General features: G+C 43.5%; 5 protein-coding genes and 2 long non-coding RNA genes across 66 annotated transcripts in view; 5 read left to right on the top strand and 2 right to left on the bottom strand.

Moving 5' to 3' along the window:
- Positions 1 to 2,019, top strand: part of LOC111929680 (NADH-cytochrome b5 reductase 3-like) — a 16,103-nt gene extending 14,084 nt beyond the window's left edge. The window contains exon 9 of one of the 3 annotated variants that reach the window (XM_086885102.1): positions 221 to 2,019. The gene's annotated coding sequence lies outside the window, so the exon portion shown is untranslated. The remainder of the gene's footprint in view (positions 1 to 220) is intronic. The other 2 variants (XM_086885101.1, XM_086885104.1) reach the window with 2 other exon arrangements.
- A 21,051-nt stretch (positions 2,020 to 23,070) lies between these two features.
- Positions 23,071 to 127,431, top strand: PPFIBP1 (PPFIB scaffold protein 1). 50 transcript variants are annotated; one of them, XM_086885043.1, is made up of 31 exons: positions 23,076 to 23,173; positions 52,866 to 52,941; positions 78,815 to 78,907; positions 80,776 to 80,981; positions 91,648 to 91,734; positions 92,923 to 93,036; positions 93,568 to 93,699; positions 98,757 to 98,849; positions 99,335 to 99,427; positions 101,211 to 101,325; positions 102,555 to 102,587; positions 103,902 to 103,963; positions 104,688 to 104,772; positions 105,888 to 106,042; positions 106,955 to 107,085; positions 108,973 to 109,026; positions 109,646 to 109,706; positions 110,768 to 110,797; positions 112,579 to 112,753; positions 114,257 to 114,289; positions 116,492 to 116,633; positions 116,913 to 117,041; positions 117,615 to 117,765; positions 119,042 to 119,153; positions 119,296 to 119,384; positions 121,211 to 121,333; positions 122,091 to 122,216; positions 123,041 to 123,229; positions 123,759 to 123,938; positions 124,576 to 124,641; positions 125,103 to 127,431. In XM_086885043.1, exons 3-31 carry the CDS (start codon positions 78,844 to 78,846, stop codon positions 125,187 to 125,189), a joined length of 3,117 nt encoding a protein of 1,038 aa, XP_086741169.1. In that variant the 5' UTR covers positions 23,076 to 23,173; positions 52,866 to 52,941; positions 78,815 to 78,843; the 3' UTR covers positions 125,190 to 127,431. The 50 variants fall into 50 exon arrangements, with proteins under 50 accessions (XP_086741188.1, XP_086741186.1, XP_086741185.1 ...); XM_086885047.1 differs by having other exon boundaries at positions 78,754 to 78,907; positions 106,967 to 107,085; positions 112,582 to 112,753; XM_086885045.1 differs by having other exon boundaries at positions 78,754 to 78,907; positions 106,967 to 107,085.
- An 815-nt stretch (positions 127,432 to 128,246) lies between these two features.
- Positions 128,247 to 130,050, top strand: REP15 (RAB15 effector protein). The gene has a single exon (XM_023927464.2). The coding sequence runs from the start codon at positions 128,247 to 128,249 to the stop codon at positions 128,985 to 128,987; it is 741 nt and encodes a 246-aa protein (XP_023783232.2). The 3' UTR covers positions 128,988 to 130,050.
- A 7,285-nt stretch (positions 130,051 to 137,335) lies between these two features.
- LOC111929785 (uncharacterized) lies at positions 137,336 to 149,105 on the top strand. Its single transcript, XR_015285693.1, has 4 exons — positions 137,336 to 137,409; positions 142,556 to 142,675; positions 144,091 to 144,223; positions 146,008 to 149,105. It is a non-coding gene; the product is annotated as an uncharacterized LOC111929785 (long non-coding RNA).
- Positions 143,770 to 175,812, bottom strand: BMAL2 (basic helix-loop-helix ARNT like 2). Of its 6 annotated transcripts, none has more exons than XR_015285691.1 (18): positions 175,595 to 175,769; positions 167,403 to 167,550; positions 166,131 to 166,172; positions 163,349 to 163,387; positions 160,804 to 160,961; positions 159,063 to 159,142; positions 157,981 to 158,073; positions 155,980 to 156,097; positions 155,032 to 155,175; positions 153,160 to 153,400; positions 152,140 to 152,246; positions 151,437 to 151,587; positions 150,132 to 150,187; positions 149,163 to 149,271; positions 148,631 to 148,718; positions 147,306 to 147,414; positions 145,886 to 146,311; positions 143,770 to 144,820 (listed from the first exon to the last, which is right to left on the bottom strand). XR_015285691.1 is itself a non-coding variant. In XM_086885035.1 (18 exons), exons 3-18 carry the CDS (start codon positions 167,495 to 167,497, stop codon positions 146,175 to 146,177), a joined length of 1,767 nt encoding a protein of 588 aa, XP_086741161.1. In that variant the 5' UTR covers positions 167,498 to 167,550; positions 168,358 to 168,428; positions 168,521 to 168,768; the 3' UTR covers positions 143,770 to 146,174. The 6 variants fall into 6 exon arrangements, 4 of the variants coding, with proteins under 4 accessions (XP_086741161.1, XP_086741159.1, XP_086741160.1 ...); XR_015285692.1 differs by having other exon boundaries at positions 155,032 to 155,163; XM_086885035.1 differs by lacking the exon at positions 175,595 to 175,769 and adding exons at positions 168,358 to 168,428; positions 168,521 to 168,768 and having other exon boundaries at positions 143,770 to 146,311.
- On the top strand, positions 175,751 to 184,822 carry LOC111929795 (uncharacterized). Its single transcript, XR_015285694.1, has 4 exons — positions 175,751 to 176,082; positions 177,834 to 178,158; positions 180,916 to 181,059; positions 181,746 to 184,822. It is a non-coding gene; the product is annotated as an uncharacterized LOC111929795 (long non-coding RNA).
- STK38L (serine/threonine kinase 38 like) lies at positions 183,732 to 229,409 on the bottom strand. Of its 4 annotated transcripts, none has more exons than XM_086885037.1 (14): positions 229,260 to 229,409; positions 202,012 to 202,156; positions 200,222 to 200,273; positions 198,833 to 198,955; positions 198,188 to 198,271; positions 196,505 to 196,628; positions 195,807 to 195,961; positions 194,789 to 194,891; positions 194,117 to 194,178; positions 192,490 to 192,607; positions 192,196 to 192,319; positions 189,890 to 189,985; positions 188,935 to 189,026; positions 183,732 to 187,822 (listed from the first exon to the last, which is right to left on the bottom strand). In XM_086885037.1, exons 2-14 carry the CDS (start codon positions 202,143 to 202,145, stop codon positions 187,695 to 187,697), a joined length of 1,395 nt encoding a protein of 464 aa, XP_086741163.1. In that variant the 5' UTR covers positions 202,146 to 202,156; positions 229,260 to 229,409; the 3' UTR covers positions 183,732 to 187,694. The 4 variants fall into 4 exon arrangements, with proteins under 4 accessions (XP_086741163.1, XP_086741165.1, XP_086741166.1 ...); XM_086885039.1 differs by lacking the exon at positions 229,260 to 229,409 and adding an exon at positions 206,824 to 207,183; XM_086885040.1 differs by lacking the exon at positions 229,260 to 229,409 and adding an exon at positions 204,728 to 204,894.
- Positions 229,410 to 229,732: the final 323 nt, after the last annotated feature.

The raw sequence follows: 229,732 nt of genomic DNA, 5'->3' as shown, positions 1-229,732 counted from the left end.
TTTACTGGGATTCAGGTTTAACCATCACATCTCCAGCTCTGGATGCAGAACAAACTTTTGCTGCTGCTAACCCAAACTTTTGGGCACATATTGAAACATTTTTTTTCTCACTTTTGGTCAGATTTCATATATGACAGTGAAAGTCTGCAGGACAGTCTTGAGGAGGTCCAAGGAGGAACTTTTATCCCAACAATAAGCTCAGTTCACATTTTTCCCAAAGAAAGAATGGCATTCAGAAATTCCAGAACACTAATTGCAGTGGATGACACATCAACAGACTGTGTGGGAGGGCAAGTCCCCTCCCTCAGCATACCAGAGGTGTATTCTTAGTCACAAGAAGGAAGAGACATATGGGTTTTCCTACTCTGCTAAACCTGTGTGTGGAGAGGTGGTAATGCCTCGTGCTCTGTGTTGTGTGCTCATGTCCAGGGAGGACAGTGCAGCTGCTCAGGGCAGCACACACTCATTTATGCTTTTTCTTAGTGCTGTAATCAAGTGGCAGTAATATCCTACTTCCTAACACTGTGCATACCCAGGATTTTATTCAGTATGAACTATGAAAACAATGAAAAGTGTTGGGTTATTCACCTTGTTTATGCCAAATTGTAATCCTTACAGAGCTCTGAGGGCCAGGAGTGTTTGCCTTGTACCCATAACCTTTGCAACATCATTTTAAAGATGCATGTTGAGTTGAAGGATGCCAATTAACCATTTATGACTGAAGGTGTTGCAGCTGCCTCGTTAATCGAAATAGAGAGGTAGGCAGTGATTAAAAAATGGGCTTCCTTTGTATTTTGGAATAACCTCTCTTAAGTGCAAACACTTTTCCATCTGGTCGCAGTTCTCATCCCTGGGCAATGAAAGAAACTTCAGAAGGTGGCTTTGGGTACTGTTTCACAAGTACCTTGAATTTTTTTGCTTGATAATGTATGGGATACTTAAAAAAAACTTCTTAAGTTTGTATTTAGTCCTAAGTACTGTGTGATGGAATGGGAGTACAAAAGCAGTTCTTCTGCATGCCCTGTGCAGTGAAAAAAAAATGCTGGGTGATAACTGGATGAGATTTTCTTGTTAACTGTTTCCCACAGATGAATTTGGACTGAAGGAGGCCCAGGTTTCATTGCCAGGGGGGTTTTGGCAGACAGCCCTGCTCTGGGGTGCAGTGGCACCCGATCACCTCAGTGTCTTGATCAGGCAAATTTCCCCAGAGTTTGCTTGGTAAGGATGCATGGGAACAGCCTTAAATCACAGAACTGACAGCAAATTCAAGTGTCTCACTGAGTCTAAAACTGTTTCCTAGAAGCTGTTTACTACAGCTTTAATTTTTATTTTTTTCTTAATATACTTTTTTTACAGCAGCCTTTTACCTAGTCTTTAGGACACAGCAGGCATCTTCTGCCTGCAACCTTCTGCTTCTGACCAGCAGAGATGCTGCTGAGGTTAGAGGTGTCCTGCAAGGAGTTTAGGAAACTAAAATCTTTGTTCTGGTGATGACATCAGAGTGACTGAAAGGACATTTAGTCATGTATGAAGTACTTGGGTGCTGAGATAGCTACAGGTGTCAATGTACAATAGCAATTTTTAAAGATTGGGTAGGAACTTGAGGTTATAGCTCACTGTGTTTTCTTTTGTGCCCGTACAACAAATGGGTACTGTGTATTTAAAAGGTTCATTTTTCAGCGAGAATTAAAAGTTAAAGATGCTGCAGTTAATTTAAGGAACCTCAACTAGATAATATTGTTATTAATTTTATTAATTTGACATTTGCCTCAAGTCTTGAATTTTTGATGTGTGCTTCTGAAACTTGTTCTTTAATACTGTGCTCCAAAGTTGAAATACTACTCAATTTTTCAAGTTTTAGTCTCTTTTTTGGAAGGCAAAAAGCAGAAATATGAGAGAAGTGGTCTTGCTGCTGGTCTGTATCACTGTGGGATATGCATAGATTTTTTTTTTTCATTATTGTGTTTGCCAAGGTCATTCCCATCCTTTTTTATCCTGAATAAAGTTTTGGAAAGCTGAGTTTCATGACAACTGGTTTATATTTTGATTATTCTTAACTGGGAGTTTCCCTTGAAACCAAAATCAGTGGGTAAACATAACATGTCTTTGAAGGGCTATAAGATCCAAGATATCCGATCCCCAATGCCTTCAGGATTTGTTCATTGAAGCTTTTCAGGGTTAATTTAGCAAACCTAAGGTTTTGGCGATTTCATGATCAAAACAATAAATCTGTGAAACTTATCTGCAGCTGGCTAAAAGTGGTCCCTGTTGATGACTAATTAAAACAGCTCATTAAAAAGGAGGAAGATAATAAAGTAATTCATGTCTTTCTGACACTAAAAATGCAGTACCAGGGTTCTGTTATCCCAAGGGTTTGGGGGATACTTGGCAATTATGGTGGCCCAGGTTGGACTAAGCTTTTAACACTCCCTGGATTCATGGGATCATGCCTTACAGCGTGCACTGCACAGGTGTTTTCAGGGAAATCCTTTGGATTTGGATTTGGGAGATTACCAAATCCATGTGAGTTCAAAGCAAAAACCTCTGGGAGTTGAAGGCAACAGGATGTTTCTTGGGCATTTTGAAGTATTTGGTGTGTCATAAATGCGAGGTTTGAATTAATGCAGATTTTCCAGGATTGTGTGTCCAGAATTGCTGGTTTAAGAATGGCAAGGTCTGCATTTGGATTTCTGGGCACTGAGTGCTCCTTATGCCAGCTTTAGGTCTGGATTGGTGGGAATTGTTGGAAGAAAGAGAAGGGAATTGAAATGCACAGATCTGTTCCTGGAGAAATGATCAGGATGGGAGAAACAAGGGTGTAGAACTGCTTGGAGCTCCTGGAGCTTGGATGGAAAGGATCCAAAATTGGAAGCAAAAGCTGTAGGACAAAGTCTGAAAGGGGGCGGAAGAAAAAGGGAAAGAATCCCTGCTCCAGGAATCCAGCAGGGGCCAGGAGAGGATCATTTTACATCCACCAGCTCTTAGTGAAATCCTGATAATGGTCAAAGGAAATTATTTGTTTGCTGTTAGGTTTGGAAGGAAAGGTGTGATTCCAGAGGGGAATATTCACCTGTTAAAATTCTGTTCGATAAAGGAAAAGAGGGAGGAAGCAGCTGGGGAATGGACAGGTGGATTTTTGGTAGATAGAGGGATAGACATGGGAAAGGGCTCTTAGGTAAAATACCTATCATGGGTACCATCAGGAAAAGCCCCAGCATCTCTTCTTTCCAAGCTCTGACATTCCAGAGGGGTAACCAGTGGTTAGCATATCCATTTCTATATTCATTGGATGCCCAGTGCCTTGTTGGGAAGAGGTAATATTAGGAAATGAACAAATCCAGGAATGTAATTCCTGATAGTAAAGCCCTGGGGGCCCAGGTTTTGATATTCTTCTAGCAACCAAACCCAACAGAGGGAATCCTGGAGGAGGTGGAAAACACTGTCACTCTGTTGGTGGAATTCCTGGGAAATTAAAAGCAGCAGAAATGGCAAGAACAGAACTGGAACCAGACTCCAGCCAGGTAAGGCAGACAACAAATCCTTTGTAATTAGAACTGGACAGGGGTAAGAAGAATTAATTGCTAAATTTGTACCCCATGGGGTACTCCATGAGAAGATCTAGACTGAGGACTGTTCCCAGATGGGAGCAATGAGCCTTGGAGTTGACTGAAGGGAAGAAAGTGGGATCTTTTCAGCATGAGGATCAGCTGTCAAACATGGAGATGTTATCAGAAAATTATTCAGGACTGTTTGGTTCCCAAGCCAAGTCAATCTCCTGCCTTGTAAAGCTCAGAAATCTGGGAAGACCCCTACTACAGCTGGCTAAAAGTGTTCTCTGCTGATGACTAATTAAAACAACTCATTAAAAAGGAGGTAGTATTGATTCAATACTCACAAACACATCTTGCTGAGATCAGAGTTCTCTGCCCACCAAGGACCCAGCAACCAGCAGGGACATTTCTCCAGTCTCCAGCAGAGACCTCCTCCCTCCACATCCAGGGACCTGCAGCCACTCAGGGAATACCAGCTGGGAACACGAGAGGGACAAGGAATATTTTTAAGTCATTCCAACCTCAGTGGTGTCCAGACCTGGGAGAAAGCACTTCCCAAACAACTCTTGGAATTTTCTTCCCTGCCCCTTCCATCTTTGGAAGATTTCTGTGGGAGCCTGACTTATCTGTGCAGTTCAGAAGCTGCACATCCCTAAAGCATTCCTGTGGGAACATGAAGCTTTACTCATGCATTTTATTTCTTTATCTGATGTATTCCCCCCAGTTATCCACAATGTAGAAAGAAAAATCTCCCCTACTTTTCCACCACTAATTCCCTCATTTTTACTTCAAAGTATTTATTTAATGGAGCTTTTCTCAAGATTTACTCCCACAGCTTTCCCTACACACCCACTACTCATCACCTCATCTTTCCCTGGAAGTGTTCATTCTCTACCCCAGAAATTATGTCACGTTTTGCCTCCAAAATTTTCCCTACTTATACCCTACAGAGTTCCTCATTTTTTCCCCAAAAATATTTATTCTGTCCCCTACAGCTATATGCACAGCTCCATTCCCCTGGGTCTCGCCTTTGCTCACCAGAGAGCTTCCCCCCCTCTTCCCTTGTGCTTTATATAAATTTGATTTGCCAGGTCTTTAAGAATTTTAAGATTTTGGGTTTTTTTATCTGCAAATGCGGTTCCAGTATCAGATACTATTTTCATTATCATTGAAGGGATGATAAATCCCTTATCAAACAAAAAGGCAGTTGAGCTTAGTGTTGTTTCAGCAAGCTCCAGTCAGCTTCTAAAGATTTGCTCTGAACAGCTCTGGGCTGCCCTCACTTCATTCTCCATGGAATTTGTGTTCCAGCCCCTCTGGTGTTCAGGATGCCCTTTCTGCTGGGGGCAGCAATGGACACAGGCTGACTCCTAAGAAAATTGTTGCAGGAAGAGCTGCTTCTCCTCTTTTGGTCTCCTGCTAGTTTCATTTGCAGATTTCTGTTTGATTTGTGGATTGCTGCTTCTGGAGCTGCCAGAGCAAGCAGAGTTGATTCTTATTTTTTCTCTCTCTGTTACTCGTGACCACTTAGATCTTTGTGACAGTACTCCTTTATGAACCCCCAGCTTTAGAACTTTTTAAATCACAACAGTTTTCGGGGCTGCCTTGCTTGTGGTTTATTACAGTATTTTACTGCCTGCTCCTAGGGTGTCTTTAAAAAAAACAAAACAATGTATTTAGTCTCCTGTGGTTATTTTTATATATTTTGTATCCAAGTTCTCCAAGAAATGTTTGTATCCATTCTGTAAGAATGTAAGTTTCCAACAGAAAGACACGTGTTGTGTATCTCAGAAATCAAAGGTCATTATTGCAGGATTCTTACAGTTGCTTTGGTAAAGAGCCATGGGAAACACTCCCATGTTGTGGGAGCTTGCAGATAAAAGATCAAATAGAATGAAATTCCAGATGCAGCTGCAAGAAACATACATTTTTCGCCAAAAAAAAAGTGGAGGTGGGGGGTGGGTAGCAGAATGCCAGGACAACTACTTATATAAATCATTAAAATACAATTCTATCCCATGCTGCAAGCAAGATGCTTGAAGGAGTGTCTGCCATGCTGCTCCCTCAGCTCCTTTGGGATAAAGCAAAAGGGGATGGACTGTTTTTACTCTTCTCTCTCTCTCCATCTTTGCTGCATTTAACCCAAATACTTATTCATTCTGGTAAACTTGCTCATCATGGGCACTCTTCTGGTGTTCCAGATTTGGTGATAAGGGTTGGTAACTTTTAAAATGATGAAGAGGATTCCTGATAGCAGCTGGAGGGGAAGATATTTCCAAGGGGATGATTATCCCACTTAGTCTATTACACAATTGCTGTGGCTGTCCCATCCCTGGAAGTGTCTACGGCCAGGCTGGGTGGGGCTCTGAGCACCCTGGGCTGCTGGAAGGTGTCCCTTCCCATAGCAGGGGCTTGGAACTGGATGGGCTTTAAGGTCCTGTCCAACTCAAGCCATTCTGTGATTCTCATAGGGAGTAACTCCTTAAAAATTCATAGTTCAGACATTTCAGTCTCCCAGCAGGATGCTTTTCATAGGACAGAAGTAACCTGTTCCAGTAGTCCTAAACCAGTTCATTAGATGTGGGAAACAGAAAAATAGAAACTTCCACAGATGCTGAAGTGTTCAATCTGCAGCCTTGGAAGGAGCTTGGGTTAATGTAATGATGAAGGTACATAGACACGTGGTAGAAAAATTATAAACTTATGTCTCTGTAGTTATTAGTAAGAATATGCCTAGAGTAGGTAAGAAATTATATTAGGTAAAATAGTGTGAAGTTTGAGCTGTAATAATCTGACTTACAGAGTAGGTTAGAGATCCAGAAACTGCAGTAGAGGTGTGTGTATGAGTATGTGACCTGTCAGCTTAGTGGCTAAGAGACAGATGCAGTGCAGCAAAATTAGGCAAAGGTGATAGGTTAATAAGGGAAAACAAGTCTCATGTCAACTGCCTATTGGACCAAAAGGTTACATATTGCTGTGTGGAGAAAAAACCTGTGACTACCTTGAGCTATGGCTGACTTGTTGCTCCTCTAAATCTGACACCTTCAAACTGGTGTCAGACATCTGGCTACTTGAGCAATAAATCATCTCAGAGCAAGGTGGTCCCGTTCCTCATTTTTCATCTCAACGATTAGCTGTCTCTGGATGTGGCACTTATGCTCATGGTGGACTTGGCAGAGTTAGGTTTACAGTTAGATTCAATGATCTCGAAGGTCTATTCTAACCTAAATGATTCTATAATTCTAAGAATAGGTTACAGGTGTGACTGTGGGATGGCCAGATTGTCTTTTTCCTTTCAGGTGATCAGGCCTTCATAAGTAATTTCATTCGGTCACTGATGGGCAAAGAATTTTCTGGCACTGTTATCTGTAATTCTCTGTAATTCTCAGTTTAATCTTGTGTACGGCAATGAATGATTACACACTTCCTTGTCATTAAAAAACCTGGTAAGCATCTTCCAACCCTTCAAATTCAAATGGAGAATTTGAATTTGAATTCAAATTTTGGAAAAGCTTCTTTTTTGTTTTATTTCTGGAAGTTGAGCTTCACTGAGAATGCAGACCAGAATTTACAAGATTTTTAATATGTCCCAAGTGAACTTTCACATTGTAATTAATTTATAGTAACAAAAACTGAGTGCAAAGTTGACCCCACTGCAGTCAGGGAGAATCTTTGCCTTCAGCATGGCCAAGATCACTATTAAGAATAATTGCAAGGTAGCTGTTAAAACTGAAGTTCAAGGTAGAAAAATGGGCTGAGTATAAATCCTCTCTGCAGACAGGCTGCATTGTTTCCCTTGTTCTTCCTCTGCAGTTATCATTGCACAGATATATGGGCATTTAGACATATAAATCAATATATATTTAACTCACACAAGCTGCAGATGACATCACTGTAACAGAACTTGCTTTGTCACTTGCAGGCACAATAATGAACCTCTTAATAATCCAAACTTACTGAATGTTGAACTTCTTAGGAGTTGAGAGGTTAAAGTCATGTACTGCTGCTAATACTGAAGAATCAAAAAAAAAATTGCAGCAATGCTCATATACTGCACTCAAGGTCAGTGCCACAGGTAATGGCTCAGAGAACAAATCAAATTCAAAACCAGCATTTGGACAAGAAGTTTGTGTCAAAATAATGAAATTAGTTTACATTTCACATGGTTTATTTCATAGAACTGGAAATGGTATAACCAATAGTTTTTATAAACAAGCACTTAAAAATTACCTGCTGTGAATGGAAGGATGTTTATTTTTTAAATGAATGGTGTATTTGCTTGTGGAAAGATCTCTGCTTTCCTGATGCCACTAATGATTTGATAATAATAATAATAATAATTATCACTAATAATTATCACTAATGCTGTGATAATGCTATGCAGCAGTGTCTTGAGAAAGCCCAGGGCTGGTTCAAACCAGGCAGTACAGCACCATCAGCACACCAGAGAATCCCAGAAATAATCCAGTTACAGGAGCAAAGCCCAGCAGATCAACCTATCTGGCTTCTTTTCCACCACCTACCTCCAGATCCAGCTTGGGATTCTCCACACAGCACTCTCAGAATGTGTAAACATTGCCTAGAAGTTTAATCTGTCAGATATTTTAACATAAGTAGCTTTTATTCTGGACTAGCTCTGTTTAAAATTATCCCCATGTTTAAATAAATATTTACACTTGGAGTGTACATGGTAGAATTAAACTCTATAACTAAATTGCTGCATTAGTTGATGGTTAAGTGAAAACTCGTGGCAGCACTGTAATTGTGCACTGAAAGTAAAAAAAGAGATAAAATAAGAAAAACAAGTGGAGCCACAGGCAAAAAAAATAGTCACTTTTAGCAAATGTTTACAGCATCTTAACTGTATTGAGATATTTGTAAAATTATAGAAAATTTAAACAGAAGTGATCTATTAAAACTTAAATAAAAGTGATCTGTGGGAAACAGAAAAATGGAAACTTCCACAGATGCTGAAGGGTTCAATCTGCAGCCTTGGAAGGAGCTTGGGTTAATGTAATGATGAAGGTACACAGACACTGGGTAGAAAAATTATAAACTTATGTCTCTGTAGTTATTAGTAAGAATATGCCTAGAGTAGGTAAGAAATTATATTAGGTAGTGTGAAGTTTGAGCTGTAATAATCTGACTTACAGAGTAGGTTAGAGATCCAGAAACTGCAGTAGAGGTGTGTGTATGAGTATGTGACCTGTCAGCTTAGTGGCTAAGAGACAGATGCAGTGCAGCAAAATTAGGCAAAGGTGATAGGTTAATAAGGAAAAACAAGTCTCATGTCAACTGCTTATTGGACCAAAAGGTTACATATTGCTGTGTGGAGAAAAAACCTGTGACTACCTTGAGCTATGGCTGACTTGTTGCTCCTCTAAATCTGACACCTTCAAACTGACATCTTATCTGGCTACTTGAGCAATAAATCATCTCAAAGCAAGGTGGTCCCATCCCTTGTTCTTCATCTTGACCAATTTCAATCCTACTTTGATTTTTTATGCAATAATTTTAGCTGAAATAATTCTCCAAGAAACACACAGGATTGTTAACATTAGGAAAATATTTGTAACATTTTCTTAAGAATGCATAAACACTAACAAATTGCTGAGTTCTTTCTGCATCAGAGACAGCACTTGGGAGTTCAAGGGCTTTTTGCTGAAATTCCAGGACAAATATTAATGGTGAGCTGAGCAGAGCTTCTCCTGTGGAAATAGGAAACTTGACTGCAGAGCAAAGCCAGGATAAACATGTGGATTCAGCCATCGTTTAGCTTAAGCAAAGCCACACAAAAATAGCTGCAAACTTTACAGAGCAGATGTGATTCCCCTTCTGTCAGCTTGGGATACCACTTCCAGATTTTTAACTTTGCCCGTTGGTTCTCATTGTCACAGCCACTCCTCTGATTGACATGCATTTTTAGCAATGCATTTACCTTCCCAAAGCCCACAAACCCAAATGGAAATGTCTTCTGGTCTTGCCTGTTGAAAGTGTTGCTGTGTGTAGGAATAAGGGAAAGATTCCTGGGGCCCAGAGGAGACTGAGGAAGGCAGCATGCTCCTGTTCTCCACAGAATGGAAACTGATCACTGGCTGCTGAAGTTGGTGTTTTTTTCCAAAGAGGTGACATCTCTATGTACGTGTGAATTGGGAGGAAAATTCAGACTAACGGTCAGTTGGGATTTGAGTCGCCCAGCTGGGATTGCTCCACACATTCCTCAAGCCTTTCTGTGGGAAAGCATTAGTTTAGTACTCTCCCTTGGCTTGTGTTTCCAGTGTTTAATGGAGGGAGGTGCTGCCTCTGGCCACAATTCCATAAGAATTGAGGGCCTGACCCTCTCACGCTTGAGAAATACCCGCTCTCCAATCACTTGCACGTACCTGTGTTATTCCATATGCAGCAAGTCGTGGTGTAAGGATGAGTCCAAACCAAAATGGACACAAACTCAACAAGACTGACACTTTTGTGTCTGAGTGTTATCCTACCCCCAGCCTCACTGCTTGGTGTAGCTGTGCTAACTCTGTCTCACCTCGTCTGCCTTCTGAAATAAGGAGGATTCCAATGGGTTTCTACTTAGTCTTTTTAATGAGAAACCTGGACCTAATCTGCAGAATCTCATTATCTGGCTTTTCATTTGGGGTGATTTGTCAGTGGCAGAATTACATCACTTAAATGAGTTTAATGCTGAGAACAGGAATTAGGCCATCAAATCTGAAACCCTGCTAAGATAGCATGAGTGTTACTGCTGTTTGGAGCTCACTGAATCCCAGTGATGTGGGGTTTACCTAGAGCTTGGGAAAGGGAGGTCTTTTCTTCTTAATCTGTTACTAATGCTGAAATAACCTGATTTGGATCCTCACTTATGGAGCAGGTGGTAGTCAAAGGGTGATGTGCAGAGGAGTAATTTGTACTTCTAGGTTCTGAAGCTCTCCAGGTAAAGGGTGAGCCCTGCCACTGGTGTTTCTGAGAGCAGGCATGAAAGAAAAATGCTGAGATGAGACAAAACAAGCTAGGGAAACTCTTTGGACTGGAATTCCTCAGATCTTTGCTTGAAAACCCGTCAGGAGCCTACCGCTAATGTCTAAAATCTATTTGTTGTTTTCATTGGCATAATAAGGCTGAAACCACCAACCATGCTATTTCTCATAAAATCCTGTGATTTTGGGTATGGGCCATGAGTGAACTGTTCTGACTACAGTAGTTTTGCTTCACGGCAGTGGCTGGGGAGATGGATGAACTTTAACATCAGTGCCTACAACATCATTTGCCTCACAATGGCTACTGAGAGCTGTTCCTCAGCCTCACAAGGAGCTGGAGCAGGCTCCTTGGGCACACTTTGCATTCAAGGATGGGTGTTGGCGCAGATGCTGTTGTAAATCCATGAAAGAAAAGGAAAAGAGGAGGGAACTCTTTCCACTGCTATTTTTATTCTGCCTTACATCACATATACAAGGATACTGAGTTGTGCATTTTAAACAATGAGCCTGATGTTGGGATCTTTGTGTTTAGTCCCTTAACTTTGCATCCTGGGCGACCTCATATGTTGTCTCTGTTTCCCACCTGTGAAAACACAGCCCAAAGCACTCCACACTTCAAAGGCCTTTCCTTGAGAAGAATCAATTCACTGTTACAGTAAGAACAATCATAAAGTGTTCAAAGCTCAGGGAAGGCTTCTCCTACCTGGGAAGGCTGCACAGATGGAGAGTTAATAATTGCCAAGTATAATTACTGTCAAGCTGAGGCTGCATTTCTGAGCAATGTACAGGGCAGACAGTTAATGCCATAAGGCAATCAGTGCCACAGCTTGTACTGTAGCTCAGGTATAGGATGGAAAGTTCTTGCCAATTTGTTAATGAATTGGTGTACCATTTGGATCCAACAATAACAAGGTGTATCAGAGAACAGTGGAGTGGCCAGACTTCAATGCCTGGAGAAGTCAATTGTTTCCTGCTGATGGTTCTTCTTGCCTGACTAGGAATCTGCTGCAGCTTCACAGTGCTGATTTTGTTGGTAGTTCTTCCTGAAAAGCAAAATGAGAACAATGAACCAAACTTGAGTCTGAAAATCTGAACTTGCAAGCAGAGACACCCTTTTTCAGTTTGATTAATTAAAATTTAATCAATAGCTGGGAAACAGCTGCTGACTAGAAAACCAGCATATGGAGCTGATCTGTGATCATCTGAAGAAAATAAGAACTTGTGCACACATTGGCCCTGCACTGCTGTTACATCAATCCCTGTTTATATTTAAATCTCATCAGACTGACAGTGAGTCTGAGTTCTTTCTGTAACTTGACTTTTGAAGGTTTTTGGAGAAAATGCCATGTGGAGAGGAGCTTTGTGCTATCTATAGGATTTCCTGTCTCACAATAGCCCACCCAGCTGTCTTCTTTATAGCTGAATATTCATCCCCAAATAATGATGCATGGAAGATGTAATTCTGCAGTGCAGCAGGGTGACAATGGCAGCTGTAGATTTGCTATCTACAAATGCTATCTACCCCATGTCAGTACAGAATACAGAGGCTTTAGTGTCCCACTACAAAGAATTGTGTGGCTGAAGCACCCTTCTTGCAGGTGTACCTGGGTCATTGCTGAGCTTGATCATGTAATTGTTCCCTTGGGTGATTTTGGTTCATTCCCTGTGATGTGCAAAGTGTAAATTGGAGTTATTTCCTCACGCTGAGAGAGGCTGAAATCTCTAGGAGGAGGCTGAATACAGAAGTACCTGATTCTGCACACTTCTTCTCAGGGGGATGGAGCTAACCTCTGTTTTGCTCCTGGCCTTGATGATCACAGAACGGATGGAGCTGGAAGGGACCTCTGCAGATCACCCAGTCCAAGCTCCCCACTCAAGCAGGTTCACTTGTAGCAGGTTGCAAAGGATCACATCCAAGTGAGTTTTGAATCTCCCTAGAGAAAGAGATTCCACACTCTCTCTGGGCAGCCTTTCCCAGTGCTCTGTCACCTGCACAATAAAGAATTTCCCTCATTTTTCAAATGGAACCTTCTGTGTTCCAGTTTGTGACCATTGCCCCTTGTCTTATCACTGGGCACTGAAAAGAGCCTGTTCCCCTCCTCTTGACACACACCCTTAAAATATCAGGACATATTGGTAATATCCCATCTCAGTTGTCTCTTCTCCATTCTTCCTCATCAGCTGTTACTGTCCAGACAGCTACCATGAGATATAGCTCAGATTAAGGGATTCTTTAAAAAAATCCCAGCTTTTATTAAATGAGATTCCTGAAACCAGGATTTACAGTGCCTTGTTTACAGCCAGTCACTGAGCTGAGCAGTGCTGCCCTTGAAAGAGTCCTCCAGAGCATTCCCACCAGGAAGAGCTCAGATTAGGCCAAATGGTGGTCCTCATTACCAGACAGTAAGTGGAAACAGAAGATTCACCTTGTTGTGTGTAGCAGAAGCTGGGAATGTGCAAGGAACCCAAATGTCTCAGGAGGAGATCCTCCCTGGGTGCTGCACCTACTCCCCAGATCTCAGAGCCGGAGAAATCACAGCAGTGGCAATTTCTTCCTCATCATCTGGCCTGGTATTGTCACCACGGGGAACCTCTGCTTTAACTGACAGGCGGGGATGGCCACAGAGACAGGTGAATCCTCACTGAGGGCACTGGTGCACACTGGTGCAGGGAAATGTTATTCCAGACTTTGTCTTAGCTCCGGTTCAGAAACATCCCCTACAGACCTGCCTGCTCTGTCGGGTAATGCTTCTCTTTAAATATCATTCTGTGCTAGTTTGACATTTCCCTCTCCTGCCAGCTACAGAGCTGGTCTAGAAAGCTGGAGGGGCTTTTCTTTTGTGAAGTGGGAGCATTCAAGCAGGGAGGCAGATCTGCTGCAGGGCACCAACAAATAAATTATACCAGGCCTCACCAAACATAGTGCAGATGGAAATTTCAGCTGTCAGAGAGATGTTCTTGTTCCTCCTGCACCAGCATGGTGCACCAAGACAGAGGCACTCTGGTGTCCTGCAGCTGTAGGTTCTTGTCTTCAGAAGCTGCTTATGTAGTTTTCAAACTTAAGACAAATACCTACAACAAGGGATGGAGGGGAAAGACAAGCATAATATGACTGGAAGTTGCCATTTTCTCTCTTGGCATCTCTTCTTGCTGCAATTTTTTTCTGGGTTTTGTTCAAAGTTATGTTATCTTTGTGTGCTCAATTCCCCTCCTTATCCTGCGCTACTGGAGGAGCTGCTGCCTCTGGCAAGACCTTGTGTGACGGACATCAGGACAGGTAAACTGGCTTTTCCCACAGCACTGGAGTCCCTAGAAAGGGTGTGTGTCCATCTGAGGGTGCATGTGAGCACAACCCCTCCCAGTCTGGAAGTGTGCTGTGCTTGTCCCCCCTGCTGGCTTCCTCCTAGGCTCCTTCCGCTCATTCTCATCCTCCCCACAGCAATAGCCTGTGGAGTCTCATTCAGCCACTTCACAATAACACTGTATTGATGCTGGAAGTCCAGACCATTATTTACAGAGATTACTTCCCCCTGTGACGCTCCAAAAGCTGCTGGCAGGTCTGCACAGCACTTGTGCCAGCAACTTTCCCAAGGAAAGCAAATTCCAGGTTGAATCAATCTCTCTGGGGCAGAGAAGGGGATGTGAGCTCTGAGCAGAGCGAGAACTCACTTTTGACACTCTTTTTGGGAATGCCATGGCTGCCTTTGGGTTAGATGAGACTCATGTTTTGAAACTGCCTGAAACACGTGTTGGTTGAAGTCACTGGGGGCTCGTGTCAGTCTCTCAGCTCTCCTTAGATGTGTGTCTGTTGTTAATGCAGGACCAATCAGCTGCATCATTTTCATGGGAAGCAGGAGGGCAGCTTGCCTTGATGTCTTCCTACATGCAAAATATGATATGTTGAATTGAAAAATGCCCCCACTTAATGCAGCAGAATGATAATGGTATCTCACTGTGGGGGCCCACACTGATTGCTGCAGCCCATGGGGATTCTGTGAGTGACAATGGACACAGGAAAGGCCTGTGATTTTTAAGTCCTTTTTCCATCATACTTTCTCGTAAGAAATGCAACATAGTTTGTCCTGTGTTACTGGAACATTCCTATGATCTCCTGTGTTTTCAGGAGAGGGGGAGCTCAGCTTGTCCCCTGCAGGGACGTGCCCATGTATCACATGTTTATTTATCAATTAGATCTGACTGACCTGGCAGACCATTACAGGCATGCTGTCCACGGAAGAGCCAATGCAAAGCTCATCACTGTATATTTTTGCATGAAACATAGCTGATTTAGACAGATCATTTACAGGTGGTGAATCAAAGTTCTTGCTGATGGTCAGTATCCCTCAAAATGTAATCCTGAGGAGAGGTGGCACTTCCATTCTCTGCTTTTATCCACAGTTCAGCCAGGAACACAAGGTTTTGGTGGGTAGCCCCCAGTTAGTTTCTGAGCTTAAACTTATTGTATTTCTGTTTCAGATTATTCAGCTTTTTCAGCTTCAATATCCTTTCTGCACATGTAGAAAAATCCCTTTTATCAAAAGCTGGTTCACTTCAGCCAATTCTTGTTCCAGATGTTCAGATGGTAGTTCCATCAGCTGGACTGATTTTATGTTCTTTAAAACTTTAGTAACAAATGTTCATGATTTTCATCTCAAATTTTATTTTTATATTAAACTTATGTTTTAATACTCAGTGTAAGAATTTCACACTTTATTTTAAATAGGATTATATCTTAAGTATGCTATGGGATTATTAATAAATCCAGCTGAAGTGTTTACTTATGTATATATAAAAGTATAGACATATAGCTTAAAAGAAGACAAGATTTTTAAAAATCAGCCAGTCTAAAGCCCTGATTCCCAAATATTCAGGGGGACTTTTGTGTTTGAAAAACACTTGCCAGAAGATAATGATTACTTCTGTTTTATCTTGAATGTGAAAACATCACTCCTTGGATGCCTGAGAGAGACTGAAACATCTTTTAATGTCCCCTGCATGTGTTTTGTGTATAAATTAAAGGCCTCATATCTGAATTTCCTGCCTTTTTTTTTTTTTTTTTTTTTTTAATTTTCAGATGGTTTGTGAACAAATATAGCAGTGCTGTATGTAAGTCCGTGAGATGTAACCTGAGTAAGGGGAAGTGGCAATTAAATTATTTGGAAATGGTGAAATAGTTCTTTTCAGAAACCAGGGTTAGAAAAAATACAGCAATGACTTTGATCACTTACATTTGAAACTTCTTCAAAGAACCTTTGTAAGTGAAAATTATTTTTTAAGGAACCAAAGCTACTTTTCTAGAAGATGGACACAGCTGTTCTCTGAAACTGAAGCAGACCTTCTGCTCTCAGAGGCCTTGGTGAAACCTGCTTGGTGCACTCTTACCACTGTCTGTTTTTAAAAAAAATTCTCAGGAGTTTCTGGCACGAAGACAAAACACGACAGGACCGCAGATGCAGGATCCCTCTTGTCTGTGCATTAGCAAATTGGGCATTAATGAGCTGATAGGGCTTGTAAAACGTTCGGCAGGAGGCGTTTAGCCAAGCAGACGTGACAGCCGCAGGTATTGCCACGAAGCCGAGCTGCTAGAGGAGATGTGGCTCTCATCCTCAGCAAGGTCAGGATGTCATTAATCTCATCTGAGATGCATGTTTGCTTATCTGCCCTTATGTTGTGCTCACCTGCTTTCTGTGCCTTCCTTTTTCTGCTGCACGTGTTTGATCTTTCATCACTCACACTGCGATGCATGTTGCATCCAAGCTGTTCTTCTCGTCCCTGTGCAGGAACTGCAGTGGCATCAGGGCACATTAAACGGATGCAGAAGGCACAGCTGAACAAGTCAGAGGGACCCTGTGGCCTGGCAGAACTCCTGTGCTCTTTGTCCCAGCCTTCATCTCCTCACTAGGTCTCCACCACCTTCTCCAGGTTAATCCACGGATGAACACATGTGCATTCCCATGAAACAGCTTGATGTTTCTGTTGTGATTTTCATATTATTTTGTTTAGATGCTGTTCTTGGAATATTTGCTATTTGAAAATCCTAAATATCCATCTCTTGAACTCAATTGCATTGCTTTGTTTCTCTCAAAATGTTAAAATCTATGCTTTGTCAGAGGTGGAAGTTAAAATGTTTGACCAGCTTTAACAGGGATATGGTTGAATAAATGCAGTCTGAAAAAGCAGAAAAAATTATTCCCTGTGAAGTGGTGAGGCCTTGGAATAGGTTGCCTGGAGAAGTTGTGGATGTTCCGTCCCTGGAAGTGTCCCAGGCCAGGCTGGATCGGCTCTGAGCAAGCTGGGATAGTGGAAGGTGGCCCTGCCCATGGCAGGAGGTTGGAACTGGATGGGCTTTAAGACCCCTTCCAACCCAAACCATTCTGTGATTCTGTGCCATCCAGACTTCAATTGTGTAATGACTTCAGTGAGATATTCAGGTACTTTTGCAATGGGAAGAGGCAACTATTCCTCTAATTCACTAGCAGACAACTGAAATTCATTCCATCCTGCACACCTTCAGGCAGGAATGTTGAAGGATGATTTTAGTTTTTACCCCATTGTCTGTCTCATGGATGGTCCTCAAATAGTTTGTTTTAGGTATATAATGTATTATAATGTGTAAATTTAATTATATAGGCTTAGTGAAGTTCTATTTATTAACTATTCCTATCGCACATACTCAGACATGACTTACTCCCCCAGCTTAAACAAAACCCCTTTGTTTCTTCTTCTACTTATCCTTAACACAAAAAGACAGGGCTCACAAATGGAGAATAAAGATCATTTTGATATATTTTCTATCCTAAAAAATAGGTATCTTCCGTGAATGAGAGGCTTATTCTCCACATCTGTGGAGAGGGAGAGAGAGAGAGCGAGATCGAAACCAATAGTACCTAAATTGATGATCACCATTACTTTGTGCTCCCTTGGAGCTGTATTTTCCATGCTTCTCCCTTCTTTCAGGACAAAATAGCCCTGTTTTCTGGCTGTCTGTCACTTTGCTTGGAGCATGGCAAGCACGGTGCTGACTGATACAGTGAGACAGCTCAGTGAATACTCCAGTCAGCCCCTAAGACTTTCCTTATCACTTGTCTCTCTAGAGCAGAAGATTACAGTAATCTCAAGTGATTAACTTGCTTGGGTCCTGCCACCTGATTGACTCAGCCAGGGAGCCTGGTTTGGCTTCCCACCTCAGTGAGTCACCAGCAAAAGGCATTTCCAGAGAGGTCAGTCCAGGAACAGACGATGTGAACGCATCTCTTGGAGATGGGAAACAAGCGCAGTTCCTGCTCCCGTCTGGGCAGGATGCTATCGCCTTCCTCCACGGCCTCTCAGCCCGAGTATTTCAGGAATGTCTGAACCGCGTTGTTTTCCGCTCCCGAAGGCCACTTAAAGCCTGAGCCCAGGGCCCGGCTGGCCGAGCCGGCTCTGACACTGCCCCATTGTGCGAGCGGCGCAGCGTGGCCGGGATGTGCGGCAGGGTGCCGGGCAGCGATGTCCGCGCTCAGCACGGCTGCTCCTGCAGGGCATGCACGGGGGGAACGAGCCCTTCGGCTGCTCTGCAGCATCGCCATGGTGCTCGCACTGTTGGAGATTCTCCTCTGAAAGGTGCTTCATGGCTGTCCCAGTGCTGGAGGGATTTGGGGAGTGCCTGCCAGCCTGGTTCTGTCAGGACCATGGAAAGACCGTCTTGAGCAGCACTTCAGGTGGTACTTCATTACCAGCTAGAAGTTAATGCCAAGAACAAACCAGATGTGCTTGGGTATCTGAGAAACTTCAAGAAAATTTAAGGAAAATATTCACTCAATTCCCCAGGCAATGTGAATGTGGAAAGACGTTTTGAAAGGAATGAGAGCAATATGCGCTCAGAATTAATGGCAAGTGAAAAGTGAGAGTTATCCTGGTGGCTGGAGAGCAAAGCTTAGGTGTAGGATGTCATCAGCAGCCAGGCATGGATGAAGGGTGGCAGTGAGGTCAGCCGTGATTAACAGTGTGAGTTGTGCAAGGGATGAGTTTGGCTGTGGCTAGAAGGAAAGTCTCCTCCAGATTAGGCAGATGCTACAAAGTGAGTTTCTGGTAGGGTTGTTACGTCCTGCTGCATCCAGCACGCCTGCTTTGCTCTGATAACACTTTGCTGTGCTTCACAGACTTGGGTATGTGCCTTGCTGTGCCAGACACGTGTGTGCATTTCAGTGGAGAGGTGCTTATCTGGGACATTCCAGTGTGGGGGCTACCAGGAAAAGCTATTGCTGGCACTTCTATGCCAGTTCCTGACTCCTCTGGTGAACATTTTGTCCTGTGTTTGAAGTTAAACACTTTGAGTACCCAAAGGGCTTGTCTTCAGCTTCTTTGAGCTCTGACTGTACCAGAAATCCTCTCCTGAGTGTAAGCAACAATTATCTGCTGATACTGAAATTGAGAGAATGCTGTAATAAGTACATGTACGTGAACCTAATGAAGATTTCAGCCCAGTTAAGGTGCACTTATACCTAAATTAGTGAGTGGGAGACCTCCAGAGAGAGAAAAAAAAAAAAAAAGTTTGGTATACCTACAGAAATTTAAGGATGTAAAACTTTTCTCAAAGTGTAACCTTTTCTTTCCTGCTTTTGATGACAGCAGTGATTCAGAGTAACAGGAAGACAATGGTCTGGAACACCCAATATTTTCCAGTAGATGTGCTATGGCCATGGTATGGATTCCTCCAGCTGAGCCTGATGTGATTCCTGCTCATGTCAGGAGGTTTTCTCTTGCTCACATTTTACATAAAATATGCAGCATCTGATCTGTAACACTGTTCTTTGTGATTTCCAGATCCAGCTGACACATCTCTGAGGTTCATGCTGCTTTCACGCTCAGTGTTCATGCTGGAGAGGTTTCTGTAGCTAATTACTTTTGCACCCTGGTGGGTATGTGAAATTGTATGGAAAGCTTCCTTGTCCACTCAAAAAGGAACTAGAGTTTGCTTTTTCTTGTTTTCAGGGGCTAATTACACAAGGTTCCAGATCAAATGCACAAGACCGATCATCTGACACCGGGCACTTGAAACAATCCCAAGCACTGGGGCAGAATGGTCACTTCTTAAACAGCCTTCTGCATTTTGGGATGTTGAAACCAGAAACTTCGGGACAGAGGAACTTTAGATCTGAAATTTTGCAGCAGAGCCAAGACAGGACAGCATCTCTTCCATCAGTTCAGCAGCAGGTTCAGTGTGCAGGGCTTTCCTTCGAGTGTTCAAACACTTTGGGAAGAGCCAGGGATGGGACAGCTGAGGTCAGAAGTTTGACTGTTTAGGGGGTACAGTTTGGGAGCATTTTGTCCTTCAGCTCCTCTGGATTATGAATCCTTTGGGCACCGAATCTCTGCTGTCCTTTTTAGGAAGAGATTGGAGGGGAATTTAAACACAAGGAGAAAAGTTCAGGTATGGATTTGACAGCTAGAAATTGTGCAGTGCCTTGTCCTAGGGCTTAACATGATGTTGTACCAAAGCTCAAGGCCAAAATAGTTTGCTCTGCTGAGTATTTAACAATCAGATTACTTCAGGTATCTGAAAGCCAGGACAGCTTTGACAGCCCAGCTACCATAGTTGGTCAGAAGATCAAACATTTCCATGATTATAATAAAACTGTGCTGCTGCTGCTGAGAGGGTGAATTCCAAATCCCTCATGTGAAAGAAGCTCCCAGGACAAATGCACCATTTTCTCTGCTTATACCTCCATCTGCACAAGGTGCTTTTGCTGGTACAGCTGTCTTCAGAGGATATTATCACAGCCCTGACTGACACGACTGTGCTGGGAGAGTCAATGGTGGAGCCCTGACCTGAAAACACCCTGGCTCAGCTGCAGGGTTAATAGAAAATTTACAGCTGGGAATAAAAGGAGAAACTCACTGAGTCTACCTTCTGAGCTGTCCTGAAGTGAAAGCCATGCACAGCCTGGGTGGGAAACCATTGTTATTTGGGAAGGAGATCCCTCAGCTCTTTCAGCTATTGTATTCTGGGGAACAGGTTTGGTCTAAAGGAAACCTTTGTGGCCCAGTGAAGTGCTGAATTTATTTACAAAAAATTGTTTCAAATTGGCTGTGATGTGCATGACTTCTAACTGTGTTTTGTTGCCTTCCCCGTGAGCTGGCATTAATAGACTCATAGAATTATAGCATAGATTGGGTTGGGAGGGACCTCAAGGATCATCCAGTTCCCACCCTCTGCCATGGGCAGGGATATCTTCCACTCTCCCAGGTTGCTCCAAGCCTCATCCAGCCTGGCCTTGGATGCTTCCAGGTATGGGGCAGCCACAGCTGCTCTGGGCACCCTGTTCCAGGGCCTCAGTACCCTGATACAGGAGAATTTTTTCTTAAAATCACCTGCTTTGTGCCAGGGATCTTGGAGTTCATCTGCTCACCCATTGATCCAGCTGAAAATTAACTGCACTAGGACACTACTGCTGTACCATACTGTGAGTGTGGAGATGGGAAGTACTGCCCAAAGAAAATCCTGTAAGAAAGTGCACACTGCTCCTTCAAAATGCCTCTGACAGCTCTTGAAATACTAGACTTAATGCCATTTATTGATTTGTAACCACGGAGATGGTGTGTGTTCCCAGTGCAAAGTGAGAGAAAAGCTCTTTTCCTTCACCAAGAGTGAACAATGCTGGAAAAATGCTCTTATTCCTTGTAACCTCCCCAAGCCTTCACAGAAGGGACCAGCAAATTGTTTGCCTTCTCAGGGGCTGCTGCATTTTTACAAAGGTGGAGAAAATCATCCATTCCTTGCAAACCAGCCTGGAGCAAAAAAAAAGCTAAACTATTTCAGGAGATGAGAGATAAGTACACCAGAAAGCCTTATCAGAGATTTGTCTTAACTTGCAAAGGTATTTTCTTTGATGAAAGAATCCAAACAGTTGTTTAAATGTTCTGTTTGCTAAGATTTTTTTTCAGAGAGATCTCTCTCATGCCATCCTGACAAATGAAGCCCTTCTGCATTAGGTTTTTAATAAAAATATTCACTTTCTGAATTAAAAATTCAAAGCGCAAAAAAAAATGCAATCAACAGAAAATTCAATCAGGAAAACAAAGGCTGAAGAATAGTGGATCCATATTTGTTCTTGGTGCTTGTTATTGGGCAAGTCCAAGTCCAGCCATCTCAGGAAGGATGGAGTGCTGGAGTGGGATCCCCATGATTCAATCTGGCGTGACCTGGGGTGTGATCAGCACTCACCCATCAGCTGACAGCAAACTGTCAACATTTGCTGGAGAATTGATGAAGATTTGAGGAAAATGGGCAAACAGACCAACTGCAGAGCATCAGAACCATAGGTAGGCACCAAAGTTTTGAAACAGAGGTACTAGAAATGGAAGATACCAAAGAAACCTAGGCATTTTAAACTGCCTTTATTTTCTCATAGTCTAAAACTCAATCCTGCCGTTTAACCTGAGACACACTGGAGTTGTGTGGCCAATGTGACAGGCTGGTAACTTGCCAGAAAAAAAAGTATTTTGGATCGACTTGTCCTCTTTGTAAACTATGCTTAAAAAGCAAATGATACCTTCCCATTTTTGCTGGGAATTCAAAATGTTTGCTTTCAACATGTCACCAATACTTTTTCCATTTTGAATGGAAACTTCCGATTTTTTGCATGTTATGGTCAGAAACAGAGTACAAGCAAATTGTCTTTTCCATGAACAAAACATGGAAAGTTTTCTCTAACCCAGCTCTTGGAGAAGGTCTGGGAGGAAGAGCTTTGAGTCAACTCCAAACAAAACTAAGAGTTAGTTGGCTGAACCCCTTGGTCTGTTGTTTGTGTAGCTCCGCTCTTGAAAGAGCAGCATCTCAGGCCTTTCTGCCATGGAACTGGCAAAGCCAAGGCTGTTTTTTGGCATGGCTGCGAGGCTGTTGATGGAGTGCACCGAGTCCCTCACACTGTTTAAATGAGAGAGCAAAGCTCGTGCAAATGTAGCAAGGATCCCTGCACTAAAACCTGCACCGTGCTTATCCTCAGCACTGAGGCAAGCCGCTGGCATGGGTGCACTGCAGATTTAACCAGGGTGTTTCTCGGTGCTGCGGTGCTCGGCTGTGGCGGTGTTGCCTCCTGCAGCACCGGGCTCGCTGCTCGGCAGCCGCGGCCGGACCCCTTCCCTTGCCGAGGAGCGATTCGGGGGGATCTCGGGCCGCTTCAGAGCACCGCAGACCGGGGACACTCGTCGGGGTCCCGAGGTGGGCAGGGGAGGCCGGGTGCCGGCCAGAGCACCCCGGGCTGTTCCCAGGGAGGTGGCGGAGTCACGGTTTCTGGGGGTGTTTTAGTCCTGCACGTGTCACTTGGTACCAGGGTGAGGTTCGTGCCGCGGTGCTCAGCAATGGGCCGCACTCGATGATCTCGGAGGTCCCCTCCGGCCTCAGCGCTGCTGCGATAGCCCCTGAGGGGCTCTGGGAACGCGGCCGTCCGCACCACCCCCCGCCGGCTCCCTCATGGCCGGCCCCGGGAGCGGCGCGGGCGGTGCCTCGGCCGGGCGGGGCAGAGCGGCGGCTCGGGGCCGGTCCCGGGGCCGCGGGCGGAGCGGGGCGGAGCGGGGCGGGCACCGAGCGGAGTGGCGCGGGCTGCCGGAGCCGGCGGAGGCGCGGCCGCCCCGGGAGGGCTCTGCGCGGTTCGGCCGCAGGTAAGGGAAGTTCCCGGGAGCCGCTCCGAGAGCGCTCGGAGCCGACTGCGGCAACTTCGTGTCCCGGCGGGATGAGCCCCGCCGTGCCCTGCCCCGGCGGCTCCTCCTCTGCCGCCGCCATGGCCCGGGGCCCCCGGCAGCGGGGCCAGAGCCGCCCCGGTGCCGGGAGCGCCGCGTGTGCCCGGAGCGGGGGGCAACGGGGGCTGCCCCGGCACGTCCTGCCAGCCTCTGGCCCCCGTGCCGTGTCCCTGTCCCCTGGCCGTGTGTCCCTGTCCCCCGTGCCGTGTGTCCCTGTCCCCCGTGCCGTGTGTCCCTGTCCCCCGGCCGTGTGTCCCTGTCCCCCGTGCCGTGTGTCCCTGTCCCCCGTGCCGTGTGTCCCTGTCCCCCGTGGTGTGTCCCTGTCCCCCGGCCGTGTCCCTGTCCCCTGGCCGTGTGTCCCTGTCCCCCGTGCCGTGTCCCAGTGCTTTCGGCACTCCCGACCTTCTGTGCCTTGTTTCTGTGCTGGACCTGACGTAACTTTTCGGGAAGTTTTGGGGAGAGGCTCTAGTAGGGCGCTTCAGGCCCTGGTGCTGTGAAGCTGCAGTGACGAGTTTTATCTGGAGCTGACAAATGCGGTTTGATTTAAGGCCTGGGGTTCCTACATCCTGTAATTACTTCTCGAGGTCTGTTTCTGCTCGAGCCGTGACTTCTACCAGCTGAAATAGCTGCGCTTGCTCCCACCGTGGCTGGGCTGCAGCTGGAGCTGTAAGAAGGTGCTTTGCACCTCTGTGGCTGTGTCTGGGGAGGAAGGGAAGCTTTGGTGTTCAGCGCTTGGCTGTGGTGTAACGCGTGTGCGCTCCCTCGTGTGAGTGAGGAGCACAGGGAAGAGTTCCAGGCTGGGCTTGGCTGGGCCTGAGCCTTCAGAGGCTCTGCTGGCTCTCCTTATTCTGGCCCGAGCACAGCCGCTACCAGCAGCACCGTGTGTAGGCTCTGCGTGGATTGCACTGGCAGCGGATTGAGCAATACAAGTGTCGCTGCATTCCAAAAAGTAAACAGCACAAATGGGACACGGGGTGGGAATATTCTCCATGCCTACAGTGTGGAGCTTTGGGGAGGAAGATGTCTCAGAGTGTCAGCTTGGGATTTATTGCCTCTATTAAAGGGAGCAGCTGTATCTTGAGGCTTTACGTTTGCAAAGGACATAAGTAGAGGTTTCAGTAAAACTGGTGCTCTCAGTGAGGCAGCGTGACAGGTTGGTTTGGGAGCCTTTCTGGAAAGTAGGGAAGCAGAAATTGGGTTCGACTCTCTGTTTCAGGTGCAGCAAAGACTTTGGCCTCTTAGCTTCTTCACATCAATAAGAAATGAAGAGCCAGGGCACTTCCTAGGTTAGTTTAGTATCCGTCCCAGTGGAGTTTTGGATTTAGCACAGCTCCTTGAAAAGCTGTACCAGAGATCAGCTCCTGGCAGTGACAGTGCCTGTCAGTGTGTGCCCTGGTGCTCACACATGCGGGTTGATGTTCCCATGCCAGGAGTGTGAAGTCGGTGCTTGCTCCTCTCCTCCCCAAAGGCAGCAGGAGCCCCGTTTGCCTGGCTGTGAGGGGGGCCCTGAGGAGCAGGTTCCCTCTTTGGCAGCCCATCTCCTGCTCTGAGCCCTGGGATTTCATCCATTTGCTGCATCTGGGTGCAAGAGTTGTGCTGAGGAATGCTGAAGTTGGTTTGGCCTGTGCAGGTGTGTCTGCAGCAGATCCAGGCTCTGGAAGAAACTTGGTGAGTAGCGTTTCTGCTTGTCCCTGACATGCAGGGTGGAGCACCTGGAAACCAGGGATGTTCCATGGGGCAGGGAAGCGTGGTGAATTCCATCTTTTTTCCTATTTAGATGCGAGTCCTGTTCCCTTTCTGGGTTGTGCTGCCAGTGCAGTGTGACACGCAGCACAGGAAGGAGAGCGGTGCCGCTGAAAATGTCTGCGGAGGTGCATGGGGAGGCTTTGCCCGTGACCCGTGGCAACAGGAGGATAATTGTTAACATTCCTGGAATGACAGCCATTCCCAGGAGTCTGAGGTTCCCAGGTGGTGCTGCCGGCCTGTCTGGTCCCATTGGTCCCTGGTGATGAGCAGGACAAAGTCTGGTCACTGCTCCCAAGCCAGGTCAGGGTGCCCTGAGCGCAGGCAGAGCTGTGTGCGATGAGGTGCTGGGTGCGCTGTCCTTGAGGAGGTTTAGTCTCTTGGATCCATCCAAGCGGGGGTTCTCTGATGTTTCTGTCCCCACTTAAAGGAGCACTTTCAGTGAAGTGGAAATCCTTCCCCTGAAGAGCTTTGAAACCAAGGAAAGTTTAGTCACTTTCTTGTCAGTGGAGCGATTGCATCAAGGCAGGCCTTTGGCTTGCTGAGCACAAGGGAGTTGCTGTAAACTCCTTTGAGGAACTGACTGATTCTCTTTGTTGTGCTTTGTATGTGTTTTCCTGGGAAGATGGAGGGAGCATGGACAGGGGACCAGATCCCAAATCTGGGACAAATGTTCCAAAAACATATCCCTGACTCTTGAGGTGGTTCAGAAGGGGTGCAAAACCCCCAAAATGCCTCTGACTGGGGATTCTGCTGTTTTGCAGTAGTTTCCAACAGAGAAGTAGGAGCCCAAATACAAGGCAGGATTTAGGGGGGCAATAAAACATCCCGTGGTCTTAGGGATGGTCAGCAAAGCCCCTGTCCCACTGCTGAATTTTCATGCCCTTCCTCAAGGAAGTGCTGGTAACTTTTGCCTCAGCTGCTAAGTGGTGATGTGCAAGTTAGGTTGGTGTATCTGAGACAGCTTCTTCTCGTACTTACCTTGGTGATTGTCAGGGCTTCAAAGCAAAACTGAAGTTATGTGGCTGCTTTAAAGTGTGCAATTATGATCTGACCTATTTCTGCCTGGCCAAACCACATCTCTAAAGTTACAAAAGAAAGGAACATGTTTATTGGAAGCTTCAGGCAGGTTTTGTTGTGTTCTCTTGCATGGAATGTGTGCGTACAGCTGTGCATTAAGGATACATAAAAACACTTAATACCTTCATAAATAAAACTACTTAATACCTTCCTGTACTTACACTGAATAGTGAGCCCCTTCCCCCATAAGTAATTGTGAGATCCCATTAGTCATCCCATTGGTGACTTAGCTTTCCAATGCAGCCCAGAAGAGGTGAACTATATTGCCTTACCTCATGCTTACTGCTGGTCTTTATGCCCACATGTTTATTTAGCATTTGATATAAATTCCCACCCTAGCTGAGTGAAGACAAGGTGGTCATTTTATGACAGATTCAGAAATCACAGGTAGCTCTTTGGGGATGTCTGGCTTGCAAGCATTAACCTTTGCATCATACAGAAAAGGCTCTGTGCTATTCACCAGAGATTACATCTCTTACTGTGTATTTGGAAATGTCAGCATCTAATGCAGACTGAAAACTTGGTCGTCTTGGAGGTCAGTGTTTTGCTTGCCATGGGTTTGTTACCTGCATTTGTGTTTCCAATTTGAGGCAACTTCAGCAGAGATCACATTAAGTCCTGACATCTCTCAATGGGTTTCTGGTGGGATCTTTGCTTTGGATCTCTCTAGGGAGGGTGCTCAGCTGGGAACATACTTTGGGATGTAGGGAATAATGCATTTTTCTATCCTCTGCTTTTATCCCCCCTCCTCTCTTTCACAAATTGACCTGTTGTTCACTCAGCTCATACTGAAGACAGTGACTGTTTGTTACTTTTCTAGTAGTGCTTGCTGCCAAATTAGTACTTTATTTGTGCATAAAGAATGGAATTTCATATTACTAATTCAGTCATCACACTGGATTCACAGCTGCTTTCCCATGGTGTGTATTGCTCTTGATATGGACACCTAGAATTTCCTGGTGTCCTGTAGCTTCCAGTGCATTTTGCTCCTCTGTGACTTCTGCAGTACACGAGGAAATTGTGCTGGGTTAAAGCTTTTTCCTTTTTCCAATGGCTGTCCTTCAGTTTCTGTTAAAAGGCCAAGAAAAACCAATTGTCTAAAAAGCTGATTTCTTTCCTCAGTGGAACTATATTTAGATGCAGGTATTCCAGCCAATTGTAGGCAAAGCCTTTCTGTTCCCTGCTCCTGCCTTGGTCATCTTTATCATTAATCATGGAGTCACGGCATCTGTTAGGTTGGAAAAGATCTCCAAGGTAAATGAGCCCAACCTTTGGCCAATCCCCACCTTGTCACCCAGCCCGGAGCACTGAATGGCATGTCTAGTCCTTGCTTGGACACCTCCAGGGATGGGGACTCCAAACCTCCCTAGGCAATCTGTTCCAATGCCTGACCACCCTTTCCATGAAGAAATTCCTGCTGATGTCAAACCTGACCCTCCCATAGCTTGAGACTGCTCCCCTTGTCCTGTGCCTTGTTCCCTGGGACCAGAGCCCAACTTCCCCCAGCTTCACCCTCCTGTCAGGGAGTTTTGGAGAGCAATAAGGCTCCCCTGAGCCTCCTTTTCCTCCAGGTTAAACACCCCCAGCTCCCTCAGCTGCTTCTCATCAGACTTGTGCTCCAGCCCCTTGCCCAGCTCCAGCCCCTCAATGTCCATGTTGCAGTGACAGGCCCACAGCTGGACACAGCACTGGACACACCTCACATTGGTGAGGCCTCGCCAGTGCCCACAACAGGGGGACAGTCACTGCCCTGGTCCTGCTGGCCACACCATTGCTGACCCAGCCCAGATGCCATTGGCCTTCTTGCCCACCTGGGCAGGTGTTGGATCATGTTCAGCTGTTGCTGACCAGCACCCCCTGGTCTTTTTCTGCTGGGCACTTTCCAGCCACTCTTCCCCAGCCTGGAGTGATGCAAGTGAAGAACTTGGGAGAGATTGGGCTGTGTAGTCCAGCCTTACCAAACAAGTGTATCTGCTGGTTGTGAGTCCTGAGAGCTCTTGCTGTGGAGTGCTCAGTTCCTTTGTGCTGACAGAGCTGGTACTTCTGGAGAGAGCTCCTCACTAGAGGTGCTGGCTGGGAGGAATTGTTTGGTAAGATGGGGATCTTCCTGTTCCCTTCTGTGCCTCTGCATCATTAAGCAGTGCAAGTTGTGTCAAGGAACAGCACCAGAGGCCACTTCAGCAGTCTCTGGCTTGTGGTGTTTGAGGAGATAAAAACAACAAACCCAGTGGCTTTAAGCAGCCCTTGGCAAATATTTTCATGGCAATCCCTGTTCCAGCAGGCACAATGTTGTAACTCTTGCATGAATAAAATCCCCTTGCCAAATGGTACCTGTGCACAAAAGGCACTGAGGTCAGGTGTGCTGATGGAAAAGTTAGTTTGTGCTTGCATCTTTCTTTACAGGCTTTTCCCCTAAATATTAGTGGAAAACTGAAGGCTGAGACTTGAGCCGGCTGCTGCAGCATCTGAACTCCTAAGTGGAGAACTCTGTGCTGCCAGACAGCTGTCGAATTGTGTCACAGATGGGAAAAACTTGATAACCACTAGTGTGAATCAGCATCTTTTAAATCCAGCAGTTCTCATGGCTCCAAATGTGACAGATTTGGGAGAAGAACTTTGCTTTCTTGCTTTGTTATGGACACATCAAAATAAAAGGAAATTACAATGGTCTAGTCTTCCCTGCCTCGTCTCAGACTGATCAGTGCTGAAGCAAAAGCATAGGAAAATCAGGGTGTATTTTATATGTCAGTGTAGAATTAACCCCAGATAGTTCATGGGCACTGCAGTGCTTGTGAAGGGAGATACAGCACACACAATTTATGGTTGGTAACAAAAAAAATACTGTAAAAATAACTGTAACATCACAATGTAAAAGCAAGCAAACTGCCAAACAGCCAAGCCTCCAACGTCCTCATTCTCAGATGTTTCCCTTGTGCTCTGTTCTGAGGACAGAAACAAGAACACACATGTATTTACCCAATCAGTACCAGGATCTGTTTTGGGGATGAGGGAAGGCAGTTCCTTTCCTTGGTGCTGTGGCAGCTGTGCACACAGCTGTCCATCTGTTCTGTCAGCAGGCGTGGCCATGGGGGTCTGGTTCTCTCCCAGCTTTGTGGTTCATGGGCTGAGTCTGTCCAGAGTAATCCAGAAAAGCTGTTTTACTGAATCTTGACTTCATATTTTCTCTCTAAAGCGTGTGTACTCACTGACTACAGCCAGGTAAGAAGTTTTTACAGAAATACAGCCCTTATGAATCATGGAAAAGGTGTTGAAGGGAGTTAGCTATTTAGACTAGCCCAGGTCATGCAGAGTGTAAGGGATGGGGAGAAGAACCTGTATCCTGTTTGGAGGCTGGTCTCCATGTTTTTGGATTCATGAAGTTGGTGTGCGAAGATGTCTATAAGATGAAGTTAGGGTTCTGCAGAGTGTAGTGCTGCTAATTCATGTCAGTTTTGAAGAGCAGGTGAGAAGAGCATTTTTTTTTTTTTGTAAAAACACCCTGAGCTGTTGGTGTATTTCTGAAAATAGTTATGATCTCATGTGGTTGTAGCCCTTGTGATCTTGGGTTTTGTACAGCTTTGCTGTGTCCTTACACAGCTGCCATGGCTTGGTAAAAATCCCTCTGGCCATATGGAGACTGTCAGAGTCTGTTCTCTGTTAGGCTTGGCTCAGGTGGGCTGCTCCTATGGAAGAAGTGCTGTGGTGACAGGGAAAGGGAGCAAATGCCTTTGGATCTTCTTAGTGTGAGGGTGAGTGGGTACTCATAGATATCAGCTGTGTGGTTGTGTATTGCATGATTTTGGAACATTTTCTTGTGTCTTTGAAGCACCTATCTCCTCTGTTCTCCTGGCTTAGGGTTTAGACCTGTTCTAAAAGTAGGATGGATTCATCTTTGTCCATCCCCAGTGTCAGGGAATCTGTCTGGCTGTCTCTGAGAGCTGCTGTGTGCAGGATGCTGGGGGAAGGCAAGGGCTGAGGTGTGGGTGAGGCTATGGTTGTGTAGGAACAGGGAACATTCCTGGTGCTGGAACCTGCATTCCAAACTGGAAAACATGTGGGAGGTGGTGGTTTGATGGCCATTGTTCGAGAGCCTGATGGAGAGATGGGGACTTCAGACGCCTCTCCTTTAAAATGCTGTTTATTGCCTAGACTGGGTTACAGCAGCTGGGGGTTGTGGGTGAGCCTATAGCTGCTGGCTGTAGACAAGCCATGAGTCCTGAAGCCCTTTCTGTTCATGTTACAAAGTGTTGTATCTTTTTCTTTTGCTGTGCACCTTAGTACATAACAACCAATCAGCATCATACACAACACCTTTACATTTATGTATAACCTATCAAAACTGCTAAAATTACCATACTATGTTGGTGACTAACCAATCATCTGAATTAGTAGTTACATGTTAAACTTTGAAACTTGTTTTGCAGTGGAAAATTCTTTTTGCTTTGGTAAAAAACATCTTTCTGTCTGCCTATGCTTTTTTACTTGGTAGAAAACATGCCTTGTTTGAAGACCACTTAACGTGTTGGACCTTAGCCATAAAACCTTCTTCTAACTGACTAAACCTTTGTTCTAAACCTTCCAACTCAACTAAACCTTTGTTCCCTCAGCTGTTTCAGCAACAACTGTCCCTAAAAACATCCTTTATATATCAAAGCTTGCTTTCATTTCTAGAGAACCTTCTGCTAAGCATTCATATCTGTAAAACTTTTCTGTTAAATTTTCATCCTTCCCGACAGGCCATGATGCTCAAACTTTTTCTCTCCCTGATGTACTGGAAGCATCTCTGGTAGACTTTTGTTCAATGGTGGGGGAGGGATGGTAAACAGAGCTCCCTTTAGAAGAACCAGAGAGAAATTTTATCCTCCCCAGGAAAAGCAAGGTGCTCCATCCCACAGCTGAAAAATCCTTTATATGGTACCTTGGGGACCTCTGAGCTGTGAGGGGGGAACTCCACATTGTAGCTGGAGGCTGAAGTAGCCGTCCCTGCTGACTTTCCTCACGATCCAAGTTCAAATGTCTGTTCTCCTGGACCTGGATATGCATCATAGGCAGTGTTGTTGCGTTAGTAGCCTACAGAGAGGGAGGGGAGGACGTGTTGGAGCAGCTAGGGCACACTGAGTGTTCCCCATTGCTGCCCACAGCTATTGGCACAGTGGAGCAAGGGTCTTGCTGAAGAAGAGGTGGGTGTGTTCAGCAGCTGATCTCCAGGAAAGGCTTGTGGCAGCTGGTGACTCCTTGTGGGTTCAGGTGCTGGCTTTGTTGTAGTATCCTCTGTCCTGCTTCCAAACCAGGATTAAGCCAAGGAAAATATTTCTTTACTCTTAATTTAAATCCCTGGGAAGGTGGTTTTGCATCAGAGCAGACTTGAAAAGGCTTGTCAGTAGGATCTTAGAGCCATCAGCATTTTCTTTTCCCCTCCACTTAACCAAGGTTAGTTTAATTTGTGACAGCACTTGTATTTTGTTATGTTTGTAAAGGAAACATTACAGGGGAAAGTTCAGAAATACATATTTATATTTCTTGCTTGAGTTTAAATTGGATCTAAGAATTTGGATTTTGTATTTTTATAAAGAAAGACTGGATTTTTTTTTTCTATATTGCATAATTTTTGTTTGGTTTATTGTTTGTTTTCTTCACCTCCAGAAGGAACATGCAGTTGCTTACCTTGGTGTCCACCTTCTCTTGGATGTGAAACATGTTAACTAACAGGTCCTAACCAAAAGCATCTTCTCAGAGGTTTCCACACTCCTGCTGGAGCTGGTGTTGGACCTCCTGTGTTGGGCAGGGCCACTGCAATCTCTGATGGTGCTGGACAGAACTGTATTTTCTGGAATATCTTTAGGATGCTAGCAGCAGGAATTTGGATGCTATAGGGGAGTTGCATCCCGTTGCAGGGAGGCACACACCTCCCTCCCCCCTCCTCGGGAGGACTGGTACTTGTGTTGGTGTGGGTTCCTAGGGAGGTGTGTGCCCTGCTCTGGGTGAGTGGGAGGACTGTGGCTGGGTTTGGGGTGCAGATGTGCCCCTCTCCCTCCCCAGTGCCCAGGGAGGGGGGCATGCAGCCATCCAACAGCAGTGGCTGGGGCTGGGACTGTGCCCTATGGCATGGGGACACTGCAATCTTATGGCTTACAGCTGGTGGGTAGTGCAGATTTGTGGTACTGCTGTAATGCTGGGATGCTGCTGGCAGTGTTGGGGTGGTGGAAACATCTGGGAGTAGCTGGCTGCGAGATGGGGTGAGTCATGGGGCTTCCCATGGATGATTAATTCTTCCCCCCCCCCCTTTCAAACCTTCACAAGAGTTAAAAAGGCAGCATTGAAGATGTGGCTGCATATCTGCATGGGCATTATGTGGACAGAGCAGTCATGGGTTTGTTCTGCAGCAGCAGCATCTTGCTCTCTTTCCGTTTGCAGTAGAGCTTGAGAGTGTCCTTTTGTTGAGCAGTCATGGGGCTGTAAACATAGCCTGGAGATGAGAAAATTGAGATTTATTTTCAGGGTGGTGCTGGTAAACTTCCTGCAGCTTGTGGTAGAGATAATTCTGCAGGTTCTACCTCCATTGTTGTGGCTGGGTCTGAAGTGAATTTAAGAAAAATGTTTTGGTTGAACAGGCTTTCCTTTCTGTTTTATCCAAAGGGAATATCTGTTCAGAGCCTGGTCTGTTGTTCTCATTACTGAGGGAGTTTCTGAACGAGACCTAATTCCATGATTATTTGCACGTCCTTATCTGTGTGACACAGAGTTTTCCAGGTCGGTATCTCATGTTTCAGATTCTTTTGTCATGGTGTGCAGTCTTAAATCTGCATATGCAGGGATGATTTATCTTAAAGGGTCAATAAGGTAAAAGGCATTTCTCTCAGTGTCACTTTGGGCAGAATCAGCTGCTGAGGACCAGCAGTGCTGAGCTCACACCAAGCTCTTGGGCTGTTGTTGTAAGGAGAGTGAAATGCAGAGCTGTCCATCATAAAACTGTAATGCCTGGAGGGAGTGGAGAGGAGGCACTGATCACCTGCAGGTCAGGGATGAGACCTCCATGTAACCTGCAGAGAGGGAGAGGGAAACATCTTGTAGCCCAGCATGACTGTGAGGATGGAGGCCCACCATGCCTCCAGAGAGATTTGTGTTGGAGCAAAACCACAGCCTGGCCATGGGGAGGGCCTCCTTTTGTGCAGGGTGATGGCAGTGGTGGCTAGAAATGCTTTTCCTTTTGGAGCTCGTTGGAAGACAATCCCTGTTACGTGTGTGTGTGTGTGTGTGTGTGTGTGTGTGTGTGTGTGTGTTTACCTCCTTTTTTTGCAGAAGTGTCAAAGCCAGGACCAGGTTCAAGGCTATCTTTTGCAAGGAGCCTCCATGCTGATGTCTCCAACTGAGATCTGTTCCCATTTTCTTCAGCTTGTTGCTCTCAGGCCTCTTGGTGCTTGAAACATCCCCTCCCTTCCCCACTCTTCCAAGGAATTTTGCAAAAAAATCAATAGCTGTCTAGTTATGACAGCAAAATGAAAAAGGCTGTAACGTCTCCATAGCTACCTAAAAAGTACTCATAAAATGCTGGTGGAAGAGAGTGCCCTGGAATTATCCCATGCATTCCTTGCACGCAGACTGAGAATCGTTTGCATTAGTTAAGTAATCACTGCACGCCTGTCCAGTGAGCAATGTTTGGTTACGGCAATAAATTTTTGTTCCTTAAACCCTCTGAAGCTGAAAAAATTGATTTTTTTTTTTTACATAGAAAATGAACTGATCTGAACTCTCTGTAGATCAACTGATTGTAAATGGACCAGCTTAATCCAGCTTGTTTTTTTCTTGTGTTTCATGTAGCATCTGAAAAGAGACAGCTTGTGGCAAATTAGCTAGGGTGAGACTACAAAAAGATTGAATTATTCCTGTTTGAACAGTTCCCAGCATGCAGGCACTTGCTGCTTGGCTTGTACATCATCCAGCTTGCCAGGGCTGCTGTATTGAGGTGAAAGTAAATAACCTCCTACTGGAAATCTTGTTTTTGCTGTAAATAATGATTTATTCATTCACCAGTGAAAATACCACAGAGATATGATGAACAAAAACTGTAGTTGCTGTGTGTTTGGCTTTCTTACAACAGATGTCTCTCTGTGTTGCGTTTCTGTGCAGGGAAGATGTTTGACACTCTGTCCTGTGCTGTCCTAGGAAGTAATTTTGCTCCTGGTGGAACCTGGTGCTAGTGTGGAAATGCAGTTGTCAGAGCAGAGGTGTTGTGCTTGGTGTGTGTGTATGCCTCACTCTGGGGCATGGCAGCAGAAAAACAGGCGGCAGAGTTTAGGCAGGGCTGAGCTGACTTGTGGAGCACCTGGAAATGCAGAAGGAGTCGAAACAAGGGGATGCTTGCCTTGATATACAGGATTATCTCTGTGCCTCTTTCAGAGGGGAAGGACTCTGCAGTTCTGAGAGCCACAATATAAGAAGGATGTGAGGCTCTTGGAGGATGCCCAAAGGAGGGACATGGAGAGGGTGAAGGGCCTGCAGGTGAAGCCACATGAGGAGCAGCTGAGGGCACTTGGTCTGTTCATCTGGGGAAGAGCAGACTGAGGTCAGAGCTCACTGCAGTTCTGCAGCTTCCTCATGAGGGGAAGAGGAGGGACAGGCCCTGATCTCTGCTCTGTGTGACCAGGGACATGACCTGAGGGAACACCAGGAGCTGTGTCAGGGGAGGGTTAGGGTGGGTATCACGAAAAGGTTCTTCCCCCAGAAGGTGCTGGGGCACTGAACAGGCTCCCCAGGGAATGGTCACAGCCCCAAGGCTGCCAGAGCTCCAGGAGTGTTTGGACAACAACCTCAGGTGCAGGGGATGATTCCTGGGGCCATCTTGTGCAGGCCAGGAATTAGACTTTGATGATCCTTGTAGGTCCCTTCCTACTCATCTCATTCTATGACTAAAAAGGGTAGGGAAGCTACAGCATATGTGGTAGTATGGGATCAGGTACCCAGTTGTTCAGGACGATGTATCCAGCTGGACTGCTGATGCTGAATTGGGATTTGGCTGTGATATTGCAGTTAATTTTTCTTTGTAAAAATGTTAGATATAATTTTTGTATGGCTGTGGTAATTAGGTCTGGCTTTGCTGTTGCACATGATGAGGAACAGCATTTCTATTCTTCAGATCCAGCTGTGTTCATGTACCTCCTGCAGAATGTGCATTTAGGAGCAAAACAGGGGGTCTGTATCTGTGTTAAAAGGAAGGAATGGGGTCCTACCACCTTCCCTCTGCACCTTACTTTGTTGTCTCTTTGCCCTAAGATGTGGAGCCATTTGTGGGTGAGTTGATAACTTGCTGTAAGTGGAGTGAGAAATAGGAGTGCTTTCCATTAAATACCTGCTAGAGCCAATGAAAATCCCATTTCTGCTTCTAGTCAGAGTTCACTTCACATTGTTTGACTTGCCATGTGTTCTTGGAAGAGAGAGGTGGTTGGGGATGGAGGCCCAGTGATGGTATAAATGGAGATGCCTTTGCTGATGTCCCTTTTGTCTGGTCAAGGTGTTAGGGGGATGGCTGGGAAGGGAGTAGGGCACCCTGGTACCGAAGGGGTAGTGGGGTTTCTGCTGCTGAAGTTCTTGGGCATGGAAATGAGTGGCAAGGAAGCAGGTCCCCCAGGGAATATAGGGGGACTGGACTGGGCTTGTTGGGTGGTGAGAGCCCCGCCTGAGCTGCTGCCGAGGAGGGGACATTGCTGAGTTTTGGAGTTGGCAGTGCCACCTGCCATAGGGTCCGTCCTTTCAGTGCATGTCCCTGCCCTCCCACAGGCACACAGGGCAATTCAGAGTGCTGTAATTCATGGTGTCCTTCCTTCAATCCTTCCTATCTTGCCTGTGCTGCAAAGTTTTGAGGCAGACGTTTTCCTTTGGTATCTAGGTCCCCGTGTGCTTGGATTTTGTTGATGTTTATACAGAAGCTTGAGGGCAGCCAGAGGTACTGTGGGGTCAAATAGAAGCCATACGTGAAATTAATCCAAATTAAACTGTTAATCATTCCCTGATAAAGAGGAGGTTACAGCACAGACTCAACATGTTGCATAGCTTTGAGACTGTGAAAAATGAAATGCAAATCCTCCTCTAAAAGTTGGCTGTCCCTGTTTGAGGCCTGATGAGGTTTTGAGACAAGCCAGTACACCAAGCTCACTGTGTAGGCGTTCGTGGGAAATGAGGCAGATTTCTGGGAGGGGACGTGTGGTTACAGGGAAGCAGAGGAGTGCTGGAGATGAAGTAAAGTAACTAAAAATCTATGGGGCTGCTCATGGTGAATCTGTGGACCTGCAAACTCCTCCCTGTGGAGGAGGGTTGTGTGTCATGCTAATGTGGGCCAAACTGGAGCTGCTTTGCCTACATGATGGGATTTCGTATCCCGCTCTGTATGCCAGCTTTCTCCTGGTGCTCCACAGCCATGGAGTATGTGGCAGGGATGTGGAAGGCAGGGGAGAGCAGTCTGGTCAAGGCAGCTTTCAAGTGAATGGGTGACAGCCCTATTCTTGTTAAAGAGCCTCTGGTGGAGGAAATGCTGGAGGTTGATTAATGTCCAGACTCTCAATGGGAATCTTGGCATTCCCTAGGGCAGTGTGAAAACGTGTTGCTGGGACTGGCTCTGGCCCTTGCCCCCTTTTCCAAGCACTGGAGTGAAGATGTTTTGGGCCTCCCAGCAGTGGTGGTATTAAGGAGCCATCATAGGCTGGAATGATTTTCTCTGGATGGAGTCAGAGACCGCTCCCAGAGGCGTGGGGCTTTGCTGGTTTATGTCTTTGGAGCGGACAGATTGCTCCTAATGAGGTTTTTAGGCCTCTCAAAGAAGAAAAGGTGTACAAAGATATGCCTGCTCAGGAAGGTGTGCTGGGAGCAGTGGAGGCAAGAGATGGACCAGTGCAGTTTTGCAGATGAGTTTGTTCTGGCCTTGAACTGTGATCCTCTGGAGGGTCTGCAGTGCCACTTGCTTTTTTGGGGCTGGGAATGGGCAGAGCTGGATGCTGCCACGGAATTTGAAACTGCAGGCCAGCCCAGGAATGCAGCAGTGCTTCTTCAAGGGAAAGAGCTTCCTCTCCTGCCCACACGGAGCTTGTGTTGGTCTGGTGCCTGTAAATAGACTTGCAGCCTTTCTGCAGGGCTCTGATGGCCAAGGAGAGACAGCTTCTGAATGGAACACTGATTCTTAGCTGTGATCCTGTGTGCAAATAGAGCTTGGAGCAAAGGATCAATTCTATATTTCAGTCTTTAAGTCATACATATTGATCTCTTTCAACACTGCTTAGGAATAAAGGATTAAGGAAATACTGCTGGTGGCAAGGAAGGAACTTTCTAACTCCATGCTTGTGGGTCCCTCCTTTCCATGGGTTATATACTTGGCACTTGGACCATATTAAATACTTGTGTTTGGAATTCCAAAGAAGTGGCTTCCCCTCTAGACTTCTTACTGCGAACCTGAATGCAGATGCTGCCAGCCAGGCTGTGGAGATTCATGTCCAGCTGTATATGTACAGAGGAGGAAGAGGGATGTTATTTTGACATCTGCAAAGGCAATTTTCTAAAAACAGGCTAAAGCCCATGAACCCAGGAGTGAAAGTAGTTGTCCCATAAGTCTCACTTGATGCGTCTTTGTTTTTTTTCCTGCTCTGGGGAATATTTGTTTGGAGTACACTCTGTGTCTCAGTGTTTGCAGAAAAGCCAGTTGCTCGTGCTGGAGCTGCTGCTGTGTGGACAGGGCCAGACTGAGCTCTTAACTCCACCACTCATAGCCTTTGAGGCTGGGATAAGTTGCCTTCCTTGTTTTCACTGCTTTCCTGCTATCAGGGCTTGTATCTGGCTTCTTGAAGCCTTTGTGCTGTATGAGGACAGACAGAAGACCTGTCTGAGCAGGAACAACACTTTTTTGGGAGGCACTGCCAGTCAGGTGGCATGTGAAGGAGTCAGTGTGTCACAGCAAGGCCTTTCCTAGAGCTTGGGCTGCTGGCCCTGGTCATGTGTTATGGGTTTGGTAGGGGCGATTCCTCACACACAGCCTTTGCCCCTGAACTACTTTGTAGTTTTGAGTCCTTTCCGTACTTTAATGCTGTCTTTACCTGCATCTTTTCCTCTCTTGTGTGCATCCTGTGAGCTGACCTGTGCTGAGGAGTCCCTGCTAAGACCTCATGCAGGTTTTGGGAGTGGAACCACCAGGCTCCCTCCTACGCAAGGCTGGGGCCTCCGGCAGTGCAGAGCTGGCTTCGTTTTCAGGAAAACAGGATAATGCAGGTCGGTATTAACTTGTCTTCACAGAGCTGGTCCTGGCTGCAGCTCAGCTGGGTCATAGCTGGTAGAGAGAGAGAGATTTACAGATTTTAATGCTGTGAAGAGAGAGCCTGTGCTTGGCTGTGTTTTCATAACTGTTTTCTGTCATTGACTGCACGCCTGGAATAGTAGGAGGTAGTGTTACATTTCTGGACAAGGCTTTGAACAAGATCTGCTGTCAGAATAGCTTGATAAACTGCTTACTGTGATGCAGAATGCTGGTCTGTCATTTTGCAAATTGAATTGCTGGGAAGCTCTTATGATTATTAAAAGACACTTTGTGTTAATTTAATTTCCTGTAAAAGACACAAGCTGGGTGATTTAAAGAAACAAAGCAAATGCTTAATCAAGGTAAATGCAAAAACTTCCTATCTGTGTATATGCAATGCTTAAATATTGCATACTTCTAATGATAGCCTGTGCAGGGACAAAGTAAAAAATTATACATAAAACCCCTGTACTTTAAAATTTTTCAGTTTTGAAGAAAGCTGGAAAATGAGTAATGAAAGCCAGACAAAGCAGGAATGAAGAAAGTACTGGTTTAATATCTTCTCTGAACAACGAGAAGCAGGATATTTTCCCCTCATTGTATTTTAGATGAGTTTAAAATTGTGTTCCAGGCACCTTGTGAACAATCAAAATTCAGGGATGGTTTTGTGAGCAGAAGGGCTATTATTTGGGCTTTCTGGCTGGGTTCCAGCTCAAGGGATCTCAGTTGGAGTAAAATACCTCCTTGCTATAGGCACGCATAACTATTGCCTTCCTCTCCTATTCCTCAGGGACTGGCAGCCTCTCCTCCCATTTTTTTCATGCTGATGTCCTTCAGAATTGAGTTAAGCTCAAGTGATCTCGCCCACATATATTGAACTTGACTCCTGCTAGCAGTGAAGGGCTTGTGTGCCCAAAATACTGAGCTATTGTCTGGCCACTCTTCCCGTGGTGAGCGGCTGAAGAGACATATTCTCAGCTGTGTGTCCCAGTGGAGCTGGACTCTCTCAAATGAGTCAAACATGAGGGATCTTGGGCATCCTTTGCAGGAAGAATGCTGCTCTGGATAGCAGTAGCTGTGCTTTTAAGGATGCCAAGGGGTCTGAAAGCTTCATATGCAGCACAAAACTTCTAAAACATGTAAAACATTTAAAATATGTATACAAATGTTGTGTTGCTTTCTGAGTTTGTCCACAGAGCATGATGGAGTTATGGGAATAGTTGGAGGGCTTTAGGGTCCCTGAGTGTTGGTTGCCTGCAGTGGTGCTTAGGCACTACTTAATGTGCTTACTCAAACATTTGCCTGTGTCTCCTGCCAGTTGAAGTTAAGCATTGTGCTCGAATTCAAGATGTAGATGGGAGAGCAAGTCAGGGACAGTGCTGGAGTTAATTCTTCAATGTAGACAAACTCTCTGGTAATCAGTTTATCTAATCCTGCAGCAGTTTCATTAAGGTGCTGTTTTATTAACTTTATGTTGTTAAAGAGCTTTGCTGTCTCTTGTTACTGCAGACTCTGCTCTAAAGGGGTCCTAGTATGGCCTGGGTTAGAAGGGACCTTAAACATCCCCCAGTTCCAGCCCTCCTGCCAAGTGGATACCTTCTACTATCCCAGGTTGCTCCAAGCCCCATCCAACCTAGCCTTGGAGACTTCAAGGAATGGGTAGTCACAGCTTCCATGGGCAGCCTGTGCCAGAGCCTCACCATCCTCACAGGGAAGAATTTCTTCCTAATTTCCAATGTAACCCCATACTCTTTCAGTTTAAAGCCATTCCCCCTTGCCCTGTCAGTACGTGCCCTTGTTAGAAGTCCCTCTCCAGCCTTCTTGTAGCCCCAGAAGGTGCTTTAAAGTCTCCCTGGAGCCTTCTTTTCTGCCGGCTGAGCAACCCCAGCTCTGAGTGTTGAGAGAATCCTGCTACCGCGTATGACTTGAGCGGGTCCCCTTTGCAGGACAGCTCTGAAGCGTGGCTCCCTGCAGCCCAGGATGTCTCAGTTGCTGTGAGGGGTTCCTGTGCTGAGGTCTCTGTGTGTGCAGTGTGGCTGTACCGAGATGACCCCAGGCTGTGACCCTTCTAGTGCTCCCAAACTGGACGCTGCAGGTCACAGGAAGTACAGCTGCATCGCTTGGAGTCTCCTCAGATCTTTAAAAGGATTTCCTGGGAACAAAGGCTCTTCATACTCTTTTTTATTATTTGTTTCGTTTGGTTTTTGTTGGTTTTTTCCTTCTTCTGCCTGCTAGTAATCTTGTTCACTGTTCTCTCCCTTTTTAAGGAGGTTGGGGAAATAATAGTTTCTTTGTTGTTTTAATTCTGACCTAAGTTTGCCATGATATCTGTAGGGCAGATAGATCTTTTTGCTTCTTCCTGGCTTAAGAATACCTTTAATTTAAGGGAAACTATAAATTTGAAATAACAAAAATTACAGTTTGACAATTATTAGTTAAGAAAATAGTGATGTAATGAAATGGTTACTGAGAAGGAGCAGTGGGAACAATCGCATGTTCTTTCCTTTATTTGTCGTTTTCCTGGCCCCGCTTTCCAGAAAGCCCCATGCTTTGCCAAAATTGGTTCTTAGCCAGTGCAACTGTAGTTGCACTATATATAGTACTATCTAGCCCCATGAGGGGCTTTAAATTTGCTTTGATATCTTCCCTCATGCAAATGATCAGTTACATCAAATTTAGATTGAGCAAAGGCAGAGGGGACAACTGGTGAGGAGTTGCAGCAGAGTCCCCTGCTGCCCCATCTGTCCCAGAGCAGTCTCACCTCACTGGAGCTGCCTGCCAGACGTGCCTGCCTGCAGCACAGCCTTTCTTCCCCCTGGCCAGGCAGTCTGGAGCACTCAGAAGGCGAGGGGGCCATCGGGATAACTTCTCCTTGCAGCCCAGATTAAGGGCAGCATCCTCAGGGAGAGCTCTCAGGTGGCCATACAGCCACCTTCCTTCCTTTTCCCACCCCACTCTGTCCCTTCATATGATCTTAGGGATAATTGCATCTGTTTGGGAGAGCAGGGAGCTCCAGCTGCTGAATCAGTGGGTACATGCATGTCTGGATCATTCTCCCTCGGGGTTTGGGACTAGACTGCATCTTCACAACTCTGACTATAAAGGATCTGTGACTGGCATGAAAAGACTTGGAAAACATTAAAAATTGTTTTAGCCCTGACCTGGCACCTTCATACTCTACTTCCATGACATGCAAGTGTGAGCATCAGAACTTGGCTTTCTGGGACTAATCCAGCCTTGGCTTGAGGAAGTGGATATTTAGGTGGTGCTCCATTAAGTCAGTGCTATAACTTTGTAAAAAATGCCCTTTGAATCAAATCTGGTTCCTTTATGCTAAGACAGAGGGGATGAGTGGTGTTGGCCTGGGTTAGCAGACTCCCCTGCTTATCTTGTTCGATGTTCTCTTCCCTCCTTGACTTCACAGTGCTGTCAGGTCATACCTCACTTGGGTCCTGTGGTTTGCATAGCTGCCATGTGGGAAATCAGCTGCAATCCTCAATCTGCTGCAAATCTGATGGAAAACTCTGTTGTTCAGCTTTAACAAGGAATTGAGGAGACTTGTAGTGGCTCACTGACCTTTTGAAAACACACTGAGGATGGATTGTGCAAAGTTCAATATGCAAAACCATATCCCACACTCTGGCGTGTTTGTTTGATCTGTACTAACAAAGCTTATTTTAAACTCTGTATCAGCATCCTTGCATTGAGGCTGCAGTATTGCCTCTGGATTTATTACAGGCAACTTCACAGTGTTGGATTTGCATAGGCTTAACAAGGTTACAATGTTCAAGTTTAATTAAAAGTAGCAGAGCCTTTGGATAGGAAGTCAAAACCTCTATTGTTAATACAGTGTAATTAAGTTTCTCAGTGCATAGTAATTACACAAAATTCATTGTAGTATGGAAAAACTGTTTAGAAACAGAAGCATAGAGGCATGTAGAAGGAAGCTTTTGCAAATACAACTGCCTGAATTGTTCTGCTCTTAAAAAACCATTTTCTTCTGTCTTAAGTAGTCCTATTTTTGCTGTTTGGAGTTTGTAACTACAGTCTATTCCTTTGCTTGGTGTGGGTGGTTTTAAACAGCTAAAGCTCTGAGGTTTGTGTGTCATGAGGTGCTGCAATCCAGTCATTCATTTTCTCTTCCTTGGTGAGTGTTTACGGAAATTTTGAGAGTTCAGCAAGGACTTGGACTCATCCAGAAGCAAAATCATCTGTCATGAACACTCTTGGATTACAGGGAAGGCTGGATACAAATCTGTATTCCCTTTTTTTCAACTTACTTGTAGGGAGTGGTAGTTAGTGGAAGACAGTGATTATTTCAACAGTGACCTTTTCAGCATCCAGCATATTTATTGTCCAAAAACTGTTGGAAAAGCTATAATGAGATGGGTCTTTAAAGTCTGAATTGCACACACAGAACTGGAGTCTGAGCACGGAATAGCAGCTCTGGGTTTAGGCTGTATTTTGTTGCTTCCCCTGAGGGAAGCCTGGAAGAACGAGGTGAAATGTGCTGGAGCTCCTGAATGGGTTGGCAGCAGAGCCCTGAACCTGAAGCCAGAGCATGCTGTTGTGTGATCACCAGACATGAATTTTGGAGCTACAGCTCTGGGCAGACACACAAATGCATCACTCTCCTGCTGTGTGTGATGCAGGTGTCTGTGCTGCTCTTCTGTCCTGTGCTCATTCTGAGCATTAGGTAAACTCCACTTACCCTGCTCTGTGTGGAGAGTTAAATTCTTCAGTGCTGCAGTGGTGGTTTGTTGTTTTTTTTTTAAAAAGGAAGTTCATGGATTTATTTGGCAAGCAACTCAAAGTGCACTCAGAGATGTAAAGCTTCCTAAATTACTCATCTTTTCCACACAAAACTGGGTAAAATGTAGGGCTTCTCTTAGATATTTTCTAATGATCAAATGTATCTGGCTTCAGACTGAACATCTGAAAGAAACTTCTGGGAAGGACAGCCTTGGAATAATCTGCAAATGAAATCACTTTACAGCCCTCTTTTGTAGTACCAAGGGAGGAGAAGAGTGATTACTTCTTAGCAAATTAGGCTACATAAAAGAACTCTATATAAAGATTATAAGTGCCCTTATGAGTAATAATCAGTGATGCAAGCAGAAAGGGGAAATGCATTACCACCAGCTGCATTGCTGCCATGTCTGTGAGGATTACTGGGGTTTAATGAGGACCTGCGGGAAGCTCTTTCAGTAATTCCATCTTGCAGGAGGTGCTCTCTCAGCCTGCCGGTCCCCAGCTGCATGAAGAGCAGGAGGAAATCCCAAATTAAAAAACAATGTGCTGTTGCATGTTGGGAGCCCTGTGCTTGAGATGCCTTCTATGCAGAAGAGAGGTAGCAGGCATCTCTGTATGGCAAGTTGTGCAGTGCTGCACACACAGCTCATACAGATCTTCCCAATTTATCCTTCTCTTCCCTGTACTTCATTTCTTGTGTTCTCCTGGCTCATCTAGACCACCCTCTGTAGAGCACTGCATGGATGTAGTCCTCTCTTAAGCTCATCTTGACCTGCAGAGCCTCAGATTTAGCAGAGAATGCCAGTTCAGTGTCTCCTAGACCTTGTCTTTGTTGGGTTAGAGAGATGCTAGCTACCTAAGGATAGTAAACAAGGAATGTGTGGGAAGTGAAGGTTGTCTTGCAGCTCAGCAGCTAAAGGGTTTTATAGAAATCAAAGTTTTTGTGAGTGATGACTTGCCCTATAGATAAAGCAGGAGCTGTGTTTTACTATTTAGTCCCCTCATAGGTTTATAGGATTCTTAGAGGAAATTTCAGGATAAAAGGAGCTGAGACAGAAGGTCATAGAACCATAGATCATAGAATAAGTCTCTCATTTTGTGTGTGGAGGGATCTCTAATGAGACTCAATGACTGTGTACAGTAATGAGGATGAGTTTGGATTGCAGGAGGTGAGAGATGTGGTGACTTTCCCTGAAAAGATCTCTTGGAAAGATCTTCTCCTGTCTTCATTGCTTCCACCATCTCCTCCACGGGACAGCAGCACGTGCTCCTGGGTATGGCTCAAAGGGACAAGATCCTGCAGCCTTCCAGTGAGAGGCTTAGGGGTCACCCTTCTGCACAGGGGACAGATCTCCCTGTGCTTCACAACCTCTCCTGAAGATGGTTCCTCCCCAGTTTACCTGGTAGAAAATAATCCATTTAAGTGATATTGAAGTCTTTTTTGCTGTCTCTCAAATTTTATACAGCAGTTAAAAATCTGTTTGGCTGAATTGTTGGACTCTAGGAACATCTGTTTGTAGGATGTTTAATAGAACATTTGTGGGATGTATCCTGCTTCTAATATTAGCTCTTCCCATGGGAAAGATGGTTATTAGGTGATTTCTAAATGAAAGTATAACACGACAAAAACTTAATGGTGCACTTGTTTACCCTCAGCATCTTCTAAGTAGTTCTTTGACCACATCTGACCTTTCATTTTGGAGTCTAAGCAAAGTTTGCCTCTTTCCTTAATAAAACAAACAGCTGCTCTTCCACAAAATGAACCAACCAGTTAAATATGAAAAAATTATTTATCCATATTTCATGTGAAATATGAAAGTGGCTCTCACTGAGCTGGGGTCTGCTTGGCTGCTGTGGTGGCCAGGGCTTGTTCTTCTGTGAGAGTGAAAACTGGGTGAATGAAGTAGGAAAGTTCATTGGACTAAGTTGAGTGGAAAGCTCATAGGTGAATATGCTGCTTTCTGGGGGTCAGATATACAATCATAGACTGGTTTGGGTTTTAAGAGACCTCAAAGATCATCTAGTTCCAATCCCCTGCCATGGGCAAGAACACCTCTCACTATCCCAGGTTGCTCAGGGCTCAGTCCAGCCTGGCTTTGATATCCTCATCTGACTCTATTTCAGGATGTGGTACAATGAATTTTGTTGGTTGAAATTCATTGTGATTTAAGGCTTATTGTTTTTGTGGAATAACTTTACATTTATGCCCAGTCTCTGTCTTGTTCCCAGGCCCGGTGTTTGGAAGCTCTTTTCCATAAACCTCACCACATTGCTTCTGACACACTGCAGTGCTTGGCTCAGAGTCCTGGGCTGTGGATGCCAGTACCTTCTGTTAATAAGTGGAGCCTGACTCTCCCAGCTGGAGAGAGATCCCCTCATCACATCCATGCTCCTGGCAGGACCAGTATTTTCCCCATGCTGTCATCAGGACATGTGTTTCTCTTGACCTGGGGTGTTTGCAGGAGCTGTTGTGGCTGTCCTCCAGACTGGAGGCTGGCTAAAGTGCCCTCTGACAAGTGGTGGATGTGATTTTGCATATTATGGCCTTGGAGAGCTTGGGGGGGAAGCTGCTGCTGGTGACTTTTTAACTTGCTGTGTAATTGGTCTGCTCTTGGAGTGGTGGTCTAGGAGTGGAAAATGATTTTGTATCTTGTTTAGCTCCTGAGTCTTGTACTCTGCCTGCATCTCTTCTGTGTCATGAACTGCCTCCTTGATATTTTCTCTGAGAGAGAAGCTGCTTTTTCTGTTCTTGCAAGACATCGACCTCTTAAAAAAGGCAGACTGAAAGCTAATGAAGTTTTTCCTCTGAGAATAATGTTCTCTGTTTGTGAAATGGTTTTTAATACTTGTGTCAGCATCCTTGTTCATTCCTTAACTAAAGTGCTGTAATAGGTTAGTTATAAAGCAGATTCCTGAATGAAATTAGGAAGTGGGACTAACTATATTTGCCACTGGTGGCCATGGGACTTGCCCTGAGGTTGCTGATGGAGCAGCTGCTGGACCAGCCAAAGGAGGGAGTTGCTGAGTTTCTGCAGTAGAGTCTGATCCTGGTTCAGCCTGAGAGGCTGATTTGAATGTGTCTCCTCTACCTGCATAAAATTTTTTCCCAAAGGTGTAGGAATGTGACACCTGTTTAGATCTCTTTGACTTCTGCCAAATGTGGTCAAAACTGACAAGCAAATTGAAAATTTATTAGAGTGAGGACTGACAAAAGCCACTACCACATAAGCTTAATTTCCTTAAGAATCCAGGCCAGAAATATGTGCTGAGGGTTTTATTCTGCAATCACATGCTTTAAAACTGTGTGGAACAACAAGATTGTGATTCTGATGGTATTTTCAGGATTTTTTGCAGTGCATATAAGCACAACAGCTGAATCCTGATGTGTGCATGTGTATTAGCATGTAACCAACTTAAAAGGGATGAAACAACCCAAGTGTCTGCATGGAGAGAAAGCAAAATACATGTATAAAACTTACTTGTGAAGCTGGCAAAACAACTAGTTAAATTGATCCTAATTTCTAGGGTTTTCAACTCTAATCATTTGGCTGCCTCCTCTTGACAGCAGCAAAGGGATATTATTTTGTTCCTTTTCTTGGTAAGTGCTTTTGGGTTTTGCTTCTTGCAAAGCTTCCTCCTCACTTCCCAGATTTGGAAACACAGAGTTGGTCTGTGTGTGCTTCAATAACAGGATTCTCTAAGTTTGTGGCGATTGGAGCTATTTAAGTTCCTTTGAGGAATGTCAAAGTATTGCTGCGAATTCGAAGGATGTAAAGGATGCCCAGAACAATTAAGAGTAATTTGCAGGGCAGGCATGTTCCTGGAAAGTGTAAAGGGGAACTCTAGTGGTTTAGATTTGCCAATTTGAGTTTCCCAGTCAAACTACCACATTAACCTTGTGTAAAAGCCTGATGCCTTTTGGTCAAGGAATATCTTGTGCTTGTTTTGAGCAGAGTTGGGAAGGAAGACAGAAAGTAGTATGGCAACACCAGTGAGGTTTAGGAGATGAACACCACTGATAGAGCAGTGCCTTTTGCATTTGATGGGGTGTGCCAGGGTTGAAGGGATGAGGGACATGGAGGCTTCTCCTGGCTCTTTTGCATTTGTAGTAGAGGAAAACCAAACTGGTGCCTGAGAGAGAAAACACTTTGATAATCTTCCTGTGTTCATTTAGTGATAGCAGTGCTTCACTGTGATATCTTGCCCTAAAGAAAAAGCAGTTTCCTCTAACAAAACTCTACCAGCCTCTGCTTGCTTTGGGTTGTTGTCTGATAAACAGGATCCATGGCTTTAATCACCTCAGTGTCAGCAAACATAACACAGCTCTGAGGGGAGAACACTGACAGCACCAGCGCTTGGTGCTCTTAGATCTGTCATTCTCTCATATCTGATCCCACAGACTTATCATCACCCTGCTTCAGTAACGTGAGTTTTGGGCATGAGATCTTCAGTTAAATTAATGTGGTAGTCTTCCATATTTTTCAGAGAGTTTTGCATCTTCCATCAACTAACATCTGCATTTTCACAGACGATGAACTGCACAATCTGTTGCTTTGGCTATGGCTTGTAGAATTAAAGCACTAGCTGACAGAAACTGCATACAGTGGCACTCCAATTCAGAGATGGACACAGTGATTAATATGAAATTAGTCATAGATTAGTCATATTTTTTCTTTGTGTAAATCATGTCTAGTTTCACTTAATATCTGATAAGTTAGTGATTTGAAAGCTTTTATTTAAACCTTCTGTAGTTTGTTCTTGTTGCTGGTCTTAAAAGTACTTCATTGAATGGTCTAATCTTGTGTTACTCATCTCTGACTCATGAGATTATTCAGAATATTTTATTATGCTTCCAGAAAGTGTTTTTTTGCTGTGGTGATTTGCTATGTTGTCTGCATCCTCCAGTGCTGCTGTGTTGATTCAGTGGCTTCTGTGCATGTTCATTGTTCAAATCTACTGTTTTGTGGTAGGAAATGTGTGAGCTATCAGCTGGTTGGGTCCCTGGAGTTAATGAGGTGGTTAGTTTTGTCCAGGCCCCTTTAGTTATGCCAGACTCCCTGGGTTTGGATCGAAACTTGTTTCTTAAGCTCCAGGCTGGCACTTGCTGGGCTGGTAAGTGCCCACATTTTGGGTTTCAGCTGTGGGTGCAATAAGACCCAAAACCAGACTGCCTTGTCACGGTTGATGCTGTGTGATTTTTGTCTATGTCAAAATGTCTGTGGCCTTCCAGAAACCAAAAATAAAGATAAGGGCTCAAGTATCTGTGTTTTCTGTTCTTGCCTAATTTATCTGAGTGCAGCTAGCCAGTCCCAGCATAAATAAGAGATCTGCTACGTGGTCTGAAGAGGCTGAAGAATGCTTCCATGGACAGGGTGATTTAAAGGTGAAGGAGGCTGTGTTGGTGAGTGATACTTGGGTGTATAAGATTGAGGAGAGCATTCAAACTGCAGTCCTGATTGCTTCCATTAAGATTCAAACCAGCCTTTGCCCTAAGGCCTTTTACAAAAAATCATGCCATTAGTGTAAGACATGCTCAGTGGCTTTTTCCATGGAAAACCATTAGCTCTCCAGATCATTCAAACTGTTAGTGTTTCTTCCTTGCTTGGCTTCTTGGCTTTAAATCCTCCTCCCACCTTTCCAAGGCAAGATAGCTGGACAGAATCAGCTTGCATCAGTGACTTCCTTGGAACTGCATTTGTTAATAATTTTTCCTTAGTAATTTTGAATCCTGTTGCCTGTGGAAATTTCTTTTAAAAACGTAGGAAGAATGTCATAGTAGCTTTTTAATTGAAATATAAACAGACAGACATGAGGCACATGTGTGGGAAGGAGCATTTATTTGAATTGTGCTGTGATTACCTGGGTCCCATGTTTCAGAGTAATTTTTTAGCTTTTAGTAGAGAGGAGGGGCCCTTTCAGATCTTGTATCTCAAAGTCCTGTTTTTCTCTATCAGAAATGATTAGGCAAAACAGATCTTTATTTTTATCTAGTAAAGAACAGACATGAATCTAACTATTTGTTTGCACTGCTCTTGCATTCTTCTGGAAATGTTCCTGAAACAAAGCTCCTAGGAGTCACAAAGCAAAGAAATAGTGCTGCACCTTTCTTTTTCAGCTGTGTCCCTAAACACAGTGCAACATGTGATTTTTTTCAGGTCTTTGAGCACAGGGCTGTGTCCTGTTTAAATTCACACAGCGTGTAATTAATTGCATGCAGTTGTGTGTCTTGAATTTAAAAAAGAAATGGGTGGCTATTGCAGAAAACATTTGATTGGCAAGGTCAAATATTGCTGCTGAACATGCAAGATTGTGGGAGTAGGATTTGCATTTTCTTCCTGGTTAAGAAATTAGAGTCTGCAAAAGAAAAAGACCATATCGTGCATCTTTCTTTCCAGGGGATACTGGAGAGGTTCCCGCAGGGTGTTTATACTTTGTGATCTCTCTATGAAAGCAAAAACCCAATTAACTCTCACCTGGTTTGCCTAGTCCTGTTCTTCTCAAATGATCATTCCTAACAACTGGCTCTTGGTTATGAGTGTGGTTTTCTGGGAGGTTGTTTTCTTCATACTGAAAGTGAACTTGGATTGAACTTGATGGAGGGTTTTGCTCTTGCTGTCAAGGCTGGAGATCCCCCGGTCTCCTGTGTGCCCACAGCTCAGGGCTGTGTGTGACATGGGAACAGCTATGCCCTCAGCTCCTGTTCTTGGATGATAATTTACCCTTCCAGTTAAGCCAGAAAAGCCCCACCCTTTCCCAGAAGTCACAGCTTTCACTCATGGTCCTGAACGCCAAACTTTCCCTGGGGGCTGTCAGTCTGCCTGGCATCCTAGTGCAGGGTGAAGCCCCCTGGATCTCTGTGTCCTGTGTCCTGTTCAGGCTGGAGAAATGCTGGGATAAACCTCACAGCCAGTCCTATAGGAAATACTTCTGTAAACAGTCTTCAGAGGTGAGGGTGTGCAAGGGGGTTTCTTTGGCTTAGGGTTAGGGGGTGTCTAGTAGGGATAGTGTTGAGGTTTAACCCCAACCAGCAGCTAAACCCCAAAAAGTCACTTCTTCACTCCTTTCCTGGTGGGATCAGGGGGTGAATTGGAAGGGTAGAAGTGACAAACCTTATGGGTTGGGATAAAGATGGTGTAATAAGGAGGGCAAAAGCTGTGCACACAAGCAAAGGAAGGAACTCGTTCTCCACCTTCTATGGGCAAGGGTTCAGCCATCCCTGGGAGACCGGGGCACCATCACAGGTAACAGTGACTTAAAAAGATAAATGCCAGCATCCCAAACATCCTCCCCAAGCTTTATATACTAATGTAATGCCACATATGGTCTGGAATGTCCCTTTGGTCAGTTGGGGTCAGCAGTCCCAGCTGTGTCCCGTCCCAACTCCCTGTGCACTCCCAGCCCCTCATTGGGGTGGAGTGAGAGGCAGAAAAGGCCTTGGCTCTGTGCAAGCCCTGCTCAGCAAGAACTAAACCATCTCCACTGTTTGCAGCACAAATCCAAAATTTAGCCCATACAACCCACTGTGAAGAAAATTAACTCTATCCCAGCCAAAACCAGGACCAGAATTTCATTAGTCAAAATTAAATTGAGTTTGAGGAAGGAAGGATGCGGGGGAGTGGGAAATGAAGCCCACTTCCCTAGCAGCCTTGGGAACAAACAGAATCCTTGTGTTGCCAGGGTCTGAGGCAGTTTGTTCCCTTTTGAGGAATGCAGGAACACGTTCCTTCCTCATCAGACAGCCAGTGGCCATGCAGCTTGCCCGAGGTGTGGGTTATGTGTGTGTAACTCTGACTCTGTCGAGAAGGAAATGACTAAACTTGCTGTCAAGCCACAGTAACAAAGAACATCTTTGATTTACCAAAATAGTGGTGGTGGAGAGGCTTGGGAATATCTGTGGTGCTGCCACCCATGATGGGAGTAGCAAGTCAGTCTGGAGAATGGCCCTTGTGGGGAGTGTGAGTTTCCTGCAGTGATGGAGGGGGACAGACCCAGCTGGGAGCTTGGTTCTGAACAGCTGCAGAAGATGCTGAGGGAGTTGGGGCACCACTGGTGGCTGCAGCAGGAGGGCCAGGCCAGCTGTGAGGAGCAGAGGTGGCCAGTCCCATGCAGCAAAGGTGCAGTGGCAGAATCCCACAGCTGCCATGCTCCACGTCTCCTTCCCCCTGCTGCCTGTGTGTCCTGGCAGCCCAGGCAATGGGAATCCCAAAGGTCCTGTCAATCCAGGAGCATCAGCTCTGGTCAGATTGTAATGAAGGGGAGAAGCTACATCTAATTATAGGTTTTCCATTTTGGCCCTTCATATTACTTTAGGCAGGCTTAAAATAACACCAACATGACATTCTGCAGTGCCCTTTATAGAAACCTCAAATATTTTTTTTCCCCGCCTACAACATTTTGTGCCTTTTTCCATCTGGCAGATGTTTTTTTCCCTGTGTTGCACTGGGCTCAGTACATAATTATTCTGTTGCAATAGCCTGGAGCCCTGTCCTGTGATGGAGTCTGCTTGCACAGACTCCTATGTCCTGCTCAGTTCTGTGTCTTTTTTTTTTATCCCCTGGTGGTTTTGTTCAATCTACTCTAAAAAACTCTTCAGAGAAGTAATAAGCACCCAATCATTTGTGCACCTTGAGATGATCTATTATAGCTTTTAAGTGTATAGCCCTGAAAACATTTGGGATTTCTTTTTTTCCCTTCCCAGTCATACAAGAGCTGAATTCTCTCTTTTCCAGTTTATAGTCTCTGGATATTTGCAGTTTGTTGCCACAAGTCAACAACTACTTAGTCAGTGTGCCTTTACTCCCACTTTTTTGAGCTGATTCTTTGCTTTCCGATGATGTTACTTGCCTGTCTCAAACTCCTCCTCATGCTCTTGGCATGACGTTTGTTTGGAGAGCAGTGTCTTGGTATGCCAGTGAAGTGTTGCAGGTGGGGGTACACTGGTGTGTTCCTGGTTGTTTCCATCCTTCTACCAACCATATTTCACTGAGCACTCGTCTTTGAGTCACTTATTCTTAAGCCTCTTCTAATGGGAGCTTGTGTAACCACATAGGTTTGGAAGTTTTGAGTTATTAGCCTGAAGTTTTATTCCCCAAACTTCCCTTTTGCATTTCAGATTCAAAGCCTACCCAGAGCCTTCTCCTGGAACAGTTTTGTCAAATTTCCCATACCAAATAGCTCCTCTTTTGTCCACAGTCTGTAAATGGGAGTATCCGAGACTAAAGCTTCCTGTCAAGCCACAGGAACAGAGAACATCTTTGATTTACGAAAATAGTCATAGCAAGGAGACTCAGGAACTCAAGCTGAGAATGAATTGTGGGGTTGATTCAGTGCTATGGGCTCCTCTGACTTCCACTGGCTTTACTTCACACATTTTCAAGTATTCATCAACATTGGGTGCTTGTTTGGGGTTTGTTTAGGTTGCAGTGAGAAGGAAGCATTGCCAGACATTATTCACCTTTGTTTTGTGCTGTATGTGTGTGATCAGCTGGGAAGGTCAAGGGCAGGCACAGACCAACTGTGTAATGTAGAGATACTGAGAAATAATGTTGCTGAGAATTATTTGGAATTAACAAGCTCATTTCAGTTTTGTACATCAGTTGTCATCTTTTAATCTCTTGGTATTAGCTTTTTTTAAATGCTGTTATGTACATTATCCACAGTGCTTCCTGTATCCTGTGTCACTTGATTATAAACTTTTACAGGATATCACAGTTAAGTCATCTCAGGCTTTGAGTGATTAATCAAAATCTCTATTTCTCTTTTTCTCAGTGTTGGAAGTTTATATGGATCAGTGGTACGTGCTTAAGAGTAACAGTGGAGATCAACACTAAGTCTGTTCCTGTAGGTGAGTAATCTAAACCCACTGCATTGCTGATGTCTATTATCTACTATCTGCTGGGTTTTTTTCTTTTTGATATCTTACACAACAGCTCCTTTGGGCTTTCATTTCAAATGTCATTAAAATGATGCTCTATATGACTTCTAGTAAGAATTGTAGAAGAATGTCAGTCTGCTTGTGCAGATATCCATTGATTTTGTATTTTTTAAAGGATGGTTCTTACTTAACACAGTCTAAGCTGTAGTTTAGGGTCAGAGAAATATGGAAACTATGTTTCTACATTTTAATGACCTTGAATTTAGGGTTAAGGTGTGGACTGCGGCAGAGTAATGAAGTGTATTTGGATTATCCAAGAAGCAAAACTGAAATGAGCACTGGAGCTGTTCTGTGGCATATGAAGGCTTCAAACAGTGCCAGTGGACCCAGTTTGGAGGGTTCAGCTCCAGCACAAGATCCCCCTGGACATGCTGTGACTACGTGATGTAGCTGTGCATGTGCAGTTAATCTGACTCAGCAGGTCTATGGCAACGTGCAGAGAAACTACCAAGAGCTTTCAGATTATTGGGACAAGTTTATGAGAAAATGCATTCAGCAAAACACAGTATGTGTTGTGAGGTCTTTTGGAAGTGTCCCATTTCTGTTGGCTTCAAGGAGCAGCATTTTGCATTTGGTCTAGACTGATTTGATCCAAGTAGCCTAGTGCATGTCAGAGCTGGCAGTCTTGTTTTGGGAATGGTGATCCCTCATCTACTTTGTTTTGGATATTATGGTATGATTTAGCATCCTAAATTCCATCTGGAGAGCTGGGTCAGGTTGCTGAGCCTGCACTTGATCATTGTAACCCATGGCTGGGATGTGCTTATCCCATAACTCCACAGCTGGGCTCCCAGTCCCTCAGGATGTGAGGACTGGTGTCTCATTTAAAATACCATTTCCCTTATTTTATTCCTTTATCATCTCCATAGCCCTTGGAGTGCTTCATTGCGGCTCTTTTCCCCTTCCCACACTAAATCACTGTGCATGAGCTCTCTCTGGGATTCACAGCTGCCCAAGGTCTTGCACCAGACCTGGAAAGAAGTGGCTGTTGTTGCTCCTTGTTTGTCAGAAGCCCTAAACTCCACTGCCAAAAGTTTTTATTCCTTGGGTTTTTAATCAGAGGTCTGCTGGCTCTGGGAGTGGTTGTCACCTATTGTCTCCCATCCTGGTCACATTTGTTCAGTTTTATCACTGCTTATCAGGGTCGGTGAGGTTATACTCCAGCTGGATTTGCATCCATCGTGGCTGTAAAAACATGGTTAAATGTCTGGTGCTGGCTGGCAGCCACGTTCTGCTGGATGTGTGTTTGGAGACTTTCAATCTGCTGGCATCACTGTGCGAATGTCTTGCCTTTGCTGGAAGTCTCTCCCTCTTTGCTTCCCAAATGCTGTGCTCAATCCCCTTCCCCAGGAGCAGCAGAAGGCTTGGGACATAAATCTGCCTGGTTTTCTTTGTCACTGGTGCTGCTGCTCCCTGGGAAGGATGTGTGTGTGTCCATGTCCATCTGGGGCTGTAGGAGCAGGTGCTCAGTCCTCCCTTCTCCATTCCTGTGGCTCCACTACTGGCAGGTCTCTGGCATTTGGTGGAATCAGACCTGTTGCACTCAGCAATCAGTCTGAAAAGCTTGATTTCTCCAGCTGCTGCTTGCTTTCCCCATTAAACAGATAAATAAGAGCCTCCCCTAATGAGATGGCAGGAAATTCCTGTGCCTGACTCAGCACTGACAGGGGCAGGGGACTGTGTTTTGGGCTGCTGGTTGCTTCTCCCACATGGAGAGGAACATGGGCTTCTTTGCTGGGTTACCACAAGTTCAGCACAGATGTCTGACCTCCAGTCTCACCACACAGAATACACCAGTGTTCAGAGTGGAGTTTCAGTGCCTCTGCCCACAGCCTCTATTTATCCATAAAAGCATGGATTTTTCCACCTTGCTGTTTCCTCCCTGGCTAGCTCCATGTTTAACATGCTGCTGCCAGTTCCAGCCTTGCCCCACAGTAAGGCCACATGTATAAATAATCCAGAAAAGCTAAATAAGGCTTTTAAAATAAGCCTTAGCAGAGACAGCTGCTTCAGCATGGTGCCATGAAGACACAGAAAGGCTAAGTCCATGTAGCCAGAGTCAGTCGTGTGCTCCCTATAGCTCCTGCTCTTTCCTAGCAAAACCCTGCAGTTTTGCAGCTGTGTCTTCACCCTCCTCCACCAGCTCTGAGCTAGGTCTGTGCTCGGTGGCAGCAGATTTTTGGTGTGCCTAAAGCTGAGACAGAGCATCACATGCAGCACTGAAATAGTGTCCAGTCCACCCTCTTACAGTGCCTGTGTGCAAAAGGCAAAAATCAGTATCTGTTGGGTTTCCCCCGTCAATGTCACACTGAATGAAGGGAGGGAACGAAGCACAAGGCAACTTCTATGTATTCCATTTATTAGCACTTGATGACTTGTCCTGCAGGGCCCAGCCCACACACAGTTTTTCTGGGGCTCTTAATAGTTGTGCTAAACTAAATTGTGCTCAAAATAGAAATAATTTCAAACATTTCCCCAGAGCCTGTGGCTGTTCTGCATGTTTATGGGAGGTGCAGCACCGCCCATGGTTGGGGCACAGGAGGGTCCCTGTCTCACTATATTAGGAACAGCGGAAAGTACGGCACAGACTCTCTGGCTGGGCTGCCTAAGAGAGCAAGATTTATTATTCCAGATCTTCTTTTATAGACAGGTCCGAGAAGTAAAACTCTCATTGATCAGTAAACTAACACATCACCATCATTGGACAATTGGGGAACAACACCCCTTGACTGTTTCTTGCAAGTAAACAACAAGGATCAAAACAACACCTGCAAAGGTTGTTGTCTTTCTCCAAGGACTGTTTAGATTCCTTCTTATGCTTTCTCAGGCCAGAGTGAGAGCCTTGTGTGACTTAGTTTCACACAGACACTGTGCTCCCTGCCTGCTTTCTTGCATTCAGCATCCATAGGTCCCCAGGCAGGCTCTGATGGGGACTTTTCTGGTGTCTTTTTCCTCCTCTTCTCTTGAGAGGTGATACTGCTGCTTGCAGAAAAGAAGCGTGTTATTCTACTTTGGCTCCTCACGTTTTATGTGATGTAGTTTGGGAAACCTTAATGTAACTTAAAGTTCTGCTCATCCACAGTTCTGATGGTGGCTCTCTAATACACATAAATCTCTGCAGAGAGGGGGGATGTATTTATCTGTAAACAGTGAGCAGCCTGCCCTGTTTATCCAGCATGTGACCCTTCTGCTGCACACAGTGTTTTCCGGCCTCCCTCCCATCCGGTTCTTCTTATTTTATTGACTTTCCCAGTCCTGGAAATTGCTTTATGTTCAGAAAACATAAATTCATGCCTCACAAAGCTTGCAAACCTGATTTCACTTCTTTCCTTCTTTTTTGAAAAACTCTTTTTGCTCTCTTTAAGACCAAAAATGTACATTTTCCCTGTTTATTTAGACAAGCTTATTTTGTCTGCAGAAATCTTGTAAAAAGCTAAGTTTCTTTGCTTGAATTTATAATCCTCTGAGGTTTATGTATTGAGAATAATCTTTGTGAGCTGGAAAAAGATTGTCCAATCTGTTTTATGATGTCCCACTTTTTGAGTATTGCATCTCATTAGGAATACAGTTGGCTGTTTGCATGGCTTTTTTCTTCTCTGTATAGCTTGGGGGAGAAAATATATCATTTCTTCATCTAGTAATAATGCTTGGCACTTTGCATCTTCAAAGAATTCTGTGGCTATGGATTGAATAATTCCTATAACATTGTGTGTATTAGTTTATCTTCATTTCCCCCATTTTACAGACGGGCAAAGTGAACAAGAAGTCAAATGAGCTTAGGCCATGGAAAGAGAAACAAGGTCAACTTGAGTTCCCACCTTCCTGACTTCTGCTAGAGCAACAAAAAGTTTGGTTCAGGTTGACACAAAGGGAAATGTAATGATCTTTCCTGGTCTTCTTAACTACTTATTTAATTGCATTTGCTGGTGGTATTTTTTCAGGTTTTTTTTTGTTTGTTTGTTTTGTTTTGGGTTTTTTTCTAAATAAGTTTTCTCACAGACTGATATGGCTGTTCCTTCTTAATGAGTGGTTGGAGGTGTGTGAGGAATTGTCCCCATCTTGTTTTCCATCTGAGACTAAGATGGGAAAAGCAATCCTCAAAATGGAAACTGTGTCAATACATGGAAGCTGATCTGGTTTCATCCACCACATACCATGCTAAGATTTTTCTTTTCCCCTCCTATGGACTGTAGTGGAAATTATTGCGTTAGAGTGGTGTCTGGAATTATGTCATTTGCAGAAATAATTTCATACAACTGCACTAGGCTGTAGGCCTTGATTTACAGTTGCTTAATGAACTGACAAGACCCCCAAATGCATTGCATGGCATACTGAAAAGGTGAGTGCTGTAGGTAGTAAACTGTGGAATTAGGCACTCTGTTACAGAGGAAGTCATGGTAACAATTTCATTGTCTACTTGCTAGAAGTTAGTTAAAACTTTTTTTTTTTTTTCAGGAATTCTGGCTTTTTACAAAGTTGCTTTGGAGCGCTGGGCAGTGTTAGGATAGTTGAGTCCTTTTGGGGAGAACAGATAATCTGCTAGGTGAAAAGGAGCATGGAAATCACATGAAGAACTCCTTCATCTTCCTTAGGAAAATCTCGTGGCTGCATCTCTGCAGGCTCTCAGAGGTTCCCTGACCACCTTCTGACTGGCTTCAAATGCCTTGTTTGATAGACTTTCAGGCCAAAGGCCTTGCATGGCTTAACACAGCTTTATTCTGGGCATGCTGTGCTGGTGAAGGCACTGGAGAAAGCAACTGTCTCCAGCCATGTACTCCTTTTGGGGATGCAAAACTTTTCAGAGCCTTTTTTAGGAGCTCAAGATTTAGTTCCAAGATTATATTTAGTTTTCTGTTCCTGATGGGTAGGACAGCTATCCTCATGCCTTAGATGAGACCTTCAGCAATGGAGAGCAGCACCAAGGTATCACAACCTTTAGAAATGAATTTTTTTATTGTAATTTTTCTTTGACTTTTTTATATATCTGATACCTTATTTGTGCATGCTCCTTCCCAGTGTTGGGCAGAGCTGTTCTGAACCACTCTATGCTCCCAGGGCTCTGGATTCATCCTCTGATTTTCATGACACCCAAATTACTTGTCTTCTGACTTTTTATGGATCTGAATGTGACTTTTCATGAATCTGGACGTTTTTCCCTTGCTGGGCTTGGGAAGCCCTCAGGGCTGAGTTGGGACTGGACTTTGCAGTAGTGAGTACAGAGCAGCTGGTGAAGGCTTTCATGCCTTGCTTGCAGGGTGTGAGTACTTGTGGTGAGGTCTTGATGTCTCTCCTTTGTCATTTGACAGCTTCTCTCACTAGGTTTTGATTTCAGCTGCTTAGGAAAAATGTCAGCAGCTCAGTGTGTGGGGAACTGCATGTGTGTCTGGGGTCGTTCTGTTGTGTTTGTTTTAATTTTGTGTTCTGTAATTTTTTTGAGGTATTGCATCCAAAAGTAGTGAGCACCTCCAAGAATGTGCCCAGGGTGAATTGCTTGGATCGTGCTGATACTCCAGGAATTTTGTTGAGATCCTTTAGGATCTCTGGGTGTTCTTTAGGTATTTGAAATTAAGAGGAAGGGACCAACTGGCTGGAAGGGCTGGAAGGTAATTGCCCAGGGAGGGTTGGATGGAGGGTTTTTTTGTTTGTCTGTTTATTTTTGTTTGTTTTTGGTTTGTTTTTTTTTTCCTGGGACATCAAACCACTGTGAGAAAGCACTGAGGTCTTCAGTGGAAAAACAACTGTTGTCCTTTTTTAAAGCTGTCCTCACCACAAATTGGCAAGCTCCCCATTTCTCCTGTGTCTGAAAGGCTGAGGTGGTGCAGCCTAGGTTTGACAAGTGATAGCTAGGGAGCCTGGCTGTTCTCTGGGAGGATTCCAGCTGTAAGCTGGCCCTCTAAAATGAGCAAGGGAGTGGCTTCCAGGCTGAGGTATCTGGAAAATATCAAGGGGTAGGTGAGAAGGTGTGAAAGGCAAGGGCCACTCTGAGCAATGAGAGCGCTCCAGAAACCTGGCAGTGACAGCAGTAGGAGAGGTGCTGAATGAAGCTGGAGGTGGACTGGAGCAGGAGCTCTGTGTCCAGTCTTTCCCTTCTAAGAGAGGCTCAGACCCACTCTGCATTAAATTGCTGTTTGTCTCATCCTGCTTATCTGCTGGTCAGCCCCCACACTCACTCCAGATGTTCTTTTATCACAAAACCAGAGATGCACCTGAAATTGTCCTTCCAGGATTTGGAAGCTTTTTTGATAAAGCTGCCTGTCTACCAGTGTTTTCAAGAAACTGTGGTATTAAAATAATTGCTTTTGAAATGAAGGGAGGGTCATGTGCCCTACATCAGAAATTCCTCTTAGTGCTTATTAATCCGGTATATAAATGTCATGGCTTACATCCACAGGGTGTTTATACTGATTTTTTAGCTGCATCAGTATCTCTTGCTCCTCAGAATAAATGCCATATAATCCAGTAATGAGCAATATTCTTAATTTAGAAACCAAAAATAGGACATAGACAAATCTGAGTTACTGGAAGAAAGTAGGAAATAGCCTTACCTCATGAGGGGAGAGCAAATTCAGTTGAATCATCTAGTGTTTAGTGTAATGGTAAGGCCAGAGAATTCCATGTGTTTCCCTAGGATGACACAACAATTGCTGTATTCCAGAGGCCTGATCCTCCTCTGGGACACCTCTTCTGAGGTGTGTAACAGGGTAGTTACAGAAGGGTGTTTCCCCTCTTTCCAAACCCTGGGTAGGTCAGTGCCCACCAACTGGAGGTACATTAAGCAGAAGGGATTTAGGCTTATGCTTTCCAACACCCTGTTTGAGGGAGATGAAATTGTTCCTCTGAGACCTCTGAGTGAGCAGCACTGGCCAGGACAAGATGGGAATTTGGGAATAGAATAATCCAAGATCTCTAATGCCTGGAGCACCTTCCAAGCTGACAGTCCTACACCTGAAGGAGGTGCTTTTTCTCACACCCTTAGCAACTGTTCTTAGGTAACAGCAGTGGAACAGCCGTCATATAAGCATCAGTGGCTAGTAAAGTCAGTCCCTGATACACTAAGGATGGTAATACTGCAGGATGTCCCCAAGGGGTGATGATTCAGTGGCCAGTGTTTGTTTTCTTCTCACCATGAGGGGCACAGGCTGTTAACTTTTAGCTCAGGTGCTGTCTGACTGCTGATGAGTGAACTTTGTTCAGTGGAGGCTTTCCGTGCCTCATTCCTTTTCCCAGACACAGCCTGCTCTCGCACCCTGTGAATTCCCTCAGTGCAACAGAGCAGCACTTGTTTGCTGATTTACTGAATGATTTTTGATTTGTGTTCCGTATGGAGTAACGGTGGCTCTGTGTAACCCTAGGGAAATTTTGCCTTGAGACACCTTGGTAAAGAAGTTACCTTTCTATGTGATGGTGGTGTCACACTGAATCAGAGTGATGTGGACCAAGATCCATACTGCATGTGAACATGTCTTTGTTGCAGATTTGGTGTGAGTTTTGGAACTTCAGTGCTTCCCTTGGTCTCAAACAGCCACCCACCCACCCACTCACGCACACTCCTAGAGCTGTACCCTGGTGGTGCCTCTAAGTGGAGAGGGAAGACAGATTGCCACCATAATGATCAGGATGTTTGTGGAGATTTGCTTCTGTTGTGCTTGTGGCGGAGGCCACGTGTGGCAGATGGTCTAAAGTCAGTCAAGGTGAGGAGAGGGCTGCTCTTTATTACTGACAGCACCCACAGGTTGCACAAAACTGCCAGGATCTGTATTTTGACATCCTGTTTTGGTCACTTGGTCAAACAGGCAGCCAGTGTTAAGCATGTCCTCAGCAGCATTGACTTCAGTGGCATTAGAAACATGCTTGACATCAAATGTGGGCTTGTGCAACTTGCTGATCTCAGGCTGGGTGGGTCTTGCTGAAAAGCTCCTATGCCGACAGAGAGACTGTCGCTATTTCAGGCTGTGGTTCCGCTTGGCTGTCAATCCAATTTAAGGGGGCCAGATTATAAACACTGAAATGCTGAGCTGGTGCAAAGCTGCTTTGCTGATAAGGAGCTGTTCAAAATATTTGGAAAGTTCAGCTCTGCTGCGGGACTGGGCAACCATTCCTGGCTCCACTCCCAGGGCTCAGTGCCAGGGGTGTTTTGGCTGGTTTGCCTGCTTGGCTGGATGCCAAGCGACTGAGGCTTGAGGTGCCCTGGGTGTCACTGTGCCTGAGGGACACTGGGGGATGGCAGTGGTAAAGCAGCCATCCTGGTTCTGCCATCTGGGCACTGAACAGCTGTCTGTCCCTGTGGGGACAGAAAATAGTGTTGTGCATCCCATTGGATGCTGCAGCATTGCTGGGAATACCAGTTTAGGGCAGCTCTGGTCTCCTTGTATCTGTTCCCAGCTCCCAGCAGGAGGTGAAACTGTGATAGGTGGGAATGCTGCATCCCTGTCTGAGGAAGAGCTTTGCTGACTGTCAGTGTTTCAGCCCCAGAACAGTCTGGCAACAGAGCAAACTGGCAGCTTGCAAGCGCTTGCAGGAGCCTCTTCGTGGCTTTGGTTGCTTTTTGCTCTAAGACCTCAGCAGAGATTTCCACGGTTCCTCCTTTGCCCTTGCCCTTTCCCATCCTGTCCTTCACAGTGCAACAATGTGATAGTGTTTTGTTGCTTCCCTTGCAGATTTTGGGCACTGATGGAATTTAGAGAATCATAGAATGGTTTGCATTAGAAAGGACCCCAAAAACCATCTCATTTCACCCCCTGCCATAGGCAGGGACACCTTCCACTATCCCAGATTGCTCCAAGCTCTGTCCAGCCTGGCCTTGGACACTGCCAGGGATGGGGCAGCCACAGCTTCTCTGGGCAACCTGTGCCAGGGCCTCACCACCCTCACAAGGAGCAATTTCTTAATATCTAATCTAAACCTGCTCTCTGTCAGTGTGAAGCCATTCCCCCTTATCTGTCACTCCAGTTCCTAATGAAGATTCTCTCTCCAGCTTCCTTGTAGGTCCCCTTCAGATACTGGAAAGCTGCTGCGAGATCTGTATGAAACCTCCTCTTCTAATATCAAGGGGTGTGTCATGTATAAACGTAACACCTTTGTATCCTATGAGTATCTAGAGTATGTTCCCACTCCTCTGTAGCTGATCTCATAGTTTCACTTAGGGACCTTCTTTGCAACTGTGGTGTCTTTCACAGAATCTCTGCCAGCTGTGCTGCAGTGCTCTGGGCAGGGAATTGGAGGAGTGATGTGCATAGTCCAGCATGAATGTGGTATTGTGTCCTCTGGATAGTTCCTGCAAGCAATCATTTGGATCAGGTGCCTACTGCCAAGGGGTTTCCTGATGCCTGGGTGTGATGTTAAGGTGTGATTTCCTGTTAGCAGGGTGTTGTCAGCCAGTGATTATCCCCCTGTCACTAAAAGAAGGGGCAGTACTGCTTTGAGCAGCTGAAACAGCTGCCTGTTGGGAAGATGGGAAAGGGAAGCCCAAAAACATTGCTACATCAGGAGGAACTATGAGTGCAGTCAGTTCTGACAGCGAGAAACCGTGTAGGTACACAACAAATAGTAGTAATAGGCTGTGTCTGTCTCCTCTAATGCTTCCCCTATCTGATCAGTTGTCAACATCTGTTAATCTCTGCTGCCACAGAATGTGGAGGCAGCTCTGAGGTTTGTGTTGTTAAGGGTGTGTGCTGTGTATAATTCACAGAGGGTTGTGACAGCCGTAGCGAATGCTGTGATCCATGCCAGGGAGAAGTGGGATATGGCTGTGTTATCTCTTGCGTTATCCAGGAGGAGTTTGTAGCCTTGCTGGCGTTACAGCAGGAGAGGGAACATGCGTGGTCATGTTACCCTCAGTAGACATCTGCATGTAGCTCCTTGGAGCAACAGGTTGCTGGCATGAAGCCACACCGGCATCTTGGGATTTTGTCAGATCTTGCAAGCAAAGGAGCACCAGGCTGGGTCACAGTTCTTGGACAAGAAGCTTCCAGGGAACAGGCTGCTGATGCAGAGATACCACAGAACTGGTACCTGCTGATGTATCCTTGTGGTGCCCTGTGCATTCTGACAGGCATACTGGGTGTGTTTCTCTTCTTCTGTTGTTGGTATTTTCTGACTTCAGAAGAGCACTACCACAATTCTACTGTCAGTGAGAAATAAGTTGACTCTGCTCTCCCCCATACTGTGGCCAGTTGTAAAGGATTTGAAATGAGTGTTTTGAAATCTGCAGTGGGTTATAGCGTTGAGGTTGTTTATGAGATAAAAAATTGCTCAGGCACAAGTTGAAAATCTACTTGCACTGAACTTGGCTTTAGCAGCAGTGTGGAGCTATGCTTCAGATTCCTAGATGCTCTTGGACATGGAGTGCTGTCTTTATTCCTCACTGGTGCAAAGTTCCCACAAGTGAAAAGTTCCCACTGGAGAAATGTTGAATGTGTGCTCTACCTGGGTAGGCACACCCCTTAAAATAGCCGTGAAGACCAGAGTAACAGGAGCCCCAGCTCAGGTGAGCAGCTTTTAACCTAAGTCCTTCAGGGTGGCTGGTTTAGCTAAGCTGTTTCTTTTGATTTAATGCCCAGTTTACTTCACCTTCGTGTCTGTCTTTAATCAGGTTAGCTCTCTGGAGTTTGGCAGCTGGAATTAGGAAAATAATGGTTGTTTTAGAGCATGTTATTGGCACATGGCTGTGTTCAAGTTCAAAATTGTTGACCTCACCTAAGATGGAAGTTTCCTACCTTGGCCCACAATGCTGCAGTACCAGGAGACCCCCTTGGGCAGAGTTGCTGCCACAGGTTGAGTTGTTATGTGAGTACAGAGCAGGTGGTCTCAGCTGCCAGAAGCACTGCTTAGTACAGCCTGAGGAGTGCCCATGGCATGGGAACTCACCAGCAACCATGTGGAATTGTTTCCTCTGGCTGGAAGGAGGGTTGCAGCTGTCTTGCCATGATCTGGCTTCTCAGTATTGGTTTCAAGCCTGAAGAAGTCCTCTGTCCCATATCTGCTGGTTTTCCTCCTTCCCCCTGCAAGCTCCCTGGGCAGCCCAGGTTGCCAGAGCACTGCCTCTGGGCACAAGTCACTGGTCAGCCACCATAAGGCTGGTGATAAATGTCTCCTCAAGCCTCAGGTTGGCTTCATTACCTGTTTACTCAGGAGGCTGCCTTTGGAGACATCCCACTTACCTTACCTTTTTCTTCCCTGCCAAGTGTGCACTTGTGCTGTCATTTCCTTCCTCTCCTCATCAATGGTCACTAGTGTGACTGGACATCAGCTCTTGCTTCATTGATACTGAGACTTAGTTTAGAAAAACAGGATGCCCTGGAAGTAATTATCTTGTTCATGTTGCTTTCCTAAGTCTTGATTTTTTTATTTTTTTTTTAGACACAATAATGCAACAGGGAGTTAAACCCCTACATTTTGGAAGGTTTTTAATTAGCTGACATGTTGATTAAGATCTTGCAATCTGTAAAATACTGCACATCACACTACTACATTTTGGGCAACCCTCCATTTTTTTTTTTAAAGACAATTTAAATAGAATATTAGGGAAGAGGGAAAAAAAATCCCCCCCAAACCAGAGCACAGAAATGGCAATTTAGAATTCTTGATATTTTGCAGAAAGCTGCTTAAGGTTATCTCCTTAAAATGGCAGATTTCGCCTGCAAGTCAAGTAGAGGAGAAGGAGCTGATAATTCATTAAAATACTAGGAGAGGCCTAAATGCATTTATGATCACTGAGCCATTTGCAGGAAACAGAAACTTAGAACTGCTAAAAGTTTTAATAAAGGGCAAAAAACAAATCCCAAAATCCAACAGCATGACTCAGATACTTCCCCTGCCAGAGATGTCTGCTTGTTACCACGCAGAGATGTTCTGGCATTATTTTCCCTTCTTCTTCTGTGTGTGTGCTTGTGAAGAACCCCAGCCAGAAATTCCTGGCACAGGTCTGTGCTGCTCCCTCAGGTCCTGTCCCTGGTCACCCGAGAGAAGAGATCAGTGTCTGAAACACACTAACACTTCAGTAGTGCAGGATTTCCAAGCTATTTCCATACTTCTGAAGCTGTAGCAATACCAGAAAGGAGCACACTTGCATTAAGGGATGCATCCTGGGCTGCACCCAGAGCCCCAGGGTGGGCAGCAGGGAAGGGGGATTCTGCCCCTCTGCCCAGCTCTGCTGAGCTCCCCCTGCAGGGCTGCCTCCAGCCCTGGGCCCAGCACAGGAAGGACAGGGAGCTGCTGCAGCCAGGCCACAGCAGGGACACCAAGGGCATCAGAGGGATGGAGCAGCTCTGCTGGGAGGAAAGGCTGAGGGAACAATTGGGATTGTTCAGCCTGGGGAAGAGAAGGCTTTGGGGTGACCTCATTGTGGCCTTGCAGTGCCTGAAGGGAACCCACAGGAAAGATAGAGAGAGACTCTTGACAAGGGCCTGGAGTGACAGGACATGGGGGAATGGCTTCACACTGACAGAGAGCAGGGTTAGATTGGATATTGGGAAAAGTTGTTCCCTGTGAGGGTGGTGAAGCCCTGGCACAGGCTGCCCAGAGAAGCTGTGGCTGCCCCATCGCAGTGTCCAAAGCCAGGTTGGATGGGGCTCTGAGCAACCTGGGATGGTGGAAGATGTCCCTGCCCTTGGCAGGGGGATGGAGGGAGATAGGCTTTGATGTCCCTTCCAACCCAAACCATTCTCTGATTCTATGATAGGAATTAATTTGCAAAAATAAGAATTTATCAACAAGACCTGAACCTCTCTGAGGTAAATCAGCGTGGTAGCTGTGTCTTACCAACAAAACCTTGAAGTGGATGAATCCATGTAGGTAAGCAGCGGTTTGGTACTGTAAGGAGGGTGGTGACTGAAGGGGTTTTGTTGCACGGCTGGAGGCTGTGTGCAGCAATGGATTTTTCTGTGAGCAGTTCAGTGTGTGTGCAATGTAGAGCTGTCCCCATTTCTGTCCAGTGACTGAAGTGGCAGCCATGTAGAGCTGCCAAAATGCCCCTGCTGCAGCCTGTTTCCTTGGAGTGGTAAATAAATGTTGGGTTATCCCTGAGAGGAGCTGTACTGTGACATGAGCCCTGCGTGAAGATGTGACAATTTCCATCCTGAAATAAGTGATGTTTCTTTTCCTAAACAGGGATGAAACTGTAGTTCTGTTGTATATATAAAGCAAACATTTGTGCCAGTTTTGGATTTACTTTTCCCATTTTAAGGAACAGGATAATCATGGCTGAGGCCTTGACATCACCAGTGTCCTCTGCAAGCCCAAACTAGATTTGTGTCAGTGCTTTTTTATGTTCAGCAGAGTTAGCGTAAGATCCTCCTCCAAGGGAGGATCCCTTCCTAACTTTAGCCAGGGAAAAAACATCTTTAGTCCTTTAGAGCTAAATATAACCTCCCAGAAACCATCCCTCCAGTGATGGCTCAGTAAACACATGGAAAAATACTCAGGCCCTAAAATGGAAGCACAGGAGGTAATAGTTTTAAATAGTTATTTGTATATATCTGTTATATATGAAACAAGAACCAACATTTTAAAACTTATCTAGTGCTTGAGAACATGCAAGACTATCTCCAGGTAACTCCAATGCCTCCATGTATGTCACAAAGGATTTGGCCCCAGATGTTCACGTGGTTGCTGAGGAAGCTGCTAGTTCATGATGAGAAAATGCAATGATTTGTTTAGTTCTGTTATTTGGGGTGGGGTTTTGCAGTCTTCAGGTTGGTTTGTTTTCTGTGGGTTTTTTTGGCATGGTAGTAGAGGACAGTTCTAGGATCATCCTTTTTTTTAAATGGTTCCAGAAAGGTCTTTGGTTGAAGCACAAAACCTGGTACATCTTGACAGCCACCCCCAATCACTTTCCATGGCAAAGGTTGCAGTGTTTGGGAGCTGGGTTGAGTTTTTCCTTTTGCCTCTTAAGAAAACGCTTGAAGATGATCAGCTCACCCAAATTAAACCTCATAAGGGCTTTGCCAGTGCTGGTGTACCTTGGTTTTGTCCTAGCCTCCTCCCTCCTGTTCCCTTCATGCACTGGGCACTTCTATTAATCACAAATTCCCACTTCATGGCAGCAAGTCAGTTTGCATCCTACAGGTTAAACCTGTGTTGTTCTTTGGGAGCTGGATCTTCAGCCACAGGTGTGGACTGGAGGTGTATCCTGGTTCTGTTTGACTTTTGATACGTGAAGAACAACTCCTTGGCCAGCTGGTATAGTGACAATCAGCCTATGGTTAATATATACCTTTCTTTCTACAAGACTGAGTCTTGCCCCACCACCCCTAAAGGCTGGGAAAGTGTGAAACACTTTGTGTCTGCTTCTTTTAGCATTAGATGTCTAATTTGATTTGTATGTAAGTAGGAAAACTTTGAAGTGTGGTCAAAATACAAAGGGAAAAGTACTTCAAAGAAATGTAACATTATAAGTGTATCTGATCCCTCAAGGTTTTTGAAGCTTTATCTTGAGATTATGTATTCAGAGGAAGATTTGTATGGAAATGCTGAGGGTCATTAATGCATCCAAGCCTTTATGAGTGTTGGCCTTGAACTATTCTGGGCTAGTTTTGCTTTCACATGATGGCAGGCAAGTAAGTGGTCCTTCCCCATCTGTCTGCACTGCCAGCATCCCTGACACAACATAAGTTAACATGGTCTCTGAGGGGGAAGCCAAAGCAAAAGCTGTTACAGAGTGAGACTTGTTCAGCATTGTTATCCCATGATCAGCAGAGATCTCTGGTATGGCTGAACAAAACCACAGTGTGTAAACTCCCCAAACTTCTGATTTGCTTTGGTTGCTCTACTGTGGTCCAAGGTGGTCTGTGGTGCTGGATTACAGGTTTCTAATAAATACCTTGAACTTTGGGAGAGTTCAGATCTTAGAGCTGAGCTTTGTTTTAGGGTTGGGCATCCACTCCTGTACAAACATGCCCAGCTGTACTGGGGGAGAGTGGTTGTTGTTTTTCCTTTTGGCAGACAAGGATTCTGGCATTGAAGTTTTTAATTGCAGGAATTATATTAGCAGTTCCCAGTGCTCAAGGCAGGGGTGTGTATGTATGTGTGCAGGAGGAGCTAATTAGTTGTATATAAATAATGAGCTTGGGAGCTTTTAATCCTAGATGTATTGTTCCATCCTTGCTATCATCTCTTGGAGTGGAACTGTGGAAAGTTAGAAAACTATGAAGTTACACAAGAGCCACTTTTCCCTAATACAACTTTGAAACAACAGTGAGGTTACTTTTGGTCTTTCTATGTCGTAAAAACATATTTGAAATTTTATTCAGTGTTTTAATAAAAACATCTTAAAATATTATTAAATTTTTATATTGTTTTTGAAGGTTTATTTTAATTAGATATGTAGGTCAAGGGAATGGAAACAGTTAAGCAGTCTAGGATTTTTATTCTCTATTCCAGACTTTAAAAACATCAGGTGATCTTGCTTCCCCATGGCTTCCTTCCCTTCTGAGCCTTACTGTATTTCATGTCAAATAAGGGCCTTTCTGTGTTCAAACTTTCACAATATTCATAGATCGCAAAACTTCCTTCAACAACCATGTGCCTCAATAGTGCTGTTCTTTCTTAATGAAAACCAATATCCTGGTGGAATGACTCCGCTGGATGACCTCAAGTTTTGAGAGAGTTTGTGGGGTAAAACTGGCTTTCCAGAAGAGTCTATAAACCTGACTGGCTTAAACATGTGGCAAATACTTAATAATGGAGAGGGGCAGTTCAGCTCTTGCATGTGATGGTATTTCTACATTATTGTTGTTGTCATGGGATTTAGCCACACCTAAGTTTGCTTCAGACTTGTTGACTTGGATTGTGGCCCCACTGGTGCTGTGTGCTAACCCATCCACTGCTGATCCTGGGCCTACAAAGAAAGTTTTGTAGCCTCTTGCTTCAATTATCCTTTAATTATCAAACCAGGTGATTTATAGGTGTATTCACACTGAACTGCTGCAATTGCACTGTAAACTTTCTTGCAAACTGCCCTTAAAAGTTATTTTCTCCATTTTAATGTGTTTTAGCCCTGTCTGCTAAAGGCAGCCCACTATTGGTAAGGTCAGTAAAAAACCACAGTTTATTGCTGTATCTAAAGAAACAGGCATTTTTCATTGTTCTATATAATTCAAACAGTTCCACACTTAGAATACTTGTAGTAAATGACTCCAGTTTCAGTACCTTGTTATCCCAGAGAAATCCATGTAGGTTTGCAGCAGCTGCAGTTCTGCCCCAGCTGGGTGTCAGACATCTCTTGATGCAAGTGTGTCTTAATTTTCTGAGTGCTAAAATTTGTCTTCATCTCATGGACTGTGTCTTGTTCAGTTGCAAAGCCAGCACTTTCTGTTTATCTTACTAATGGGGTGAGGGGTGGGATCTTCCCCACTCCTACATACATCCAGAAGCTTGGCCATGGGATGGAGAGTGATTGTTCCCTTCCATCCCTAGACCTTTCTCTCTTACTGGGGGAACAGCAGAAAGAAGACCCTCTCCCCCCCAGTTTCCTCTTCCTGCTGCAGGAGAAAGAAGAGTGTAGGGCTGGGCCCAGTTGTGTTTAAAGCTCTATTCCTACAGAGGCCACAGCTCTGGCTTGCTGCTGATCTGCTGTTTCCCTCTGCCTTGCAGGTGAAGCCCTCCTACCCTTCAGTATCAACTATGGATGTATTATCCTTACCCAGCATTGTTTCCATTCCCCTAGCACTGATGTCTTTGTCTTATGAACTCTGCACCCCAAGCACAGCTCGGTCCCTCCTTCACCAAGTGTTTTAGCCTTGGATGATGCTAAAAGCTGCGGGGCACCAAGACTGAAACCATCTTTCTGCAAGGGATGGTGAGGAGGTTGTGCAAGAGGAGGATGGAAAAGACAACATCTCTACCCAAAAGAACCATCTGTAGACTTTCAGGAGAAGGAATGAGCAGTAGAAGAGCAGATTCCTGTGTCCTGGGTGCTAAATTTCTTTGTGCTGAGGAGCAAAGCTGGCACAGGGGTAGGCAGGACACACGGCTCCCCAGCCGAGCAATGGTGTGGGCAGCATGTGGTTCCTTAAAGCAGCACTGTAGTAGTAGTGGGGTTTTTGGGATTTGTTTGCTTACTACTCACCAGTGCAGCATTCAGCAGAGAAAGGCCTTCTCTTAGAGCTGAGAGCACACAGCTTTTGTCCTTCATGTCTTAGCACTGGGACTTTGGTGTTGAAAAGGCAAGACAGAATCAACAGCACTCTGCTCCCTGGCTGAAAATAAAAAAGAATTAAAAAACTTTGCTTACTCCAGCATTACTGAAATCCTCGGGGCTGTGCTTTCACTAGGGACTGGAAAAAGGATGTGCGGAAGAGAAGTGGTCAAAAAAGTGTGGGAAGGGCAGAACAGGGAAAATGCCCTGTGTGTGTGTGTGTGTCACCTCTTCACTCTAGCATCAATGAGTGGCTCTGGAGCTGGGCAGTCAGCACGGGCTGTGTCCCAGAGCAAGGAGAGGATGATCCTGAAGGGATGACGGAGTGCATCCCAGCAGAGCCACACTGCCTGAACAGGAGACATCCCATTGTTGTGGAGCCTTGCTCTGCAGGGTCTGTGGCAGCTCTGACTGGCTGTGGGATAGCACAAGCCGCAGTTACCAAACGTTAGAGGCCACTGCTTGAGGACAACAGACACACTGTTCAGAGTGTTTTGCCCATGAACCACTTGACCCTTTCCAAGCTGAGAACTAATGCAAAATTTGAAATCTGTGTTTTGAACCCACATGGAGTATTTCAGGAATGTCAAAGGTAAAACATTAATTTTTGATAGTGATTAAAGTCCATGTGCTTGCTAAAGCAACTTGTCTTGGTGTGGACTCTCTCATATTCCCAATTGTGCTACCTAAACAAATGCTGTTAGCAAAGCTCCAGTGGGAGTTACTGGTAAAGGGCTTCAGTAAGATGTCCACAAATTTTTGAGGAGAAAAAGAGAAAATCAGAGGGAAAGTTAGCCTACAATTTATTTGTTTTCGCTTTTCCTCTATTTTTTTACTCATTAGAATTCAGTCCCATTCTATTACATGGCAGAAAAAAGATCCCTTAACCAAGTTGAATCTTACCCTGCTTCATTTTTAAAATGTCAGGAGAGTCGAGATAGCAAACCATGTTGTGGCAGTGGTGGTACTGGCAGCCTCAGGTTCTCAGAGATCATGAGTCTTTGAAAAACAAAAGTATCCTCACACACAAACGTGGGCTTCAGATATCACACTCTTGTTTTACGTAGTACTCCTGAAAGGTAAATCTTAACACAGCAAAATCAGAAGTAGATAGAAGGGGAAGGATGCAGTATATACACAGATTTTTTTCCATGTGTAACAGTTGATGCTGCAAAATTATAAGATATTGAATTTTTTGTTATTTTCTACAGACACGTATTAAAACACTGTTCAGCCTAAATATATTTTATTTATTTAGGGACTTTTTATAAGTGATGCCCTCTACTTCTGCTTTGTGCAGTGTCGACTCTGAAAGTGTGCATCTACGACCCCATAGACCTGGAGGTCCAAAATTTAGAGCCAAATCCTTTCAAATCTGAAGGCTTGTGAATTTGGCCTTTGGAGGCAACTCATTGAAAGAAAGTGGCACGAACTATGAAATGGGATCTAAATGTGGGTCAGTGCTCAGGAGTTAGGTGGGTTTTAAGGTATTTTTAAGAACTACCTTTTGGCCTGACAGTACCCCTTTTGTTTTGTAGCCTGTGTGGTCAGTAACATGTTGCTGGGGAATGTGAGGCATTTCCTTGATTGCATTAGCAGTCTTGGAGTCAGGGATGAATATCTCATTTATTTTTCTCATCAGTGGACCCAGGCAAAACAAGTGAGAAAATAATGGATTGGTATTCAGGCTCTCTGAGGTGAGAAGTTGAAGACTATTAATAAACATTTAACCAGTAGAACAGGAACAGCCTGAAGTGGTCTGTGGGGGGTGTTTTCAGTTTTGTTTTTTTTAACAGACTTCGTCTGACCTTGTATTTCTTGTGAGAAAACAGCGAAAGTGAGTCTGAAGAGGGTGTGCAGACAGGTGTTAGCATCACACATCACCTGCTTTGCAGGTAAGGAGCTGCTTCCCAGTCACCCAGCACTCAGAGTCGACAGAACATCACCTCGTTTTACATTGGCAGTGTAAAACCCAGGTTTTAAAATTTCCTTTCAAGTGCAGCAACAACAAAAGAATTGCTGGAGTAGGATAGCAGAGATAAGCAACCAGAGTGATTTCAGTGCTGGGGACCCAAATAAAGGGTTTGTTTTGTAATTGGATATGAGCCATAAGCCATAAACCTTGAGTCAGAGACTTTGGGTGTTCACATAAGCTGTTTGCTGTGTAGGCATCTCTGTCAAAGAGTCTCAAGGATGCTTATCTTGTCGAGGCTGAGCTTTTGATTTACGACCAGAGTGTTTAACAAATTTTAAGGCAAAGTGCAGAATACAGCTCAGCTGGTTTGTAGTAAAAGTTGTGTGATTTGAGGTTAAGTTCTTCGCAGGTATAAACTTTTATATTTTGGAAGGACTTCTGTGTTTTGTGCTCTTAAAGGACTTTAAAGTAATTTCTGCAGCTTGAAACCTTTTATCTTGAGATGTTTCATACGTACTATGGGATGGGCTTTTATCCTCAGTGTGCTTCCATTCATTTTTATCAGTTAAAGGAAATAAATAATGTTTGTTGTATAATAAAGAAATAATGAAATTCAGGGAACAAAGAAAGGATCTAGACTTAGAGAACAAAGGGACATTTGTTGCTTTTTTTGTAGACGTTCGTAATACGAGAGCAGTATTGCTTTGATGTCATTGACTACAGCTCAGCAAATTCAAAAACAATTTTATTTGTAAAAATAAATAGACATTATCTGTTTAAAGTAAGCATTTGCCAACATTTGGGTTGTTTGTATCCATAATAATGATTATGGATACACCTGGCTCCACATGGTGACTTTGGGTAAGGGGGATAGTGTCTGAATTACTTGGCCAAAAGCATATCTGGGGGCTTACTAGTTTCCCATCCCTGCCTCAAATGAAGATATTTTGCTATATTGTTCCCGTTGCGGTATTTCCAACATTTCCTAATTTGACTTTTTTGTTCTTTTCTTCCAAAACACCAGAGCAATGTATTCAACTAGGATCCATTTTCTATTTTAGTTTCTTCTTCCAGGCCTGGAAGGAGTGAAATGGAGCCATCATTTACATAGAAGAAATGTTAATGACTCCAAGTGTAAATTACCCGAATATATTCATTAGTAAGTGTTAAACTGCTACTGACTGGTGGCACTGTAGTTGAGCATCTTCAAAACATCCCATGAGAAACTGTGCCAGGGATTTGGATTGAATTAATTTGAAACTGTTTGCAATTGTGATTGAAATGTATTTTGTAAATAAGTCTCTGTGTGTTTGTGTTTCTCTTCTGGCCTCCTAGAAAAAGCAGAAATAAATGTGTCTGAAATGGCATTTTTCTTCATGAAACAGAGCTTTATTTTGTAAAAGTTGATTGCTAGGGATGTGTTGTTTTAGTGTAGTGAGGCAAGAGAGATTAATTCAGAAGTTCCTTTAGACCTCTTGTGCAGTCATCTGGTGCATGTTAGGACTGAGAATGCAGGACAATCTATGACAGCACTTAGGGTCTTACTTTTGCCGTGGAACAGGTTCTTTCCCCCACCCTCCCCAGAGAAGATGACTGCAGCTTCTTAGCTTTTTCATTTTACTTTTGTGGTAGGCTGCTCTGGAGTGACAGCCAACTCTTGGGGGTCCTCTATTACTCTCAACAGCTCTCAGAAATAAGCCCTAATCAAGGTTCTCAATTTCTGTGTTATCAAGATTTCCTAGCTTAAGGAGTGTTATGTGTGAATGGGAGAGCTGGGAAACTTAGGTCATCCATCTTATTGCATCATGTCATAAAAATATGCTTTATTTCCCAACACTGAACATTTGCAGCCCATGTGCACAAAGAGGGAGGCAAGTGGGACAAAAGGCCAGCCCTCCATTCCTCAGAGCAGTGGCATCCAGGGCACAGTGTGTCCTCTGGGCCTTCAGACCTGCTAGCAGGCAACTGATTGCTTTTAACTCTGTGAACCTCTGGGCTTTAAAGCATGGTGTGTTTTGCAGGTGGAGATCCAGAATGAGACCCCCCCCAAAATTACAAAAAAATGGGCTCAAAGATATTGCCCCTTGATGCCTCTGTGTGTGCTGTTTGATCTGGGAAAGAGGCAGCCTCTGGGTGGGAAAACTATCATTTCCTACATATGTAAAATGCTTAAGCACTTTTTTTTCCCCCTTCATTTTTGAAGTCTGCCATCTTAATTAAATGTCAGATTTTGAAATCCATATCTAGGCAGCTTTCCTGTTTGCATCCAACAGACTGCAGTTCCATTCACAGAGCCCCTTGTTGGGTTTTTTCCCCAGCTTTCCTTGTGTTTATTTGCAGGGCAGTGTTTTGTTTTCTCTGTAAGCCGTTTGGAATACGTCTTCACCAGCGCTGTAGCCAGAGGGTTTGTATGTCATTCAAAAATAAAAATAAAAAATCTCCACCTACCGAAAAGTGAACAGCACAGCCCTAGCAACCGGCTGGTGCATTTGAACCAGAGGAAGGGACATTAAACAAGTAAGACCACATTATGTCTTCTCTGTTGCAGCCAGGGATGTGGTAGAAATGCCAGCCAGTGATAAGATTAATCATAAATTATAGTGGAGAGAGCTGCATTTGTAGTTTATTTTTGGTTTCTTTAATGATGGGTTGTAAATACAAGCTTGACGAAGCGATGCTTGTTCTTGGCATGAGCAAGGTATTCAGCTGGGAGCTCTAAAAGAAGGATCTGCCTCTGTACAAACAGCCCCCCCACACCCTACCTGGCACTGGTTTTGCACACAGGAAGGTAAGTGTTGTCATTTTCTTGGAAAGCAAGAGAAAAGTTATTTAAAAATGTCTGTCAGGCAGGGCACTGTCAGTACTTTCCTCTCAGGTGTGTTGTCAATGACATTATGGCAGGGGTGGATTTCATGCATCTGCCTCTCTGTCTCCTGTGTGCACCTTGATATCTCATTCATCTGCCATGCCATAGATCCATCTGTGTTAAAATTATGATTTTCCCCTTTCTGCTTTTGTAGATGAAGGAAATTGAAACTGCTTGTCATTATTAGCTATGCATTATTTTCCTAAGGAGCTCCATTGCTCTCCTCCAGGATGGATTTTTGTTCGTGTTACCTGTGTGGTTTTCCTTAATCACTGCCAAGAAAAAAACCCAAAACCTTGAGTTTTCTCTTAGGTTTTATTTGTATTAGACCAAAACCACAAAGAGGAAGGAATGGAATATACATACTGGAAAAGCTCTGCTGTGTCAGTGACCAGCTGAGGCTTCTCTCAAAGTTTGTGAAGTCAGAGGGTGTCCTTCAGGAGGCACAGGGATTAATCTGCTGGTGTTTTAATGTTGTCCACTTTCCTATAGTCCGCAGAGGGCTGTTGATTGCTGATCTGTGTTTCTTTGGCTCCCTCTGCACCTCCCCTTTCCATCCTTTTCCTCCTGGGGTTTGTTGTCTTTTCTGTTTCCATGCAGTTTGGTCCTTTTCCCCCCTGGTGTATGAGGTCCTCTTTGCCCACTGCCCACCCTCTCCCCTCATGCTCATGATAGTTGTGCAAAGACCAAAAACAATTCTATGCTTTAGCTAGGGAAGGATTTTTCTAGGATTTTTTCCCTAGGATTTGCTAGGGAATTCTTTTTCTATCACAGCAGTTTTACTTCCTGACTGCTGGATGTGCTGCACTGTGCTGGGAAGGTGGCCAGAGCAGGATGTGCTGTTCCAGGCTAGTTTTCAATGACCACTTTTAGGACTAAATAACCAGGGAAATGGGATTTTGTTGTGTCATCCCAGCTGTTCGGCTTAGGGGCTTTTTGTTCTTTTTCATTTCACCTCTCCAAGTTTCTCAGCTGTGGGCTTGGTCAGGCTGTTAGCAGATGTTCCATGAGTGGTAGAAGAGTTTTTGGAGGTGTGTGTGTTTTCAGGGTCTTGCTTCAGTAAGTTTTATCTTAAAATTTCTCCCTGCTGCCTCAGCATTGCAGCTTCTTTGGGAGTAGCAGAGGAGGAAGCTCTGTGCAAATGGATGTGTCTTTCTTTGGAGGCAGAGCCAGGTAACCTGGAAGTCTCTTGGATGCTATTGGTACCACTGTCTGCTCCCATCAGTAGAGCTGTCTTAGGATTTCTAACAACCATGGACAAAACCCCCTGTTTAGGAAAGCAAGGAGTTCTTTTTGCAAACATCAGACATGAGAGGTGGTAGCGCCTGGGTGAAGTGCAAGGATGGTGATTTTTCTGTGCCTGCAAGCCATGGCTATATTGTGCAAGTACAAATTAGCAGTTCCCAGTCCCTAGTTTGTGCATTTCCTAGCCAGAAGTGAGAATCAAGGGGTGGGTGCACTATGAACAAATGTGGTTAGGGAGCACTCTGTTCCTTTGTGTCTTTTTAGCCTACGTAGTCTTTTCCTACCAGCCTCCAGGACTGTGTTTATTGCTTGAGCATGAGCTTCACTGAGCTTGCTGATGCTGAGGTGGGAAGGCAGCTGGAGGTCTCCAGCCCAGCCCCTGCCCAAAGCAGGGATGCCTGGGACGTGCTGTGCCATGTAGGGTCCAGTTGGGCTGTGAGTAGCTCCAATGTTGGAGACCCCAAAAGGGCAACCCTTTCTATTACTTGCCATCCTCATAGTAAAAAAGCTTTTTAAAATTACTTCCGTTTATTTAGGCTTTTCTTTCTTCCCCCTTTATAATTCCAAGGTGAACTTCCCTGTGTTTTCAAGTGTGCCCATTGTCTCTTGCCATGTCACTGGGGACCTCTGAAAAGAGCCTGGCTCTGTAATCTTCACTCGCCCCATGAGGCGTTTATGCACTTCGAAAAAAAACACGTGTGCACTTTTGGTTCCCAAACATTGATTTGCTTCTGTGGGTTTGTGCTTGCTTTGTGCTGTTGGTCTTTTTCCACTTAGAGCTGTGAAGAATCAGTGTTTTGCCTGGGGCTGTAGAAGCCCCGGGCTTTCTCGTGTGTCCTTTGCCCTTTGAGGGAAATCCACAGCAGATTGTTCACACTCTGCCTTCGCAGACACCCATTTTTGAGCAGGACCTGGTATCAGAGCCAGGAAATCTTAAGCAGATAAAGAAAGAGACTGTCTTCAGTGTTGTCCAAGTGAATATGTGTGCTGGAAAAGCTGCATTTTCTGCTCATTTTTAAGATGTGGAGGCACCGAACCAGTTGTCTTGTAGGATCTGCATATTCTGGCAGGTCTCGTACTGATTGAAGCTGAATGTTTACATTGTGTTTAAAGCTGGGGGCTTCCTCCTTGGAGGCTGAAAGTCTTCAGTTACAATGCTACTTTTTTTAAGATTTGAGCATCTTCACTTACAGGTATTTTGAATGTTTAAAGTTCTTTTGGTTTTTCTGACTCTGACAACCAGGCATTTGGCAAAAGCACAGCAGTCTTTGTGCTGTCGTTCAAAGGTTACCTTAGGGTTTGGACCTACTTCATGTAATCAAAATGTTGTTGTGGAAGATAAGATGTTTGTTGGCATTTTAAGGATAGCATTTCAGCAAAGCCAGCTGGCAGCCTCCAATAAGAGCTGCTCCCACCTGGTTCAGACCAATAAAGTGACTTGTAGGAGGGGAAAATCAGTTTTTTATAATGTGGATTTTTGTTTAGATTTGTTTTTAGTAGACTCTTTTCCATGCTTTTTCTCTTACACCAGAGATACCATGAACTACTTTCTTAATTGCTCGTGTTGGGGCGAATGTCAGCAGTGGTGTGGCTAATACAAAAACCAAATGGCAGGGCATGCAAAGGTTAAAGCGAGTTTTCCTTCCTGGGTTTTGTTTTTTTTTTTGGCTTTGTTTCCTAGATGTATTTATAGCAGAAGGAATGTCATGTGTATTAAATTAAAGCCAAGGCAATCTGCACGGTGTTAGTGGTTTGTGTGTCCCTTGTGGCGGGCTGGAGAGGTTGGGGATGCCTCTGACCCTTGCAGCTCCACTTCAGCCAAGTTTCTTAGCACCTGCTTAAATTAACATGTAGCCCATCAGGATTTCTGGTTTACTAGCTCACCTACAGGCAGCATGTTGGGCAGGCTTGCTTTTCCAGCCTGCTGGAAGTACTCCTTTGGGGACCACTTCTGGCTTGTAGAAGTTTGAGAGTGAGATCACATTGCATTGTTATGATGTGAATCTGCTAAACTCAGAGCAGAGATAGTCCATGCATGCACACTCATCCAGTGAGTGCTGGGGACCTGAGAGATCCTGCCTAGAGGGAGACAGTTCCATGCCAGGAACTTCTGGATTATCAGATATCCAAAAATCTCAGACAAGGGGTCAGACTTCTCTTTTTCTATTTCTTGGGGAGAAAATTACAGCAAACACACATATGATATACTGGTGAGTTGCAGCTCCCTTTCAGTGATACACTGAAAGGGAGACACAGTGAGACACAGTGCCTATGTCTTCTCTGTGAGCTTTCTGTGGCACATGGAAGTGCCATGTGGGATTTCTGAGGTGTTCTGTGAGATGCCCAGTCAGTGGCATGGACCTGTGGGCAGAGCAGGCCATGGGTCACTAGAAACTGGGTCATCGGGTCAGTGCTTTGATTCCTTCATCTCAGTCCATGCCTCATAGTGAATACCTCTGGGTTTTATTGTAGTCAGCAAATGGCCCCAGTCTTCTTTCTGATCTGACAACAGTGATACCTGAATTCAGGGAACACACAGTGAAATTAAATGCTCTTTTGCAGATAAATTGCAGACTTGAGGCTCTGGACCGACTCACACCATCGGCATTTTACTGCTTATTAGGCTGGTGATTGTTCCTGAGAAGACAGAAGATGATGAGTGATGCAAGTGACATGCTCGCTGCAGCCCTGGAGCAGATGGATGGCATTATAGCAGGTAAACACCTGGGGCAGGTGTTTATTTTGCTTTTTCCTTCTTTCTCCCACTGTGAGGACAGAGTTCTAGGTGGAGAAGGGAATATGCTGGGAACTGCTTTTGTTGCCTTCCATTATAGATTAGAGTTAACAAATAACCGGAATGGAGGGATTGCACAGACTTTCACAGGCTCCATGGATTGGGTTTTCTCCTGCCCTCTCTCAAAGGGCTGCTGGAAGTGGTTTAGTGATGCAGTTCCGCTCCTGTACGGGGCACCAGGAGAGTCAAGGACAAAAGTGGCTACTCTGAACTTCCTCAGCTCCAATGAGTTAAAACATTGATTTAATTTTTTATTTTATTTTATTTTATTTTTTGTCTTTTCAAAATTGTAATGGTTTGGGTCCAAAGGTTTGGTTTGGAATTGCCTTGGACATTTGGATTTTTTATAAGTACCTGTAAACTGTGAGTTGCCTGTTGAGAGGCATTACAAAGAATACAACCTCTGCTTTTAAGCTGAGTCTATTGAGTTAGAAAATGATATAAATACCCAACACATAGGAGGGAAAGATCAAGAAGTCAATAGTCAATAATACCCTCACAAGTATAGCAACACAGTTATAAAATTTTTAGTAGTTCCACTTAAGGAATTTTCCTTAGGGATAAAATAATCATACAGTGTGTGCTTTGTTTGAACAATGACTCTTCTCTGCATAAAGATATTAAGGACACATAGCAGGAACACATGTAAAGGGAATACAGTTTTATCATCGTGATCTCTAAAAATACATGTGAGCTGTGACTTCAGTAACTTCCGTAAGTAGACACTGGTATTTGGATCTGATCATGTGTTTGTGTTTCCAAGAGCCCAAGTTGGTTATGGCAGGATGAGGTTTAATATTAAAAAAAAAAAGTGATGTTGGAAGATTTAAGTCACCACAGACTTCATTTACCCACGCCTGTGAATAGATCTATAAAGGAATATAACAAAGGGATATCAGCTTCTGTGCTGTTGAGGTTATTTTTCTCTTTATTGTTTTCAGTGGGAATTCAGCAGAATAGTTTGATTTTTGTGGCTTGCCACATGGGGTGAATGAAAGTTCATGGAAGTGCATATATGGCAAATCCTTGTAGTTTCTAAAAGTTGACAGCACAAATGAAGGTCTGTCATGAACACGTGTCATTGTGCCAAGGTATTAGAGAATTAAGGTCACAAATCAGTGTACTGGAATTACAGTTGGAATTAGCTAGGTTGACTTAAATCAACCTTAATCCTAAATTCATAGTTTCCTTTCTTACTTAATATATAGCAACTTCTAATGTAGGTCAAATATGCATCCTGTGAGTTTATGCAAATGAGAGATTTTTCTCTTTATTAACATGCAAATGTCAGTGCTGCTGTATCAAATTGCTGGGTTTAAAATTTATTCCCCTGCAGAAGCGATTTGGTCTTTTACTTTATCTTCATCTTTTTTATTATTTTTAAAAATTTCCAGTGCCTTGGAGCAGCATAACACATTCCTGTATGGAAAACACAGGGCATGGTTTCCTCTGGACACCATCACTGGAATGTGACTTGGATCTTTCAGTGCCTGCAGGGTGACTTAGGGCACTGGCAGAGGATGTTCCATCCCTGGCAGCACCTTCTCCCTTGGGAATTCATCCCAGAGATCAGAAGACCAGGCTACACCTCAACCCCATGGGCAGGCTGTGTCATTCCCATTCCCTGAGGAGCAGCCCATCTCGATCATGCTGGAACTTCCCTCCCCAAGCACCAGTGCTGAGTTTGATTGGGATAAACCTTGCCAGCAACAACCCCCACCCTTTCCCAGCCTCGGGGTGCGCCCAACCCTCATTCCGTGCCTCATCCCATGCAATTTTGCTCCCTGCAGGTTCCAAGGCGTTGGAATACTCCAATGGCATCTTTGATTGCCAGTCTCCCACCTCCCCATTCATGGGGGGCCTGCGGGCACTGCACCTCGTGGAGGACTTGAGGGGCTTGCTGGAGATGATGGAAGCAGATGAGAGGGAGGGGCTGCGCTGCCAGGTCCCAGACTCCACGGCGGAGGCTCTCATCGAATGGCTCCAAAGTCAAATGGTAAATTCTCACCTTGTTTTACCTCTACCTGGCTCATTTTGGATGTTGGCTAGACTGGTTCTGTTTCACACAGCTATTTATAAAGCTTAGAGTGGGTATCAGGGAAGAGATTTTGTTTTGGAGATCCTGCTGTGGAGTCTTGGACAAGCTGTTGCTCAAATGCTTTGTGCAATGGGTTGGCCTTTGCTGTCTTTGACATACCACTGTGCTTCAATCTAGGGAGAAAACAATACTTGGTAACAGCAGTTTCATCTCAGAGGGCTGGGGAAAGACTTTTTTTTAAGAATCAGATGCTTAGGTGGGGAGAAAGAAGTTGTTTTGAGTAGTTTTCAGTAAAAAGCATTTTTGGCAGCATTTTTTATATGGGGATCAGCAAGCTTCCTTACCCAATTTATAACACAGGGGAGTGGTGTAAGCTCTGCATCCCTTTAATCTAGATACCAAACAAAAATTTATATTCTGTGTTTGTGAATCGGCCAGTTTTTGTCACCTTACTTTAAAAATACACGGAAATATAACTGACAAGGAAGTTCTTTTCCCAAGACTTATTTTCACAAAAAAAACCAATTATCTGAGTGTAGGTTCCCTGAAGATTGCTCTGGGAAATAAAATGTTGTACTTACCGAAAGTTAATTTTTGAATAATAATTTATGAAGAAGCTGCTGGGTTTGCCTCCAAATGCTCTGTGGCTGGTGACTTCCAAGCAGGTCCAAGGAAGAGTCCTTGTTCTCGTGGTGTGTGCCAGGGTTTGTGTTGTGGAGGTCCAGGTGTGTGCTGGTTTTGAGGGAGCTCCAGCAGTGGAAGTCAGGAGTTGGTCCCAGAGATCACACTTAGGTGTTTAAGCCAGCCTCACTGCAGCTGTCATGATGACAGTGGTGCGTGGGCACTTCCACATTTGCTGTCAAACCCATCCTGCAGCCGTGGCCTGGTCCTGCTGTGTCACACGCTGGGTGATGGCCGAGGTGGCACCGTGCTGCTGAAATTGCAGGGCCAGCCCTGGTGGAGGCTGGGGCTGCTGCAGGACTGTGGTGTCTCTGTGTTAGGTGTGCCCCATGTACTGCTGCTGATGGTGGACAGATGGCCACCATCGCCTGCTCCCTTCCCAGGATGGGCGCTGCACCCCCTGGGAAGGACTCAATCTCCCTGGAGTCATGGCTGAACTCACAAAAAGTGTTTGTTTCTCAACAAATGGATTGATCTCAGTGCTCAGTGGCAGCCCAGAGGACTGCTGGGTGCAGGGCCGTGCTTGCTTGGCTGGCGCTAGGCAACCCTTTGTGCCATCTGCTGTCATGAGGGCTGAGCACAGCAGTGCAGGGACAGATGGGCACCTTGGATTTGCTACTGTAGCCCTTGAAGAAAGATCTGAAGGGAGAGCCTTCTTTTTCTTTTTTTTTAAATCTTTACTTTGAACTACTCATTTGGAAATGCTGGAAACTTAATGAAGCACGTGGGAGCTCTCCCACTGCCTCCAGTGGGATCTGGATCTCGCCCTCACTGTCAAAGTGTGGCAGCCAACGCTGAGATCAGGAGGAGGAGACAGGAATGACATTGAAGTGAGATCTTTAAAACAGGCAGAGTTCCTGCTAACATCAGCATTCCCTGTCTGTGAAACATACAGCCGTGAACATCGCTGTAACTACTCACTGCTCTCTGTGGCCATAACAGGTTCTGATGAACAAAAAATAAGCTAAATAAACAGTCCTGGAAACTGCACTTTCCCATGGTGTTCACAGTCATCTGTAGGCCATGCTTAGTGGTGCTGATCCCCTGCAGGTTATTCTGGAGTGAAGGGGCCCAGCAGCATGGCTGAGGCTGCAGTGCCTGCTGAGATTAAGGAGATGGAGACTAGTCATTGCTCCCTGTGATGGCAGATGTGTGATTTAGGGGTGCCTGGCTAGTGGGGTCTGGAATGGGACCCTTCAGACATGCACAATGTGGATCACCTAATGGTGGTGAGACAGCAGTGGGTTTTTATTGTACCCACGGGGTCAGTGGGAGAGGAGGGACTCTCTTGTGCCATTCAGTTTAGTGCCTCCCAATCACTGGGAAAGATGTGCAGGGTTGTGAGTACCAAAGACTACAGAAAATTGCTATTCCATCTGTGCCTCGATTACTCCTTAATCTGCCTTAAATTATTATCTGGTATTCTCTATCATCCTTAAAGCCCCTTGTAGGAAAAACTTATCATTCCACTTATAGTGTGCTACAGCCACAGGATTTGCAGGTGTCACCAGTCCCTGTCTGAGCAAGGAGGTGTCACATGAAGTGCCTGGATGATTTGCAGAAAGTTTTTTTGCAACTATGCCCCTCCTTACAGAGGGAGACACCTTCTTTGTTTGAAACTGGTTTAATTCTCCATGCATGAAGTTGCATCCCCTAGGATGCTGGAACTGGTGTGTGACATCCCATGTGGGGCTGTAAGCAAGCCTCTTGTGTCTCAGAGGAAAACAAAAATAGTGTTTGCTGCTGCCAGACAGTGTGTCACAGGAGAAAAATCCTCCCCTGGCTCCTGCAGCCAAGCCACTGGTGCCCACATTGGGAAAAGGGGATGACAGCAGTCACCCAAAGTTTCTGCAAAATAGGGTAGAGCATTCAGTCCTGCCATGCCAGAATGGGCTGCCATGTGTCCTTGATCCTCTTCCTTTCTGCTCCTCTCAGGGTGTGTGTGCATGTACTCAAAAAGGGCCAGTGGGTTAAAACACCTCATGCTGCTTTTTGTTTTCTAACGGGGGGGTGCCAGATGGCCACGTGACACCAGAGCTCATGTACAGTGCCTGGACATCTGGCACAGCTCTTCCAACAGACTCCATCGTGTCGTCCCCAAGGGGAGCTGGGAAAACTTGTACAAGCAACTCTCTGCTGCACAAAGAAGTCAGTTTTACTGTAACATGTCATTGCAGCTCAAAACTGATGTCTGCTGCTGAAACCCTGCTCATGTCTCCATGTGCGAATGGTGAATGTCACGGGTGAAACTACAAATGAAGCCATTTGTTCCAGGTCTGGGAAGAGACTGAGACCTTTCTGAGCTTAAGCATGTTTGGACTCCGTGCTTTAACTGGGAACCAGGCCTGAAAGCCATAGCCAGGTCATAACTGTCCCAAAGTTCTGGAATTTTTACCCTCGGTCAGCAGAAATGTTTAGTGTATTTCAATGTGCGCCTTAATAATGCATGTACTGTACTCTGTGAAAATTGAGCTGCTGGCTTCAGTACAGGCAGTGTGTGATTAATCTCTAACTCAGCAACAGTAGCAAAACCATTTTAAACAAAACTCCACATTTTGAAAGATCAAGGCAGCCCTGTTGCATCCAGCTGGAAGCTGACAGATCCATCTCTTGAGGAGTAATTCCTGCAAACCTTGCTCCCAATCCACGTTGCTCCAATTTTTCTTCAGTTGAAACAAATAAGAGACAGTTTTCCTTCTGGTTATTACTTTTCTTGAAAGTGGTTGGGGGTTTTTTTGCATTTTTTAAAAAAATATATCTTATGCAACAACTTTCCCAGAAAGAAGAAACCAACTGTGTCTTGTTAAAAAAAAGAGTGAAGGGTAGGAGTGGGTGGACAGTGCCTTCCCACACCTCAGAGCCATTTTCCTCATGCTTCTCATCTGAACTTGGGTATGCAGGTCCTGGTGTGTGCCTTCTTCTCTTTAGAGGACGTGCCCCTGAAGTGAAAGAGCCAGGATAACATAGTATTTTTTTCTTTAATAACCACAGCAAGTGCAGCTGCGGCTTTGGCTTTGGAAGTGACTTTCTGGATTTAAATATATATATATTATAAGGCATATTTTAATAATTGTTTTCACTCCATAAGTGAATTTCTGATTTTAGGATCAAGCAGAACTTTACGGCCTTCGAAGGTTTCTTGAATCATATAGAATCATAGAATCATTAAGGCTGGAAAAGACTTTTGAGATCATCATCAAGTCCAACCACAGAACATTTTCAGTTTATCTCATGATGGTTGAGCTGAGGTAGCTGTCATGCTAGGCAATCCACTGTGCTGCTGCTGCCTCACAGACTGGCTTCAGATTTTGACATTTTTTCTTTAAGCTGGTTCTTCCAGAAAATAGCTGGGAGTAATGAGAGTTAATATGAGGAGATATTAGTTTTCAGAGAGAAATTTTCCTTGCTGCATAGACATAGCTTGTAATCTTACAGAGGTGTGCTGACCTGTTTGGACAAGAGGATAATTCCCAAGTGGAGGAAGCGGTTTGGTTAACCAGAAATTATCTCTTACGTGTGGGAAAAGAAATAAATCTTGTCCTCAATCCCAGGTTTGTTTTTTGATTATCTTGGTGTGGGTGTACAGTGCAGTCATTTGATTCAGCTTCTGCTTATATTGAGTTTAGATATCAAAAGGTCTTATGCAGGGTGTTGGTGCCAAACACTTTGAGATCTGTCCTCAAGTTGCAATACGAAAGGAGTCTTGTGATACCATGTCAGCCTGTCATCATCCACTCCCTGCTGGCAATGCATTCTGCCCCTGAGAGATCCACCTCCCAAAGTTCTGGAAACACAGGACCCTGCTTCTTGCTAAAGGTGATCATCCAGATTGGTGTGTTTTCAACACTGGAAGATAATAGGAGCTCATTTATAGTACGCCTTGGCGTGGCATCTTCGTGCATCTGGGATGAATTCTTTGGCAGTAAGAACAATCCATCAAAAATCACCATTCCCAATCCAAGATGAATCAGTTTGGCTTCAAAAGCACAGCTTCTGCTCGTCCTTTGCTCTTCTGGTATCTCCTGATTTATTTAGCATTCATGATTCCAAGATTTTTCTCTGTCAGTGGTAGTTGTAGATGTTTCATTATGATAAAACTGATTTTTGAGATAATCACAGGACTCTCGGAGCTGTGGTCAAAAATACTAGGAATTTGTCATGCTGCTGCTGGTAGTGGGTCAACTGGAACTTGAACCAGAGGACAGAGGCTAGTTGTTACTGTTGCTTTTTACATCATTCTGAGGTGTGACACAAACTTGGGACAAGCTACTTGCGAGACCTGGGATGGTTGAGTCACCTTTTTCTTCCATTTTTTCTTGGTGTCAAGTGAATTAATTACATGTGTTCCTGCAGCTTTTACAATTATTAGGAAACCCCTCCCCGTTTACTTTGTGCTCAGGTGAAGGGGTGGGAATTGCTCTTTTCTCCTGTGTTGTTGGGTTGGGTGCTTTCCGGGAGGGTCCAGAGGAGAGGGCTGCGATGGTGGAGATGGCCAGGTGACACCTGCGTGGGGCTGTCCCTGCTCCTGATCTATGCTGCTCTGCACCTCCCTGCCTGCATCCTCCTCCTGTGTGTGCCGGGTTGGAGGAGTTTCCTGCCGGGCTTTGATGTGTTAATTCCCCAGAGCTGTTTGCTCCGCCTGAGGAGCGCTGCTGCTTCCCACGTCTCCCACTCCACTCGCCTCCATCCTCGGCTGGGCGAGGGGACCTGCTGTCACTTAACCTCGGCTCGGAGGAGCCTGGAGCCCTCAGCCACGGCTTCTGGCGTCCGTGAATGCATGGAAACAGTCATGACCAGCATGGAGTATAGCTGGGACATTCACGGGCACTGCGTCTGGCTAAATAAGGTAAGGAGATCTCTGCTTGTGCTGGCTCCTGCATTTCTCCCAGTGACAAGCCATAGCTGGGCAGCACTGGGAATGAGCCTCACATCCTTCTCCTGCACAGCTGGGCTGCTGTCGAGGAAACCGAGTATTGTGGAGAGGTTGCATCTTCCCTGTTCAGCAGCGTGTTATTTATGCTTACAAAATGTTTCAGGTAAATGCCTCAGAGTGAAGGGCTGTGTTCAGCTGCTTTTCTTTCAGAATTCACTTTTATTGTAGTGAAGCCTTTAAAATATAGTGTGGGGGGCTTTGGGTGGGTTTGTAGTTGTTTTTATTTTTCCCCTTCTCATTTTCTGGGGAGGAAGTAACCTGTAAACTTTTGGAAAAGCTTAGCAGCAGGTCTGCTGCTGGAGTATGTGGAACAGGCTGCAAATATTCTGAGCAGGGAAGCGGGAAATGCAGGAGAGGCTGGTTGGAGAGGGCAGAGGTGGGCTCCCACATAAACCGGTTACACACCAGCTCAGACAGTATGACCAGTATGAATTTGGGATGGGATTGATGCTGACAGAGGGTAAAGCTGCCACAGATTTGTATCACAGGTGGTGGATACTTGGCTTGGGAAACCTGGAGGCTCTGCCCAAGACACACCAAGTGACGCTGAGGCTGAAGGAGCCCTCTTGCAAGGGGCTCTAAAGCTGAGGAAACAAGCAGAACAGCAGTAGCTTTGTTTAACTGAGCATAGGTAATGTGTATTGTAATGATCTGAACCACGTAAGCATGTTGATGAGCTCTAATTTAACTCCAGATGGTCAGTAAAGAGGTGTTGGAAAGGCTCACTTGCCCAACTGTTGACTTGACTGTGGTGGTCAAAACAGTCAGTGCAATCTGCTGTACAGGGAAATGATGCTGTGGAGTGGCAGCTCCTTCTATACAAACCAAACAGCACATACAGCAAGACCAGTGTGATTTGTGCTGCTTATTTCATCTCCAAAGCAGAAGAGAAAATGAAGGAAAATGAGGTTATCAGCTGAGGTAGGCTAAAAATGAGGTTTATTTTTGAAAGGAGAATTCAGCAACTGAGAGGAAATGGATTTTTAACTTTTTTTTTAAATTATTTTTATTAGGAGGTTTAAACCAGCAGCTACTAGAAATGTTCCTGTGGTTTGGAATGCTAACTCACTTCCAGGGAGAAGGGATTAAAGACTGAAGGCAGGCAAGCTGTGAAAGTTTGGTGATGCATCTACTTACTACAGGAATAATTCCCTCCAGAACAGCGTGGATTTTTACACTTAGATGATTACAGACAAAGCTTTACATACATGTTTATCAGATTAGCTGTGGATTGATCTTGCAGAGTTTAATGAGTGCACTGGGTTCTGATCTTACAAGGCATTTTAAATAAATGCTTGACCTCGAACTTCTGCAAAGTCTCAGTGCTATTGTGACAACTCTTCTTTTGTTTTTAAGATTAAAATCGGTGTTGGTAAATCTGCATTCTCTTCCCATATAGTATTTTGCAATTAATCACTAACATTGAAAACACAAGCAAAATCTAGATGTTTAATTGAAGATAGATTTTAAATTGCTGATAAAAAAAGCTTTGTTTGGGAAATGGAAAACCTTTCATACACAGCTAGTAAAGTATGTTAATCCTTTATTTTCTTAAATGATACAAATTTGATCCAGAACTACCAAGTGCTCTAAATATGCTTGCAGTTGCTGTTCAATCAAATATTTGCTTTTCTTTTTTGCTTCTCTTATTGTTTCGTTTCTCTCCTCCCTGCCCCCCACTCCCAAAAGCAGAGCAGGGTGAGTAGTTGCCAGGCTCAGTCTCAGGGGGAGGGGAGTATGCAGATTCGCTGGTGGAGAGATGCTTCTGAGGGACACACTGAGTGTTGCTTACCCAGGTTTTGCACACACCAGGTCTCCTGGCGTTTTTCAGACCTTCCTGCATCCCATTCCTGCCCGTTGGGGCTCCCTCCACCACATCTCCTGATGCACTATTTTCCTAAATCCAGTGTCTGAGCATATTCCTACTCCATTTCTCTTCAGTCCTGCTCACTACCATTATTGCTCTGTTCTTTTCATATGTTTCATCTCCCCTCTTCCTTCCTCATCTCTCTGGGAAGAATATTGTGCCAGGAATCAACTTCCTACCTTTAAAGACAGTCCAGAGCAAAGATCTGGGAAAGTGTGTGTCCAGTGCCTGCAGGTCCTGGGTCTGTGCACCACTGTGAGCACTGTTATTGTAGCTCTCTTGGAAAGAGCTGCCATGGTCTTTCTCTATCATACATTCTCCAACTATCATAATTTTCTTCACTGAAACCAAAGTCAGGGGATTTTGCCTTTTCATACCTCAAATTAAGAGTCAGTCACAGGTATTATACAGAAGTTACAACACTTCAGGCAAAAAGCAAACAATTCTTGTGTTGCACACAGAACTTTCTGGGTTCGGTGTGCTACAGGAGGTCTGGTTTTATGCAGATCTTAGACAATATTTCTAGCAATACCCAGAAAAGTACACACAACTTGCAAAACTAAGACATCTCTGCAAGGTTTCTCCAAAGAAAAGATGAACTGCCCTAAGTGTTGACAGAATGAGAAGAAATGGCCTCAGGTTGTGCCGAGAGTGGGAGTAGGTCAGATATTAAGAAAAATTTCCTTCCTGAAGGGGTTATTAAACATTGGAGCAGGCTGTCCGGGGATGTGGTGGAGTCACCCTCCCTGGAGGGACTTTCAAAAAGTGCATATGGCACTTTATAAAAGTGCATATGATATGGCACTTGAGGACATGGTTTAGTGGTGAACATGGTGGTGGTGCTGGGTTGATGGTTTGGCTTAATTTTAGAGGTATTTTCCAGCCTTAACGAGTCTGTGATTCTATTAGCATTAATTTCTGTTTTGTGGGAGAGCAGCCTTTGCACTTGGCCTGTTTGGGGTTCCCATCACCTCTTTCTAATGGCAATGTGCAGCTGCAGCGTGAACCTTCCCTCTCCAAACGCACCTACTTTAAAGCCAAGGCTGACGTGATGAGCCAGGCGGATTTTTCCTGAGAAATGTGAACCGAGTTTAACAACAAAGGTGTCTTGGCAAGATGTTCTGCACAATGACTAACGTTCTGCTTTCACACCTCATTGGTTTTCACAGACATTTTAATCGTGCTGTGAAACCAAGACTTCCCTCCCCACATTTTCTTCCTGCAGACTTTGGTTTTAGTTAATTTGTGTCTGGTGATGCTGCCTGGAGCTATCAGGAGGGTCGGTGGTTCAGGTGTTGATGTGGTGGTTGGGAGGCAGGGAGTCAAGTCTGTGCTTTGGCAAGGAATTCCATGTTAGCCCCAGCAGCCTGGAGAGGTGACTTTGCAGCTCTGCTGCCCATAGTGAAGTATGGGTACCCCTTTCCTTCATCAGACACATGCACCAGATTGATAAATGTGTTGTATATTACAAAGTACAGATGCTGTTCTTATGCAGGATAAGTGCTTGAGATGTACTGGAGGACTTAAAGGCCAAGGAAGCTGCAGAGCAGCAAAAGTGGACAAAACCCTCAGTTCTGTTTTCACAAACAACTCAGGTCACAAAATCTGAAGCATAATCTACTAGTTGAACAGCTAAAAGGATTATTTCATTTTGAATTCTTTCACGTAAATTGAAGTGTTACAAAGCAGAAGATCTCACTGATCTTGAATGGCATGACCTAAATTCTGGTAGAGATCAGGGGGAAAATATGGCAAACTCAGAAATTTAGAGGAATTTTGCCCTGGGGTTTAGTGTCTGGGTGGTCAGGTGGCTTAGTATTATGCTGCTAAATAATTCAGACATAGGTCATGATTCAGGTCATTGTGATGAGGTACTGGTACAAATTACTAGAGAGCATGCTTTCTTAGTCTGCTGGAGCAAATTTTGGTGGAGATATATTATGGTCACCAAGTGAAATTTCGTGTATGGAGACACTTATGGTACTGCTCAGTGTTTTAAGACCTGCCAGGATGCAGCCTGATTTCTTGAGAGCACTTCAGGTGAGGTCAAACACTTTTACCTCCTCCTGTTTGCTTTATGTCGGATCTTTAGGTGATGCTGGAGGGAGTTTTATTGTTTCAGGCTTAAACAAGGCAGCTTCTCCCACCACTCAAGGTAACACATGTAACTTAGAAAAGTAGTTTTAGCCAGGAGGTATCCTCTGTAATCAGGGGAGATTCAAAGCAAGAGCTGGAGGCTTGGAGCTCCTGAGTGGTGGTGGCCTCTTAAGGCAGGGTTGTGCTGTAGGCTCTTGGGGGCAGAAGGATTATTCCCCCAGTTTCTTTTTATTGCATACTCAGGAGGAAATCAGGGCCCCTCAACATTGTTGGATGTCTCTGCTGAGCACCCTGGATTTCAGAGCAGCTTCTCAGACTCCTCTAAGTGATTTATACCATGATGGGAACAAGACTTCCTTTTCTGAGCTTGAGATCTGACTGTGGCGTGGATCATGAAGTGCTTTGAGACAGCTTTGAATATGGATAGAACAAAATCCTTCCCGCTGCTCAAGAGCGTTGAAGTTATTATGAAGAAAGTTGCTGATTCCTCTGAACTCCCTGATAGCATTACCATGTATTCTTGTTTCTCTCTAGCCTCAGGCAGCTTTACAAAGAGATGTGTTTAGAGTGCAGACATTCACCCATACCCAGTAGAATGTGCCTGATATAAAAGGATGTCTCTGACTGTGTGTGTGACTTGCAAGAAGCATAATAAACATTTTGTAGATTGTATGTTTGGCTTTTTTCGCTTGCTGAATGTCTCAGGGTATTTGTCTCTTTGTAAGTATGGCTTAGCATTGTACAGCAATGAGTCCAAGTTTTGTTAGCAAAACGCTGAATGCACAGTAAGTGAATTTTGCAGAACTGGGTCACCAGAAGGTTCTTCCTTTCTCATCTTTAAGCCCCTGAACAATTCTGTCCTGAATGGTGGTTGTGTGTCCTTTTTTGACAACTTTTCTGATTTATAACCCTTATGGGGCTGGAGAATACTTCAAACCTGTTTTTAAGCTGTGCAGACTATAAAAATACTCATTAAATGTTTTGGTAACATTGGATGACACTGTGGCACAATATGTTGTGTATGCAATATTTGTTGTCTTTTCCAGACTAATGGACACATATCTGGGAATGGAGATGTTTATCAAGAAAGGCTGGCTCGTCTGGAAAATGATAAGGAATCTCTTGTTCTGCAAGTGAGTTGTCACCCAAATTATTTTTTTCTGCTCTTGCATTCACAAGACTGTCTGATAGTATGTGATAAAACTTCTGAGAATTTATTTGTAGTTGTGATGTCTTGGACAGTGTTCAGAAGACTTGCTGGTATGTGAGAATTAACCCAAATTAGGAAAAGGTGTGAATTTAGATTGCAGCAAAAAATCTAAAGGTCTTTCTGTCTGTGTATCTGCTCTTTTTGAATTTTGTTAGCGGAGCAGGTCTTCAGAGCAGCCACCTACTTACCTTATATCCTTTTATCCTTAAGATCACTATTTCCTGGCAGCATTCACATGATGTCTGCATCAGGAGAGAGTTGTCCTGTCCTTAGGAAAGGTGACAAAAGCTGCAGGACTGGCCAGCGGGCAGGAGGAGACGAGCAGCCCCTTGGTGGTCCTGCTCACCTGCTGCTGGGCTGGATAGGGCTGCTCTGACTGCTGGCTTCCTCTTGCTGTTGGAGCCGGGAATACCCGGCACCCCTCGGACTGCACAGGTGGCATTCCCTGATGTGGACCCAGCCTAGGGGCTGTGACAGCACTGAGCTCTGCTTTGGGCAGCTCACCCTCCTTCCCAGCAGTAGTGCAGGAAGAGCCTGTTGAAAATGAAAAAAATTATTCAGAGAAAGCAAAATGGGAATCTGTCTGCAGTCTTAAAAATGTTGTCTTGGTCTTCCCCAGCCTCTGGCCGTGTGTTTTAACCTCCTTTGCTTTTATTGTTCTAAAAAGAGGAAAGTTCTTGTTACGGTACACTGTGTGCAATCACTTGGGAGGGAGAATAAATTATAAGCAGCAAGGTTTATGTGGTGGTTAAGACAGGAGCTAATGGGTTGAGTTAATGTATTGTCACAGCAAAGGCATAATTATTGGTAGTAAAATGCAGCAGCCACCCCTTGTGAAAACTTCCAGTGAGGCGGAGAGCTGCAGAATTGCGATGTGTCTGCCAGAACTTTGGCTGAAATTCTAGTAAGTGTGAGGGGAGAGCCTTCCCTCCTCTCCTGTTTCCTTTGCCAAATGTTGCACTGCAGAGCTTTGCTTCTCCTCTTCCTCCCTGCATGGTCTCAGTTAAACTTTGGCCCAACCTGCACTGTTGCTCCCTTGCAGTTCTTCAGCTGACACGTATGGCACAGGTGCAAGGTTTTAAACATGCATCCCTTTTTTCCTGCTGTCCAGGTAAGTGTGCTTACAGACCAGGTCGAGGCCCAAGGAGAAAAGATCCGGGATCTGGAGTTCTGCCTGGAGGAGCACAGGGAGAAGCTGAATGCTACAGAGGAGATGCTGCAGCAGGTATTTCACAGCTCCATGTCTGTCTTGTCTTCCTTGTCTTGCTGTCTTAACAAACTTTGGTGAGAGCACTGCCCTTCAAGGTGTTGCAGCCCTTGGTGGCTCTTAACTAAGGGATATTTTTCTACCATATTGGCTTTAAATTCTTTGTACTTAGTAATGTCAGTGCTGCTTTACACTGCAGGAATCCAGTTCTGCTCTCCTTTGAGTCCTTCCCCCCTGAACTTCAAAGAGCCTTAGATTAAAGCTCCTGGCAGGATGGGTGGATTCCCCTCACAGCTCCTTGCTGCCCAGAGTGACTGTGATGACAGACAGGCTTTTTCCTTGTCCTGGCAGCCAGCCCATGATAGTGCCCCCGTGATCCCAGATGCATCCTAGGTGCCTGGAATCTGTCAGATGGATAATAACTGTGTCTCAGGCTTCACATAGTGCAAGGAGGAGGGATGCTATTCGCCATAAAGGAGACCTTTAGCTGTCAAAATAAATTACTGGTTTCTTCCCCTTGGGTAAATAATTTCCGTTCTCTTCAATCAGGAGCTTTTAAGCAGAACAACCCTTGAAACTCAGAAGCTGGATCTTATGGCAGAGATTTCCACTCTGAAATTAAAGCTTACATCTGTGGAGAAGGATAGATTGGACTTTGAGGACAGATTCAGGGACACAGAGGTGAGTAAACCCCAGCAGGATAAATTGTGAAAGCGTGTGTGTATCTTCACATTACCTGAACAGTTTCTGGGATTTCTCTTTTTTGTCAGGCAAGAAGGGGACTCATCTTTAAGGTTAAAACATGTTCCTTTTACAGTAAAAAAATGTCCTCTTTCTTAAATTCTGTTTTTACAAAGGAAGATTTCCAAAGGCAGTTTTTGATTCTAGCTGTCAGGTCTCAGAAGGGACGGATTTAGGTTGGATTTAAATAAAATAGTGAACATACTGCACTCTCCTGACCCTACATGAAAATGTCACCTACTGAGTAAAGCATGTCTGAGGCCAGTGCTTCAGCCTGGTGTGAGTACAAAAGCACCCATGTGTAGAGACACAGCACAGTAAGAGAACTTCTGGGGTTGATAACAGGGAGTGAGCTGACTCACTGTGGAGCTGTTGAGAAACCTGGCTTCAGACCCCAGCCTTACAAGAACCCAGGACAAGAGGCTGGGAGGAGCACAGCCAGGTGGAGCTGCCATCCCTGGCAGTGCTCTCCTGGGGCATTTCCCTCTGTGCTGCAGGTCTGTGTGGCTGAACCTCAGTCATGTTGGAAGCCAGAAGGCCTCAAAGCAGGTGGGCAAACCCAGGAAAACCCCAAGTATCAGCTAAGCTGTCCTGACAGGATGAGAAAGCCCATATCAGAAATACCTCAGTCTGTCTATGAAGCAGAACAAAACTTCCAGTTCTGGATTCATAAATGAGCTGAAATGTCAGGTGTTTGTTGTAACTGTGGATGTTCCAGATGTCATTTGTTTCTAGAAGGAAAGAAGCCATATTGCCATGACAGGACACAAAATTGTCCTTTCCACTTCTGCCAGTGGTTTCCCAACTCCTCAGTTTCCAGTAAAGCACCATTCTGCACTTGTATTGCAAGCACAAGAACAGAAGTCAGACTTGCTTTGGAATTGCTCTTTTGGGCCTGTCTGAAGTAATCTGCAGACCCAAAGAAGTTCACAGGTTGAAAACTAATGACTTGTATCACTGTTAGATTTGAAAGTGATTCTTTAGCTAGTGACAGCAGTGTTCATTCCTGCAGTGCAGCACCTTTCCTTGGGTGCTGCTAAGCTGTGGGATGGATTCCCTGTTACCTTTCCCTCTAGTTGGTAACAGGTGTTATGTGAAGTATCACAGCACTTCAAAGCAGCTGATTTTTGCAGATGAGCTCTGTGCATGGCATTGCTGGAGAAGCTGGCAGGGGGAAGGGTGGTGGGAATCACTGAAGGTCTCCGGCATCCGTGGGAAGTGTGTGTAAGAGCTGGCTGCTCTCACAGCTCTCCTGGGACTCTGCCCACACAGAGCTCAGCTCTTTCATGAATTACAGCACACAGCAAATAACTCTCTGTGGACTGACACTTACTCTAAGCAGCCCAAGTAAGGGATAAACAGGCTGGCACCAGCAGTAAATGGCTGTGGGGAAGCAAGGTTTGGTCCAGATGACCATGGGGAGCAGGTGCTTTCTGACCTGGGTTCTGTTGTGTCTTCATTTGCAAACACCCTGTGGTTCCTTGTGCTTTTCCAGAACTGGAAACAGGTGTGACTGGGTGTGAAAAACAAGGTTCACGTATTTTTTTATATAGAATTTAAAGGTTTAATAGAAAGACAATTAGGAAATAAAAATAAAGTATACAGATACGGCCGGGTGTCTGCATTCAGCCAAGAGAGCACACCTTACTAACAAAGGATTGTCCCTTAAAAACAGAATCCTACTGCATATTCATAAATTCTCATACATGATTCCAACATTCTCCTGAACTTTTGGATGTTTCTTTGCTTAGCTTTTTACTCACCCCTTTCTCAATAAATCAATCTTCTTGGCTCCACCGAGTTTGACATTCCCTGATAACAGAAATGCAATAAATTCCTCCCCCAGAGCTCTGGTTACTGCTGTCCTCATCTGGACAAGGTAATCTAAGAATGGAGGGGGTCTCCAACCATCTCTCCTAGTCCCTGGGTTATACAAACAGAAGTAGTCCCCGTTCCAATACCATGCCATAGCTCAACACATATGTATATTATACTACCATTTCTAAGCTTCATCAACAACAGAAATAGAAGGAACCACACTAATACAACAAAGTTTTCTAACCTTATACATGTAACATTCATTCCAATATTTCCAAAAAGCCAACAATATAATATGTATCTATAACACTGGGCTTTGAGTGATTTGCTTCCTCTATATCTATCCTTATTTTTACAGAATATTGTAGAGTTCTCCTGGACTCTCCCTTTCTTTGTTTCCCCCTGAACTGCAGTCTCTCCATAATTTCATAGCACAGCTCAGCATACCAAGAAGGTGGACATGGAGCTACAGGTTCCCAGAAAAATGTTGCCAGTGTGGGGAGTACACCATGAACTGCAAATCTGTAATCTCTGTGCAAGAGGCTTATCTCCTATGAAGACCTTCCTCTTTCAAATACACTAAATGCCTTTGATAAAAATAACCTAAATTTTATTTAAATAGTAGTTACTGTAATAGAGACTATATGGATTTATATCAAGGGAATTTATGCCAGAACTAATGAACTATTACTCAAATGTTTCTCCTTCCATTTAAAAGCCAGAATGATGTAGTTTAGTGTGTTATATATTATTATATTATTTCTTGTCTATTTCAACACTTTGTAGCTGTAAAAACACTTAGGCTTAAACACTGGAAGAGGTATTATGTCTTAATTTCCATTTGGTTAGTGAAAATATGAATGTCTAATTAGTTGTAAGGGTCACAGCCCTTACAAAATCTCTAAGAGATATTTTGGAGGCAGTACTTATTCAGAAGTATGCAGTATTTTATTCAGTGTTGATCTAATTAGATTGCTGTTTATCAATTATTTTAGAAGAGCTGAGTATTTAAAGGAATATTTAAAATATTTGACCCTAAAACACATAATGGCATTTATGGGGAGTGATTGAAATGGAAAAAGATTCATACCCAAACTGGGAAAGCAAAACTATGAATATTTCTTCTGATTTTATTTAGGGAAAAGAAAAAAATTGGTGTCTGACAACTTGTGGAGCTACTGTCTCCTACAGAATTACCATTCTGATTAAATCCTTCATATTATCCATGTGCTACTTATGTCTGTTGTTGCAACTTCCCATTCCAGCTTGGTTGGTTACTCATGTTCCCTATTCTTTGTCTAAACAGATGCCTCACTAGATCTTCGTGCTCTAGGATTTTCTGTCTAGATGTTCACAAACACACAGCTTTTTCAAAGCTAATTGTGTACTTAATAGAGATTTGTAATTGTTCTGTTCTTTGAATTATTCCAGTATTTCCACTTTCTCAGCAGACACCAACATTTCCTTGAGGAACATGGGTGGTCTGAGTTGGGCTGAGTTTATGTAAGAAAATACCCTGCAAGGGAGTTTGTTTAGGAAGGAGTCCATAGCCAGATTGGGGCTTTGAAGCAGCAGCCAGAGGGTAAAACTGGCTCAGTCACAGGGAATTCTTTGTGATTTATCCACCATCACCTCCAATCTGGTTACAAGATTGTTCTGTTTTCTGGGTCACACTGAGTATTTTAAAAGTCATATAGTTCAAGTGACAAATATGTGGAGAACAGCCTCAGCAGTGAGTTCCACAAATATATTTTGACCTTGGATCATGCTGCAGGAGAGAACAGCCCTAAACAAATCAATTGTCAAGGAATTTCAGGTGTACTTGAATTACAGAGTCATAGATTAGAAGTAGTAATGACTAAAAGCATTAAAATGTTCTGTATTTTCACTTTTCTTGTAGTTCTGAGAATTGAACATGGATCTTTCTGAGGAAAGACAGATGCTGCTCTCTCAGCATCAGGTTCATTAAGCACAAGATAATAATTAGAGGCTTGTAAACTTAGGAAGTGTGGTGTGGGGCTGGAAGGCAGCCGTTATCAGAGACCCATGAATACCCTCTAAATGTCAGCACCTGGCTTGTTAATCTATAAATATAAATCCCTATTAATTATACTATTGGATCTGAAAAACTGTGCTTAGAGCTGTTAGTTCAATGTACAGCATTGCTTGCCATGGATAGGGTTTGCCTCATTTGCCTCAGGTTGCAGGAAGGAAAGCAAACCTAAGATCCATAAAAATTCTGTATTTGAGGATGGTGAGGCCCTGGCACAGGTTCTCCAGAGAATCTGTGACTGCCCCATCCCTGGCAGTGTCCAAGGCCAGGTTGGACAGGGCTTGGAGCAACCTGGGATAGTGGAAGGTGTCCCTGCCCGTGGCAGGGGAGGTGGAACTGGATGGGCTTTAAGATCCCTTCCAACCCAAACCATTCCCTGACCTAGAGGATGAAGAGTCCTGATGGAGCAGTCAGACTCCGGGTTTGTTTGACCAAGGGGGCTGGGGGCACTCAGGTCTGACCCCCAAACCTGGCAGGATCCAACAGGATGGCCAGGAGGTTGAGCTGGTCTGCTAAAGAGCTCGGATGTGAATTTATGATGGCTCTGAATTTCTTCCAAGCCAGGCTGGATTTGCAAAGCCTGGATGTAGTGGTGCCTTTCCTTGCAGAAACCTGTGATGGCTTCTCTGTTAGCCCTCAGCGAGAGGGCTCTTTTAAGTGGTAGAAGATTTTTACAGTGTAATCACTTCATATTTTGAAAAAAGCAGGTGATGGCTGGTGAGCCTGGGGCGGGAGGGACTGCAGAGGGGAGGATGTGGCTGCTACATGTTGAAGGAAGTCTGCCACTGTTTTCCATTGCCCATCCTTGGTATTGGGCTGCAGGCAGCTGAAGAGAGAAGCAGGAGGCCTTTCCTGGCCCTCAGCATAGGGAACACAAGTTCAATTTATGTCTCCCTTTGTCCTCTGCCCTCTTACATTTGCTGCAGGAACAGAAACTGAGAAACTCGGTCCCTGGATATTTAGGAAGCTCTGAGTTGCTTGACTTAGTGATAGATTTGGGTGGTGTGGTTTTGTGAACTGAGTTCCTTTTATGTCTGCTTTTCTTGTTGTTACAGTCTTAGCTATTCGTCTGGTTTTTTTACTGAAGTTCTTTGTTGTTTCTGGTTGTCTTTTTCCCTCCACTCAGGATTTGATCCAGGAAATAAATGAATTGCGGTTGAGGGTGGGAGAAATGGACAATGAGAGACTCCAGTATGAGAAAAAACTGAAAACAACCAAAGTAAGTGAGGCTGAGTGGAAGAAGCAGAGATGGGTGTAAATTTGGCTTTAGGAATTCGCTCTTTTCCCTAATCCTTGCCGGAACCCTGCAAAATCCTGAGCACTCTTATGTCCTGGGGTTTGATGGTTCTCACTTAGCAGCAGTGACTATTCCCAGATTTCTTGCTGTGGTTTTCAGCTTGAGCATTGTTTTTTATGAAGGGTAACTTACCGTGCTGTTAACAGTAAATTTATTACCTGTTTAGACCTTTGTTTCACATGTGTGTCAAGAAATACCAGTTGCAGTATGTAAGGTGTATTCCACAGGTTATTCCACAGCATTTATTTTCTCCTAAATGTGCTAAAAACAATCCACTTCTGAAGAGAAAGCATTCACCTAAGTATTTCTAGCAGCCTGTTTCTCTAAGTGTCTAACTTCTCTTTGCTGTTTAGCCTTGTCTCTTTTCTACCTTTATTTTTCTCTCATTCCTCTGTCTCTGTTACCAGTCTTTAATGGCCAAACTTTCTAGCATGAAAATCAAAGTGGGTCAGATGCAGTATGAAAAGCAGCGGATGGAGCAAAAAAGCCAGATGCTAAAGGTGTGGCAGTTTCTGGGTAATGCTGGGTCTGTTTTGAATCCTTCATGTTCCACCCTTTACTGGTCTGTCCTGCATTGTGCTGTCATGCTCTGTTCTTCATGAATTGCTGTGTGTTCATATGCAGTGTGCCCTTCCTCATTAGATGTGGAAAGCTCTTTATGTAGATATTCCTTGTAAACAGCTTTTATATTGCAGGGGAGAGGATTTTCCTGCTCTGAAACTTGCATAGGTTACACATAATGGCTTTCGACTTGGGTTAAAATCACTCCCCTTCCAAGGGAAGATTGCCTCGTCTGTAGCTTACATCCATTATTCAAACAGAACTTTTTATCACCCTTTTAGAGAAAATGTATTCATGAAAACTAGCTGGGAAATAGTGATTCTTTCATACTATCCCCTCTCCCACATGTAAATTTGCATATCATGTTTCTAATTCAGGGGAAGAAATACACATTGACAACATGCAGCTCTAGTTGCCTGTGGGTATAGCAGCAGCTTCTCAAGTGACCAAGAAATGGTCTTGTTTTGAAGCAGCATGGATCCTACACTGGCAGAAATCCCATCATAATCTGTGCCAACTTGGAGCAGTGGAGAATTGTAATTATTGCCCAGCCACTGTTGTGGAAAGAGCTTTGATTTCTTGGAAATTTTAAGATCGATCTATTTTCTTTTTTAATGATACTTTAGACCAAACACAAACCAATTTCAGGAGATTCTGTAGCTGGGCCATAGTTTGGGTTGCAGACATCACTATGTATTTGCACCAGATCTTCTGAGGGTAGCTCAGGAAAATACCTAAGCCATAGTGTTCTAGTTTGGTTTATTCCATTAAGGATTTAAAACATAATTTAGAAGCTGTAAATGGCAAAATGATGAGTCTTGCATTGTTTTGCTTTATTTACAAACTGAACAAATTAAGTTTTCAGTGTTGGGTACAGTTGCAGTGAGGGTCCTGTCTTGATGATGCTGTTGCACGAGATATCCTCGGACATCAAAGAAACATGTTACTAAACTGGGTAGGATTTGACTCAAATTTTAAAAAGTTAAATGCATGGATCAGTGCCAGTCACTTGCTAGTGCAGATGGTTAGATCTAAGTTAAAACTTTACAGCATTTTTCTAATACACCCCAACTCCCCCAAACACCATCTGTCTTATTCCTAAGAATCTCAGCTCCAAGCTTCCTCTCCTAATGCTTGATCAGCAAACCCAAACTGTTGCAGAGGTATCGCGTTTTTGTCTGAACTGCTTTCCTGTATGTGTTCATGTGCTTGCTGGTGTTGTGATTGATTCTTCTTCCATAGGAGCAATTGTTATTTCTGAAACTGTCCTCAGCCTGGCATAAGCACAGTTTCAGAATTGTTCGGCTCAAACTTGCAAAATGCCCTATAAATACAAAAAAAAAGTATGGAAATGTTAGCATTCAGCCTTTTCACCTGCATTTTTTTTTTCTATCTCTGCAAAATTAAGTAAGAAAACTGCTTCTTTTTTTTCCCCTTTTGCTCTTGTCTTTAAATTTTGATGTGAAGTTTCTTTCCAATTATACACGAGACCAACAATTTCAGACCACAGACCTGCTGACTCTGCTCTGTTATAGGCTCAGAGGTCTGTTGGGATGTTCAGAGTCACTTTGGTGGGTACACCCTCAGGCAGTGTTAAATGTCAGGGGCCCTCAGTCACTTCCACCAGCTGAGGACCTGTCCACTGTGCTTCCTAGGAGGGAATTGTGGAACCATCTCAGCTGTCTGTGGAAGCTGGCACTAAGTGGCTTTGTGTCTTTACAGGATGAACTGTCAGCTCTGAAAGACAAACTAGAGCAGAAGGAAGCCGAGGTGAAAAGGTTGCACGAAAAATTGGTTTGCAAGCTGAAAGGAGAAGGGATTGAAATACTGGACAGAGGTAAGAAAAAGGGAGGCTCTGTCAGCCTTTGTCTCTGTCACCTATGTCACCATGTCCTCTTCCGTCAGCTCATCTGAGGTCATGTTTCCTTGTAGAGGAAACAACTGATATAAATCTCAGTTTTCCTGAACTTTGTCTTGATGTTTACCTCTTGAAATATGTTTAGAGGGTATTGGCGATGCAAGTGCTGAACCTACTGTCACAGCAAGGTCTTGTTCAAATTTAAACAAGACAAAAAAATCCCTAATTAGCTCCTTACGTGGCTTGCATGGGGCCTCAAAAGATACCATTTATACTGGCTGAGGAATTTTTAAACTAATTTCAACAAATCCTCCAAAAACATGGTGTTGAAAAGGAAACTTCCTGGTTAGGAAGGGGAAAAACCATACCGCAGACCAAAGAATGATGACCTAGTTGTGAGTAGGTGAAATCAAGGATTGATTCTGGATTTGTGTGCTCGTTAAGTCTAAACATTAATTAAGCTTGAATTAGCACAAAAAATTTTACATGCTGGGTAATTCTTTTATTTGCTTCTAAAGAAGAAACCATTAGTATTTATTTGAGGGAATCTTAGATTGAGGACTTATTTAAAACCAGAAATTTTTTCTTTAAACATCACAGAAATTTTTCACAGACTTTTTTGACCTGATACAATTTAAATTTTAAATATATCTTACTGATAGTTATTGCTGATTTTAAGATTGTGCTTTTAAAATACGTTTTTTAGAAAAAGAAATGCACAAGAGATTAGTCTCCTCCCCTGACCTGAGGAGGAATATGCTGTGTGTAGATTGTCACATTTTATTTCATGAAATGGTGTTTTCAAAACCACTGCCTGAGATCACTGAAAGTGACCACAATGAACTGTGATTCCATTTTTTTTTTTTAAAGAGCATTTAAACATGAACAGGCTCTGACTTCATTGCATTCATGACTACTTATATAGGGTTTTTTTCCCTGGGGAACTACTTGAACTCTTATTACTCTCTGGTCCTCAGCTTTATGGTTTTCAGTGTAGCTTAGCAGAAGATCTTTCGCTGTCATGAAACATGTTTTATCAGCCGTGGACTGATAGTAAAAAATGCTGTTTGCAGTTAACAAATTATCTGCCTCATTAGCTGAATGAAGTGAGGAAGAGTTGACTCATTAAGTATCGATAATATCTTAAAAGTTATTTCATGTCATAACCTTCATGCTAATTTCCAATCCAATGGATTTTCTCCACGCAGATGAAAATTGTAAAAAGAAGCTCAAAGATAAAAGTAAGGTTCCTGGTGTCTTTCCATGAGCATTTGCATTCCAGAAATTCTTTCCAGAATAGCTTTCTGCATGTGTTTGCAAAACTGCTTTAACAAACATTGTTAGGTTGCATCATCTATAACCCTTAGTTACACTTAGAGTAAAACTAGAGAACAAGGGTCAGAACATCACACTTGAAACACAAAGTTTTCTGAAGAAAACCTGATTGATAGAGGATTGAGTCTTGGGAAGGTTCACAAAGCAGTTTCCTCTCAGTGAAATGCCGTTGCAATCCCGTAGACCAGATTTTCAGCCAGCAACTGGGGGAAAATCACTGGAACTGGATCAGTTGCTGGTTTAGCCCAATGTGTCTAAATGTCTTTCATCTAGAAAGCCAGTCAGGCAGCTTCTTTTCTTTGTGCATTTCATTAAGGAGGAGAATTGTTCTTCCTGCTCTGTTTGGTTTCCATGAATTTTTTAGGAAATTGAAACAAGGCATTTTTGCCTGTGAGTTTGGCCACCTGCTTACATTTGTAATGAAATTTGAATTTTACTTCATTTATGCAAGGTAGATCTTTAGGGAAAAAATGGAGATTATTTCCATTCTTTTTGAATTCCTAGTTCACAACACTTCCAGAATATACATGTTCTCATGTATTTGTACTTCTTGGTAAATAAGGATTATAGATGAAGCACTGTTGTCTGTGTTAGGAACTTTTCCCAGGCCTGAACTGCAATGTAATATTCCAGCATGACTGCTCATCACAGCAAATACCTGTATCATTCTCTGTGCCCTCATCATTGCTCCATCCATATACTGGATTAGGGCTGAGCATCACTGGTGCTTCCTTCATCACATCCATTAATACCATGGCTTTGTTGAGTGGGTTTGTGAGATGCTGTTTGGTGTGGTCTTTGGCTGTTGCACTGAGGATGTGTTTTATTGCATTCCAAATGTAGTATTTTTTTTTTTTTTATTTTGAACTTGTTGTTTTGCAGGTATTTGGTTACTTTAAAGATGGAGATAGTGAGAGTCAAGCAGTAGTTTTACTCTTGAGTTTTCCATTCTTGTAAGGCTTGGAGAGGGGTGGAGGAAGGAAAGAAATTTCCTGGATTTCATCATTTCCTTGATAAAAATGTCAGAGAAGAGGTTTTGAAGAAAAATAGCTTCCTTCTTTGTGTTTGCATCTAAAAAAGAATTTAAGTGGCTTATGTTATGTTTGTAAATTTGTCAATCTACTTTCAGATGTTACTGAGTTGCTTCTGGAATTTTGTTTTTCTTCTTTTCTTACACTGTCTTATTTAAATTGACTTGGAGAATTGTATTGTGTTTTTAGATATAGAGGTACAGAAAATGAAGAAGGCGGTAGAATCTCTAATGGCAGCAAATGAAGAGAAGGTAGCAAAGTCATTATTTTTTCAGTAATCATTCATCAGATTAATTTAAATCTCTAAGAAAACCTTCATGTATGAGCTTTTCACATTTTTATTAAAAATCAGATTTGTAAGAATGAATGACTTTCTATAGTCAGAAGAATCAGATTTGTAAGAATCTGTGATTTTCTGCAGTCAGAAGCACTGCAGTGCCTTTAAGGGGCTGTAAGCATTTACGGGCTCTCTGCGTGTACACAGGATCTTACAGAGTCCATACAATGTTGTTTTGCTGAATTCAGTGTGATTAATTTTCACCGTGTTCTTCAAACATAAAGAGCTCCATACAAGTGCCAAATCACAGGCTGCATTTCCAAAAGGGCTTTTCTGTGAAGTATGAATTATTTTCATACGTAGTTTTGTTCTTTCATATGCATGTGCGTTTTGTAGAATGTTTTCTTTTGATCACCAAAGCCCTAAATCCTTTGTACATGGCAAATTTATTATGCTCCACCTTGGACTTAATAAGGGTGCTGAAATCCACTTTCAAAGATGGGGTAGTTCTAGTGGTTAATCAGATGATAGTTTTTGCTGTATATAATTTTTGATATTTCGAAGCCACTCAGTATTCTGAGTCCTGTCCCATACACACTTCCCATTTATTTTAGTCCCACAGCCAGTTAAACTAAAGGATCTAGTATTTGTATTATTTCTGGGGGAGGCAGCACAGTCACAACTTCCTTTTATTTTAGGATCGGAAGATAGAAGAGCTTCGGCAATCTCTGAACAGGTACAAGAAAGTCCAAGACATGGTGATACTGGCTCAAGGTAAAAAAGGTATTGTACAACCAGAAAAAATGAAACTCTGCTGTTTCATTTAAACTCCAGGTGTGTTGTGGTGGTGAGCTTAACTGTGTGACTGAAGGAAGTGCTATATCTATACCACAACTTGTAATGGCTCATTCCATATATTATAAGACTGGTGGAGGTTTCCAGACCCCTTCAGAGGGTGAAGATTGTCAATAGCCCAGCAAGAGTGAGGAAGTAAAATATGTATTTTTGTGGTGTTAGGTTCACACCATGCTGAGTGTTGGAGGGGGAGCAGTTTTTAAATTAGTATTTCCCTTTCTTGCAGTGCTGTGCCTTCAAGCACAGGAGGGTGTTAGAACAGACCTTGATTCTCTGGGGACTGTGCTCCTTGGTCACTTCCTGGAGCATGGGCACAGATTCCAGGTGGTGAAAAATGGGCAAGAGAGGTTTTTGCTGTGAGCAGAATTTGGTTTGTGTTTGCCTCGGGTCTTTGGCAACAAGCACTGGATTTCTGGTCACCTTTTAGAAAGTATTGGTTGTCTTTCACAGCCAGTCTGAGCCTTTTGGTAGCACTGAAGCAGTTCAGGAGCATCCAGGGTGGAAAGAGCAGGGGATGCCAACCCTGGTGTGGTCTTCAGCACTACCTAAATGAGACACACTCAGTTTGTGGCAGGCTGCAGACCTGATGTGGTCACTTCTAGGCTGGTTATAGACTCCTGAGCAGTAAGCTGCATTTTTCCTCAGGGTACTTTGAAGATACCACAGAGACATCTTAAGTTTCAGGCAGACTCAACCTTCTGGTCTTTCTCTTAGCAAATAAGGAAAACAAAGTATTTAGAATGAAATTCCAGAACAGACAGAAGGAAAGAAGTACTTCAGTTTATTCAGCTTGTTAAAACTGATGTCACTAAATGCCGTGAGGGTGTTTGCAGACCTCCCTCTGTTCCAACCCTGCTGTACTGTGATGGCTAAAGTGAGAAGTGACACTTGGCCATGACTCTCTTTCTCCTATTGTAGTCTGTCCTAAAAATCCCCAGCAGTCAAATCATTCTGGTTTTGGCCCATAACTAAGCACACTGGCTGCAGCTTTTGTGGGAGCAAGGCTTATAAAACCAACAAATTTCCATGTTCTCTTCCTCCAGGCAAGGAAAGTGAAAGTGAAGATTTGAATTCAGGGTCTGTTTCCACGGGTTTGTTGGACACACCAAGTCTGACTGACCCAGAGAAAAGCCCATCCCCAACCCCAGTAACAGCATCTCCAATCCATGATGAGTTCAATGTAAATATTCATGAAGAGGTAGGTTGGGGTTATTTTTTTTGCTTTATTTAATGCCATCATTCCTTGAAAACATTGTTTGTGCTGGATTCCTATTGCAGATAACAAAACTCAAGCTTCTGAAAATATTTTTTCTGGGTTTCACAGTTTTTTTTAATGTCTCATATCCTTTTGGAGAAAGTAGTTTTCTTGTGAAAGCTGCTGAGGAATTTAAATTAAACTTATTTTTCTTAATCCTCAAGTGGGGTCAGGAGACAGCTAATAGCTGTATTTATCATGAGAACAGATCTAAATTACTTTTTCTATTAGACATAAATTATTTTTCTTACAAATGTAACTGTTTTAGGAGCTACATTTACTTTGTCACGAACCTCAAGTAAGTATGTTGAGACTTACTAAATATATCTTGTCATATGTATAAGGATGCAATCATAATTGCATCCATTCAGTTAAGTTATACATAGGTTGTATAATCTCTGATTTTTACAATTGGATTTTCCTGTAAAAAAACTATGGATCTGTTCTCTAAGCTCTGAGTCAGAGCAGGGTCTTGACTTAACCATCAAGAACATGCTATGATGAAAATGAAATTAAATGTTTAGCAGTGTTTTTGTAGTCTCTGAGTGTCTGAGGACAGAATTAAATCTGAAAAGTGGACTATCCTTCATGGTGTCTGTGGTAGAGATAGATTTGGCAGGCAGCCTTAGGTAGCACCTAAGCTACCAACCTGTAGCTTAGGTGTGCAATGATTGATGTTGTATCTGCACTGCCATCTTTCAAGGAGTCAATCATTCTATTACAACAAGGCAAAAATCACTTTTGAAACCTTATTTCAGATCCTTCTCTTCATGGTTTATCTGCTACTCTTTTTTCATTTATGATTGCTTAATTTCAGTTCAGAAGATTGTAACATATAGTCTTCCTTCTTTTGAGAATTCCTTACAGATCCACACCAGCATTCTACAGATTTCAATCCCTTCCTTTTCATCGACATCCAAGAGCTCAGAAACTGTTGCAGAGAGACTGAAAACACACTCTAGGCCAGATCCTGCAAGTGAAATGAGGTATTATGGGTTCCATGTATTTTTCAATTGTAAATCAAATATTCTATGACATTTAAGAAGAGAAATAATCTGTCAGTCATTGAATTTTCAAGTCATTAGCCAGGTAAACAAGGCTAGGATTCCCTTGCCTAGCTGCTGCAAACCAAGCTAATGTTCCTGAAGTGAATTGATTAAATCCTGAGTAAGCAAGGGCTGGTTTAGTTGCTGTTGTAAACGAGACCGATCACTTTTTTCTTTAAAAAAAGTAAACTCATTTATTAAAAAAAACAGCAAGAATGTCTGAAAGCGAGGCCCTGAGCTATGCCCAGAAGCCTGCACAACAAATTGGATAACAAAGAAACCCAGACACCACCGCAGCTGGGTGTTCCTCAGGACTCAAGTTCCCTTGGAAGACCCCAAGTAGAACTTTGAAGCAGCCTTTATATCCTCTGGGTGTCTGTGATTGGTGCTTTCTTCCATCCTCCTGCTGATTGGCTCGCTCTCAGTCCTCTCATTGGTCTCTACAGACGAACATCCTGGACCAATCATTTCCGATTTTCTCCACCTTATTGGTCAGTCTCTCCTCCAATCAAACCTCAAGGTGCTGTCTTCCTCCATGACACTGCTTTTCTGCAAGAGTCCCACTATTAAATTTACCTCCCTCCTCCCACGTGGGCCGAACCAACCATTACTTCTCTTACACCAGTACATTTAGTGCAATCACCATACAATGATAACTTGTAACCTTAACCACTAGAAATTAGTTCATTTGTAACATTAACCACCAGAAAATAGTTCATTTATAACAGTTGCTGTTGGCTCATAATTTGTACCAGCTGCTTTACCAGGAATGAGCAGAAGGAGAGGGAAGCTGATCTAATGCAATGAAGGCCACAGAATTGTTATTTTTGTCTAGGTTGCATCGTGGAAATACGGTTGGCGTGGCATAGGCTCTGCCAGCCCTGGTGATTTGTGCTCAGACATTTTTCAGAGTGACTAAAGATGGTTGTAAGGCAGTGCCAGAACAAAAGGGCTTCCAGCTCTAACCTGAGAGAGGGAGAAACAAAAGGATTGTGTGGCTGCAGCCTGGGACTGTGGCTGAGCTGTGGCAGCCAGGGGTCCCTGTGCTTGGAACCAGCAACAGCTGCTGGCTGAGAAGTGGCTGTCACCTTTCACCAGCATTTCTAATCCTGCACCCTCCTTTTCCTGGGAGGAAACCCAATCCCTGCAGACCTGGACTGGCACTGCAGGGAGTACAGAAAAGCACCCCAGACTCACAGCTCAACAAAGGCTGTGCTTGTGTCTTTTTCTTATGGGTCCAAATCCCTGGCTTTATCTTAAGGAGTATCAAACACTAAGAATCCAGAGGCAAGGAAGTATTGACTTGAAACAATCATCAATCTGAATGTGAAACATCAGTGCAAGCTCAATTTGATGTGTGATTTTTCCACTTCCAGTCGAGAAAAGGATCCAGAAGCCCAGCTTTGCTCAGTTTGTGTTGTGCATGTTCCTCATGCAGCTCGAGCCATCACCAGCAGGGATTTCACCTGTGTCTCCTCCTGGTAAAAAACAAAGCAAGCACTAAACTGCAGCAAAGTTCCCTGTGCTGTGGGTGATGACTGGGAGATGGTGACCACCACTCCTTGTGTTGCTGCAGACCCTGCTGGAACCTCTGCATTTATTGAAGCCGAATAGTTCAGTATTGTCATCATCTTACAGTGAGAGTTGTCTTTCCTGGGGCTCTTGAGCTCACCTTTGTCCTTTATCTTTTACAAGACTTGCCACCACAGCGGGGAAAATTTGCCCTGTGTTAGTACCATAAGAGCTGAAGGGAAAACAGAATTAAAGCAGGCTGAGATCATAGGATTTCTGTTTCTCAGCCTTTTTTCCTATCTTTTGTTTTTACAGTGAAGGAAGATCAGCAGGTTCCTCCCCTGAAACTCATCTGTGTGATAGTCCAGTGTAAGTGCCATAATCAAAACTGTTCAGTGGACATACTTAAATGTTGATAGTCAGCTTGAACCCCCACAAAGCACATACATACACATTTACATATGTAAATAAGTCAGTTAATTCTAGACTAGATGGTACTTGGTGATGGTAGGTTTCTGCTCATGCCCCATGCTTTCATGATCATTATTTTCCTGTGCTTTATCTGGGCATATGGTACTTCCTGTTACATTGTGAAGCATCTCTAATTTCATGGTAAACTGTCAGTATATTATGAAATTTATAGTTTTCCACAGTGCATGCACACGTGATTTGCTGTTTCCTTTTGATAGTGGGGGAAAGGTGATCAGCTGACTACAATGAGAAAATAATTTTAGTTTCTGCCACATATCCATATTCCTAAAGCAGCATTTATTCCAGTGTGAAAGTTCTTACAGTATCTCATTAAACTGCATGAGCTCTGATTACTGCATTTACTGCACTGAATTACTGCATCTTAATTCAAATTATCATTGGGTTTAGTGTATCTCATCATGTATTATAAAGCTGTCTTTAAAGCTGATTCTTTTGAGGGTCTTTATCTTTGCAAATTTATTTCTAATAACTGAGCTTGGTTTTTATGTTGTTTCAGAACTTCCACACTGCAGAAGTCCAGCAGTCTGAGCAGTTTGAGGAAAGACACATCTGAAGTGGTAGGTTTGGTCTCTTACTTCCTCCCATCTCCTTGCACATAGGTGTGACATCTCTGTTGTGACCCTGTGGGTGTTGTGTTGCCTTCTCAGAAATTCTGAGTCAAAGCAGGGCTCCTTGTGACGTGTTTCAGCAGTGGTCACACACATGTCACATCTTCCACATTCTATTATAGAAGAAAATCTGTCCTTGAAAACACAAGTGATTTTTTTAAAATTTTTGTATGAGGTTTTTACCCAAGACTGTCTTGCTGTGTTTTTGCTCAGATAATGAGGTGAGATTTCTTTACTGGATATGCTTTTCTGATTTGAGACAAGAAAAAAATAACTACCACCACCTCTTCCTACCTATGTTTAAGGTGAATAATTTTGGAAGGCCATGTAATCACAATACACATACACACTGTATGTTTTAGGTAGTCAGAAACAAAATACTGAGCTGTTGGATGTCTGGGGATAGCTTCAGTTCATGTTTCTGTGGAAGTGACCAAAAGCAGCTAATCTCTAGCAATGCCATCCAATCAGTGTGATTCCTGTGCTCTTTTGTGACAGCCTGAACTCCTAGAAGCTCCTGAATTCCCTGATCCCCCCTGTGCCTTGCAGTGTAGGGGGGAGGCTGGCAGGACTGAAAATGTCACCAGAACCTGAAAAGAGCTGACCTTCATGGTTTGGGGGGGTCTTTTGTTTTTTGTTTGCTTGGACAGACAAGTAGTAGAGGCTGTGGATGTTTTATCTACTTGGCTTCTACCCTGCCTGGTTCCTGTCCTGGGTCCCTCAAGCAGCTCTGCCTGTGAATGCCTTAACATTGTGCATGTCACTAATCACGTGCACAGCTAATCCTCCACAAAGTGAACCACAGCAACCCTGTTTCCATGTTGGCTCACTGACCTCAGACCAAGCAAGACTTAATCTGTGTGAAATACAGCTCTGAAGAGATTTATTTTGGGGAAAAGGAACAGTCAGGGAAGGGTATTTCAGTCAGAACTTAACTCTGGGTAATCATAATGAATTGAATACTGGCTGTAAACCATGACTTTTTAAATGTCTTAATCTTTCCCAAACAGGACAGAGACTGTGCACAGAAGCCAGCAGAGGTAATGTGTGATGTTTGTGTGTGTGCGTGTGTGGTGATGCGTGTCCTTGGAGAAACACGGGCAGTGAGGAGGTGTTGGGAGGCTGGGAGGTGTGGAATTGCCACGTGCCATTCCAGAGGGGGAATGAAATCCTGCAGACAGGACAGTGAGGAGTCTCTGGTGGGTGCCACTGTCAGTGCTCAGTGCTCAACATGTCCTTGCCTCCTCACACGTGGATTATCTTCCAGTCTGATGGAGCATAAGGTTACCAGCTAAGCTAATGTTTTTCTCACACAAGATAATTAGCAAAGCTAACCATTAAGCATTTTACTGACTCTGTAATTATCTTTGATTAGTGTCTCTTTAAAAACCTTTGGGTTTCTCAATTGTTTCCTGTGACTAGCAAGTGTGTTTCTGAAAAGCCCGACATTGCAGAACAGTCACCCTGTGGTACCTTAAGGACACATCTTGCAGTCCTTACCTCTAGGAACACCTGAGCAGAGGTGACAGACCTCAGACACCAGCCCTAGGATGAATGCTATATTGATTCAGCAAAAGCCAAAGGATTATATTTGGGCTGTGAATGGTTTTGCTTCCTTTTTTCAAAGAGACAGTGAAACAGCTGGTGAGGTTAAAGAACTGCTTTAAATGGGCTAACTGGAGTGTCTGATACCTCTCTTGGTATTTATACTCCTTGCTTGATATGTAATTTCCTCTTTGCTTTGGCAGTGGACACAGTCAATTAATCCATTAATTAAGAAATTGCAGAGCAGTGACAGACAGAAAGAGCTCTCTTGACACTTGGCAGAGAACCAATGTACTGTGGGGTGTTGTCTCTCTGCTTCCCACTTACTGCCCCTACAGCTGCCAGTGGGGGAGACAGACCCTTCAAAGCTGGAGAAGTTCAAAGCCTTTCAGGACTCTGTTTTTACCTTTGCCATACCTTTAAGTCAGCCTTACAGAAATTGAGATACATCTTAAAGAACACAATTTACTCTTAGCAGGTAGTGATAGTTATCCTGGTTCCTGAACATATGCCAGTGTTTAATCCCAGCTGACAACAAAGGACCCCACAGCTGGTCCACTTCCCTGCCCCAGTGGGATGGGGAGGAGAATCAACAAAAAAGAAGATAGAGCTTGGGGGTTGAGATATGAACAGTTTAATAATTGAAACAAAGTAAAATCCTAATAATAATAATATAATAATAATAAACTAATAATAAAATGGAGAGGAAGAGAGAAAGCCCTGAAAAGACTAATGATTCACCACAATACTATTGCTCATCCCTCACTGACCAATGCCCAGCCCATCTCCAAGCTACAATTGGCTCCCCTTCCCAGTAACCCCCACAGTTTATTTCATGAGCATGGAATTCTGTGGTGTGGAATATTCCTTTGGTAGCTCAGGTCAGCTGTCCTGGACATGCTCCATCCCAGCTTCTTGTGCATTTCCTTGCTGGCAGAGCATGGGAAAATGAAAACTCTTTGACTCAGGGCAAGCACTGCTCAGCAACAACCCAAACATCCCAGTGTTATCCACATTATTCCCTACTAAATCCAAAACACAGCACTGAACAACAGCACAGTGTTGAACTAAGAAAAAGTTAACACCATCCAGCCCAAACCAGGACAACATATTCCAATGAAGATGTTGTTTATGTTTTTCTTAATGGTTTTTATATTCTGTATTCTTGTAGTGACAGATGAGGACTTCCCAGATAATCTGCCAGTGGTTATTTTGCAGGCTCTCAAAAGTCCTTCTGCAATTCCCTTGTATTGATTCTTTATTTCCCTAATTCAAGCAGGTTAAACCTCCTGTGGAAGGCAATAATTTTGCAACCCTCCCTCCCAAGTCTCCTTCCCACGGTGGCACAGGCGATGAGGACAGTTTCGGCACCCGCAAAGCCAGGTCTTCCTTTGGCAGAGGCTTTTTCAAGATAAAAAATAACAAGAGGACTGCAAGTGCCCCCAATCTGGGTAGGTACCATGCCTCCGCATTCTGATTCTGTGCATTTTGAAGCATCTTAAGTAACTGCCTTAAGAAGCAGGAAAGCCAGCCTTAGTCTCACCATGACTTGGTGGCACTTCTGACAGTAGAATGTTTAGAAAATATCAAACAACAGGAAAAAAAAATCACTGATGTAAGGAAGTGTTTGATGTAGTTCAGACTCTGCTGTGGTATCTCCCCTGGGACCTTGTAGGGATTGCTGCTGTATGAAATGCTGGCTGTCTGGCAGTAGTTCACACCTGGGATTTGTGGGGGTTTTTTCCCCTGGCTCCATCTTCATATCTTTTCATAAGATTTTCTTTTATCTTTCATAAGATTTTTGGATACACATTTTCAGAAATAGGGCAACAGCACTCAGTCGTTCTCTCTCTTTTTTTTTTTAATTTTTAATTATTTTTTTTTTTATTTTTTTTTTTACTTAAGCAGCCTCTCAAAAGAAGTGGTGGCAACAGGAACAGGATTGGCAAGTCATTCAAGCTCACGTTGATGTTTTTACTTGTAGTGTTGGTGGGGGGTATTTTGGTATTGTCATTTGGTGACATTTGCATATGACAAAGAAAAGAAATAAATTCAATGAAAAGAAATAAACAAAATGCTCTGCTTAATGCAGAAGTCACTGTTGCCACTAACTGGAATTCTACTTACATTTACTGCTCTGCTCTAGCAGTCTTTCCAATGATCCAGTTCAAGCATCCAGTGAGTCCCCGCACCAGATCTAATGCAGGCACCTGAGGTTTTTGTTTATCCTCTTGCATGAGATTTAGGAATTTAGCTATCTATTTCAGAAGCCGGAAGGGGGATAGCTTCTTCTTTGTTACTCCAAGAGAATTTCAGATTTTTGTTCAAAACAAGTAACATACCTACACATTGATGATGAGCTGCCTATATTTGCCTGTGTCATACAGCCTGGGAAGTTGCTAGCTTACTTGGAATAGATGTACAGTCAATTCTGAGGGTTAGACTCTTCGCTTTGGTTTATTTCATGTTTGCTTTTGTGTAATACCCTGTTTTGTCCTGAAATTAATTTGTCTAACAAAGCACAGTACTTGTGGCTGTCATAAAGGAGTGGAAGATGGGTCATCTAAATCAGGGTGCTGTGGCTTTGAGTAAGTTATTGATGTTATCCAGATTTCAGTTCTTCCATCTGTAAAGTTGCTGTCCAGATATTTACCACCTCACAGGAGCAGCGGGTCCTGGAGCAAGTGACCCCCCTTGCACCGAAGTGAGTGCAGTGCCATTTTTCTCTCTGCACCACAGAGCTCTGCTCCACTCCTTTGTTGTGAAAGGGAGGTCCCAGTAAATCTTAATCCCATGTGAATTCAGCTTCGTGTGGCGCTTGTGTCTCACGTCCCTCCCTCCTTTTGTCCCGTACTTTGTCACCGTGAGTTTTGAACTGTGTTTGACCTTGTGCCTCTGCGTGTTCTCTCCCGTTGTGCTGCGTGTGGGTTTGTGCCTTGTGTGGATATCTGAAGATCGCAGTCGAAGTGCAAGTGCACCTACTTTAGGTACAGTAATCCTGCATGCCAGCCCTGTGCCCCGACTGCTGCTAACAGCTGGCTGTGGCCACACACTTCCCAAACCACAGCCAGGCACCAGAGCTCTGCATCGGAACTTCTGCCCATCACTAAAAGGAGTTTCCACGTAACATTCGCCCTCTGCTAGAAGTCAGCTGTGCTGTTCCTGAGTAGCTGCTACTAATGAGAGATTGCGGGTCAATTTGCAGAGGCTTTTGCTGTAACTTTGAGGACAAAGTTTGAGTACTTTTGGTGTACTTTGAGGTACCAGGTGAGAATTGGTGATGCTTAGTTACCTTTGTGCTGCCATTTGTCCTAGATCCACTGGAGGAGTTCATAAAGAGTGGTGAAGTAAGGAATGAGCTGTATTTCCCAGGCATTCATTTAAGGGAGTTCTGAGGGAAAGCATATGTAATTAGTCTTCTAGATGTAGTTGTATTTATGATATAATAAAACAAATGAGAAATAACTAGGGCAAATGGGGAAGGAGCCATTCACATAGTAAATAAAAACCAGTCTTGTGATGTGAGCATTCCCTGGATGATTCTGACCAGGGCAGGTCAGACCTGCCTTAGGAAGCAGAGCTGTGTCATGTGGGGTGGTGAAGAGACCAAGGGCTTTGGGCCCTCTTTTTCTCATATGGCCCCCTAAATATTATCTGTTCTACAGGGTTGTGTCAGTGCATGAAAAGGAGTCAGGTATGAGGAGCAAACAGTGCAATTCCCGCATATCTCTGCTACTAATGCACCCAATCTTGTCCTGGTGTTCTCTTTCTAGAATGCCATTTACATGTTTTTGGTTTTTTTTACTTTACCTTCTACAAGTAAAGCAAAAACCACAAATGCCACATCCTGGTTTGATGTTAGTTCTGTCTCTCTCTCACTGGCAGGATCTCTGTGTTTGACAGTGGCCAAACCAAAGTGCCTGGAAATGATCTTTTGTGTGACCTTGCTGCTTCACTGCAAGGTTTGACAAAGTGGAAAATGGGACTCGTTCATAGATATTCTGGCTGAACCATCTGAAGTTTGCCCAGCAGGATACACTGGCAAAGCCTAGAGTTTGTTGCTGGTCATGGCCCTTTTGTGGCCATCTCAGCATCAACTCTGTGGCTTGTGGGACATGTCCCAACAATATAAGCTCTGCCTTGATGCATTGTTTACTTTTCTCCTGTAAGTCTGAAAGTCCATTTCAAACACAAGCGATGGTCATTTAATTACAGAGCTATATTAAAAGATGCTGCAAGTGATTCCAGGCCTGACTGCCTTGCCACGGCTGCTTCAGCTGAACAAGCTCATGCTCTCACTCTTCCCCAGCAAGCAACTGGCATAAACTCCAAGTGGTAGTTTTATTCAGCTATCTGGCACTTGCTGGCACATCTCTGCTTACGTAGTCTAGTAGATATTGCAATCCTATTCGTTTCCTTTTTAAATTATCTTAAAATTGTTTTTTCCTTTAATAGTCTAGCTTTTGTGGCAACTTCTTCTTTAGGGACAAGAGCCCTCAGGTTTGTTGTCATGGAAAACGGCTACAGATCAAGGATTTAATATTTTTAGAGTGGGTGGTAATGTTGAGGGTCTCTGATCAGAGATGTGTTGTTCACTCAGAAGATACAGTTCAGACAGAGCCTAAAATCCATGGTGCTCCTCTGAGAAGGAACAAAATATTCCAGAGTTTGCAGAAGTGAGGGGAAGAGGGCCCTCCTTCTGCAGCAGGAATTTTGTTGCTAGAATTTCCTGGCCATGAAATGAAATACTACATACTATTGGGGAAGATAGCCACAGGAAGGTTACTTGGCTTTCTGTGCTTTGGGGACTTCTGGTTTAGTTCCCTGCCACTGCTCTGAATTGTTTCTGGGCACCCACGTGCCTTGGCTCTTTCTGTGAAAGCACTGTAGGAACACTCCCTCAGGAAGAGTAAATTTGGGATTTAATTCACTGCTTGATTCACGAGGTGGATTTTCCCACCTTGGAAGCAAGGCGCTTAACTGAAGCAGAGCACTGCCTTGGCTCATTACCAGCCAGGCCCATGAAGGAGGAACATGTGGCGTTTCTCATGGATTTTCCCATTCCTCTTTGCCCCATTTTCTTGACATGGTGGCTCTCAATAATCTAGCAGGAGTCATTCCCAAGGTCAGGAGCATGTCTGTACAGTCCTGCATAAGAGGGTCTTGACAGAGCTTTTGTTTTCTGACAGCTGAAACAGAGAAGGGATCTGCAGACCACTTAGATCTGGCTGGCTTGCCCCCTCGCCCAAAAGAAGCAGATAGTCTGCAGATCACACCACCTTCTCCAGATTCCAGGAAAAAGGCCAAGGGAATCAAGAAGTTGTTTGGAAGGTAAGTAAAAGATGAGAGATGACCATTCTCCAGAGCTGGGGCTTGGGCAGGGCTTTGCTGGGAACACACCTTCTATTTCTCCCCTGCCAAGATGTGGCTTCGTGGTTTAATACCCCAAGAGCAGGAGCCTGTGTGGTATTTGGGAGAGATGAGACTAGGCTGAGGGAAGGTAGAAGAGGAGCTACAAGCCCTGGGGGAGATCTTGCCAGTGTTGGTTGCAGTGGGTGGCAGTGATGTGCCTTTTCCTTAGCCAAATGTCAATGTGCTTTCTTCCTTTAGACTTAAAAGAAGTCAGTCCACCACCTTCAACCCAGAAGACATGTCTGAGACGGAGTTCAAAAGAGGAGGGACAAGAGCAACTGCAGGGCCCCGGCTGGGCTGGTCTCGGGACCTGGGGCAGTCCCACAAGTAAGACACGAGGGGGGCCAGTGTGCCAGTGCTTGGATCCCGGCGTTCCGGCCAAGCACGGGGCCCGAAGGAGAAGGGCAGTGCCAAAATGAAACATCCCCTCTCTTCTCTGAGCAAAACCAGGCAGATACAGGCCGCTTCCTCCTGTGAGAGAGGGTCTCTGCAGGATTGAGGTGGGGTCTTGCTGCTGAGCTCTTGCCTTCTCAGGATGGGGCCCTGAGGCAGCGCATGAGCCCTCATGTGGCAGTGACAGATACTCCTCCTCTGCCTTTCCTGCTGTACTTCGAGGGATTAAAGGAGAAAGTGAAACATTCCAGTCTCATTCCAGAGCTGTAGCCATGCTAGGCAGCAGAGGTGGCTCTTTTCAGTAGGATTATAGGAGGCCGTGTTCATTATGACAGTCGCAATAGATCAGCAACGCCCAGCGCTTCATCATGCTGGTAGTTGCCCCTCAGAGATTGTCCCAGCTTCCACAAGATGTGAATTAGGCTTAGCTTTTGGCGTTCTCATTATTTATGAGAACAGGAGGAAGCAAGGGATTTATCAGTCTTTTTTGGGTAAAATCTCCCGCAGTGAGTTGGACATGCCATTCGCAAAGTGGACCAAGGAGCAGGTCTGCAACTGGCTCCAGGACCAAGGACTTGGCTCTTATATCAATAATGGCAGGCACTGGATATTGTCTGGACAAACACTTCTGCAGGCTTCTCAGCAGGATCTGGAAAAGGTGAGGAATACCAGAAACACTCCTTTCAAATAAAGGTACAAAAAAAAATCACAGTTTCTGTGCATGTAAATCAGGTCTGTAAAGTGCACTTGGTAGAAAAATGGAAGCTAGATGAGTTTTCAAAATACTGTCACCTGCAGTGATGCCAAATCCGTTTCTTTTTAGCTGAAGTTTTGTAGAAATTTAATGCTCTGTAATGAAGCTAATAATTATAAATACGTGATTTAACTTCATTAGGCATGGACACATCACTTGACTGTAGTACCTTCTAAAAATACGCATGTGAGACTGCCTCATTATCATACGGGTTTGTAGCCCTGCTTCATTAGCAGTCATATGTGCTACAGTTGTTTTATGCCTGTGTGAGAAGGGTATAAAAAGGTGCTGTTTTGGTCTGATTGTATTTTCTGACCATTTTATACAAAGAGGAATGAGGATTTGTTACACACAAGTTGATCGGTGTCTGTCCTTATTTGTTGCAGAATTGCTTGTCTATTTTTAAAAACAAGAAATACAGAAGAAATTGATTCAATTTATATTTTTAATCCCCAATATTTGCTTAAGGTTGAATTTTCAGCTTTTTAAAAATCTCTTCACCAAATAGTAAGCTTGTTTTCTCAACTGGGTAGTTACACAACAATTGGACTAAGAGAAGTAGTATGAACATAATGTAATGTGTTACTTGCTTGTAATGTAATGTGTTATAATGCTTGTAATAGTGTTATCAGAGGTAACATTAACCAGCAGGCACTGCTGAAAGTGAAAATGGGATTAAAGAGATCCTGGAATGGCTGCATTTGCAACTAAACTGAGGAATAATGTAATGCATTTGGAAGCATTAATGAATTTCAGTAATTCCTGGGACATTCCTGTGCTCTTAACGAAATAATTATTTTAACTTTACCTGCCTAAGTGGGAGGGGAAGAATTAATCCCAGCAAGTATTTTTTTGAATGCTAAAGTTTTTATTGTATTGTGAGATTTTTTTTTTTAACCTAGTATGAGAATATTGTGGCCAACATTTTAATGCAATTTGGAATCCATCACTCCTTGAAATTAATCTACAACACTGTGAAACTAACCACCCCAGTAAGTGGGCCTTTCCCTAGTGCTGAACATGTGATAAAAGGACTCTGAAATTCAGCAAATAGAAAATGCACCTGCCAGGTCACCAGCAGTGCTGTGGAAGTGTGATTCTTAGAAACCCTTGGTCATTCAGCAGAGGGAGGAATAAAATAGTATTATCTCTAGATTTACTGCTTTTCTTCCTTTCACAGGAGCTTGGGATAAAACACCCTTTGCATCGGAAGAAGCTCCAGCTTGCACTGCAGGCACTGGGATCTGAAGAGGAAAACAACCATGGAAAACTGGATTACCACTGGGTTACAAGTAAGGTTTTACTGCATGCTGAAGCAGTGACTTTGGATAGGGGTCCCCAATCGTGGCTACTTTGGGGTGCTGAGGATGGGAACAGTGAGTGGTGCTGGGTAATGTGGCTGCCACTGTAACAGGAGTATTTGTCCTGCCCTAGGGTGGCTGGATGACATTGGCCTGCCCCAGTATAAGACCCAGTTTGATGAGGGGAAGGTGGATGGCCGCATGCTCCATTACATGAGTGTGGTGAGTAAATGGCTTCTTCCTTTTCTGACATCCTTTTCATGGTCTTCAAAGGACCCCTTTAAACTCTAGTGAGTGCCCTGTGTTAATGCCAATAGCTGTAACCTATAGAAATCAGATACTGCTGCTCACCTGTAAGCATTTCCTAAGTTCTTTCCGTCTGTAGAGCTACTAGGTTCTAGCCTAAGAGCAAACACAATAAGAATTTGGACTCATGCATCAGAAGTGGGCAATCCTGAGCTTAACAGTTGTGTGTCACTCCGGTGTGCTCAGGCAGGGATTGTACACAAAGGTACGAATGCAAAGGTGCAAATGCTGTGGTTGCCACTCGTGCTTTTGCTGTTCATGTTGTTATTAATTAGCAGAAGCAGATGGAATCTTTTTCTTCAGTAAGCAAGCATTCTATCAGCTTGCTTATTTACGTGGATGCATAGGTGAAGAAAACCCAAGCAATTTCCTTTGAAGAAAATTGCAGTTCTGAGAGCCGGCTTGTTTGAAAGCAGGCTACACTTCACAGCTTTTGCATTTCAAAGTGTTTAGCACAGGCATCACCTCCCCACTCCCCACTTCGCTGCCAGTCAGGTTTCCTTTGTGTAAGGGCTCAGGTAAGATGAGATAAGACCTTCCGTCTCTGGGGATATAAATGCAAATTGAACATGGCTAATATTCATTCTTTCTGTACAACAAAGAATAAATCAATCACAGCCCTGCTCTCTCATGAACCATGAGTTACCTTTTCGTGCCACATTTGCATGTGTTTTGCATAGGTTTTATGTCATGGTTTGCAGTTTTATTTGTTATAAGATTGTTTCTTCTTTTAAACCCTGGGAGGTGTGATGCCAGCAGCCTCCATTGAGTTTGATGTTGTGTTGGGAGACTTTACTACCATTGTCACTGCTTTTTAATTGTAGATCCACTGGGGATATTTTTAGAGCAAGTTTAACTATCAAATTATGGCAACAGCTGTAAATAACCAACAAAATATGCAAAGTATTAAAATAATATTTGTTACTATCTTTTGAAGTTACTCCAGCTAAAAATAAATAATAGTGAACATTTATTATTTTATAATAAAATACTTAATATTTAATATTAATTCATATAATAACATTTCTTATTTTATAATAAATAGGAAACCATGACATAGTTAACCTACTGTTAGATTCATCACAGAGTTAGCTGAACACAGTGGGATGTTTGGGTTAGCAAAGAATCTTGTCTTAAACATCTGACAAAACAGATTCCAGTGCTCATAACATATAAGTAAAACTGAAAGATTAAGCCATGCTAACCCTGGAACAAGGGTGCATAAATTTATTTAAGTTAGCCAAATTGCATTTTGACTTTGAGACACTTTTCTTATTCCCTCCTATTTTTTTTATTCTAACCATAGAGAATGTCCCAATTTTCAGGGTAATTTATTGTTTTCAGTTAAACTTCTAGCTGGACATTTGAGGTATTAAAACTTCTGGCAGGATTAAATGCCAGGTGAGTCTAATGTAGTGTGTTGGTGCTGTCCTGGATCTTATCCTGTCACTGAGGATGTGTTACCTCACCCTTTTTCCTTCCTTGTTACCCCGCATTTCTTGTACTACTCTGTATCCTGTGTGAAAAACATCCCCCAAGAGCTAGTACAGTGCAACACAGAAAGTTTTTATCTTGAGACAGATGGTTTGATACGAATTACCTGTCTGACATATTAAAAATTTCCCCCACATGTGTCAGATGTGCCATTTTAAGCCAGGGGCTAAAGCAGTCCCCTCCAGGAGAATGCTGGTCCCATGAATAAGCATGTCTGTGTTTATTAACCCCCTCTTGCTCTTTGACAGGATGACCTGCTGTCCTTGAAGGTCATCAGTGTCCTTCACCACCTCAGCATCAAAAGAGCCATTCAGGTTTTGAGAATAAACAACTTTGAGCCCAACTGCCTGCGCAGGAGGCCGTCTGATGAGGTACTGCTTTATGAGGAAGCTGTAAAGAGGAATCCTCTAGGGTTTTGTCCCTGGTGTTTGATTATTCCTGCTCTGCTCTCTCCTCCTGTCTCCTCATTCTGCTTCATTTTTAGTTTCCTGTTTCTCATGTTGTTCTTTTAACCTCAATCTCTGACATCACTTTCTTTCTTCTACCTGCCATGACCCCAAACTCATGTCCCCCTTTCCAAGTCTCCCATATCTCCTCCAAGCCAACAGCTGGCTGGTTTGGCCCAGCCTCTAATGTGCTGTCTGGACCACAAATCATCTTGAACTCAGTGCACTGTTGCCACGAGTCTTGTGCAACTCTCTGGAAAACTGATGGCTGTGACAAAATGTTCTGTGTAAAAGGAGCTTGGCCCTGTTACCAGGCAGGAAACTGCCATCATTGTGTTTTGGAAGCAGTGAATTCTGGATGGGGCAATGGGTGACAAAACGACCCAGTGTATTGGATTTAGATTCACAGGTGCGAGAACAGCACAGGAGCTCATGGAACCAGCTGAATTTTCAGCTCTATTGGTAGAAATGGCAAATAACCCTAGTGCACAGTGCAATAGTCAAATGATCTGCCACACCCCTGCCCCCTGCCCAAGGTAGCAATCAGAAAGAGAGTTTTTTCTCAAGTGCAAAGTAGGATTGTTTTCCTTAAGGGCAGGAGAGGTACGTTTCAGTAAAGATTTGGGCTGGGATTGAGCTGATTTGGGATGTCTCCTTACCTGCCTGTCCCTCCTGTTGGCAGAATAATGTGACACCTTCCGAGGTCACCCAGTGGACCAACCACCGCGTGATGGAGTGGCTGCGCTCCGTGGATCTGGCAGAGTACGCACCCAACCTGCGGGGCAGTGGAGTGCACGGGGGGCTGATGGTGAGCTTTTGGGGTGGCTTCTTCCATTTTATGAAGGAAAAAGATGTCTGGGAGTCACTAGGTCAATGTTCTGACATTATCTTTGCTGCACATGCTTTTTCTGCTTATTCTGCTTAATAAGAAGTTTCTTACCTTATGGTTTAAAAGATATGAATGTCTCGAGGGGAAGTAGTGTGGTTTAATACTCTGTATTCCCCTTACAGTTCTATTTTGGTATGGCATTCTCCACCTCCTGTCCTGCAGTGCTGCCATGCTATTGAACAGCCATTTTCTGCCTTTCCTAGTCTGGATATGGTTTTCTTTTGTGAAGGAAGCTTTCGTAAAATTTGGGATTACACTGTCAAACCAGGATTGTTTTTAATTGCTCTAGCATCACATACTCCAGACAAAAGACTTACACCTGCAGAGGTTTGTTGTGGTGATTAGGAGTTGTATCCCTGCTCCAGACATTTTGTGTCTGTTTATTTTCCATGATTCTTCTGGCTACCTTTTCCAGAATTGGAAGATGATGCTGGGTAAACATTTTGTGGCAGCTTCACACAGTACTTCAGTTAAGGTTAATTTCTTCTTACCTGCCAATTTGTTCCTATTTATAACTCCAGAAGGAAAGCCTGAAGGTAGGTAGTATTTTAGGAATCCTTTAACAAGTTAACTCTCTTTCCTTCTTCCTTGTTGTATATTTCCTCTAAAATACCAACAAAAATCTCAAAACAGCCTTAGGGGAGTGACCAAGATAGGCCTGGATATCCATCAGACATCTCATCAGACAGTACTGGCTTCAGCTGGATTCTGTGTGATTGGATTCTCTGTGGTTGGATTCCCAGGTTTTGGAGCCCCGTTTCAATGTAGAAACCATGGCCCAGCTGCTGAACATCCCACCCAACAAGACGCTGCTGAGGCGGCACTTGGCCACTCATTTCAACCTCCTGGTGGGGCAGGAGGCCCAGCAGCAGAAACGTGAAGCCATGGAGTCCCCTGACTACGTCCTCCTGACAGCAACTGCCAAAGTCAAGGTAGGCCACTTGTTCTGGGAGGGGTGGGAGGTTCCAGAGAGGCATTTGGGTCTCTGGTTTTATCCATGCTGGGTAGGCATGTCAGTAAGATCTGAGAAAAGGGGTTGGTACCTAAAAAAAAGAAGCATGAGAGCAGGACCTGGGGTCTGGGCAGACCCTTGGCAGATCTGGGGTTGACACTCATGTCTACCATGAACAGGCCACTTCTCAGCTTCTCTGACATGCACAAACAGGAGATGTCGCCATTCTGTCTGTAGTGAGGGATGACTGTCCCTTACTGTTTACAGACTCATGGTTTAATGTGGAATTTTGACCACAGTTGGGATCTGTTAAATGGTGGTATCTTAACAGTGGTAGAATGAGAGGACACATTGTCCTTTCAGATGCCACTGTCATGAAAAATTCAGTTTTGTGTAGGAGAGCACTGGGGTTTTGACCCTTTGTCATGGAAACACAAGAGGGCATGAGTAGGCCAGTTAATTCTTTGGTGATTCTCTAACTCCTTGGCAAATTTCTCTTCACTTTCAAGCCAAAGAAACTTACCTTCAGCAATTTTGGGAGCCTGAGGAAGAAGAAGCAAGATGATGTGGAGGAGTATGTGTGTCCTATGGACCTGGGGCGAGCATCTGGGAGTGGATCAAAGAAGGGCTTTAAGCCTGGCCTGGATATCCGAGTATACGACGATGATGATTTGGACAGGCTGGAGCAGGTAAGCTAGTTCTAACAATTCTGAGTCTTTGAGCTGTCAGGTTTGGTGGGAAAACCTTTCATTCCCCAGGGAAGTCTTTCTTTTGCTTTGGCCCATGAAGGCCCTGACTTCTTGTTGTCACACAGCATTAGTGATAAAAGGCTCTGCTCCCAAGGAGGTTGAAGCTGTGAATGCAGCACCTTTTTAGGGCCTGCTCTGGAGTAATTCTCCTTTCCTGACAGGCCATGCTTCTTCCTTGCTCTGAACATCTCAGGTGTAATCAGTAAATTGTGTGCTGTGCTTAATTGTCACTCTGTCGTAGCAGGACAAGGGGGAATGGCTTCACACCGACAGAGAGTGGGTTTAGATCTTAGGAGGTTTAGGAAATTAGGAAAATATTCTTCCCTGTGAGGGTGCTGAGGCCCTGGCACAGGTTGCCCAGAGAAGCTGTGGCTGCCCCATCCCTGGAAGTGTCCAAGGCCAGGCCGGATGCAGCTTGGAGCAACCTGGGATAGTGGAAGGTGTCCCTGCCCATGGCAGGGGATTGGACCCAGATGATTTGGACCCAGGTCTCTTCCAACCCCACCCATTCTGTGATTCCACTCTGTGATACAAATAAGTTGCTATTAATTCATGGTTCATTCTCTGTTTTTTATAGATGGAAGATTCAGAAGGGACGGTGAGGCAAATAGGAGCATTTTCTGAAGGCATCAACAACTTGACAGTAAGCCTGTGAATGGGGTCTGTGCCATAAGGTCTCTGTTTCTGTGGGATGGGCGTGAGCCCCTTGGCTCATGTTAAATGGGGTCTGTGAGGTCCTTTGGGTCTTCTGCAGGGACAGAGGGCACAAGAAAACCAAATGTCTTTCAGGAAGGTACCTGGCCCATCCTGGTGGGGAGGCTTGGTGGCCTGTTCTGGCTCCCCACAATCCGTGGAGAGCAGGGGACACAGCCCACATTGCCCATGGTTAGTGGGTTTTCTGCTGGGAGTCAGGCTGCATTTTCTGGGTGGAAACCTCGAGCCACTGGGGCCAGCAGACAGTGGTGAGCTGGTTTTGCAGCAGGGTGGGTGAAGACCTCCCTCAGCAGAACAAAGCAGTGGCTGGCAGGCAGTGTTTGCTGCCCAGCACAGGACAGGTGACTCCAGTTGTGAGAAACCTTGACTCTTCCCTCCTTTCCTTTCCAGCACATGCTGAAGGAAGATGAAATGTTCAAAGACTTTGCCACTCGCTCTCCTAGCACCAGTATAACAGATGAGGACTCCAACGTGTGACAGTCACCACCAGGCACTGACAAAGGCAGTTCTCCTGCATGCAAGGACATCCCTGTTCTACGTGACAGGCAGCAGATCATGTACTTTACATTGCTCTTGCTTCTGTTTGTTGGAAGTAACACCAAGGGGTGGAGAATTTTAAAGAGAAAAGGAGAAAAAACAAGGTGCCTACTTAAGTTGCCATAAAAACCACCCAGACACTGGTGAATGGTAATTGTTTTAACTCTATTTAATGTAAAAAACTGGTGGTATGTTTCAGAGTGTTGCCTTGACATCGATGTGGTATGATAGTGCTCCTTTTGCTTATTTGTGGCCTCAGATAATCCTTTATACTGTTTGAAAAGAACAGAAGATGTTAGGTGAAAGTGTTGCATCTGTAGATACAGCACATCAGCTCTCTCTGCGCTCTCAGCTGAAAAATAGAAGTTACTGCTCTTTTCTAAGTGCTTTTCTTTGGCACAAGCACCTGTTCAGCCCTATCCAATGTAGGACTCTAGAGATCCGTGCCCTGTGTAAGCTCCCCTGTAGCTCTTGACTGTTGCTCCTATTTTTATACTGTTTTGTATTAAAAAAAAAAAAAAGAAAAAAGAAGTATATGAGGTACATATAAAAGCAAAAATTTAAATTTTGTGAGATAGAGTGATGGAAAGTTGAAGGTGTGCAAGGGAAAGAGAGCAGGTTGTAAAAAAATTATGCCAGTTTGCAAACCAGCTGGTTACTGGGAAAGGCAGGCTGACCTTTGGAACTGTTTGCTTTCGTTGCTTTTTACTGAGTGCACAGTTTAATGATCTTCCATTTTGAGATGAAACAATTCTAAAGCATGTTTCTTCTGGCAGTGGCTCATCCAGAAACTGCACATTTTAAAATGTCTTCTTTCTTGTCCCTGGCAGCAGTAGTTAGTGCATTCAATAAAGTTATTAACACTTCCATGACTTAAAAAATTTCTTTAAAGTTGAGAGTACTCCCTCCCTCCCCGTGTGGAAGGGATATTTCTGTGCTGTGACTAACGTGAAGATGGTGTAGTTGCAAAAAAAATAAAAGTTATATAGAGAAATGTATAGGAAATATATTATTTCATATTATTAAGCCTAAGGTGGGACTTTTCCTCCAAAACTGAAATATCAAATGTGTTGCTTATCATTTTACCTTCTTAAAGCACAGCTCCTCTGCTCTTGAGGATCATCAGGTTTTAAAATTTTTAACTAGCTAGTGGGAATCTTGTGTCAGACTCCCAGTACTGTGAGGTGTCCTAGCCAAAAGCAAACAAACAAACAAACAAAAGTAACTTTTTATTCCAGTGGTCATTTGTATGGTGTTGAACATTGCATGTCTCTTAGCACAATGGCATGAAGCTGCTTTGCTCTGTAAAGGAAAACAAAAGTCCAGCTGGAACTGTTCCTTGCAGTGGTGTTGCTTTGCCAAGCATTTGTCACTCATTTTGTCACTCTCCTTGATGGAAATGAGACCATTCCTGGTGTCATGCAGGGGATTTGGAGTTCGTGCTGACTTTGTGGGTGTTTATAAAACACTGTTAACAAAGCTAGGAAAGGAGTAAAGGTTCTTCCCAGGGAACTCCCCTCAGATCAGAGGCATATTCCAGCATTAGAATGATGTAAGCTGATAACCTGGACCTCTGAAGATGTGCAGTGTAGGTGATTATTGATGTACCAAGATGCAAAATTTAATGTGGGCAGGTTTAGGGTGCTGATGCTTGGGATGTGGATTCAGGTCTCCCTTTCTGTGAATACTCTGCAATATTGTTATTATTTACATGGAAGTTGAATGTAAAAACCTGTGGAAGCACTAGGAATTGTGGTGCAGGCTTCCAACAAGTGTTCCTCTGGATGGCTCTCACTAGTTACTGGCTACTGGGCAGGAATGGGAATTCACAGGGGGGAAAAAGGAGCTAGTGACACAATTCTGTGTGCTGAAATAGCCAAAAACACTCTCCAGTTTCTCTGGCGTGTTACCAGTGAGGGCAGTGATCATTTCAGTGCAGTGTAAGCAGCATTCTGCTCCAAACAACCCTTTCCTGATGCCAGGTCATGCCCTCAGAGCTGTGATCTGAACCCTGGTTCTGTTCTGGGGTGGGGACACGAGAGAGGTGATGAAGTCAGGAGGTTTTTATGTGCGTGTGTGCACACTGTCGATACTGTCGAGGTGCTTAATTGGTTTGGAGAGGGCAAACGTAACTGCTGTGTATTGCCATGTGAAATCCAATAAAGTCTGTGGAAAATGCCAAGTGTTTTTGTGGAAGCTGGTTCCCTTTCTCATGTCCTGTTTTTAGGGTTTTTTTTCCTTTTTATTTTCCAATTAACTTTCCAAAGAAGCTTGTTCTGTTCTATTCAAAACCAAGGAGGGAAAAGGGGCAAAATCAAACATTTTTTTGTTGACTTGTTAATTTGTTTGTCAGTAGTGCCTGTAGCAGGGCTCAACTAACAGCTAAGAAATCAACTATATCAAGACTTTTTAGTTATTTTTGGGATCCAGATTTGAACCGTCTTGGGTTGTTTGGTGTGGTGAGAAGTGGCATCGTCATTGCTCAACGTGAGCTCCACAGGGAGCCCTTCCAGGGTGCTCTGTCCCTTCTTGCTGTGGAAGAGACTCTCTCTGGTCCCAAGTGTTAACCTCCTTTCTCTGTGAGGTTAAAAAAAAAGATGGTTTGATCTCCAGGCAACACACTGTGCCAAAAAAATGGTTTCTGTGCAATAGTCCTAGAAAGGAGATCCGATCCAAGGAAATAAGATCAGACCGGAATGAGATAACATCAGCCGAAGAAATGGTGCCGGAATTAACAATAAGGAAAACAAGCACCAGATGTATTCAGTAAGTGTGAAAGCTGCAGGGCCTGTTGGGCTGGTCCCTGCCCAGTCAGCTGTGGAGAAACACACCCAGGAGAAAGCCTGGCTGAACCCCACGGGCACACAGAGCTCAGCTCTGCCATCACCTTCACCGGGAAGGCTGCAGGTATCCAAGTGCAGCTGAGTAGGTCTGGCTGAGCCCAGCACCTGCAGAGCCTTTGCTGGAAAATAAAGGTTTGTCCCTGAGGCAATCTGCATGTGGAAACTACCTCCTCCGGCAGAGAAAATGGGCCAGAAGGTCTCCCAGGAGGACAACCAGGAGAACAAGGCTGAAACTCTGGTCATCTGTGAAGTCTTCAGCCAGGGTGTGCTCCATGCATCTCGAAAGCTGGAAGACTATCTCGGTTTTGTGGATCCTCAAAGCAAATTCCAGCCAGCCACAAACACGCTGAGCGAGATCTTCCTGGTCAACTTCATCAGCTTCTGCATGGGAAAGGGCATGGAGGAGCAGATCATGACCAGCAAAATGACCAAGCAGCAGTCCTCCCTGTTTGGAGTGGACTGGATCTGGACTCTGTGTGGGTCTGACAAGCAGATCAAGCTCCAGATCGCTGTGCAGGCTTTGCAGCCGGCCGAGCTCTTCCACGACGAGGGTCCTGCCGAGGATTGCTGCCGGGAGGCTGCGCTGGCCAACGAGTGCTTCCAGAACATGAGCAGGTTTGAGAAGCTGGCTGAGTTCTGCCGCCTGGTGGGACGGGACTGCCTGGGCTTGTTCATCATGTTCGGTGTGCCGGGGAAGCCCAAGGACATCCGAGGAGTCCTGCTGGACAGCGTTGCCAAGGAGGAGCAAAAATGCCACCTGTCGGGCAGGAACGCGCTGCGGCAATTTGTCACCAGCACTGACAGCTCCCTGCCCACAAAAGACATGTTGGAAAATTGCCTGGGCACCAGAAATGGGCTGAAGGACATGGGCAATGTGTACATAAACTTTGTGTGAGCAGCTGGGCAGGAGCAGTGTCTCCGTGCAGCAGCAGGGTCCTCGCAGGGCTCAGCTCTGCCCCTCTCTCTTTCCTCCCCACACTCCATTCCCTCCACCTTCCCCTCAACCCATGGTGTTCCCTTAGCTCCTGCAGAAGCCAGGCTGAGTCAGCCTCTCCAGGTTTTAAAACACCAGGGCAGACCTGCCAGAAAAATGTGTTTATAGAAGGCATGACGTTTTTCCAGAACATTTTGTTCGCCAGACATTAAGTCCTGGCTGGAGCTGCTGAAAGCTTTATCAGCCAGAGCTCTGGGGAGGTCCTGGTGGATTTGACTCAGAGCCTTTGTTTGCTGTGTGGCAGCTTTTTTTCTCTCCTAGGAGGGTGAGCCTGTAATAATGGAAATGTGCTGGTGCTGGTCAGAAGAGCTGCAATGAGTGTGAAGGACAATACCAGGCCTTAAAATGACTGATGGGAAGGAGTGAGCTGGTTTCAATTAAGAGGAAAAGCCCTGCCCAGTGCTAGAAATGGGCTCTGAGAGAGAATTACCTGCCCCAGCATTGGTGCCAGGCTCCACAGGGCCTTGAAGCTGTGAACCAAAGGCAGGGTTGGGGCCAACTGCAAAGCTTTTCTCACGGAATGGCTGTGTCAGGGCAAGGTAGGGGGCAGATGTTAAAGAACACTTGGGAAAAATCAAGCAATGGGGACAAAAACCAGGCCTGATGGGAGTGGGACCTTATCACAACCCCTGACCATGCACAGAAGAGAACAAACCTGGAAGAGGCAAGATTATTTCACTTGGAATTCCTCTTCAGTAGTTTAGCAGCTGATGGTATTTATGGGCTTGGTTTATTCTGTTTCCCCCAGCTTTTACTGGACTAAGTGAGGCTTTTGGGTTGGTTATACAATTATAATTACTTGCTTTACTGTTAACCAGTGAATGAGGCCCTGATCCACATTCAGTCTGGTAAACTCACTTTGGGTATAGCTGTCTGAATAGTCTTGTCAGTGCAAAACTCATCTGACTCTAATTTTCATATAAATTCAGTCATTTAACAGAATAAAAATAATTTTGAAAACACATTCATCTTCCACTATTTACTATTTGAGTTGTAAAATGGGGGCAGCTGTGAGAGCTGAGAATCAGAGGCTGTTACTTAACAAGCCATTAAAAAAGAGCCTAAGGAGGCTGAGACATCAGTGCCACAAGTATTTGCAGCATTCCATGGCAGAGGCAGGGAATCTGAAAGGGGAACTGAAGTAAACACAGAACTGTGACATTTTTGCTGAGTCACAAACACAGCTGGGTTTGGAGAAGGGTGACCTTTCAGTGCTGAAACAGTTCACTGAGATAGAACCGTTTTTAAAGAGATGCTGTCACTGTATTCTGTTTGTGTGGCTGGGTTTGGTGGGACATAGGAGACAGTTCTGGTGTGCTGCATAGAGAACCTGCATAGCTGTGGGGGATTGGGATTTTTTGGCTTTTTAAACTAGCAGAATAATCAACACTGCAGCAGGATTGATACTGGCTTATAAAAACTAATTTGCAGAAAACTAATTTTGCATTAAATTGGTATATTCTAACTAGTATGACTTCACCTATCCAGTTCTTTAGAAAAGCTGGCTCACTAGAAAACTGGGCTTTTTTTCCCTTGCATGCTTTCTCAAGAATGAAAGGGAAGGGGAAAATCCAAGTGTCTTGAGTGTATAGAGTTTGAACTATGAGAGTTACTCACTGTGGCAGTTGTTTTGATTTGATTTGTGTCTCTCAAAGGGCTCTGGTACCTCAGAGATGTCACATAGCCTTGCTATGTTATTTTGGGAGCTGGGTTATGTGTCCCAGACTGCACCACACTCTGGCCCTTTCCCCTGTGGGCTTTAGCTCAGGCCCCTGGGCCCTCAGCCATGGTGGGAATTGGCCAAGGCTCTGGATTCCGGTTAACAACAGTGGAAAGCATTTAACCATGGAACTCTATGTTCATCCACTGAGCCAAGCTGGAGCCTCAGCTCAGGTGACTCACAGCCATCCCCAGGCTTCTGTGACTGCATGTGCTGATGGACCAGCTAAGGTGCAGCCCCCAGCCCCTGATAATCCCAGGGCAGTTTGTGTGACAGCATGACACAAGGTTTGTCCTGAATTCTGAAGAACCTGGAATTCACACCTTTGTCCCTTGGCAGTGTTTTCTGTTCAGATTTCCCTCTGAACACTCACTGCTGGGATACATGGGGGAAAGCCCTGTCCCTGCATGGAAGTCTGTTTTCTAGAGGGACCCCTTTGGAAGTTTTCCTCCCAAATTTGCCCTAAGCCAGGACAAATGGAAACTCCTCTGTGTCTCACCAAGAGGTTCAAAGCCTGTTTGGTTTTCTGGAAGCCCTCAATGAACTCGGCCTCACTCGAGGGTCTTGCTCAGAGGCTCATCATTCCCTCTGCCTGAAGAAGGGGCAGAGAAGGGGCTCTCACATTGGTGAGAGCATTCCCTTTGGGAAGGTTCCATCTGCCTGCCTGTGCAGAAGGCACGGCAGAAATGGGTGTTGAGACCAGAGCTACTGAAAATGAGGGGTTCAGGAAAGGCAAACTCCCTCTGTGTGCTGGAGGCTCCGTGTGCTCCACCAGAGGTGCCCCTGGAGCAGCACCTCTGGAACCACTGGGCCTGGATCCGTGGCTGTGCCGCAGCATTGATCCAGCCCTGCTGGACCAGGAGCTGAGGTGTCCCCCTGCATTCATCCTTGCCCCCACCCCGTGCTCCCCGTTTGTTCTGGCTGCTGCACTGCCCCTGCTGGCCCTTTCTTCTGGTTCTGCCTCCCTTTCTTCCTTTGGCTGGGTTGTGGGAATGCCTCTGCAGCCTTCTGGGGCCGCCTGACAAACACTGGGGTATCATCTGGGGTGCAGTTGAGGATTTGCCGTGAGGACAGAAACCCGGGGTACTGAGGTGAAAGTGAGCCTGGATTGGGCAGGGCTGGGAGCCTGTATCCCAGGGCCTGCTTCATTTCCCAGAAGGATGCACAGGAGTGGGCAATCCAGGCATGAAACAGAGCTGAATGCATCCCACTGCTAGCACAGAGCTGCTGGGCCTGGCTTGTGTGCTGTCCCTATGAATGGGACAAGTGACCCCTGCTTGTGGATGGCTGGAAAATAACCCAGGTGGGGTAGAGAGAGCAGAACTGGAATCATCAGAGCTGCCTCAGGTCAGAGGACATCGGCACTGACCCAGTGAAGGAGATTTGCTTTTGGCCACCTTATCTTTGAGCACAGCAGGTATCAGTTGGAAAGATAGCCAGAGGATGCATTAAATGCCTGCTCAGGGAGGAGTCCCTTGCTCCCTGCCTCTCTTCTCCCTCTGCTCCTGCGTGTGGACTGTGCAGTGTCCTTGTTTCCCACCATTTCCTTTGCCATTTCCTGTGCTAATGTGGCTCCAGACCCCTCATGCTCACCAGAGCTGGAGCTTTGTTGTTCAGGGTCTGCAAACGAGGGACAGAAAAATGCATTTGATCTCAGAGGTTGGAAACAGACTCCCCAAAAGGCAGGGATCCATGGAATGGTAGCTCCCACCCAGCTTGGGTGTCTATTCTGGGTTGTGAGGGCACCTCGGGACACCCCAAAGAGCAGGAGGTGATTGGAGTTGCTGATTAAATCCTGCAGGGGCGCAGCAGCTGCCTGCCAACCCCGTGTCCATCCCCTGCCTGCTCTCAGCTACAGGAGACAGGGATGAATCACCAGGAGCAACCAGCAGAGACCTGCCAGCCCCAACTCCACTGCTCTGGGTCTCCAGCTCCCGTGCCTTTGAGGATCAAGTGGGATTAGATGAACTCTGCTCTCCCTGCAAACCTCCAGCTTCCCTTGGGAGCCTTCCGAATCCCAGAGGTTCCAGTTAAACAGAATGGTAGTAGAGAAGCCCCGGAATTCTGCAGGATGGATATTTAGACAAGCCTGGGCACAAATTAGCATTTTTGTACAAACTGGCATGCAGTCCCTCAAGTGCTTGCAGTAGGTGCTAAATCCCAATCATCCTTCCAAAAACCCAGCACCGAGGCACTTCCCAGCTTCCTGCAGGCATACACCCAGTGTGGGGGGATATTCCAGCATGAACAATTGCTGGGGTGGTCCCTGGTGCAAAGCAAAGGGTGTCAGCTCAGGGCAGGGGCTCAGAAAAAGCTGGCACAGCAGGATCTGCCTAGGGGAAGAGCTGGGGAGGCAGCTTTGGCCAAGGACCATGACAAGTCCAGGGCCCTGAGGGGCACGGAACAAAGGGCTGGAACTGGGCACCTGAGGGGACCCAGGTGGGGAACTCCAGACCATGGGCAGGGGAACCCAGGAGGCGCTGCTGGCTCCAGCCAGAGCCAGAGCCGTGGAATTCCGGAATGGTTTGGGGTGGAAGGGACCCTAAAAGCTCATCCTGCTCCACCCCCTGCAGAGACACCTTCCACTATCCCAGCTTGCTTCAAGCCCTGTTCATCCTGACCTTGGACACTGCCAGGGATCCAGGGGCAGCCACAGCTTCTCTGGGCACCTTGTGCTAGGGCCTCAGCACCCTCATAGGGAAGAATTTCTTCCCAATATCCCATCTATCCCTGCCCTGTGTCAGTGGGAAGTGATTCCCCCCTGTCCTGGCACTCCAGGGTGACAGGTACTACAAAAAGGAGTCAGAGATGGGGACCAGGAGCCTTTCCTCTTACTTTTCCCAGCTAAATGGGACTTGAATCATAATAACTTGGGATATTATTTGTTATGACCTCAGTGTAGGCATGGGACCATATCTGCTGTATTTATGGATACTTTATTCCCCGTTCATTCCTTCTCCTTTATCTCCCCATCGACCACAGGGGTGGCAAGGGAAAAGCCACATCCATGGACACAGAGGGGCCCTTTCATCCAGAGTGGCTCCTGGGCATGGAGGTCTGAAAGGTCTGTGAGTGGAAGACAGGAGTAGATGGACTCAGCTCAGCTGGAAAATGTTTTCCACAGGTCCTGGAGGTTGATTTGGCAGGCGTTCCCTTTGGAAAGCTCTGGTGTTGGCGTTCCTCTCCTGTCTCTACTGCTCTCTCCCCAGAGTTCTCGTGTCATTGTCCCTTGGCACAAGGGGATTTCCCTCTCTTTTGCTACTTGAAGGGACTGGGAGCTTCCCAAGCAGCTGGGAACAGGACTGGCTGGATCCTGTCAGCTCTTTCTGAAGGGAATTTGATCTAATCCTGCTGGCTTCTCCCACAGCAGGTACTGCTCCCTGTTGTTCTCTGCTGCCAGGGAATATCTGGTGGCCAAGTGAAGGAGAGGAAGTGAAATGATGCTTGCAGCAGGCAGAGGTGTGTCTGTGCTGGCTGTGTATAGGGTGTCCTTGGAATCATGGAATCCTTCAGGTTGGAGAAGCCCTCTGAGATCACGGTGCCCAGGTGTTCCCCAGTGCTGTTGAGGCCACCACTGTCCCATGTCCCCAAGTGCCACATCCACACAGCTTTAAATCCCCCCAGGGATGGGGCCTCCAGCCCTGAGCAGCTGTGCCAGGGCTGGACAGCCTTTCCACTATGAGACTTCCCAATATCCAGCCTAAACCTCCCCTGGGATCACGTGAGACCATTTCCTCTTGTCCATTTCAAATGGTTCCAGTCATTCCATTCCCTTTTCATCACCATGGGTTGCATTTTCCCCGTTTTTATCTCTGCTGGGGATGTGAGTTTTTTTCCCAGTCCTTTGGCAAAGCTCCTGGCTAACTCCAGGAGCTCCAAGGGTCAGCCCTTTCCCCCTGATTTTACAGAAATGGCCCCTGGCAGCAATGCCCTGGACAAGGTGGCTTTAACAGTGACCGCCAGGCCCAGCTGCTGGATCAGTCTAAAGACTGAAAACTCCTTTTCTTGCCCTGAATGCCCAGACTCTGTGTCCATAAGAGGCTCCTTTGCTGATGGCACCTCGGGTTTACTCCCCAAGGCAGCAGGGGGAGGAAGCTGTGGTGTGTCAGCGTGGGAACCGTGAGACACACGGAGCACAGCCGGAGCTGTTGGGAAGAGATCTCCCTCTGGGCTGCAGGCACAGATGAGGTCCATGTGCTTCCTGGGCAGCATTCCCATGGGACCATACCCTGTGTGTTTTCCTGGATCCCGCCATGGACACAGTGCAGCAGAATCTCGGTGGCCACAGTTGGGAATTCGGTGAATTGGAAGCAGAGCTGAAGGGTTTGTCCACTAAGAGAAGTGGTGATTATAAACCAAAGCAGCATGGTATTCCACACCAGGGATTTGGGATTGGTGATGGTCCCCATCCATAATCTTTGTTCATTTTCTTTTGGATGCTGCAGCCTGATGGGCTGGGGGAGCTGCTCCTTCATTTCCATTTAATTTTCTGTATTTCATTAATTCTCTGTGGAAATCTGCTTTCAATGAAAGGGCCCAGGAGGATATTGATGTCGTCCCAGGTTCCTGGGATCCACATCTCTGTGTTCAGACCAAGGATTGTTCTGGCTGGCAGAAGCTGCACCAATCTCCCAGGAATCTCAGTCTGGATTTTCTTCTCCCAATTCTCAGCTTGGGGGTGCAGTGCAGCCCTGCACTGTATATAACTCTGTGTATCTCCTAGAAGAGTTTTGGTGTTAAAAAGGGTATTTTGTATTCTGTAGTACTTGTAACTTGATAAAAAAGTATAAAACTGTATCAATGTGGTTTTGGTTGGCTCATTTATATGGTTAATTAAAGCAAATAACTGAGAAGGGGTTTGAGCAGCCCTTGGTTGGAGCTGGCAGCTCTTTTTTATCTCCTCATTCTCTGAATTTCTTTGAATTTTTCCTTAAGCAGTTACTGCAATCCAGATGCACAATGAGGAGAACAGCATTGCTGCCCTGCTGGATTGGGAAATCCAAGTGCAAATCCTCAGAGGGATTGAGGGGATGGGGATCTGAGCCTCAGGCTGGGTTTTGGCAGCAGGAATTCAGTGAGGAGGGGAGAGGGGAGATCCCCCAAAACTGGTTAAAGCAAATTCTGGTGGGTTTGGGTGCCCCCACTCCAAAAAATGATCCTGGTTAAAGGGGACTTGAGGAAGAGTGGGATGTGTTGGGAGGGGGCTGTGCTGGAACCCCCAAACCCTGGTCAGGGATGCTGGGCAGTGTCAGCTCCATGGGGACATTATGGTGGGGGGCTGTGCTGGGATCCACAGATTCCAGCCAGGAATGCTGGGCAGTGCCAGCTCTTTGGGACAGTGCCTGATCCAGAGAGTTTTCCCATTATTTTCTGTCATGTGCAGCACCTGGCACTTCATTAGAGTCCCACAGGCCAAAAATCCCATGGGAGCACCTGGAATCACAGCCAGCCAGACAGAAGCCGTTCCAGGACTGGAAATGAGATGTTCCACAGACTTATTTTTCCCAATGACAGGAATGATGGATTTGTCTTTACAAACAAGCTGTGGGTCTGCTGGTAAATAAAACTAGCCCTGAGAGATAAAAGAAACAATGGGAAAGATTCCACTGGTTTATGAATGGAAAAAAAAGATATTTGCCTTTACAAACAAACTGTATGTTTGCTGATAAATGAGACTGGATATTGAAAGATGAAAGAGACAATGGGAAAACACCATAAATTCCATAAGAATTAACAATTAAGAGGGAGGGTTATACTTTGGAGGGGAATCTTAGGAATGCCTGATAGGGCAGATTCCTGATAGGTAAGTCTGTACCTCCCAAGTACCTCAGCCAATGTAGCCAGGAAATTAGGATAAAAAGGAGGCTGCATCCTCCAAAAATTTGAGAGACCCCAGGGAAATGCCCCATGTCCTCTCACTTTATTCGAATAAGTAAAAGCACTCCTCTGTCTCCTTTTTGGACATAAACCTCTGGTGTTTGTGGATGAATCTTCCTGACACCAATGCGTTTTTAATTTAAAGCAATTTTAAATTTAAGAACACTGCCAGTGCTCCGACCCCCCTACCCCGACCCCCTATCCTTAGTTTTGGGATTTGTCCATGAGAATTATCTGCCTAGAGTGGATAAAAGGTTCAAAATAAATCCCCCGGCTGTGCAGGGACGGGCGGGGTCTGGGGGGTCCCGGAGCCCCGGCGGGACCCCAGCCCCGAAGCAGGAGCGGCAGCGCCGGGCTCGGCCCCAGCGCCCGTCCCGGAGCGGCTCCTCCCGCCCGCGCCGATCCCGGGGCCCATCCCAGCGCCAATCCCGCCCCGGTCCTCCGGCCCCGGGACCCCCAGCGGACACGGGCAGGAGCCGGACCCCGGCGCCAGCACAGGTGTGACGGGCGGAGACGCGAGCGGCCGTTCCCGCCCCATCGCGGGCAGGCCGGGGCTCGCTGAGGCGGGGCCGGGGCCTCAGGGGCCTCAGGGGCGGGGCTCAGGCCCGGCTCAGGCGCGCGGAGCCCCGGAGCGGCTGCGCGGGGCGGGGCCGAGGCGATTTAATGCCCGGAAATGGCGCCGGCCGCCATTTGCTCACTCAGGGCACGGTGAGGAGGGCCCAGCCGGTGAGGCGCGGGGGCTTCGGCCTCCCCTTCTGTCCTCCCCTTTACTCCTCCTTCCTTCTCCCGGTATTCCCCTTCTTTCTCCCTCTTTCCCCCACTTTCCTCTTCCCCCAAACCCGACCCCCCCGATTCTTCCTCTCCTGTCCCTACCCTGTTACCCCCGCATCTGTTCCCATCTCCCCGTCGTCTGTCCGCCCTCCCTCTTCCCCCCACACCGGGCCTTTCCCTTCCCCTCCCGCTTCCCTCCTCACTCCTCACCTCCCCTCTCTCCCCGCCCTCGGTGCAGTCCCCGCAGGGGGCTGCTCACACACACCGGCGCCACTGCGCCTTCCCCGGGGCTGGCAATGGCTCTGGAACCAAAAGCACCTTCCCAGGCTGGAGAGGCTTTCTTAAAGAACCACCTCTGGAAAGCAAACGGCTATGGAAGAAATGGAGTGGTAATTTACAATAATAATCATAATAGTATTGGGAAAGAGCAACAACGGGAGCAACAATAATTCCAAAGGTCCAGGAAGGATGCTGAGCTTTAAATGGGTTTTGAGTGAGGCAGCATCTCCTGGGAGTTGTAAAGCACAGCTCCAGGTCTGGGATTACAGGAGCAGTGCAAACTCCTACTGTCCAACCCCTGGATTTGCCTCCTGCCAGCACGCTGCACCTTGGGCATGTTGGGGTACAGATGCTGCTGCCTCGAGGGACTGGGAAAATGAACATTAAACCCCTTCCCACAGGGCTGGCTCTGAGCTCTGGCTGGGGAAGGTATTTGGCACCCCTGGCATTTCAATGGAATCTGTTTCCAGCGTTTTGGAGATACACTGAATAAACCCAGGGCACACAAATAAACCTTTATCCATAGGGCCAGCCCTAGGGAATACAAAATTATTCCTTTGCCTGCTCAAACAAACCAGCAGCCAATTTTTGGGGAGCGACCCCAGACTCTTGTCTCCCTGCCTGGCTGTAAAAGACTTGCAGAGGCTTTGGAGTTCATACATGCTTGTCATGATTTGGATACTTCATTTAAATTCCATTCATAGTAAGGAACTGGAAATGTTCTAAAGGCCCCTCCACTCATACTTGAATTTTAAGCCCATTGCCACCAATGAATTTGGATTTCCTTTTTTTGGGAGCACCCCACTTCTGCTTCTTTATGCACGGTGCCTCCATGTGGGAAATGAAACAAAATAAATGTGGACTAAAGTCTGGAATGCAGCTTCCAAGTCAAGTTACCTGCTAGGAATGACTCCAGCTCTCTGGTACCTCAGGTTGTTTAACCACAGCCTGGCCCTTTAGGGCTGTAGACTGAGCTGCACAACTTGGGAGCTGGCAAGTAACAGCAGCTGAGGCCTCATTCCAGCTGTACAAAAAAATAGGGATTGGGCTGCATTTGGATACATGCAGGCAGGTTTGGGCCACTTCAGGAAGCTTCAGCTCCTGTTTTTCAGAAATTCCATCAGGCATAATGCCTTTTCACAAATCTCTTCTAAGGTACATTAGAACCTGCATAGGAAAATGGACTCAAGCCCTTTGCTCCATTTGCCTCAGGTCCTAAATTCCAATGGGACAGACAAGTCCCTCTCCTCCCCAAAGCTCCACACTGTAGGCATGGAGAATATTCCCACCCCGTGTCCCATTTGTGCTGTTTACTTTTTGGAATGCAGCGACACTTGTATTGCTCAATCCGCTGCCAGTGCAATCCACACAGAGCCTACACACGGTGCTGCTGGTAGCGGCTGTGCTCGGGCCAGAATAAGGAGAGCCAGCAGAGCCTCTGGAGGCTCAGGCCCAGCCAAGCCCAGCCTGGAACTCTTCCCTGTGCTCCTCACTCACACGAGGGAGCGCACACGCGTTACACCACAGCCAAGCGCTGAACACCAAAGCTTCCCTTCCTCCCCAGACACAGCCACAGAGGTGCAAAGCACCTTCTTACAGCTCCAGCTGCAGCCCAGCCACGGTGGGAGCAAGCGCAGCTATTTCAGCTGGTAGAAGTCACGGCTCGAGCAGAAACAGACCTCGAGAAGTAATTACAGGATGTAGGAACCCCAGGCCTTAAATCAAACCGCATTTGTCAGCTCCAGATAAAACTCGTCACTGCAGCTTCACAGCACCAGGGCCTGAAGCGCCCTACTAGAGCCTCTCCCCAAAACTTCCCGAAAAGTTACGTCAGGTCCAGCACAGAAACAAGGCACAGAAGGTCGGGAGTGCCGAAAGCACTGGGACACGGCACGGGGGACAGGGACACACCACGGGGGACAGGGACACACGGCACGGGGGACAGGGACACACGGCACGGGGGACAGGGACACACGGCCGGGGGACAGGGACACACCACGGGGGACAGGGACACACGGCACGGGGGACAGGGACACACGGCCGGGGGACAGGGACACACGGCACGGGGGACAGGGACACACGGCACCGGGGACAGGGACACACGGCACGGGGGACAGGGACACACGGCACGGGGGACAGGGACACACGGCCAGGGGACAGGGACACACGGCACGGGGGCCAGAGGCTGTCAGGACGTGCCGGGGCAGCCCCCGTTGCCCCCCGCTCCGGGCACACGCGGCGCTCCCGGCACCGGGGCGGCTCTGGCCCCGCTGCCGGGGGCCCCGGGCCATGGCGGCGGCAGAGGAGGAGCCGCCGGGGCAGGGCACGGCGGGGCTCATCCCGCCGGGACACGAAGTTGCCGCAGTCGGCTCCGAGCGCTCTCGGAGCGGGTCCCGGGAACTTCCCTTCCCTGCGGCCGAACCGCGCAGAGCCCTCCCGGGGCGGCCGCGCCTCCGCCGGCTCCGGCAGCCCGCGCCACTCCGCTCGGTGCCCGCCCCGGGATCGACCCCGCGGGAGACATTATCGTGGAAATGTGTGCTCTTCTTCAACTTCTACAACTATTGTAGCTGGGCTGTCAAAGCTGTCCTGGCTTTCAGCTTACTTTCTTCTTACTTTCAGCTACCTGAAGTAATCTGATTGTTAAATACTCAGCAGAGCAAACTGTTTTGGCCTTGAGCTTTGGTACGACATCTTGTTAAGCCCTAGGACAAGGCACTGCACAATTTCTAGCTGTCAAATCCATACCTGAACTTTTCTCCTTGTGTTTAAATTCCCCTCCAATCTCTTCCTAAAAAGGACAGCAGAGATTCGGTGCCCAAAGGATTCATAATCCAGAGGAGCTGAAGGACAAAATGCTCCCAAACTGTACCCCCTAAACAGTCAAACTTCTGACCTCAGCTGTCCCATCCCTGGCTCTTCCCAAAGTGTTTGAACACTCGAAGGAAAGCCCTGCACACTGAACCTGCTGCTGAACTGATGGAAGAGATGCTGTCCTGTCTTGGCTCTGCTGCAAAATTTCAGATCTAAAGTTTCTCTGTCCCGAAGTTTCTGGTTTCTACATCCCAAAATGCAGAAGGCCGTTTAAGAAGTGACCATTCTGCCCCAGTGCTTGGGATTGTTTCAAGTGCCCGGTGTCAGATGATCAGTCTTGTGCATTTGATCTGGAACCTTGTGTAATTAGCCCCTGAAAACAAGAAAAAGCAAACTCTAGTTCCTTTTTGGGTGGACAAGGAAGCTTTCCATACAATTTCACATACCCACCAGGGTGCAAAAGTAATTAGCTACAGAAACCTCTCCAGCATGAACACTGAGCGTGAAAGCAGCATGAACCTCAGAGATGTGTCAGCTGGATCTGGAAATCACAAAGAACAGTGTTACAGATCAGATGCTGCATATTTTATGTAAAATGTGAGCAAGAGAAAACCTCCTGACATGAGCAGGAATCACATCAGGCTCAGCTGGAGGAATCCATACCATGGCCATAGCACATCTACTGGAAAAGATTGGGTGTTCCAGACCATTGTCTGAATCATTGCTGTCATCAAAAGCAGGACAGGAAAGGTTACACTTTGAGAAACATGGTTTGTTTTTTTAAAAGATGATCTAGGAGCAGGCAGTAAAATACTGTAATAAACCACAAGCAAGGCAGCCCCGAAAACTGTTGTGATTTAAAAAGCTGGGGGTTCATAAAGGAGTACTGTCACAAAGATCTAAGTGGTCACGAGTAACAGAGAGAGAAAAAATAAGAATCAACTCTGCTTGCTCTGGCAGCTCCAGAAGCAGCAATCCACAAATCAAACAGAAATCTGCAAATGAAACTAGCAGGAGACCAAAAGAGGAGAAGCAGCTCTTCCTGCAACAATTTTCTTAGGAGTCAGCCTGTGTCCATTGCTGCCCCCAGCAGAAAGGGCATCCTGAACACCAGAGGGGCTGGAACACAAATTCCATGGAGAATGAAGTGAGAGCAGCCCAGAGCTGTTCAGAGCAAATCTTTAGAAGCTGACTGGAGCTTGCTGAAACAACACTAAGCTCACCTGCCTTTTTGTTTGATAAGGGATTTATCATCCCTTCAATGATAATGAAATAGTATCTGATACTGGAACTGCATTTACAGATGAAAACAAAAAAATCTTAAAATTCTTAAAGACCTAGCAAATCAAATTTATATAAAGCACAAGGGAAGAGCAGGGGCAAACACTGATCTTTCCTTTCTGGTGACCAGAGGCAAGACTCAGGGGAATGGAGCTGGGCCAGGGTAGGGTCAGGCTGGAGATCAGTGAAAGGTCCTTCCCTCAGAGGGTGTCAAGCACTGAAGAGGCTCCCCAGAGAGTGGTCACGGCCCCAAGAGTGGCCAGAGCTCCAAGAGTGTTTGGATGACACTCTCAGGCAGAGGGTGGGATTTTTGAGTTGGACTCTATGATCCTGATGGGTCCCTCCTAAATCAGGAGATTCTATAATTGTGTAATTAAGAAATCAATTTGCTTATCCTATTGTGACAAGATGAAGTCTAAGGATAGAACCATTCCTCTCAAAGAATTTCTATCCACTCATCTGAAAGTATTTTGCTAAATATTAAAGGGCCAGTGGTATTGCCTTCTCTGCAATACATCCCTATCTGTAAGGTTTATGAAAACAGCAGTGTTTGAAGTCAGATTTATTTGTTTAAAAGCATTGCACGTTACCTGAGCTGTTGTAGAGTTCAGAGTCCTGCTGCTCACCTTACAGTACCTTCCAGGAGTACCCTGATAAGCCTCACTGTTACCCATTAAGAGTGTTACCCACAAGCCTATTAATTATGTGACTTTCTCTCTGTTGTGCCAAGGTTCCTGAGTGGTGTAGGACATGTAACAGATGATGGGTCATGTACACTTGGAATCTGAAAATGCCAGGGAAGAAAAGTTACCACCCAGACAGGGCCAGCATGGTGGCAGCAACAGCTAAGGTAGAGCTTTCCCACAAAACTTTGTACCTTTTCCAAAGATTGTGTGATTATTTCTGATGGTTTTGACAGGAAAGCAAATGAATAATAAAAAGTTATCTGCAGTGCCCACATACCTGAACTTACCTTTAGCTGATTAGGCAGGCTGAGGTACTGTATTATCTTTTCTGTTCCACTTTGGATCATGAACAGAAACTCTGCTGTGAGCAGTCACTAAAATCACTTTAGCCTTTTGTGCTTGTAAGTAAACCAAATTTTCCAGTATTCTAAAAAATTGAAGATCCACAGCAAATTCCAGAATTACAAAGCACCACAGGAAAGAAACCTGGAATCAATCTCTGCTTTAGACCCATACAGCAGCACTGTACTTGACCATACCCTACAAAGGAATCCCAAAAGCACAGAAAGGATCCTCCCTGTCCCCAAAACATCAAGTGACAAATGCTCACAGGTACACCACACTGGTTAAAAAAGACCTTGGAGATCAAGCTGTAATCCATGACCACCAAATCCACCACTACCACATCCATCAGTGCCACACCTGCACATCTTTTAACCTCCTGGAATGGTGATTTCTCCACTGCCCTGGGCAGCCTCTACCAATGCTTAATAACCCTTTTTTTTACCAATATCCAATCTAAACCTCCCCTGGCACAACTCGACACCAGCTCCTCTCTTCCTGTCCCTTGGGAGCAGAGCCTGACCCCCACCTACCTCCAGTCAGGGAGTTGCAGAGTGCTGAGGTCTCCCCTGAGCCTCTTTTTTTCCAGGCTTAGCATTCCCAGCTCCTTCAGCTGCTCCTCATAGGCCTTCTGCTTGCAACAGGAAATGAAGAAGTTCAGGGTTAATGTGCGGACACCCTCAGAGTTCATCCCTGGAGGACATGAGGGTATTCTGAAGTTCTGTTTGAATCCCAAAAAATGCACATTAGCTTGGTTTACAGGCTCTCCCATGCCTGGGGAGCATCACATTGAGCTACCAAAACCCACAGGAGTTCCACATCCCTGTTTATGTTTTTAGGGAAGGAGCATGGGATCTGAAAGAACAAGTACTTCATATTTCAGTTCAGTATCAGACAGAATTGCCAGCAGACTAAGCAGGGCATCAAAATAGTATTTATTGACCTGATTGAACCACATCCTACCATTATCTGCACCATGCCAGGAAGAAACTTCAGTATCTCAATAGAATTGTGTTGTTATACAAAGATAAGCACATACTATCTCAATTGTATTCAAAAATATCTATTGGTTTCAACAGAAATATTTACAAGTGACACTTTTTTCTTGAAAAAGCTGATTTAAGCCAGAAAAAAACTTACAAATAGTAAAGGGAGAATCTACTAAATGAATTGAAAGTCACAATATTTGTCATTGACTGCAAAAGAATCAAAGTTACATTTTTTGTTTTATTTTTAGGGATAGCCAAGGATCCAAAAATAGTGGCTTGAGTCTAAACACATAAATCTTGTGAAAGAATTAATCTGCTCCTGCAATAACAACAGCTGCCCCATTTCCAAACTAATCCAGTTTAAAAAACTGTTCTAATAAGGTCTGTACAATTTTTAGTTACGTATGTAGTCATTTATCTATGAGCTACAGTGTTTGCTGGTTTATTTAGAATTTATTTCTAGAATAGAAAAGAGAAAATGCATTTTACAATGGCACAATCTCAAGTTCTCAAATTTCTTTTACACAAATAGATTTCTGTCAGTTCTTAGAAAGTGCCTGTTTATTTCTCCTACTTTGCTTCATGATATAGCCCAAAATTCAGAAAAGGCAGAAAAGTTTATTCTAATAAAACAAGAGAACTGATGATTTTGGCCCCGTGTCAGTAAAAAAGAGATCTGAACGCAGGAAATTACCTCAAAATTTAATTTAAAAGAAAAAAGTCTATAGAGTTAAAAAAAAAAGAAAAAGCAATCCAAGAAGCCATTCTAGCAAATCCCCATCATCAAAAACTCAATGTTTGCAAAAGGAGTCAGTCATGCTCTGCCAAGCATAGGAAGCCACTTCATGTCCAGATCGTGTTCTCATGAGGACAGGGGCAGCTCCCCAGCAGCACAAGGATGACATCTAGTGACGGCCATATCCACCTGTTCCCAACTCCAGCCTTCCTAAAAACACCAGCCCAGGCTGCCATGCTCACCTGGAGTGAGAGAGGTTAGGGTGGTACCTTTGTTTAAATGTCTGTATTAAAAAGATGCACATGTATCAGGTATCTTCAAATGCTACCCTTTCATTAACTGAATTAAAAAAACAAACAAACAAACAAAAAAACCAAACATGAAGAAAACATGAAAAAATCTGTAATTGTATGATATATCATCTATGCAAAAATTTGTTTCAACCTTCAATACCAGAGATAAAAAGATCCTCTTGCTATATTAGTGCTATGTTGTTCTAATGCAACCTCTAAAGTGCCACATTCTTGAGTAATTTGCTGTAACTGGGATACAATCCTTGCAAAAGTTGTTCCCAAAAGATCGTCCTGCATAGCATTTACTTACACAGCTATAGTACAGAGAGATTTTTAAAAGTCACACACTCAAGAAATACAAAATTCTCTCAATCTCTCCAAAACCAGAAAAGATGCTCTAGAATTTTAACATTTTTTTCACCAACAGGGTGAGTGCAAGCTTCACCCTGGAGCCAAGACTATCCATTCAAACTTCTCTAGTTAGTCAAGACCCTGGGACAAGACCAAAGTGCTTTATTACAAATAGAACATTTTTTTCTCTGTCTCTATGCACTGCCTCTCTAATCATACATTACAAATAACATAAAACAATAATTAAGAGTTTTTGTTGCTTTTTTCTTATGCCCTTCTCGTGTTTGTGTACTGGGAAAATGAGTGTTTTTCTCAAAACATTCTCTTTTATTTATTAGGGTGATCCAACCCCCCAGTCCTTGCTCCCAGAACCATAGGCTTCATTTTCACCTTTGACTGCAAAAACTGCACTGCTGAGAAGTGCAAGGAATCACAAACTGCATCATTTGAGAATTACAATACCTTATTTTACAACTGTAGTGTGTGCAAATAATTATTTCAATTAAATTTAATAGTTACAAATATTCTCAAACCATGTAAGTACAGTAGGTTCTACAGAAAGTAACATGGATAACCAATATTCTGCAACTTGAAACAAAAATAATAAATAAAAGTTTGAAGTATTAAAACTAAGAAAAAGTAATCCTGTACATTGTACAGTACCTTTTGGTTAAAGCTTCTTAGCAAAAATATACTTATGTGTTCTAAGCATTCCAGTTACAGATGTTTCAATATTAAAATTTCAAGATTTCCTCATCACGAAAAAATATTGCATTTGTCCACAGGTGCAGCAGAAGATGTCTCTCACTCTGAACAAGGCTTCAGTCTTTAAAAATCCAGAGACAGCAAGTCTGAATTCAAAGGAACCATTACAAAACTCCAGTACAGTACTGAGGATGTAGGGTTGTTGTGCATGAGGGGTTTTTGACATTCCTTACTCCCAGAAGCAGCTCTAGAGGGCCCACTGGATATCACTGAGGTCAGCTGGGTCTCCCAGCCCTCCGTCAGCCTCCAGGTAATTCATCAGAGCTGTCATTGCAGTGTCATCGTTCTCACAGATGGCATCGAAGTCCAGCTGAGAATTGCCACCTACACAGTGATTAAAACAGGGCGTTTGAAGCAGTATGGACACTATGAGGCATGGAGAACATGGCAACTTGCAAAACAGAATTGGTTTGAAGCAGTACCTGCCTTTGAAGTCAAGGCAAATATTTCTGTTAAAAAAAAACCTAACATGACTCCCTTTTGCTTTAAAACCATTACTCCTGTGTCATTGGGGTTGTTTCTAATTATTTTTTCCCAAACCCTTATTAGAGGATTAACATTTTTTCCTTTGTGTTTCTTTTTCAGTGTTTTTTTTTTTTAGTTGGTTGGTTGGTTTGGGGTTGTCAGAGTTTGGGTTTTTAAATTTTTTTTGAAAAGGCTCATAGTTAACTCAAAGAAAGCTGTAGGTTCTAAATAAATCCCTGGTAAATGAGGGAGAAGGAGATGGAAAAGTTTCTAAGAGCTAAAATACAAGATCAGCATAAACATGGCTTTTACAGCATTTTGCCTTTTATGTTAAACATAATGCGGTGGCATTTTCCTCAAATAAGAATCCTGTATCCAGACAAACTTAACAAGGGAAAGACAAAAAAAATGCTTTCTAAATAATTTTGATCAGTCCTTTGTGTCAACTACTCCCAGCTTGCAGCTAAGAAAGAGGTAAGGTGCTAAAGGACAATAATTCATAAATTCCAAGAAATTCCCTGACATTACATTGAAATACTTTTCCCTTTCCATTTCTGTCCTGGAGAGAGAACAGTAAAGTGCCTCATGAAAAGTGTAAGAATGTAATGGTAAACTTTAGTTACAGATGTTGTTTTTTGTCATGAGATTGCCTCACTGATCAAATTTTTCTCTTTGCCTTGCAGCAATAACACGTCTGTTTTCAGAGTGCTCTCATCTTCAGACAGTCAGCCAGCCAGCCAAATCTCTTTACAATTTATATATGGTTGTAAAGTGGTGCACTCAGAAATTACACCATTGATCAGAAATGTCAGCCCCTGTAACTCCCAGAATACCCAAGAGAAATAGATCTTACTGAGGAGAGGTTCATTACTGGGAAATGGAATAGCACCCTGGGTTTGTTCTGAATTCTCTAGGACTTCTGTTTCTGAAGGACATAACTGAACCAACTCTTTATTTGGCACCTGAAAGAGCAGAATTGGTAGAAAGGACAGAATTAGATCCTAAATTTAGTCACAAATATTACACTACAGAAACATCATAGATTGCTGTCAAATTATTAAGAACTAAATAGAGAAAGTGAAAAATCCATCAGGCAGATATTTTGCATTTAGAAACAATTTTTTTAGAAGTTCATATAGCACTGCACCTAGCTTAAATAAAATCTGTAAGTTACACAGCTGTCAAAGATACTTCACAGTGATGGCACTGCATGAGGGTCTAACTCTGTGTTCAGTAAATAAAGCCAGCACCAAATGCACTGGTTTGCACTTCCCACATCTACTACCATAAACTACAAATTCCAGTGTCCTCATGTTTGCCACTGTCAAAACATTCCAGTCAAGAGATTAAAAAAGCCCTCATGCCTCCTAGGTTCTATATGCATTAAACTATATTGATCATAGCAATAGGGATGGAAGTCATTCTAACCCCAAAAAACAGATAATTTTTTTCCTGATATTGGTTTCATTTAACACATACATGTAACTTAGCTGGAGAAATTCCTAGGATTGCCTGACTTTTGTATAGTCTACCAGGAAATTAATAAAGGCAAAATGCTTTCCAAAAGTTTTAGGAACAAATGGGATACCAAAGCCCAGAATCAAGAAAAAACTTCAATGAATATGATGAAATTATCCTTATGATGAGACATTACATGATTTAGAGAGTTCAGCATATAAAAATCAAACAACTTTAAGGAGAAAAATCTGTGGTAACACAGGGGAAAACAGATCATAAAAAAGGGGGAAGTCAAAGCAGTTCCTAGACCAGAATAGTGGGGTTTTTTTATAGGAAATGAGAATTGCAGTGAAAAGAAATGAAAATTGCAGTGAAAACATAAACTGTTTTTAACAGGAAAGAAATTTGCATTCAAAGAAGAGTTGTTTGAGAAGTTTGTTCATGCAGTATAGTTTGTGGTGCAACAAGCACTAGTAGATTTACAAGCACTACTAGGTTAGCATAACTATCCATTTTTAGAAGAATAAATGAAATACCTTCAAAGTCACAATTTTAAACATTTCAAAACAGCACAGATTTTTTTAAAAGTCTCTTCAAAAACACTGATTAAAAGTACACATTCTCTCACGAAAACAAATCAGGGCAATCTGGCTCAAACACAGGTTTTGAGCTGCCACCGACCTCTTAATTTTGGATTTTTACAGGCAGGGGTGTACTCACATCGCTGCAGTTTATAGTTAAAGCTGGAGAAGGTGACTTTCTGAGGAGATGTGACGGACTTAACTCTCCAGAGGGTGAGGAATGCAACCTAAAATTGCATATGTTTACCAGGTCACATTAATCAAACACTGAAAAACAGACTGTGTGGTGCAGAACCCACCAGACCTCCCCAGTGACAAAGCATGAGTCTGATAATTGGAAATAATAATGTCTCCAATTCTCCTGAAGATTCTAAATTATCCTGCTCCATGGTTTGGTAGCAGAAAATAGAAGAGAGATCAGAAAAGGCCATGGGCCACAATTCCTTGAGCACACTTTTCTCTCTCTGTTGAATCACCAGCAGAGTGATGTGCACTGCCAGGCATAAAACTGACATTAATTATAATGGTATCTCATAATGTTATTGTTCAACCTAAAAAATGTTATACATATAATACAATAAAAGTGAACCTGGAGCAACCCTCACATAATCATACATCCCTTGTCCCTATCTTTACTTAACAGCATAATGATGATGTTCTGCATTTATTACCTTTGTAATTCTAATATTTCGTTTGCAATTTCAGTTCCTATACTGCCAGCACCAAGAATTGTTCCAGAGGACATTCCAGGCACACTTACTAAAGACTGTTTTACAGCATCTGGAGATAAAAAAAACAAAGCCCAGACAAAACCTTAAACCCAGAGCAGTTTCAGTGCAGAGCAAGAATTCATTTTAAAGCAGCTTTTGTTCAAGATATATATATACATATATATACACACTATATAAGTATATATTTTTATATATGTATTCAGAAATTATTTTTCTTTAGATATTGATTCATGGCACAGGGTGTTGCAATATAAAGTGAATAATCAGTTTGTGAAAATTGTTTTTCTCCCGTAGTGAAATATATTTAATCATTACCACCTCCAGTGTCTCTCACAGACATTGCAAAGAACATGAGTTTAAAAAAAACTCTTGGATTTCTCACCAACTGAAATGAGTTACTGAAAGAACATTTTGAAAAGCAAATATAAAGCATTGACAGCAAGATGATAGAACAGCATGCAGAAAGCAGAATCTACACATAGCAGAAAAATAATAGCAAAATATGTTCTGTATCAGTATTGCCCTGTATTTTATAGATAAACTCAGCACAATTGTATCTGTTCAGAAAACTGGGCAAAATATGAAAGGTCTGTGACAGAAGCACAATATCCTACCAACCGAACCCCCATCTCTAACAGAAGCTGCTGGAAACTAAAAGCAGGTTATATATGCTTCTTTTTAGAATTCTGTGAATTATATCAATTAGGATACTAGACACTGAAAAATATTTAGCTTTAAAAAAAAATTAATCCTTCCTTGCACACAGCCAACAATACAAGAATACAAATGCAATAATACAACACAACAAAAAAATCCCTGGACTGTATAAATCTAAACTGACTGATCAGGAGATGCAGCTGTGATCCGTAAGATCTGTGATCTGTAAGAACTGTAAGAAGTGACACTTGCCTTCCGCAGGTTGGGAACTGTAGAGGACCTCTTCTTCAGCTGATTCCTTATGACCTCTGAGATTTAAAGAAATTAAAAAAATCCAAAACAAACCACAAAAAGCCAGCAGGTGTTTTTTTCAAGAGCAAAACCCAGCATATATTTATGTTTAATTTCAATAAACATAAATAATCAATAATACTTTACACAGAACCAAAGCTAACATCCTCAAACTAGGAAAATATAAGATATTCCTCACATATTTCTGTGTTCAGTTCTTTGTAATGTTTTTGAGCAGTGGGTTAAGTACTAATTTCCACCTACTCTCCAAGTGAAAAAGAAAACCAATAGGATTGTCTGTGTTCCATGACAAGGGACTAGGGCTGTCATTTTTATTGTTAGGAGGGAATTCAGATAACCAGGAACAAGAACAGGTCAGTGGCTGCCTTGTATCAGTAGCTGCTGCCCTCCTTCCCTCCTGCAGACAACTGCAAATGCCCACATCTCCAGGGCAGGCAAAAAAGTGTCCTTGGGCTACTGGTCAGTACAGACTGTCTGAACTGCTCTTCACTGTCTTCATGGGGAAAAAGGACATGGGCAAAAGAGGTGGGTGATGTTGACTCAAGGCATGAACCAGATAGAGAATGGGCAAAAGGCACCCTCAACAACTTTGTTTAACGGAAATAAAATCCCCTCTGTCCCTGCTCAAAACCCCAATCATTGGCAAAGATCCTCTGGATTTGTTACACTGGAACAAACCCCATTACAGCTCCACTGCAAGGTGCAGAGAATGAAAAAGAATTAAAATAAAAAAAAGATTTAAACACAGGCATTTACTGTCCCCAAGGCTCCACCCTTGCAATCAATTTGGAGAGGATCTTCCTGTCCTGCCTTGCATTTCCACCATCTATCAATTGTGCTTCTCCACTTTCCGACACCTGGGGGTAGGGCAGCACTTGGAATTGGGTCAACTGTCACACAGAGGATCGTAAAGACCAGAAGGAAAAGCAGAATTAACTTGACAGTTCCATTTATTCAAATCTACTTTTCTTAAAGATCCTTCCCCTCTACCTTTAACAAGAAACTCTTTCACCTCATTTTTTCCAAATGGGAAACAGCATAGTTTTCAGAGTCAAATCCACAACTTAGGCCTGAAACAAAAATAGCTGGTAAACACCAAAAAGATGTTTGTCCAGGTTGTTCAGCCCCTTTTTGCACAGGGTTGATATTTTCTAGCCTTGTTCTGCTTTCTAAGCAGGTTATTTTCTGTTAGTGTTAACTGTAGTGATGACAAAAAATAAATGGAGAGTCATATAAATTACTTACAATACCACAGTGTTGTTTGATACAATGTACTCCAGCTCTTTGGTCCAAGGATTCATGAAACTAAACCACTGACTCTTTAAAGTAACGAATGTCCCATCTTTTGCTCTAAATTTGTAGGAATTTGTAAATACTTTTTCTTTATTCTGTAACACTAGATAAGAAAAGGAAAGTTATAATCACCATAATTAAGCTTAGAAAGGTAAAGTTAGAAATAATAAATCTGTTTTATAACATCATAAAACCAAAATGTTTCTGTTGGCCAGTTGTAGAATAACATGCCAGAACAAACTGGGACCTGTTCTAAAATCAAATTATATAGTTTCAGCAGGGTCATAAATGTTACATTAAAAAGCAAATACTAAGTTTCTCCAAACCACTAGGAGACTCATGACTTGGTGAGCTACAACTCATGTCTTTAATTATGTTACCAGACACATCTGCTCTTCAGGATTCCTTCCTTTTCCTTACAAAGGATGGAAGCAGAGGGTTTGACACATGTGCTGACATTGTTCCCCCACAACCAAGGCCTTGCACCAGGAGCCAAGACAACACAAGTTTCCCCCTGCTTTTATTACAAGCCTTACCCAGGCTTGTCACAGACATCACGAAGGGCAGTGCTGAGATTGGGTAATTTGGGTTTGTAGTGTTTTCACTTGCAGTTATACATAGCTGTAAGTGTCTGGGAGGACCAACTATTTTGTACCTTCTTTGTGTTTTTCAGCTAGGTGATTGTGATCATCTTGATGGCAGTACTCATAACAAGAAGTTCCTAGAAGCTCTTGTGGCAGATACCCTAAAATTGCTGTTGCGCTGTTAGAAATAAAAACGTGAACTACAGCAGATTCAAAGCTGTTTTCTTCAGTATCAGTAAAGCAGAACATTAATATTTAAACAAACAGATGCCTGTGTTTGCGTTTGGGGAAAAATATGCATTAGTACAGCTCTAAAACAACAGGAAATGTTTTTCAGAACAAATTATCCCTTTGCAATGAATGACAATTCAAAGGTAAAGTAAGTGTTTAAACATGCAAACCACATGTACACATAAAATACTTCTGTTTAGTGGCTTCCCCTTAGCCAGTCACAGTACTGGTCACACATAAGAGTCAACAAAAAACTCAGCAGCTGAATTTTGCTCTTCCACTCAAAGGAATTAGTTTTAAACCAACACTTTTAGTTGAAAGACTGAAAACATTTCCAATGACAAAGAAATTTGAAATGCAAAGTGGTAACTAGGTCTCTACAACAAAGAAAAATCTGGTTCAGAAAGTACAGAAAATGGGAACTTCTCACTTCTAATTAAGTAATTTGGTACCTCATTTAGATAGAATGTATCTGTTACAAATGGTAAGACTCTCAGAAGTAATAACTTTTGATTAAATGTTTATTACTTCAGTCATGTGCAGAGCTATGAAGCTCTAACTTGAGTTTTTCTTTATGAATAAAGGAATCCATTTTCTATAGGACAATACACTTCTATACATTATGTATTATTTGACAAAAAACAAAGCCCAAGTACACTTAGTTTAAGAATTAACTGCTTCTTGTATAGAAGAGAAAAACATTCTGAAAATTAGAATTTTTGAGAATTCTCAACAAATTCTCAAAAATTGAGAATTCAAATTAGAATTTCTACCCTGCTGGAGAAATTACAGTTTTGACAGACTATCAGAAAATGGAAACAGTTGTGCCATTTCTCTTCATTAAAGAACAAAACGCTTACCGCTGATCTACATAAACAAATTTTCCATCCATGGCAAATCGTGTAACAAATTCTGTTGCTTTGACTTTTATCTCTCCACTCTTTTGTGGAACAATATAAGGGTGTAACCTCCCAATCGCAACAAGACAGTTAAAGTTACTACTGTCCTTTTCTACATCATTTTCCTCTTCTACTCCCACCTCATTAGGAGGCCAGTTCTTCAAATACCCAGTACAGTGAATGGTGCAGTATTTTCTGTGATCTAATAGAAAGAAATTAAATAAGAAGCAGTTATTGTTCAAAGAGAAAACCAAACTACTTATTTTATTCTGTTGGTCATGAGACCAGAAACTGTATTTCATGCTTACCTACACCAGCTGTACAAGGCTATAGATCATTTTACAGAGCATTTTTCAATTAATTTTGTTCTGTTCAATTTGGGCTTGCCTGCAAAGAGAGCTTCTAACCCTATGTAAGATTTGGCAGGTCAAACACAAAGTTAAGAAACACAAAGAAAAAAAAGCAATAACCCACAGATCACTTTGGTTTTTTTATATGGTTTCATATGGATTGTGAATTAAAACTACCCTGAGGCCCTCTGTAGCTTCCAAATCAATTTATCTTTGGTGAGCACAATGATCTGAACATATGCTCACTGCAGGTGTTGAAAGAATCAGTCAGGAACAACCCAAAGCAATCCAGCTTATTTTCTATTTATCTCAGGCTTCTGAAGTTTTATGGGAATACAAATATTTTAAATATCTTAAATTCCAGCAGACACTATCAATCATCCATTTTTGCTCTCTAAATAACATGTGAACACCCTCAAAAGCATCAAGGTTTTACATTATGTGTCCTATAGTAGCTGTCTTTCAAAAAAAATGCCAAATCGTTCTTGACATCTCTGTTCTGAAGAGGATGCTTCCTATACCTTTGATTTTCCTCCCTATTATAAAAAACACAGACCAGCTCTGCAAAATGAGAAACTGAGTTATCCCACTATGATTTTGTCACAGTTGCTCAGGCGCCTTCCCTCAAAAATGCTTTCCCAAGAAACATTTACAGAAGGTAAATTCTTATCTCACTGAGTTATCTGACACATCAAGGGGTACTAAATTCTATTTACTTACAATCATGGGCCTCCTAAAATTTGTGGTGTATCTCAACAGTAACAGGTTACATTGGAAAACAGAATTTGCAGGTTTTTTTCAGGAACAAACAATTTCAGCACACCTTTGCAAAAATCAACACTAAAGGATTAAAAGAAAAACTAGAAATTGCATTTTAAAATTTAAATTTAAATTTTCACTGGAAACTTGACAAGATTACACTGCTCTACAGGCATACTAAATGTACTAAATAGTACTAAAATGTACTAAAGTAAAATTACTGGGAAAATTAATGGAATTACACTGATAAATTACCTTTACTATGAAAAGGGGAAAAAAGGAAAATTCATACTTTTAAATACAACACAAAAAGTAAATCAGAAAATAAAATTGGTTTACTTGCTTTTTTCCCTTCAAAATAGTAGAGTTTGCAGGCTTTGTTCACTCAATTATCTTCAAGACATAAGTTATTTAGTTTCATTCTTCTGATCTGCTCCAGTTCTTTCAAATATTTCCCTGAGACATCTTAAATTTGACCACAAGAGACCACATGCTCCTACAGAGCCACTGCACCTCAGGTTCCTCCCTCCCTCTTTCCAGGAGGGCACCGGGAGGAGAGAGAGAGTACAATTAGACTGTTTTTCAAAAGGTGTCCCTGGTTCATATTTCCACTGCTCTACAGCTACTTGGTGAGATCAGCAGGAACTAGAAAGTCATTAGTGACTCAGAATTTAAACAAGTTTCAAGAGAGAAAGCCCCCACTTCATCTCCACTCTCTGAATACCTTTCTTCTTTGGGTTGGGCAAACACTCCTTCTCCTCTTTGACTGTGGTCCTGCTACACTTTATCCGACAGAAGAAGGAACGTCGAGCACCAGAGTTCAGCCGAGCTGGTCCAGCTTGGAAATCTGTGTGTACTTGCAAGCCAGCTTACAAAGATTTAGTAAAGTAGTTAAAAATACCCAAAACCAAGAAATAAAACTTCAGAAAACAAGATGTTTTCTGCATTTACCTCCCAGTACATTGTCCTTACTGTTTAGCTGCCTAAATTTTGTCCTTACAATTAAAAAAAGTCTAATAGTTTAAACAGGGCAAAGAAAATATGATTGACACAGATTCCAAAATTAGAAAGAACTACTAAACTATTTTTAAACCCTTCTTGATATTCGTAATAGAATTTTACTAGATGCTTTATAAACTTTCACCTTGCATTTGGTAGAAGGAAGAACTGCAAAAGCCAGCTATAAAATAGGCATTAGCTGCATAGTACACAATGCTTTTGTTATTAGAAACAACTGTAAACTAAAGAAGGTTTGGTTACATTGGGATTGACACTTAGCATTTTCAGAGGAGAGAGTGATTCTTGGTATTGAAGTATTTTATCCCATGTTCGACTACATCAGGTCTTTTGTATTGACAAGATCTAGCAAATACAAGAAAAAAAAGTAGTGTGCTGGTAGGAAGAATGTCAGACCACATCTTGGTAAATGTTTAACAGTGATTTCAGTAATTTAACAGAATTTCAGTACTTCTTATGCTCTAAAATCAAGGGTTTTTTGGGCTAGCTTTTCAACTCTAAATGCATTTTAAGCAGCAGATATGCATTCAAATGTTTGTTTCACAGAAATACCTCAGGTTTGTTCATCCATACAAACACCTGAATACATCCTGACTAATAATTAGATTTATCAACATCTCCTGAAAAAATCTGAGTATGTCCAGCTCTAACTTACTTTTGCCATCTACAAGCTTCTCCCTAGGCGAGACGTCCGATGAAGAAAGTTGTTCCTTAACTTTTGCAACATCTTTTGGATGTAAGTAATCAAATAAACTTTGTCCAATTAAACTGGCCTATTAAAAAAAAGAAAAACCAACAAAACCCAAAACATGAGAACCATACCATTTTGGAACAGGACCTCACACATTATTTATCTCAGGAAAACAGTTGTCCACACCACTAAATAAAAGTCAGTACCACATTAGTCCAAACATTAATATTTTGCTTTACATCTCATTTGTCATTGTTTAATATAATTTTTATTTAAAAACATAGTTTGTTACTTCAATTTGAAAAACAGCAGATTTAATAGGAGATTAAACAAATTCTGTACAACCAAATGCTTTTATGTAAATAATGCAATTCTTGGTCTTAGCCAAAGAAGGTTATGCACAAAGTATCTCCACTCTCAGATTATTGGGGAAGGAGAATGAAATATTCAACTATCTGATGACTCTGAGCTCCAGTTTGGTTGGACAAAATGGCACCACTGAGCCAGGAGCAGGCTGGAAGCAGGGCTCAGCTCATCACAGAACTCCTTAGCAGAGGGTGTTTACAGGGATGTCTCCAGCTGGGATGCCTTTTACCTGCTCACTCTGTTCATCCCAAGTAACCGACCTGCTGTAACACTTTCTTTTGGAACAGGAAGGAATTCTCATAGAAGTGGGCTGGTTTGGGTTTTCCACTGCTTACCTTCAGCACAGCAGCCAAATCAAAGGGTAGAAAGGAGTTGTGTTGACAAGCTCTGCTCTAGACTCAAACTCATGATAAATACCCAGTCTCCTGCCTTCTCCCAGTCTCCATTTAATCCCAATGCAATGGGAAAATGCTGAGTGCTGCTGAGATAACCTAACAGCAACATTGCCAAAATATACAGATGTAACAAACCAGATCAAGCTGGAGCATGCATTTCAGAACCTAGAACAACTCCCAAACAAGCTAATAAATTTGTGGGTTTTATTAAAGTCAGTCATGTCCTTTGAATCTCCTTGACTGGAATAGAGGAGACTTAAGTGTCTGGAAGTAGGTATGTCTAGCATGAGTGACTCCAGAAAGGCACTTTTAGTTCTTGAACAAAATCAATGTGGAAGTTAAAAAAAAACAAAACAACACAAAAAAAAAAAAAAAAGCTCTGCTTTATGTTTATTCCCCTAGGATGAATCATTTCACTTTAATTAAAAAAGACAGTTTTGCACTTAAAAAAAAAAAAAAAAGAGAGATAAAAATAAATCTATGAAAGAGTCCAGATTGGTTATCTGTACATTTATAAAGAAAATGAAGATTGCACAAATGGTTTCAAAAGTAGACAGATGGCAGCACTAACTGTTTTAGCCTCTGTTTGTGAAACAGAAGTCATTGACACAAGAAAAAATTATTATCTCTTGATTATTTGTGGTAATTGCCCATCATATTAAACACCAGCTAATGGAAGGTACTTCTATTTTTCCAATTTCCCTTATTCTACAGGCAAAGCTGGCTCCCATTCAGTTTCTTTCAGGTTAAGGGTACACACTCGGATAGTTATTGGGGATGATGTGTTACGTGGTGCATCCAAGCATAAAGGCATCACCAAGGAAAGCTTTAATTAACTTCCACTGCTGAACTGCCCATTTTTCTTTGCCTAAAAAAAACCCCCACAATCACTTCACTATGTGAAAGAAAATCTCTTGCACACAGAAATTAGGACATCTTCAAATTATCCCTTCCTCTCAGACTGGCAGTTTTCTTAAAGATAATCAGCTGAAATCAGGTGCCGTTCCTCAGGTTGGGAATACTGATGTACTTGCATATACTTTCTTACAGGATAATCAGCTTTACTCTGAGTAAGGTTAAATCAAAGAAATTCCAAGAAATGATACACAAGGACTGGTTTGATGTAATATAGAATAAAATACAAAAGTTTTAAAATTCCTAAAAAAATGCAAGATAAAAGCAAACAAGAAACAACAATAACTACCTGATCATAATTAAGTATTTTGCAAACTGATTCAGAGACAAACAGAATTTTTCCTCTGTTGCATCCAACCACAAACAGGAATCCATCTGCAGCCTGAAAATATAAAGACATAGTCTTTAAAAACACACAATTAAAATATGCAATGAATATTAATGACTACAAAGAAGCACACTTTTAAACCTGATTTTTTGAATTAAATACAAGAAAGCTGGAGAGGGACAAGAGGAAATGGCTTCACACTGACAGAGAGTGGGTTTAAATTGGATATTAGGAAGAAATTCTTTCTTCCCAGGTGCTGAGGCCCTGCCACAGGTTGCCCAAAGAAGTTGTGGCTGCTCCATCTGTGGAAGTTTCCAAGGCTGGATGGGGCTCTCAGCAACCTGGTGAGAGGTTTGCTCAGTGGAAGGTGTCCCTGCCCATGGCAGGGGGTGGAATGAGATGAACTTTGAGGTCCATTCTAACTCAGGCCATTCTGTGATTCTATAAAAAAAGCAATTAAGATTGCAAGGACCAAGTGAGGCCTTCAACCATACACAGCTAAAGTTTCTTAAAACACAGCTTTGGCAAAAGTCCAGCTACAAAACAGCTTCTTTTGGGAGCTTCATTTACAGAGCTTGGCAAAGCATTACTGCAGCAAAGGACAAAAACCCACAAACCTAGTTGTGAATGAGGTGTGTGGGTTTATGAAGAAGAGTGCAAACAAGAGGGAAGATTTTATTCCAGGTATTTTTTGCACCTTTTTCAAAGTACATCTTTAAAAGTGTACATGAAGGAGAGCCAACAACTATGAGGATGTTCCTGCATAATTGGCAGCATTCCCTGTGGCTGCCTGAAGATTTTAAGAATGGATGTATTAAACAGACAGACTGTACACAGATTATTGTCCCTTCCAGGGCTGCTGCCTGCCATACTCCCAAACCATCACCGCACACCTTCATGAAAGCCCGAGTAGTGAACAGAGTTTAGAAATCAGTACAAGAAGACACTTGCCTGAAGGGAAATACGGGAAAAAAAGCACTGTCCGACTAAAAACTCGAGCTTTAACAAGGACATGATTTATCTGAGAGTTTCCTCCCACTTACCCTAAGGATTAACTGTCGCAGTTCATCATCCTTCAAAAATGAAGGTTTATACCGGACTTCTGAGTAGGAGCTACTGGAACCTGGAAAATGGATGATCCACAGAGATCATGTCAAAAGTTACATTTTAAATTCACTTTCAGTGGAGTTCTACATGTTATGTCTTTCAGAATTTTTCTCTATGACCCCAACAGCTGAATTAAAAAAAATAATTCAAGGTTCTAAAAATTCTAAAAATGAAATTAAAACAAATCTCAAACATACACTGGTAATGCAAACAGACACATAACCAGATTTTTCTTCCCTTTATTAATACAAACCAAGGAAACTTCTGTTTAGATATCATTATTGTACTGCTAGAGAAATGGTATTATGAGAACTGAATTTTCTAGAAACATTTCATAAGTATATTTCAGACCTCTTAACTAAATTTTCCTTGCTGAAATGGATTAATTCCAGTATTATCAATTATCTTTCAGCATTAATAATGTTTCATTAATACTGCAAAGCCAGCAATCAAAAAACCAGACTATTGTAGTTAAATCATATGTCTCACTAAATATAGTGAGAATGACTCACTGCATGTACTGTTCCAGCACCCATGGCAAGAACTCTATAAAATAAGTCTTTGTCCATTACACTTTTATCCATTTTATCCATTAAACTTCTATTTATTTTTTTTGTTCCATTTTTTGTAACAGTTGAACATTTCAGCCAATTTCATCGTTCACTCTAACTCCACATAGTATCTTGTATTCTCTTAAACCTTCTGTTTTGAGGTAAATACAGCTGTGCTGGGTGAAGGCCAGCTTTTGCATCCTGTTAAAATACAAATGCTTGAGCTGAAGATTTCTTGTTTAAACTACAAGTGCAGTTATTGCCCTGCTGGTTTGTCACTTTATTTCTCCATGCAAAACTCTCAGTCTGCTTGGGCCTTTAGAAAACCATCAAAACCCTTTACACCTGAGCCATTCCATGATTCTATTACTGTCAGCGTAGCAACATAATTAATCTTCTACACTTCTTTGACCCAAAACTAACTGGGTCTCATTAGACCTGCTTATTCATAATCAGTGGGTTTTGCAACGCAGAGGGTCCTTGATCTTTGCTTAGAGTTGAACAAATTATTATTCTGAAACAGTGGTGCCCAAACTCCCCAAATATTGTGTGCAACTGAGACTCTGCAACCTGTATTTGGATAGATTTTTGGGGGGTGGGGAGGTGGGAGAATCCCAAAACCTAGCAATAGCAAAAGGACAGCAAAGAATATTTCCTGAGTTGATCCCCACACTAAACCATTCCCTAAGATCCATGATTAGCTTTGCTCACTGACTGAGGCAATCAGAAGTTTCTGTTTCTTGCTACTCTCTAACACGTAAGGGTTTTTAAGATTTTAATGTAATAAAAATCATTCTGTTGAAGTATGTTCTGTCTTGAAAGTTTCCTTTTGACTCCTGTACTTTCTAAAAAGTATCAAGGAGTGATCCAAGAGCAAGGCATGCCCTGAGCAGACAGAAAATATGGGACACTGAAGGGTGGCTTTTTTTCTGCTATACTAAGCAAAAATTTAGAATTAAGTTCTGACAGCTACAGACATGTACATTTAAATGAGGAGCAGACTTGGCACTAAATACAGTAAGGAAATATAAAATAAAATACTCTTGATTTATTTAAAATCCAGGGAGATACACACTATAGCTCCTACTAGAATAAGGATTTACAGGATGATGTTCCCTAAACTCACCTTTTAAAGACTTCAGGTGCTGCACAGCCATCCGTAGCACTGTGAGTTTGTCTAGCTTTCGGGCCATGGGATTGCACTGTGGTATCATGGCAGACAATTCCTCTATCAAATTATTCATTTTATCTCTTCTTCTTTTTTCTGTTTGACTGTGAGCCTCTCTAAGAAGAAAAATGATTTTTAAAGAGTGATGTAGAACACATGATTTTCGCCAGAATACTCAATTCCATTTTGGGAATGGAACTGTCACCAGTACTACTGCACTGAAACAGTTTTCATATGCTACTTGTATTGGACAATTGAACTGGATTCACTTCAACAAAGATGAAATGATCCAAGTAATGATGTGAAATACTGAGGAGAAGAGATATCTCAAGCAACAATTTGATTATATTTAGCAGGAACAAGAGGTTATGAAGACTTATAAGAGTTAAACCCTTCTTGTGACCTTGCCATGCAAGTGATGACTTGGACACCTCAGTGTATCCCAGAGAACTCCTGATGTCATTGGGAATCAATGAAAGACATTCCTGCTCCCACCTCTGCCTGTCCTGTGTAAAATGGGATGTTCATTCTGCTGCCTTTTAAAAAAACCCACAGCAATAAACATTACTTTTCCACACACTTCTAAGAGATGGAGTGGAAATGGAAAGAAAAAGCTGTGCCTTGTGTAAATTACCAGAATTATTTCAGAAAGCTTCCCCTTTCCTAAAAGGCTGTCTCAAGTTTCATCTCCTGGTAAGCCTGTCAAGAACTCAGCCACAGAAAGAGCTTCTCTTCTTGGTCAGTTTTCATCAGAAAACTCCTTCTAGGGCACATGACTGCACATCACAAGTGCGTTTATAGCTCAGGTCACCTTTTCTTTACTTCTTTCTAGAGCACTTTGTCAGCTTTTCAGCCCATCCCCTCCCCTCTATCATCATCACATCTTCTAGCAGATCAAGGGTAGTTTCACTCAATCTCTTCCTCCTTTCCCAGAAGACAAACCAGCCACTCAATTATAACCCAGATGATTTTTCTTTCTGATTGAGGCCAGACACAGTAGTATAGTTATGCAAAACGAGGAATAAGTTTTGGTTAATTCATCTCCAAAACTTTCCTGTAGGCATACTGCAACAGTATATTCTGCAATAGCAGAAGCTATTAAAGGTAATAAAGTTAACTACACCTGGCCTGTTGAGAAAGAACAAAGTACACTTTTGAAGATCTACCTGATTAATATTTAAATTTTTTTCTTTTCAATAAATTCCTTCATCACACAACTAATTCTGGGTCATTCTGCCAAGCACTTTTCTCTCTTGACAGCCTTTTTTTAGATTTAATTTTTTGAGTTATGCTCAGATCTATGGGTTCACCCAACTCTTCCTTTATGTCAGGCAGGAACAATCAAGTAGTATCCTGTGCATGCTCCTTGAACTGTGAACCTCAGGAAGATACAAGTATTCCAGGAAAGGGAACAAATTCAGGGGATGACTGGATGATTGAAAAAGCCTTCTTTTGCTTGCCCCAGCCACAAAGGTGAAGGGAGAAAAAGCAGGTTTCATGATAAGCTTCAGACAATACTGCAAGGAGATAACTGATAAGCAGACCTCCAGACCTTTGTACTAATTCTTTTCCCCTCCAATTAATGCACCAAAAAGTAAGGGAAAAAAGTTAACAGTACCACATAAAAGCCATTAAAGCAATGTACAACAATCTCATAGAGCAATCTGGGATACTCTGTGAAGAAAAGATAATTTTGACGTGAAACTGTAAATATATCTTGGAACATTCTAGTTTCTTTAATTTTGTTTCAATTACAGGAACACTTCATAATTACTAGCTAGCATACTATATAAATAATACTTCTGACAGCACGCTGAGTGGATTATGTATTTCTAGTTTGACATCTCTGCTCATGGGAAAAGTGAGAGACTTATTTTTAAATCGACTTTACAGCACAGCTCTGGTTTTACTATGTGGCTTGTCTGTACTTTAAAATATTTGTTTGGCTGAACTGTGGTCACACAACATTTCAAATCTTGCAAGTGCACTAGGTGAATTTCAGTTTATATGAGTTCAAAGTTCAATGGTGAAACTTGAATAAGTCCCTATATAAGAGCTTGTTCTAGAAAAAGAAATCTTTGTTGTGCTTTAGCCAAATCCACTTTCATGTGGAATAAATTCTAAATACCTCCAGAAGCAGACAAATCTGGAAAAAACAGTTCTCAAATTCATACAGATGAAGGATCAGCTCCTTATATATGACTTGGGGGTACTGCATTTAATTCTCACCTTAAAAACTTCAACCGTATGTTTTTGCTAAACCATCTGAGATATCCTGCAGTAACTTTTATCAAAATTATTAGCGAATAAAACCCTTAGGGGGGCTTTAAAAATTACTATACATTTAGCAGGGAAAAGGAAAAGCTTTGATAGTTTTTGATAGTTTGATAGTAGCAGGGAAAAATATTGGATAGTTTTAATGCGTATTACCCACAAACTCATATTTTACTATTGTGAATCTCAGTATTCACAAACAAAATGTATTGCTATTGAAAATTAGTACCTGAAGTCTTTTACTTTAACATGTTCTTCATCTTCACTCCTAGAAAAAAAAAATACAGGGTTTTACATTACATATTTAATACTAGGCACTTCTTTCCTCCCACAAATTCCAGAAAATGCTACAAATTAACTGTGGCTCCGGCAAAAGCAAACCCACAAAATCTCTAAATCATAACTGACCTAGCAAGTGATGCATAACAGAAAGAGACCAGAGCACAACTGGCAATATTCACAGTTGTGTGAACATATTAAAGGGAGATTTCATAATTATGGGGCCTTTTTCATTCTGGAGACAACAACATTATTGGAACATTCAAATAATTTAAGACTAGACTTGATTTTAATTTTTTGTTTCAATTTTTATATGAGAGATTATCTATTTATGTTTTATTTCTAGTTATCTTATTGTCAAATTATAAAATAAGCTATCCTAGTTTATATTTTAATAAAAATCAAAAAACTTAAGCAATGACTGGGAAATCATAAAGTAATAAAACTGTAAATGAAACACAGTCATAAGTGTCTGCAGCACAATAAACACTCTGCAACAGGAAACTATAAAGGATGATTCAAACAAGGGCAACAAGGTTTTTTTTCCTATGGCACTGCACTGTTCCCCACTCTTTGGGAAGAGTTTATGGCCTTGGTACCATGAGGATCAAGAGGAAAGGCCAAACAGGCAGCAGCTGTCTCCCATAAGTAAACAGAAGCAGGAGGATCCTTGGAGCTTGAGGAAAGGTGCCAAAAGCTGCTGCTACCTGTAACTGAGCACTGACCCCAGTGAGGATCCAAAAACCAAATTAAAAATGCAGAATCTGGTATTTCACTGGACCCCAGCAATCTTCTAGACAGTCTGATAAACCCAGACACAGGAGAAGGTCTGACCCACAATACTCCAGGACTTTCATTCATTGAAATTGGTTCCAATTTAGATGGGTTAGCAATAACTAATATTTTCCTTCAATTTTAAAAGAAACTTACCAGAAATATCCATATACTGTGAATTCCAACTGAATTTACATTCTCTGACCATAACAGAAGAGGTAAGGAGGAGCCAGACAAGCTGCAATGCAGCATGTGCCCTATTATTTAACTTACTTTCTCCCTCAGGAGCTCCACTTAGGGAAAAAATCTAGCACAAATTTGCTGCTCAAGCAATCCATCCCATCCTTCAATGGATTTTTATAGCCTCTGTCCTAACAGCTGTGGTGTGCTGATATGAATAGCTAAATTAAAACTACCTTGACTACATGAACACAGGGTGGAATTCCACTTTGTGGCTATCATGTGGGTATATTTAATTGGTACTAGAAAGGACAGAATAGGTATTAATCAGAAAAAATAAAGAATAGCAGCTTTTTTCTACTTTCTCCATTGATTTTTTAAATATACTTCCCCATTTTTTTCTAAAATGGAAGCAAATGTTTTAAAGGCAGAAAAGGAGGTTTTTTAGTCATACTTTCCATCATGAGCATCATGGAAAAAATTCACGAAGAAACAACCAATTCAACCCCAAAGAAAGATTTTTACACCACCCTTTAAGCTATACACCAAAGAGTGACTTCCCTGCAGAAAGGGACCTGGGAGTGCTGGATGTAGCAGGCCCAGTTTAAGGCAGCCAGAGGGCAAACCACATCCTGAGCTCATCAAACACCAGATGGGCAAAGAGGTGATTATTCTGCTGTACTCAGAGCTGGTGTGTCTTCACTTGAATATTGTGTGCACTTCTGGGCCCCAAAATGTGAGAAGATGTTTGGTGAAGATGGGAAGGTCCCTGAATGAATTCAGAGGAAGGCAACAAAGCTGATGAAAGGGATAGAAGGAATGTCCTGTGGAGAGCGGCCAAGAACTCCTGATTTGTCTAGTTTGCAGAAAAGGAGGCTGACGCCACCTCCTTGCTCTCTGCAGCCTCTTGAGGAGGGGAAGAGAGAGGTGCTGAGCTCTTCTCTCAGGTATCCAAGGTTAAGACACAAGGGAATGGTTGAGAGCTGTGCAGGGAAGGTCTGGACATTAGGAAGCATTTCTGTACCAAGAACGTAGGGAAACACTGGAACAGGCTTCCTAGAGAGGTGGTCAATGCCCCAGGCCTGTCAGTGTTTAAGAGGCATTTGGACAATGCCCTTTACAACATGCCTTAACCTTTGGTCAGCCCTGAAGTGCTCAGGCAGTTGGGCTGGATGGTCATCACAGGGATGGGAAACAGCCTATTCTATACAAACACTGCATGGCTCCCTACAAACAAATATTACCCAAGTAAGGTATCCAGATACAGAAAAAGAAAATGCAACAAAGTAATCATGTAACCCTCCTGGCACATCTATTCCACAAAGGGTTTGCTATGCTGCACAGCCACCTTGTAACAGCATTATTTTAACATAGTTATTACAGTTCTAACTTAAAAAGCACTTTAAAGGGTTAAAACAACCAAACAAAAATGTTTACATTAACCAGTCCTGGAAGAATATAAGAGCTTTCCTCCACCTCCCTAAGTCTTCTTATTGAACTTATACTTTTCACTCCTTTCCATTCTAAACTTCAATACTAACAAGTTTGGCAGAGCTGGAAGCAGAGCATCATCATAGAAAGAACTATCAGGAACCTTTAACATTGGATGGAACTGTCCATCCTGTTCCTTAGCTGGATGTTGATCCCCTTGTGCTGTACACACACCTGCCCTGGGATGAAGCACTCCTCAAGGAACCCCACAGCTCATCCAGCCAAACAGCAAAGTGTGACAAGTTCACAGAACTCAAAACAGAAATGGATTCATTCATAAAAAGTACCTTTTCTGAAGATCACCATCAACTTCAACTGCAGAAACATCCCTGCGGGAACAGGTCATAAAGTAAGCAAAATGGAGTTTGAAGCACAGTAAGATGACTTGATAGACCCAAAAAGAAAAGTCACAGAAAAATTTCAATGGTAACTCCACTTGATTGGTTCTCTTCAGCAAGATTATTAATCTTAGAACTTAGTTACTACTTCTTATATGTCAGTACTTTTAAAATTAATTTTTCAACTTGGACATTAATTTTTTTTATCAGAGATCCAAACTTCAGGGAAACATTACTGAGGAACCAACACTTTTACTGAACACATAAAAATCAACAAGTGCTACTGAAAAAGAATGGTGACACTTTTTTTTCCCCAGAAACTAACATTGCTGGAGTTTTCAGTTATTCACGTGATACACTTGATCATGACCCCCAAGTCGACAATTACATCAATGCCCACAGTACAGCTACACTCTGTAGATTAATGGACTACATATGGAAGACACAGTGATTAAAGAAATTGCTTTAATAATCACAAATACTTGTAAATCTCCTACTCCCCACCTTTAAAGCATGGATTTTCCACACTAGTTTGGAGATCCTTGTAGTGCCTTGTGTCCCTTACTTCTGATTTACATAGCTTTGAACAGCTCACTTTTTTAGTTAAATGGCATCTGTTTGGCAGTTACAGAACAGGACAAAACAGTTGACAGTGTCACCTCAGCAGTCAAGTATGACCCACTTAAAAAGACTGAGCACTAGGACTGACAAGAGGACAGTCCCCATTTTTAGGTCACAGGTCTGTCTCCACATCTAAGGAAATGGCTGCTTTGGTCACTGAAGCAGCAGTTCTAGATCAAAAAACTTAACCAGTTATCTTGTTTCTTGCTTGAAGGTAAAATTCTAGTATGTTCCTGGGAGACTTCAAGCAGCTTAAGAATTTGCCTTTACTAGTAGGCAAAGAGTGAGAAAAAAAAAACTTAAATTAGGATTGAAATTTCAGTATTAGAGACACATTATCTAGATACTTCAAGCCAGGAAAAGGCATTACAGGATCCTACATATATCACTTAGACATAAAGATTATTTTTTCTATTTTTAATAATTGGAGACTCTCAAAGAATACATTTGGAAGACATTGTAAATATAATGGTAATAAACAAAGGAAAGAGGATTAGAAAGGTGGAAGGAAAAGAAAAAGGAAAGACAATGACCACATTGCATAAATATCAGATGAATGCCTCAGATTTAGGTTGACACAGAGAGATTTGATTCACTTACTGGTTATCAGAATCACTTCCCTTGCGTTTCCTTGGAATGTCAGGCACAGCAGCATTGAAAGACGTGGTGGTGGCAGGTTTAGTGACTGGATTCATGAGGCTGGGCACTCCACAGGGAATGCAGGGGCTCCCATCCACGGAGAATTTATCTGTCAGTGAGAATAAAGGCTCAGTGTCCAGCAAGAGCTTCATCACTGTGCATCCATTCTCATCCTCATTGTGACAAAAAGTTGTCTGTGTGTAGCTTCTGTGTCTCTGACACAAAAACCAAGGCTGCACTGCTTGCAAGGTTGCAAAGCCAAGTCCAGTAAAGAGTGCACCACCCTCCCACAGTGCTGCAATGATCTCACCAAGCCAATCAACACGCCAAGGCAATATAAACCAGCTCTCCTCTCACACAACCTTTGCACTTAAACCCCCCAGCACCTCAGACATCCTGCTGCAAAAATCACCAGCTGTGCCATTTGTCAGGAGATCCAAACACTGTGGCTCAAACTAAACATTAAAAATATATGTGAACTATGAATTTTAATCAAGTGGGATATCCAAAAAATGCAAGTTTGCTATCATCATATTCCTGACATAAAGTCCACAATTACAGAGAACATCTGTCATAGAAGTTGGAAGAGTCTCAAAAACTTGTCAAGTTCCCTTCACAATTCTCCTCTTAAGGAAAACTGTTGTTTCTGGGAAGGACAGAAGAGAAGTCACAAGCCAAAGGAATCCTAGCAACCTACTGGGAAAGAAGAACAGTCTCAAGGAACATAAGCACTATTACACTGTTTTTCTGCCTCAACACAGCTATCACAAAGAATCACCCAGCTGATGTTTAGGAAAAGAGCCAGAATTAACTCTGCTTCAGCAAATGCAGGAACTCCTTTAGGCTTCATGTGCCAGTGGGGACAGATGAGAGATTAAGAGATGTCATTTAAGGGACCAAAAACCAAGAGAAGTACCTTGAAAATCCAGCAAGAAGAAAAATTGGATGCTTTCCTGTGAGCTTTCTCTCTTTTTTTTAGCATCTGTGCTGTTTGCAAAAATGTAGAAACGTGTAAAACAAGGATACCAATGGTATTTTTCCCCCTTAAATGTAAATAGATCTCACAACAGAAAAATTACCTTCTAGGTTTTCATTTGGTGTTGGAATACACCTCTAGAGAGTTAAATGAAAATAGGCTAATACTCCAACAACAGCTTGCCTGGTCTTCCACTAATCCTCCCTCTATCAAATCAGACAACACAAAGTCAGCCCCTGCTTTATTTTAGAAAGCTTTTTAACTCATAAAGTCACACAGGAAGTTTCAAAAAAAGAGGTGGAAAGAAAGAATCAGCAAATACTTGACAAGTAAGTGACAACCCCTGGACATCTGCAACAGAAAAAAAATCTAGTTATTTCAAATACACATCACAATTAGGAATTTTAAAAATATATTAAAAGAAACTACACAATAAGTATTTATACTACTATAAGTATTTATATAGGACAGTGGTAGATGTCTGAAATATTTTTATGATGAGTCTCCCTAAAATTGTTTTATATTTGTTATTAACACTATTCCAAAACAAACAAAAAATGCTGATGGATCCAAAGGAACTGTTTATTTAAAAGGAGCAGTTTTAATTTGTCCAGGTGACAGCATCCTATAATTCCTGATTAAGCTATTGAAGTATAATCAGTCTTGATGAATATTCATAAAAGAGTACTTACTAAACAGCAACCTACATGGTTTCAAGACCAGAATGCCTTCAGCCCAACTGATCCTTTCGTCCTGGAACAAAGCAGGACAGCACAGACCCACTGACCTAAATACTGCTCTGCACACAGATGGCCAGCCTGCTTTCCAAACACTTCCCTTTAAAGGAACAAAATCCAAGGCCTCTTTTACAGGTCTTCCAATTTATCTTCAATATTATTAAACAGCTATGTTTTTCCCCTCACACACAAGAAACAAATTCTGGATACTGCACTTATCTATTCTTCCTTTACTAACAACACCCATTTTTGTTATTCTTAACTGAGAAAACAAAATATGCTTGGATTACCAGTAACAGGGACCTATTAAGAACTTCTACACTGCAATTATTAGGTGATAAATTAAATATTTAACACTATCCCTGGGACAAACTAAATGCCAGTCCAAGGGGTGGCTGATCTTGGACAAGAATATAAGGTTAAGAATCTGTACTGATCCCTGACATGCTCAGCATGCAGCTTATAATCTTTATATATATATATATTTTCTTAAAAAACCCACAAACCAAACCCAAACCCCCATCAACAATGGAAAAGAAAACAAATAGAGAAATAAATTTAAAGCTTCAGAACAACCAAGCATGATAGAACAGTGATTATGTGGAGTTTAACAGAAGAGAGAACATCTTTTTAATACCTATCACTCACTCAGCAAGAAGTGGGCAGAAACAGCTCCTAAAGCCAAGGCAGCTTCGAAAGCTTCAGGAAGGGTGATGGAAAATAATCTCTGAGGGCTCCATAACAGCCATCATTACGATACTGGGTGATTCCAGGGTGCTCATTCTCTCCCTGGAGAGTGTCCCAGTCTTGTGTAGGCTGTGATGGAAGACTTCTTTCCCTCTCTGGCTACACCACTTTGGGAGACCTGGCAAAAGGATTTAACAGGTACAGATAATGTACCCCAATAACAATAGAAGGGTGGGCTTCTATGATTGGAAAAAGTTATATTTTTAAGTGTCATTTGAGCATCTGGCTGAATTTCCTATACTTGCATTTTCTGTGACTATTTTCATACCACTGATATCAAAACAAACACCTCTAAACATACATGAAGCAAAATGAAATAATGCCCAATTTCATAGCACACTTGCTTCATGAAAAATAATATCCAGAAAGACACATCTTCATTACAAATTGATGTTTCTATAAAACCGAAATCATTAGTAAATTCTAAAACTACTAGAAACAGTTTAAGTCAACTAGAGATGTTTTGTTTCATCACCCTAAAGGCTTAACTTACTTAAACGAGTCTGGTTTGCAAGCCAAATAAAATTCCAGCTGAGAAATGACATTTGTATTACTGTTCATTCCATTGCTAATGCCCTGGAATACAGATAACCAGATTTTAATGGCAAGTGAACAGTTCCTCAAATACATTTCTATTATAATCTATGTCTGTCTCTCAGCATTAAGCCTATATGCTTATCTATATTAAAAATCAAAATTATTTTTAAAGTGTATTATGCATACTGGGACATATGAAAATAATGAGAATAATTCAGGAACTCCTCCACAGGAATTATTCCCTCTGTGAAAAAGCAAAGACCACCCAAAGAGCACAAATACATGGAAAATAGCTCTTTCCCAGTAAGTGTATCAGAAATTAAAAAAACTGCTAGTCCAACACTTTTTTTAGTGTATTTCATAATCGTGCAAACAAAATATTGAAGGGATGGTTATCAATATATATTTCTCATAACAAGAGCATCCCCTATTCTTGTGTTTTCCTGCATGGAAAAGAAACAATAATTGGAGCCTCCAAGGAGCTGGCAAAGAAGGGAACAACTGCAAAGGAGCTGCATGAAACAGCTGTTTTGGGGGGAGATATAAAGACAAATAAAAGCAGCCATATTCCTGTCAGCAAAGTTTCCGTGCCAATCCCATGCAATGCATCGAGAAACAAGGCTTGGGGAGACCTCACATTTTTCTAATTACTGACAATAGTATTTTCTAATCCCATGCCACATTCCTGAGCTGTTTTCTCCACCAACAGTTTTAAGGTTTTCAATTCTTAAGCAAACATGAGCTTTTAGAAAAGGTTATGGCCAAACTCCATCAGCCATAAAAAGGGAGATTCATCGGAACCAATAATGATGTCCACATCTGAAGTAGCCATTCTGGTCCCTCTTGGAGGGAGGAAGACATTTCTAGGGTGATTCATCTCTCCCCAGAATAGATTCCTACATTTGGCTAGATGAAATAAAACAGTTCTAGGGTGATTCATCTCAATCTAAAATAGATTCCTACAGTTGGCTAGATGAGATACAGACCAAGAGTGCCTATCCCTAGTCAGTAATTACACAGGGACCAAAGAAACTGCCTCAGACTTGGACATCTAAAGATAAGTGAGATGAAACCCACCCCAAGTACAGAAATATCACACAATTCTTAAAACATAACACCACAGACAGCACCTGTTTACATCACTTGCAACAAGTTCAAGCCCAAGACAGGCTTTCCAAATTATTGGCCTAATCATGCACTACCTCAAGACCACTCACCCCCAGCAAGGTTAGCTTTTCTCTCTAGGTGTACAGGATACATATTAGCAATCCAAAAATCATCAGGAAGATAAAAGTCATGTAGTATTAATTAACTAATTAATTAAAAGGGCTGTCAGTCAGCTCTCATTTAGCCAGTTTAAAAAAGAACATCCAAATTCAGCTACCAAGATATTACAGCAAAATGGGCTTGAAATAAAATGTCATTGAAGTACATTTATAAAGCTTATGGTGACACTTTCCATAGTCTGGGAATAAGTGAGACTTGGAGAAATGTGGCAGCTCTGCAGCTAACTAAATTAATAATGTGTTAACACTGGCACAACCTTTCCAAAAATAAGGAACTTTTAATCCAGCTTCCTAATTTGAAATACTTTCAAAGAAAAGGAGAAGAAAGAGGCTGCTTTGAATTCAGATTTCTAAGATCACAGATACCACAGACTTCTAAAAATGTGTATTTTCCAAAGGTATGTACCTGGTATGCACAAACCCCTTCAGCTAGGAATTTGAGCTTTGCCAAGTTTGAAGACCTCCAAATTCTGGTAGAAACGAGCATGAAGTGGTACCTGAGGGTTGTGCACCCCAGCCAGAGCAGTTCCTTTTAGATTGTAAAGTTCTGTCACAATCAACATGGTTTTGTTTTTTTTTGGGGGGGGGGGAGGGGGGGGAGGGTTGTTTGGTTGGGGTTTTTTTTGTGGGGTTTTTTTTGTATTTTGTTTTGGTTTTTTGTTTTTGTTTTTAGGATGTGAGATGGAGCAGCTCTGCTGGGAGGAAAGACTGAGGGAATTGGGATTGTTCTGCCTGGAGAAGAGAAGGCTTTGGGGTGACCTCACTGTGGCCTTGCAGTGCCTGAAGGGAACCCACAGGAAAGATGGAGAGAGACTCTTGACAAGGGCCTGGAGTGACAGGACATGGGGGAATGGCTTCACACTGACAGTGGCAAATAACTCCATGCCATATAAATTGTTTTATTTTACTGTGGAGTTACTTTTCTAAAACTTTATTTTAATGAATTCTTGCTGCAGATATTCATTAGAGAGTGTGAAAGCAACACACACAGCCTACACACATAAGTAGTGCATGAGAAAGAAAGTTACAGGTGCTGTGATATCAGTTTAAGGTCCTGCACATCTGAACACCTATAAAACAAAGAACCATATTTTCGACACACAGCTGAGAGTTGTACTAAATATTTATCTGAATTTATTTAGTTTAAACCTTTAAAATAGGCGATGGAAAAGCATCTTCAAACTACTTACAGCAAGTCTGGCATCAAGATCATCACCTACAGTACCTCTTATTGAAAACTGGGACAACAATCTTTGGAATGAAATTCTGTAAATAGTAGAAATGTATGAACTAAAGCAGATTATTTTTTCCCTAATTTTTATAAGTATGTGTAATGCAGGAACAAGATACAGAGAATTCAGTAATGAAAGCATCTTATGAACAACAGCATCCAGAGAATAAACTCTTCTATGTTAAGAACATTGGATTTGATTTTAATCTCACAAAATGAAAAAAGGAAAAATTAAAACACTCTGAATTATGGACATTTAAATCAAATAATAACACAGGCAAGTGATTACTCTCTGCTTCTATATTTACTTATTTTCATCACCTGGAAGACAAGCAGTCAAGAATCACAACTTACCAGTTAAATACACATTTGCTTAATAGATTTCAAACACCAAATATTTGGCCAAAGCTATTAGTGTATTAAAAAGTAAAATAAGGCAGGAACCAGTTAATGAAAAGATCCTCCCCAGGGCCTGGAAAGGGTACCCTGCTTTCCTAGGCACTTCCATGTTCACAAAAGGTAGAAAGCACTGATAGGAATCGGGAGTCTCATATATCATAGCTCATTTCTGAAAAAAAAAACCCAAACAAACAAAAAACAAACCACAAATCCTCTCCAATTATATATTCCTGGAGGAATGGTAGACAGTTGTTTTCTTGTAAGTTTTGGAATCATATGATTGCAAAATGCTGACTCCTATCAAGTCAGCTGCAGAACTTCCATTGTTTTAGCTGGCCATGCAATCCAAACAGGGGATTTTCAAAAGTTCCCAATGATTTGCTTCCAAAATCACCCACCAAATTATTTCTTCTTACAATGAATTTGATTATTGGATGTGAACTTCCAGTTTAGAGTTTGTTTTTCATAATGTGCAAATGTACCAACAATAAGGCGCACACTCAAGTTAAAAAAAAAAACAAAAAAAAACCCCAAAACATTAGGGAGGAAAGTTTAATGTGACCCTATCCCACTAACAATTCAGATACTTTTGTCTTAAAAACAAAGAAATACAAAACTTGTTTCTTTAAAATCCACTAAAAGAACAGGTATAAACACAGGCAGCAGAAGAAAGCAGGGATGGGGGTTTAACTCACAATAAAACATAAAACCTATGGTTCATTGATTTCCCAAATGTACTTGTAAATGGAAATGCCTGTGTGTTTGGAGGTTTCTTCATTTTGATGATTTTCTCCCCTTTCAGTATATGCATGATACAGAAACAATAAATTTCAAGTTTTAAGCAGAGTTTATCAGACTGCAAAAACACTACTAAAAAAAAATCACAAACAATACTTTGTTTTCAAACACTACATTATTTGCCACAAAATTTTACAACAGTGTTTAAACAATCAAGCAGCACAGACAGAAACATGTCAAAGATTTGAGACAATCAGGACCCCACATTAAAATACATATAACCCAAGAGACATTTAGAAAACAACTACTAAACCTAGAAGAATTGGTGCTAACTACACAGAACTGCAGTGATGGCTCAGGAGGGATTGGGTCATTTCTGTTTCCCCACAGCCTGTGCAAAACACTCCCTTTTCCTCAGAGAGGGGAAGCACCCTACTCATTTCCAAACAGGAACACAAGCAGCTGGTGGTTTACAACCAGCCCTGATTTACTACCAAAACCTTATGATTAAAAACAAGGAAAGATCAAACCTTGGTCACCATACAAGTGTGGGCAGGCACACGCAAGTACACACACATATACACACAGAGAAAAGCCAGAATCACTATACCTTAAATACTAAATTATGTTTACCTACCAAAAAAAAATAAAAAAAATTCTACTAGAGTTTTAGGAAGGCAAGGCTATATGTGTACCAGAAACAGTGAACTACAACTGTAACAGCTTTAACAGCTAAGTTTAAAAAACAAAGAAACAGAGCTTTTTAGTGCACATAGCATCAGTACGATGACACATCTGTCACAGCAGTACAGCACACAGTGACCATTACACAGGGGATGCCAAGAGGACGGTGCCAGGCTCTTTTCACTGCTACCCAGTGACAGGACAAGGAGCAATGGACAAACTAAACACGAGAAGTTCCACCTCAGTGAGAGGAAGAACTTCTGTACACTGAGGGTGGCAGAGCCCTGGAACAGCTGCCCAGGGGGCCTGGAGTCTTCCTCTCTGGGGCCATTCCAAACCCACCTGGACACGCTCCTGTGTCACCTGCTCCAGGTGACCCTGCCTTGGCACAGGGGGGTGGGACTGGACCATCTCCAGAGGTCTTTTCCAACCCCATTCCATGATCCTGAGTTTCCGTGTGGGCGCTCCAGGCACCTCCACTGAACTCCACTGAGCGGGAGCAGCGAGCGAGTAGCGCCCGGTGGGAATTAGACATAAACCCGAGCGGCCCCGGAGCGGCCCCGGGCTCAGGACCAGCCCCGAGCGCCCTCACGGAAAGACGGCAGTGTCCCAGGGGCACCAGCCCCACAACAACACCCGCCCGTGCCACATCACCGAGGCGGGCGGACAGACAGACAGGGACAGACAGACACAAACAGACAGGCAGACACACCCCACGCACGGCACCCGCCATCGCCCCCCACGCACGGAGCAACGCGCGAGAGGGGAGAGGGAGACGGGGCACCCACCGCCCGCTCCTGGGGCGGACCCGCTCCCACCTTCCGCCGCCCGCCGCTCCTCCTCGGCGCCCTCGGCGCTTCCCGCTCCTGCTTCGGCCATGGCGGGCGGCCCCGTACCCCGCTCCACAGCGCCCCCGGCACCGCCGGCATGCAGGGGGTGAGCTGAGGTGAGCAGAGGAGGAGCCGCCGGCGCCGGGGAGGGAGCTCGGGCTGCACCCCCTCAGCGCCCCCGCCCCACCGTGTTCCCGCCTCGCCTCTCGCGAGATGTGCGGCCATGGCGGCGCCGCCCGAGCCCCTCACGGAGTCCCTCACGGAATCCCTCCAGGAATCCCTCCAGAGCGGGCTCGGTCCCCGGCGTGCCGCCACCCTACAGCTTCGATTATAAGTGCAGCCAACGCCAAGTACTCGAGAGACACACCGAGGGCTTACTTCAGAGCTGCCCAAGCTTGGGTGCTCTGTGGTAGTACCGCAAATCAAAGCACTACCAGCAGACTTTTCATGCCATTATTTATACACGGAAATTCAGAGTAAGTTTCCAAGCACAGCACCTCTTTTAGGATTGTTTAGGATTTTCCATTTAAGTTTCCCATGCAGATGACTTCTACACATGTCTTCACCTAGGCAGGGTCTTTTTGACACATAGACCTTGAGTATTTTGCCAAGTTAGCAATGTATATACAGACATACATCTGATATGTATCTGTATCTGTTTGATACATCATACAACACTGATTTGCTACATCCTTAAAATACATTAGCTCCAGGATGTCCTTGAGTAAGGGATGCTGGCAGCTGCCCCTTCCAATGGTTAGATCTCCATTCTTGCTGGTTAGGCTTGGAAATGTACAAGGATCTTATATGAAAGAGTGTCCTGACATCTTAATCTTAATCTTGACATATTCCCCATTCGTCAGCACTTGGGCCAGTGCCCTGCCCGCATCCCCAGGCTGGGCAGGGCTGGTGTTCTTTCTCTGGGTGCTGTACAGAGGATGCTTCATCTGAGGGAGCATCAGGATCTTGGAGCAGTTTTGGCTGGCAAAGGCCTCTCTGAGTGGTCAGAGAGCAGTCACATCTATCAGTACAAAGTAGCATAAAGTAGGGATACCTTTCACAAGTGTATCAAATTGTGTTAGCAGACTTGTAGCCGGGTTTTGGCAGTACCAGGAATGCACTTCTCGAGTGAACCTGCCCATCATGGTGCTCCGGTTCACACACTGGAGTGTTGGTGTGAGTGAGGTGTGTTCCTTTTGTACAAAAACTTCAAGGTGCACCTGTAAAAGATTGGTGTGTTCCAATTCCATTTCCCACTAGAGCCAGTCAGAAATGAAACCTCTGCAATGCATATGAACCTCAATAGTGCCTCTTCCACATGACAGAGCCTCTCTCGCTGTCCAGCCCTGCGCTGGCACAGCCTGTGCCCGCTCAGTTCCACTTGCTGTGACAGTAGAGGCTTTTGTTCAAGCACACAAATCCCAACATGAGCCATCCCCATGAGCTGCACAGCTGCTGCTTCTCTCTGTTGGGGAAACACAATATAAGAAAAATCTAAAGCTCTCAGAGAATGTCCAAAGTAGGGTTATGGAGATGATGGTGAAGGGCCTGCAGGTGAAGCCACACGAGGAGCAGCTGAGGGCACTTGGTCTGTTCATCTGGGGAAGAGCAGACTGAGGTCAGAGCTCACTGCAGTTCTGCAGCTTCCTCAGGAGAGGAAGAGGAGGGACAGGCCCTGATCTCTGCTCTGTGTGACCAGGGACATGACCTGAGGGAATGGCGGGAGCTGTGTCAGGGGAGGGTTAGGGTGGGTATCACAAAAGGCTCTTCCCGCAGAGGGTGCTGGGGCACTGAACAGGCTCCCCAGGGAATGGTCACAGCCCCAAGGCTGCCAGAGCTCCAGGAGTGTTTGGACAATGCTCCTAGCCTGTGCAGGGCCAAGAGTTGGACTTCAGTGATCCTTCCAACTCAGAATACCCTGTGATTCTATAAACTTGGGTATGAGGGAACCTAAAGTACAGCTGGTACTGCTCACCAGTGAGGTCAGAGCTACAGGGTTCATGACATGTGTGGAGAAAGCTCCTTCTGCAAGTGTTCTCCCACTGTTCTGGGGGCTTTCCCAGACAATAACTGTCTGTTATTAGTAATGGGGATGTGGAGCTGGCAAAAGTAGATGTAATATTTTGCAGAGAATATTATGTTCTCTCATCATCAGTTCTAGTAGTCAGTATCTAAGTTGTTGAAATTTATGTCTTTAGAGCTGCAGACAAGGAATCATTTTTTTCAGATCTGGAAGAAGAACTCCCAACTATAATGTTGAGGATAGTTTCTCAGATGAAATCCTGAACTCCATTTGTGACCTCTTTTATAATTGGAAGCTCCCAACACATTTCCCATCTGATGTGGAAGCTGCTTGTCTGTGTGGGAGTGGGCAGTTCAGCATCTTGCCCGTGGCAGAGTGCAAGGATTAGAGCACGTGGAAGGAGTGGGTGCATGGCTCTGACAGAATATTCCAGAGAATAGGCCAGGGAATCATGGTACCCAGCTGGAGATGCTGTTGAAGAAATCCCATGGTGCTTCTGTGACAGTCTCAGTGTACACTTATTCATAAGGTACTTTTTTTCCTTGGAAATCTGACTTTTCATTTTAAAGCTTTATGTTTTATGTAATCCCACTGTTACTACTGCAATTATATATGTGTATAATACATATACATATTTTATATATGTATGTATATCTCCATCATGCTGGGTTCAGTTGGTCTTGCAGAGTTTGCATTGAACAGAAGGAATTAAAAACCCTTTCTGCCCTAAATGAAATAAAAAACAAAAGGGAGAGCTAAAAACCAGGAGTTAAGATGCTCTTGTTGTCTTTGAGAAAACCATTAGCACTAATGTACACTTATTTTATTCATATACCACAACTGATACTGAGAAAATTTTCTAAGGATTTATTCCCAGGAAGCGTAAACATCATCTTTTGTTCTGCTAAAATACTGTCTTGCCCCAGTTTTGAAGCTGGGAGCTCCCTCCTCCAGGTTTGCATCATCAGTGGACACCCAAATGTTAAGGGGATTTCAGAAGTGAGTCAGACACACTGACTGAAAATGTTTCAGGGACTCAGGAACCAAAGAAAGCTGAAGATGGTGGTTGTTATAAAGCTCAAACATTTAAATAGTTCCCCAAAACTGTTTTAACAAGCTTAATAGATAAACAGCTATTAAATACAATCTCTCTTCACATTAGAACATTAATGAGGACATTTAAATTTATTTTTTTTAACTGACTCACTAGAAACAGAACTACTGTACCTGATTCACATTTTATTTCATATTTTTTAGTGCAGTTGCAATTCACTGCAGATGTTTTTGGCACCAGGTCAGAAAATCAGATCAGTCCCTTGGCAGTGTTTCTGCCTGTCGTGTTCCTTGTCCATGGTCAGTGTCATGTCACCCAGCACTTGGATAACTCCTACAAACAGAAAGCACTGCCAGATCATTAACAGAGATTTGAGACATCATTTTTATACTCATTTCTTATTCAAAGGTGATTATGGGGCTCTTTGCTGAACCTTTAATACATGCCAGTAACTGGTCTTTATAGCACAGTTATTCGCCAGTATTGGCAGAGCAGGATTCCGGTTTATGTAAGGCACTGATTTTGAGTAGGCCACACTTGATATTTTTGCCCCATTTTAAGGTGAGCACTTTCTCTTGAGTAGCTTTCAGCAATGAAATAGGGAACAGGACTCTTTATGTAAGCCACAGATAGCCTCTTTTCTCCAAACAACTTATACAACGATGTGCTAAAGGGGTAAAAATAACAATCAAACCTCAGGGCTGTTAAATAATAGCCTGAGACTGAGCAGTTAAAGTGTCTTTATTATTCCTCCTTTTTTTCCTCCAAAGCATGGCATGTCTTAGCTGTTTACCAGGACGTGGGAGATGCTGTCCTGAAGATATGGATTTCTTTGTGTATTTGCTGGGTCCAAACTGGCCCCACACACACCTCACTCATGAGATCTGGGAGAGGGAACATTAGGAGTCATTCTCCATTATTAGGGTGCCTTGTGTTACTGCTCACAAAATCATCCCTAGGTGACTGCTCAGGGTGAGCCAGAGAACTTTTTTCTGCTGAAACTTAATAGTAGGAAACTGAAGTGACTCAGGTTTGTAAGTACAAACAGAGATTTTTTTCATAACCTTCTCTCCCAGAACACAAATGTTTATGGTTTCCCCTCAGACCGTGGTCTCACATGGCTGAAACTACAGAATGAAGTGTGGCTTTGTGGAGGACATGCGATAAAGTTAGCTAGTTACAAGAATTAATTTTTTTTTTTTTAAATATATTTCAGTCTGTTATTTGTATTTTATTCTGCTTGAAGGTCACTGGATTACTGTTAAGATTGCTTACCACAAGCAATTTCCTGGCTTTGCTACAAGTTCTGTGTCTATGTATGGGTAAAATCTGCTGTCACTTTAAAGCAAAAGTTCTTCTCCAAATTAGAGTGTCTTTTGCTTCAAAAATTATATAAATAGCATAATCATACTGTCATTGGCCAGTAGTAAAAATAAACTCTTTAAACTATTTTTGCTCAATAATTACTATGGAAGCCCCTTAAAGAAGCAAAAACAGCACACAGAAAACAAGCAAAAAAACAAACCAAAACAGGCCTCACTAGCAATGAACTGTGCTGTGTTGGCACAATAGCAGGAGCATGGATTATATTCTGCAGTATCCAGCTGGATTGTGACAGGGATATACTCTGGCCTTGGACATCTGGGAATCATGGACAAATTCCTTGCATGATGAAACAAGCTTAACTTGAGAAGAGCATCTGAATCTTACTTGCTACCCCTCTCTTATCTCAGTATTGGAGCCAGCAGGATGGTAATTTAGTGTGCGATTTTTTATCAAAATCAAAGGCAGTCAAAAAGATTAACGCTTTCCAAAGTGCCTGCTTCATGTTGGAGTTCAGGCTGGCGAGGTTTTTTCCCACAAAATAATTCACTTGCTTGTAAGTCTCTTAACCCAAAGTCTTTCGAGTTGATGGTGCTACTTCTGTTTTAAAAACGAAATAATCTTCAGTTTTGAAATAACCTTTTTGTTCCTGGCAGAAACTGGTAGTTTCTGAGTGCCTAATGAGAGCCTAAAAGTGGCATTTAAATCAATTGCACATTTTGCAGAGTTTCCTTGAGGCATTAGTTTGATTGTGGTTATTAAAAACCAAGTAATATTGTCCTGTTTAACAGCAGCAGTGCCATGCAAGTTTCTCACCAGGGTTTGAAGCCAAAAGGCCTCCTCTCCACACGCTGCTTTTCAACCAGCTGAGTTGTATACATAGTGAAATCTTATTGTCTCATTTGTAAGGAACACCAAAGCATGGCATCAGCAACCAGTTTGCTTTGAAGACCATCTTTGTTCCTGGTTTCTTTGGGCTTTAGATAGGTATCTTTTGCTGACGTCAGTGGGAGCTGGAGACCTCAAAGAAAGCCTGCTGGACTGAAGATCTAGGTGTGTGTCTAGATTGCCAGTGATTTCACCCTGTCCTGATCAAAACAGTCTCTGAAGTTCTTATCAGATCATTCACTAGTATTAAATAGACATAGTGAAGTCAGAAGTATAACTGGGGAAATGAAGTGTCCAAAACTGTTGCAGTTTTGCATTCCCAGTGAATCACTGCTCCCATTTCCAGTCAGTTTCATGTATGGCCACACATGGCTGGGGGGAATATCCTGGCATGGAGGGAGGGAGGAAGGGAAGGAAGGAAGGGAAGGAAGGAAGGAGGGAAGGAAGGAGGGAGGGAAGGAGGGAAGGAGGGAAGGAGGGAGGGAGGGAGGGAGGGAGGGAGGGAGGGAGGGAGGGAGGGAGGGAGGGAGGGAGGAAGGAAGGAAGGAAGGAAGGAAGGAAGGAAGGAAGGAAGGAAGGAAGGAAGGAAGGAAGGAAGGAAGGAAGGAAGGAAGGAAGGAAGGAAGGAAGGAAGGAAGGAAGGAAGGAAGGAAGGAAGGAAGGAAGGAAGGAAGGAAGGAAGGAAGGAAGGAAGGAAGGAAGGAAGGAAGGAAGGAAGGAAGGAAGGAAGGAAGGAAGGAAGGAAGGAAGGAAGGAAGGAAGGAAGGAAGGAAGGAAGGAAGGAAGGAAGGAAGGAAGGAAGGAAGGAAGGAAGGAAGGCTCCACATGTCTGTAACATTTTCTCTCTGTAGATGCAGTCTCTCTTTCAAGATGTGGAGCAGGGGCTGTGGCTACACTTTTACACAACAGCTTCAAGGGCTCAGCGTTCACTCTGCTGACAAGCTGCCCTCTCATTATTCAGTTCCAAGGCCTTGTAGAGACAAGGGCAAAGGTTTTGTCTTTGGAGCAGGGAGGATGGGCAGAGGCACCTGGAAGGGAAGGAGCTGCTGCCAGTGGAAGTGAACTGCCTGGGGACAGCATGGAGAGTCAGCACATATTCCTGGAGGAGGGAGAAGCCGCAGCAGATGGTGTCTCACTAGAAACAGATTAAAGCAGCTGGTATGGAAACAAGATGTGCCACCAAGGGTTGGTTCAGATCTGAAACAAGCTGTTCCTAGCAGAGCTGGGGCTTGGTTGGAAAGGAGAAACCTATGCTTGTTTCCTCCTCAACACGAAGAGATTGAATCCTGTGTGCCCCATCTCCCCCAGGAACAGGGACCTCCAAGGCCTCAGATAACCTGAGGAGTGGCATTGGGAGGAGCAGGAGGTGGTGGGATGAACTCCCTCTCTCGGAGAGATTAATTTCCTCTCACACCCACTGCAACAGTGATGAAGTGATGAAGTGTCCAAACCCTGGTGCCAGTTCAGTGTGTGACACACACCAATTTGCCCTTCAGCTGTCCCTATATTAATGCACCTGGAACCTGGTGGATTTTAGGAACAGGCATTCCACGCTGCAGAGCCTGGCACAGCTGAAACCAGCATGACTCACAGGCTGGACTTTAAAACCCACTTTCACCTGTGAAATTCAGTTATGGGACAGGCATTTTAGTACCTCTCTGATATTTACAATTTATTTGTGTGATGAATCACATTACTTTAGAGAAATGGAATCTCAGAACCATGAAGGTTGGAAAAAACCTCCAAGATTGTTGGGTCTAAGTTGTGACTGATCCCCACCTTGTTGCCCAACCCAGAGCACTGAGTGCCACATCCTGTCTTTCCTTAAAAACCTCCAGGGATGGAGACTCCAAACCTCCCTGGGCAGCCCTTCCAAACTGCAAACACATCCTTGCCTAGTCCAGAGCTGCATGCCACTATTGTCCTCACTCCCAAGACAGACAGTTTTGGATACTCATCCCTTAGGAAGATTGTCAGAAAAAAACCTTTTTTTGCCTAAAGCATTATGGTTTTGCTTAGGTACCAGGCATACTTCATACAAGAACAAAGGAGTGAAAAACGTAGATATTTGCAGTATGTCTTATAAACCCTAAACTAAGATAAGAGTTAAAAAGTGGCTTAATCATGCTGAAGGCATAGCCTTTGTATTTGCCATTCAAGTGCTTTTTCTGAGGAATAACTGATTTGATAATGCAAGGAGGTAAAGAACTAAATCTGTATTTCCTTATAATGTGTAGCTCTGCCATACAATCATATACAGTCAAGGGAAGAAAAGGATGATCACATTAAATAGAATTTGCAAAATTCTGTTGTATTTTTACCTTTACTGAGAGCAGCAATTCTGGAGTGGAGGGAAGGAGGCCTCCTGTTCTTCTCAGGAGCGCTCCAGACAAGGCCAGGCAGTGTCTGCTCATTTCTCTTGGCTTTCAGCTGCTCCACTCTGATCATTGTGTAATACAACTTTCACTGCTTCTGCTACTGCTCTGAACTTGGCAGGGAAAGTGGAACAGTAGGACAGAAAGGTTTCTATAATAGATGAAAGGACACAACTGCCCCTGGAAGCCTTTCCTGGATAAATGACAGCCTATGGGAGAGGTAAGACTCTGGAGAAGATCAGTAACCGTTTGAGAGGTAGCTTCTTCATGTGACTGCAGGTGGGATAAATCAAACAGTATTTGCTTTCTCTGCTTTCTGATTGAGTGTAACAACAGTGGGATGTTTCATTGTCTGTGGAATTCAAGATGAGAATCCACAAAATAGGACCTCAAGTCCTTAGATGTCTCCCATTCTGGAAGAGAAATCCAGTACACCGAGGTGAAAGAAATGAAAACTGCAACTTTACAAAAAGAATGCTACATTTATTTTCAAATGCTGTAAAAAGCCTCATATAAATTTTTATAATGCTTCTATGTAACTTTCCCAACCACAACTAATGAAACAGTCTAGGAAAAATATAGCAGTTACCATTTTGACTCCAAGAACGAGCTGCTGTGAGATCCAACAGTAAAAGGACAAGGTACGGTGTGTTACAACGCTTGTAATTGCTCGTGTTATGGAGAAAGTGAGAGCACTTCCTAAGCATCACCTGGGCTAGACTGCAGCATTCCCTGCTTGCTGGGCAAGGAATGTCACCAGGGGAAGGAGCTGACAGCAGAGCTGGGTGCTGTTCCTGGTGCCCATTCCTGGTGCCCCGGCTGAACTCCCCCCAGCAGGTGCCCTTATCCCAGGCTGTCTCCAACGGCTCAGGTGAGGAACAATTGACCTATAAAAATAACACTTCTTTAACTCTCCAGCAAGGCAAATTGAACAGTGCAAATTCAGTATCAACATGATTTGATTTCTGAATGCTGGCAATTTTGTTTTTAACTCCTTTTGCACATGAAACAACCTCTGCTGATGTCCTGTACCTAAGGCCACTCACTCATGCTGACTGGAGATGGAACAAAGTGCAAAAGCTCAGCTGCAGTTCCCAATCCAAGCCTCCTCCCCACTTTCAGGGAATTCTGATCCAGAATTTGGATTCAGGCTCTCCACTTCCATCGATGCACTCAAGTTTTCCCTGCTGGAATAGGTAAATGTCCCAGCAAACCTGTGATAACAATTTGCATACACAATTTCACGTTTTAACAAAAGTTTAACAAAACATACTTCCAGAAAATAAATTTTCACATGGTTGCAATCATCAAGCCATTTCAGGATCTTTGGTACTCCAAGAATAAGAAAACTAAATGGCACAGTGACAAACATTGCCAAAGGAAAACACACAACCATCCAAAGGAATCGGACAGAAATAACAAAATTAAAGATATGTTACACTTCCATTTTTTGTTTTTGAAAGCCAGTGTAGATTAACCTGCTGTTCTCTTTAACCCATTACAGTGTCACAGTTTCACCTTGAAAATAAAACCCTATCATCCTAAAAGCAGTAGTTAATATTGTTTAACTTGACTTATTGATTAAAATAATGCTATGTTTACAAAAAAAAATTTAAAAGTCAACTACCACAATACAGGAGTTTATGCTAGATAGGCTGCAGGCTGTTTCCTTATGGATATAACTCCTATTTGAGCACTGATATGATTAATCATCTGCAGTTTTAAATTAGTATTATCTTTAGTGTTGCAAGTAGAAGGGTTGAGCTTTTTCCCGAGTTTGTAAACCAGTGAGTATGTACAGACATAGTTGTTTAATAGATAGCTTTAAATTAAGTGTGTGTTTCTCTGCCCTCCCCTAAGCCCCACAGGAAAAAATAAATCACCAGTATCACTGAGCATTTGCAGTTTCCATGAAACTGAGCTTGTCTCAACAAGTTTGAGCAAAGACTTCTTTGTAGGTCATGTTAATGGGGTTTCTGTGCTCTTCTGAAAGGTGGTGTTTGCAGGAATTCCAATTCCAGTGCACACAGTGCCCCATGGATGAGACTGGAAATTAAAACCAATGAAAATAGTTTTGAATAGCAGTGTCCTTTGGGACCAAGTTTGCAACTCAGGATTTTTTTTCTGTCTGACCTTCCCTATTTTGGAGTCAAGACCTTAGGAAAGGCATTTCCTTTCCTGAGAAGCCTCAGGAGCTGTTGGGGCACAAGCAGAACAATGCTTGAAAGGTGGATTAAAGTGAGTTACTGTTTTTGTACAGCCTTTGGATGGCCACAGGTTGAGCCTCAGCACACTGACAAGGCTAAGAACAACTGGAGAATTTTTAAGGACCTTGCCCCAGCAGCAGTACAGGGACATTAATTAGTGAAAGGTCTGGAAAGCACATCTGGAAGATCAAGGAGCTGCTCCCACCTCAGTCCAGCATTCAGGCAGCTCAGCTTAGCTTTGCTCTGATATAACACTGGATGGGCCTGAGGCAGTGGCTACTCCTCTTTGAGGAGCTGAGGACTGAAACTGTTTGGTATAAATAACAGGTATTAGATGCTTCAAGGGAGACAAAACCATGGAGGAAAGGCTGGATCAGGGATCCTGGCTGGATCACAGAAGACTACCTGTCCATCACAGGCACTGATGCTCAGAAATCTTGCTGGCAAATGGACTCTTATGCAACAGGTGAAGATCCCAGTACGTTTTTCAGAGCATACAACTAATTCAGAACAGCTGATACCATAGTGCCTAACAGCAATAAATATTTCTCTAATGGCTTTATTACAGTAGGTTCCATATTGCTACGAAAGTCTGTCCAGTGGAATCTTTCCTGCTGTATGCCAAAACATCCTGTGCTCCACTCAGAGGAGGCTGCAAAGGTTTTAGGGTGCCCTTCACTGGTGTTCAGAGGAGGGAAACAGCAACAGTGACTCTGCTTGCTCAGCCACTGGGGAATTGTTCATTGCTGTACATCTCTTTTGACCAGAAAATGACAGCAGAGATCTTTGCTGTATTTTGACAGATTCAAAGCCCTTCAGATTAGCTGTGAGTACAGGCAGAGAAAGACACCAGTGATCAGATAATTGCAAACTGCTTAGGGAGTACAACTCAGTCCTGAACTGCTGCTGCTGCGCTGATGAACGAAACCAGAGCCTGCACATGTATTTTTGCTTCTGTTTCTGCCTATGGGAAGACCTGGCTCAGCTGTCAGGTTGTCACCATCCTGCAGACTGGCCACAAGAACATTTAGATGGTCCCTGGAAATTGGGCTGCAGGGCTCAACTGATCCCTTCTAATCCCATGGCCATGCCAGGTAGAGATCCTGGAAGAAAAGGAGCCCACTGGAGAGCCTGAATCTAGTGGGACACTCCATTTTCTCTACATGAGCAGAGGCTGCGACTTTGAAGAGGTCAGAGCAGGATCATCACTTCTGCCTGCAGCTGCTCAGGGAGAAAAAAAAAAAAAAAGGAAAAGCACCAATCTGATCACTTCTCTGGAACATATTTTGCAGAGAGAGAAGAAAGTGTTTGAATTATGGGCAGCTCAAAGATCTGCTTTAGAGCAGAGGCAGGAATGCACTCCTGGAAACTCTGCAATCTCCTTAAAACTTTGTATCAGAACACTTCCCTTCTGCTAAAAATATTGATACTTTTTATTCAGATTCCTTTTTTTCTTCCGAAATTGCCGTCAGGCATCACCACCTGTAACAGCAATACTGCCAACAATCATTTAATGCAGAAATACCACTAAACAGATCACAGGGACTGCTTCACTGCCACAACACTGTGGGAAAAGGGACAAAAGGGATGATGATAAAGGGCTGATAAAGTCCTGCACTGGGGGCAAGAGAGGGCACACAGAACACAAGGAGGCCCAGAGGACACTGCTATTTAAAATAATTCCATGTGCTATACTCATGGGGGTTCTGCAGACCACAAATGGAACACCCTTGAGCAACTGCTCAGGGAGGTTTGCAAATGTGGACAGTTTTCTTTATACTGCATATCTAAACCCCACCAGGTGAGCAGTACAACAACAATGCTGCATCAAATGATATGTTTCCCTCCTGGGTGGATTAGATGGTTTACAGTACAAACAAAGCCACAGTACAGAGAGGCATAATTAACCGTTATCCACATGTAGGCAGTGCAGAAAAAGGGATGCACATTCCTTTTATTCCAGTACCTTTGTATTATAGAGTTAACAAAAATATTCAAATATTAAAAAAAAAAAAAAAAAAAAGGAAAAAAAAAAAAAAGCCAGCTGGCACTGCCAACTAATTCCTGTAGTAGTCTTAGAAATCCTAATCCTGTAGAATTTCCATGTGAAATCGATGCGCACCAGAGTCGATGTGTTGATAACTAACGCCAAGCGGGCCTGGTGATGCAGCTACCTGAGGTTTGTGTTTGTAATTTCCTTTGGGGGTTGTGTTCTGTTTCACAACTTCCCACCTTTCATGTAGGAAGGGATGGAGCCACGCTGGGTGAGCCCTTCAAACCTCTTGTAGGTGTAATTGAGGAAAACCCAGTCTTTGGATTTGTAGTCAGGTTCTGTCGTGTTTGGCACTACAATTCAGAAACCAAAGCAAACACACATTAAAGCAGTTAAACCCAGCCTGCTTCTGAGAGGACTTTTCACAAAGCTAAACAGCCCTGAACTTTTATTTCCTTAGTCAGCAGAAACTCCTGGAAGAAATCCTGTTTCTAATCAGGTCAGTTGTCTTTTGTCAATGGTCTGACTTATAATTTCAGGCTAGAACTCCAAAGAGAGGAGTTTTTGTTTTCCTTTTCTTTTTCATAATGTTTACACACTCTATTAGGTTTCCATACCTTGACAGAAGCCTCGAACAAACCTACAGGACACAAAACTACTAACCCCATGACATTACTGATGTTCTGATTTTTATGTATCTACATGTACAATACCATTTTCAGTGGGTCTGAAATGCCAACATAATACAAATGTTCTTGGCATTATCCAAGTATGGACTTAACCAGCTCAGGCACTGGAGATGGGTTGCTTTGTATCAAAAGGACAAACTTCCTCACCATTAAATAAAAGCCATTTCAGAAAAAAAAAAATAACCAACAGCTTTTGGATAATTGTTATTGTTGGTAACACAGCTACACTTAGCAGACAGCAGTTAATTGCTGTTAAACATCTGCCAATCTTCAAGTAACTGAAAACAGTGGGACTTTGTATTTATATTTGTATGTCACAAAACCAACCTAAAAAAAACCTTGAAGTGATTTACAGAGCCACTCAGGTTCATGAATTACTGTGTTAAGTAATCAACTGTCTAAAAATTCTTACCCACAAGTATCTCAACCATTATGTTTGGCACAAACCTCAAAAGTCACTGAAGATGAAAAGCAAATCAGTGCATGACATTTTACCAGAATCTGGTTAGACAGACTGCCTGGCAGAAAACTCCACTGCTTTCTGTGTTCACTACCTGTGCAAACCATTTTTACCAATGGCTTTGACTCACTCTGGGCTTTGCAGCTATGAGAGATCACAAGTTCACACTCAAATTTCAAAGAAAATATAGAGACTTGATCTAGATGCTAACTTGATTTGGGCATCATAAAAATTAATATAAACAACAAGAAAGGCATCTGGGCAGTATTCTGGCATGTCACAGATGGAGATTTGGAATTTATAACGGCAGTCTCACCTGGCTGTAAAATGTCCGATTCAGGAAATTCATCAAAGTTGGAAGTATCATCAATACTTTTGATTTCTATAGGGATTGCAGCTGGTCTTTCCCTGCAAATAAAGATAAATGTCAGAAGAGTGAATATTGGAAAATGAGACATTAAGTTCCAGTTTTAACTTAGCTTTTTACCTACAACTTCCCTTAATGCAGAGCACAAGGGTTCCACTGAGTGCATCACAGATGAATCTGACTCTCCCGTTTGCTGACACCGTGGGGAGATTGTTTGGTTCCCCGTCCCCAACATCATTTTCCCATTAAGTGAGAGAGCATCCCACACTTACCTGCCACACGGCTATGGCCATGATCTTGTCACCAGCCACCACTGTGGCTTGCCTGTTTCACAAACACAGCCCAGCACGATTGCACTTGCACCCAAAACTTTACAATTCCCTGCTCATCAGCCTGGACCTCATCCAAAAGCTTTGCACTGTAGCTCCTCTTTGTGACACTCAGCAGCTCTCTCCCAAACCAGGCTGGCTCTGCTTTAGCACCTCTACAGTCAGGGAGCCCTTGAAGGAATTTTAAGGTGGTTTTTGAAAGTGCCCAAGGAATCTGTTCCACCAAAACCTTCACACTGGGACACAGAACTGTGGGAAAGGCAGTGATTTACACCTGTAAACTCACCACAGCTCTAATTACTCTACTTACAATTAAATCCACAGCCACCCTACAACTTTTTTTTTTCCATTCTGGGCAGTCTGGAGCAATCTGAGGTATCTCAAGACAGTTAAATTCTGATAATTCCTATGAATGTCAGCAAAGCCTGGAAACCTTCAATGTCCCCCATCTATAGCCAGTAGCTGCCTTTTAAAATGAAAGATAAACTGGAAATAATTGTCCTTGACATCGCACTACATGAAATTCTTGCTTTCATGGCTTTTATTCTCCCTGTAAAACATGTGTATATACATACCTAATATGTCCCCAGTCTACTCCTTCAAAAAATGGATGACTTTTTATTTCCTCTACTCCATTGCTACCAATTCTATTTTCTGAGTCAATACAAAACCTGGACAAGGGGAAAAAACAAAGGGAATGTTACAATAAATTTGAACAGGAACAGAAGCAACAGTATCCAGTATCAAGAATTTCAAGAAGTTCTGTCAAATTGTTCCACCACTTGAAGTAATATCAAAGCAGCCCATTGCCTCTAGGAGAGAAGAGAAATAGTAGAAGCAGAACATCATTAAATCCCAAAACAAAAAGCTATGATGCCAATAACACCTTTTCTAAACTGCTGCATTCCCATCTTGCAGGTGAAAAGTTGCTGCATATTCTGGTCCTGTAAGATCAGTTTGGGATGGAGGCTTTCCCGAGAACTCCTCTGGCATGTTCTCAACTATTGAAACATCCCTGATTCAAAGTCAAACTATGAAAAATAGATATACTTAGTGTATCAGGACTTCTCTCTGATGTAATATTTTGGAATGCCAGTGAGCTACCCCATTCCAAAAGTGCCATGTCCCTATTCTACCCCTTCCCTCTTCTCAGAGGTGCAGGTGATGCAAAGACCCAGGGCCTGTTTCTCATAGAGACATAACCTGCATAATCTCAGACCTCACAAGAAACTGTCAGTTTATGAGAAGCAGCCATGAAATAGCAGGAAGGAAAAGGTGAAACTGGAGACAGAGACAGGATTGGTGAGATGTGGGCTGTTACCTGCTCTAGCAGGCCAGACAGGAAAAGCCTAAAATCCTGAAGAAAGAAAACAGGGAGGTGGAAACTCTCTGACAACAACTCAGTGACCTCAGGATTTGTTCCAGGGAGCAGCAGAGGCTGACCCTTCTCCTCTAGCCTGGAAAAGCCTTTCAAGTATTTCATCCAGGAAATGGGAATACCAGCATTTGCCTAGGAATTCATTAAATCCCAGCCATCTCCTGCATGTGTAGCACAGCAGGTTGGGCTATAAACTGTCTCCAATTATAAAGTTCTTTTGCTTGTAGTTTGGTGTCTGAGAGGCAGAAAACCTGCCTGTATTTGTATTGCAGCCCAGCAGGCTGGGTGGTGCCAAGGACTAACAACAGTCCTCAAACCTTTTAACAACACTCAGACACGGGATTTGTCAGACTTTGTCTGAACTTGAGCTTATTTTAGTTTGGATTTACCTCTATCCATAACCCTTTAGCTTTCTCTGCATCTCCCTTTAAGCTAAAACACACATTGCCCAACTTGTCCAAGATGTAATGGACAAAGAACCCAAAATGCCCAGGTGGCTGCTGTTCTAACCTGTTTTGACCTCATTTTAATAGATTACCTATAACTAAGATGTTTCACCCCAATTTTAACCCTTCTCCTTGTGGGGCAAACTGATAAATTCAAGCAGTTGTGTAAGTAGATGCATGAGCAAGCCATACTAACAAATACACTGAAATCTCTAAAAAAACACAGCCAGGGTTGAGGAGGAAGAAATCCCCAGCATTAATGCTGTATTCTGTTCAGCAAAGAACTTGGGATGCTGACAAGGAAGGTTGAGCAGAACAGTAAAGAACTAGATACTGAAAATGCAATATAATTGTTTTACACAAACCTATTAATGAGGGTTAGCAACAATTCAATTATTTGAGCTGTTAATATCACTAGCTGGATGCAGGATAACTGTTTCTTGTATTTGTTATGTTTCTGTAGGTCTTGTAGGAGCACTGCTGAAACTAATAATAAATTGTAGTTTTGTGAAGTACATTCCCCTTTTGCCTGTAACAGAATTCTATAAGGCTATAACATTAGCTTTGAAAAGGAAAAAAAAGGAACAAATATCAAACCCCAAACCAATGTGCCCCCCAAACCCTCCCAGGACAAGAGAGCATTTATACCTGTCCTTGTCATTAAAACCCTCACAAAAACCTCAATGCAAACTAATAAAAATTGGTATTTTGAAAGAAGTGAGTAAATCCAAAACATCCTAAGATTTCTGGTCAGTGTATTAAATGCTGGTGAGTGGTTATTTTCTTGCCACCTCTGAGAAGAAAAAAATTCTGTGTTGATCACTTTAGTTTTGGTCTGCTCTTATGCCATAGTACAAATCAAGATCATTCCAGCTTATTCCTTCATGTGAAACAAATGGCAAAGGAAAAAAGACTTAAAAAAATCCATCAAGGATGGTGACAGAAGAAACCAGCCTTCCCTCCAACATAAAGCTTCCTTCACACAGAACAGGAATTTACCCTGATGGAAGATGATCCTGGCTGGGCAAGAGGCCAGAACTGGGTTTTTCTTACCAACCTTAGAATTAAATCCTTTGCTTTCTCTGAAATGGGCACCTCTGGAGGAAATACCAACGTTTCTTTCCAGTTCATAACTTTCCTGTAAGTCTCTTGTGGCGTTTCTGAGCAGAAAGGTGGATACCCTGCACAAACAAAAAGTCAATAAAACTTCTTCCAGGAGAGCAGTGACCTGAGCCTCTGCTTTTGTCACTGGGGCTCCCAAATTTAACAAGTATTAGCCAGAGGTTTTCTTTTCTGAACAAATGGATCCTGTTACCTTTGAACAACTCTTAAATTGGGGTTTTAAACATACCTATTAGCATTTCATACATAATCACTCCCAAGGACCACCAGTCACACAGCTTGTTGTACCCAGTCTGCATAAACACTTCTGGAGCAATATAGTCTGGGGTTCCCACAGTAGAATATGCCTGGAAAAAAGGAATCATCTCTTTAGAAGAGGAATACTGCGATTTTACACTTTGCAATATCTTTTCCTGGGGATTTACATACTGGATCTTGTTGTTTGGATGAGCAAGAATGCTTAATTTGAGAATTCACAGGAACTAAAACCCCAAGAATATTATTCTTTCATATTAATAAGCACAAAGAACCTCAAAAATAAATGGAAATCATGCTCTTTAATGTGATGAATTCATAGAATATTGCAACTGCAGTATCAGAAGGTCATCTTAGCTGAAGTTTCTGGTAGTTGCATTACAAAAATACCCAAGAAGTTCTATTGTTGTGGTGTTTGTTTATTTTCAAAGGTATAATCAGTGGTAGCTTCCCAAGCGTGGCACTGATGATACACAAGCTGTGTATTGGGAATTCCTCTTTACTGATGAAAAATCTTCCATGGAGCAGGGGGGAGAGAAAAAAAACTAAAATCCAACCAAAACAAAAATCCCTTACAGACCAAAACATCCCCTAAAAGCAGTTTTGCCACAACAATATTTTACTTTCATTTGTTTGACCATAAAGAAGCACTTTGCTGACCCAAGAAACTCAGGATTGAGCCAATGGAAAACCAAAAATGTGGCTCCTCTTCTAACAGTGTTGATGCAAGTTGTCATTTTGGCCTTTTGTTATCTCTGTGGGATGGTTCTTCACCACACAGTTCTGCCACATCAGCCTTTACTGGACTTGAGATAAAGTCTTTTCAGGGATCTAATTCCAGGCTGGAATAAGGCTGTGAAATACAGCCCCATGAGGCAGCATGGTGGCTGCAATGAAATACCATTTTGTCTCATGAGGAAAGAAGAGACCACTGTAAAGCTTTTGGGGAATACTGCAGTAGATCACTTCTTTAAAAGGGTGTGGAAAAATAAAAGATTGCAAAATTTGACAGCTGAGGTTTTTTTGGTGAAAATCATGGGCAAGGATGAAAGTCTGAAATCCTGGCTGTCAGACACTTTGATTTGGTTCAGTTCATGCCAAAAGTCCCCCTATTATGTAACCATTCCTCATCACAAAACCAAGTTGGAGCACTCCAGCACCAACACCCTCTCACAGCCTTTCCACCACATTCCCATTCAGTAGAATGGGAATTGTCCAGAGTTCTCTAAAAAGGAATCCTGCAGCTACACATCTGCTTGTAACTGAGCTGCAGGAAACAGAGCCAGGAGTCCACATTGTCCACACCAGGTCTGTGCTCAGAGAGCTCCAGACACAGCTTGGCCAAGGGAATGAGGACACTTGAGGGCTTGGGCCAGATGCTCACAAGGCAAACAAAGGCATAGGGAAGAGCAGGGGCTTGTTATTCCAACCTGGACCCACTTCTTTTGAGTTATTTGTGATTTTGGGAGCCTGTAGAGAGGCACATATGAGGGCCTTGCAGGTTTTAAAAACCAGGAGCATTAGTACTGAGTTTTAATTTAACACTTTCTGTAAATAGTTTAAAAGCAAAGCAAGAATTATACATTATTTAATTAACTCACCAGCTGTCGCCTGTTCTTCTTCCATGTTTCTGCTTTCCTCTTTGAGTTCATATTCTGAAATGCTAATTTACAAAGTAGTTATTAAATAACAAATGTATTTGTGAGAATTTAGAGGAAAAAACATTTATAGGGTTCCAATTTTAAATAACTGTTTTGTTTACTTAGAATCCTTTAGTCTAGAACAAACACTTGATTATAACTGAAAACAGGAACATGAGAATAACTGCTGTTCAATGCACAGTTGAAACTCATGTAAGTAGGACACATATCAGCAATTCTAAATTAGAACTTGCTAGAATTTTTTGATCAGCTTCTGAAAAGTTTCATGAGACTGTCACTGACTTTAGTCCTTTGGCACATAGAACCCACGTCCCTCCTGAAAGAGCAGTTCTGTAACTTAACTGACATTATGAAAAATATATTAAAATATAGATGCATTATGTTATGTGTATTCATATCTGTGTACAAACATGAAAAAGTACATGACCACTGCAGAAATCATCATTTCTTGCCTGTGAAATGCTCCCATGACCTAGGGAACAAGCATTTCCAGTTTTCCAATTAAATGCAATCAGCCTGCCCCATCTTGCTTATCCCAGCAGAGACACAGGTATAATGTACAACTGGAACTCAAAACCATTTACATGTTAAGCTAGGACAGCTCATACTCACAGAAGTCACTTGGTGGGTTGTGTGTGAGGTTCCTGTAGAACTCTGTTCTGTGGGCTTTCTTTAAACCTGTGCAGAGCCCAAAATCAGACAGCTTTACATGACCCTAAAAAAAAAAATAACCAGATAACACGAAACCATTATTTAGATAAGTAGTGCTTGGGAAAAAAAAAAAAGAAAAAAGTTTTAATCACTGCACATGCTGTCTCAGGCCTTGATGGACTGGCACAGGACAAGCAGGGAAGCAAAGACTGAACCTTGGTGTACTGGAAGGGTCTGTTTTCTTTATAAAAGGCTGTGACCCCCTCAGAATGGTTGTATCTACAATTTCCCAACAGTTGAAGGCAGCTCCTTTGCCTGGTTTTGTTTTGAACTGGATAGCACTGTGACTGAGAAAGCCTCCAGGACAAAATTCCTCTGTTTTGATGGTAACCTTGGCTTTAATCAGGTTTCCAGACATCAGTGCAGATAGAACCCATCAAACCTGACAGACCTGTGCACGCTGTGATAATGTCAGGCCTCCATGATCTTAAAGATCTTCCCCAATCTAGATAATTCCATGATTTGGTGATGCTTACTGGGTGCATTTCATGGTCAGAATGGTCAGTCTAACTGAGGGAGTTTCCACAAGTGAGTGGTGAATTTATTTCATCAGGGTGATGAAATAAATGTAACTGCAGGAATTGAACATTTAGCATTGTCTGAATTGTCCATAACTGCTTCAAGATGCATGAAAGGAAGGGTACCACCTTTTATTGTGTATTAATATCAGCATCTGGTCACCCTGCTTGGGTTTTCTCCCTTAAAAGCCTTGCCTTAAAATGGTTAAAAGGCATCTGAGTAAGATTTAGCTTTGTTTAAACAGACTGGTGTTCTCCAGGGAAAAGACAGTGGCCATTCCTTGCCTTCCCTCCAGCCAGTTTAAATCTCTGGGGTGGTACAGTGGCTCCCACTGCTCAGCAGCAGGATGTGCAGCCTGGGACCTTGCAAACACCAGTAGCTGTTGAGCCCCAGTACATGCCTTGGCATCCAGCAGGAGATTGTCTGGCTTGATGTCCCTGTGGATAAATCCCAGCTGGTGAATGGCATCGATGGCCAACACCGTCTCAGAAATGTAAAACTGGGTCTCCTCCTCTGATAAAGTGTCCTTCTTCATTAGTAAGGTCATCATGTCACCTCATCAAAGAGAAGAAAATACAGCTTAGGGATCAGAACATTTTCAATCACAAAACTGTAAGAAACCCTAGTAGAATCCAAACTTAACCTTGTAACTGGCCTTATAGTTACTAATTATAAAACTATTACTGCAAGGACCTACAAATCCAACTTACTTTTATGGCTGAAAATCCTAAACAGGAATTTTAATTGAACAGCCTGGGAAAAAAGAGTTGATTTTTACACACATTAAATTTATTGCACAGACACATTGAACAAGGGCTTTTCTGCTGTTTTGTTTTTACTGTTAACAGCTTCAGTCACAAAAAGCAGAAATTTCTATTAAATAATTGTTTAATTCAAGTCTATTTAATACCCCTTTAACCTTCTTTCCTTTCCCTAAAAATCAGGAATGGTTACATGACTGGAACTTCATTTAAAAGAATGTTAACATTTTTATCTTCACAAATTATACCGCACTTCTGATTCTAATATTTTATAAAGCTGCCAACAAAAGCTAAGGAAAAAGTACCTGTATCACCTGATGCACAGCACCCAACTTACCTCCAGGTAAAAATTCCATGATCAGGTAAAGGTTCCTTTTATCCTGGAAGCTGTAAAACATTTTCACTACCCAGGCTCCATCCGCTTCAACCAAAATATCCCTTTCTGCTCTGATATGCGCCACCTAAAATTTTGAAAAAGTTGTTATTATTATTATTATATTGAAATACTTCAACAAGAAACATCACATTACACTCCTAGCCCTACAGCATATATTCATAACCTTTAGCAAAGGGTTATTTTTCTAGCTCTTTCCATACCCATATTTTCCATTATTTTTTAGAAGATCCTAGGTCCTAGATCCTAGGGTTTCTCTAGAAACACAGCACAGCTTTTTAAGCTGGTTCCGTTTGTTAGAAAGAACTAACAAAGCTGGTGGGAAAAGTGCAAGTAAGTTCAGGAATATTTGACCTTGCTCAGGATATTCCAATTCCAGCTACAGCTTTGGAAAATATATGGAAAGCTGCTACCCATAATTTGCTGGAAATAAAGAATAATGGAGATTGGAGGAGAGGTATGTGTTTCCACTACCATGCACCCTCATCCTGGAGGAAAAATTGAAGACATACGCATGGAAAATCATTTCTTCTAGTAAGAAAAGCAGCAAACAGACTTCTGCATTTGTTCCCCAGTTCCCTTTAGTTTAGCATTGAACCAGTAGAACTGGGGAAAGTATTTCTTTCCACCCTCCAATCCTCAATGCATCTCTAAAATGCGATAGCAAAGTTCTGCTTAAAAATAGCCAGGACTTCTGCCAGTACTACCAGGCTAGTGAAAAAAAAAATACTGGATTATTTCTTTTTTTATGTGCGCCCTTTGTTGCTCTCTATAGAACAAGCCAATAAAAATTCCAGCAGATAAACACTCTCCAGGGAAGATCACTGTCCCATACTGAATGTAGAGTGTGAGCTCAGACTCCTTCCCACATCAGGTTCTGAAATGGGGGCAGCACCACACAAAATCTGGCTGCTCTGCATATCCTGCTGCTCCTCTCGTTCCCTAAATTCAGGGCATGGGCTGCAGGAGACAAAATAATCTGTGCCAGAAAAAAAAAAAAAAAGTACCACTACTGCAAGGAAATGCTGTGCAAATGACGGGTAAGGTTTGGACTAGTATGAAAAAAGTCCTTGTATCTTGTGACACCCACCCTGAATTTCTTTGCTTTGCAGTGCTAAAGTACTCGCTGAGTCCTCACAGTGAATTGTTAGCTAAAAAGTAAAAGCAAAAACCAAAACAAACGAACAAGATCAAAGCAAAAAAAACCCCAACAAGATTAGATCCAACTATAAAGCAAACCCAGGGAAGACAAAGCTGATGAACAATGTGATTTCTGCTTGTTTTCTTTAAAGGAAAACATCAAATACCTCAGTTTTTACTCTGGCACAGGATTATTTTTCCAGAAGTATTTTCCTTTAAATGCAGTTTTACAGATTCAGTACTATAAGATCCGTGTCGATATGGGGAAAAAACCAAAATCTTTTTCACTATTCCAAATTGGTTGTAAATAAAGTATTTTTTAAATGCAGTTATGTGAACTTATTTCCTAACTTCTGCTGCTTTAGTGCTGTGGTAGCAACACCACAGATCCTTTGGACTGACAGACCATTGCAGGGGCTTTCAAAGGTGGAAAACGTTTTATAGACAGGGTAAGCTTGAAATTTAGGGGACTTATAGATCACAAACCTGCTCTTTCTCCAGCATATCAGCTTTTCTCAGTATCTTCATTGCATAAATGTGACCTGTATCCTTCTTCTGAACGAGGCGGACCTTTACCAAGAGAGAGAACCCAGTCAGACTTCTCTTCCTCAGAAATCCACTGGAAAGCTCCCAGTTGCCAGGCATAGAAAAGTTCTCTTGTTAAATATTTAAAAATACATTTAAGTATGTTAAATATTGAAAAAGGAATTATTCTGCACCATGTACAACAGTAACACTAGTGAGGAACAGTTTTTGTTTTAGGAAAAGGCAGCAGGCACAGTGAATTCCAGGTAGCTTGGACTGTGTAGGTTAAAATCCATGAGGAGGATTAAGTGATGTGACACAGGGCCGAAGGGATGCTTATCAAGAGGAGCTGTGCCACTGCAAATCCATAATTTTAGAGGGCCATGTGGGCAATATCATCATGGGAAGCCATGGGAAACAAAGTGTCTTTTCCAGAAGGCTTGGGACATCAATGCATGTGATTAACCACTAGACTTATCACACTTGGAGAATTGCACAAATAGCTGCCGTTCTGCAGTAAAACTATTCATTAAATTGTAACTAGAATGCTTCATTACAGTGGTCAATTCCCTTTTAATCTCCTGTTCAATCAAAAATGCCACAAACCTCCCCAAAGGCTCCTCTTCCTATGACTTTCAAAGACTCAAAGTCATCCAAGCCAAGCCTGGTCCTCTTGAGCCGTAGGAACTCCGTTTCCTTGCGAGCGTGCTGTGACCTGCGCAGCTTTTTCTGAGGACACAGACACAGGAATCTGTCAGTCATTTGGCAGTAGAGAGTCAAGATATGCACCCTCCCTTCCTGGGAAGTTCTCTGGAATCCCAACAGGATAAACACTTCTCCGTCTACATTTTTTTCTGAATTTCTCAAAGTATGATCCTCAAGTATGGTCTTCTCTATAGAAGCCTCAGGCACGGTTTCACCTTTTTTTGGTGGGTGGTGGCATTTTATTTTTATTACTCAATTATTAAAAAAAAAGAAAAGAAAAGAAGAAAAACTATCATACTAGTCCAAACAAAGCGTATCAGTCCCAAGGCCAAAGTCACTGCCTGAGGCAAGGACTCTTCATTTTGGGCAGTGTGAAGGATCAATAAAAGCTGAAACTTGAACTCCACCAAAAAGAGTGGGAGGCAGCAAGGAGCTTACCAAGCAGCAGAGGCCTGGTTACAGATCTACAACAAAATCCATTTGGTTTATGGCAGGCAAGCACTCAATTCTGCAAGAAAAATCTGTCAAAATTCCATCATCTATTTTGTCTGACAAAAACGTCACTGGGATTCACTCCGAGAGAAGATAAATGCTGCTCCCAAAGATGCTGAGATCTCAGAGACTGCAAGGAGGTCCCTGGAACAGGTACCTGCCAGACACCGTGCTGGGATTACAGCATCCTTTCAAGCCACAAGATGGCAATACACACCCACACTCATTTTCCCACTTCTCAGGAATTTCAGCAGCCACAAAAACTCCAAAAGGACTGAGACACTCTTCCTATTTATTTCCCAGCCTGTCCTGAAGGCAGACATGGTGTAATGGACCTCAGAAAAGCAACTTTTGACCAAAGTTCTGAGGTGCCAATCAGACTGAGATCCCTTCTCAGCTGTATCCAGAAGGAACAAAGGTGTGATGGTTTATTGTTTAAATCAAGAAAAAAATCGTTCAGCCTTTTGCTTTCTACCCACTTCTAACCACAGGCCACTTTTTCTTCATGCCAAATACAAAAGCAAGCAATTTTAATCCTTGAAAAGCTTGCTAGATACTTGCTGTGGCCATATCTCATAAGAACTACCAGGCAGCATAAAAAGCCTTGGATAGCTATTGCAAGTATCAGTCAAGCATATTGCCAGCTTCCCTAATAAACAGATTATAAACAGGGACAACATTCATGTACAGAATAAAACCTGTCATGCTGTCTAATGTTTCTGTGGGCTCTTCAAATGCCCATTTGAAGCAGTGGAACAAAAGCAAAGCAGTTTGTAAGGTTACTTAAGCAGTATTTACCTCCTCATCTGCAAGGCCTTCCTCTTCCATAGCCACTTCCAGCTTCTTCTGCCTGCCAAGGAGAGAAATGGGATTGCACTCTTTATTATTTATTAAAACCAAACATAAGACAACAGCAAGTCAACACCTTTGCTTCACATACTCCAAGTACTGAAGAATTTTCCTCAAATGGAAATTTGAAGGCCTACTCCACCCAGTTACTCATTTGTGAACAAAGCTGAGGAAAATGTAGAAGCAAATTTAAGCATATGCTTATGTACTTGCATCACAGAATCAAGGATTAAACATATATGATAAAGTATGTCATTAAGAGTGATTATATCTTGTTGAATTAAGGCTGTTCTTATCAATTAGGATTACAAACCTAACAAAAATGGGTTTTTTCACCGTTTCTATTTCAGCTCCATCTCCACACACCAGACAGCTCCAGCTTCCATCCCCTCTGTGCAACCACCTTCCCCTGGTCACACACCTGGTTCCACCCCCACCTTCCTCCCATGCCAACTAAACTCTACCCTCTGGATGCACCATCCTCTCCCTCCCAGTGTCCTGCCTAGGCCAAGGTTCCAACTCTTCCACCATGCCATGCCAGACTGGGAGGCTCTAAGTGGGGAGCAAAGCCTGAGAATACCCCACAGGTGGCAGGGGGTCAGCACAAGGCAATGTGGCTGCAGGACCCCTTTCTGTCCACCCACATGATGCTCCTTTACAGCTGACAGGGTGGAGCTTTCTGAAGGCTGGTTACCCCCTGCAGCAGGCAAGGATTTGAAGACTTGGAGCGAGGCTGCCAGTGCCTTTCTGCACGTTGGGAAATACAGCAGGATCTTCTAAATTACAGGCCCTTGCTAGACAGTCTATTCTCCTAACTAAAAGCAACTCCATTACATGGAATAATGACTAAATATGAAGAAGAGAGAAACCCTGCTGCTTGACTGAAAACCCTTCAATTAAAAACGTATTACCAGGGGAACGATAATTTCACACACTAATGACAATCCAACACAACATTCATTATGATCAAACACCTGGTGCTTTGACACCTAATTCAAGTGGCACTTGACCACCTCAGAAACAGGACTGGGCACTGCTGGAAGAAGCTGAGTGGTGATGACCATCCCATACTCCCATGCAAGGAATAGCAGGCAGCACCACCCCAGAAGAATTTACTAATGGGGATTACATTATCCCCAAAAGTCTCCCTGCCCACCTGAGAGCCCCTCAAACCCTCCATCATAAACCCCTTATTGCTTTGCTGCCCGTTATTTCCATGCCAGCTCTTTGCCTTCTTTCCTTACCCCATCAAACACCTCTCAGTCCTATTCCCTATCTCCTATATACTCCCTCCTGCAGGGTTTAGGAATCTTGGCATGAGCTCCTTGGTGCAGAGCAGGAACAGACACTACAAGCCACTGCCTTACCCCAAACCAAGCTCCCACCCCTCAGCAGCTCTGCAGAGTTCATTCCCTGCGGATGCAAGGGAATCAGAGGTCACCAACCTCACACAGAAGAAGAAACCTCACATGAACTGCAAAATAATCCCCTGCACAGAGCACAGAATAACTGATGAGGAGGTAAACTGCATGAAAACATCAGAAGTGGAGCTCCTTGATCACTCAGTGACTGGGTTGTTCACAGGTCCCCACAAAGACAGCCTGCGCCCTCTCGGAATTCATTCCCTGCCACCACATACAGAAAAACTTCCCAGAGCTGTCCCATCCCTGGGGATTGAAGTGCCCTTGAACAAACAGCAAGAAAAGCTGCAGAGGGGTGAGAGGAAGCAGAGGCAGTACCTGGTTTCCCTCTCCTCGTGCTGTATAATTAGGTTGCTGTAGAAGTTCTCCAGCGTGAGTTTGGCCACCGTGACTCTCTCCCGGGTGTGGTTACTCATGGGAAAGGATGTTGTAGTCCCTGCAGTCATCGCCATGGTAACATGTACTGAAACAGAGCAGGTCAAATCATTACTCACTTCAAAAAGAAAATTAAAAATATATCTATTCCTCTTTCCCACTCTCCATCTCCAAATTCTTAGGCACTCCAGAATTCATAGGAAAGGCACTGTTCTTTAGCTATACAAAACCCTATTAAAAGTTGCCTTATAAAACTATTATTATTATAAAGATAGCAGGAGGATGTGCTACCCACTCTCTAAAAAATAACAACATGTTGGCAAAACAAAGAGTGAATCATAGCAAAGAGCACTGCATGCTCTGGGCAGCTCACCCAGCTGTGCTTCTCCACAAATAAGGAAAATGTTCCTCTGGCAGTCCTGGGCCCAGCCTGGGGGAGGGTAGAGGAAAAGGGGAAGGAGAGGGAAGGATCAGGCAGCTCCCAAAGCTGGACTTGTAACAACTTTGTGATAATTTCAGACTCAAAAACTTCTAGATGCTTAAAAAAAAAAAAAAAAAGAAAAAAAAAAGGTAGGATAAAATGAGACAGCAAATGGACCAAACCCCTAACCCCAGTCCAGAGGATCAAATATATTTGAATTTTAAAGCTGCTCCACAAAGTTGCACATGGCCAGGTGGTACTTAAAGTCTAGGGCACATGGTCACTGGGCACCTCGAAACTGGGAAGGAAGAAGAAAGAAAGCAGGAAGAAGAAAGGCTGCTCTCCTTAAGAGTTTTCATCCTGAACCCAAAGAACTTAGATGTACTGGAACAACACTTTTTAATGCTGGAAAAAGACATCTCAGGGGCAGCTCTGAATGCCCTGCAGCTGATCCAGGAAAGCCAGAGGAGATTAAAAAACCAAAAAAAACAGCACAGTTTGTCCTAAGATTCATGCCGTACCTGGAAGTGGGTTGAGGCACTTTAGAAGAACCTCATGGAAGAAAAAGCATGAAAAGCAGCATCTCAGCCCCATTCCCATTTGGTCAGGTTGTTTTGAGGTTAGTTTTGGAAAATTACACAGAAGTACACATCACAGAAACACAAATGGCCTGTGCTGGAAGGGACCTCAAATGTCTTGTTCTCCACGCCTCTGCAGGGACACCTTCCACTATCCCAGATTGCTCAGAGCTCCATCCAGCCCGGCCTTGGACACTTTCAGGGATGGGGCAGCCACAGCTTCTCTGGGCAATCTGTGACAGGGCCTCAGCACCCTCACAGGGAACAATTTCTTCCTGATATCCAATCTAACCCTGCTCTCTGTCAGTGTGAAGCCATTGCCCCTTGTCCCATCACTCCAGGCCCTTGTCAAGAGTCTCTCTCCATCTTTCCTGTGGGTTCCCTTCAGGTACTGGGCTTCCTTTTTATTATTTACTTAATCCTTCCATTTCACCAGGGGATTGTGCAGAAGACAAATCCAGAATTAGGCTTAATTTAAGCAGATCCTAATAGCTTTTAAGGTGAACTGATTAGGGGTTTCATACAGAAGAAAACTTGCACGTCCACACTGGGGCAGGAAGATCGCTGAACTCTGCTCCAGGGTCTTTGTTTTCATTCTGCCTGCTGCACTCAGAGAGGATGGGATTTTATCATGTGGATTTTCCATGGGATCTGATGTGACAATAGGATATTTGTTGCCAGAAACACAGCTGCTGTGTCACAAATAAAGGCGTTTTATAGCATCATGTATATATTATTTTAGCTGTTTATTTTGAAGTGCACGAGACACCAGAATTCTGAGAATAAAAATATATCTCTCCATAAAGGCACAAAGAGGTATTAATAGCACTACAGCTGCTTTCAAAGTGATGCCAGTGTTTCTGTTTTTTAATCAATCTTTTATCCCCTTCAGTTTTCTACTAAAGAAAGATAAGATCTGTCAATTCCTAATAGTGTTTACTAAAAATTAGGCAGTTCTATTCTTCACACAGAGGCATCTCCTATGCTGGACGCATCACCAAAAGCTGGGAGAACTTGGCACTGGTCTCGTTGTTTATTGTACAATTTTACACTTTTTCCCTCAATAGATGGGAAAAGTAAATACAAAACAGTTGTTAAGAGGAAATCAAACAGAGCAACTGCTGACCACACAGCGGCACCTGTGATTAAGTTATTTCAAGAAATGGCCTAACAGAGTAAAAACCTGCCTTCTGATACTTTTTGGAACATCAGGATAGAGCAGCATTAACCCAGGCTTGAAATGGATTAACCTTTACTTAAGGTATAGCGGGCACACTCTCACACTGGCTATTTCTCCTTTGCATGTCTTGTATTCCTGGTAGGATAAAAGAACACCGCAACTTGATTTCCTGTTCATTTGTTTTCCCAATGCTCTGTACTCACAAATGCAGGCATTGCCAGACAGCAAATCCAAGTCACTGGGTTTTATTAAACTTGCAGAAAGGAGATCTCAATTCCAGCGCTGGCACCCCACACTATGAACAGCAGGGCTGACCCTCATACGCTTCACAGGAGGGAAATACAGATGAGTGTTCTCAGTTAGCTCTGCTACTATAGGGAAAAAATCCAACCCAAAACCACCTGAAAGAAAACATCTGTAAAACCAATAGATGCCTTAAGCTCTCCAGAGTCCCCAGAGTAAATGAAAAAGAGCACAGACCTGGCAGGAGGCAGCAGATATCCCAAAATCCTACGTGAACTCACAGCTGAGAAAACCTCTTCAGCCTTTTTCGTCCTGTGTTTCTGCTTCCCCTAACGAGCCCTCAAACACAACACAAATCCACATCCCAGACAAAATATTCAGCTGGGAGTCACCAAGTACAGTCCTTATGCATGACCTTTAAAAACAAGTGATGCAGAGGGATGGGGGCGGGAAGGAAGGAGCTCCAAAATAGGACCTTTTAGTGACAGCACACTACTTGTACTGACCTCACCACATTAACGGGAATGCTCTGAAAAGGTGCCACCCATAATTCTTGGAAGTGACTGATGAGCCTACTAGTTCACCCAAATTCGTGCCACTTCCATAATGGAACCATTCCACTCCTGCTGCATCACCAGAATTACTTTAGGCTCCCTGGACCATGAAGAAGGTCATATTCAACCAGCTGGCTGCATTTAGCCAGAACTCCTCCGGCTGACAGGAGGAGTTCTGGCTAAAGGATCTTTCTGAAGGGCCTGGAACATCCCCAAGTGTGAGGAAGAAAGACATCAAACGGATGTAATCGACAGGAGCTGCTGAGCCCGTGGGACCAGGGCTTGGAGCTGCAGGAGCAGGGATGCCATATGTGCTGCCTGGCCCAGGAAATGAGCTTGTGCCTCCCGCAGGGATGGCTGAAATCCCAGCCTGAGCTCTCCTGATGCCAGCTCGGCACCTGCAGCACGGGGATAAGGAGTTATGGATGTGCAGCAGCTGGGCAAAGTCTTGCCACCAGAGGCGAGAACAGCACAGAGGGGAGGAGAGGCGCGATGTTTCCCTAGGATGAAGGAGAGCAGGGAACAGCTACAGAAAGGGCAGAGCAGCCAAATGCTACTGAACTGGAGTTTTCAAGAGATGTCTCCAAGCAAGTCTCTCCTGATCCATCACTGAATAGAGTATCAGTCAGCTGGAATGGTCCTCTCCCTCCTGGTAGCACACACTTGACCCTTTTCTTCCTAGACCTTTCCTGATTGGGAAGAAGAGAAACGCCAAGCAGCACTGACTACAACTTCAATCTGTATTCCCATTTGTCACAACAGCTCTAAATCAAACTCTGTTTGCCCAGAGTTTCCACTGTCTAAACCTCCACACCCAGATTCTGCTATACCACTGGTAACTCCAAACCCCACATCCTCTCTGGGGCACCTCTTGGCAGCTCCCACAGCCTGTCATTAATGTTTTTATTAAACTATTGGATTAAGTCTCCTGTTAATGAGGTGCAAGATCACTGAGGCATCCAATCCCACCTGCTGCAGCAGCTCTGAAGAGGAGAGATGGAAGAAATCAAACCAAATGGAGAACTGCTCTGCCCTGAAACATAGCACTTTGTGGGATCACTTTCTAATCAGGAAGGGATAAGAAGATAGAATCCAAGCCTCCTGCACAGGCAAGTCTCCTGCACAGCTCTGTCAGTAAGAAAAGCCACAGTATATGTCAAATCAGGCTGGGTCTGTACCATCTAACTAATCTGAACCTAAGTCACACAATGGAAATATGTTTATTTTTGAAGCCACATGTTACACAGTTACACAGTAGCCCTAGAATAAATTTACTCAGGACTCAGTGAGTACTTAAGTCAGGAAGCAAACCCCACATCCAATTCTGCCAGAGGGAAAAACACCTTTCTTCCCCACGACAGAAGGATGGGTCTCCAACCTGGATTTACAATGTCAAGCTACACACATGTTCAGCAGGACAGGGAAGAGCAATCCTCCCTCCAAAATGACATCAATTTACAGAAAGACTGATAGTAATTCTAATTTATCCACGCAAGCATACCCCTAAAGTCCAGCACTTAGGAAGGCAGTTTGCTATTACAGTAAAAACTGCCAAGTTTATGAAGTTTACATTTGACATTCCAAGAGAATTTGCCTCTTGAATCAAAGCCTCTGGATAAGGCAGATACCAAAACATATTTTTGCCTTTCAAAATTCCCATTGTTTCAGCATGACACTGAACTTGCTCCTGAAATGAAGTACAGAAATGGCATTTTTCAAGAATTAGGAAGTAAAAGAGAAAGGAGAGATGAAGCAAACAGAGCACAATCAAGTGGGTACCTTCAGAAATTCCAGCTGTCACCACTGTGTCCAGAGCTGGGGCTCTTCTGGGTGAGAAGTGAGAGCAGACTCTGCTTGGCACCTTTCAGACAACACAGCCCAGCAACTCACCAAGCTGGGCACTAAAACCCACGGCTGACAAGGATTATATTCAAAAAATGACAAGAATTATATTTTAAAAATGAGGTGCTATCTAGGAAAGCAGCAAAGACATGGCAAAGCTTCGAGCACAAGCACCAGCCCTGCAGTCTCCAAACTGTTTGAATTCTCCTAAAGAGAGACAGGATATATATAAAACTGAAAAAAACCCAACCCACCATACACAAATAACAGCATGATTCACACCAAGGGGCAGTGGGCAGGGCCAGACAAATGAAAAAAAACCAGCCCGAAGCTCAGCACGATGATGTGGTGGCACGTACTCTGAGCAGTTTCTGAGACATGCAGCCATTCGTGGGATAAGCAGAAAACAAAGATAAAAATGCCGTACAACAGCTGATAGTTCCAGAGAGAAACAGAAGGAGAAAGCACCATCAGCCCAGAGGGAAAATTACTTTCTGCACTACAGTTTCTGCTCGCACAGGTTTGGCAGCTGTGCTGTGCATATTTTCACCATCCAATTGTTTATACTGAACAGTTTATACTGTTTATACTGATCCTGTGGGGGATCACAGAATGGCCCATGCTGGAAGGGACCTTAAAGATCATCCAGTTCCAAACCCCTACCATGGGCAGGGACACCTTCCACTGTCCCAGCTCGCTCCAAGCCCCATCCAACCTGGCTTTGGACAATGCCAGGGATCCAGGGAAAGCCACAGCTTCTCTGGGCAACCTGTGCCAGGGCCTCACCACCCTCACAGGGAGCAATTTTTTCCCAATATCCAATCTAAACCTGCTCTCTGTCAGTGTGAGGCTATTCCCTCTTGTCCTGTCACTCCAGGCCCTTGTCAAGAGTCTCTCTCCATCTTTCCTGTGCATTCCCTTCAGGCACTGCAAGGCCACAATGAGGTCACCCCAAAGCCTTCTCTTCCCCAGGCTGAACAATCCCAATTGTTCCCTCAGCCTTTCCTTCCAGCAGAGCTGCTCCATCCCTCTGATGCCCTTGGTGTCCCTGCTGTGGCCTGGCTGCAGCAGCTCCCTGTCCTTCCTGTGCTGGGCCCAGGGCTGGATGCAGCCCTGCAGGGGGGGCTCAGCAGAGCCGGGCAGAGGGGCAGAATCCCCCCTCCCCTGCTGCCCTGGGGCTCTGGGGGTGCAGCCCAGCACAGGGGCGTTCTGTGTTCTTTTTCTATAACCCACTTTAAATCCAATTCCAAAGCTTTTGATTAACCTCCAGAAACCCCCAAAACTTGACAGGACCCTGAAGTCCCCAAGCAGCAAGCTGACAAGAAAACCCCACTAGTCCCACCTATGTCAATCATGGGCCAGTATTTTTCAACTCCTGGGGTGTGATATTAATATTTGTGTTATTTCTAAATACAGCTTTCTGTACTTAGAACAGAATGTTGTCCAAAGTGCTCTCATGTCAATTTCAAAAACCCTTTAGCTCAATAGGTTTTGACCTAATAGTCCCATTCCAGCCTCGCGATGATGCTAGCTGCTGCTACTGAGATTCCTAATTATCAGATCAGCATGTTTGCCAAGCACTGCTCTGGGGTATGTTTCAGACAGAAAAATAAATATTTCATTCCTCCATAATTCATATTTTCAGTAATATCACCATTCACGAGCCTCTGTTTTATTTAATCTGCTACCTAAAGGAAGAAACATTCCCTGCCATATAAAACAATCTGGATATTTCATGAGCAGATTTTTCTTCAACATTATTGCCATGACCAGATCCTTCTGACACCCTTCAATTTTTATAACAGTCTCCCTTTGGGAAGGGAAAACAAAATAATACTGCAACGTGGCATCACTGACACCAGAATTTCATTTACCTTTATTTACATCATCTCCTTTAGCTTTCCTTACCCAACGTGCATTATGGTTGAATAAGTTTTGTTACTTTAATGTGCCAGAATTAATCATATTTGTTCTATTTAAAGTACCAATAATAAACTGAGTAAAATTAGCCCCATTGGAACAGGCTTTGCTATTTAAAAGCCGAAGATGTTCAAATGTTTTAGCCATTTTCAGTCATTCTTCCCCCATGGGAAATCTGGGTGAGGCGCCTGTTATAGTCCCAGCTAAAAGCAGAAAGTGCTCCATGACTCGTGAACCAAAAGGAGTGGACACTCCCTGTGCCTGATCCCCAGGGCTGTGAGAAAACCCTGGGGAAACACTGCCAGGGTTTTCTGGCACACAGGATTCAGGATGCAAACACTGCATGAGTCCTGCAGCCACCAGGGAAACCCATGGGACAGCAAGCCCCAGAGAGCATTTTGTGGGTGTCAGCATCCAGCTCCAACATGCTCCCTAAACCCCAGAAGATCTTAATGCACTCAAAAAAGATTATTTTCAAGATGGAGGAAGGTACTTTTCTGCTTTGAGGTGAATTCCTAACCCTCAAAACATCCCAAAATAGCAGTGTGGGCCTCTGATTAGAGCAGGCAAAAAATCCCTCTGCCAAACAGCAGGAACCCCTCCCAGCCCAGGCCAGGGCTGTGTGCGTGCTGTAAGCTGGCACAAGCCAGGACTGTCTCCGAAAGGAGCCGTCCCATTTTCCATCCAACCATCTGTTTGCTTCCCTCCTGCTGCCGCTCCGTGCTTTGCGCCAGCACGAGAAGCTGCACAACTCACACTGAGGAACCATTACCAGGCTGAAATAAATTCTTTTTAAAATAGTTTGGGTGAGGCCGGTTTCACCTGCAGCGATTGACAAGGGCCACCCTGCCCTAGGCTGAGCACGCTTGGTCCTTCCCATGCAGTCCAAAAGCGGGAAATAAGAGGGCAAGGCCTTCTTGTCTTTTAATTTGGCTCACAGAAATTAATCTCAGAAATCATTCCAACACACCCACAGTAATTATAAGGAAATATTTCCTAATATGGAATAAAAACCAAATATTGGAGTTGTGCTGCACTCCAGGATTTCCTGCTATTCAACACAGCTGAGCAGCAGAAGTCTCCCACGAACAGCAGCCGAGATTCAGCTCTCTGCTGCTTTCGACGAGCAGCAAGCACAAATTCATTTCCCTAACGGGAAAAGGTACAGGCTGAAACTATGTATGGGTATACAAGAGTATACAGGGGAATATATGCATAAACTAAATCTACCTACACCAATGTAAGATCCATAAACAATGTAACCCCTTCAGAATTAATCTTTTGTCCGCTTCAAGAAGCAAAGAAACTTTTGATCCAAACGTCACAACCTTGGCTTTCACAAACAATGGGAGACTGGCCATCTAAAGTTTAAAAAAGTAAATCCACTAATAAGGTCACTTCCATCTCAGCTCCACTTGCATCAGCCTTTGGTGATATAAAGCCTTTGGTGATTACATTCTTTAAGCTCTACTGTCAATAGCTCTGTCCCAAAGTGAGGAGCACATTTCCAGATATTCCATACTTAAAACACTTACTCAGCACTGAAGGACATGCAATGACTTACCAAAATCTTCCTGAGCTCAGTTCTTTCAAACAACTCATTTTATTTTTTTTTACTTCTTAAGACAATCCAGGCATTGGGGTTTAGCAGTGCCCACTCCAACTGCCTCACTGTGCATGTGTGTGTGGCTGTGGGCAGGACTCCCCCACCAACCCCAATCTCACAGAGAGACGGGACACACAGGGGTTGTACTTCGGCTCCACCAGCGAGGAGCGAGGGCAAGAGCCAGGAACAGGAAGGGAACAGAGGTGCTAGTGTCTCCCCACACTGCTGTTTTCCAAGGAGTGCTCCAAGTGGGAGGTCAGCTCAGGACAACACTCTGGATGACTAAATGAAGCATGAGACCTGATGAGGGAACCAGACCTGCAGTCCCAAGCAGCCACTCCTTTCTTCCAGTGTTTACCACTGGGTCCATTTAAATTTCCTGGGGACAAGAGAAATCAGTAGCTTGCAGGAAATACAACAGTGCTCTGCTGTGAAATAGCATTTCATACCTTGCTTCACCCCACTTGTATCTGTCCTGTCTCCTGGCTCTCCCCGCATTTCACAGCGCTGCAAATCTTTATTCTCTCAGTAGTGTCTAAAAACAGGAAGCTCTTCTTACTTACTGGAGTAATTGCATTCCTGTGCACTTAAGCATTTTCACAGCTTTTAGCAGGTACTTGCATCCAGGTGTAAGAAAACATTGTTTTAAGACCTGTTAAAATAACTGGCACAAAAAAAGGCCACATTAAATACCTTGCTGCAATGTTTTGGATCATGAAATAATTACAGAGCAAGGTCAACAATCATAAATCTGTTTCCTCCTCAGATATTGGTTTTCTGGATAAAGTCGTACTCAGGTCCAATGAAAAATATGTACAAGTGTCCAAAGGTAACAGTCACAGGGAATTTCTCTAATCTTTTGTGACCAAGAGGCACAAGTTAGGAGCAAAGAATAAGCAAAGAAGCTTCAACACAGCACCAGTATGAGTTTCAAGGAAACTGTATTACATTTTCAGATGTCATTCAAGAAGCTCTACTCTTAGATTTCAGGTATTTTATAAAGCCCTTCTACTTCCTAAGGAGGCTAGGGAAGCAGGACCACTGGGAATTAGGAGGGACTCTTGCACTGGAGAGTGCTGGAGAAAAAGGCACTGAGTTTGCTTTTCTTTTCCACTGATGTATGTTCAAATCCCTGACTCTTGCCAGGCTCTTTTTAGATGACATCAATCAAATTAAGTAATTACACATGATAAGTCTGTGCCAGGAAAGGAGCTGACTGCTAAATGAGATGCAGAACATCAGTGCCTGGCCATGGCCTGTGCAGTGCCTGCAGTCAGGGTTAATGAGCACAACAGATCACTCTAGCCCTGCAAAACTGTAAATGCAGGTAGTGTCTGTTGTCAGTGTACACAACACTGAAGAACAGACGTTTGACCATTCAAATCCCACTACAGCACTTCATTCCTTTAACTGGGATATTTGGAGCAGCAGATACCTGTTGGCACACAAAGCAGACTAACTTGGTGAGGGCCCAGAGAGAGAGAGGTGTGTAGTTTCTTGATGTAAGAGATGGTACCACCCTCCTGGTGCCTGACGCTGGAAAGCAAATTTGGAATGGTGGGGATGGAGCTGAGCCATACTCTTACCACCAAATCACCAGCACCAGAGGTGGAAAATGAAGCATTATCTCATAAAGGAACCATAATGACAACACCTAATCCCCACAGTGATAATAAGAATAACTGAGAAGAGAAAGCTTTACCATTGTGCCTTATTATCAGACTGGTATAGGGGAGAACAGTCAGTACAGCTGTGGTCTTATATTTCAACATTTCTATCACATTGACAATGTATACATCACAAAGATACAGCAAATGCATAGCTGGGGTTTATCCTTCTGAGATTGAGAGGTTTAGGTAGAGAGGAAACAGCTCTTGCAGAGGCAGACTGCCTTGTGAAATCTGAGAGTCCTCCTGCAGCCTCTCCTTCACGTCCCAACTGCTCATCTCCTCCAGGGCTGAAGGACACCAGGAATGCTTTGTTATGACAGTCTGCATGTCCACATGATCCCTCCCACATAACTGCATATTCACCCTTCTAGGAAGAGAGGAGAAAGGCAAAAAAGGAACTGCATGTAGGTGAAAGATTATGAGGTCTGTGACAGGCATTACCTCCCTGTTACCTACCAGCCTTGACCTGGGAAAGTTCACTCAGAATGGGTGTTGTTTTCCTTTAAATGAATCTCAGATATTTGATTCTATTATCTGGTTTCCAAGTTAAAGGAAAAGAGAAGCAAACCAGGGTGTGGATAAAAGCTCTGGCTATATCCAGCTGCAATGGAGGAAGAGTGAAAAGGAACAGAAGAAATCTGCTTAAGTTTCTATTAAGGCAGTATGTTAAACATGCATGAAAGAGTAAATTTCCAGACTCAAAATAAATAAATAAAATTTAAGAGCCCAGTTTCCTATGCTTTTCAAAATGAAATAGAGTATTTCTTTCTGCAAGAAAAGCAGAAAAACACGAAAAACTCTCTAGGAGGAAAGCTTTCCCACCAGGGATATCTTTAGAACAGAAAACCTTGGAGCATGTCCTGAGGTCTAAGCACTCTCTTGACTGAGAAAAAGAGCAGGACTTATCAGTAAAAGAAGGACTCTTCATGGAACATGGGTCACCTAAAGCAAAGGAGAAGAAACACTTGTGTTCCTACAGAAAGGCTCTCACTTGCTCCTTTTCAAGGTGAAAGTTTCTACTGCCCTGTAAGGTGACCAAGTGTCATTGTGCCTCCATTTCTTTATCTGTCAAGTGCAGATAAATACAAGTGGAGCTACCTGCAGGAAATCTGAACGGAAATACCCGTTTTCTACAAACAATGTGTCAAGATGGAGAGTGGTGGGTGGCAAATAAAGACGACTTTCAGGCAGTGATCTGAATTGCTTGACAAGTTTCATACAAGCAGATATTTCCCATAAATAGTAACCAGAGAAAAACCCAAATAAGTCGTAGGAAGAACGAGGTCATTTCCACTTTTGAAGTATTATTTAACGTTGACATTTCCGTATGGGGATGGGCCCTATGCTCAAGGCCCTTACACAGAAAGGACAGACATTGCTGCCAAGTCCTGCTTCAAGGACTTGTCAGTGCAGGTCTACATTTGTTTCTTAGAAAGACAAGTCCCTTCCTCTCCACTGGGTTGACCCCTCAAGTCCCAGCCACACAGTCCTACAGTTTTCCTAATAACGCAGTCACAGGCCAGTTAGGGCAACTCAGCAGCCTGCCAAAATTAAGCTACCAACAAGCCCATGCTCTTGTGAAAAGGAGATCATTCTTCCATAAGATCGGCATATTGGTTTGTCCCGCACTCCAACTCCACAAATTCGGTGAAAGAGGAGCAATTGAATAGGAACAGGCACAGAGGACAAGGGGATAACAGCACTGCCCCTTTTGCAGGCAGCCAGACTTGGACTACATCCCAATAAAGTTTGGATACACTTGTGGCAGTGGGAGGACAGGGCTGTCCCTTTGGACAGAGGCCATTTATGTCAGATTGGGTGCAACAGAAACCCCAGAGCCCAATGGTGACAACTGTTACACAAACATTGACTCTCACCAATGAATCACATCCCTCTTGCCCCCACTTTGGCTGGCTCTGTTTAGCCATGGGCTGGTGGAGAGGAGAGCTGAGCAAAGCTCTCAAAACACAGGCTAACATTCCCTTTACTTCAGTCTGCAACAGTACAGAGCACAATCCATTTGATTCTGATGGAAACAAGGTGAGGCTAATCATGACGAACAGCTGAGCACCCATCCATGCGCTGCACTCTCCACGGATCACCCCAGTCACATTTACAAATTCTAGGAAGGGTTTGTACCATGTGCTGCTCCCATTTGCCTGATGAGCTCTCCCAGGTTCTCCTCTTGGGGCATTGCTTGGCTCCCACATGCTGGGTAAAGCCCAGCATGGACAGCAAGCCCAAACAGCAATGCTGAGCTGCAGCAGAAGCTCACTCTGCAGCAGACACAATTTGTACTTAAATCTGAATAGTTTTATGGTCACTTAAAGCAATGCCTGGTACCTGATCTATGGGAACACAGCAGTAACATCTACTTAAAAGGCTCATCCTAATTTCTCACTCATTCCTTAATGCATCTCCTCTCAGTCTACCACTCTCCCACAAGAGTTACCAGCTCAAATATCCCTAACAGAACCTCTAATGCTGACTTGAAGTGGTCAAATCCTGCAAAATAAAACCACATTAAATTGCTGTCATTTGCCAGTGAAACAAACATTGAAGTCATGAATATCTTGACTTATCTGTTTCTAATTGCAGATGATGTATGTACAGAGGAAGGATGTTCTTGTGGCTACAACACAGGAAAATGCATTAAGTAACATGATCTGGATTCTATTTTATTTCCTATGTGCAAAAACAAACCATACAGAAAGAAAAAGAAAACATGTACTTAGGGTGTGCCTCAGTTACCCTACAAGAAAGCAAATGTCATTCACGTAGCCAGCAGGTCATGTTAGGAGGCATAAGGAGTTCATGGGCACAAAGGACTGAGGTCTTAAGTATTAAGAAGTTATTAATTCATTCTGAAAATTCATTATTTGACCCAAAACATATGAGACATGTGGGCCCTCCTTTGTAAGTACACCTGTGTGAGCTGCCCATTTGAGGGCTGCAGCCAAGCATGGATCTGTATGTTGTGGGCAAGAAGGGTGTGTGGCAAGATAAGCACCCAAGACAGCTTGCACTGTTCCAAAGACAGGGCTGAAATCTCACCATGAATTCAGAAACAGGGAAAATATCTGGGAAAGATCAACAGGAAGGACCACTGAATAGCAATGCTCTGCAAGAGGCCAAATTTGGTGATTGCATTTCCAAACTGAGCTACAACATCCTTGGAGAAACGCTGCTCTTGTGAATCCAGCTGAGAGCATTCTTCCAATGACTACCCAGTCAACGTTTACATACTCTGCTGCCCATATGCAAATAACATTAATCAGCTGCCTTCTAAAGTACTGATAAATAGGCAACCTTTGGAAAGTTTTACAGTTTCCCAGTAAAGCCACACGCAGTATCAGGAATGTGGTTTGTCACACTGATATAGCACAAGGTAAGGGAGAATGTCCCAGTTTCACAAATCACAAGGAAGCAGCTGCTCTGCTCTATTCTCTTCACTTCTGAAAATGCAAGGAGCACCAACAAATAAACAGAAAGTAGTCTAATAAAGTAATTTTAGCAAAGAATAAAAAACATTTACATCTGTGATTCCTCAGATGATTAATTATTGCTTCAATTGAGTCTTAAAATACATTTTAACTTGCACTCGTTTACAAAATAAAAAGCAAGTTAAATCCTTTATTTGATAACTACTCCTAGCAATAAGAAAAGGTCTGGGAAAAACAAGCACTTCTTACTCCACAGGTTATGCTCCATTGATACTGAGCCTTACCTCCCTAGCCTAGATCCGTAATAAAAAATTCATTACTCTCCCCAGACCTAAGATGGTAACTCAGGGTTGGAAGCACAATCTGGAGGCTAGTCTACTTTTTTTTTGTTTGGTTGGGTTTTTTTTTGCATTCCCTTGAGTAAAATTTTGTAAAACAAATTATGGAAATTTCACCAAATCCTGAAAGCACAGGGAAGCTGCTCTACTGGCAGCCTCCAGGAGGGAAGGTGTGCCCTCCCTCTTCCCAGCATGCCCAAAGCTGCAAAGGTCTCTTGGGGTTGCTGGCAAGCCTCAAGCTGCTTTTTTCTCCTCTGGGTTATCCCTTGTATTAATAATGCCAGAAAGAATCTCCATCTTGCAATGAACTGGAGCTGCAGGCTTTATTCTGCTTCCCTGTGTCATGTACCTTCTTCCCAGCCCTCAAGTAAATTATGTTTTGCCCCTTTAAAATATTTCCCAACCAGAACTTGAGGTACTTTAAAAACTGAAACATAAAACACATGATCTTGATAATGCGAGTCGGCAAGCGTATCACCCAGACTGAGAAGGAAATGAAGTAAACCCAGCCTTCAGTCCTGGCAGGATTTTGAAGGTGTAGGAGCAAGGGAAGATCCCTGACTAGTAAGGAGTATCTGCCACAGCCGGTAGGGAACAGACCCCTTCCATTCAGTAGCAGAAATATATCCTAGATAGCAGAGAATCCTGGAGTCGTCATGGGCGGAAAAGACCTGCAAGATCAAGTCCAGCCATTGACCAAACACCACCACGTCAACTCAACCACAGCATAAAGTGCCACCTAAAATAATTTCTTGATGATGAAATGATTTTCCAAGGATGGTGAGCCACACACACTGACATAGCACTCTCCACATAGAGTTCTCAAAAAATGCAGACAATTTGTGTCTGATTTCAGAAATGCATAAAGCAAGGCATAACAAAATTAATCAGAGCCACCAAAAACTAAATTAAATCAAAAGTTAACTATGCAGCACCAGCATCTGAGGCACAAAGATTAACTTGCAGAAGCTGCCAAAAACCTGAAGGAAAAGTTGAGACACAATACCAGTGCATTAGTTCTGAATCTCACCTTGAGTTTAGTATTACAGTCAGATCAGGTCAGTGCTGGGCAAAGACAGGCTGCTCCTCTGGCAAGGCTTCACACAGACACACATTTGAAAAATAAAGTGTGTGCACTTCAGGAACATAAAAATGCTTTATGGAATCCTATTTTTAACACTAAATGCCACAATGGACTATAGGAAAATCTAGAATTACCCCATGAAACAGAAGAAAAAGTTCAGTTGACCTGAGCCCAGGGATTTTTCAGAGGTGCAACTGCAGAGGATCAAAGGAACCCTGGGGCTCTCAAAGCTGCTGTTGAGGGAACACATTCTTCACTCTCTTCTCTTCCGAGAAAAACAAACAGATCCTGACCACCTGCTAGCAAAACAAAAGGAGGCTGGGAATTCACAATCTCTTGCGTGCACCCGCAGGGATATTTGACAAAAGTGAACCCACTAGATCTTGTTACTGTCAACATTTCATCTGCTACAGGGAGCTACTCAGAACACACAGTGGTATCAGGGTGTTCATTCGAGGCAGCACCACCACAAGTTCACCTAGGTCTTCCCTGCACCCATGTTTTTCTCCATCTGTAGTCACCCTAACGGGAGACAGAAGCAAACATCTCTTCCCAGTACTTTTCCAAGTCCACTGACTACCCAGGACAGTTAAGATGTCAAACTGCCTTGGATGTGCAACTTTTAAACACCCAAGGACAGGAAGATGAATCCTGCCTGGCATCTGAACCAATGCCAACTCTCATTGTGATGAGGATATCTGGAATGAGTCTTTGGATTCAGCAGTTTGCTTCTCCTCATAATCTCCAAAGCCTCTAACTGTTGGCTATGCTTGTAAGATTTCTCAAGCACCTTTAGAGAGCCATCTTCAGCAAACAGTCCTACAGCAAACAGACTTCATTTTCAGTTAAATTATGTTCAAAAGCCCAATGAAACAAACAAAACAGGTGGGACCCCTCCTCCCCATCTGCACCACAGGACACTGGACCCTCCAGCAAAAGAGTGCCAGGCAAATCTGTAATGTGGATAGGCACAGCTCCCACCAAATTTAAGACAATTTGAATCCAACTGTGGCTTGAACATCTTGTCATTTTTACAGCCTTCAACTCTGGGCACCTTACAGACAGTAAAAATATTCTCCACATAAAGAAAGAAGATGAAGATCTGAAGCTCTATATATAGTGTTTGCTAAAAATACCTCTTTGGAGACATCCCTTGCCAAATAGGTGCCAAAACTTCAAAGGCTGAATTACCATGTTGAAATATTTGAAATGCAACTTGTTATGTTTCTTGTGAGGCATGGCTGGCAGGGAGAGATGGCATCTTTCAGCTCCAAGACCTGGTCCAGGCAGTAGCTACAAATAACTCTTTGATGGCTTAGGTGAAATGAGTCAAGGGATCTCAGTCCAGCTTCCAGCAAATTAGGAACCACATCACAAAAGCATCTGTAAGAGTCACTTCCTTTGTTGATACCATTCTAAAAGCCAAGGACTGAATAAGGCAGGGAAAAATAATTATCCTCCCTCAAAATAGCACTCTCCTTCAAAACACAAACTGCTTTTATCCAGCATCTTTTGTGAAAGTGTCCCAGTGCATTCTTACTATGAACTAGTCTAAGTATTCCTTTAATACCTGAAACCTAACACTTGACTAGTAGTAAAGCCCAAGACCTGCTGGCTTCCAACATGCTAGAACCATGCAAAGGGAGAGTAGGAATGTTCCCATTCCACATTCTAACTGTATTTCTTTCTAGAGCCAACAAAAGTTTCAGAGCTCTCAAGCATTTTTCTTTAAGAAAATTCAGCACAGAAACAGAGGTTCACCTTGAACCAACCACTTCATTTCAAACAATTCAATCATTAGTTATATTTGCCTTGTATCTTGCTAGTAAAAGGGCATGAAGCAAGCAATACAAATTTAGAAAACTATGTACCAATATTTTAGATTCTGCTTTAAGAAAACAATGTCATTTTAGCTGCATGTGTCACAAACACAATTCAGAGCAATAGCTTTGAAAGTAGCAGTTGATTCCATTAATTAACTGTAACTTTTTGCATTGGGATGGCACAGGGTAACTGAATCTAATCACTCTATTAGGGGATCGGTGCTGCTCAGTAAATTTAGAGATGCCAAGCTGAGCAAAAAGAATGTGTTTCATTCAGAGATGAAAAGCCTTCTGAATTTTGGTGCTTTGTAAACAGCTGCTAAACTGATTGAACGATGCCTGTGAAGCACACAGGGTCAAATGTGGTCAGTACCTCAAAGAGTACCACATTTCAATATTGAAAAAAACTCATGAAAAACATCTCAGTACACTCATATCTGCCTAGCACTTCAAAAAGTGTGCTAAGTATCCACAACAGAGGCACAATTATTCTTTGTCTGTCCCCTCTCCCTAAAAGCTGATGAGAACTATACCATCAAATTCAAAATGGATAGTAGATTTATTTTTTTAAAAAAATAAAAGGTTTCTTGGTTAGAAATGAGCATTGACTGAGGTACCAAAGGAAATCAAGAATTAGAAGAAATTCTTAGGTGTTTATTTTACTCACACATTAGCCAATGCCATTAACCTGGAAAACCATTGGAATGCATTCAGTTAAGCTTCCTTAGCTAAATTTTGTTTCATTAAAGACCCTGCAGTCGGGGTCAAGCACAGACTACATTCCTGATCTATCCAAGTAAGTGAAAACTGAAAGGAAGAGCAAAGGCAGGTGCTTGCTATAGCACAGGACAAAAAGCCCGTTTCCCTGTCCTGGCATTAATACTGGCAGCCCACTTGTTTCAGTGACTTCATCCTGTAAAACAGGTGCTTTGTTGACAAGATCATCCCCACCCCTGAATAGAAGGAAGCTGCACCCAAAGCACCAATTCAGATGTTCCAGACAGGAGTCTGGCCTTCCATCCAAGACAAATATGGAGCGTGAGCTGCATTGCTCCTACTTGGGGTTTACCAGTTTGCAATATCTGAGGAGGATTTACTTAAGGATTCAAGGAGAAGGGGGGTGGGTGGCCCTTAATTAACAAATCTTTGTGGCAAAACCCAGCCTTGCCTTGACAAGCAAGTGAGGGAGGGAAAGCACTTGGATTCCACACTGTCATATGAAAATCACATCCTGCAACTGCATTCTCCAGCCACACACAGGCAGATGCAGATTCATTCTCCCTAATGTCCTAAGTAAGGATACAGAAGCTTTTATCTTCTCAATCTGTACATCTTTAAAGATGGCACGACCAATGAGGAGTGCTTCAGCAAAAGAACCAAGAAAACACATTTATGCTCTGGTTCTCAGACTGAGAAAGTTATAGGCATAGAAAAATAAGAAAGATGCTGTCAGGACTAATTTCAAAAATTAGCTTCTGTAAGGAAAAAATACAAATAACACTAACAGCTTCCAGTTTCTTGGGTTTTTTTTTTTCCTTAAAGTAAAACAGTATAAGCAAAATTGTTGTTATAATTCTTCTCTTGCAGCCCTTGCTCCCTAAGCAGCACAAGCTCATTCTGTGTGTGGGGGTCAACACCTGAAACTGGACTGAACCCTAAACAAAACCAAAATTTGCTTTCTAAATATTGCTGCTTGTTTAACATAAAAGGCAGATAGAAAATTAGCTAAAATTACTTATCTTTATTAGAGTATAACAATTTCCCCCCTCCCCCAATTACTTCATCATTACTTCCTCTTTCTTTTTTGACCTTCCACTATGATTTCAATCTTTTCAAATGCAAAGATCCAAAGTAGACATTAAAAAAGTATGCGTGTCCATTGGTCGTTCCCCAAATGTTCCTTTTGACTGTAAATATTTTTTTAAAGAGCAGAATATTATTTTGCTTATTTAAACATAAAAAGGGCAAACATATTTCTTCTTTGTACCCTCACAAAGGCCAGAGTTTTGCATCTTATTAAGGACCAAAGGTGAAAGCAGCAGTATTTTTGGCAGGCTCCAAGGAACCTCTTTGCAGCAGAGGTGCTCAGCAAAGTTATTCTGCCAGCAGCCAGGCTGCAGCACAAGCTGTGAGCAGCAGCTCCAGTCAGTGCTGTAGGTCAGTGCGTACTCAGACAGGAGAAATTCTCTATTCCCTGGTTCTGGTGATACAATGCTCATCTCTTTCTCCTGAACTCTGAAAGGGATTTGTTCTTTCTTTTTTCATGTGCCACTACAAAAGTGGCTTACATGTCTGTGAGCAAACACAAACAGTTTCCATGAATCAGATGCCCCTTGGGATTAAACGGGGCTTAAAGACATCTAAGTGTGAGCCTGAGACTCTGGAATTATGAATGAACCCCAGCTGCCAATGACAATGCTCAGAAAGCTTGCAGCCTGACCTGGGAGCAGGGAACAAGGCAGGTTGTACTCAGATGCCTCTGGAAAAACCAAGTGGAAAGTTCCTTTAGGCCACCCTACAGCAGCATCAGCACCACAGATCCTCATGGAAGAAGCTGGGATAAGAGCTGAAATACATTAACTTAAATATCTACGTATTGGTCAAGCCCACCGGCACATCCATGGCCTGAAATTCTCTGCATCGATCATATGCCATTCATTTCACACTCCTCATCATGACAAAGCCCAAAGCAAGGCTGGGAAGACAAGAGCACACATCATCATTCCTGTCACAAGAAACTAACTTCACTTGCATCTAAGTTACATGCCAGGTATAACCAACCCTTTGGAAGTGCCAGGATTTACCTGCTCAAACTGATTAGCTGATAAACACATTCTAATCCTCACCTGGACACCTCCATCCTTCCATATATGACTACCATGCCAGCACATGATGAATCTAAGGATTCATCTCACAGATTTGTTCTCCTGTAAACTACCATAGCTACATGCCCTCAAATATTGGAGATGACTTTGCACCTGGGGCTCACAGTGACTTTAGTGTGTTCCTTCCTGTTGAAGGAATGGATGAATGTTGCCTGCAAACACTGTTCATTACTGAAAACTAGTGCAGTCAAGAACTGGTGCAATATAAGAAAGGTAAAAAATTTTCCAACTTCTTTGAAGACTTGCCAGCAAAGTATGACAATTTATAGCATTCCACTTTGTTCTTTTCCCTTTATCACTGGCTCATGGGAGGGGAAAAACAAAAACAAAAACAAAACAAAAACAAGGAGAAAAGAGAGGAAAAGGATTTAACAGGCAGAAGAATCCCCTTCTGTATTCCCTTCATCTTACAAGCAACCGCTATGATTTTTCCAGATCTCCTTCTCAAAATCTTCCTGCCATTCAATCTCTTACCTGAAACTATTTCTGAAGATGCTCATTCCTACTACCACAGTCCATCATAACTTAGTGATTTCCAACCTGTGGTCCAGAAGACTGGAAGATGGATGATGGGCTGGGAATGTGTTGCGCCTTGACAGCAGTCTGGGACTCACTGGACTTGGGAACCACAGCCTCAATCTCTGTTGCTTATAGTCATTTTGTCCAACTTCACTTTTACTTCACAAAGAATAAGCAACTTACAGAACATTATTCCAGGTGTTCTTAACATAATTGTTAAGAATCTGTTTGTTGTTTTCTTTTTCTTTTTTTTTAAAGGAAAAAAAACCCCAAGAAAAGTTTCTCATTGTTACTTAGGCAATTGTGCAGTGAGGTCACCATATTCAGACTACAACTGAGCTAAGATGCTCAAGTGATACAGACTTCATATGATTTCTCCTTCTCTGTTAAATTAAACACAGAGCAGGAGTGTCCATACAATAATTAACCATAAGAGGAGTCATCTAATACACTTCAACATAAAGTGGTCATTTATACTCTTTGTTCACAAGAAATTTAAGAGACAAATTTATGAAGAACTCCTGTTTTAATAAACTGTGATTCTCTGCCCTTAAGTCACTGTTTCCTAAGACTATCTACTTATGGCTGTGATGGGAAAGGACTAAACAATAAGACTTCAACAGAAATTGTGTATCATCAGGGTTGGTTGGTTTGTTTCTCTCCTCTCCCCGCAGTAAACCTGAATATTAATATTTCCTTTCCTACAGCATTCACGGAAATGGAGCTACATGCTGTAACTAACTTCAGTGAAGGAAATGAACTATCAGCAGACAGATTAGTTTAGCAAGAGACATTTTCTTTAGGCACAATAAAACTTGATTTACACAAGTGAAATACGGCAAGTCAGTCAAAGAACAGCCACTCACCAGTTCAACCAGAGCTCTTTATCACTTTAGTGGAACCAACCAAACACAAATAAAACCTGATTAAGAGGCATGTTAATTACACCAGAAATTATAAAATTGCTTTCTTTCACCTTATCTTGAAAGTCAGAATTTGCTGTGATGCACTTGACTGCCTTCCAAGACATGCAACAGTAGGATCTGCACCACAAAGCAACCTTACTTCAGAGAACCATGGAATGGTTGGGGTGGAAGGGACCTTAAAAGAGTATCCAATTCCAGCCCCCTATCCCAGCTTGCTCCAAGCCCCATCCAACCTGGCCTTGGACACTTTCAGGGATCCAGGGGAAGCCACAGCTTCTCTGGGCAACCTGTGCCAGGGCCTCAGCACCCTCACAGGGAACAATTCCTTCCTGATATCCAACCTAAACCTGCTCTCTGTCAGTGTGAAGCCATTGCCCCTTATCCTGTCACCCCCAGGCCCTTGTCAAGAGTCTCCCTCCATCTTTCCTGTGGGTTCCCTTCAGGCACTGCAAGGCCACAATGAGGTCACCCCAAAGCCTTCTCTTCTCCAGGCTGAACAATCCCAATTGTTCCCTCAGCCTTTTAAACTGTCTTGCTAACTCTCACCAAGAGTATTTGCTACTCCAGTGTCTGATAAGCAACAGCCATTACTGCACTAAACAGGAATGTGCTTTAACAGCTGCCTGTTACCTGTCTGTACCAGCCATGGCTGTCATTGCTGAATGACTGCGTCCTACAGAGAACCTCATATGCAGAATGCAAAATTCCCTTAAAGTTCCAGATTTTACAGCTTGTTAAATTATACTTTTAATTACTGTTAAACAGGCTTCATTCTACATATCCAGTTGCTACTGTTTGAAGAAACAGGTACTCCCACTAAATCCTTACCTTGTGATTAAATTTGTTCTCCTTTCCTGCTCTGCAAACACCACAGAGGACAGAACAGAGGAATTGTTAACTTCAAGAAACAGCTGTCTTTAAACAAAGCAGTGCAATGCTTTTGTCTGGGAAGCTACTAATGTAAGCTTTCCTCTTCATACAGGACTCAGCAGGCTAAAAATTAGTGACATTTTAAGTGGAACAATTCTTTCATCATCAGGCTGATATTTGGCTGCCGTTCTGGTTACCTCCCTTATAAGGCACCAACAAGAGGGAAGGGCAGGGAACACATTATGCAACTGTTCATTGTAAAAAGTAATTAAAAGAAATTTTAAGAAATGTCTGTAATAAACACTTTTCCAATATACAAAAGACAAAAGGAGCCTGATACCATTGGCCTAAGGTTTGCCATTTCTCCTGAAAGGAAAGATTTTCCTCAGTTTTTATGGGAAAAGTGGAACACTGAAGCCTGTGAACTGCTCCTGCCTTCTCCAGAGTCTGGTTCAAATCTAGCTAATAACCCACAGAGACAGCTCTGCATGGGTAATAAAGGGGTAATACTGGAACACCTGCATCCTCTCCCCTGTTCTGTGCACACCTGTGATCCATGGAAACCTGAAATATCTAATTCCAAGTTCCGCTTCAAACAAGAATAAGGGGATTCTGCGATGAGGCCACCCACATTTTGGCTGATTTGTACACAACAGCCCCCCTGCAGACAAGGAAATATCCTTTGGAATTTACCTATCAGTTCAGCAGTAAGTAGGTTTTTAGCAGTAAAGTCCTAAAAACACTGAGACTTTCTGCCCAAAGAACAGACTCAAGAGACTCCCAAGTGGCAGTGATCTGGGAGGAAGAGGCCCCATCTGTCCTTTGGAGGGCTCTCAGTGATCCCGAAGGAAGTTCATGGCACAGCACAAGCATGCCAGAGATGCAGTCTCCCTCTCTGTTGTGTCAGGGACAGGGACAGGGAGCCTGCACCACCAGCAGAGCCCCCCCAGAGCACACACAGCTCCCCACCTGTGACAAGCTGCTCCTGCCAAGCCCCTTTCCCTTGTTACTTCTGCCTTCAGCAGTCATTCAGGGTACTCAGGTGTTTTACTGAAGTAAAACATTTCATTCCCTCCTCATCCCTTGGTTATGAGAATGGAAGTTGTGACTACTGCCCTTGCCATACACTCCTGTGTACAGAAGCTGAGCATCTTTGCAACTCCTATGGTTTGGTGTGACCCAGTATCTTCATTTTAACTGCAACCAACTAATGCACAACTGTGTTTCTCATAAGCATTATTCTACTCCAGTGAATAGAGTAAAAAAGGCCTTCAAACAAGTACAACTTTCTGGGAAGGCCAAGTTTTCCAAGTGTTTGTCCCAGGGCTGGTCAGCTGGGTTTTGTTTTTTTACCAGGAGATTTAATTACTAAAATACCTTGGCACATTTTATAAATGCAGTACTTAATGTGACATTACACACAGTGCTCTCGGAATTGTAAACAGTTTTTTATTACACAGAGTTGAAAAAGGTTTCACAACTTTTAATAGTTAATTAATAAGAAAAATATTTTTTATTTCCCCTTCTGTGGAAGGAAATTTAACACACTCCAATATGCCAAGATCTTTGCTAAGGCTGGAGCTCCTCTACAGCAAGTCAATGATCACAGGCTCAAACCCTGGAACATAAGAGACGTAGCTAATATAAGTTGCAATACAGTAAACACTCTTCCTCTCCCATACAGATTCGAGTTATCCCTTTACTTCCTCCCTCCCATTCATTCTGTCACCTTTGATAAACTCCATCTGTTTGCACAACCTGCACACACCAAACTATTACTTCATCTCGGCTGTTCCGTGTTACTAAAAGGTGAACAGTTGATTCCCTTTTTACTACTTCAGGACGTTCTCACTCTTGTGAAATCTAATAAACCCAGGCTACCATTTTAACCTACCACTGCTCTTTTTACCAGTAAAAACATAAAGACAACTGCTCCTTAGACAAATAAAATCCCACAGAAGTAGTCTTCCAAATTCTAGGTATCTCTTTTCTTCACATTCTGATCAGTTGTAACTCTCATAAAACCATGGGTCAGCTAACAAATTTACAAGTTTGTAGGTATAAATATTAAAGGCATACCAAACAAACTAAGTTTCAAGTATACAGTTTAGACCAGAATATAAAATGTAACACCTAAATTACCAAGAAATCAGAAAATCAGATATTTGAAGCATAAAAATTAGTATTTTTTCCTGATCCACTGTTTTCCTTTGCTTTTTTAATCTGTAAAAAATATTTAATGAGATATCAATGCATGCCTTACAAGATTACCTGATTTCACAAGTAAGGCAGTATTAATTATGACAACTGCCCATTTTAATGCTTCCCATACTGATCAAATTATTAATTAATTAAAGCTTTTCTTGATCATTTATTTCTTCTCCTAGTTCCTGTTTTATATTGTTAAGAGGAAAATATTCTATTACTTCCCCATGCAAATACAGGAACAGTGAGACTGCCAGAAGTTATTCTGTAGTTTTAAACTACAGACTTGCAGGATTTTCTGTACCAATCAAATTATAAAGTTTGCTCTGCTGCATTTGACAACCGATTTCTGAGTCTTCAAGACAAGACTCTGCCATCTTAAATACAATTCACTACTTAAATTCATAACATGAAATAAATAACTCTTCCCTGAGTTCCTACCCCACAACATGAAATTGGCTTACGCCAGTGTAACAAATTTTTGCACAACAAAAGCTGTTATTTTATCACCAGACTTAGAAAAATTCTGCACCAACCCATCTCAAAAATTAGACTTCAGTTATTTATCAAACCCATATTTTCAAGCCACAGCAATGCAATTACCACTAGTGGCAGGTCTGCTCTAAGTGCAGCTATATGTTGAAATGAGCAACAAGAGAAGATTAAACGATTTTGTGGACAATTGTATGTTTGATTTATGTCAACTGCCATTACCCTAAGACACAAAGCCTCTTTCTGGGAGACTAAAAGCCAACCATTTACCATATAATATCAGCTTAGCAGGCTTTGTGCTGATGAATATTGCATTTAGAGAAGCAATTCTTTTCATAGCAATTTCCATGTCTACTCTGCATCTCCTGGAATACAAATATCAAAGTTTATCAACTGGCTTCACATTTTAACTAATGCTCAGCTTAAACTTGGTGGGAAGAACATTTTTATTGCAATAAACATGGACTGAGCAAAAACTGAATCTGTAGGGAGAAGATAAGCTTTGAAAGCAAGACAAACCCAGCGGACACACACAGTGACTAAGCTCCTTGTGGTCACCAATCTTGGGATTCAAGAGCCATCCCAAACTACAGCAGTAACCTAAATCATTAAAAAAACTCCTGCCCACCATTCAACCTTCAGGGACAAAAAGACAGATGAGCCAAGGGAGGCTACACAGAACTCCTGAGAAAAAACAGGTAAGCAAATCTCAGCCACATGCTCTGTGCATGCACTGAACTCCAGTGTGACATCCCGTATCGTTCCAATCCAGGAGAGTCCAACCAGGGAGTCCACTGTGGATCAGACCCCGCCAAGGTCAGCACCAAAAAGCTCACACATGCAGGTCCACAACAGATCATCTGACAGAAATCCAAAATTTCTATCCCCCTGGGAACATTCCCTCACCAAGAGCATAGGCTTGGTCCAGGTCCACAGCAAGTCAATGATGGGCTATGGGTTTGCTGTTTGGATTTTTTTTTAAGACAGACTAACTTTCTGGGAAAAAAAAGGTCTGAAGGAAATACAGTAAGATACCTATCCTCTGTAAATATTTGCTTCTGAATTCTGCTTAGCCAGTGGCTTGGGATTTGTCGTCCCCTGAAACACTTGAGAAATAAATGTTTAGAATTTTTTAAAGCTCTGTTAAGCAAAAGTATTTAAATTGAACATACAGTATGCCATGAAAAACAAATGAGTTCACAGAGCTACGCAAATTTATTTGACTTTTTCTACCCAAGAAATTAAAAAAAAAAAACAACAGGAAAACATGTCTGCATATGCACAGAAGGTAAAATTGCAGCAATTCTATTGGATACAGTAACAGATTTCTCACATGCAATGAGGGTGCCCACTGATCATCACCTCTTAGGTCAGTAGCCTGTGGGCTCCTATTTGTTTCCACTCTTCAGAGCAAAATTAAAGCTGACATTTTTTCATTCCTGAGGGATAAGGAATGAAAACAATTTTTCAGATTCCTGTGTATATTCAGGCATCTTTAATGGAGCAGGCACAACAACTTATCAAGATTTATTAGCCTTATAAACACTCATAAACAAGATCCTTCCGCTTTAAGTGACTTCAAAAACTGTAATCGAAACACTGAATCAGCACACCTGACAAACCCAAACATCTACAGTCAACCAAAATCTCACTGCCCTCCAAAAAGAAGGTAAAAGCAAAACCAATACATCCCACCAAATATCTTACAGGAAACTTCTCTTATAAACTAAAAATAATCAAACGTCGGCATTGCTTTTGATTCAGAGGCTACAGCAGGCTCATTTATTCCCAGTCCGGATTTTGCAAGAGGAAGCCAGGTACATCAGCGGAGGCACGCGTGTGAACTCTTCTATTCTAACCCAGAGCGTTCCAGATCAAGTCAAAGCAAACAACGGTAAGTTCTTAGCATTTAACTTTTACCTGAGTCAATGAGAACTGTCTAAAGACACAGAGCACAAGCCGGACAGCCAATCCACAGGGGCCTCAAACCCAAACACCTCGGGCTCGGCAGAAGGTTTGGGATTTGCTCCTCCCGCGAGTGGAAACTTGTGAAGGTTGTTTGCTTTTCTAAGCGCATTACGGAGATAATTTCGTCCCTTTATTTATTTATTTCTAAAGAAGGCAGGACACCCTTAAGCCCAGAGCCACGCTCTGTAGCACGAGTACAGCCCAGCCCTGACCCTCACGGCGGGGTCTCCGCACAGCCCCGGCCCTGCTCTGTCCCCGCACCGACACCCCCGGGGGCACCTCCTCCTCCCAGCCGGCGGCAGAGGGACAAGTCACCCCGCCAGCAGCCAGACGAGACACCCCAGGGGCTGCGGGAGGAGTCACCCGAGGGGCGGGCAGGCAGGCGAACTGCCCCGCAGCCCAGAGCCACCCCCGATCGTCCCCGCAGCCGAGGCTGAGGCTGCGCTCCCACAGCCTCCACGGCGATGGCTGCTCCTGCTGCCTCACGGTGCGGGGGGGAGGAAAGAGGGAAGGCAGAGCGAGATTCCCAGTCTCCAGCGGCAGCGTGCCAGTGCCGTTTCCGCGGACAGCGCCGGGGCGGAGGGTGCCCGGTTCCCCTAGGACCCGGCTCGCCTCAGGACTCACCTACCGCCCGGTCCGAGCGCGGCGCCGCCCCCGCGCTAATGGCAGCGGGCGGGCCCGCGGCGGGGGCCGATGTTTACCCGCCGGCTCTCGCGAGAGCCGCGCGCCGCCGAGCCCCGCTCCGCCATTGGCCGCGCCCGCCGGAGCGCGCCCCCCGCCCCGCCCAGCCCCGCCCACCCCGCCCAGCCTCGCGTCCGTCTGCAGCGGCGGCCGGGATGGGGCGGGAGGGGAAAGGAGCGCCGCGGCAGCAGGTGCTGCTTCCCCGCTCCAGCGGGGCCATCCCGGAGCTCACGGCACAGGATTGTGTCCAGACAGCTCTGGAATATCCCCAGCGAGGGAGACTCGCCATCCTCTCCGGACTCGGTCACTGCCCAGCACAGAAGTTCTGTCTCATGTCCAGGTGGAACTTCCTGGGATCAGTCCCTGCCCGTTCCTCTGGTGCCATCGCTGGGCCCCCCGGAGCAGAGCCTGGGCCC

The sequence above is a fragment of the Cyanistes caeruleus genome, chromosome 4 (assembly GCF_971803275.1).
Source record: "Cyanistes caeruleus chromosome 4, bCyaCae1.hap1.1, whole genome shotgun sequence".
NCBI classification, from domain to species: Eukaryota; Metazoa; Chordata; class Aves; order Passeriformes; family Paridae; genus Cyanistes; species Cyanistes caeruleus.
This window is presented reverse-complemented; position numbering and strand designations above follow the sequence as displayed.

Excerpts from the sequence above, each read along its gene's own strand:
- PPFIBP1 (XM_086885043.1), top strand. The coding sequence starts at position 78,844 with ATGATGAGTGATGCAAGTGACATGCTCGCTGCAGCCCTGGAGCAGATG. Across the intron at positions 101,326-102,554 it reads GATTGAAATACTGGACAGAG|ATGAAAATTGTAAAAAGAAG; the intron begins GTAAGAAAAAGG and ends TTCTCCACGCAG. Across the intron at positions 116,634-116,912 it reads ATCAAGAAGTTGTTTGGAAG|ACTTAAAAGAAGTCAGTCCA; the intron begins GTAAGTAAAAGA and ends TTCTTCCTTTAG.
- REP15 (XM_023927464.2), top strand. The coding sequence starts at position 128,247 with ATGTGGAAACTACCTCCTCCGGCAGAGAAAATGGGCCAGAAGGTCTCC.
- BMAL2 (XM_086885036.1), bottom strand. The coding sequence starts at position 175,705 with ATGCCGGCGGTGCCGGGGGCGCTGTGGAGCGGGGTACGGGGCCGCCCG. Across the intron at positions 163,388-166,130 it reads GATGGTGATCTTCAGAAAAG|GAGTGAAGATGAAGAACATG; the intron begins GTACTTTTTATG and ends TTTTTTTTCTAG. Across the intron at positions 149,272-150,131 it reads CAGTTCCCAACCTGCGGAAG|ATGCTGTAAAACAGTCTTTA; the intron begins GCAAGTGTCACT and ends TTTTATCTCCAG.
- STK38L (XM_086885037.1), bottom strand. The coding sequence starts at position 202,145 with ATGGCGATGACTGCAGGGACTACAACATCCTTTCCCATGAGTAACCAC. Across the intron at positions 200,274-202,011 it reads CACGAGGAGAGGGAAACCAG|GCAGAAGAAGCTGGAAGTGG; the intron begins GTACTGCCTCTG and ends TCTCCTTGGCAG. Across the intron at positions 189,986-192,195 it reads GCAAAGGATTTAATTCTAAG|GTTTTGTATTGACTCAGAAA; the intron begins GTTGGTAAGAAA and ends CCCCTTGTCCAG.